Source organism: Caretta caretta, chromosome 8 (assembly GCF_965140235.1).
Source record: "Caretta caretta isolate rCarCar2 chromosome 8, rCarCar1.hap1, whole genome shotgun sequence".
In the NCBI taxonomy this organism is placed as follows: Eukaryota; Metazoa; Chordata; order Testudines; family Cheloniidae; genus Caretta; species Caretta caretta.
Genome location: NC_134213.1, coordinates 57617760 through 57906117, shown reverse-complemented (window position 1 = coordinate 57906117; position 288358 = coordinate 57617760). Strand labels below are relative to the sequence as shown.

At 41.3% G+C, this 288358-nt stretch overlaps 1 protein-coding gene and 1 long non-coding RNA gene across 3 annotated transcripts; both read right to left on the bottom strand.

The window, feature by feature from the left end:
• Positions 1-46946: 46946 nt before the first annotated feature.
• LOC142073101 (uncharacterized) lies at positions 46947-68619 on the bottom strand. Its single transcript, XR_012669787.1, has 4 exons — positions 67979-68619; positions 66137-66230; positions 56853-56994; positions 46947-47158 (listed from the first exon to the last, which is right to left on the bottom strand). It is a non-coding gene; the product is annotated as an uncharacterized LOC142073101 (long non-coding RNA).
• Positions 68620-129932: 61313 nt separating this feature from the next.
• PLA2G4A (phospholipase A2 group IVA) lies at positions 129933-264795 on the bottom strand. 2 transcript variants are annotated; one of them, XM_048861619.2, is made up of 18 exons: positions 264705-264795; positions 236070-236228; positions 229998-230079; positions 206790-206938; positions 186314-186427; positions 183158-183195; positions 179836-179977; positions 172218-172354; positions 166401-166623; positions 164735-164849; positions 161037-161174; positions 160590-160682; positions 156812-156883; positions 154064-154306; positions 146353-146537; positions 138854-139049; positions 138441-138598; positions 129933-134753 (listed from the first exon to the last, which is right to left on the bottom strand). In XM_048861619.2, exons 2-18 carry the CDS (start codon positions 236100-236102, stop codon positions 134622-134624), a joined length of 2250 nt encoding a protein of 749 aa, XP_048717576.1. In that variant the 5' UTR covers positions 236103-236228; positions 264705-264795; the 3' UTR covers positions 129933-134621. The 2 variants fall into 2 exon arrangements, with proteins under 2 accessions (XP_048717576.1, XP_074987640.1); XM_075131539.1 differs by lacking the exons at positions 206790-206938; positions 264705-264795 and having other exon boundaries at positions 236070-236222.
• Between the last annotated feature and the right edge of the window lie 23563 nt (positions 264796-288358).

The following is a 288358-nucleotide window of genomic DNA, read 5'->3' as shown; positions in this document are numbered from 1 at the left end:
ACTGTTGTGGTCCAGATCCTGCTTCCAGTGAAGTTAATGGGAGTTTTGCTATTTAGTAAAATGAAGTCTTGATCAGACCATATGTCTGAGCTGGTTTAACTTACTTCCCTCAAAAGAAAATATTGTTGTCTTTGACATATGAAGACATACTATTAGCCTTTCTCTGTTCTGACAATTTCCAAAGCTCTCCACTTTTTACTCATCTGACATATTTTCCCACCTTTTAATAGTCAGTGATTTGGCACCAACTTAACAAGAATTGTAAATACCTATGGAGATTCCCCTCGTTTGTTGCCTATTAAAAAAAAAAAGTCTCTCTAGGCCTACTTCAGATGAAAAGGAATCAAACTTCATTGAACTGTACAATAAGCATTCTCCAGGAGAATAGACACTATTACATCAGTGGGGAATTAAAATGTTCCAATTTGTTCCATATTCCATTCACATGTAGATATTTAAGCAGCTGCCAGATAGCAGGTGGTTTGTAAATCATTATCCTTTCAAATTATGCTGCTGATGGCATGTGTGAAATGACTGAAAAATTACATGTTTAGCACTTTCCCATTCTGCACCATTAAAATAAAATAAATTGCTGCAATACATTATCTCAAGCTTGTAAGTCATCATACTCCAGCAAACATGCATTTTTCCCATTTTCACCCTCCCTTTTACAAGAGGTTCCTCCTCCCCAAACACAGGATAATAAAGCCTATGGGATCTGACTATTTTGACCATTGCTCTGTATACTGATAATGGAAAGTGTTAGGCAACCTTAACTACAGACAATGCCACCAGCTCCAGCTATAAAATGAACACAAACTATTTATTTGGCACAATCAACCAATTCTTTGAACAGTGTTTACAAAAAAGAAATACTTTCTTCAGAGATGAAAGTGATACATGACTTTAGCAAAGACGGAGATGACCAGGCTAGAGGGCTTTTAGCAAAAACAACTTATTAAACAAAAGTTCTATAATTAGTTCTATAATTAGAACTATTAGTCTGTTTTATACCAGAAGTGGTGGATCTCAATGAGCCTCAAATGTCATTGAAAGTATCCATGAACCTTGTAGCATTTGGAGTTTTATGAATTTCTCAGGCTATGCCTTTGATTTATAGAGTTCACATTGCATAGCTGCAGTTAGGCCAGTGGTGGGTAGCCTGCAGCCTGTCAGAGTAATCCACTGGTGGGCCGCCAGGAAGTTTGTTTACATTTGCATGGCCTCCCGCAGCTCCCAGTGGCTGCGTTCCCAGCCAATAGGAACTGTGGGAAGCAGTGTGGGCTTCAGCCAGAGGAAACAAGCAATCAACCATCACTTGGGATAAGAGGGATAATGCTGTAGTTTGTTACTGGTCTTCTGAAAGGGGGAAGAACGGACTCCTTGGGGTTTACTGGCTCAGAAGTTTGGTGCTCATCTCAAATACACAGAAGTGGGGAGGACCCAAGATGATTGACATAGAATTACCCTGCCAGGAAGTGACCTAAAATGAGTGAGAATTGGGGTCTTTAAGTTCAGGGCTTTCAACCTTCTTAGGTATTAGAAATAAATGGTAGTTGTAGAAAGTTCCTACTCTAAGATTTCTGGCCAGCAAGTGTTTGGCTAGTTCATTTTTATATAAGGAAAGCTTACTGAATTGAGCGCATTATGGCAGATTTTATTTTTGCTATACAAAATTTACATCACTTACATTAATAATGAGTGCTTTGTTTTTGCAGTGTTCTTATCTCCAAATCCGGTTTCTGAGGATATTCCTGGTCTTTTCTAATGCTGCAGCCACAAGATCTCACTGTTCACAAAACCCAGTAGAGTAATACATCTGCCAGTTAAATTACCTAGTATTTACTCAGATTACTCCTAAGTATTGGCAATGTGACAGAGTTCCTCCTCTACCTTGGTGGGTCTTGCACTTATTGGCAGATTTGCTCACCTTGGAGCTTCACGGCAGCCCTTAGTTTGGCTGTTTTCGAGAACCCACAGTCCAGGTCAACTCCTCCTGTGTCTGACCAGGAGTTGGGAGGTTTGGGGGGAACCTGGGCCTCTACTCCGGGTTTCAGCCCAGGGCCCTGTGGAATGCAGCTGTCTAGAGTGCCTCCTGGAACAGCTGTGAGATAGCTACAATTCCCTGGGCTACTTCCCCATGGCCTCCTCCCAACACCTTCTTTATCCTCACCATAGGACCTTCCTCCTGGTGTCTGATAATGCGTGTACTCCTCAGTCCTCCAACAGTCCACCTTCTCACTCTCAGCTCCTAGTGCCTCTTGCTCTCAGCTCCTTACACATGCACCACAAATTGAAGTGAGCTCCTTTTAAAACCCAGGTGCCCTGATTAGCCTGCCTTAATTGATTCTAGCAGCTTCTTGATTGGCTGCAGGTGTTCTAATCAGCCTGTGTGTCTTAACTGTCTCCAGAAGGTTCCTGATTGCTCTGGAACCTTCCCTGTTACCTTACCCAGGGAAAAGGGACCTACTTAACCTGGGGCTAATATATCTGCCTTCTATTACTCTCCTGTAGCCATCTGGCCTGACCCTGTCACAGCAAGTAGCAAATACCTTTTTTTTAGTTCACTGTCCTTCCAGGAGAACAAATATGAAGAATAACAATGAAAAGATTTAATGGGGAGCTGACCATAAACAAGCCTTTAATCAGTGAAAAAGAGTTTCTTTCAATGAAGTCGCAGATGGAGGTACTATACAATACTAAGCAGTTTCTGTCAGAGTATCTAACTCAAGGATCTTGGGTCAGACAATTTCATTTAGCCAAGAGGATTGTTACACCTGAGATGGTAAAAACCATCCTTACACTTTCTAAGGGACTCATAAAAATCTCACAATGAGCTCAAATGTCCTGGCAGCCTCATTTATCTCAACTATCATTTTACTACACCCCATCCTTTATCCCCCATTCCATATTACTGAGCAGCAACAAAAGAGCTTTATTTCATTTGCTTTAATCAAAAAGTTCTTCTCAAATACTGCCTGATAATATTTAGTCTACATTAAGCACTCCATTAGGGACCTCAAATGATTCCACTTAACATAGCACAGTTGAAAGGCAAATAATAGCATAAATTCAGAATTGATATAATAAAATCAAAGAGCTTTTTTCTCCTAAATATTTTAAAACTTTTTTTTAATCTTCATTAAGAGAGCCTGATCCAAAGACCTGTGAAATAAATGGGAGACTTTTGATGGGTTTTGGGTTAGACCCGCATAATTACTAGTCTCCGTTTAGCTGGATCAATGTATGTATGGAATTGTTTGACTGGGAGGCACAATACAGACGCACATGGAAACCTTAAAAAAAAAAAAAAAAAAAAAAGCCAAAGTCTTATGTTTTTGTGTCTTTGGGGGAGGGAAAGTATTTTGACTCACCCAAATTACTAATCAGAAAAGAATGTACCACCAAATTTTGGGGTGTTCAGATCTGGATCCCAAATTGTACAATTTATCCTAAGATGGATGCAGTTTTCAAGACAAAATCCTGGATTCAAAGAAATAATAATGATTAGTGATTGATTAACCCCAGACCTGGGGCAGGTCACATCTGGAGCTGATTTTTGTGACTTAGTCCCTTCTAAATCTGAAGTTTATATTTTTAAACTGAATACGATTCTGATCTTCATCACATTTATTTTGAAGAATGAAGGTGCACAAATGGATTTACAGATAAATGCTTCAGCAATTAAAACTCTGTAAGGTAGTGATAATGATGGATTCTATAAATTACTTCAACTGTAAATGAGATGAAAACTGAAATCCAAATCAATAGACAGTGACACTCTCCCCAAACAGAATGTCTTTGCAAAACCAAGGGTTTAGATGAAATATTCGATCAGAAATGACACCTTTTGAAAAGTAGTGGAGTGGAGAGGGGAAGAATTTAATTTAGAAACCTCAGTCTGTAAGTAGACAGCCAGCTTGTCTCAAAATACTCACATTCAATGAATGAAATAAATGTGTATACAAGAGCATGTGAGTCTAATTATGAACCATAGGTAATAAATGTCATGTTATGTTTCAATGGTTTTATGGATAAGGACTCATTTGTGTGCTATTTCTAATATGAATTTTATGACTAACACCAATAAATGTAGGAAAGTATCTCCTGATTTTTAATAAAATATAGAAGCAGTTGATTTTGGCTAATATAAAATGTTACATCTAGGGACTACAAGGTTACGACTAAGATTAAAAAGTAAGTTTAAAAACAATCTAGCTTTTGCTCTAACTCTTGCATAAACGCATGTTGCATTCTTTAATCTACTTACAAGCATTGTAATTCTTTCCCATAAAGTTAATGGCAGTGAGCTTTGTATAACAATAGCAAGGCCCAATTAAATACCAGGACACGTCCTTCAAATCCCTACTTAAGACTCATGTCTGCCATGATGCCAACAAAAATCCTATCACACCTAATCATGGTTAGGCATGTGGCAATCTGTAATTGTGCACTTTCCCCTTCTCTTCTTTTTCTAGTCCCTTATTTTTACTAACTTCCCAATTTTGTCCATTCCCACTAACTCTGAGTTAACACCTTGGCTGATGTAAATTACCGTAGTGCTATTGATCCCCAATTGCATAATATTTTTTTAAAGGCACAAAACATATAACAAGTCTGTGCCAGTCACCAATGCAGTAAACTTATTCGTATTCTGTAATCTATCTTAGGTACTTATATGGCCCCTATTACCATAGTATTGAATCACTGCACCAACTTTAATGTACTTATTCTCACTATATACCCCTGTGAGATAGGGAAATGCTATTATGCTATTTTACAGATGAGAGACTGAGACCTAGGAAGATTAAATGACTTGCCTACGTCACACAGGAAGTCAGTGGCAGAGCAGGGGAACAAACACAGGTCTCCCAAGCTCTAAGCTAGTGCATTAAGTGATGAACAGTCTTTTCTCTCAACCCTTTGTCTGTTCTTGTGTCTTTCACACTACGTTTTTTAGGACAGGAATTGTCTTGCCTGTATTTGTACAATGCCCAGCCTGATAGGGACTAATCCCGAAGTCATGGAGCTATGCTGATTTATACCAGTTGAGGATCTAGCACTAAGTATCTAACACAATTGTAAAGTCTTAACAGATTCCCAGAAGTATAATTCAGCAGGGGACGAGGGAGCAGGAATCACCATGTATTTCATTGTTGGATTTAAGTATTGTATTTTGATTATGTACAAAAAACCTGAGCTGGGTTTTTTGGGTGAGGAGAGGGAACCAGACCTTGGAGAGTTATAAAATCATCCCTATAAACTATATCAAGGGCAGGTGTCAAGTCAGCTTTATAAACAGTACAATCTCCTTGAAATAAAGGGTGCTCTCTTTTTATTGCTTGACGGTTTCATCTGCTAATGTCAGACTGGGGCGCTTGTGTTTCTGGAGCCATTGCACAAATTCTCTTTGTTAACTGCACACAAGGAAGAACTTGACAAAGCGAGGAGCTGTCAAGCAGTAACAGCTGCAGAAGCTCCCTAGTGCTTACTGGAGAATGTAGCGAGCCAGAGAAATCCATCAAAACTGCCTGTAGTGCTCTACAAGATCCCCATGCCTAAGAGATCAGGCGATTTACAGCAGAAAGTCTTGCACATTATCACTGTCACACTTCAGTCATAAGCATCATAAACCCAGAGGTGATAGATGAGACTGCCACTTTGCTGATAAAGGGAACTGTCCTTGCTTTATTATTTGCTCAAGGTTAAAATCACTGGTTTTACCTGATAAAACATTTTGTTTGCAAGCTTGTCTTTGGTTCATTCAGAGGTCATTTATATATTTGACATTAAAGATGCCAGAAAGTGAAATGTTTAAGCTTCATTTGGCCAGTTTCCTAATTGGGCAGATGATGCTCTCTGTAATTAAGAATAGAAAAAATCATTTGAAAGGTGATCTGTTAGAAGATGTATATCCCCAGAATATTAGTGGAAATCAGAATTAAATTAGATTTTGACTATTACAAAGTAATGATGGGTAATATTGGGATCTTTGAATATATCTGGCAAGTCAATAATACGTATGTAATAGAGTACTGTGCTGAACTTAACTTGCATATACATTGTGACGGGGCAAGGCCAGATGGCTATAGAAAAGTAGTGGAAGATAGATATATTAGCTCCAGGCTAAACAAATCCCTGGTACCAGGATAAGTGAAATGGCAGCTGCTCCAGGTCAATTAAAACACCTGGGGCCAATTAAGAACTTTCCAGAAGGCAGGAAGAAGGCTAGGTTGATTGGGACTCCTGAAGTCAATCAGGGGCTGGCTGAAACTAGTTAAAAGCCTCCCAGTTAGTCAGGTGGGTGTGCATGTCAGGAGCTGTGGAAGGAAGTTGTGCTGTTGGAGAGGCTGAGTAGTACACACCATATCAGGCACAAAGAAGGAGGCCCTGAGGTAAGGGTGAAGTGGAGCTTGAGGAAGTGAGGGCTGCTGTGGGGGAAGTAGCCCAGGGAATTGTACATGTCATATTTCTAAAAGGTCAGCTACCAGTGCTGATACTATTAGGGTCCCTGGGCTGGAGCCCGGAGTAGAGGGTGGGCCTGGGCTTCCCCCCCCACCTTTGCCCCTTGATTGATCACTGAGATTGGGAGACAACAGAGACTGTGCAAGGAAGGATAACTTCTCCTCACCTCCCTTGCTGGCTTAGGATGAAAGTGGCTCAGTAGACTGTGACCCTTGTCCCTAGAGAAAGAAGGGTTAAGTGCAGGGTCACAGTGAGCCTCTGAGGCTAGTGAAATCCGCCAGGAAACATGGGACCCACGGAGGCAAGGACAGAGCTTTGTCACAACATAAAGCTGAATTTTGAAAGCAGCCTCATTTTAACTTCCTCTTGCATCCACAAAATTGCAAGCACAGTTTTGTGCCTACCATTATTTATTGACACAATTATAATCATGCCTATATACAAGACAGTAATCTCCATTTAGGTATTTAGAGATAGGAATAATTGTCCATGCAGAATTAAGCCACCTATTTGCAGACAATCTTAGGCCATGTCTACATTTACAAGCTTCCAGCGGCACAGCTGTACCAATCCAGCTGTGCCGGTGTCAGAGCGCTTGTGTAGCTGCATTACGCCAACAGGAGAGAGCTCTCCTGTCAACATCATAAAACCAGCTCAACAAGCGGCAGTAGCTATGTCAGCGGGAAAGCGTCTCCCACCGACATAGCGCTGTGCACACTAGTGCTTATGACAGCAAGATTTATGTCGCTCAAGGGGGTGTGGTTTTTTCCCCACACCCTGAACACAAAAGTTTTGCCAACATAAATGCTAGGGTAGACATGGCCTTGGATTTCCCTAGTGTGAACATTTGCTCCTATAATACTGGCAAAGGAGTTCATGTGTAAGGTGATAGTACATAAAACGTCTTCCCTGCAGACTGGTTCTTCAGGGATTGCACCATCAGGTTTAGACTATTACTCAGTCTCAGAGGAGAAGAGCTGTAAAGTTATTAGGCAAATATCCCATTTCTGAGCCACAAGCAGGCATGTAGGCCTATCCTTCACTGTTAATTCTCATGATCTTCCTGTCCCATGGCTAAATGGAGGACTTCAGTCTCCAGAGATGTCAAAGAGACTGGCACCTTTCACATGCACTAAAGTCATTTAACAAAAAACAACTAATTAAGATAAAGTCATGCCCACAGACACAGAAAGGTGCAAATTCCATGAACTCCAGGAAGATAGCCCAATGGCAAAGCAGCTGGTACTTGGAATTTCCGCAGATTAAGGCCAGCTAATTTCAGACAGAGGGACTACAGGAGACTGCCATAATTATGGGATTATTTCTGCACCCCAGTTATTGACTTGCACCCTGTGGAAAGTCATGTAGTTAGGATTTTTCCTCAGGGTTTTCAAAAATGTGAGGGTTTTTTCCAGGGGAAGGGATTTCTTTTTTCCAGCCATCACTAGTATAAACAAAATGTTTTCAGCCCACTTACAAAGCTGTGGTTTTGTTACAATGTTACCCACATAAAGACTGGAGTACAGGGGAAGAGAGAAGTTTTGTAAGTCAGATGTGGGTGGCTGCTGGTAGAGTGGTTTATGTCAGGCCAAATCTGATACCCTGTCTAAGGCAGACATGGGTGACCCTGTCCATTACAGCCTTCCTCATAAAGGCTGTCTTGCCAGCTCTACACATGCTCACAATAAGACTCATCTATAGAGGGAGCTCAGAAAATGCCCTGAATCATTGCATCTCCTGGTTGCAGTAGCCAAAGTTCACCTTGAAAGTCCCAGTGAAGGGAAGATTACTGACCCAGCCAATCCCTAATCCTTGTGGATTTTGCACCACCAGACCCTCTCCCAGGGTGTACAGACACTACAGACTCCACATGAGTGTTAAAAATGAATGGTGGGTATAGTAGGGTTGCTGGTTCAGTCAGCAGGCCTACTGGTCAGGGCCTGCTGCCCCAGTCTCTCTTTTCATGCAGTATGTCCAGGACCCATGGATGGAGTTCAACTTGGTCAGATTCCTGGTTCGTAAGCCCCTGGTCCTGCCCACAGGGCTAGGCATAAGGAAATCTGAGGAGGATAGGGGGACTCAGGGTCCTCAAAATGTGACAATGTGGGCTGGCCTACACTGGCCCACTTCCTGTTCACCTTCCCCAGGGCCACTTCCTACCCCACCCAATGTCTCAGTTTGGGGCATGGCTGCTGTTTGATTATAGTCCTGTGCTCCAAACCCCCAGGGTCTGAGTGCTGGTGCATGCTGTTGCTTCTCCTCCTGTCTGTGGGCAGCATTTCTCCTGGAAATGGATTCTCTCTCTCCACCCTGCCTGGGCTACTGGAGATCTTTTTATACTACTCCTTTCCCCAGGAACATGCTCACCTGAGGGGTGGCACTTTCCTGGCCTACAACTAATCCAGCCTTTCCCCTACCTAGGCCTTAGTGAGTTGTTTGTAAACCTCATCAGTGGGATTTTCAAAAGTTTTGACCTAAATCTTCTGCTATTGACTTTAGTGGGAGCAAAGTTAGGCCTAGCCTGAACACTTTTGAAATTCCTATCCCATATACATAACAGACACTTGCCCAAGCTTATCCATTCCTGGGCTTTGCCTTTATTTGGATCATAAACCACGAAACCCTCAGGTGGGAATTATACTTCTAAACAGGTCAATACAGACCTTACCTAAATATTTTGCCAGGAAAGTTATTCTCAGGATTCCAGTCTAAAGGACTTCCTGTCCCTCCCTCTCTACATCTTACCACAAAGAGACACTAAGCCTTTTGATCCTGTGAATTGGAACTAATGAGACCCACCCAAACTGGGCTGCCCGTGAGAGTTAGGGAAACAGCTCTGTATCTCTGCATGGGATTCTACTCCCTAACCCACCCCCACAGGTCTGCGTTCACATAGTTCTTTTAATCTTCTAATAAACAACCTTCACCCCTTTACAACATTTCCTTATCGGTATTAAAAATATCGAAATCAGACCACATGTCCAAAGAATTAAGCACTTTTAATAGCTGTTATTTCAGAGCCAAATTATGCCCTTGCTTATCTATTCTATAGAATTTGGGGTATAAGAAGCTAGGCAATTATAGTCAATGAAAGTTCCATGTGTGTAAACGAGGGCAGAACTTGCCCCTTACTTAACAAAGCATAAGTCTCCTTGATCCAAGGACATATTGTATTGCAATTTCTGAAGTTTAAACACAAGTTTGTTCTTTAAAAATAGTGGTATATGAAATCAAATTCTGATTGCAGTCTAGTCTGTAAATCAGCAATTCAGTTTAATTCTTGTGGATAATTATGTCCCCCCACACTGAGATACATGGAAACATCCTTGAATAATAGATAGCAGGTCATTTCTTTAAAAAGAATGTGAAAACAATTAAGAGTCTAAAATAGACATGCAGAACCACTAAATGTATCATGCTGTAGTTTGATTTCCATCCCTAAATTACTACCTCTTATCTCCTTTCACTCAAGCTATTTTAAAATCCTTTTGGGGCTCAAGTAGACACTAATAATGTGAGATTTACCTGGAAGAATATAATGATTAACAAGCACAAAAACCCACAGAGAATGAACAAGCCCATATGTACTTGACCTTACCTCCTAGCACCTCTGTACTGACGAATTGAGGGCAGTTGCTTGTCGGAGCAATTTACACACTCTTCAGCTTCATACTTTTGTCAACAGGTATTTGGTTAACAATGTTTGTAATAAAGACTTCAAAATTCTATTTCAAGTGCTTAAGAAAAATGTTAGAGCTGACAGCACTGGAGACTGACATTCCCTACATAGCCATAGAATAGATAGAGAACAGGCAACTGCATGGCAGCTTCTGCATGCTGTCCCACCAATGCATTTCAATCATACTCCAGCAGGAGCAGCTACTGTGGGCCATGGCTCATTCACTCTTTGGCCTTCTGTTGAGACTGATAAAAAGGGGACATGAGCTGGCTTTCAGTTTATATAGCACCTTTCACCTAAGGCTGTCCAAGTGCTTTACCAGCATTAAGGAAATCTCAGACCAGGCCTGTATGGTACTGTAGTTCAGTGTTAAACCCATTTTCAAAAGGGTAAACTGAAAGATCCAGGGCCACATCTTTGGTCAGTGAGACTAATCAAGGAATAAGATGCAACTCAGCATTAATGAAGGGTGATAGAATCCAACCCTACATGATTTGCCCAAGACCACATCATGGGTTAGTGGAAGAGCCACAAATGGAACTGCAAAGTCCTGACTCTCTAGATGCCCCTTCTCTTTTAGATCTCTATCAGACTTCCAAGGAAGTGTGTAGGAGACTTTTTCACTGTCCTTAATGGGAGCTGGATCAGGCCCTTGGAAGCTTTTCTGAGCCATTATATGTAGCTCATACAGAACTAAATTCCTTGAATTTTCAAGCTCTGAAACATAAAAACCAGATTTGTAAATCTCATAAATTTCAGTTGCAAGTGGGTCTTTCTCCTTCCACAAATGGCATTTCAGTGACAATAAGTGAAGGGAGACAACTGCGTGATTTAGAAATATAATAAGAAATGCCTGTTAAATTTAGAGGTCAAATTACGTTGCTGACATCATGAAGCAAAACCAGCTATTTAGGAGAGAATAATATATGTTTTAAAAACTACTTTCAAGAGCAAAGGTACCCTAGTGACCCACAACCAAAGTTATAAATTGGATTTAAAGGTATTCTATTTTTAAAAAAGTTTCCAATGTGATTTTTAACATCTTACAGATTGTTTCAGACATCAAGAGCTATAGCACTGATGCATTAGGTTTTCAGTTAATTTATCCACCTAGATGTAGATTTCAGCAAGATAAAAATGGTCCCTCCTGTCTTTTCAAGCCTCATCTATGACTGAGCTTTATAAGAAGCCATTAGTTTTGCATCAAGGTTGAAAGGTAGACATATACGCCTGAACTGTAACTGAAAGCAAACTCTCTGGTGTAATATTAAATATGGCAAGCATGTTAACAGCCAATAAAAAAAGGATCTTTTCACATTTTGGTTCTATAAAATGTTTATGATAGTTACTGGCTCTGCTCTGCAACAGACGAAGCCAAGCTATTGTTATACTCTCAGTCAGAGCTACTGACATTGAACAATCCTTTCTGTATTGGTGTTCCGGTTACCCAAAAATAAGTAGTCTAGGGAAAATACATGTTTAATTAAATTAAAACATTTGGGGAAAATTAAGTCAATGGGATTCATGTATATGCTTAAAGTGAAACACAGGCTTGAATGCTTTGCTGAAAAGGAATAGACTTTAGCATATACTTAAAGATAAGCACATGCTTAAATGCTTTTGTTGGATCAGGGCCCCAGTGAGTAAGGGCTGTGGAATCAGACTCCACAATTTTGAAAAACACAAACTATTTGATAAAATCTTCTGCCATGCAATGACTCTATTGGTTATACTGTAGTGAGTCTTGGGGTATTCTTTAGTAAATAGTTGGACCTGTCCTAATACTACAAAACGTACATCTTATAGTACTTATACACATAGGTCTAAATTGTGCTGTCAGCTACATTAGCGCCATTTCATTGATTTGAGTGAAGTTGCACCAGTGTAAATGAGATCAGAAGTTTGCCCTATTTATACATTATAGTGGTGCAACAGTGCCACTATAATTAAGGGCATGGCTACACTTGCGAGCTAACGCACATTAAAGCAGCCCCGGGCGCCCTAACTCACGACGCATCCACACTGGCAAAGCACGTAGAGCGCCTGGACTCCGTGGCTGGAGCGCTCCTGGTAATCCACCTCGGCGAGTTGAATAACGTTTGATGCGCCCCCGCTGGAGCACCACCGCGCCAGCGTGGACACCCTGGTCTGTTAATGCGCTCTGATCGTCCTCCCGAAGTGTCCCACAGTTCCTGTTCTAGCCACTCTGGTCATCGCTTTGAACTCTGCTGCCCTGCCCTCAGGTGAACAACCGTCAGACCCGCCTTTTAAATTCTCTGGGAATTTTGAAAAGCCCCTTCCTGTTTGCTCAGCCAGGTGTGGAGTGCTCTCAGCAAATCTTTCCAGGTGACCATGCCTCCGCGTGCCAGGCGATCCCCAGTATGGAGCAATGGCGAGGTGCTGGACCTCATCAGTGTTTGTGGGGAGGAAGCTGTCCAGTCCCAGCTGCGCTCCAGCCATAGGAATTACTATACCTTCGGGCAGATATCAAGGGACGTGATGGAAAGGGGCCATGACCGGGACACACAGCAGTGCAGGGTTAAAGTGAAGAAGCTGTGGAATGCCTACTGCAAAGCCCGCGAAGCAAACCGCCACTCAGGTGGTGCCGCCATGACCTGCCATTTCTACAAAGAGCTGGACGTGATACTTGGGGGCGACCCCACCTCCACTCTGAGGACCAGCATGGACACTTCAGAGCCCAGTTCAACAATGCTGGAGGAGGAGAAGGAAAGCAGGAGCGAGGGTGCTGAGGACGAGGAAGACACCCCGGAATCCCTAGATGCATGCACCCAGGAGCTGTTCTCAAGCCAGGAGGAAGGTAACCAGTCACAGCGGCTGGTGCTTGGGGAAGGACAAACACAGAGAAGGTTCCTGGTAAGTGGCTTTTATTTTGGGAAGGAAGTTATTTGGTGCAGGCTCTTGGGGCGAGGAGGGTTAGGGCTGCATGCATGCCTAGATGCGGAATAGGGTGATGATGTGCTCTCTCACATAACGGTAATTGGCCTCAGTCATCCCTTCAAAGGTCTCATCCAGAAGTTGGACAATGTGCTGGCGCAGGTTTCTTGGGAGAGCCACTGTGGTCCTTGTCCCAGTCAGGCCAACATGTCCGTGCCACTGCGCCATGAGGGGCGGAGGGACCATTGTTGCACACAGGTAAGCTGCATATGGGCCAGAGTGGAAGCCGCATTGTAGTAGACTACCCTCCCTTGCTTCCCAGGTCACCCTCAGCAGCGAGATATCTTCCAGGATGAACTCCTGTGGAAAATGTGGGAACAGTGTTCAGTATAGGGACCCCCTGCAGCTGTTGGCTCTCCCCAAGGTACAAAAAGTCAGAGGACAGTACAGCCATGAAACAATCAATCCCCCTTTACCCTGTGCTTACTCACCATTTTGAGGCTCCCATGGGTTGTGTGTGCTTACTTTGGGAAGGGAAAATTATGCTATTGTGTAGACTGTGCTTGCCCTTAAGTATGGGGAAAATCCTTGCTCTGTCTGGTATGTTGCATTTTGCCTTTACAGATGCAACCTTGAGATCTCAACCATCCGTGTTATCACCGGCCGAAAGACTCCAAAGAATTAGGAAGAGGCCACATAGAAGCAAATAAGAAGTCATGCAGCAGTCCCTAAATGAGAATCTAAAAGTGCAGGAGTGGAGGGACAATGAAAGGAGGATCTGCCAGCAGAGTGAGGAGCGCCGGCATAAAAGCGCGGAGCTCTGGCCGCAAAGCACGGATCGGCTGATAAGCATCATAGAGTGCCAAGCAAACTCGATCCAGGTGCTCGTAGCCATGCAGGCGGAGCACTATTACATCCCCTTCCCCCCGCCCCCGCCCACAGCCCTTGTCTCAAAACTCTTTCCCTTGTGCCTCCATGTCACCTCTAACCCACTTTCCCCAACATCCGGGTTCTTATCGCCACCAGCTGCATCCAACACCTGTAGCTTCACCACCCAGCCCTGCAAACTACGACCCTTACCCACTGCACTCAACCCCCATCATCATGCAGTATAGCCATCCTGAAGTGCAGCACTCATTGCACAGCACTCCCAACAGGAAGGCTGAGTATGATAATAGGACATATGCAAATCTGTGATTGTACCCCATCCCCTTTCCCTTTCTGTTTCCCAAGCAGTTGTGTTTCTTTTCAATAAATGGATTTTTGGCTTTGAAAACATTCTTTATTATTGCATAAAGTAAAAGATACCTTAGCCCAGGAAAGCAACAGCCACTGCAAGTCATTGTAGCAAACACAGATTCCTACGAACATTTGAAACACTGCACTTCACTCCCGTGCAGGGCACTAGACATTACTGGTGGCTTTCAGCCTCAGATTGCTCCCTCAAGGCATCCCTAATCCTTGCAGCCCTGCGCTGGGCCCCTCTAATAGCCCTGCTCTCTGGCTGTTCAGATGCAGCCTCCAGGTGTTGAACCTCCAAGTTCCATGACTGAGTGAATCTTTCACCCTTCCTTTCACAAATGTTATGGAGAGTACAGCATGCAGATATAACCACAGGGATGTTGTCATTGGCCAGGTCCAGCTTCCCATACAGAGAGCACCAGTGGCCCTTTAAATGGCCAAAAGCACACTCCACAGTCATTCTGCACCAGCTCAGCCCGTTGTTGAACCACTTCTTGCTGCTGTCAAGGCTCCCTGTCCAGAGTTTCATGAGCCACAGCATTAAAGGGTAAGCTGGGTCTCCAAGGATCACAATGGGCATTTCGACTTCCCCTATGGTGCTCTTTTGGTCAGGGAAAAAAGTCCTGGCTTGCAGCTTCCTGAACAAGCCAGTGTTCTGAAAGATGCGTGCGTCATGCACCTTTCCGGGCCAGCCTGTGTTAATGTCAATGGATCACCCATGGTGATCCACAAGCGCCTGGAGAACCATAGAGAAATAGCCCTTCCAATTAACATACTCGGAGGCAAGGTGGGCTGGTGCCAAAACTGGAATATGAGTGCCATCTATTGCCCCTCCGCAGTTACGGAAACCTATTTGTGCAAAGCCAGCCACAATGTCATTCACTTTACCCAGAGTCACAGTTCTTCTGAGCAGGGTGAGATTAATGGCCCTGCGAACTTGCATGAACACGATTCCAATGGTCGACTTTCCCACTCCAAACTGATTAGCGACCGATCGGTAGCTGTCTGGAGTTGCCAGCTTCCAGATTGCAATAGCCACCCGCTTCTCCACCATCAGGACAGCTCTCAATCTCATGTCCTTGTGCCACAGGGCTGGGGCGAGTTCATCACACAGTCCCATGAAAGTGGCTTTTCTCATCCGAAATTTCTGCAGCACTGCTTGTCATCCCAGACTTGCATGACAATGTGATCCCACCACTCAGTGCTTGTTTCCAGAGCCCAAAAGCGGCGTTCCATGGTGATGAGCATGTCTGAGAATGCCACAAGCAATCTTGTGTCACATGCGTTACTCGAGTCAATATCATCATCAGAGTCCTCGCTGTCAGTTTGGATTTTAAGGAGTAACTTGACTGCCAAATGTGACACGCTGGCGAGATTCGTCAGCATATTCCTCAGCAGTTCGAGCTCCATTCCTGCAGACTAAAAGGGAAGTCAGAGCGTAAAGTACAAAAAACTTTTAAAGATGGCACCAAATGTGGACGGAAGCATAGGGATTGCTGGGTTGTGAAACGATGCATCACGGGGTGTTGGGACAGGACCCAGAATGCCCTGCACGCTCTGCCCCCTTCCCACAGGCCAGAGTGCCAGAATGGGAAGAGGTGCTCTGTGGGATAGCTGCCCATCATGCACCACTCCCAATGCTGCTGCAAGTGCCACAAATGTGGCCACGCCAGTGCGCTTGCAGCTGTCAGTGTGGACAGACGGCAGCGCTTTCCCTACTGAGCTCTCCGAAGGCGGGTTTAACTCAAAGCGCGCTACATCTGCAAGTGTAGCCATGCCCCAAGGTTGCATCGTGACTTCTTTTTAAAATACCAATTTTAGAGGACTTAGAAATGTTGATATGTTTTGTTGGAGACCTTTCAAATTTGGTGCATCTTAGGAGGCTGAGGTGTAGCATTAGTGATCCAAATTTTGAATCACTTGTTCTAGGGTTTGGGGGAAATATACACCCTAAAAAAAAGACATTTTTCAAAAGGTTTCTAGATGGTGGGTTGTTGTTTTTTTTCCACTGAGTTAGAGATCAAACTACGGATGTGATGCAGGTCAAAATTGCCTCAATTTGTGGAGTTTTCAACAAGATTGTGAACAGCATCCACTAAATCTTTGGGAGAGCCAAACTGAGAATAGTATTTAAGAAAATGTACATTTTTACAGTGTGCATGTGCCAATACAGAAAAACAGCTAGAGGATTTCCTTTCCCACCATTTTATATGCTTTAAAGCCCAAACTATTGTAAGTGCTCTAAAACCCAAACAGTTATTTGGATTGCTTTGAAGTTTTACATGCCTCAAGGGGGTGCAAGGTAGCATTAGTGATCCAAATTTGGGGACATTTGACCAAGGGGTTCTTAAGTTACCGGCCTCCCCAAAATGCTTCCTTCTGATGCCTTATACTGTTAATTTAAGGGGATACTAATGACTGGATAAATCACAGAGCTCATTGAGATTGATGTCTCTGAACTCACCCTTCAATTAACTAACTAAGGATAAATTAGTCACAAGCCCCCCTACCTAAGACAACAGGAGTTTTGGACTGAGTAGATGGAGGTTGCTGCAATTTGAGAGTCATGGGGGGGCAATTTTCTTGTGGACGGAATCTTATCAAAGTCTTTGGTGGGGGGGGGGGGGGAACGTGGAATTAGACATGTGAACGCTTGCTGTGAAATAAGCCAGATTAGAGGCCAATGGAGTGGGATAATAAGAGCTGAGGGGTTTGGGGCTACAGACCATTTGAGCCAGGGGTTCCAGAGATATAAACCCTAAAAAATAGCCTTTTTTTCCAAGAAGGTTCTGGAGGCACTTTTTTTTAAAAAATGTTTCATTTTTCCACAGAACTAGAGATCCAACTACTGCTATGATGTGGGTCAAAATGGTCTTGGTCATTTTTTACCCCAGGAAGTTTATGATTCCCACTAAATCTTTGGGGGATCCAAAGTGTGAATGGTATTTAAGAACATGTTCACTTCTTCGCTTGCATAGATGTACATTCTGGAATGATCATAGTGTGCGTATACCAATATAGAAAAAAAAATCTCAGAAGGTATCTATGCAGCCGCTTTATGCTTGTGTGCATAGTTTGCGGGAATGTGCCAACACCAACGCCTATGGTGAACATGCCAACACTGATGTTTCCAATCTGAATCCTTGTATACATGTATAATAAATATTTAATAACTCGTCTTGATTCCTACAAGTTGTGTCTGCTATAATAGAACATGTTTTTATTTTATGGGGAGGTTTACTGTGAACACAGCAGAATAGTCAGCAGCCGATCTAGCCAAAATTTGTGTTATATCAGGTAGACAAGGAGACACAGGACTTTGTATGTGGGAGGGCGATGGGGGTCAGGAATGGGAAGAGGGGATGCTTCTGCAGAGAGGTTGGGTAATGAGAACGGGTGACAAACAAGCCTTGGACTGGTGGTTTGAGAAAATCTGTATTTTACTACCTCCAGGGAGTGGAGGCAAGTGGTCACTTCCTGAGCTCAGGGCAAATTACTGTGGTATTTCCAAAAACCCTTAGTGCAGAGGTTTGGAACGGACAGAACAGGTACCTTGACCGCTGAGGAATAAGAAATATGTGCACTGCCAGAGTTGCCAAAGAGTAGATTCTGGGCAATTCTGGAAAACAAGGTACACCTTGACATGAGCCTTGCTAGCTGCAGAATGATTCAGCTCAGTATGCAAATTGTAGGAAAGGATATGTACAACTGCCTACATGACTACTAACTCCTACCAACAATATATCTTTTCCTATTAAAAAAAAACACTAGGAAATACAAGAGCAAAAAACTATGTTAATATAGCGTTACGGTTGCTTGGTGGTATGTCGTCCTATTGAAGAGCACTGATTTGACTCAAACTTCTGAAAACGAGTTATGGTTGCCCATTCATTTGAACTAGAGCTCTCATGAGGTGCTATGGTGGCATTTCAGAGTCAAGATATCTCAGGTTTTGCAATAAAAACAAACAAAAAACAATAATTGCAACACAGTGACAGAATTTTCAACCAGCCCTGATTATAAAGTGTATATTTTATATCTTGTGTTCAATGCTGCATATTTATTGTCAATGTAATTCTGCCCATTGGCATTTCATTCTTCAAGGGTGACATTTTTGAGGTGATTTTGTACCACCATGGTAGAAAAGCCATTTCCTCTCATAACCAGTTGTGTGTTGTTCAACTCTTCTGAAGATTCATATTGGCACATATGACTCTGGCTGGGCTCTCTCTCTCTCTGCACAATTTTCCATCCAGATAAAATACATTACCTGACAAGTGTTATGTTTGCACGTGTACCATACTATTCTTTATTTTCACACGTTTGTATCTATGTGTCATTCTTTGACTTACAAATATAGAATGGACTTCCCAGTAATTTCTTATACTAGCAATAGTAACTGTGATGCAGTCAATCTCACCTTATTTAGATTTATCCATCTCTATAAAGCTTTTGGTTTAGAATTTGAAGAGAAGCTTGTAGTCATTATAAGAAAGGGATGTCATATGAATGAGGTCACCATACATTAAAACTCTGCAAGTGACCCCTACACTGAGGAACAATACTGGAAACAAGTATGAACAACTGCTGAAATCAGAAATTGGATTTACACCATGAAGCCAAATCCAGAGAGATATTTTTATAATATGTGGCTGATCAAGGTTTTTAATTGCAGACTTTGCAAATGACGGGACCTTCTCTGAAGAGAGAGTTTTATCCACACTACAATGTGACCCAAATATTCTATTAACATTATTACTATGAAAAGATGGGCTTGAGCAGAAAAGTTTAGTTCCTAGATAACTGTAGCTCTATCCAGTTCAGAGACATTTGGATCTGGGGTTGTGATTCAAGCTCACCTCTAGTAATATGCTTTCAGGGTTCTCTCCCCACTCTGAACTCTAGGGTATAGATGTGGGGACCTGCATGCTTATTTCTACCAGCTTAGGTTAAACTTCCCCAAGGCACAAACTCTTTGCCCTTGGAGGGTATGCTGCCACCACCAAGTGATTTAACAAAGAATCAGGGAAAGGACCCCTTGGAGTTCCTATTCCCCCAAAATATCCCCCCAAGCCCTTACACCCCCTTTCCTGGGGAGGCTTGAGAATAATATCCTAACCAATTGGTTACAAAGTGATCACAGACCCAAACCCCTGGGTCTTAGGACAATAGAGAAGTCAGGCTCTTAAAAGAAACAGAACTTTATTAGAAAGAAAAAAGGTAAAAGAAGCACCTCTGTAAAATTAGAAGGGAAGCTAATCTCACAGGGCAATCAGATTTAAAACACAGAGTGGCATAAATATAAAGGGAAAGGTAAACACCTTTAAAATCCCTCCTGGGGATTTCCCTCTGGGCAAAAAGTTACAAAAAGAAAACTAGGAATACACCTTCCACTCAGCACAGAGAAAATCACAAGCCAAAACAAAAGTAAACTAACGCATTTCCTTGCTAGTACTTACTAATTCTAATGGAGTTGGATTGCTTGCTTTCTTGATCTCTCTCCGGAAAGCACACAGGACAGACAGACAAAGCTTTTCTCCCCCCCCCCAGATTTGAAAGTATCTTGTCCCCTTATTGGTCCTTTTGGTCAGGTGCCAGCCAGGTTACCTGAGCTTCTTAACCCTTTACAGGTAAAAGGATTTTGTGCCTCTGGCCAGGAGGGATTTTATATTACTGTATACAGGAAGGTTGTTATCCTTCCCTTTATATTTATGACATATGCATTATAAACTTACAAGTGATGTCTTGTATCAAAACTACTGATTAATGCACTGTAATGGTTTCCTGAAAAGTTTCTTTATATTCAGGGATGATTATTTTTAAAAAGCATATAATTTAATGAAGCCTTTACACTGTATTTCATGAAAGCTTAATTGAAAAATTAATTCAAATTGGCTTGGACAGAAGCAAGAACATGTGGACTGAACACTGTCTAAAAGAATGAAAACAAAGAGTTATGATGAATATCAATGTATTGTGTTGTCAGATTTAGCACCTGGTGGGGTATCATCAAAGTTAATAGTATTTTTTTAACATCTTCCTTTATGATCTGGAAGGAGGAGTAACAGCACATTAATGAAACTGGCAAATGATGCTAGATTTGGATGCATTGTTAACACCATGAAAACAGAGATTAGAATCATGGGCAGAAAATAGAAAAATAAGATCTAATTTGGACACATGCAAGCTAATACAGATGGTGAAAGCAAATTCTGAACATGCATACTCAATACAAGGGAGAAACCTGAGAAAAAGTAATATGGAAAGAGACCAGCTAGTGATAATGGACAGCCGGTTAGACATTAGCCTACAATGTGATTTAGCTGCAAAAGGCTAGCAGCAGTTTGGGTTACATATACAAGGATAACATGTGAATAGGGAACCAATACATCTCTGTGCAGATATGTCAGTGCCTGGAATACTACATTCCGTTCTAAGCACCATGTTACCAAGAGAGGCTGAATAATTGGAAAGAATAAAGAGAAGAGCAACAAAAATGGTGGAAGGTTTGAAGGACTTACTTATGGAGGGAAAACTAAGTCCCATTGAAATCAATAGCCAATCAGACTACTCACACATTCAGATTTAAGCATCTGCTTAAGTGCTTTGCTAAATTAGGGCCTAAAAAAGATAAAGAGGTATAGCTTGGCTAAGCCAAGAAGAGACATCACCTCAGTCTACATATATTTGAAGGGCATACGCCCACTGGTTCAATTCATCATTGCACTGCACTTTGCGTAGTCATTTACACATCAGCGCAAAGTGAGTGTAAAGCACTTCCAAATCTCCTTGTTTTGACTGATGTAAATAACTACACCAGGTGCAAGACAAGGATGCATGGAGCCCCAAGAAGGACGATGAATTATGTGGTGCACAGAGGTAAAATTTGATATAAATGATAGGATGAAATTAATTAAAGAATAATTTAGGTTGAATATCTAGATAATCTTCTACACAGTGAAATGCATTAGGCTGTGACAATTTTCCAAAGCCCAAACACTTGGGAAACTTTAAACTAGACTAGAAAAAGTACTAGAAAAAACATAATCAGGAACTTTTCTACTTTTATAGGGAGACAAGCTGGATGACCTAATTGGGCTTTCTTCCCTCTCTAATTTATGATTCCATGTTAAACAATTTGAAACAAGAGAAATTAGAACATCTTACATTATTTTTCCATAGATAACTAACAATTCAATAAAAATGTAATTGCATATTGTAAAGTGTTATAAATCATTTTTTCCTAACTGGTTTTCAGGAAAAGTATAGTTTTTCCTCTGAATTTCTGAGACTGACACATTATTAACATCACACATTGGGTCCAGACAGTAAGGGAAACGGCAATGATAAAACCAAAATAGAAAGTGTCCAAAAATGAAAAAGTAAAACAATATCAGCCTTCCAAACATTCATCAAAGCACATTAGCAATAAATCCTAATCAACGACATGTCACTTTCCATTGAGTGAAAATACAGCTGCTATGCTATTTGCACTCCCTGATAAGACAAAATAATAACCAGAGGAAGGAGGAAAATGGTTAGCATTGGACTTTCAGCTATAATCTGCACAAAGAAAGGGAAACTCGGTGCGGTAGGAGAACATAAAAAAAAGGGAAATATAAGAAACTATTTGTTGCCAAGACGCAAATTATTAAAGAGAGGGTGAAATTGTAAAGGTGTCTTCAGTGGAATGCTGCCCTCACTGAATTCAGCGGGAGTCCTGTCACCAGCTTCAGTGGGGCCAGGATTCTACCCACAATCTTCTTGTAATGGGATGATTTATAAGAAGCAAGATACACAGCTGTAAATAAAGTAATGAATGCAGTAATTCATAGTTTGACTAACTTCAAAGGATCTGTACCTACTTACACCAACTTAGGATCTGTCCCTTTAAATTCTATTTTACTGTTACAGGTGATATGGGGAAATTCTTTGAATAATGTCCAAAGAGACATTAATCATTTTCTTCCTTGACCTTGGGAAGAAAATTCTATTTGTGGATTATTAATCAAAAGTAAAATTTCTTAATCACAACAGTATGTCCTGCCAAGTATTCATAGGTCTTAGAATTAATAATTACAATATGAAGTAAATTACCAATGATATTATATTAACTCACTTGCAAACTGTCCACAAGGTTATAAAAATTATCTTAAAATGAGAATCCAAAATAAATTAATCTGATTATCTGCACAATGCTGTTGGCACAGAGCCTAAACTGGAGAGTAAGGATTCATGAGCAGCCCCTTACTCCCCTGCATGAAGATCCACATCAGCAGGACCTGTGTAAGGGCTGGGTGGTGAAAGCTTTCCCACTGACTTAAATGGAGCCAAGATTTCACCTCTGCTACATATTGGCTAGAACCTGCTAAAGCACTAGGGTGTGCATGTATGGTGTCAGATTCCCAAATGGCATAAATCAGCATTGAAACTACACCAAATGAGGAACTGGACCATTCATTTTAAGATTTACTCTAGTTTTTTTTAATGCCATCTGCAACATTTTTGGGAGTCACTACAGAGTTATTACAAATAAATGTATCTGAATGTATTGGAGTTAGAACCTACAGAAATTATTATTACTCTGTGAAATAAAATTCTTTTTAGATGCTGAGCAAATATCCAGTAAAATCTGTTCTGCCCTTACCTATCTCTGTGACCAAAAATAGTTTTCTTAGGGATAGTAGTTTATGGGTTATATCCACACAAGCAAGCCAAACATTACAGGGTACCAAACTTTCTACAGGTACAGTAACATGCTTTTTTGTTTGCAGGTAAACTCATACTATATACAGAGGACGATACTCACTTTTGTTCTTTGAAATTCTCTAAACTAATTAATGATGTAAAATATACAGTATAAATTGATAGTTTAATACATTAGAATGGAACCAGAACAATTTTTGCTTCAGCACCAGGACTTAAAATGATTCATAGATTCTTAGGCCAGAAAGGACACCTGTTTTCATCTAGTCTAACCTCTTACATAGAACTTCCCCCCAAAAATTCCTGTTTGAATTTTAAAAACACATCCAATCTTGATTTTAAAACTGCCAGTGACAGAGAATCCTTTACAAATGAAATGAAATGCATAATCTCTTCTAGAGCATATAATAATCTCAAAATCCAAATGAAGAAAAAACCTGAAAGAGAAATGCTCTTTTGCAGCAATAATTACAGTATTTTTGTCTTTGCTGAGCTTCATTACACACTGTTTGCATTTCTTCATCTATCCTCTCTACCATAAAGCCACAATCTTTAATTAGGGAAAAAAGGTTAAAAGAAAAGTTATTGCCATATTCACACAATTAATTAAAATGAAAATATTCCTTCTTGGATTGAATGGCTCTCTATATTTATGAAGGTGAATAATGATTTTGAGATCTAAAGTAATCTGTCCTCAATTACAATTCCTTGTCACCTGATTACCCCTACAAAGCAGATAAATCCAGATTGCTTCAGTCCAATTTAAAGCATGCAAGTGTGCATAGCACCATAATGATAAAAAAACAATTGTCAAACCGGTTATGGTGGGGGAATTGACTGGAAGTGATATCTGCTTCTTCTGCTGATGCTTCTGCTTGTCTTTAGTGTCTTTATCCCAAGCCTTGTAACTATCAGAAAGAGCTAATAATCTAGAGATGTCTAGAAACAGGGTTGGAAAAACAGAAGCATCTTTGCCATCAGGACAGAAGGAAAAGACCATCATTTCCTGCCAACCCCCTCGAAGCCAGACTACACATACTTACCACCATTAGAATCCTGCAGACTGTGGGACTGATCCAAAGTCCATCAAAGTCAATACAAAGACTCCAACACGCCTTGGATCTCATCTTATGACCACATCCCCTTAAACATCTTTGTCCTCTAAAACAAACTGCCACATCCCCTTCATCAAATGACAAAACAGATTGAAATAAACTTAAATTCAGAGGATTGATTAAACCAAAAACAAAGAGCAAGTGACAGACTAGAAGTTATAGATTGCCAGAAAACCCCCTCAAAAAGGACAGAATATAAATGGATGCCAAAACAATAGCAGGAGAAACAGTCTGTTATCTGAATTGCCAAAAGATAAAGACAGTTCAGATGTTGTATATTTTATTGAACGTTTTATCCCCAAACTACACTAAATCAACTCTAAAATGTCCTTTGCAGCAGAAACATTCTATGGTGCCATGCTAAACTAAGTCTGTTTATTTTTTTTAATTCTCTGCTTCCCTTGGGTAACACAGATCCCCAGAGAGGTAATCTCAAAGTACAGCTTTACTAAAAGTTAAGGGATTTGAAGGCAATGTGCTGCTTCTTGTCTGTGCTTTGTTTGCAAATTAGTTTGAGATTGAAGTTGCTATAGAATTTAGTATTGTTATACAAATACATAACCTGGCTGAACAGTTAGCAGCAATGATAATGGTAAGTCATTACTTCCCGGAGTCAGATGGAAGTGGGGGACAAGGTCATGTTATGGGAAGAAACATGAAGTGGTCCTATTTGTTCTGCTTAATTTTTCTCTAGTTGGCTGGGTTCTCCTGCTAAAGAATCTAAACTGTAGCTCTTATCCTCTGATGTCTCAGACATAACAGCATCCTGGAGTGTCTATTTTTGCACAGCCTGAGAAATGTTTTCACCCTGAGCTTCTGCCATTTCTCTATGCATGTTCAGTTTAAAAAACAAGCTTGAGCAGCACCTCCAATGAAAATATTCCAGTCTACAGTTTCCTACCAAGAGGGGAAGAGAAAGGTCAGGTGCAAGTATGAAACGTGTCTGCCTCCCCAACAAGGTCAGCTTGCACTGCCCTCTCCAGTACTGCCCTCTTTATATACCACTTGGGTTCCTCTTTTATCATTGCAAAGTGCTGCAGAACACATACCTCCAAGACTTCCCTGGAGCCCTGCCACAAAGGGCTCTAGTAATGTCGAACCATTTACATCCAGCTGCAGTGTATCAGGCACTTAATAAAGTTAGCCCATGGATACACAAAATCTCAACATTAAGTTACCTGTTCAGTTTGCTAGCCTATGATCTGAAGAGTGGCAGTCATCAAATGCTCTTGTAACTGTTAACTCAAAAATTACGGTAATATCCTTTAGTGCCCAGATGAATTTAATGGGCATTAGATCAGGGTACAAATATCTTTAACTTCCAAACTTGGGTAACATCCCTGCTTTCCAAAAGAGCCCCTAGCTATATTAGGATGGGATTAATGAGCCTTATACTGCTCCCATTGACATCCATACAACCCAACAAGTTCAGTGGGCTTTCACATGTATGATTACAGGAGAATGTGGCCCTATGTAGAACCTGATGCAACTCCCATTAAAGTAAATGGGTATCATTTCATTGACTTCCATGGAAATTGAATCAGGCCCAGATGGAAGACTGATCAAAGAAAATAAACAGAAAAAAAATGGATTCTATAGGTAGACTGAAAGGCATTTAACAGACCAACAGGGTAGAGTTCTCACTGTTCCCTATGAGAGATGTCATTGTTTAAATAGATTTAAGTACTAGTGAATTCCAGCTGATACAGGGAAAAACAGGACCTGACAGCACATCTTCCATATCAGCAAAGGAGAAACAAACACCTTTTTTAAAAATGTTAATTTATTCCTATGCTTACCCCAGCAAACATACAGAGATAGTACTCAAACAAATGTAATTCCACATAAACAAACAAACATCTATTAAACATCACACAGACTAAGACAATATACAAAACAGGATGCACAACATGTAAAAAGACATCTGCTATTCTCATAGCTAATGTGAATCACATATCAGTCAGGGAGACTACCCTAGACAATTCTAGTAGGCTACATACATATACATTTTACATTTTAGGGTCAAAATATAACCGATAGTAGTAGCAATAAACCAAAATAGCATAGTAAGTATTCCCCACATAGTACTCACTGCATATGTAAAGTCACTACTAAGAACTCAGCGCCTCTCCCCTCCCCCAGGTGTAATCACATCAGCGTCTGAGACCAGAGTTTGCTGGGAAATGTGTTTTGTTCCCATGAAAATTTTTGATTTAAACAATTTGGGCTTCCATTTAAAAAAAAAACACCTTATTTGGTTTTGCTTTTGGCAACTGAAGCCTGAAAACTGAAATATTTGGTGTTTTGGCTGGAATTGTTCAGTTTTCAGCTTTGTGAGTGCGGGGTGGGTTGCTTTTATTTGTTTTGGTTTTTTGACAAAAAGAAACTGGGGGGGGGGAAAGAGGAGTCTTACCCTCCAAACCTTCCTCCCACACTATACAATACCTGGGCTTTGTGCTCCTGCCCAGTTTTGGGGCCAAAGTAGTAACCTTATATACACACAATTGATTTACACTTATCTTTTTCTAGTTACCTCCAGTGATTTATTTCAGGGAAAGACAAGACTCTCCACAGCATAAGAATTAACGTTTTAGTCTCCAAAGTTCTTAAGAAAATCATCATATTATGCTTGTAAGATAAAATAAGCCATGCTGTGTCACCAAGTCTGGTCAACTGAAATTCCATTATGAAATATTATTTCATACAAAGCCTGCACAGCAGCCTTCATCACAGAACTAGAGGGAGAATTCATTGTGAAAGGGACTAGGATCAAAGTTAACCTCAAATATTTTAAATAACCCTCCAGACATGTTCTCGCTCAGTTTAACTCAAATGTTAGACTTGGTTGGGAGAAAATCTGAATGCAATAAATGGAAAGATAAGGAGATCTCAACTCATGAAGATTTGCTTTGATGAGAATCTTTTTAAGATTCAGAACTTCAAAAGAAATTATGATTTTTCTTTGTTTTAAAATGTATTATTTAAGTGTATTAATGAACTGTTAAATAGTTTTTAATTTAATAAAATATAATTTCAAATTCACCTTTAACACAACAAGAAAGGACAAAAAAATCAAAGCTGGACAAAGGCATGAACAAATTTACAGAAGATTACCTATCAAAACCATGCTCCTAGAGTTTTCAAACCCTGAACAACAACACTGTAGGCAGGGGGAGATTTTTGATACCCAGAGCCCAGTATCATGCCTTTATCAGTGTCCGCATCTGGAATACCAAGTGTTATGCTTATTGCTAAAAGCAGCTAAATGGGGGCCTTTTTGAAACCTTAGCACAACTAACAGACCAGGAGCTCTGAATGACCATGACGAGTAAACCCTATGCCCTCCTGTCTTGAGCTTTTTGCTGAAGCATGCAGTTGTGCAAGATAGGAAGTCTGGCAATAAGAACATAAGGACGTCCATACTGGGTCAGACTAATGGTCCATCTAGCCCAGTATCCTGTCTGTCGACAGTGGCCAATACCAGATACCCCTGAAGGAATGAACAGAACAGGTAATCATCAAGTGATCCACCCCTGTTCCCCATTCCCAGCTTCTGGCAACTAGGGACACTTCAGAGCATTGTTTTGCATCTGTGCCCATTCTAGCTGATAACCATTGATGGACCTATCCTCCATGAACTTATCTAGTTCTTTTTTGAATCCTGTTATAGTCAACTATAGTTAACTATTGCTATGTGAAATACAGCTCGATAGCTGGTGGAAAATTCCCTGCCTAACAGGCTGGAAAACTCCACATTTAACTTCTGCTCAGCATTTTTGTTTGTTTGTTCGTGTTTGATGAACAAGCTATGTAATACTAACAAATTGGGTGTAAAAAGAGGAAGACACGGTGGACACTTGGAACTCGGACATTTCTTGGACACCTCTCAAATTCCCCTGCAAACAGAAGGGTGGCCACTGGATGTCTACAGACCTCAAGACCTTGGGTAAATATTAACATGGGGTTAATTTGGGTTGCTCTGCTAACCTGTTGTGGACGTGTGTAAGTGCTAGAGACTAAATAAAGTAGAAGCTGTACGTGAAAGCACTTTTATTTGCCTGCTTGCATCAACTATCTATCAGCCAGATGTGCTGTGTCCCTATTGATTTATTTCCTACCACCACCTTGCAAAGAGTAAAGTTACCAAGAGTTTTGGGTAAACAACCCCAGGCAAAACACTACTGAAGAAAAGGAACATTAAATATAATTGTGCTGCTCGGAGGTATCTGACTTCTTATGTGGGGGTTGAGTGACCTCATACAAGGTTCCTAATACTTACAGTTAGTTTCAGGGCTTGTGTACATGGCGCATTACAGGGGTCTAAATTCCAGTGCTCGCTAGTGTGTTGTGCACTAACTGGCCCGTGTGGACCCTGCTGGTATGTACTAAAAGTTCCCTAGTGTGCATTAATGTAGTCCCATTTCAAACAATAGGGCATCACTCTAGGCAGGGCTATACCTAGGAGACACAGGATATAGCAACAACTGAGTGCAAAAAGCTATGTCAAAAATAAAGGATGGTTTTCGGCTAGATTATATGAATTACTCAGTCTCTTCTCTATTTCACATGCAGAATGCAGCATACATTCACCAGCCCTCATGAGTCACTGTATTAACTACCTATTTTGAGAGCAAGATGTGCATTTGTGACACCAGCAGGCCTGATATTTCCCATAGTATTATGGCTCTCAAATTGCACATCTCTTCAGAAATTACAGATACTGCAAAGCCTGTATCAATTTCCATTCTTGTATTTCCATTATTTATATTTGCTTTAACCCAATTTAGAATATCTGAAACCTTCTGATGCTGCATTAAAAACAGTTCTGCAAAGTGGTATCTGTTACCTGAAACTGGGCCAGCCAGTAAGCTTAGGGAGGACTAATGACCCACCAGAGTTTGGCAGAAAGCAGCACGTTTATTATACTGATAGCGAAGCTCAAAAAAAAGATGGGGGGAGGTCACACTCACACTCTCACACTCCCAGGACAGGCCCGGCACTGGAGATATCAGGATCCTTCAAGGTAAGTGTCCCACAGTGCAGCGATGGACAGTGCGATGAAGTGCATGTCTTCCCGAGGCAAGATGGAATGCAATGCGGCGAACCACTGGCCAGGCAGTCTGGGCGAAGGGCCTTCACAGGAGGTACAGTCTTGTGAGTGCACTCCTGAGCATGTGGCCCCTTCCCCTTTTAAGGACCTGCTCCTCATGGCCTGCGACTAGAGATGACTTGGCCACTTCTGGTTGGTCACATTCCACCTCGCACAGTGTCCATGCATTGGTCATGTGATCACTGCCTAATCAGAGTCCCAGACACCTTGTCTACCTGGGAGCTCTTCTGATCGTCTAGCTGCTTTAGCAGCCCATTCATCCCACAAGCATTCCAGGAGAGAGGGGGAGGGGAAAAGCCACTTCACAGAGGGAGAGGAGACAAAAAAGGGCGGGGGGAGGTGTAACAGACCTTTTGAACATACAGGTTATACAAAGCATACAGATCACTGCTGCTCCTACAACAGTATCAGTCACAAGCCACCTCACTATGAATGGGCACAGATTCCGTAACAGGCCTCGCCTACATAGTTTCCATCCTGCACTTAGGCAAAAATGACTATTTTTTCCTCTGCTGTGGTGCACAACATAGGTAAGCTGTATGCTCTTAACATGGCTCCTACATATCAGCTTATGGAAAAAACACAAAAATAATGTCTTCATACTGAGTTAAAAAAAGAATTAGATAAGGTAGCGGAGGGTAGGTTCACTAATGCTTATTAGGCAAGATGGTCAGGGATGTAGCCCCATGCTTTAAGTGTCCCTAAACCTCTGACTACCAGAAGCTGGGACTAGACAACAGGGAATAGATCACTCAATAAATTGCCCTGCTCTGTTCATCTGAAGGATCTGGCCCCATCCACTGTTGGAAGACAGCATACTGGGCTAGATAGGCCATTGGTCTGACTCAGTATGGCCATTCTTATGCTCTCAAACAAAAATAACCCAAACATTGCTTTGGTTGATGTGATGCCAAGTAACAAATATGTGGAGCCCTTGTCCTTGATGTCCTCCAGGTGAAGCAACTCCTGACATCTTCCTTTTCTATGGATTGAGATTTCCTTCTTTCATGTGGCCCCTGGGCAATGTGCATATGCTTCTTTGGTGGTTTCTGCTCTAACTTGACAGCCACTGCTCCTTCTGAGTATGTTATTCTTTGTTAAAAAAGGAAAAAAAAAAGTCAGCAGCCCATTCCCTTACTTCTGAATTTCTGATTACAAACAAACAAACAAAAATAAAGATCCCCAAAGGCTTCTTGTTAGATGCTTACCAGCATTACAGGTTCTGGAGAGTTATATAAGGCCAGCCAGGAAATGAGATGTGATTTCACTCTCAGCTTGGAAATTTGCTTGGAGGGCATATTTTAATCACATCAGTCAAGTTCTCAGACCATGTCATCTAGTTCTTGATGAGCTGACTTATCTAGAGTATTCTCTCAAATGGGCAGTGGAATGTCCACCGGAAGTGATTCAAAAAGGTCACACTCCTACTTCCTGTGATGTGTTAGGCTAATAGTAGCCTCCAAATGATGCTTTGCATTCTAGACCTTTAGCAGCTGGAAGATGTCCTTCTTCAGTTTCTGCTAATCTGAGCCAATTGCTTATCTCTTCCTCCATTCTCTGGAAATGATCTGGCAACCAGTGACTTTGGGAGAGAGGATTATCTTTGGCAAGCCAGCTGCTGAACTTTAGAGAACAGAAAATCATTCCAGTTATATTCTGTTTGCTAACCAACCTCACAGAGCTGCGAGAAACAAGGTGGTTTCCCTTTATAGGGATTTATACAAACATTTTCTTCGCTTCTGATTCACATGGACGTTTCCCTCTTTAGTTTCCCTTTGAGCTGGTGTTCCAAGCTATCTGAAAATCTGAAAGCAAAACTCAGCCAAAACCACCAAGTCAAAACTAGCGATGTTTCAAGCTACAAGTTTCCAAGCTAGAAGTCCCCAAAGTTTGAGAATGCTCAGTGCTGATATTTCAGTTTAGTCCAACAGAGAGGGAGAATCCAGTCCCTAAATTGAAATCTGGGTGTAAAGTGACCCAAAGTTTGGGTTTGTTTCTATGAAGTTTTTTGGTTCAGGTCGCTCTCTCTAGTTAAAACCAAACAGCATCAATTTTCAACATGGAGGCCACAAACAGGTGCCAAGAGGTCCACTCTGCCCTTCCCATATTGATAGGTTGGAGAATGGTCCATACTAGATCCCAGCTAGGTGGAAGATGGATTCTGGGGGAGTGCCTGGTATGTAAAAAGGGGACATAATACACAAGATTGAGAACCACAGGCATAGCAACTGAACATTTTGCAAGGATGTGATGCATAATTATAAATTGGGCATGTTCTCTCAAACTGTGCTCATTTGTTTGAATCAGGACTCAGGTTCACCTGATATGTTCAAGATCTCCATCATGGGTGAATCTTTAAAAATTTAAGATTGAATTCAAACCCCAAACTAGGAAAATTACATGCAGCTTTAGATTTTCTGGGAAAATATTTTCAACTGCTCTAATTATAGTTCTACTGGAACCCTTTAACACACTGCAGGAGACACACTTCATCACCTCGGTTACCATTACTACTAGAAACATGCCCAAACCATGATGTTCTCCTCAGTGGTTCAGGTAGTAGAGTCAGGCAGTGGGAACGTGCTTGAATTTGGTGTTCCAGTTTGTAGTGTCTTGTAGAAGTAAATCCAAGAACACAAAATAGTTCCCCAGTCTGACACCTTATGCATTAGACTAGACTTCAGTAGCTTTTGCATTCTCAGATAACAATACTTCAGTAGCTTTAAAGGACATATCATTATATGGTTCTGCTGGTTATAATGACAGGCATTAGTTATGAAGTTTGGATGAAGATCTGAGCTTCACCAAAGCTTGCAGGTGTTCTGATGCAGGGGTCCAGATTGGACCCAGCTCTATTTTATTACAAGGCATAAATGAATAAATGTGTCTGTCTGTCAGTGTTGCTCATATAACCTTCAAAGGTATAACAGCCAAAAATATATTTCTTTTGGATGACATAAAATTATATCCCGGTAAAATGTTCTGACATGAAAACAAAAAGTCCTGTTCATTACAGCTGAATGTTCTCTAGCTAAATATTTACTGTCTCTGTTTTAAATACAGTTCCTTTTCCTCTACATTAGGATGAAATTCATTTCTGTGTGGAGGGACAGAACAAAATCTATGCACAATTTAAGTACTATTTTGGGGACTTAACTGATGTATAGCCCTTATGCTAGCCCTTCACACAGAGGTGATTTTCACCCTTAACAGAAAAATCTGAGATCTGAAATCTTCCAAAGGCATGATGTTTGGAATGAAGGATTCTACATCAATGAAGGATCCGAACTCTACCTGCTCATGCATATACACCACAATGGGGTCTTGTGATCCTAAGAGCCTCCCAATGCAAGAGGGCAAGGGTCTCATTGGATCTGGTAGTGAGTTTCAACCGTCCTGACCAGCTGAATGTGCCAAGTCATAACCTGTAGCTAGAAGGTGTCATGTAATATATCAATAGAAAGCTAATAACATATTGATCATTAATATTATTGTGTCGTGTATGTACAGAGGAGAAATTCAAAATTATATACATCCTGGAAATTAGGTTATCAAAGTGTGTCTGTCAGGCAGGGCTAAAGTCACCCCACCCTAGACAAAGGAATGTGGTTCTGCCACTTGAAGGTTATTTCCAAGGTTCATTAAGAGACAATTGGAATGCAATTTAATAGAAGGTAAACAAAACCATCACGCTAATAAGGGAAAGAGATAACCATTCAGCATCATAGCAGGGGGAGGAGATTGCAGAAAACAGATCAGTTTGTATTTTAGCAAATACCAGCAAAGGAAGAAACCAACAAGGAACTTCCTTCACCAGGAGACTCCATGTTGCCTTCCTCGTGGCTTGAATGAGCTTTAATTTGGAGAGTGTTGGGGGGTAACATGCAGAAGAATCCATTTCAAAGGTTCACTGAACTATAAGAGAGAGGGGCAAAGAACCCCTAGTTATCTTTCACTTAAGACAACAAAAGAACCAAGCACTTTGGACTCTGTGGGAGATCCTGACCAGAGGGGTTGGTCAACCATCCTGGTGGAAGCTAGACTGGTAAGAAAACTACCTTAAACAAAGACTGCCACTTGTTTTGTTGTCTTAGCCTCTGGAAAGTGTTTTTCACTTGTATTTGCTTGTAGCCATTTCTAACTGTATCCTTTATACTTGAACTCACTTAAAATCCCATCTCCTTTTGCTAGTAAACTTGTTTTACTTTAAATATAAACCAACCCAGTGCTGTCTTTGATTTAAAATGAATGTTAACGCCAGTTAATGTGGCAAGCATCTTTAAAAGAACAAATGAACCTTAATATCTCTCTGAATGGTCCAGGAGAGGGTTGGACATGGCAGAGCACATGGTTTTAAGAAAAAAGCAAGACTGAGGGTGTTGGGGCTATCTTGCCAAGTGAAACCAAGACTGATGGAGGCTAGAGTGTGGCTGTGGTGTAACAAGCAGGCTGCTGGAGTCAGAGTGCTGAACAATGGCTGCTTAACGCACAGACACTCAATGCATGCTTGTATGTTGGCTGAAAGCACCCAGTCAAGAGAGCTACCGCAGCAGGGCATTTTGAGACCCTGAATTACAGGGCAGGCCAAGACACAACCCCTCACTGGTCTGGGGTGCACCCCAGAATATGAGAGGTCTCTCCACTTTTGTTATGCAGAAACTTCAGTAGAGAGAACTTTATGAAGATGACCGTACTGGAGCTGGCTACTGGAATTCACTCTCTGATCATATAAAAAAAAGTGTCATTGCTCTTTGTGTGATCTTCACAGCTCCCAGCCGTTTGTTAGGCCAGATTTTAGGGATTAATTTACTCCCAAATCCTGGTGAGTCTAAACTTTTGTATTCTTGTCAGGAAGCCTGTTGTGAAATTCTGGCCCTAGTCAGTTATAAAATTCTCATGAATGTCGATTGGGGGAAATCAGGATTTCACCCATAGTTTTATGTAAACTGAAAGCTATATTCAAAAAGCAAGCAGGATGATATTATGCATGAGCTATGCTGTGCTGCAGTTTTATCTTCTCATCTGAATAGGAGTTATTATTTTAGCATACTAACTATAATGTATGCATAGTTTTATCATTAAAAAAACCTGTGGCTTTATAATAACCATACCTCGCCTAGTAGGATAAATGAGCTAACCTTAATATTGCCCGAGGGCTAATATGCAGGAATATATGTGCAGATATATCATTAGCACAGGGTAGAAAGACAAAACACTTCAGGAAACTCTGCTACAATGTATTGGAATAAGATGTAAGGCAGGGGGCTAGGAGGAAGTAGGAAAAGTTAAGATTTTGTGCTAGCAAGTAAGTGTTGGTTCTGTGTCTGCATTAAATAGTAAGCACTTTTCTGTTTAAATAACAATAGCTGAAGTCAACAGTCCTGTTGTAAATCCCACTCAGAATGCAGCTTTATTCTTGTGACAGGTGGAGCCATTTCTGAACTTCCCAAACTCCAGGCATGTCCAGATCTAAGGTTTAGATTAACCCACTGCAGAATTAAGGAGCAGGCACAATAGGTCAGAGTTCATAGTTAATTATGCCACTGTCCAAGGAATATCTTACTACCATGCACCAATGATCAGCAACACTTATTTTGTCCCAAAGAGAAGACCTTGTACTTGGAGGAATTCAGGTATGCCTCCGAAAGGAAATCAAAGGAAAATACTAGCAATACATATGCCTTATTGTAGTACTGAAGGAGAAAATTGTGCTGGGCTTGTTGTTTGCTAGTTCACTATTTCAAGTTTATGCTTCTGCAGTACATCATCTACTGAAAAAGGAAAACAAGAGCAGCTATAATTCCTTTTCTTCTCAATCGCTCTGTAGTTTTGGGGAGAGAATGTTGGTAGGTGGCTGCAAAATTTGCTTTCATAAGAGATGGTTCTCCTCCCTTCAGAAGCTCAAGACCTTGCAAACCTCTAACTAAATTTTGGGTTTTCAATGACCTTCATGTGAGTGTCCCAGGTCCCCCTGAATCCAATGAGGAGCCCTATTGACTTCAAATCAATGAGGACCTGTGTGGGGCTCATTGCAGGACCAGGACCTTAGCCTGATCTTGCAAATTCTTTATTTCCTCTCATTTAAAGCCATGATTAATTGAAGATGATTAAATTTGAAAAACAAAACAAACTATGATTTTCAAATTAGAGACACCTGCGGTCTGCAGTAAGGATAGAACCACCCCTTAAAATCTAGCTTGGCTCACCTGGGTGCCCTACAAAGGTATTAAACTTATTTTTCCTTTCCCTCTCCCCCTTGATCTGTACTCCCATTTCAGAGTCCATACTAAACAGAACTCTCATCTAGTAATGTTGAAGTTATGTCAAACTTTTGAAACCATGATTTTCATATGGACTCATAATGAGTTTGTCCAATTCTACTCCTCAACATCCAGCATGTAGCAAATGAGAGAGGAATAAATTAAAACTGAGCTTCAAGATGTAGAAGAAAGAAAAGACAGACAGACAGACAGAACCAATACTTCCATAAGAGTAATACTTCAGAGAGTAGCTGCCATTTTTCTGCTGTCCTTTCCCTAGGATACTTTTTTTGTTCCTTAATATGCTATACCATGATTAGTGAAACTACAGCACTTTGTGTCCTTCAGCGGTCTGTGTCTGCTTTGTACTTGTTGGATGCATTCTCCTTCATGTCACCTTTTTTTTGTCATTTACAAGATAATGATAAGAGCACCAACACCAGGATTCCAGGCACCTTTCCAGGCACGATGGATCTCTGTGGTGTTTCTTTCATACATTCCTGAGGAAATGACAGCTGAGCCTGACCTCCTCTCTGCTTTTGAATTTTATTTGCTCTTCATGATCTGATATATTGCCAAAAAACAAAAACAAAACCCATTCTCCTACCTTTACTCCTATAATTAAAACAGAAAGACAATTATCAGTTTTTTAAATAGAAAAATAAAGTATATTTTATGGGAATTTGACATTTTTTTCAGGATTTCATTATCTACAGAGGAGTTCCACACAATGTTGCAGCAGGATCTCACTGCTGAGCACTGGTGTTGTTAAACAAAAGACCTCATAACATCCCAAATGTCACAAAAATGTTGCAATCTACTCTTTAGTTCTCAAATATTGTCAATCCATAGACACTAACTCTCACTGTACTTGAAAAAAAGTAACAGATGAACAAATGTTTTTGCTTTTAAGCCCTGTCCACTCTATTGTTTCTTTCCACGTGTGCTGCTTTTACCCTTCTGTCTGTCTGTCCTCTTTCGATTTTCTAATTCTGTTTCTGGAACACTGCCATCTTTCATCACAGCACCACTTATGGCCCCAGTTCAGAAAACCATTTGAGTACCTGCTTAACTTTAAATCAATAGTACCTCAAATTATGCTTTACTTTAAGCACATGCTCAAGTGCATTCACAAAGATGGATGAATTTAGGAATGTGCTAATTACATTCCTGAATTGGAGCCACTATTTCTTCATTTTATTCTCTTGTTGATCATTTCTGGTACCTACACATCTGCACATGCTTAAGTCTCATTGACTTAAAAAGATATGTTTAAAATTAAGCACATGCTTAAATGCTTGTTGATCTAGGGCCCAGACTCCTATCTTCTTTCCATAGACTTATTTCTGCCTTTTCCTGCTTTTAACTTAAATCAGCAGCATAATTATTGTCCTGTATTCCTACAAAGTTAAGGAAAAGGAATATTTTTTTCCAAAGAAGTCAGCCTTATCAATGAGATCAGCTTTTATAATGCTCAGTGGTATGAACCAGTCTCAGAGATACATTCTAATAATATTGGTTTGCTCTACACTCCACTGCTAATAATAGCATTTTATGAATTACTGAGAATACACTAGAACTGGCAGCAGATCATAACTGTAGCATCAGACTTTGAACTACCCTTGTTCATATTTTTCCCCATATGATACCATCTTTTCTCTGCATTCTGTTGGTGGTTTTGATGTTGAATGCCTTTCTGAGGTGAGACTGTACAGCTTTACAGATTTAAATATTAAAAGGACAGCCATTCTCTTTGACGTGCAGAGATGTATATTGATTTCCTTTTTGAAAAGAAATTATTCTCCAGAATTAAAATTCTACAGTGAAACACATTAAACTTGTTAACTAGAACTGTGAAGATAAATAGGGATCTAATGTTTAACATTCTTCTATGTCGACTGGATACAATTTTGCACAGTAAGAGTTATTAACCTAGATGCAACTGTTATGTTTTTAACTAATGAAATAATATCTTGAAGGACTAAATCCTGCTCACTTTACTCACTTGAGCAAGTTCAATGCATTGAAGCCCTGGGATAGGAAAAATGCTTTTAACTAAGCAGCAATTAAGCACCTGCTTAAATGGCATTGAAGTCAATATCCTAAAGCAGAACTCACTGATCTGATGGATTGCTTGTATAACCTTAATTCAGATCCTTTTGAGTATGTGTTATGATACAGTCTTTAATTACATAATCACATACTATTTTTTCCCCAAAGGACCCTACTTTGTTCAGACCCCCATCCACAAAGCACTTAATAATCCACTTAATGTTAAGCATGTGAATAGCCTCAGTGAAGTCTATGGGAATACTCATTTGCTTTGCTGGATCAGACGATGGATGGTGCTCAGTGAATAGATCAGATTTGAACCAGTGACTTAGAGATCATAGAATAGTATCATAGAATATCAGGGTTGGAAGGGACCTCAGGAGGTCATCTAGTCCAATCCCCTGCTCGAAGCAGGACCAATCCCCAACTAAATCATCCCAGCCAGGGCTTTGTCAAGCCCGACCTTAAAAACCTCTTAGGAAGAAGATTCCAGCACCTCCCTAGGTAATGCATTCCAGTGATTCACCACCCTCCTACTGAAAAAGTTTTTCCTAATATCCAACCTAAACCTCCGGCACTGCAACTTGACAGAACAAGGAGTAATGGTTCTCATCTGCTACCACTGAGAACAGTCTAGATCCATCCTCTTTGGAACCCCCTTTTAGGTAGTTAAAAACAGCTATCAAATCCCCCCTCAGTCTTTTCTCTAAATAATCCCAGTTTCCTCAGCCTCCCCTCATAAGTCATGTGCTACAGCCCCCTCATCATTTTTGTTGCCCTCTGCTGGACTCTTTCCAATTTTTCCACATCCTTCTTGTAGTGTGGGGCCCAAAACTGGACACAGTACTCCTGATGAGGCCTCACCAATGCCGAATAGAGGGGAAATGATCCTGTCCCTCGATCTGCTGGCAATGCTCCTACTTATACAGCCCAAAATGCCGTTAGCCTTCTTGGCAACAAGGGCACACTGTAGACTTATATCCAGCTTCTCATCCACTGTAACCCCTACGTCCTTTTCTGCAAAACTGCTGCCTAGCCACTAGGTCCCTAGTCTGTAGCAGTGCATGGGATTCTTCCATCCTGAATGCAGGATTCTGCACTTGTCCTTGTTGAACCTCATCAGATTTCTTTTGGCCCAATCCTCTAATTTGTCTAGGTCCCTCTGTATCTTATCCCTACCCTCCAGCGTATCTACCACTCCTCCCAGATTAGTGTCATCTGCAAACTTTCTGAGGGTGCAATCCACACCATCCTCCAGATCATTAATGGAAATATTGAACAAGACCGGCCCCAGGACTGACCCTTTGGGCACTCCACCTGATACTGGCTGCCAGCTAGACATGGAGCCATTGATCACAACCATTGAACCTGACGATCTAGCCAGCTTTCTGTCCACCTTATAGTCCATTCATCCAGCCCATATTTCTTTAACTGGCTGGCAAGAATACTGTGGGACACCATATCAAAAGCTTTGCTAAAGTCAAGGAACAACACTGTTTTCCCCTCATCCACAGAGCCAGTTATCTCATCATAGAAGGTAATTAGATTAGTCAGGCATGACTTGCCCTTGGTGAATGCATGCTGACGGTTCCTGATCACTTTCCTCTCCTCTAAGGGCTTCAGAATTGATTCCTTGAGGACCTGCTCCATGATTTTTCCAGGGACTGAGGTGAGGCTGACTGGCCTGTAGTTCCCTGGATCCTCCTCCTTCCCTTTTTAAAAGATGGGCACTACATTAGCCTTTTTCCAGTCATCTGGGACCTCCCCCAATCGCTATGAGTTTTCAAAGATAATGGCCAATGGCTCTGCAATCACATCCGCTAACTCCGTTAGCACCCTCAGATACAGTATATCCGGTCCCATGGACTTGTGTTCGTCCAGCTTTTCTAAATAGTCCTGAACCACTTCTTTCTCCAGAGGGCTGGTCACCACCTCCCCATGCTGTGCTGCCCAGTTCAGTAGTCTGGGAGCTGGCCTTGTTTGTGAAGACAGAGGCAATAAAAGCATTGAGTACATTAGCTTTTTCCACATCCTCTGTCACTAGGTTGCCTCCCTCATTCAGTAAGGGGCCCACACTTTCCTTGACTTTCTTCTTGTTGCTAACATATCTGAAGAAACCCTTCTTGTTACTCTTAACATCCCTTGCTAGCTGCACCTTCAAGTGTGAATTGGCCTTCCTGATTTCACCCCTGCATGCCTGAGCAATATTTTTATATTCCTCCCTGGTCATTTGTCCAATCTTCCACTTCTTGTAAGCTTCTCTTTTGTATTTAAGATCAGCAAGGATTTCGCTGTTAAGCCAAGCTGGTCGCCTGCCATATTTACTATTCTTTCTACACATCGGGATGGTTTGTTCCTACAACCTCAGTAAGGAGTCTTTAAAATATAGCCAGCTCTCCTGGACTCCTTTACCCTTCATGTTAGTCTCCCAGGGGATCCTGCCCATCAGTTCCCTGAGGGAGTCAAAAGTCTGCTTTTCTGAAGTCCAGGAAAGTCCAGTGCTGCTCTCCTTTCTTCCCTGTGTCAGGATCCTGACCTTGACTATCTCATGGTCACTGCCTCCTAGGTCCCCATTCACTTTTGTTTCCCCTACTAATTCTTCCCTGTTTGTGAGCAGCAGGTCTAGAAGAGCTCTGCCCCTCGTTGGTTCCTCCAGCACTTGCACCAGGAAATTGTCCTACACTTTTCAAAAACTTCCTGGATTGTCTGTGCACTACTGTATTGCTCTCCCAGCAGATATCAGGGTGATTGAATTCCCCCCATGAGAACCAGGGCCCGCAATCTAGTAACTTCTGTTAGTTGCCTGAAGAAAACCTTGTCCACCTCATCCCCCTGGTCCACCGGTCTATAGCAGATTCCCACCACGACATCACCCTTGTTGCTCACACTTCTAAACTTAATCCAGAGACTCTCAGGTTTTTCTTCAGTTTCATACTGGAGCTCTGAGCAGTCATACTGCTCTCTTACATACAATGCAACTTCCCCGCCTTTTCTGCCTTGCCTGTCCTTCCTGAACAGTTTATATCCACCCATGACAGTGCTCTAGTCATGTGAGTTATCCCACCAAGTCTCTGTTATTCCAATCACATCATAATTCCTTGACTGTGCCAGGACTTCCAGTTCTCCCTGCTTGTTTCCCAGGCTTCTTGAATTTGTCTATAGGCACTTAAGATAACTCGCTGATCATCCTGCTTTCTCAGTATAAGGCAGGAGTCCTCCTCTCTTGCGCTCTCCTACTTGTGCTTTCTCCTGGTACCCCACTTCTGCCAGGGCTTTGGTCTCCTTCCCCTGGTGAACCTAGTTTAAAGCCCTCCTCACTAGGTTAGCCAGCCTGCTTGCAAAGATGCTCTTCCCTCTCTTCATTAGGTGGAGCCAGTCTCTTCCTAGCAATCTTTCTTCTTGGAACACCATCCCATGGTCAAAGAATCCAAAGCCTTCTCTCCGCCCTGGTCTACACTAGGACTTTAGGTCAAATTTAGCAGCATTAAATCGATGTAAACCTGCACCCATCCACACGATGAAGCCCTTTATTTCGACTTAAAGGGCTCTTAAAATCAATTTCCGTACTCCACCCCGACAAGTGGATTAGCGCTTAAATCGGCCTTGCCAGGTCAAATTTGGGGTACTGTGGACACAATTCGACGGTATTGGCCTCCGGGAGCTATCCCAGAGTGCTCCACTGTGACCGCTCTGGACAGCACTCTCAACTCAGATGCACTGGCCAGGTAGACAGGAAAAGGCCCGTGAACTTTTGAATTTCAATTTCCTGTTTGGGCAGCATGGCAATCTGCAGGTGACCACACAGAGATCATCAGCAGAGGTGACCATGATGGAGTCCCAGAATCGCAAAAGAGCTCCAGCATGGACTGAACGGGAGGTACGGGATCTGATCGCTGTATGGGGAGAGGAATCCGTGCTATCAGAACTCCGTTCCAGTTTTTGAAATGCCAAAACCTTTGTCAAAATCTCCCAGGGCATGAAGGACATAGGCCATAACAGGGACCCGAAGCAGTGCCGTGCGAAACTTAAGGAGCTGAGGCAAGCCTACCAGAAAACCAGAGGGGCGAACGGCCGCTCTGGGTCAGAGCCCCAAACATGCCACTTCTATGATGAGCTGCATGCCATTTTAGGGGGTTCAGCCACCACTACCCCAGCCGTGTTGTTTGACTCCTTCAATGGAGATGGAGGCAACACAGAAGCAGGTTTTGGGGACGAAGAAGATGATGATGACGTTGTAGATAGCTCACAGCAAGCAAGCAGAGAAACCGGTTTTCCCGACAGCCAGGAACTGTTTCTCACCCTGGACCTAGAGCCAGTACCCCTCGAACCCACCCAAGGCTGCCTCCTGGACCCGGCAGGCGGAGAAGGGACCTCCGGTGAGTGTACCTTTTAAAATACTATACATGGTTTAAAAGCAAGCATGTGAAAGGATTAATTTGTCCTGGCATTCACAGCTCTCCTGGATGTGCTCCCAAAGCCTTTGCAAAAGGTTTCTGGGGAGGGCAGCCTTATTGCATCCTTCATGGTAGGACACTTAACCACTCCAGGCCAGTAACACGTACTCAGGAATCATTGTACAACAAAGCATTGCAGTGTATGTTTGCTGGTGTTCAAACAACATCCGTTCTTTATCTCTCTGTGTTATCCTCAGGAGAGTGAGATATCATTCATGGTCTCCTGGTTGAAATAGGGTGCTTTTCTTCAGGGGACATTCAGAGGAGCCCGTTTCTGCTGAGCTGTTTGCCTGCGGCTTAACAGAAATGTTCCCCACTGTTAGCCACGGGGAGGGGGGAGGGTTGAAGGGGTAGCCACGCAGTGCGGGGAGGCAAAATGCGACCTTGTAATGAAAGCACATGTGCTATGTATGTAATGTTAACAGCAAGGTTTACCCTTAAAGACTGTAGCCACTGTTTTATAAAATGTGTCTTTTTAAATACCGCTGTCCCTTTTTTTTTCTCCACCAGCTGCATGTGTTTCAATGATCACAGGATCTTCTCCTTCCCAGAGGCGAGTGAAGATTAAAAAGAAAAAAAATGCACTCGTGATGAAATGTTCTCTGAGCTCATGCAGTCCTCCCACACTACAGAGCACCGACGAATGCGTAGAGGCAAATAATGTCAGAGTGCAGGAAAGCACAAAATGACCGGGAGGAGAGGTGGCGGGCTGAAGAGAGTAAATGGCGGGCTGAAGAGAGGGCTGAAGCTCAAATGTGGTGGCAGCGTGATGAGAGGAGGCAGGATTCAATGCTGAGGCTGCTGGAGGACCAAACCAGTATGCTCCAGTGTATGGTTGAGCTGCAGCAAAGGCAGCTGGAGCACAGACTGCCACTGCTGCCCTTCTGTAACCAACCGCCCTCCTCCCCAAGTTCCATAGCCTCCACACCCAGACGCCCAAGAACATGGTGGGGGGGCCACTGGCCAACCAGCCACTCCGCCACAGAGGATTGCCCAATAAAAAGAAGGCTGGCATTCAATAAATTTTAAAGTTGTAAACTTTTAAAGTGCTGTGTGGCATTTTCCTTCCCTCCTCCACCACCCCTCCTGGGCTACCTTGGTAGTCGTCCCCCTATTTGTGTGATGAATGAATAAAGAATGCATGAATGTGAAGCAACAATGACTTTATTGCCTCTGCAAGCGGTGATCGAAGGGAGGAGGGGAGGGTGGTTAGCTTACAGGGAAGCAGAGTGAACCAAGGGGCGGGGGGGTTTCATCAAGGAGAAACAAACAGAACTTTCACACCGTAGCCTGGCCAGTCATGAAACTGGTTTTCAAAGCTTCTCTGATGCGCACCGCACCCTCCTGTGCTCTTCTAACCGCCCTGGTGTCTGGCTGCGCGTAACCAGCAGCCAGGCGATTTGCCTCAACCTCCCACCCCGCCATAAACGTCTCCCCCTTACTCTCACAGATATTGTGGAGCACACAGCAAGCAGGAATAACAGTGGGAATATTGATTTCGCTGAGGTCTAAGCGAGTCAGTAAACTGCGCCAGCGCGCCTTTAAACGTCCAAATGCACATTCTACCACCATTCTGCACTTGCTCAGCCTGTAGTTGAACAGCTCCTGACTACTGTCCAGGCTGCCTGTGTACGGCTTCATGAGCCATGGCATTAAGAGGTAGGCTGGGTCCCCAAGGATACATATAGGTATTTCAACGTCCCCAACAGTTATTTTCTGGTCTGGGAATAAAGTCCCTTCCTGCAGCTTTTGAAACAGACCAGAGTTCCTGAAGATGCGAGCGTCATGTACCTTTCCCGGCCATCACACGTTGGTGAAATGTCCCTTGTGATCCACCAGAGCTTGCAGCACTATTGAAAAAAGTACCCCTTGAGGTTTATGTACTCGCCGGCTTGGTGCTCCGGTGCCAAGATAGGGATATGGGTTCCATCTATGGCCACACCACAGTTAGGGAATCCCATTGCAGCAAAGCCATCCACTATGACCTGCACATTTCCCAGGATCACTACCCTTGATATCAGCAGATCTTTGATTGCGTGGGCGACTTGCATCACAGCAGCCCCAACAGTAGATTTTCCCACTCCAAATTGATTCCCAACTGACCGGTAGCTGTCTGGCATTGCAAGCTTCCACAAGGCTATCGCCACTCGCTTCTCAACTGTGAGGGCTGCTCTCATCTTGGTATTCATGTGCTTCAGGGCAGGGGAAAGCAAGTCACAAAGTTCCATGAAAGTGCCCTTATGCATGCAAAAGTTTCGCAGCCACTGGGAATTGTCCCAGACCTGCAACACTATGTGGTCCCACCAGTCTGTGCTTGTTTCCCGAGCCCAGAATCGGTGTTCCACAGCGTGAACCTGCCCCATTAGCACCACGATGCATGCATTGGCAGGGCCCATGCTTTCAGAGAAATCTGTGTCCATGTCCTGATCACTCACATGACCGCGCTGACATCACCTCCTCACCCGGTATCGCTCTGCCAGGTTCTGGTGCTGCATATACTGCTGGATAATGCGTGTGGTGTTTAATGTGCTCCTAATTGCCAAAGTGAGCTGAGCAGCCTCCATGCTTGCCTTGGTATGGCATCCGCACAGAAAAAAGACGTGGAACGATTGTCTGCCGTTGCTCTGACGGAGGGAGGGGCGACTGACGACACGGCTTACAGGGTTGGCTTCAGGGAGCTAAAATCAACAAAGGGGGTGGCTTTACATCAAGGAGTATTTCAGGCAGGTCTTCATGGAGGGTTCCAATAAGAAATGGTGCACCTAAGTTATTGTTCTTATTGGAACAAGGAGGTTAGCCTGGCCTCTGATTGATACATGGCTAGATTTACCTCGCTGCACAGTGGTGCTGTTGTCATCATGAATAGGTCGGAATATGAACAAGAGGCTGCTCGGCAGCTCTCCAACACGAGTTTCTACAAGCCATTACCCTATGATCCCACTGAGAGTTACCAAAAGCAACTACAGCATTTGCTCAAGAAACTTCCTGAAAAAGCACAAGATCAAATCCGCACAGACACACCCCTGGAACCCCGACCTGGGATATTCTATCTACTACCCAAGATCCATAAACCTGGAAATCCTGGGCGCCCCATCATCTCAGGCATTGGCACCCTGACAGCAGGATTGTCTGGCTATGTAGACTCCCTCCTCAGGCCCTACGCTACCAGCACTCCCAGCTACCTTCGAGACACCACTGACTTCCTGAGGAAACTTCAATCCATCGGTGATCTTCCTGATAACACCATCCTGGCCACTATGGATGTAGAAGCCCTCTACACCAACATTCCACACAAAGATGGACTACAAGCCGTCAAGAACACTATCCCCGATAATGTCACGGCTAACCTGGTGGCTGAACTTTGTGACTTTGTCCTTACCCATAACTATTTCACATTTGGGGACAATGTATACCTTCAGATCAGCGGCACTGCTATGGGTACCCGCATGGCCCCACAGTATGCCAACATTTTTATGGCTGATTTAGAACAACGCTTCCTCAGCTCTCGTCCCCTAAAGCCCCTACTCTACTTGTGCTATATTGATGACATCTTCATCATCTGGACCCATGGAAAAGAAGCCCTTGAGGAATTCCACCATGATTTCAACAACTTCCATCCCACCATCAACCTCAACCTGGTCCAGTCCACACAAGAGATCCACTTCCTGGACACTACAGTGCTAATAAACAATGGTCACATAAACACCACCCTATACTGGAAACCTACTGACCGCCATTCCTACCTACATGCCTCCAGCTTTCACCCTGACCACACCACACGATCCATCGTCTGCAGCCAAGCTCTGCGATACAACCGCATTTGCTCCAACCCCTCAGACAGAGACAAACACCTACAAGATCTATGTCAAGCTTTCTTACAACTACAATACCCACCTGCGGAAGTGAAGAAACAGATTGATAGAGCCAGAAGAGTTCCCAGAAGTTACCTACTACAGGACAGGCCTAACAAAGAAAATAACAGAACGCCACTAGCCGTCACCTTCAGCCCCCAACTAAAACCCCTCCAACGCATTATTAAGGATCTACAACCTATCCTAAAGGATGACCCAACACTCTCACAAATCTTGGGAGACAGGCCAGTCCTTGCCTACAGACAGCCCCGCAACCTGAAGCAAATACTCACCAACAACCACATACCACACAACAGAACCACTAACCCAGGAACTTATCCTTGCAACAAAGCCCGTTGCCAACTGTGCCCACATATCTATTCAGGGGACACCATCACAGGGCCTAATAACATCAGCCACACTATCAGAGGCTCGTTCACCTGCACATCCACCAATGTGATATATGCCATCATGTGCCAGCAATGCCCCTCTGCCATTTACATTGGTCAAACTGGACAGTCTCTACGTAAAATGGACACAAATCAGATGTCAAGAATTATAACATTCATAAACCAGTCGGAGAACACTTCAATCTCTCTGGTCACGCAATCACAGACATGAAGGTCGCTATCTTAAAACAAAAAAACTTCAAATCCAGACTCCAGCGAGAAATTGCTGAATTGGAATTCATTTGCAAATTGGATACTATTAATTTAGGCTTAAATAGAGACTGGGAGTGGCTAAGTCATTATGCAAGGTAGCCTATTTCCCCTTGTTTTTTCCTACCCCCCCTCCCCCAGACGTTCTGGTTAAACTTGGATTTAAACTTGGAGAGTGGTCAGTTTGGATGAGCTATTGCCAGCAGGAGAGTGAGTTTGTGTGTGTGTGTGTGTGTCCCCGGGAAAAAAAAAAGGGGGGGGTGAGAAAGCCTGGATTTGTGCTAGACACAGCCCACCTTGATTACCATGCACATTGTGTAGAGAGTTGTCACTTTGGATGGGCTATTACCAGCAGGAGAGTGAGTTTGTGTGTGGGGGGGGTGGAGGGTGAGAACCTGGATTTGTGCTGGCAATGGCCCAACTTGATGATCGCTTTAGATAAGCTATTACCAGCAGGAGAGTGGGGTGGGAGGAGGTATTGTTTCATGTTCTCTGTGTGTATATAAAGTCTGCTGCAGTTTCCACGGTATACATCCGATGAAGTGAGCTGTAGCTCACGAAAGCTCATGCTCAAATAAATTGGTTAGTCTCTAAGGTGCCACAAGTACTCCTTTTCTTCTTCCAATATGGAGACCAGCTTTCACTTTGTACAGAGAAAGTCGCTTCTGTCCTGTGGAAGAAAGACATAGTACATCCTGTGAAGGTCACAAATCCTTTCAGCGAGCATGTTCCTATTACCATCTAGTTTCCTTATTCTGTAAGCGTTCTTCATTTACCATCAATTCCTGTTGTTCTGAGCAACAAAAGCAATGTGTAAAAACACAGTATTTATACAATATTGGAAGCACTTAGGCAATAGCACACTACACCTTCCAAAATAGCTTCTCACGTAAAGGACTTGCCCTACTAGAGTCACTGTACCAATATTTGGGAATATTTTATTAACAGCATTCTTTGCCAACATAAACACCTTAATGGAAGAGGCAAAACAAGAAGTAATGTAAGTTTCTACTAAAAATCACATCCTCCGTAAGTGGTGGAATTGATTTTCAACTCAGCGTTGTACACTATTGAGCATTTCAATTTCCATCGTAAATGACATGCCATTTTTTTAAATAAGACAGTAGTGCTACGTCTACTGGGAGTATTATTTACTTGTCCCCAGTGGTGATTAAAAATTCAATAGCTTCCCATTATTATTTTCTAGTGCCCATTAAACACTCTTACCTTCCCTGAAGAAGAGGGGCTGGAATCTGTTCTGGCCTCCTGAGAGACACAGCATAGGAGGTTCAGCCCACGGGGAGGGGAGGTAAAGATGTCTTTATGCGACCTAGATTCTGGGCTCCTGCCGGGGCTGAAATAAGCCCATGTTGTTACTCTATTTTACTACTTCCTTTTGCAAACTGCTTTACAGCCTTGAATTCCCAAAGTGCTGAGTGCAATAAGCATGCTTCTTCTTACCCAACCTCCAGGGTTCTATTTATATATGGGATTGCATGGAGGATAGCTTAGGGACACTTGTGTCAGCCGCACGCAAAAGGAATTCTTCCCTGGCCTCTTGAGCCCCTTTTGTACCAGAGCAGTATATGAGGACTGGATCCTGGACCAGAATCCAGTCCAATCCCTAAAAGGCATAGAAAGGCGATAGTTGCATGGCCTTCTAGAAATGGTTAGAGAAGCCCCGTGTACATATATTTTTAACTGTTTCATTCTTTGTGTATTAATGCCCAGAAACTGCCTGTTTTTCTACATCACAAGTTTATTATTCATTAATAGCTCCCTACTTAAATGTAATTAATCAAAACTGATGTTGCTTGATTGGAGCCATAACATTGGCTATGCTTTTTGGAAGGCATACAGTTTGGAATACACTATTGAAATAATGGCAGTACAGGTAAAAGCTAATTAAGAATGTGGAAAAATTCCAGTATTAGTTAGTAAAGTAAGAAACTTACTGAATTTGTTAACGTTTGGAAAGTTAATACAAAACAATGCTGCAGATGGGGCTCAAAAAAGAAATCCTACAGTTAAATCTTAACTTTTTTTTTTTACTATATAAAGGTAGGGCATATTGTATTTACTTAAGGAACAACAATGAACTGTGCCCAGTTGAGCAATATTGGCACATAAATAGAATACATGGGCCTGATTCACAATGTCATTACTTCTGGGTTACATCTGTGTAACACCATTGAAATCAGTTCCAGGGAGAAAGTACATATGTTGTGTATTAAAAACACACACACACACACACACACACACACACACATACACGACTTAACTAGTATGGAGGGACATGTAATGGCAAGTCTGTTACCCCAGAATTTGACAATACAACAGTCAACCATTTTGTATGTTCAGCCACTGCCAGCAGAAAACCAAACTTCACAGAGCCAGGAAAATCTTAGGCCTTTGTGAGGCAAGGTCAGACCGCTGCATGCTTGCAGTTTGTTAATCAGAATGGGAGGATGAAATCGAAAGTTAACAAGTATGGAAGAGAGTAAAGCAACTTTGGTTTTAAGTGCCCTGACACATTCTCGTTATGACTAGAATTGTTCTGATAAGAGATGAGTAGTTATGTTGAAATTAGGAGCATTGGTGACCCAGGAGGAGACACTATAGGTTAAGTGCTTTGTTTGAAGTTAGCGATAAAAGATTAGGCAAAGGAATATGCTTTGGAGCAGTCCATTCTGTGGCAAGGATTTGACAGCTAAGTTCTCCAGCATCTAACCAGAATGCAGAGCCCCCTGGAAGGCTGGCCACAGATCTCTCAGAACCATTTATTAATTCTAGGTAAATATACTTGTTTTGAAATGCTGTAAACCCTACTGCAGCAGCATGAATGTGTATGTGCGCACACATGAGCACATTTGAGATCTAATAAAAAAGTAGCTTTAGATGAAAGCACTTCTGATTTGTATCAATTATTTATTCAGACAGATCGAGCTACGTCCCCACTGATTTGTTCCTGACACTGCCTGGAGAGAAACAGTTAAGTTACCACTGCTTTGGGTTCTGAAAACCCTGGGTAACAAGTCTTCCACACCAGGATTGATTTCCATCTCTTCGGATTCATTTTTGCTGCTATTAACGGAGTGATTCTGCACTACATTTCTCCAGGACTATGTTGGTATAACTCGACTGCTTTGAGCCCCAGTCCTGCAGATACTTAGACACATGCTTAACTTTACTCAGGTGAGTAGTTCCATTGAAGTCAATGGTACTACAGGTGCATAAGTGCTCACAAGATTGGGGCATAAACCCTCCATGTGGGAGTCCAAGTAGGATGGATGCCATTGTATAAGCCCTCTGCTGTGAAGTGAATTATGTCCAGAGTGAATCAGTCTCAGATGTTCCTCACTGAAAAAAAAAAAGATCTGATGAAAAATGTATGAAATAGAATTAGAAATCAAGTGTTTTTTCCCTGGATTTCATAGTTTGGATTTAGTTTTTCAACCCTAAACTCATCTCAGATTTGCTAAAAGGTTGATAATTCATTTGGGTAAAGCTGGACTGAGCTTTGTGTTGGCCTCCTGCTTGAGGATGCCAAGAAGTGATTTACAATCTTTACCTAAGTTCATGGTGAACACAATGATTTCAGCTCAGTTCCAATTTGATTTGTCAGGCTCATATCCCAATAATTTCATAGAGTTTAAGCTCACAAAGGACCATTAGATCATTAGTCCAACCTCCTATATATCATGGGCCAATACATTTAACTCAGATGCCCCTATATTGAGCCTAATGACTTTAGAATCCTAAGGACTGAAATGCTTTGGTCTAACTAAACTGCTGTGTGCCACAGGCAGAGAACAGGAGAGACCAAGGTGCCACCAGTTCCCAAGGTTCCTGCAATACTAGGGAATTGATGAGAGGAGATATGTCCAAATGATCCCAGCAGGCAATCCACACCTCATGCTGCAGAACAAGGTGAAACCCCTCCCAGGTTCCTGCCAATCTGACCTGGGGCAACCAAGTATCTAAGCAAAATATTCTGTGTACCACCTCACAGCACTGGTCCAGTGTCCCATCTCCAGCTGTGGTCAATCTCTTATGCTTCAGAATAAGGCAAAAACACACCCACATAACCCAAAACAAAATATCAATTAAGACACTGGAAGTGAAAATCCAATGTGAACTAAACCTCCCTCCCTCAAAATATGGGTCCCACAAAACCTTGAGAACACACGCCACTGACATTTACACAGGTCTGCTGTTAAACCACCTTCTTGCAGTTCTCTTTTTGGTTATAATTTTATGAAAAAAAGAGCAGGGGCAATCCAACCAGAAGACAATATACTACAAAGGTCAAATTTTCATTCTTCTGCCATAATTTAGATAGACTATTAAGCAATGAAACTTTGTGTTAATTCATGCTCATGACAAAGGTTGTAACAAGAACAAGAATAGAAGAAATTAATTCTTCATATGGGAAACAGTAAAACTTTAATTCATTCTGATCGCAGTTTCACATTTTTAATATTAAGGTTCCCTTGGGAAAGAAGAAACTAAAAGGACCTTGTGAGAGGATTTTTAAGAAAAAGAAAAAAGATGTATATCAAAGACAAATTGACTCATAAATGCTGGTAGAATACACTGTAAACTCTTGGGCAGAGCTGTTGAAAAGAAGAAGAAAGCCTTGTCTAACTAATGAGACAAAGCAGGTGAGGTAATATCTTTCATTTGACCAAAGTTACTACATTTCCCAGATCTAAAGAAGAGGTCTGTGTAAGCGCAAAAACTTGTCTCTTCACCAACAGAATTTGGTCCACACTAAGATCTACATGTATCCACTTTGGATTACATATGGATGCAGTGAACAACACTAGCCGGTCCCTAACTTGGGCAGAACACCATCTGAGAAAAGCAATTGCCAGAATTCTCTCTATGCTTCCAGGCAACAGCAAAGTCACTCTATTATGTCAAGTCCCGAAAGCTCATGGATCCTACCAAATTCCAAAGTGCACTCTATAATGATGACAGATTACCAACAAAACAAGATGCTGCAGAGCTGGTGAGTTGCTATCACCACACACTTGCCATCAACTCAACACAATGGTTATGGAATTGGCCCTTTTCTGTACATATCCCACACACATCTGCATGGCTCTTGGATGACTTGAGTCAGATGAAAGAGAAGAGGGTGCAAAATGTAGAGTCAATGGCAGAAAGCTAGGGCTGAGACAGATTTAAATGCAAAGAATTCTGACAAGTTATGCTGAGGCTGTGTTTCAGGCTAAGAGAACATTTTTCTCCTCCTCCGTGGCAAAAATTCTTTGCCAAGAGCTATTATAGTTGGTGAATCACCTCTTCAATCCAGCCTGCACTTTGTAAAATATAGCACCACTCAGTGCAAAGAGCTATTGTTTCACTTACAGACCAGGATATCATCTAATCAAAATACACTCTAAGTATCATCAGCAAATTCAAAGAGGAAACAGCTCACTGTGAGAGTGTTACAGGGAGCTCAAGCCCATGCGGCAAACTGTTATTTTCATAGACTCATGGAAATCTAGGGCTGGAAGGGACATCAAGAAGTCATCTTATTCAGCCCCCTATGCTGTTCGTCACAGCTGGCCTTCAGTCATGGAATTCATTCCTGGCAGAATGAAGAAAGATCACAAATCTTTACCACACTTCCAGATCCAAATGCAAAACACTGCTTTAGTTGTGCTTTCCATAAAACAACTTATCATCTATTTACAGGTAGAGTACAAAAACTAAACCACCAATGATGTAAATTACTCCCACTACTAACTTCGCTAATCTAAGTTTGTTTTTAAGCTCTGGAAGGAGGTCTGATACCACCAGGATTGGTAAAATATAAGTATCAAAAGAGAATCAAGGAACCAGAATTGCTGGGGGTTTTGTTTCTTTTTTCTGGGGGTGTTGAATTTGCAGTGGTGTGATGTTGTACACATTTGTCCTCAATTACTAGCCCACTGGGTTAAATATATAGTAATGCTTTTATCTCTCCTTATGGAATGTCTCAGCTCTTGAACCACACACCATTAGTTGCTCTGACCGTTAATACCACTTATGCAGTGGTTTAGATAATCAAAGTGTTATGCATTAAATAATTATTCCTCATTGTTCCTTCCTTCTATGATATTTCCATATGAGTGTCTCGGTGCTTTCAGACTTTAACATAAGGCAACTCACAATTCCTGGGTGAGGCAAGTGAATATTATTCCTACATATCGCTGGAAAACTGGGGCGCAGATCAGCTTTCCTAACACCATGTACCAAGTGAATGGTGGAGCAGGAATCAGAACTTAGGTATAACTGACCTCCACATTGACTCTCCATCCTTTTCTTTGGGGGCAGATCTCTGCAAGTAGTATTACCACTTGTCTCTTTCAATAAACAGGTCATTTCACTTGCAAGTTTTATAGACAGACTTATGTTTTGTTGGTTGATTTTTATGGGGAAACTTTGTACCCTACTGTAATTCCAGATATCTATATTAAGCATACAGGAATGGTTAAGTGGCATTTATTAACAGTGGTACGATATCAGCGCCATATAAACAGCACATAAAGGCCATCTGAGGTAGTACAGGAATGCTAGATTAATAGCAGTAATATTAAAGATTCTAATTAAATCACATTTTCACTAGACTATATGAAGGATATCATACAAACGAAACTACAAAAACTGCAATCAAAAGTTTCTGCAAGTTTATGAGAGAGACAGACAAAAATCTAATACAGGTCAGGACACACTGCTATGAAACCTGATCCTAATCCTCAAAGTTTTGCCTCTTACTTTATTCTGAGCAGTTCAGACCCAAGATTACCTATGAGTCAATTTGATCTTTGGAGGTGCTGTAAATACAAACTAATATTTATTAATATTATCTCATAGTCACACACTATTTTCTAGGTCTGTCAAGCAATTAAAAATAATTGTGATGAATAGAACTGTTAAATAGAATACCATTTATTTAAATATTTTTGGGTGTTTGTCTACATTTTCAAATATATTGATTTCAATTACACCGCAGAATACAAAGTATACAGTGATCACTTCATATTTTTTATAATATTTGCACTGTAAAAAAAAATAGTATAATTCACCTAATACAAGTACTGTAGTGCGATCTCTTTTTATGAAAGTTGAACTTATAACTGGAGAATTATGTACAAAAAATAACTGCATTCAAAAATAAAACCATGTAAAACTTTAGAGCCTACAAGTCCACTCAGTCCTACTTCAGCCAATCACTCAGACAAAGAAGTTTGGTTACAATTTGAAGGAGATAATGCTGCCCACATCTTGTTTACAATGTCACCTGAAAGTGAGAACAGACATTCACATGGCACTGTTGTAGCTAGCATCGCAAGATATTTACATGCCAGAGGCGCTAAAGGTTCATATGTCCCTTCATCCTTCAACCACCATTCCAGAATACATGGGTCCATGCTGATGACTGGCTCTGCTCGATAACTATCCAAAGCAGAGCGGACTGATGCATATTCATTTTCATCATTTAAGTCAGAAGCCACCAGCAGAAGGTTGATTTTCTTTTTTGGTGGTTCGGGTTCTGTAGTTTCCGAATTGGAGCGTTGCTCTTTTAAGACTTCTGAAAGCATTCTCCACACCTCGTCCCTCTCAGATTTTGGAAGGCACTTCAAATTCTTAAACATTGGGTTGAGTGCTGTATCTATCCTTAGAAATCTCACATGGGTACTGTCAAGGTTCCTTCCTCACTCTGAACTCTAGGGTACAGATGTGGGGACCTGCATGAAAACCTCCTAAGCTTACTTTCACCAGCTTAGGTTAAAACTTCCCCAAGGTACAAATTAATTTTACCCTTTGCCCTTGGAATTTCCACTGCCACCACCAAACTTTAACTGGGTTTACTGGGAAACATAGTTTGGACACATCCTTCCCCCCCAAAATCCTCCCAACCCTTGCACCCCACTTCCCGGGGAAGGTTTGGTAAAAATCCTCACCAATTTGCATAGGTGACCACAGACCCAAACCCTTGGATCTTAGGGCAATGAAAAAGCATTCAGTTTTCTTACAAGAAGACTTTTAATAGAAGTAAAGGAATCACCTCTGTAAAATAAGGATGGTAGATACCTTACAGGGCAATTAGATTCAAAACATAGAGAATCCCTCTAGACAAAACCTTAAGTTACAAAAAAGACACACAGACAGGGATAGTCATTCTATTCAGCAGAGTTCTTTTCTCAGCCATTTAAAGAAATCATAATCTAATACATACCTAGCTAGATTGCTTACTAAAAGTTCTAAAACTCCATTCTTGTTCTGTCCCTAGCAAAAGCAGCATACAGACAGACACAGACCCTTTGTTTCTCTCCCTCCTCCCAGCTTTTGAAAGTATCTTGTCTCCTCATTGGTCATTTTGGTCAGGTGCCAGTGAGGTTACCTTTAGCTTCTTAACCCTTTACAGGTAAGAGGATTTTTCCTCTGGCCAGGAGGGACTTTAAAGGGGTTTACCCTTCCCTTTATATTTATGACAGGTACCTTCTTTGCATTTTGTCAAATCTACTGTGAAAGTGTGCTTAAAACGAATATGTGCTGGGTCATCATCTGAGACTGCTATAACATGAAATATATGGCAGAATGCGCGTAAAACAGAACAGAAGACATACAATTTTCCCCCAAGTAGTTCAGTCACAAATTTAATTTACGCTTTTTTTTAAAAAATGAGCATCAGCAGCATGGAAGCATGTCCTCTGGAATGGTGGCCGAAGCATGAAGGGGCATATGAATGTTTAGCTTATCTGACACATAAATACCTTGCAATGCCTGCTACAGAAGTGTCATGCAAATGCCTGTTCTCACTTTCAGGTGATGTTGTAAATAAGAAAGAGTCAGCATTATCTCCTGTAAATGTAAACAAATTTGTTTGTCTTAGCAATTGATTGAACAAGAAATAGGACTGAGTATACTTGTAAAACTTTAGAGCCTACATTGTTTTGTTTTTGAGTGCAGTTATGTTACCAAAAAAAAAATCTACATTTGCAAGTTGCAATCTCTTTAATGTGAAAGTGTATGACAGTACTTGTATGCAGTAAATTGAAAAATACTATTTCTTTTATCATTTTTACAGTGCAAATATTTGTAATAAAAAATATAAAGTGAGCACTGTACACTTTGTATTGTGTTGTAAAAGAAATCAATATATTTGAAAATGTAGAAAAACCATCCAAAAATATTTAATAAATTTCAATTGGTATTCTATTGTTTACCAGTGTGATTAATCGCAGTTAATTTTTTTGAGTTAATCTCATGAGTTAACTGCGATTAATCGCCAGCCCGACTATTTTCCCCTCTGTTAAATACTGAGCAACAGCATTTGGCAGTGACTTCCTGGGAATCTTGGTCTTTTCGGAAAGCAGAAGTTTTATATCGAATGTAAAACAGAACATTGGAACCGACCACCATTATTTTTTAAGAACCATACCCTGCAATTGCAATATTACGTTGCCATAGTTATTTATTTGCAATGTCTTTGTTACCACAGCAAGAGGAACACACTGCACCAGCTTAAGTGATGGTACAGCCAACACAGGCCCTCTCTGCACCCATGAGCGTGGAGATGTATTGTCTCTTGAGGTATCTTCATGCCACATTACCCCCAGCAAGTGTCTGTGCCTAATGGGCATAATTTGACTCATTTTATTATAGTTAGAGCTGGTTGAACATTTTGTTCAAAATTTCTCTCATAAAAAGGGACTTTTCCGGAAAATTAAAATTTTCCTGAAAAGCTTTCAGTTTCTCCCAAAAGATTCAAAATTTTCATCAAAACTGGAAGTGTTCCTGCCTACCTTTGGTGAATCATGATTTCCCTATAGCTAGTACAGTAACACTCATGTTGTAACAGTAATAAGTTAGAGGGTTCCCATTCCTACCACCAAACCTTTCAAGAAATATCAGTACTGGACAGATTTTCTTTACTTGTGAATCCTTTCATACAGCACTATTTCTCACTTGCACAATCAGGTTACAACAAAGCTCCAGTTTGTACAAAATATGCTAGCCAAGATCATCACACAAGATTTCTCCAGCTGAAGTTTCTTTGCACTTGATTCCTTGTATTGGCTTTCTTTATTCAGCATGGTCACTGTTTCCCATTACCTTCAGTAGGGCTGAAGCCACCCCTCAGTTCAACATTAATCTACAGCCTCTACAGGTAGAAGTGAGGCTGATCCTAGCAAAAAAATAAATAAAACAACATCTTCTGAAGACTTGAAAGCACTTTACAAACATTAATGTGTAACTTCACAGCATCTTTGTGAGGTAGATGCTGCTGAATGTATTTTGCCTGTTTTAAAGAGGGCTGGGGAAGGGAGAAGTGGAATAAAGCAAAGGGAAGTTCAGCATCTTACCAAAGTTCACGACAGGAACTATGAATACAACCCATTCCTCACTGGTGCCAGTCTGTAGTTTTAGGCATAAGACCATTCTTCTGGACTTCTTTTTATTAATTGCTTCTTCAGGTCCAAGGTATTTACCCATGCATGACTTGAGCTGTGTATAAAAAGGATTTCTGTCAAGCTCTCCTAGTATCTTTCACACACACACAAAATTCATTTTTTCAAGTTTAGAAAAGGGGTGGAAAGTTGGATATTAGGCTGCACACAACATATAAGCTAAAGTGGCCTTAGTGGAACTTTGACACACAGAATATTATTGTCTTTGCAAGGATTAGAATTCATATAGCTGACTTGCATACAAGTTTCCCCAATCTACCAAGTATAAATAGGATTTTCTTTGACCTGAGACATGCTACCTTTCATCTATTCTTTCTTCTTTAGACACATAATTTAAAGTATTTCACAAGCACAGAAAGCTGTTACAACATGGAAGGTAAGAGCAGTTTGCTGAACATGACAAATTAAACTCTTTCCTGGTTTACACAACCATAGTAGATTTGCCTCACCATAAGACTAAAACCTAATCAACTCAATACTCTACAACTGTGTTAAATAGTCTCTCCTGGTGGTGGCTGTCAAAGGTAGAGACATGAAATGTGAAAGGGAAGTTGCACTAAGTCAGAAGAGCTACAGTTCCAGCTGGGGCCAATAGCTCAGTGACTAAACTCCAACCAATAGGGACAAATGAGCCCAGTCAACATAGCCCTCAAGCTGCTCCCCAGAGGTAGGGCTTAAACTAACAAATAAGGACAAACACTTTACTCCTGCCTTGATTCAGAGCGCTTGTCAAACAAACAAACTCTTCCATAGTCAGGGGTTAAACCGGTTTTGTGTAAACAAGATTTGAATTTGATGAGGGGGCTCTGCCACCAACAGTACCATCACTCTCCAGGAGATCCTAGCTTCCAACACTGCCAATTTTATCTTCCCACAGCCCATTCATCTTATGTGTTCAGAACATTCACTTAGTTCAATGAACCCAGCTCATACCTGCTACACCTTAACAATCCCCCACTTCAGGGAGACAGCTGTGGTTTTTCACAGAGACAGAAAGAGCCTGTTTTCTTCCAGTCCCTTGGTAGGATCTATGTGTGCTGTCGCATGGTTCCACAGCCACAGCAATTGAAGACATTTAGATAAAGCTGCCTGTAAGTGATGGTTTATTTTTATGCCCATTTGTTTGATTCTTAAGATTCTTTCCCTGATGAGTGAGTGGAAAAGAATGTACACTCAGAGTGTCTCCTTTAATGTTTATTAAACATTTTGCAGGATGGAAGTGGAGGGAGATCAGCTTTAAACTCCACAAAGGCAAAATTGTGGTTGAAGTTCCTCTATGCAGTGCAGAGATATTCAAGAGCTAAGGTTCCAATTACGAGCTGGCAGTGGTGTGAATTTCAGTCTCGTAACTTTTTCCTCTGAAATGCTACCTTTTACTGGCATTATTGATTTTTGCCCTGAGCACAGATAAAAGATGGACAGTGTCAATAAAATAGAATAAACTTTTTTTTATAAAAGAAATAAAACTGCATGTTTACTTTTTATTTATCATCACTATTATTTTGGATAGAACTGAGGAAAGGGAACTGACAAGAAATGCTATTTTTCTTAAGGTTCACTAGTATCTGACTGAAACTGTAGCCATTATGTACCACTATGAACAAAAGATAAAATCTTATGAAAATTGGAGCATGGTACTTGAGGACCACTTTATTTTTATTACTGCATCTCCCTCATTGGACAGAAGGGAAATAGCTGTTTGGCTGTAGCCATTGTCTCACAATAATCACAGTATAGAAGATGCTCGTCTACTGAATACTCTGCTAAGTATCTTTTTTATTGACTAAGATCATACTCAATTCTAGCTATTATCAAATCTTGAGGGGCTGTTGACTGTTAGTGCCAATAGTGCATGGAAGCTGGAAAAACTGAGATCATCATCAACTGAGATTACCACCTCCTATTCAGACTAACTCTTATTTTCAAGACTATCTGAAGGCTTTCAGGAGCATCAGAGGTGTAGGATGTTATGGGGAGCAAGGGAAAATGCTGTTAGTGCCTTGTCTATATTAGGGCTTTAGCCAGGGTGTAGCTACACCAGTGTAACTGCATGGAAGCAAACTCCTAGTGCACCAGTGCCTCTTACTTTCATTTGAGATTGCAACTCATACTTTACACCTGCAGTGTATCAATAGCAGGGGTTTGCACTAGTGCAGCTACATTGATGTGGCTACACCAGCAGCTAAGGGGTAGCTCCACAAAGGGATATAAGCACCTAACTGCTACTTTAGGTGGCAAGGTCTAACATTTAGATGCCACTGAGATCCTCAAAACCCCACATAGCTGCTACCTAATCCTATAGGCACCTATATTCCCACTGGCAAAGTCCCCTAGGTGCCTAAGTTTCTGCTGGTGGGCATGTGCAAAGTCAACTGAGCAGATCAGGGGCATCAAGGCTTCACACCCTAGCTCAAACCCAGTAGCATTTACAAACTAGACCTTGCCTGCAGAAATCCATTCCAGTAGGTATGCTGAGGCCCCCCACAAAGGCAGCCAGGGGCAAGTTGAGAGAAAATTTGAGGGTGGGCATGTGTGTCCCTAATATACCCAATGATTAGTGTATTCTCTGGGGAGGTGGAAGACCTAGGGCTGAAACCCCACTTTGCCCAATTTGGAGCAGAGACTTGCACCCAGGTCTCCACTTCCCAGGAGACTTCCCTAGACACCAGGTTACTGAGTATTTTGGAGTGGGTCTTGCTCAATCCCACCTGTTGAAGTTCTTCCACTTTGTATAAATTAAATATGCAGTGGGCAGGGAGAGGGAGAATGACTCTGCAGCCCCATGGTTAGGGCACTCAACCTGGAGACTTGGGTTCCAGTCCCTGCTTCAATGAATATTTAGTTAGGTTGCCTATAAATTAGGCACTGCAATATTGAGTGTTGCAATGTCTAAGTCCCAATGTCTAAATCCCTAAAAAGCCTAGTATATATAAGGCTTAAGACTGCTATAGAAAAACTGATTGTAAGAAGGGTGAGCCCTCTCAACTCCCATTGAAGATTCCTTTGAAAATATGACCCATGCCAAGTAAGTGCCTTATAGCATGTGTATGTGTATTTTATTTATGGTCCTATACTTCTTAGTATTTTTTTTTAATCTCACAGCTACTTAAATCTGGAAACAAGTTAGTACATGTAAAGCAATCATTATTGAGCTCATCAACCTGTCCATATGTTATACGTAATCTATATCAAATGTAGTAGAGTGGTGGTCATTAAAGTCTTTATAGGATCCTTTAAGTAGTTATTTATACCCTGGTGTTCCCCAGACTGTTAGTGTGGAAGCATATTTTTGTGCTTAAAGCACTGGACTGAGATTCAGTTCCCTGGTCTCCCATAGGCTTCCTGTATGATCTTAGGCAAGTCACCTCATCTCTTCATGCTGGAGTTTCCACTCTGTAAAATGGGGATGATGATACGCACTTTCCATAATAAATCAGTTTTATGTTCCAACATTACTTTGTATTTTTCAAAGTTGCAAGCAGCCTGTCTTCTCTCTGTGAATCCCTTCCTGTTTCAGTGTTTTTGTTAATCTAAATTTTATCATAAAGAGGCGAGAATGACATTTCTAGCCTACTAGCTATGTAGTTAGAAATGTGCTGCCAGATAAACGATCCCATAAATATATGCTGTGATGTTCCAGAGAATTGCCAATTACCCATGAGGAATTCAGTGCTAATGTGTCACTTGGTGACATACTGGAAGTCATGGTACTTGCCTATGAGAAAGGGCACGGCTGCCCACCCATGCACCTTCCAAAAACCAAAACAAAGGGTCATACTCCACAGGGAGGCTAAGCTCATTATCAAAAAACTCCAAACACTTGATGAGGAAGCGCTAGATCAAAATAAACAAAACAAAATGTATGAGGTTCTTATTTAGATTTCCAAAGTAATCTGGGGAATTTAAACATATCTTCCATTAATTTCAATGGAAGATGTGTCTGTACCAGGGTCAGGAGCATCCTGATCACCCTCTCATAGTAAGGGACGGCTCTGCAGCATCATCCTTTTACCCCTTTTACGAGCCCAATAACCAGAGATTTTCATGAGCCCAATAACAGCTCTCCTTGGGGTTTGCTTTATTAACATGAAGTTCAAAATAAACACAAAAAAGTCTTCCACCTGAGCCTTAAGCTGGGCACAACCTATATAGGTATTCTCTGAGAAGACGCAAGACCTGACCTGCCTTCTTCCCAAAAGGAAAACAGAGTTTCCAGCCTGTGCTTTCTACCCAGCCCTTTCTCAGGTCCACTGCAGGAGACTCTCTCTTCCTCCAGCTTCATGCTGCAAGCCCCACTTGGCTGTCCACAGGTCTGTTTTTTCTGCTCCTGCAGAGACCTGATTTAGTCACATAACCATCGGTCATGTGTCTTAAGTCATTTTCTCCACTGGGGAAGGCAGATCAGCTGTGTCACAAGAGGGCTGAGACCTAACTTGCTTTAAAAGGGGGCAGCAATCCTACGACAGTGTCTAAATCCCCAAAGACATTTTGAAAGCCTCCACTCAGAATCCTATATCAGACCATAAGACCCCCAATAAAATGTCATCCATTTGCTGGAAGTAACAGCAGCTCACAACAGACCTGGAAACGTCAACAGGTCATAAATTGCTACGAAGAGGAGGGCAATTTACATTTTTGGTCATAAAACAATGTGTAAATTTAATCATAGAGAAAATAATCTGGGCATTGTGCTTGAAGGCCAAATCACCTGTAGTCTTGAAGCCTTGAAGTCCTACCTACCTTGCAACTAGTGAGTATTTTTTTTTCCCCCAACTGCAACTTCATATTATTCAACAGAACTCTCCCTGCAGGGCAGGCAACCACTATAGGCAGGAGTAGATTTCAAGATTCCAGGAATGTAACCATTCTGTTGAAGCAGACAACGAGAGGTGTCAGAGAGCTCTCAACTTAATAGTCAAATATTTACAGAGCCAGACATCTTAGGGGCATATTTTGATTATGAATCACTCTCCCTATAGTATCACATGACCCATAAATATATTGCCACCAGTGTAAATATAATTATATATCAGCATTCTCTACTCAACAGAAGCTGCAAAAGTCAAAGCACCAGATCCTCAGCATATGTAAATCAGAGTAGCTCCAATGGCTTCAAGGGAGCTATGCCAATTTACACCATCTGAGGATCTGGCTTAGAAAAAATCTAAGGCGGGCAGTTTACAGGGAAGAAGGCGATGGTGAAATCATGTAATTTTATAAAAAGCAATTAAATAGTGACGTGCTGGTGCAGAAATATCCAATTATTCATGGGTATATTAACCTCTTTGCTCACAGATGCCAAATTATGCAATGGAAGCAGCACATTCAGTGTGATGAAATGTTCTCTTAGCTCATATCAAAATGTTAAATTATCAGCTGCTTCCAGGGGGTGACAATGTTCTAATTCACTGTGAAGGTTCAAGATCGTGTGTTCTACACTGTAATGCTCTGAAAAGATTAGCAAAAGGGTGCTGTGAGAAGAATTTGTTGATAGAAAGACCTCCAGCTGAAAAAAGTAGACACAGATCAAACTCCTTGCAAATAATTTAGGTAACACAAAACATGAGATTGTTCAGGCTCCTGAGCTAATTCACATGGAGCCTGTTCAAAGACCCCGCACGTCCCATGTCTTATTTCAGCTCTCCCATTTCCATTCTTTCTGTGAAATATTGTCATGGTCCTTGGCCTTGAACGTTCCTACTCCATTTTCTGACTAAGATTTGTGGGCATCTACAATTAAGTTCCTACAACCATATTTAGGCACCCCTAAAAGAGAAAAGCTTGGTTTTTCAAAGGTGATGACCATTAAGAGCTATACATATACTATGAATGTCGACGTATTTCCCCTGCGATACATTTGTAACAAAATGGTTTGTATGTAAAGTAGCAAACTTTTGGGGCGTAAACTGTTTTGTTTTTTAACAGAAGGAAGGCCCTTGAATAACATCTGCTTTTTCCATAGTTTTTCTGCCTATGAGCTAAAAGCTGAATTTCCACTATTGCTGATGACATGAACTTGAACAGTGGGAGACCAGTAAATCTCTAACAGCAGTGGTGCTTTATGTACCTTAAATACTGTAAGATTAAAAATGTGGTTTTATCACAGCATGATACCAATATTAATAACAAGTCCTGTGCAAGGATTCAAGATTTTCAAAGCTTCAGGTATTCTGTAATTGAAAGTTGCTCAGTCATGCATGTACTAACCTAACAATGGAAAAGCACAAATAATCTTAGTCAGTATTTCACTCAAATCAGAAAATTTGAGTAGGGCAGTAAGAATTTTAATCCTGCATTATCAGCTTTGATGTACCAAATCTGTTTCTGCATTTGAAAGTGAAGCTGCTGTGACAAAGCTCTGTCCTTGCCTCCGTGGGTCCTGCGTTTCCTGGCAGATTTTGCTAGCCTCAGAGGCTCACTGTGACCCTCCACATAACCCTTCTTTCTCTAGGGACAAGGGTCACAGTCTACTGAGCCACTTTCATCATAAGCCAGCAAGGGAGGTGAGGAGAAGTTATCCTTCCTTGCACAGTCTCTGTTGTCTCCCAGTCTCAGTGATTAATCAGGGGGCAAAGGTGGGGGGAGGGGGAAGCCCAGGCCCACCCTCTACTCCGGGCTCCAGCCCAGGGACCCTAATAGTATCAGCTATGGTAGCTGACCTTTTAGAAACATGACATGTACAATTCCCTGGGCTACTTCCCCCACAGCAGCCCTCACTTCCTCAAACTCCACTTCACCCTTACCTCAGAGCCTCCTTCCTTGTGCCTGATATGGTGTGTACTACTCAGCCTCTCCAACAGCACAACTTCCTTCCACAGCTCCTGACATGCACACCCACCTGACTGGCTGGGAGGCTTTTAACTAGTTTCAGCCAGCCCCTGATTGGCTTCAGGAGTCCCAATCAACCTAGCCTTCTCCCTGCCTTCTGGAAAGTTCTTAATTGGCCCCAGGTGTCTTAACTGACCTGGAGCAGCTGCCATTTCACTTATCCTGGTACCAGGGATTTGTTTAGCCTGGAGCTAATATATCTGTCTCCCTCTACTTTTCTATAGCCATCTGGCCTTGCCCCGTCACACTACCTACAAACAGCAGCCTGACAGCCTCTGATTACAAAGTCAGGCATGCAGAAACATTAATTTGTGGTATTCAGTAAAAGTATAGCAAATGTTACAATTTTAGATCTCTAGACCAACAACAATAATTTTGCCTACAGCTAAATGATCAAGTGTCACAGCACTAAGCGATTGTTGTTCAAGTTAATTTTTGTTGTTGCCCCCTTTTCAATATGTTTTTGATAAAAGATTTTTTTTTCAGAAACCTGAGTTTGTGCTTCATTTTCTGACTATTTTGACCTTACCGGTATGCCTAATAGATATGTAATACAGATCTATACATTGCATCATGGGATTTGAGTATATGTAGCATTATTGAACTTTAATCCAGATTATGAACCAAAATCTTAAACCCCATATTTAGCAGAAGCTATATGCAGGCTTCCAGGATGAGTCATTCTGCTCTTCACTTGCCATTAGGCAAGAAATACAGAATATGAGGCCATTAGACAGATGTATGTAAGTGGAGACCTCATGCTAGTACTCCTCTCCTATTCATGGAAGTCAGCTCCAGATTCACAAGATTTAGAAATTCACTTCCCACACTAAAGAAGCTATTTTTGAACTTGGTGCTGGACTAGCCAAAGCTTATCCTCTTAAATATGAAGAAAGTCTTCAGGAGGAACTGTGGGGATATTTTAGAATAGCGACCTACGCAACATTCTAACATGGTGTGTCTTTACTTGTACATTATTTTTCACAAACATCTGTTTAATATCATTGTGCCCATTCACCTGGAGTGTTATGCCCCTCTGAACTGAACATAGAGGTCACTGTGTAGGTTCTACATATGTCCAGTTTGACAACCAGACCTATCAAAGGTCTCTGGATTCTAATTTTTCCTTACAGGTTTCTGCCATTGAAATTGAAGGTAATAATTATGTCCATTTCACTTAGGAAATTGAAGGCTGATGGAAAGAGTGATGGAGAAGCCAAACAACCAGTAGCAGTGGTAATCTCAATGAGACAGAAGATACTACATGGCAGTCTCCCATGATGGCACTCCTTGTTTAGTGCTTTGTTCTATCAACAAATTAAGCACAGGGGGGGATATGGAAAAATACTTCAAGAACAGCAACAACATGACACCCACTTTGAAGTCTTGGCTGGCTTGGCCACTTTTTTTCCCTTTGCCTGAAGTTTGTATTATGTAGTATAATATAGCCTACCCATCAGCAACCATACATTCTGTTATGCCATTTTTTCCAAAACGTCACTGGGTTCCTTCTGAAAGAATAAACTCATGCTCTTGTCTGTGTTCCCTGCTTGAGCAATGCTGTTCTTGTGACTTATAATTTCTCATAACAGCTGTTGGGGAACGTTCTTCAATTGGATATGCAGAATCTTCTATATCTTGTTGAGACTGACACTTCTATTGCTTATTTTGCGGTTCTACCTTTCTTTTATACAGCCTCTGGTACTATCCCAATTGTCAGTGATACCCAAATTATTTCTGCCCTTGCCTTTATGGATTGCACAAAAATTTAAACCTGCCAGAGACAAAAAATTGCAGTTTGTTTTATGTAGGTAGACAGCTTATATGAATACGTTCACTGAGGACCAGAAATATAAAGCAATATGAGGAAACACTTTTCTGTCATTGCTAATAGTTAGTTTTCTCCAGTATATAACATCAAAAGACATAATGGTGGCACATGTCCATGCCATAAAATGTGAATGTGGAGTCCATATAGTGGACTTACAGTTAAATTTTTAGAGCTAGTTAAATTTCCAAAATTCAATTTAATTACTTTTTTGAATAATAACTTTCTTCCCTCCCACACACAAAATGCACAAAAACATTTGTAAATTTTGTGTGCGCGCATATGAGGAGAGTGGGGTAGAGAGAGATTTTAAACTAGCTCTATAATTTCAATTACTTCTGGATGAGAATCCATTGATACAAGCCTTATCGATACCAGTTCTGAAAGACAATACAAACATGACTTCCTATGCAGGGTGTGATGCATTCTATAAGGCTATGTGAGCAGTTCTTTGTGTGTATACCATTTTCTCAGTGCATGCTCATTTAAAAAAAAAAAGTCTTGCACTAACTTTGTAACCTACCTTTCGTGAATAGTGTCACAAGGTGCCCTGCCCAAGCACCATCCAGCAGCAGGCGATGTCATGCCAGGAGCACAGTCTTCCCCTTGAAATTCACCTGCGCAATGGAATACTGTCTCTCTTAGGGGCAAATTCAAATTCTTTTATTTATATGAAGTGCCATAATCCACAGATCTATCATAGTAAGAACAGTTCCTCTCAGAACCCCAAAATAAAACAAGGTTATAATGCAGCAGCTGTTCATTCCCAATCAAAAGGTTCCCAGTTCACAAATGCGAGAATCATTAATAGAACCCTGCAAATCCATGGGTATCCGCTTTATATCCGCTGATATCTGCATCCATGGGTGCAAATATCCATGGACCATTTCTGTGAATAGCAGCGCAGATGCTGTTACAAATGTTGTATCCGCGCAGAGCTCTGATGGTAAGAGCCGGGGGGCCAGCTGTGAGGCACCATGGCACGGACCCTCCACCTGCCCTGGTCGATGGACCTGGGGGGCGGGGCAGGGGCAGGAGCAGGAGCCGTGTGTGGCTTGGGCCCCCCCACCTGGGGCAGGTGGAGGGTCCACCGCAGCTCCCCACAGCTGCCCGCCCAGCTCTTACCATGACTGGGCTGCAGCTCTGAGGCACCCCCCTCCATGGATGGAGCCTGATCTGGGTAAGAGCGGTGTTGGCAGCTGTGGGGAGCCTGGGTCCCTCCACCTGGCACAGGTGGGGGACCTGGGGAGCAGGGACACTGGATGGAGGTTGCTCAGGCCCCCCACCCACAGCAGGTGGAGGGTCCACCGCAGCTCCCCACAGCTGCCCGCCTGGCTCTTACCGTGGCCAGGCTACGGCTCTGAGGCATCCCCCCCACACACACACACACTGGAGTCCAGTAAGAGCCAGGGGAGAGCCACACAGGCAGCTGTGGGGAGCCTAGGTCCCACCAACTGCCCTGGGTGGGGGGCTGGAGGCAGAGACATTTGGCAGGAGCTGCTCGGGGCCCCCACTTAGGGCAGGTCGCGGGACCCAGGCGGGCTCCCCACAGCTGTCAGCATGGTTCTCCCTGACCTGGCTCTGGCCGGGGAGTGGGGCAGCTTGGAGCCACAGTCCAGCCATGGTAAGAGCCGGGTGGGCAGCTGTGGGGAGCCACGGCGGACCCTCCACCTGCCCTGGGTGGGGGGCCCCAAGCAGCCCTCGGGCAGGTCCATAGGTCACCCCCTTTCCCTCCAGCCAGGCCAGCATGGAGCCCAGCTGGGGAGCCATGGGGAGCCACTGCAGACCCTCCACCTGCCAGCGGTGCGCATAGGGTGGGGGGTGAGAGCAGCCCCTGGCAGTGTCCCTGCCCCCAAGCTCCCTACCTGGAGGGTCTGCAACTCTGGGCGGGTTCCCCACAGCTGCCCGCAGCTCTTCTCGACCGGGTTCTGGCAGGGGAGTTGGGTACCTCAGAGTCTCACGCCAGCCCCTGATGTAGAGCCCTGTGAATCCACACATAGCCACAGATAATTTTTGCAGATTGGATGCAGATACACATTTTTTGTATCCACGCAGGGCTCTAGACATTAACCACAGTAACCACGCTGTCCTAGATCCTTTAGTCCATGTTTCAGACCCTGTTCTCCAGTCCTTCTGTCTGAGAGGTCCAAGATCCATTTCTCTGCCACAAGTCTTCTCCCATAGTTGCAAGCCAGGTATTCCATGAGAGAGCTCCCTGCAGGATTCCACTCAGACAGGCCTCCCTGTCTGCCAGTCCTATTCCTCCAGAACCAGCCCCTTGTTCTTCAGTTTCTCCCACAGCCTGCCAATTGAGTCTTATGCCAGAAAGCTCCCTGCAGGGTTACACTCCGCCGGGCCTCCTTACCTGTGAGTCCTATCCCTGCTCTTCGAGAACTCCCTCCAGAGTCAACCCCTTGCTTCTGGGTCCAGCTCAGATAGACCACACTTGTTCTTTCCTTCTTCCTAGGTTCCACTGCTCAAGACTGCAAGTTGACAGGGTTCCCCATGTCTCGCCAGTTCTTCAGTTTCTCACCAGCAGCTCGCAGTTTCTGGTCTCCTTTTGGTTCCCTGCAGTTCTTCTCCTCGGTCAATTCTCTGCATTTCCTTCCATCTCTCCTTTGTTCTCATCTCACTTACTTTATTTCCTGACTGACTTACCAGGTCTCACTCCCTATTCAAGAGCCCAGGCGCTCTGTTTTAAGCCCAACTGGGGGTCAGGTGGCCAGTCACAGGTGGATTGGCCTCTTTCTTCTTAAAGAGATAGTGTCACCCTGTGACATAGAGAGAGAAGAAAACATGCCTTTGTGCTCTGTAGTGGTCTGTGGTGGAGTGGAATGCAGTAATGAGAGCTTCAGCATATATAAAAAACAGCTCTCTTTCGTGTCATGAATCATGATGAAGCCTTGTTGGTGTAAAGCAACACACACTAGCAGAACCTCTTCAATTTCTGATCAAAGAGGCCCTAAGGAAATCAGTTAGCAATTTCTCAGGTGTGTACAAATAATCTAAAAGTGATCTGCATATGCAGCAGGAATCTTTTTTAAATTTTCTAAGTGTATTTAATCAACAACATTTATTAAAATATTTAGGTGAACTATAGGAACATTAGTATGCTGCAGTAATTTGAATGAAATACGCACTGACAGTATTTTATTCCATATTTTTCATAGTCTGTTTTTACTTGACAGCTGCTAGAAGTACCATCAAAAGAAAATATTACATACTATATCTAGTAGTGCAAGATTTGTTTATGGCTTAGCATCTCCCAGAATTGCATTATGTACTTCTACATGTTTTTAAAAAATCATCTGTTCAATTTCTAAACTGTTTTGGAATTTATATTCATTTTCGATTATATGCAATTATCTTGGTCTATGAAGTCCGAGGGAAATTCTTTATCCTTGAAGGCAGGAAAATATCTGCTCCTGGAGTATATTTAGATCGTGCAACATACAAGTTTTAAACCCCTAAGACAACTCACCCAAAGCAATGGAACTGATTTATAATTGACATGTATAGTCTTTAATGAGCCGTTTTATTTGCAAATGGAAGCATCCCTGTTATCAATTGTCAGGGTTGGATTATTTTAAAAATCAGACCATTAGAGCCCAATCCTGCAGAAGTGCCTTTTGTAGAGCACTAAATGCCTTCAATTCTCATTGATGTCAATGAAAGTATTTTAACCTCAGCACTTAGCAGGATCAGACACATATTCAATTCTTTTTCCTTTTCAAATGGTTCGTATCTTTTCTATTTCCTAATTCTATCCCCTTGCATGATGACAAGGAAAAGTAAATCCTCCCCACATAAATTATTTCCTTCATTAGTGTTGTTGAAATAATTACAGGTGATGAAGACATTTCTATGCATTCAACAGCAAGCTGATATGGAACTGCAAAGACCTTTTTGCTGACCTTTCTCCACAAATATTACATTTATAGATCAGCATGTTTGCACAGTAGACAAAACACAAATAACAATTGTGTGGCTATGTCTGGAATAAATACAGTGAAAAGCAATGCATAAAAAGATTGCTTGTGAACCAGAATGAAAAGCATGCTGTCAGCTTGGTTTAAAACAAAGATTTGCATGACATTATTGGCACATGATATACATTTGAATTTAGACTACTAAATACAGTGACCCCTGCTCTCACACTATGCCAGAAATCTGAAAGAGGTTTGAACTGTTATCAGAAAGTGGCTTAATCTAGATCATTTTACCAACAGGCAACATGTACTCTGCATCTTAAAAAGTTAAAAGGAAGCAAACTATTTGGTTTTCCTTTCAAAAAATTCAACCATTAATTGCATCCTTGTGAGTGGAATAAACAGAGTGAAACCTTTGCTGAAAGACAGTACAACACAGCATTGTGCTGCCAATCTTTAAAGAAGTGGGTCCCAGTTTTTTGTTCCCTTTAGCTTGTGACAGTCCCCATGTGTATATGTGCCCACAGAGAGGAAAAATGATGGCCTCATGAATTTATTAATTGGTTTTCCTTTTCATATAAAAAGAGCTTTGTAATATCCCTGACCAAGAAAGCCAGCAACACCATTTGATAAGCAGTCATATCAATTACTCATCCATTCACTTAGGTGTTTTTAGTCTTACCTTTTGAATTCCTTAGACACATTACCAAAATTAAAGGTCAGCCTCACAAAAACAGATCTTTGCCTGGACATCAAATGGCATCTAGTGCAAATCACCTTCTAACTACTAAAACCTAAGTAAGCAGCCACTAAATTGCACACCTGCCACGCTCATGGAGGGGGATTTGCCCCCAGAAAGGCAGGTGGATGACAGAATTAGAGGGAGAAAATACAACAATTGGTTCACAAAGTTCTTTTCCCCATTTTTAACCCCCATCACCTCTAGCTAACAGTATAGAACAGTTTCCAACCTATGTAATTAGAGATGTGGATGAGAGACACAAAGCTTTGTGTTGTGGTGATGGTGGAGGGTCCTGAGATGGTTATTTTCCCTTTATTTCTCTAAAGGATTTCTCTTTATTTATTTATTTTTAAATACTTGAGATTTGATGCATCCCAGAACATTCCAAGGCAAAATATTTGATGTGGAGCTCCAGGGGCGTAGTCTTTTGCAGGAATGATTAAACAATATCCAGAAAGGAGCTAAACTCCATCAGAGGCAGAGAAATCACTCCAACATTCTCTTCAGTCTTGACAGCAGAATTTTAGGAAGAAAACTTTTAGCTCTGGAAGTCGTGTGTTCAGATCCATATATATCTAGAGGAGGCTTCCAGTCCCTACTAACCAACTGTGATCCATGGACACTTATTACTGTGTTTAGGAATCCCAACTCTTAGCTTTAAGCTTTAAGATTGGGTGGGCAGGATTTTTTAGGAAGGAGGACATGATCAAATTTGCATATATTTCCAAAGCTGTCACTGTCCATTGTTTCATTAAGAGGAATACCTTATTTTCAAAGTTCTTTGTCAGGGTAGAAATGGAGCAGTGCATTTGGTGTAAGTGGTGGATACGATTGAGGGAATGGCCCTTGCTCTTCCTCATTTTGTGGATCTTTGCCAGAAAATAAAGATTTCTTAGCCTTTCCCAGAGCTACAGCACACAATTTAAGAAAGCCTTTGGTTGCAGTTCATCCCAGTGAGTTTTTCTGACAATTATATTTGTATTTTCTTTCTATTTCATCGACACAGCTCATCTGTGAGTTAGTGTACCACCATAATATCTCATCAGATGTTCCATTCCTTGACCCATGGGTTGGATAATGTTTCTGTTGAGGATGCTCTGGAATTTGGCTGGGTCCATAAACTCCATCATAGAGGTGTCATCTCAGCATGCCCCTTTATGGCCAGAAGTAATATTGCAGAGTTCTGCCTAGGTTCCCCATTGTCGCTTCTGGCTCACTCTGGCTACAGGAGAGACCTGGCCCTCCATATAACAGAGTTCAACCCCTTTTGGATCCTCAACATCTTTCACTTAAATTCCACCAGAAAATAGCAAAACAACTAAATCTTCAGCCCAGTTGGACTCAGCTGTTAGCCTTCTTCTTTGTAGACTAGCCTCAGCTGCAATAAAAAGTTCCAACACTGACCCAGTTCCTGGGCTTCCACCTCAACATTCAGGGGTGCCACACTGTCTCCCTGTCTCTGTCTCCAGCTTGGCTTTCATCCATCACTGAACAATCTGTCTGCTATACTTCCATCACCAGCCCCCCGCAGCTGGGCTTTCTTTCCTCCAAAGACACACCATGTACAGGTGTAGCAGGGCAGGGCTAATTGGACAGGGCTGATTGGCCCAAGGCCTCTGGCCCATAAAGAGGCTGGCCACCCTGTTACAAGCTTGTGAGGGAGTACATTAATGGATGAGCTTTTTTCCTGCTGGTGAACCTGATGTCTGGTTTGGAGGTGACAGTGATTTCATCCGACAGTGAACTTCTTACATTTCCAGGCCAAGATCCTCAACTTGTGTGAGCCGGTGTCTTTCCATTGAATCTGGCCCTGTATGTCCAGTTCTACACAGACTAGCCATGGTAACATTTTCAAAAGCACCTAAGTGACTTAGGAGCCCTGGTCTCTTTTCAAAAATAACATGCAATTGGGAACCTAAATCTTACTGAAAATCAATGAGACTTAGTTGCCTAAGTACCTGTCGCTTTTGAAAATAGGACACAGGCACTTTTGAAAATTTTACTCCTCATCTAGGGTATGGGCAGCCATTTGTGTGGGTCCAGGGATCATCTATATGAGACCAGTGGAGGGGAAAGTTATGTCTACATGGATGGTGAAGTCTCCACCAATGATTTTTGGGGACTCTACCACTGTCAATCATCATCTTCAGGAGCTCTTCTGGAAAACCTTCATTGTCTGGGTGGGGGCAGGGGGCTGTAGATTGGTAGGGTTTCTCAGTTGGTTTTGTCTACTGACTCACAGATGAAGTGGCTACCCTCATATGTTTTCCCTTTGAAGCTCCTTCTGTGTTTGAGGTTGGACTGATGTAGAATAGCTGCCGTTTCCCCTCATCCCACCACCACCACCTTCCTCATTGTTTGTATGTGTGTTCAGGGAATGTGGTATGTGCAGTTTGAGGTAAGCCAATGCTGGCCCTGCAACATCAATAATACATGCCAAGTTCGGGGTCTCATTTGCTATGAGGCAATGAATGACTGCTTGTTGACCTGGCACAAAATTCAATGAGTTTGAAGTCTGGCTTAGAAGCTGCATCATGCTCTTCTGAGGGCTGACTGCAGGAAGAGTGTAGAAGCATGGGGGAAGATACCTGGTGATTTTCTTTCCTGGCATAGGTTGGAAGCACTCCCATGAACTTCAGTGGAACAGGATCAGTCCCTTGCATTTTGCAATTCCTGACTTTATAGTATTAGTGGGAAATCTTCACTTTCCATTACCTGTTGTTTTGCACACATAATATTGAATATTTAGCCAAATTTTCAGAACTATCATCAGCATAATATGTCCATCAGCATTTAATCCTTTGGAAACTGTGGATGTGCATGTAATCTGTTCTAGAGTCATCTTCTGTGGGGAGAGCAGCAAGAAGAGTTAATGTAATTGCTAAATTTGAAAGCTAGGCTACTCGAAGAAAATGTGTTTCATTTATCATATTTAATTCTGAGAGATACCACTGAGCTGCTAATATCTAATAATCCACTTATAGAAGCTGTGCTTATCTGTTAAAATTAAATTGTTTACATTTACAATGCTGTGTGGTAAATATAAATACTCATTATTTAAAAATGTATGATTATCTGCACTACATTTACCTCCTTGTGAAGATATTTTTTTTCTCTTTTTATACATGGCTAAAGGGCTTCTGCAGATACATCAGCACCATCTTTTGGTTAAACTGTATCCTGACCTACATCTTTTTATTTCATGACAGCCCTTTTCAGCTAAGATTCTTTTATGGGGACAGCAACAAAACAGCCATGCAACAGTTTGTATTGTAGCCCATGGTCAGAACAATTAGAGCAACCAAAAACTTTGACAATAAAGGGTCATTCAGTAAGTTACCGTCTGCTCCTGAGAGGGGTAGAATCAACAGATCCATGCTGTGGGATGGTGCAGAAACAGCAAAAGCCAGCTCTGCTCTGAGGCATGCTTCCTCAAGACCCCCACAAGCCTCTCTCTGTCAGATCCTTGAGGTATGTCTACACTGCAGCCGGGAGCCAGCTACCCAGCCTGGGCAGACAGACTCAGGCTCAAGCTAGCATGCTAAAAATAGCAGTGTGATCATTGCAGCTCAGGCAACAGCTCAAGTTCTTTAGCTCACTCAACCCCTGGGGTCTGAGCTCAGGGGAATAGACCGAGTCTCCGCCAGAACCGCAACATCCACATTGCTATTTTTAGCACACTAGCTCAAGCCCTGTGAGCGCAGTTCTTCCTACCCATGCTGGGAGAGTCACTCCCTGCTGCATTGTAGACATATAGGGACTGGCTTCTGAGGGTGAGGAGGAGCAAAATGGTTGGACGAGCAGACTGGGAGGGTGTGACTACTCTATGTGGTATCAGCATCCTCTCCTAATAAATCATGCAGATTTTCATTGTAAGAAAATGCTTCTGCCCTCCCCTGAAAAGGTTTCTTGAGGGCAACAGCAGTCAATGAGCCTAGGTTAGTTTACCTCCTGGATGAACCGTGTTGATGTAAGCAAGGAGTCAATGTAAAGGCCCAGTCAGTTGGCCCTGTCTCCAAGGATTTGGGGAAATCCATAAGTTTTGGCACTTACTGTTGGGATCTTGTAAAGATATGTGTTCAGAAATATTGTTGGATATGATCCTTTATCTACTGTCACACTATAACAGATGAGAAATCCAGTTATTCATAAGAGATTCCCCATAGTAGAAGAGAAGAAAGTGTGTTTTCCTTCCACCCCCACCCCTCCCCTGAATGGCTGATCCATAGAGCATAGCTTCCTTTGTCTCTGCTCCTAACTGATGGACTTAGTTTTTCAGCTCAAGTGGTAGAGACCAGTGTTTTGAAGCTATGGCTTCTGGGTTCAAACCCCACTCACAATTCATCCAGGAGGTGGTGTATACACATCGGGCTAGATTCTCATTTACACTAAGGCCTCTCTATACTGCTCTAGCCTTTAAACGTAATTTACTTTAAGTCTCTTATCCTACCAGAGTGGTGTAAAAGGGACTTCATGAAAATAAGATTCAGACCTATTGTTTCTTAATTGACTATAGATGCTCACAAACAATTTTTCTATGACAAATATAATATGTTAACTTAGCCTAGACATTTTTGTATTCATGTATTTGTTTTCATTTGATTCTTTATAACATATTTTCTGTTTCAGTCTTTTATACTGACTACTTCTATAATCAAGGCCATGTACAAGCTACTAGAAGTATTTTTCTGATAATATATTTCTCCAGCAGTCTAGATTTTTTAAAAGTGTTTTCTCCTCTGAAATCATGTTAAAAAAAGGAAAGAATAAATTGCTTCTTTGGTACACAGTCAACTCCACTCCATTGGCATAATTCTTGGGCCAACTGACAGCACATCATCAAAAGGACTTGCCTTTGTTAGATCTTACCAAAGATTTCTCAGCAGGAGAAGTCCAACCAGAGGAAAAGTAACATTTGTGGATGAGGCCAAAGACTGCTTCCCATGGCGTGACCTACACAGGGACAGGGAGGATCTATGCCAAAGGGATGGCAGAACTTTAAAAGATTTTAAGATTAAAAGACTCTTGAACTTTTCACAAAAAGGCCTGAGAAGTAGAACATTAATGAGCACCATAAAAACATTTTTTTTCTCTTGCTCTCTCTAAAAAGAATACATTAATGGGTTTGAAATAAATTGAATGTGGTGGTCATCTATTAGTAATCCTAATTAAATTTATTAGTTTCAAAATTCAGGTTGGATGAGGTAATAGGGCACAAAACACGCAGATGATTGGGGAACCCAGAAATGACCTTGTTGCCGAGGAATGTACTGGTCCAATTTTGGTGTCATTCAAGTCATTTGAGGTCAAGTTCTACTGCTAATGAAGTCTGTGAGAGTTTTGTCATTGATTTAAATAAGGCCACGTGCAGGCCCTAGAAATATAGTTTAGCCTCATTTGGATCAACAGAATTTGGTCTCTTTGTCCCTACCCTTCCTAGCCAAAGGAATCATTACAAATTGCAGTAAGAAATCACAAAGCAGTGTCCAGCCAAACACACCATCTTTTCTACCAAAGGGACGTGTCATATTAGCAGAGGACAGGGTAACAGCCTGCAAAAATATCTGCAAGTGAACAGAATTTGTCTCACTCTGTTGTTACGTCTGTATCAACTGTGGTGCTATTAATCCTATCAGTATCCTCTTTAACTTTCATGCAAAAGGTAGCTTTGCTAGGGTAAAACAATATGCAGCATTATGTCTGTTTAGAGTAATACTTTAGATTTCAGTTACTGAAATATATAATCAGTTTGGGACTCTGTTTTGCATAAAAGAGTCATCATAATTCATTGCCATCCTACTCAACAAAGGTAGTGTATCAGGATTTGCCTGTGGCACAGAATGTTATAGCTCTGTTAATCTACAGTAGGGAAATAATTTATTAAGTGACAGCAGCAATACCAAAGTAAAACTTAATATAAAAGAGAAGCAATAACATTTGTAGAGAAATATGTGCTCTACATATAGTAATACAAACATATTAGGTATATTTACTTCATTGTGACAAGTACTGGAGTAATAGACAATACATTTAGGGCCAGATTCTGCCAGCTAAACTCTTTTGGGGGGGAGAGGTAGCGCCGTACTCTGAGCCAGGGTGTGATACTCTTAGTCATGCTGCAGAGCACCTTGCCCCACAAGTACTTCCACTGACTCCACTAGATCTGTGGGAAGGCAGGGGATAAGGTACTATTCATTGTGAGTAAAGGAGCCGCAGTCTGTCCTTCTGTGAGAAATATTATTGATTTCAATGGGACTACAGGTAGAGCAAAGTTACATTCAGTGCAGCTAAGGCTGGCAACACTTGACTCCTAGGAAATTTAAGGTGTCTTCAATCTCTTTGTTAGGTTTGAGCTCTCCCTCTGGAGGCATATAGTAATACTATAATAATCAAAATAAATAATAATGGGCCAAATTGTGGCCCAAGTGTGCAGCCGTGCAGAGCAGCCAGGTCGATTTATATTGTGGGAGATGTAGCCTCTGCAGTGCTGCCATACCCCTATTCCCACAGGTGGGCAGGGATGGGTGTGAAGGGGCAGGGATTGCTCAGTCTTAGCTCTGCCCCCAAACATGTCAGCCAGCAGTATATTTGCTGTGGTGAGGATTCTGTTCAAAGGTTCGGCATGCTGTTGGTTCCCCCACACTGAGCATTCTGAGAGGACTCCTCAATATAATACAATGCAGAAGCAACTCTTCGATAGGGTGCAAATCAGAGAGGGCTCTTTGCTTACACTGCAGAGAACAACAGCAGAGAACAACCAGGACTACCCAGCCACTAAATAAAGCTGAAGTCATTATAACAGGGTGGAGCATCAAGACAGCACAAGGTAGCACTTCCCCAGGGACTGGAGACAAGCCTGCCTGAGTGCATCTCAGGGCTCGGGAGCTATGCTCCCACTGACATCAGACTGTGAGAGACGTTTAGCAGATGGGGAAAGTGTAAACAAAGGACATTCACCTATTGGATGTTCACACTAACAGATGGTGTCACAGTTTCCAGGCTAACTGCATCTTTGACCTCTCCCAGTCTCTCCAGGTGCATCCCCTCAAGCCATGACCTGTCTCTTAAGTGGAATCACAGGATTCTCCCACTCTCAGACTAGGCTCTAGGTTGCAGTCTCCTGTGTACCAACTGTGATTTACCTGACTTAAGTCCAGACCCTGCAATTCTGTTCTGTCCATCGCAATGATGTTGGTAGGGTTGCCAGGCATCAGTTTTCAACCAGAACACCTGATCAAAAAGGGACCCTGGTGGCTCTGGTCAGCGGCTCAGCAGGGGTCCAGGGCTAAGGCAGACTCCCTACATACTCTGGCTGTGCACTGCTCCTGGAAGCGGCCACCAGGTCCCTGCGGCCCCTAGGCACTGGGGCAAACAGGGACTGGGAGGCTCCACGTTCTGCCCCCACCCTGAATGCCAGCTCCACAGGTCCCATTGGCCGGGAGCCACAACCAACGGGAGCTGTGGGTACAAAGGCACAGCGCAGAGCTGCCTGGCAGCCTGTGTGCCTAGAGGCTGCAGGGACTTGGTGGCCGCTTCCTTGGAGCCGCAGGAAGTGCCATTGGGACCCCGCACCCACTCCTGCACACCCAAACTCCTCATCCCGGCCCCACCCCAGAGCCCACACCCTCTGCCCCAGCCCAGAACCCCCTCCTTCAGTCCAAACTCGTCATCCCTGGCCCCACCCCAGAGCCCATACACCCTCCTGTACTCCAACCCCCTGTCCCAGCCCGGTGAAAGTGAGTGAGGGTGGGGAAGAGCAAGCACTGGACGGAGGGGGGATGGAGTGAGCATGGGCAGGGCCTCAGAGAAGGGGTGGGGCGGGGCAGGAGTGTTCAGTTTAGTGTGATTAGAAAGTGGGCAACCCTAGATATCGGTAATCAGAGAAAGCCTCTCTTGAAACAATAACCTAATCTGTATGCATATCTAGCTTTTCTCTAGACTTACCATTCCCTGGTGCTGGGGAGGCCCAATGTCTTAGACTCCCTCTCTAGAGTCTTTCCATCTATGTCAGCCTGTCTTCCTAGATAGCTTCTGACTAGTAACCCTCTCCTTCTTCCTCTAGGAAGCACTTGTAAACTCTTTAATGTTCTTTCGATCTCCAGCCCCGAGTTTTGGCAAAACAATGCTTGTAACTTTTTAGATACTGAAGATGGGATTCTTAAAGCTAACAGCTTGCCCTGCAGCTAAGTGTCTGTCATGTGTGTCCAGGGGTCTCCTTATATAGATGTATTGTGTCACCTTTCTGCTTGCTCTTCCCATATTCCACTGTTAAGTTAAATCAGTACAGTCACAAAGGAAATTCTAGTAGTCCACTGTACTATAACTTCCCTCACTGAACATGTCACATACAGTGTTCACAAAATTCTTACATCTCAGTATTCATAATATTATTACATAGCACACATAGAAAGCCAAATTAATGGACTGCTGCCAAAGGTATTATGGGGAAGTGTTTTGTTTATCTGTCATAGAAATATGTTGTGACCATATTCTATTTCCCCTAAAAAAAAAGTTCTTGTTTCATACATATTCAGTGCTTGCATATGGGGAAGTATTGCCTATTAAAGGCACCCAGGGAAGGTATATAGTGAGTCCAGAAATTCTGGGTGGGGGCCTGAACTTGTAGTATTTGTTACTTTTAAGAGGGACCCCCCCCCAGCTTTTTGAATTCATCCCTTGTTGCTACCAACACTTGACAAAAAAGTTACAAAAATAATAAGGACCAATTTCACCAAACTTCATATAAGAAGGAATAACAGAGGAGAACTAGGAAGAAAAGAAAAAGAGACAGGGAAAGGATTATTACGATGTTACCAAGACTGGTCAGGCTAAAATCCATACAATCTGTTTGAAAATTACTGAATTTTTAAAAAGAACAGGAGTACTTGTGGCACCTTAGAGACTAACAAATTTATTTAAGCATAAGCTTTCATGAGCTACAGCTCATTTCATCGGATGCAGCTGTAGCTCACAAAAGCTTATGCTCAAATAAATTGGTTAGTCTCTAATGTGCCACAAGTACTCCTGTTCTTTTTGCGAATACAGACTAACATGGCTGCTACTCTGAAACCTGAATTTTTAAAATTTGTACACGACATTTTTGTGAATATTTTTCATTCATGTTTGCTTAGCTCTAAAAATTCCTTTGTGAGATAGAAAGGTGTAAGGTGCTTAAAAGTTGAGAGGGTTGGCCCAAGATAGATGTGGAGGGGATCAGAGATGTATAAAGTAAGGCCTTTTCTATACAAGAAAGCATAAATTAAAGGAGAAATTTTTCAACGGACATAATTAAAGTGGTGCCAAATAGTCACTTATTTCAGTTTAGACCATGCTTATTACTGTTTAGCTTAAGTTGATTAGGAACAGACTTAAGCTAAACTGAAATAAGCCATTCATAAACCCAAACAAGTGTGTCCCCATAAGGGTTCGCATTGGTTTAATTCAATCAGTTTACAAAATGTGATTTAAATTAAACCAGCACTACTTCTACGTGTAGACAAGGCCTTAGTAAGCATTTTAATGTAAATTAGATAAAGCTTCTAAATCTATGTTTGTGTCTTGTTAAAAATTAAAATGTTCTGATTATTTGGAATTTGGGCCATGAATCTACTGATATTCTCCATTGGCTGTGGAAACATGAATTTGAACAGAATCCAACCAATCTGGTTAAAAGTAGTATTGTTACTCAACTGCCTAATAGCAAATTTGATGTGCCAACCACAAATGATTCTTAATAGGCATTTGGCACAGCACTTGTCTGCTGTGCCATTATCATTGTGAATGGCTTATTTATTCAAAAGTCACTTTCAGCAAACAGTTTGCTTCCATTAGATTTGAAATGGTAGTAGCTATATTATTACGAGACTGTTTGGTTAGATACCATTGTATCTGATTAATACTGTATCAGATTACCTTATTAAAGCAGCATTACATTAGCTGCTGCCAAACATTTGAATGCTCTGTCACAACCAGCTCGGAGTATCCTTTGGGAAGCTAGTCCATTTGAGAGGTTAAATATCATTATTGTGGGTGTGACGTCATATAGAGACTTCAAATTGCATCATCTTAATGTGATGGGACTTGGCATAGGAAAATAATAGGAACAAGGCATTAAACGTATTTGAAAGGAGTCCATGTCTCGAAGCAGGCCCAGAGTGAGGATGTGTGCACAGAGTGTAGAACTGCGTAGGGAAATATCCTCCTTCTTATCAACACACCCCACTAAGGAGATCTAGGAGGGAAGAAGGAACTGATAGGAATATCCTGATTCCCCCGGCTGATTCTGGATAGAGGGATGCCAGTGGCAGGATTTCCCCGTTCCTGAAGTGGGGAGGGAAACCTGGCAGTAGCAGGATCAGTCTCTTCATGTCTTTTCCCCCCAATGAAAGAGAGAGGGAACCGGGGGAGGTAGATCTTCCTTTGGAAGATGGAGGCAGATAGGAGAAAATTGATTGTCCATGCAAGGAGCGGCCTATGGGATACTAGTGCTACTCTCCCTACTGGTGGGGAGGCTCAGATACCTTTGAATTCCCCAACCAGATTCCCCCTCCTTCTCCAAATACAAATTCTCCCATCTGATAAATCCTTCTGTCACCAACCTCTAAGGGGGAGGTACGTGATGGAGCTCTGGGAGACCTGAGCTGTCCCTTTGCTTTTTAAATCACAGTGAACATGGACAAAGGATCCAACCATTCAGTAATTTGTATAACATGACTTTGAGCAACAAGTATTCCACCAGTCAGTCTTTAAAAAAAAAATGCACTGGTGTCTTGAAAGATATAAAGTGTATCAGCATTTTCATTAGAGAGGAAGGTCATTGCAAAGTCCTTTGTGTGATTGAAGGTGATGCAGTGACATCTTTCGGAACTCAGCAAAAGGGCTGGAAAAGCAAATTTGCAAATGAAAAATAAAATCGTGGTTGTCAGTCCATTTAAAGGTTTTTTTTAATCAGAGATTATAATTACTTTCTGGGTGGAACCCTTCCCAGCTTGAAGGGCCCATTTAATAGCTAGAGAAGATCAAAACTGGAAGAGAAGTTGTCACCAAACCAATCAAGAGGAGGGATGGGGGAGTGGAGTGCTGTGTACCTAAACCAGAGGGAGAAAGGGAGGCTTCCGCTCCACTTTCAGCTTAGAGGGTTGCAGGGTCAGACTTAAGGGCAATGTCAACTCAAAATGTGAATGGTCCCTGTTTGAAAAGCAAATGCACTTCTTGATACCTCTGTAATTGAATGTGCTCTAGCATCCCTGCTGGACACTATCAGTTGTACCTTACAGTTGTATATAGCGCAACAGCCTGCCATTAAGGGTCATTGAGGTAGGAGGAACTCTCTTTCAAAAGGATGGTTACAAGCAAGTTAACCCTCCAGAGTCATTAGGGCTATTGTAGTGCCAATGGACCAAGCTATCCTTTGCTGCCCATGGAGCTACAGCAGGCACCACTAGGGCTGCTCTCCTGTGTGTTTCAGCAGCTGGAGGGAAACAGAAGCAGACAGTTTTGGGTTGTGGGTCAATACGGGTCCTTGGGAGAAATAGGGGCAACAAAGACAGCAGAGAGATACTGGGCCCAAGGTTTCTGCCAAACAGGGTTGCCAGCATGCCTTTTGTTGCCAGCATGCCTTTTGTTGCCACCCCTTGTCCAGGAAGCAGGATTCCTGTGCATTTGTAAATAAACAAGACATAAGGAAATACACTGACTCTGTTACTGATTTCTGAGCCAATGGATAAAATGACCTAAGGCCCCAAAATCTCTTACTGCTCAGAAGAGAGGGAACAAGAGATACGGCAAATGCGGGCCACAGATTACTGAACTGGGACTACTCCCAAGCACATACAAATCAAAGATACATTTCTCTGCCCCAGAGAGTTTACCTACAATCTTGGAGTCTTGTCCTTGGGTGTTTAAATCCCTGTCAGAAGCAGGAAACACCAGCCATCTCCTCAGAACCTCTTTTTAGAAGATTCCCAGCCAAATTTTCAGACCTAAATTAAGATCCAGATAAAGTTTTAAGTCATTCTGCTGTGTTTGGCTGAAGTTCTTGAGGTTCACCCATCCCTGATTGTAAGGAACTTTCTGGCTTTCTAACTATGTGACATTATGAATTATCCCTTCTTATCTAGTTATGGAGATCATGTAAAAGAAAAAATTAAACAAGTAAGTATGGATTAGCTCACCATGGAGCACATTAAAAAATAATCAAAGAAGCTTCCATAAAATGTACAGACTAGCTGCAGTGAAAAATGTAATGTTGGTCATGAATGCTATTTTACATTCCCTTAAAATTATTATTGGTGGGGGAAGGGGTGTTGTTGTGTACGTGTGTTTAATACACTAACAATGGAGTAAAACAATGTAAACCCAGATGAGAAAAATCTCTCTAAGTCACATCACAAATGTGAAATCTGCTATATGAGTACAGTCCTGCTTTCAATAGATTAGAATTTACAGTACTTTTGATCTCTTTTTTTCTTTTGTAGTCAAAGAAAGACATATTGCACAAAACATTGGATGGCTTCCTTTGATCAGATACATATCTTTACATTTTATGTTAATCGGGGAAAAAATAAAGTGTAACAGAGGTAAAGTCACAGAATATTTACATTTTCAAAATGTCTGGCTCATTAGGATCCCTGTCCTTAGAACCACTTTTGTAGTGTGTGTTTGGGGTGAAATGAATCTTTCAGCCCCGGTTAATTAAACTCTGAAGTTACAGCTCTAGACAAGTGAAAGGAGTAATCAATAGCTCAGTGCAAAATAGGGTCTGGGTTGGGCAGGGTCAGGGATTCCTTCTCTGAAACAAGCCTCTGACTAATAACAACATTGAGTTAGTTAGCAGAAATAGTTTCTGTGCTTTAATATAGCCTCTTTGCTTCACACTTGCAATTCATAGGCACCATAAAGCTGCCCTAACTGGCAGCTAAGGATACCCCAATACGGGGGAATCCCCAGGTGGCACAGAGCCAGCAAAGCTGTTTACTACTCCTACCTTGTAGCACCTGAGCTAGGGTTGTGGCCAGTGAAGGAGTGTGGCTGGATTGACTTTGTGTTCTCTCAATCCTGGCTGGTGTTATTGCCCTTTGGGAGTTTTGTAGCTGACCCAAGTTAGAGCAGACTTAAGGACTGCTCTAATTGGGTTGAGAGCCAAACTGGCCCTGTTTCAGAGTAACAGCCGTGTTAGTCTGTATTCACAAAAAGAAAAGGAGTACTTGTGGCACCTTAGAGACTAACCAATTTATTTGAGCATAAGCTTTCGTGAGCTACAGCTCACTTCATCGGATGCATACTGTGGAAAGTGTAGAAGATCTTTTTATATACACACAAAGCATGAAAAAATACCTCCTCCCACCCCACTCTCCTGCTGGTAATAGCTTATCTAAAGTGATCACTCTCCTTACAATGTGTATGATAATCAAGTTGGTCCATTTCCAGCACAAAACTGGCCCTGGAAATTCCAGGAATCAAGGAAATGCAATGCTGTGCAGACACTGTGGGGTCCATGCCATGTACAGCTCAACCTAGAGTCTTTATTATGAATTTTAGAGGGTTTTAATAAGATTGCATTCCTGCTATCCTATTTTACCCTGATTTTCCCCCTCAACATGAGAAAATGAAAGTTAATCAACTAAGAAATTGGAAACACACTATAAAGGAAAACTTATGATACAAAGGAAGTTGAGGGTTGTTAAGATGGTCATGCTTAGAGTAAGATAAAAGCAAGGCTGGCAGGTAGGAAGAAGGTATATATCGCTACTCACTTTTTCCTTACAGCTCTTGACTTAACACTCAGCAAAATAAATATAACCACATAATGAAAGGCTGCTTTTCCTTTAGACTGTATTTGTTTGCCAAAGAATCGAGCTACTCCCTATACACACATCACTAAAGCCATCCATTTCTTTGTTACCTAGGCAACCTAGAATTAACAACAGGGGAGATGAACAGGTTTCATCTTAAAACATCAAGAAATCAAAAATAACGTGCTAGCTGATTAAAGGCTCTTTATCCCAGCTTATCTAAACTGCTTCTCAGCCTACTTACAGTCAGAGATATCTAAGGCAGCTGCTTTTCTCTCCCTTGCTTCATTCACATCAGAAACTGACAGAACTATCGATTTGGGGAGGCACCTTCCTAGTGTCTTCTGCAGAGCACTCTCCTGTCTCTTCAGGAGGATTCTAACTCTCACAGCCTGGGATATTTAGGAATAATCAAAGGGATCTTAGCATTGGTTTAAATGCTCGCATATCTTATGACCTCATGTGAGGAGTAGCTGTTCACAAGTCAGTACTTGATTTTCCAATGAAATGCACCTTGATGATGCATAATGAGGTATGATTTAGTAACCTACATTTGGGACTGGTGTGTACACAGAAATTGCATTGATCTAACTAAATCAGTTTTGAGAAATTGGCTTGAGTGGCTAAGATCGATTTAGCTTATTTCATGACGGACTAAAAGTGTTCATGCCAAGGAGTTTCAGGCCTGGTCTACACTATAAAGTTATGGTAGCTAGCGATGTGGATAGGAGGATCAAAAACCAACAAAAAGGTTACTCCCTAACCAACACAGTTATGCAAGCAAAACTCTTAGTGAAGATGTAGCTATGCCAACAGAAGTCCTCTTCCGTTGGCATTGCTAGTGTCATTCAGGGAGGTGATATTACTTGGCTGGCAGAGGAACTCCTTCTGTCAGATACACTGCATCGCTGTTAGGTGGCTCTGCTAACATAGCTATGCTAACACCATAGAACAGACATTGTCTCACTAATTTAGATGTAGTTATATAGTATAAAAGGTGCTTTTATGTCAGTAGAGTTTATTTCCTTTCCAGCACAGGAATAAGCTATACTGATCTGAGCACCTTTACACTTGTATTGCTGTGCTCTCAATAAGGGTCTGTCCTCACTGGCAGAGTTACATTGCCGGCAGTTACAGCGCAGCTCAGAGAGCGCTGAAGGGAAACCGCAGTTGTGTGTTCACACTGTCAGCTGCCTGTGCAATAGCATGTTCACACAGCGGTATTTGGAGCAGTGCACTCCGGGCAGCTACCCCACAGAGCATCTCTTTCTCTTCTGCCTCTAAGAGTTGTGGGAGGGGGTCATGGGGCATCCTAGGTCCTGTCCCAATGCCCCATGATGCATTGCTTCACATCCCAGCAATCCCTGTGCTTCCATCCGTATTTGGCACCATCTTTCAACGGTTTGTGTACTGCGCGCCCTGCTTCTTTGGGCTGCAGGAATGCCACAAGCAATCTCGTGTCGTAGCTACTTCACATGGTGAGATCAATGTCAAACAACTCTTGCCTTTGTAGTTGAAGGAATAACTCCACTGCCACTCGTGATGTGTTGGTCAGAGTGAGCAGTATACTGGTCAACATATATAATCATTCCTGTCCCCACGTTTTCCACATGCTGTGATCATTATGGAAGATATCTCGCTGCTGAGGATGAGCAGGGAATCTTCTCAAAGACTGCGGCTTCTGCCCTGGCTCTTATGCAGCTCTCCCCAGTGATGGCAAAGTGGTGCCGGAAAATTGCCTTTAATGGGACAAGAAACAAAGTAGCTCTGCCAAAGAACCTGCAGCAGCAGATTGCCCAGTATCTCCTTGAGAGTTTCATGGAGATCTCTGAGGGAGATTCCCATGAAGTGAGGGAGTCAATCAACACCCTGTTCCACCGCTCAGACTAGGCATGTGGTGGTACGCGCATCATACAGACACAAGCCTTCTTTCTGCAACTCTCCTGCCCCCAACAACTCAAAATCAAATCCACTTAACAGGGGCCTCCTTTCCTGTTTGTGCTTCGCCAAGCTCTGACAGCTGTGACTGGCTAGCCTCCTCCGAGATAGAGAAGAGCTCCTGACTGCATGCATCTCTGATCTCCGAGTCGTCCTCTGCCTCTCGGTCCCCCTCCCCGTCCACATCCTCATCCAAGATTTCCTCCTCCTGGCTTGGTAGACTCTCGACTGGCACACTAGCCACCGAAGTATCCACAGGGGCCTTCGCAGTGGAGGTGGGGTTGCCACTGAGTATCATGTCCAGCTCTTTGTAGAGCTGGCAGCTCATGGGTGCAGCCCTGGAGTGGTGGCTTTCCTCCTGCGCCTTGTGATAGGTGTTCTGCAGCTTCTTTACTTTGACTCTGCACTGCAGTGTGTCCCAGTCATGGCCCGTTTCTGTTATGCATCGGGAAATCTGTCCATAGGTGTCATAATTCCTATGGCTGGAGCGCAGCTGCGACTGGACAGCCCCTCTCCCCAAATGTCAATGAGTTCCAGCAGCTCAGCATTGCTTCAAATGGAGGATGACCTGGTGCGTGGAGCATTCATGGCCACCTGGAAAACTGCGCTGAGACCACTGCACTTGTCACCGAGGAAACAGGAAGGCGACTTTCAAAATTTCCAAGGAATTTAAGGGGTGGGGCTCACTGTTGGTCACCTGAGGGCAGGGCAGTAGAGTTCAAACCAGTGACCAGAGAGGCGAGAACAGGCATGTGGGACACCTCCCGGAGGCCAATCACAGTATCTACACTGGCACTGCAGTGCTGTACCCCCGACACAGAAAGCTGTTTGCCTCTCGTCGGGTTTTTACAGCGCTACAGCTGAGCAATTTCTGCGCACTAAGTGGCTTGGCAGTGAGTGCACCTCGGGAGTTACAGTGCAGAAAGCTGCTTTACTCCACAGAAACTTGCCAGTGTAGACAAGGCCTAAGAGAGTTGCACCACACTAACTATATTGGTAGAGTTAAAGTACAACTTGTGTGTTTAGACACCACATTAGAAACCAATTAATTTAAATTAGTGCTACATCTGAATTTAGACAGGGCCTTTGTTGAAGTGAATTTAAGGCATTTGAATGAAGCTTGATTGACAGTATTGGAAACTATTATTCTTAATTTGTCCATGGAACTGCATCAATGCTGACAACAGTGCCAGTTTACCCAAACCGATGCTTGCCCATGTGGCTCAGCAATGGCCTGCAGGGATCATTTGTACTGGCAAGAATCTATTCCATTCAATTCTTGACCTCTCTACCAAAGCGGACATGAAGATCGATAATTTGTGACAATCATGGTGGCATTTTTGAGATGTGAAAAGCTGCTCCACAAGAACTCCTCGCTCTTTTTGCTGATACAGACTAACACGGCTACCACTCTGAAACCTGTCAATTAGGATTGGGACTGAAACTATCAGTTCATCTCACAATGGCACATCAAACATTTAACAAAGCATCTTTTTCTGTACAACAAATGGTTCTGATCAATGTATTTTTTCCAAACTATATGTTTTCTTTACAAACACCAGCTTTCAAGATTAGCTATCCTCTACTTTCACTGAGTGGCCAAAATAATTTGTTTATACTAGGTAGAATACAGTGGAGCAAAGGTTCTCAAACTTCATTACACCGTGACCCCCTTCTGATAAAAATTACAACATGACCTGAGGAGGGGGGACTGAAGCCTGAGCCCGTCCAAGCCCCACCAGCCCAGGTGAGGTGGCCAAAGGACTTAAGCCCTGGGCGGGAAGCCTGTAGCCTGAGCCCCACAACCCAGGGCTGAAACCAAAGCCCTACTGCCCAGGGATGAAGCCTTTGGGTTGCAGTGAAGTTCGAGCTTCGGCCACAGGGAGGTAAGGTTGGGGCTTCGGCCCCAAGTGATGCATCCCAGGCTTTGGCTTTGGCCCAGGACTCTAGGCCCCAGCAAGTCTAACACCAGCCCTGGATGATGAAAAAAATTAACAAGCTTGTCTAATTCTTTTACTAAAGCATCATCACTAAGGCACATTGTAATGGAAAATAAATTGTTTTTTATTACTTTCCAGTTAACTACATTTAAACACCACAAAATAAATATGCAAACAATGCCATTTGTAAGAGCTTTCGATTTTGCCAGGCATTCCTATCAGGAGAGGAAAATGTAGGCTCCAATCCTGCAAACACTTAAGCGTGTGCTTAACTTTAGCCCCATTGCCTTCAATGGGACATAATCTTACATACACACTTCAGTGCTTTGCTGGATCAAGGCAGAGTGCTCGGTATTTTGTAAATTTGAGCCCACACAATACAGAAGAGTATATCATGAACAGATCACCAGAGAATACTGATATCATATTACATCCCAGTATTGAGAGTGAAATCCTTGCCTCATTAAGTCAATGGAAAAACTTCCACAGACTTCACTGGGGCCAATATTTCACCCTGAATCTGTAATCCCCATCTAAAACTGGGATAATAGTACTTACATCGCATGTCTTCCAAGGGGCATTGTACAGCTTAATTTTTCACATTCATACAGAACCAGGATATCCTCGATAGAAGGCACTATAGAAATGCAACATGTTATTCCATAGCATAATTAGGAAGAATTAACCAATAGTGCAATGAAATTTCTGGATATAGACTGACATTCAGACATGCTCAGATTTTTAATACAAAATTCAGATATAAATGAATATTAATCCGCCCAAGTGTAACTTTTTATTTAAGAGACTCTACTTTCCCCCTCATATAAACTACCCATATCTACCACTCATCTTGCAGACCTACCACGAGCACCATCATAAATAAATTCCATGGGCCACCAAAACTGATTCTAGCTTGCATTGGGAAACTATATAAATTCTATTGTAGTTTAGTGCAAAACATCAATCTGGCCAGCAGCTTCACATTTTGCTACAAACTCAAGCAACTTTAATGACGTGTTTAAATAAAGTTGGTTGTCCACAAGTCAATATACTAATGACTTCCTGACTGCTACAGGTGACTCCTTTTTAGGTAATCAATGCACAGATAATTGCAGCACTAGGCCACAATAGAAGCTTTTTAAAGAAAAATTAAGTTAGGAATCTATCCCAACAGGGTACAAGGAATATGAATATTAAAAAAAACATTTTTGGGGAAGATGGGCAAGGATTTTTTTAAAAATCTACTGTGTAACAAACAAATGAACCTTCAATGAAACAAAAATGAAACAATGTTTTTAATTATTAAACAATCGATGAAAAACTAAACAGACATCTAACTACACAGAACCCTTTCATTAAAGCAGCAGTGAAACAAAACAGCAACGTGCAACAGTGCAGCACAGGACACAGTGCAAGGGGAGGAGGGCTGAAAGTCACAGACGAGTCTACAACTTGGATCTGCCTCTTCTGGTTCATGAGGGATTCCGGTGTGGAGTGCTGTGACTTGAAGATACCGGGGGTGACAGAGAGCTCAAAAGAACTAGAATCCCAGATACCACTTTCCCCAGTGTCCTGGGCTGGGGTCTGAGAGGGGAATGGCCTCTGGAAGCAATGCTGCTGGGGAATGGTGGGGTGTCTCAGTCGCCTATGTTGGCCAGGGGCTATAATAACATGGCTGGGTGCGGGTTTGCAGTCCTGCTTTACCTGCTTTACTGATGCCTTAAAAGTTATGTGTTGCAACTTGTGCATTTTGGCTTTGTATTGCCTCCAGCACCTGCCTCTGCATCTTTCCATCTTTTCCAAACTGTCTTTGGCCATGGTAATGCTACTGCCACACTTTGCCACTGCAACAGTCTCCCTGGAAAGCTCCTTGCTAGATTCCCTCTCCATCTTTAGATACTGCCTCTACTTCTGCATTTTTCAGAGGGTTTTTTGAGGGGGAGGGGAGGGACTCAGACTAAATAGGCACAACCATTTCATCACAAGTTTTCTGTTTCCTCCCTTTCAGCCATTGATAAAGGCCCTATCCTCGAGGGTCTTGCCAGTAGCTGTGGGGGTATTAAAATTTGGTTATTGTTCATAATCTCTTTTCTTTCTTTGAAACACATTTCTGACTTTCCCTCCCTGAGATTCTTCCCAGTCTGGGGGGATCCTCAGAGATGGTAAGTGGTATGTGCATTGGACTGGTTGGTTTTGCAGTTGTGCATTGTAGTTAGAGGTTGGAAGGGAGACAAGATGTGTAAGGAACTATGTTCTTGGTCTGCGGGTGGGAATTACATTCCCAGTCTGGCTTTGCAGTTTTGCTGTGCCTTGGAGGTAAACTTATATGGTGTAGGAGAGGTTAATGGGGGACATCTGTGGGTGAGCTGGATAGAAACCCCCTCTACATTCCCTTTAGGCTCTCCTGACTGGGGATGACATTACACAGAGGTGGATGACTAGCAGGCAAAGAATGGCTCTATTCAAACAGGCAAAGAGCAGATGAGTGAGATACACTGTGAAGTTATTCACCAAGACAGTCTCCTCCCAGAAATGTTGCAGGAGTGGAAGGGAGTCACAAGCTATTCTGGGGGAGAGGACAGAAGGGTGAAGGCCATGCAGCTATTCCTCAGTCTCAGAACAAAAATTTTGCAATTTCTCAGCCTAGATTTTGTTTTCTCTCACCTGCAGACTTGTCGGGAAAAGGGTAGAGGAAAATAGATGGGGTCTGCACTGACTGGCAGAAACATTCACTGGCTCTAATCTGCAAGAATGGCTGTTACAGGGCACTTACTCTTTGTAGCTTTACTGATATGCAGTGACCATGTCTACCTCATGTAAAGTGAGAATGCTAGCCAAACTTATTTTCCTGCAACCACTGTCTTAATAAACTTCTGCATTTCGTACAAAAGAATATTTCCCTTATTCAAATATCCTACAGAAGTGGTGTAGAGTAGAGGCTGCAGCTATGCCATGCACCCAGCTGCCATTTCGAATGGAGCTGGGGAAGGGAGCAGGGATAGTGTTTGCCAGGCAGGACAGCTGAGGGAAGAGGAAAGGACAAATAGGTGCATGGGCACAGCGTAGGCCTGAAAATGGTCACTAATCAGGGCTTTAGTAGGAGACAAAGGCTGACTGCCCAGCCAGAGTAACCGCCATTTGGGAAAGATATATTTGGAGAGTGGGGTGTTCAAACAGACTGTGGGGGCCAATAGAGCGAGAGAGAAAGTGACCAAAGACTCAGAAAGGATTCTAGCGCACGTCTGCCTGCAACGTCTGTAGCCATGGGTACCCAGCTAGGACGGGGTGTAGCAATAATAATAAATTAAAACGAATATTAATTAAAAAATTATAAAGGTTCTCTTCCGTAGAATCAAACTCCTCAGTCCTGGTAGGTGTTGCTGACTGGGAAGCAGGGTAGGAATCAGACTTGTCTTCTATCTTGTGAGAATCAGGGATCCTGGCTTTCCATGGAGGTCTTTTCACTGGCTCCTTGGGCTCATCCTTTGAGGAGTTTTGCTGGTCATTCCTTGGGGTGGGTAGCGGAGAAGGAGTGAGCAGCAGGCTTCATAAGTTTCCTGGGTTTGGTGGTCATGTAGATATGTAAACTCCTGTCCAGAGCTCATAAAAAAAATGGACAGGTAACAGGTCCCCTTCTGAATTTTTTCCTGTTAACCCTAGTTTTAATGTAGGTGGTCCTGAGCTGTTTGATCTTTATCCAGCACTGCTCAGTGTCCCAGTCATGGCCCCTCATGGACATTTGCTGACCAGCATCCACAAAAAAGTCTTTATTCTGATGGCTGGCCACAAGAGCTTTCACCATTGACACTTCTCCCCAGGTGGTGATGAGACCCAGGTCCCAGCCCAGCACCAAGCAGCTGCTTGAGGCATGTTGTAGGGATTCTGGGGTATTAAGGTAGTGCGATAACTGGAATCCAGGAGCAAATGGACAAAATTTGGCTGTGAGCCAGTTTATAGGCAGGGAGGGGACATCTTGGGCAACTTGATCCCAGCACAGGGGAGGCCACACATGTAAAGCAACAAATCAGTTGTGCATGACTGCTAAGCAGCGTGGGATAGTTACTGGAAGAGTGTCCAAGTGTTTTGCAGCAGCACTGTGTGCAGCAGACCACACTAACCTGATTCACAGCCAATGTGGTTCACTTTGAAAGAGGACTCTAGAATTCATGATAAATGCAAAGTCAGTATTCAACAGTGAATTGTGTCACATGGACACAGGAGTTTTCAAACCAGATTAATTTGAATTAGTCCAGTTTAAACTCCCTATGTAGATAGGCCCTAAGAGGTTTGGAAGTCCCTCAGCCAACATTCTTTATTAGGATGATCTTAAAAAATTGAGGTAATTAAGTCTGTTATCAGTCAGGTGGAAAGCCACTAGAGACTGGGGGATGGCTAAGGAAATGTTGACTAATCCATATTGGGTTTACACTCAGATTTGATTTATATACATAGCATTAGATACAAAGCTCTGCTGATAAAAGTACTGAAATCTCTGCCATTCATCTATCAGAGTCAAATCCTGTACAAAGCACAAAACTAATAGGATGCTAGATGGTACCTGAATGAGAAAATAGAGTTTACAAATGGCTGGCACCTACTGTGTTATTGATTTGGTCTCTCTCTTTTTTAGCCTTTGGTCACAATCTGAAATTTTACCTCATCTTATTCGACAGTGAAGTTTCCTATGAAGCAAACTTCTATCATAAATCTTTTCAAAGAGTCCCTCTCCCATTTCCAACACAAAGAAACAAAAAAGGAAAATTACATCTGTAAGAGAGTCAGACAGACGTGCACTCCTCCAAAATATCAAAACCCTTTCTAATAGTCAAGTAGAAGAACATTAACTTTGCAGAACCCATTATTTTCCCCAATAAAATAACCACTGGGATGATTTGGCACAGTGATTTGCAACATAAGCCTCAGTGAAAGCAAAAGAACAGTGATCTGAGTAAGCCCCGCTGGACTGCATTTTCAAATCATTGTCTCCAAAATGCCTGAGCTTTTATTTATATGGGCAATTTGGTCTGTAGGGGTTAAGTGAGCAACCACTGACATGCTATTTTCAACACACATGAATGTGCACATGTGCTGTGCAATCAGACACTCAAATCATGCTTGACTGATTTATGAATAATATGGTGGGCATTTTATAAATGTGCATCTCTGAGTGGTCTATTTCTTGTTATTATCTGATGAAAGTTAGTGATGGTTGAATTTAAGAGACCCCAAGGTCTGATTCAGATTATGCACCTGAAAATTCAGAAGTGTCGCTGTTTCTTGTCTGAACCTCCTCCAAAAATCTTAGAAGAGCAGCCTCTGATGTGGGTTTTCAACACTTCTGCTCAAAGCTCCAGCTGGAGTCAGGAAAGGTTGAACATGAAAACAAAGAAAGAAAAATGGCTAACAGCACTTTTCCACAGCTCAAAGGATTTGGCTCATTTCCCTGATGACTTTTGGATGGATTTTGTGGTAAGGTACTGGAGTGGAAGAGCTGGATGGGTTCAATTCCCAGCTCTGCCATAGATCCCTGTGTGACCTTGAGCAAATCACTTCATCTCTCCATAGCTCAGTTCCCACTCTGTAAAATGGGGGCTAGTAATCCTTCCTTTCTCCTATCTGTCTTGTCTATTCAGGACAGGCACCGTCTCTCAATGTGTTTGTACAGCACCTAGCACAATGGGGCTCTGATCTTGGTTGGGATCTCTGGGCACAACTGCAATAGAAGTAATAATGACAGATGGTTCACACAAAGTGTAAGGATTATGCATGTTTGCTCTTGGGAGGTGTCAAGTTGATAGCTCTTAAAATAAAAGGGGTTTTGTGCCATCTCCATGGAGCCAGTGCAGCATGGGCTGAAATAGTGCAGTCTTTCCCGCTCTGCTCTTCCCTTTCAGTGTGCCTCAGCCATGACCTCTGAGGTGAGGATTGAGTTAGCTGATGTCAAAGCAGTCCTTGGCTGCTCTGCTGAGACTGCCCACTGAGATGCAGAGGCCCGCTGGAGGTTCACCACTCTGTGTCAACAGCCCTCGTCAGGCCTGAAGTACTTATGACACCTAACATATTGTTGTCATGATATATCCGCAAAAGGTGGTATGTAATATCTCATTGGAAAACTAACACTGATCATCAATATTTTTGTGTGATGTATGGATGCGGTGAAGTTATGGAGATGTGCTAGAATTATATTCTCACAATGTGTTTTGCAAGCAATGCATAAGCCCAGTCTACACTAGACAACGGAATGTGCATATTTTTGTCTGAGCAGCTTGATCGTCAGGCAGAGACAAGAAGGCACATTTGCATAAACGGTAAACAAAGCCATCAACCTGGCCAGTGCGGGAGATAGCCTCTTAACTAGAGAGACAGGAGGGCTGAATCTCAAATCATAAGTAATTGAATCAGCTGATTATATACAGTAATATAAAATTGTATCAAGTAAGGTCTTTTAGGAAAGCTAACATCACACAGGTGACTGATATCACTGTGAAATGTACGTATTAACACTATAAGGGGAATTATTGATCCTCACTGATATTATGCTTTAAAGTCTCTGTCCAAACATAGGGAGAAACAGGTTTTCCCCAGATAGCTGCCTTCCATCCTCTCTACCTATCTCCAATGAAATTAAGCAATGTGTGACCAAAAACAATGCAAGCCCGCATAGGCGCCAATTTCCTCTCTGCCCCATAGGTGCTTGACCCTCCCCCAACCCCTGGCCCTGGCCCCACCCTCACCCTGCCACATTTCCACCCCTTTCCTCTAAGTCTCCACCCCTGCCCCACCTCTTAACTACCTCCTCCCCGGAGCGTGCTACATCCCCACTCTTCCCCCTCCCTCCTGGAAAGTCTTAAGCACTGCCCAACAGCTGTTAGGCAGCAGGCAGGAAGCGCTGAGAATGGGAGGACAGGGGATGTGGTGTACTCGGGGGGAGGAGGCGGTGAGGAGGGGTGGGGGCAGTGGGAGCTTGGCAGCCAGTGGGGGCAGAGCACCCGCTAATTTTCCCCTGTGGGTGCTCCAGTCCCGCAGCACCCACGGAATCAGTGCCTATGCAAGCGCCATTTACATACAAATCAGCACAGGGGTGGAAAGTCCACAGAAAGGGAAAAACAGCATGAGGTCATCCTGAGTGTGGGGACAGAATAGTGTGAAGTTAAGAAGATATTAGGAGAGAGAAGAGGCCATCTTGACATCAGTCACTGAACAGATACCAGAGGCCAGAACTCTTGCAAGCTGAGAAAGATGGATCATTCAGGCAAAGGGGCTGAAACCTCTGGGAACTGAATACAAGTGAAAAACCTGACTAGATGGAGATCTTTCATCTAGGATGACAGGGGAAACCAGACCCTTGTTCTTCTGTGGAAGGTCCTAACAGAGAAAGAAGGTGAGCCATGGCTGGAAAGAAATAGACTGGTAAATCTACCTTGAACCAAGACTGTAGCTTGTTAAGTCTTAACCACTAGAAAGCATATTTTACTTTAATTTGCTTGTAACCATTTTGTCTTTATTTATTGCACTTGAACTCACTTAAAACCTCTTTTTGATTAAGTAAACATATTGTACTTTTAATCAAAACCAATCCAGAGCTGTGTTTGCACTGAAGTGATCGTTATCTCCAGTTAAATAAACCGGGTTTTTGTCTCTTTAAAGGAGCAACAGAACTTATTACTTCTGAGTGTTCCAGGAGAAGGCTGGACACTTCAGGGCTCACAGTTTTGGTGACATTTGGGACTGGGATATGTTTGGGTCACCCTGCAAGTAGTAACCAAGGCTGGTGGAGACCCAGGATGGGGCTGTTGTGTTGTAGGCGGGCCACTGGAGTCACAGTGCTGAACCAGGCCTGCACATCACACAGACACTCAGGGAACTTCATTCTTGTCTGCTGGCTGTTGGAGTCTGGGCTGCGAGCTGCAGCATCAGGGCATTAAAGAATTACTGGGCAGGCAATGACACAACCTTGCATTGGTCTACACTGCACCCCAGAACATGACACCAAACAGTGCAAATCATGCAATGGCTTTCTTAAAAGGCACTGTTCTTTATCTGAACTGGTTCCACCATCTCTATGGAAAAGTGGAACTGGTTTGAATTTACAAGGTCTGATTTTGTAATAGATAGAAAGAAAAATAATGGAGAACAAGCATTGAAAACCACAAGGACTTGTTTCAGCAATTTGCAATTTTCCTCTGAAAAAGTATGTCCTTAACCATGTAAATGTAATTATTGCTACTAGGGTCCTATTTTTGTGGTGTTTATTTAAAGCTGCTGGATAGTTTTGAAACGATCATTCATTAAAGAATAGCACTATAGCAGCATTGCTTAGTGGGACCTTTTTAAAAAGAACATTCAGAACCATGTGTGTTTGATTCTTCTATTCTATTATTATTTGTATTACAGTCATGCCTAGAGGCTTAAAGCAAGTTTGAAGCCCCATTTTCCTGGGTGCACAGTAAAAGACAATCTTTCTCAGAGTGCTTAAAATCTAAATCGACATGACAGATAAAGGGGAAACAGAGGCACACTTCATCAGAGGAAACCTGCTCAAGATCACAGGAAAGTCAGTGGCAAAGTCTAGACTAGAACCCACATCTACTGAGCTACAGTGCCGCTCTGTGTGTTCCTACTATAACCCCTGTGCAACGCGAATCACATGTATCTTTCCCTGTGTCACTTTCTCAAGTGTAGAGAATCTTCAGCACTTCCCCTCCATGCTTCTCTCCCTGTCTGGTGCTGCCTACCCCTTCCATTTAATTGTGCTTGTTCATTTGTATTGGACATTTTACTCCGTATTAGACATTTATCTTTTTTTTTCTGAGCCTGAAAATAAATAATATAGCAATAGTTTGGACTGAGCTACTTGACTTTAACCCCTTGGTTTCTGCTTCAGGAATCACTGAAATCCCCTGGAAGCAATTTTTAAGAGGGCCTTTTAGTAGAGGGCAGGATAGTATGTAACCAAATGTAGATGTCAATTACAGAGTGTGATATTTATTTAAAGGAGACACTTTCACCTGGAAAATCTAGTCACTTTTTAAAAGAGTGAGCTTCAAGTATCATCCTGTGTTACAGTTTCATTGCCAAATTTTGTGACTTCAATCTCACTTTCCTATTTTAAAAAATGTTTCTCCCCTTGTGGGAAAGATCCATGCAGGGGGAAACTGACTGATTATACAAGAGATACAATGACACTGATTTTACATAAAGTGCTGCCAAACACCCAAAGTAAACAAACTGGAAAAAAAAGATTTTTCTTTGCTCTTTCAACTGTATTTCTTTCATGTGTCACTTGTAACAAAAGTAGCAGCAAAATTTCAGAGAGAAGTATGATTTAAGTTGACTGTGTCCCTCTAAAATTTTGCCTTTATAGATTATCTTTCATTTCAACAAATGCATTTCAACAAAGTTGATGAGATTTAATTATGCTGCATCAGCCTTCTGAGGAAGGTAAATCAGGTATCGGTCTTACACCAGGGTAAAGTGAAGCATGGAAAAAAAGTTAAATGACTTCCTCAAAATCATATGGAGAGTTAATTGCAGAGATAATTCTGACTCCCAGTTTTCACAGTGAAGAAAGGTAAATAGAGGACTCCCCCAGGGATTTGTACTGGGACCTGGGTGATCTGGAAAAAGGGGTAAACGGTGAGGTGTCAGAATTTTCAGTCGATACAGTTAAGTACAAAGGAGACTGAAAGGAGTTCTAAAAAAACTGGGTGACTATGCAAAAAAATGGCAGATGAAATTCAATGGTGATAAATGCAAAATAATGCACATTAGAAAATATAATCCCAACTTCACATACAAAATCATGGGGTCCAAATTAGCTTGTTATCACTCAAGAAAGATCTTGGATTCATAGTGGCTAGTTCTCTGAAAACATCCACTCAATGTACAGCAACAGTCAAAAAAGCTGACAGTGTTGGGAAGCATTAGGAAAGGCATTAAATGTCGTAATGTCACATCTAAATCCATGGTACACCCATACCTTGAATACTGCATGCAGTTCTGGTCACCCCATCTCAAAAAGAGGTATATTAGAATTGGAAGAGGTTCAGAGAAGGGCAACAAAAATGACTAAGGGTATGGAAAGGCTTCCATATGAGGAGAGATTAAAAACCTGGGACTATTCAGCTTGGAAAAGAGACAACTAAGGGGGAAGGGATAGGAGAGAGGTCTATAAATCATGACTGGTGTGGAGAAAGGGAATAGGGAAGTGTTATTTACTCCATCTCATAACACAAGAAATAGAGGTCACCTGATGAAATTAATAGGCAGCAGGTTTAAAACAAACATAAGGAAGTATTTCTTCACACAATGCACAGTCAGCCTGTGGAACTTATTGCCAGGGGATGTTGTGAAAGCCAAAAACTATAACTGAATTCAAAAAAGAATTAGACGAGTTCATGGAGGATAGGTCCATCAATGGCTATTAGACAAGATGGTCAGGGATGCAATCCCATGCTCTGGGTATCCCTAGCCTCTGACTGCCAGAAGCTGGGAGTGGATGACAGGGGATGAATCACTTGATGATTGCCCTGTTCTGTTCATTCCTGCTGAAGCATCCAGCACCAGCCACTCTCCAAAGACAAGATACTGGGTTAGATGGACCATTGGTCTGACCCAGTATGGCTGCTCATATGTAGAAGTTGTCGAATAAGCAATATTGCCTCACCCAGCTTGTCTCTCTCATATCTTGAGCTACAACACATGGCAAAAATTAAAATGTTTCACTTTTGGGGCTTTAATCACCTAACTCCCTTTAAAACCAGAGTGCATCAAGCACCTAGCCCTCTTGATGTGTCTGCATAGGGATACTGTAGAATCCAGTGTTCCATTTAAAAAGAGTCTCTAGCCCTTACATTGGCAAACAGTCTTCCACACTTGAACCAAGCATAGCCATGCAGTATTGTCTTCCTGAGTTTTCAGACAACCTGAAACAATGTTTCTGGGAGGTGTCAATTCCCCTCTTACCCTACTAATTTCACTGAGGTGTTAACACATAAAGGGTTATGACTAAACTTTAGAGTTATCAGTAACTGCTTCGTTGTTGACCATTTAACCAGATGGAGCAGGGAACAGGGTGCCAGGTGAATCCCAGGGAGTGGGAATCAAAAGTTACTGAAGGGAATGAAATGCAGAGAAGGGGGAAGGACAGAAACAGATGGGGAAAAGAGAGAAAAAGAGCAGAAATAGCAGGGCTCCTAAAGATATTTTTCCCCACTAAGTGTTGCTGAAGGTGACCTAATAAGGATAAGTAAAATGTTAGCATTAACTTCATAAAACAACACATGACTTCAATGGGGACAGGACTTCACTATGAGTATTCATTATGATCATTATTCATAGATCATAAAGTTAAACACATGTATAAGTCTTGGAAGGACAGGGCCTTTTAACAGACCAATGTCCATAAATTCAAAGAAAAGCTAGAATGGGACATCCTTACTCCCAAGGTATTTCAGCTCTTGAGATTTTGCAGACTTTGGCTATATTTAATTTTCCTGGGAAAAGCCATATGAGATTTCTATGAATATACAGAGAGAAATTAATTTGAGAGAAATTAACACTTTCTGCTACATCACAGTTTCATAAATTCTAGATATGACAATAAGAATGGACAAGTAAATAAGGGGGTTTTGTCGGTGATGTGTGGAGGCTGGAAGGGCTTAATACAGGAAAGAACCATCTTCACATAAAGTTAGGGAGTTGATCCATATCACCAGCTCATGTTTAATGTATTTTTATAGAACAATACTGACATCTAGTGGATATTTTGGAAATTTCCCTTTTCAGTCTGGAATATTGCAGGTCCAGACTCATTTTTAAAGATGGGGTTCTAGATTAAATTGGAATCTATGCCTCTGCTCATCACTGATATGTTGAAAAATCTACACCTATTTATGATGCATGTAATCAAATCTTATTTTCTCTCTACCAAAACGAATTGGGATGCTTGTCACTTCCTGCTAGCAAAGGAGATGAATCAGTTTGTAACTACTCAGGTAGTAGAGTGGGAAGGAATGGGGGGTTAAATTCCAAATAGATATACCAAAGATATGACAAATTTCTCTTGTGTACATGGTACACAGTTTCAATGAAGAGTGCCTCACCTGCCGTTTCTGAGCCTTGGGCAGCATATTCCTCAACCTACCATTGCCCAAAGTCAGGAAGCAAGCATTACAAAGATCCTGAATGAGGAACATATACAAAAGATTACTCAAGCAGAAAACTTCAGAGGTGAGATTCATTACTTAAGCATAACTAACATTTTCTGTCCTTCAGGTCTACACTTTTATGGCAAATTCTGATGTAAGAAATTTACAATAAAAATGGGGTTATGATGTATACACTACTAGGAGTGCCTAGAAGCCCCAGCAAACCCTGAGACCCAATTGTGTTAGGTACCTGCCAGCACTCTCCTCTGTCTGGGTATGGCATAGCTGGCTCTCCTCCCCAGTGCCCCCTGCTGATGGTAAATCCAACACCGCAGTGATCCAACTCTTCTCATGACTCAGCCCTCCAGCCAGGTCACACTGAAGTCCACCCCTTCCAATAGTCCAACAAACAGAACTCCAAGTAATAATTCCCAAAACTTATCAGGTCTCTGTCCCCTGATCCTGCTCTCAGCGGTCCTTACAACCTTGTCCTGTGGCTCTGAATGGTCCTTGACCCCATAGACTGAGAGGTGTGGGGGAAAGAGGTTACTTCACACTACCATATGCAGTAGCATCTCCCACTACACCAGCTTCCAGAACAGGTACCCTATATCTAACACCAAAGATTGCTCCATCCAGCTCCTTGCTGATACTTCCCTAGATTTATTCCTGCTATAGCCTTTCTTCAGGCCTTCTCCCCAGCTCCTTTCCAAGCTCTTGTAATGAGCAGTGCCTCCCCCAGCACTTCAAACTGGAGATCCTGACCCTGCCTGTGTTCCCAATCCACTACAACCTTCAGTGGTTTGAGCATTGGCCTGTTAAACCCAGGGTTGTGAGTTCAATCCTTGAGGGGGCCATTTAGGGATCTGGGGCAAAAATTGGGGATTGGTCCTGCTTTGAGCAGGGGTTGGACTAGATGACCTCCTGAGGTCCCTTCCAACCCTTATATTCTATGATTCACATTAGGGTTCCTGCAAGCAGCCTTCCTGCAGTATTCCACTCCCTCCCTCCCCGCCTCTGAGTACCCCTGCTGACCTCCTTCAGGACCACTCTGCTGCTCTTGGGTTGAGCCTTTCCCTAGTTGATCTGGTTACCTCAGGTCTCCCCCAGCAGCCTTCTACCCAGCAGGGTTCCCCAGCTCTGGCCAGTACATCACAACCTTCTCTCCTAGCTTCTGCCTATCTTTATGCCCTCTACTAAAAAGAGAGCAGCTGCTGAGTGTTCCCTGCAGCCCCTTTATGCTTCAAATTTCATCTCTTTCAAGCCATTAGCCAGCTCCTCCTCAATTGGTTTTCATCTTTAATTAGGGATGGCCCACCCTCCAGGTACAGCCAAGTGGGATAACTGGCCACTCAGGCCCACATTAACCATTTCACTGCCTGTTTGGGGCAGACACATCACAATACCAACCCCATGTCCCCACACTGAAAAGTTTGCAGTCTAAGTAAGGGATGGGCAAATTACAGCCTGGGGGGCGCATCCAGCCTTTCAGATGTTTAAATCTGGCCCTCGAGCTCCTGCCGGGGAGTAGGGTCTGGGGCTTACCCAGCTCAGCGCTCCAGCCAGGGAGCTGGGTCGGGGGGTTGCCCTGTTCTGCACATGCCATGGCTCTGTGCAGCTCCCAGAAGCAGTAGCATGTCCCCCCTCTGGCGCCTACATGTAGGGGCAGCCAGGGGGCTCTGCACACCACCCTTGCCCCAAGCGCTGTCCTCGTATCTCCCATTGGCTGGGAACTGAGACCAATGGGCGCTGCAGGGATGGCACCTGTAGATAGGGCAGTGCACAGAGCCTCCTGGCTGAGCCTCCACATAGGAGCCAGAGGGGGCACATGCTGCTGCTTCCAGGAGCTGCTTGAGGTAAGTGCTGCCCGGAGCCTGCACCCCGACCCTCTCCCATGCCCCAACCCCCTGCCCTGATCCCCTTCCCACCCTCTGAACCCCTGAGTCCCAGCCCAGAGCACCCTCCTGCACCCGCAACTCATCAACCCCAGAGCCCACAACCCCAGCCAGAACCCTCACCCACCCCCCACACCCTACGCCCCTGCTCCAGCCTGTAGCCCCCTCCCACACCCTGAACTCCTCATTTCTGGCCCCACCCCAGAGCCCACACCCCCAGCCAGAGCCTTCACCCCCTCCCAAACTCCAACCCCCAATTTCTTGAGTATTCATGGCCTGCCATGCAATTTCCATACCCAGATGTGGCCCTCGGGCCAAGTTTGCCCACCCCGGTCTAAGTAGACAAGAGGGAGGAGAAAAGGAGTAGAGGCACAGATAGGATTTGCCCAAGGTCACAGAAGTAGTCCACAGCAGAGCTGGGAATTGACCCTAGATCATTTGTGGCCCAGGCAAGTGCCTTAACCATAATGCCATCTTTCCTCCCAAGCACTAAACTTGCCTGGAACATAGGTAACTTTGGATCTAATGTAAATATCATCCCTGGAAACAAGGGACTTTCGAGAGGTATTTTGGGCAGTGCCCTTTTCTTAAGTAGCTGCTTTTCTAAGTGCACAGGCTGCAAAATTGAAATGTAATCTCCCCAGAATCCCCTAAAGAGAAATCAGCTTCGTCGGTTGCATCTCTACACATATTATGACCATTATTCTTAAGTCCGAACTTCAGACCCTCCTGAGGAAAACATAGGTTTTATTTCTCCCATCTCTCAGGAGTCAGTAGCAGTCAACGGAAGAGAAAATACACAATGGCACTGTTTATTTTAATAATATTGAACAGAGTGTGGCTTCTATGTTCACAACACGTAAAGAGAAAATAACTAATATATTAAAGGTCATTGTTTCATATTCTCTGTGTGTATATAAAGTCTGCTGCAGTTTCCACGGTATACATCTGATGAAGTGAGCTGTAGCTCACGAAAGCTCATGCTCAAATAAATTGGTTAGTCTCTAAGGTGCCACAAGTACTCCTTTTCTTTTTGCGAATACAGACTAACACGGCTGTTCCTCTGAAACCAGAGATAAGACTGAAAATGAGCCCTGGATACAAACAGCCATGTGCATGGGGAAAGTTGGATTTTGGAGCTAGTTAGAAACCTCAAGGCTTTAGGCCATCTCCGGTGACATGAAAATGATGCAATTCAAAACCAGAAGGAAAGTTTAACCATGGTCTAATTTATGAGGTAACACAACAGAATATCCCTGAGTTCCCAAAATAATCTGAATACCTGAATTACTCACCACACAGCGCTCCCAGTTGTCCCATGTTAGAGACTGGGAGAAAACACAATGAATCCAGGGACCCATGATTCCAGTGATTCTGCTTTTCTCTTTTCGGTTCCTTGCTCATCCTTGTGTCCCATGTCAATTTTAGAATGGACTTCTATTCCAGTCAGGTACTTACAGACCACCTGGCTCTGTGGTGTCTGAAAAGTTCACTGACAGGGAAAAGATGGACGAAGTAGTTACAGAATTGCCTGAGGTTAAAAACAAACACAAAATCGCAGAAATGGTTGAGGAGATGAAAAGGTGGGGGGAGAGGGGGGAGTGACTCCCTTGGAAATAGGTGTCATCCCAATCTTCAGCCAATGCCTAGGTCAAGTACAGATTAACCTACATCTGCCTACTGTGATGTTCTTACATCTTCCTGTGAAGCATGTGGCCACTGTCAGAGACAGGATACTGAACTACATGGACCTCAAGTCTGATCCAGTATGGCAATTTCAGTGTTCCTACATACTGGATAGCCTAATTCTGCCAGCCTGAGGCTGCTGAGATATATCTTCTCCCTCTTTTCTCTTCACAATGTTACTAGAGAACAAAACATATCAAACTCAGAACAAGGGAGAAATGGCTTCAGAGATTTCTGGCACAGAAAAGATATTTGCCTATAGGCAAATTTTCCTATTGTCCATTTATTTTTACTAAAATGGGATGTTTCCATAAAGTATTTCTTTGATGTAATCCTGTTTATTTACAAAGAATAGACAACCTGTCCTGTTTCCCTGAACAGACTAAGAATCAAAAAATAGAAGGCAGTTTCCTTGCTCACAATTGCAAGCTAGTTTGAGCTTGTACTCTGCCCCAAAAGCTCTCTCTCTTGGCTTTCTCTCAGAGCCACATTACCAAATATTTTATTTGGTGTCTCAGAGCTTTCTGATTGCTTTTTCCTTTTTCTTTGCTGGCTTTCCCACTGCTTCTGACTCATACACAGAGCTACATAAAACAATACCCAGCTCATGCTTTTGCATTCAATCCCTAAGGGAAAATCCCTCAGACTGCATGAACTCAGCTCCAGCTTCAGCCTTGCCATGTTAGTCTGTGATTGGGTGGTGGTTTCACTTGTTTCAGCTATCACGAAACAAAGCTGCATTTAACTGCTCCCTCATTTAGCCTTAATTGAAGGTGGTTATCATCCCCACCAGCTTCAACAAGGTTTGTCACTGTCCATAGATCAAAGATACATTCCCTGGTAGCCACCCATCCTCTGGCATAACACACTTTCAAACTGAAATTTCTTTTTTCAGGTTAATTCACAACTTTTCCATCTTTACACCTATGACTGTGATGCAAGGAACTCTTTACCAATATTTCAGATCGTTCATTCCACTGCTGAGGTGTCTTTAAGGTGTCTCCTGGTATAAGCAACCCAGAGTACACACATTTTATTTCCAAGTAAGAAATATAGCAATAAGTATCTTTTTTTTCCTTCTATTGAAACATTTAATTCAATGCTCTTTTTCCATTGTCATTGAAAATGTAATAACTTTAAGTATGAATAAGTGATAACTAATTAAAAGAAAAATCCAAACCTTTTTCTAAAGATAAGAACAACCTCATTAAATTTGCTGCAAAGATTTTACCATTGGGAACAAACTAGAAATAGCTTTCAGAAATAGGAATCAGCAAGTTGGGCCCAGGAGACAATCTACTGTCATTTTGATATAATGTCCTTGTTTATCACAGATATCTGGGAATAAACAGAATGAATGTGCATGGCCTCTGGAACACATGAGGACTGAGTTACCTGAAGAAACAGGTCAATAACAGTACTAAAGTTAAAAAAGTCAAAAACTATATTGAATTGGAAGGACTGTGAAGACTAAAGCATCACTCCTTTAGTTCCTCCATATTAAGTCTTAGCATGCTACAAGGTACTGACCCAGCTTCTTTCAGACAAATGTATTGGTAGAAAAAAATCTCTCTCCTTTTCCATCCATTGGGAAAGCAACAAGATTTTATATTATCTTGAGGGGAACCTCCCTTGCTCGGTAGGCACTTGGGCTTAAATAGTGGCACAGCTTTGAAAGCATAGCACAAAACATTCCGTTGTTGGTTTATCCATCTTGATGTTCAAGGCTCTTCAAATAAAATGCATCTGTCCTGGGAGATGAGAATGTGATATATTGTTCTCCTTCAGCTTTCAGAAAACTCATGATATACACAAGGGACATTTACACGAAGGCCTCTTTCATGATGTAAAGAGGCCTTTGTGTAAACCAGATCTTGGCCTGAGGAATCTAAATCAAAACACAATGTTCAGTTCAGGTTTGCTAGCCTATAAAACCAGAGATTAGCTACAATCCCACACTGAAGAAGGAAAAAAAAAAAAAAAGATCTGAGCAAGAAAATATCTGCCTTTTGAAGGGTTGTTGGTTGATGAAAGAAGCTCCTATACTTATAAAAAATCCAATATAAGGCTTACTTTTTGGCGTGACCAAGGATTACCTGATTCAGCACTATCATCATCTCTTGGGTAACCAGTTTCTTTATTATTTGTACTACAGTAGCACCTAGTGGCCCAAAATAAACAACCATTTTTCTTTGAAAAAAAGGTGTTGCATTGAAATAATTCCCACCTACTCTATTCCCTTCCTCACAGGAGGATAAATCTATCAATATTCAGGTGTTACAGTGATAGAGGCCAAATGAATACTTGGATAGACAGATAGAATATGCCCCCAACCTTAGGACCTTTTTCAGCCAGGAGGGGAAAAGAGGATGATGCCCAAAATGTGTTCCATAGCTTGTGGTACTATGCCTCCAGGAGCTCTCCTTGGAGTGGGTGACTGTGAACATCCCCCAGCATGGGTCTGTGTCTGAATGGTTCAATTCAACCATAGCCTGTTTTCCCCATCAATATTCTGTCCTAATTTATATAAGACTTAATTTTTTCCATGTTCAGTGCTTTGCTTAAAATAGAACGAAAAATAAATGAGACTATGAAAAATGATTGATGGTTCCCTTCACATTTCTAATCTTTGCTAAGGAAAACTCAGCTGAAATTGATGTCCACAAGGATTTATTTTTATTAATCCAGAAGGATTTTGCTTTTTTTACATTAGAAAGAATGCGGTCCCTTGAGTTATGACTGAGCAATGTAGAATATTGAATTTGAGTCTGCTTTTTACAGTTAACAGTCATCTGTCATCATTATATGTTTAAAACATAACTCCACTTTGGTTTTTCCTTCTTTCCATTTACTATCATACATTTTTGTTATTATTCCCCAAAGTTTTGCTTGTGCCATGACTCGTATTATTATTCAAGTTAAATTAGATGGTGAGGAGAAAAATAAATAATTTTCAAAAGGGTGTATAAAGTTCTGATGGTTCTTCCCCCCCGCTGGGCTCAATATTTATGTTGAGGACTATAGCTATTTGGAACAGAATTTTGATTACTTGTTCTTAATGGAAAACACCTCTGGAAGCAATGTTGTCCATTAGGAATATACCAAGATGAAAGCACATATTTATCCAATCTGCTCTGGTGTACACAAACAATGGCCTTCCCCTCATACATAACACGGCTTATTCATTACCACACTTGAACTTACAAAGGGGTCAGCTGATCAGTTCAGTATGCAAAATGCTACAATTTACTACCCATCAAAAACTTCTTCAGTCAGTATAATGAATGCGGCTTAAGCCCTTTGACTTCAATGGGACTACGCACATGGTTAAAGTTAATGTATCTAAATGTTTGTTAGATCAGGGCTGATGCGGTGTCTGTTCTGTGGATAAATACAGGATTTCAGATCTGCAGGACTGTCAGTCCATATCTTTCACAAAAACTAAGACTGTGTAAATATAAAGGTTTTCCAAACATTTAAGCTAGATTTTACCTGCTGCGATTTAAGCCCATTATTTCTTGCTCTGTCCTCATTGTCTCATAAGAATAATGGACCTCTATCCTCCCTAAAGCATCCCTCTATCAATTTGTAGACATTTATGCCTCCCTTCAGTCCTCTCAATCAATACCCTCACCTAGCTGCCATGTTCAGCTTTGCCTATAACTTTCTTTAATGATTCTTTAATTCTTGACAAAAACAGAAAACATGAGGAATCAGGCACTCATTTCCCCCAAAATATCTCCAGAAAGCTCATGTTGCCATTGTTATGTCTATTTTTTTCCTGCTTCTAGCGATTAACTTTGTCTCCTCCAGCTAGAACCAAACTGGAGAACATAAAAATGTCAATGTCTCATCTGTTATGAGATGCAGATGTTGGTGCCTCTGGTTGCTGGAATTTACAGACTGCTTTTTGGTTTTATCATCTTTCACTTTAGCGGCAAAATCAGTTAATCCTGCATGGCAAGTGCTTTTTAGTTTATTTAAAAGGTCTCATCAATCCATCTTCTAAAAAGCAAAAATACTTAACCCTTTCTTTTTCCGCTTCTCCATTCAGTGATTTCATGCAGAGTCAAAAACAGTTATTAAATGAACTAGTGCCACTGATCCCTTAAAATGGAAACCTGGGTTTCCTGTAGCTCTTCCTTACAGGGATGAAATGGAATGAAAGACTCAGCAGTTTTTTAATTGTGCTTACTGTTAGCGTTTGAAAGGTGTTCACTTAGTAAGGAATGTGGCATAAATGCCTTAGATACTGTAGATGATTTGGTAAAATGAAAGGTAGACAGATGAGAAAAATGGCAAATGAAACATCTGCTTATTGCACAGCTGTGATGAAAATGCAAATGAATGTTATGATGTATAGTGAATGAAACAGATAATTTTATGGAACGCATTTTAATACTACTATACAAGTCAATGGCAGTCCTCACCTAGGATACTGTGTTCAGCTGTGATCATCCCATCTCCAAGCAGAAACAGAAAGGGTCAGGCAGTGAAGAGGATCAGAGATAGGGAAAGAATTCCCCATGAGGAGCGATGAGGATGATTAATGGAGGTACAAGTTAAATGAAGAAGAGTGGATGAGATGTATATAAAATTATGAATGCTATAAAGCCAGGGTTCGCTAACTTTTTCATAGTGTGGAGTGCCTTTTAAATAGAAGTGATCTTATGGTCCACTTCCTGGTTGTGCAGACCTCCTTCCCTTCCACACACCACATATCATCCCAGTGATTTCTACTGCAATTGCTTACATGGAAAAGTCATATGAGGGAAATGTTTAGCGAGAGTTTTATCTGTTTGTTGACAAAATGTCATCATTGGAAACCAAGAGAGTCATCAGCATGTGACCAGCCAGCTCTCTGCACCCCACCAGTGGTCCATGGTCTACCTGCTGCACACCAAGTGACCTGGGAAGTTATATTTCTCACATTATAAAACAAGGGAACACAATGAAACTGGAATTCATTAAATTTAAACTGACAAAAGAAAATGTTTTTCTTTAGAACACAACATGGAATAATCCTGTAGAACTCACTGCCACAATATGTCATAGAGACTGAGAGTATAGCAGGATTATAAAAGGGATTCGACAATTATAGGTATAGCTACATCCAGTTGCATAAAAAATACAGGGGACATATAAATCCTCACACTTCAAAATGTGATCTAATAACTAAATAACAGGGTTGGAAGAAATTTTCTCTGTAGTCAGGTATTAGATAAATATCTATTATGGGGAGTATAGCATGTTCTTCTGAAACAGGTGATACTAGCTACTGTTGAAAACAGGTTTCTGGACTACATGGACCACTAATCTAATCTGGCAATTCCTATGTTCCAGTTACTAGCAAATATGAAGAATCTCTGGATTCAGTCATACCCAGTTACATGAATCCCTTTCGTTAATCAGAACACCTTCTTCTTGCTGCAGTATTGTATTGTTATGGAACACACACACAGCCTGCGCTAAAATGACATTTTTGTTGAACTACTGCAGCTCATGTTAACAACTTATATATTCTATGATTAGCATACCCTGGATTGCGAGCTTTTGGGGGCAGGGATAATCTTTTAGCTACATATTGTACAGTGTCTAACAAAATGGGGTTCTAATCCCTGATAAGAGTCTCTAGGCATTACCACAGTGCAATAAATAAATACATAAATACTGTACAGCATATATTTGAAAACAATGCACCCATAAAGCACTGGTCCTGTTCCCATTGAAGTCAGTGCGAGTTTTGCCACTGATTTAAATCAGAGCAGGTGCAGGCTTTTGTTGGGAGGGTAAGCTAAAAAACTGAGTCGCAAGTTCACCTTTCTTTATAAATTTTCAGACCGAATTACTATCACTTATAGAGTCTGGACATATATTTATGCCAGACAATAAACAGATAAGATGGGACAGTTGGGGCCCAAATTACCAAGTTCTGTGGTAGTGGGAAGCCCTCCTCCACTTCACGATGGTCATCTCTGATCCCTGGTCTGGTCCTTCAATTTCATATCTTAAGGTTCTGGACTAGTATTTCTCCAATTTGGGCCCTCATTCACTTGGTTTCTTATACATTTCCACATTACATATTCATTAGCTTTTCTTCAATCAGCATTAAGCTTTGAGTAGTATGTACTACACATGCATAAGTTTAATTTACACAACTTTTAGCTGTTTACTTTATACCTTCTCATTAATTTTGCCTGTTACATTTTAAGGATGCTTTTATTTTATTTTAGTTCAGGATATTCAACTGTTCTCCAACACCTTAAAGAGAACAATCTAGTAGGTAGATTTGCAGATTCTGCTGTACAATATTATTTATATTACTATTAATTTCTGCTTTATGCAAGATTACCAGACTGGATTTTCTCATTTTGTTTAATGTCATGTGCTCTGACCAAGCCAAAATATAAGATCATAGTGAGAATGAGTACAGTAAGTGGATAAACAGGGCAAGCTGGGTTTCATTTATTATTGCTGTCCAAAAGATGGCGCTAGGAAACCAGTGGATATTTTGGGAGGCTTGTAATTCAGTCCTTTACTTCAAGAACTGTGAAACAGACCAGAAGTGTGTTACTAGCAATGAAGTCTATACAGCAAATATCAGATGGATATCCAGTAGTGGGGTAAATCTTTGGTAGACTGGATAACATTGGAAGATTGCATGCTTTTGCTGTTTGCCAAAGCACCTTCTCACCCGCATAGCTGTGCCACCTTTCTGCTTCTCTCCACATTCAATCTTGGGCTACTGGGCCTGAGAACTGCTCTAAACTATACCTGACTACCTATGTTTTCAAAGGAGCTCTTGGTTAGCCAGTAATGTCGCACTGCAATCTGACCATGCTCCCTACATACAAGATGAAGCCAACAGTAATGACTTATACCAGCAACAACTCTCCTATGTGATGGATTCTCCTGAAGAAGGGGACTCCTTAGTTGCTGCTTAGCCAGCTTGGATGGAACAGGGGACCAACAAGTGGGACATGGCTTTATAGTTCCTAATCTTCCTCTTTATTTATTCGGAGTCTACCCAGAGTATCCGAGGCTTTAATAATTTATACCATTTGCCAGGAATTCATTTTATTGATTTATTCAGCACAGACTGTATGTTTCTCCTGGCTTCATTTGACCTCAGCTTCAATTTTATGTTCCCACCTAGATTAACGTTTGAACAGAATACAAAATAAATTCTGTAATAAAAATAATTGTAGACTTTCTGCCCCGCTCAGATTTTCTGATTGACTAGCCAGAGTCATGGTTTAAATTTCTTGGGTCACAAATTAAAGTGAATATGCAGTATCCATATTACAAATGTAAACCACCCTGAATGTAAAGAGTATGAAACCAATTATGTCATCAATTTATGCATCATGTAGTTTAAGGTACTTTTTAATTCTTCCATTTTGATTACTATATTTCTATAATGTGGTACTGCCTTTAGATTTGGTTGTGAGGGTAAAAGGAGAGTTGCATGGGTAATATCACAATGCAGGGGCAAAGGGCGAGTTAATAGTGGAGCAAAGGTTTGAGCAAGCAGTTTATATGTATTTTGGTCTGACTCCTAGGGAAGGAAAACCATGAGTACATGCAAAAAAAAGGTTGTGGGAATTAATTCCCTACAAATATATATTAGGGCTATATTGTGTTTACAGTGGCAGTGGGGGAAAAAAAAGCCCACATCATGTCAGGAATGGACCAGAAATACTGAAAACAGCATATAGAGATAGGACTCAGAAAATCTGGGTTCCATTCCTGACTTTGCCACTGACTGGCTAGGTAGTCTTGAGCAAATCATATCACTTCAGTTGGGGATAATATTTTCCTCTTGTAAGTATTTGGAGATCTACTGATGAGATTATTAATTATTATATAAATCAATGATGCGTCCTCACCAGGAACACTATGTATAGTTTTGGTCACCTCATCTCATGAATGATATAGGAGAAAGAGAAGGCAACAAAGTTGATTAGGATCTTGGAGAGATGAAGACAGATTGAAAAAAGACTGGGACTGTTCATATAGAAATGAGATGAACAGGATAAGCAAACTGACCAGGTCAGAGGAGATAGATTGGTCACTCCTACTGATTCCCTCATAATTCAAGCACAAGGAGATGTCCAATGTATTTCAGAGGCAACAGAAAACAGTAAAACTGATAAAGAATTCCTTTTTCTTTTTTTAAATGCAGTTTTATTAGCCTGTGGAATTCCTTGCCACAGATCTCTCTAAAGCCAAGAGCTTAGCATTAATTAATAAAAAGAATTGGATACTTATGTTTATAATGAAAGTTTCCATATGATTTTTTAAAAAGTTAGAAAGAGGATTTTAATGCAGATGCTTCATAACCAATCTCTGAGGGAAATAGGAAGAAATTTCCTCTGTACACAGGTTTTTCCAGAATTACCTATTTTGAGGCTTCTTGCACTTTTCTCTGCAGCATTTGGTACTGGCAACTGAGAGATAGGATAGTGGACTGGACAGACACTGGTCTGAATCAGCATAGCAACCCCAGTGATACTGCATTGCTTTCAATCATTGGTATGATTCCTATGAATATCTACAGGACTTACATACACTAAGAGCATTTCCTGAGATATACTGAGCACCCACAGCTCCAGTGGGCAACTTTATTTGGAGCTGTGTGTGCTTTCAGGATTAGGCCCCATTTGAGGGACATATAAGGTGTTAAGATAGCACTAAAGGAAGTGAGGTTGTGAATAGTATCCTATCCCTATACATGCTGTTCCCGTTTTGACTGCGGAATGAGTCACAGGTGAAGCATGGACCTTAAGGTTGAATTTGTGTCACACTATTTAAATGTACTTTTCCATTTGCAGAGACTCACTGTGATGATTCAAATAAGCAGTTTCTCACCCCATAAATGTGAGCTGTAAATATTTCAATCCTAAACTTTACTGTAAAAAGTGGCATCTCAGCATGTACACAACAGTGTCTCTGCTGGGTCTGACTCATCTACACTAAGGCCATTTACACCACACAAATAGTATAAAGGGACATTAAGGGATGTAAATTAACTTCTTTAAGGCCTTATCATGTTGCCAGAGTAGCTTAAAGGGGCCTCAGTTTAAGAAGAATCAGCCTTACTATCTTTTGTGTAATAATTGACTCTTAACTCTTTAAGAGCATCCTGTGATACAGGCAATAAAATAAAACCAGAGAGGTCAAATGTCTTTCCTGTTCTGTCCCCAGAAACAGTTTAATAGATGCCTACTCCCTGAGGGGTGTGGGCTTATTCTCGTTGTATAAAGATGACAGCAGCAATATTCTTCATTGAACTCTAACAGTGGGACAACAATGAACTTGAAGATTTCCTCCTGTGAGTTTCTTTCATGTGAATAAGTTATAAACAGCTACACTCTTTTCAACATTATTACAGTGGTACAAGTAGCTGGGCTAGAACTTTAGAGAGTAGATTGATGTTTTTGTCAGTGAGAGTCCGATTTAATTTGAAATTCTGCAAACAATAGATTCATCCTCCCTGTGAAGTTTCACAATTGAATTATTTATCTTAAAAAGAGAACTCTTCATGCATAGATTAATATAGCAAATGCTTATTATGTTACTCCGTTCCTGATTACATGCTTTTTGGAAAGGTCATCTAGAGTAACTTTAAGTGGTTACATTTTACTTGATCTTCTGACTCTTAAGCAGACTTTGTTCTGTGTGATCTTTTTTATAGCCATACATTACTTTATAGGAGTACTTCCCATCTCCACCATGGGACTTCTGAACATGTAAAAAATTAACCTTCAGTCCCACAAAGAGTGTTACATATTTATATAATTTATCAGGCACTTTATGCTGGGTAACAGATAAGATTTCTTCAAGAGACTTACAGATTGATATTATCTTTAAATTCAAATGTCACAACCTACCTACATAAAATTGCTTTTTCTATTTGTAGGCCAATTTTTATGAGGTATTGTATTTTTCCCCATAGGGCTTGTTAAGCAAAGTGAGCCTTGACAAAAAAAGTTGTCTGCTGTATTAATTTAGATGGAGTATATGGGCTAAAGGTGTTAAATGTGACAGTCACTTAAAACTACTTAATATAACTCGGTAAGGTCTGGGGCTTGGTATCCAGAGACCCCAGCCAGCTTATCTCCATGGTAAACACATAATTAAAAAATATTTTAATCTTTAATAAAGATACAGAAAAGGAGGAAAAACAGGCAAAGCAGTTGAAATGTAAGGTATTAAGTAAGGCTTTAATTTTAACAACTGCCTTTGTTAGCTTTCCCTTTTGCTGGAGATTATTTTCCTTTTAAAAACTCCCATTGTTCGACAGTCTCTAAGATGGCAGCACAGATAGCAATAATTGTCCTTTTGCAGAAAAGAAGTTACCCGAGATGGGTTGGAGTTCTTGTTGCTGCTGCAATGTTGTTAAAGTCCAATTATAGAAGGAAAAGCCCCCTTGTTTGACACTCTTGGATGGTATCAAAGATAGTAACTCATCTCAGGTGGCATCTGGGATTCAACTGGAGCAGATAGGGACCCAGATGACACCACCACCTGTTCTGGTAAGGACATCTTGGATCTTCACTGTCCTGATCCTGAGAGGTCACAGAAAATGAGATGGTGACACTTGCTCTAGTATCCTCTGTCTGTTCTTTCCATCTGTTCTTCTTTTGCTGTTTTCCCATAACATCTCTCGTCAGAACCCAAAAAGGGAGTGTTGGGTGGACTAGCCCACTCCCTCGTTATTTTGTCAGCTAATTAAATATGACAACAATTTTGGCTTTTTAACATCTGGCTTCACTTCTCCTGTTTTTAACAAGCATAATTTTAACACAGTCCTAGAATTATGCCAGCTTGGCCTTTTTTTGTTTAGACTAATTCAGTAATTGTTTCCTTTTCAAAAATTTTCCCATCAACTTTTGTTATTTTAAGTCAGTAGTTCTCAAACTTTAGCAACCCAAGGACCCCCATTTGGGGTTAAAATTTTTCATGGACCCCTGAGCTGGCTTCTAATTTTCCACAGGGGTGCTCAACCCCTGCTCAGCCCCTTGCCCTGCCCCCCCACTCCACCCCTTCCTCCAAGGCCCCACCCATACCTCATATCTTCCACTCCACCCCTGCCCCTCCTCTTTCTGCCCCCCTCCCCCAAGCATGCCCCATCTCCACTCCTCCCCCTCCGGGCCTCCTGCACACTGCCGAACAGTTTTTCCGCAGCATGCAGGAGGCAGTGAGAGGGAGGGGGAGGAGCTGATCTGTGAGGCCGGTGGCTCTGGACATGACTCGTGGACATCCTGGAGTACCCTTGCGGACCCCCAGGGATCCGCAGGCTCCAGTTTGAGAATCACTCTGATAAGTTATTGTCACATATTATGAACTTCTGCATCCTTTTTACACTGATTAGCAGTATTTCAGTACAGAGAAATATCACTCCTGCTGGGCTTCGTGCTGGCGTACCCAGCAGCCACATTATTCCTTGAAGATTCTAAGCCATGCAGAATCTGAACTCCACGATGTCTCAATACTAACAATCCCCCACAATCCTATTTTTTTTCTTGCTTTATTTACCTTTGATAACTTGCTTCCAAGAACCCCTTTGGTGCCTCCACCTCCCTCCATTTTCAGCCCACATTGCTGTGTGAAATGATGTGAATGACTAGGTACGACTTGTCTCCTGATGTCACTGAAATACAAAGAGTGCTAACGAACAATGAAAGGCAATTGGTCTTCTTTAAGTACTTTAATCCTAAAAATTAAAGGGTTAACTGTAGCACAACAGGTCCACACAAGACTCTCCACAGCACACGTGCTGAACTGAGGGCCTGATCCTAAGCCCACTGAAGTCAATGGAGGTCCTTAGCTCTGGAATCCTAAACCTGATGGTAATTAAGAAGGTTATTTGAGTTTTTATCCTTTAGAAGGATAATCTGCCAAAAAATTCCCTCCTCCCCCCCACCGAAATCAATGTCACTCTAATGACTTTCAAATTAAAAAAAGCAAAGATCTCATCTGTACAAATTAAGCCAAAAAAGCATAGTCAGAGCTGTTTTCATCCTTAAACATTCAGACAAAAAACCAACCAACACCACATTATCAGTGTATTATTTTGCTCTTTGCAATTGAAAATGAAAGTGGGCAACTGAAAAAAGAACGAAGTGAAGTGAGTGACTTAACAACAGAATGCAATTCAAGGGATTTGTATCTTCCATTAATTCCTGACTTGTAAGGCCAGATCCTCAACTGGTGTAAATTGTCATAGTTCCATTGAAGAAATTGGAGCCATATTGACTTACACCAGCCAATGGAACTACAACGGATGTAGAGCGGCTGGCCTTCAGTCTTCACAGACACACAATTAAAAAAAAAAAACACACAAAAACACCCCATAACCTCAGCAGCCAACAAAACCCCTCAGTTTAACGGATTTTAATCATATTTTAGAACTTCATGTTAACGGTGTATATAGGCTACAAGCAAAATTTACCCATTCGGAGAGGACTGGCACAAAGGTTTTTAGTACTATTCAAGGTCAAGTGTAACTTATTGATGCATAAGCTTTGCATTGGTCCTCTGAATGTGGATACATTTCACCCCAAATGACTATCAATCCATTGGTAACTTTAGAGGTTGGTGTGGGAGAATTTGTTTGTCCTGAAGCAAATACTAACCCATCAAAAGCACAAGATAAGACTGTCCCTCAACAAACTACACACGGACATGGAAGAAACCCACAATATGTGCATATTTGGTTCGGACAACACAATGGTCTAAATAAAGGTATATATCAGCATAAAATGTGAGTTATCTATGATAAGCACGGTCAAGGCCATCGGCCCATGCAAATACTGATTTCATTGTAATTGATTCCATGTGAAAGATGGTGCTGCCAGCTCTGTTTTTGTCACCACTATCAAATTTCTGAGTTTTAAAGTGCCTGCCCTTGAAAGCAATTTTTTCACCTGGCTATCCTTGCTCATAAAAAAGTTAAGGGATGACACATTTTCTATTTAGCTACCAATAGGCCACTACCAAGCAGGCAGCTTGAAATGTAAATATTTTTGCATTGCTTTGCAAAGAACTACGTATCATCTCCAAGACCCTCTTGAGCAGTAGCCTACCACTTCAAGCAACTCTACACGACCTCTGTGACATGTGGGAAAAGATAGAACACACAGAGGCATTGGTAGCCACTGCATTTGTAATGTTTTCCATAGGCAGACCGGTGGACTCCACAAGAAGTTCAATAACCTATCATGTGCTAAACTCTACCTCTGCTACCACATGCAAGCATGACTTACTGAAGAGAAAATATTAAGGCGGAGTTCCATGCATAGCGCATATTACGCACAATGCAGTGACACTGGTGCTTGTCCCTACTCCTCTAATACAATTCACTGAAACAAACACACAAAACTCAAAACGGATGCGAGAATTCGCCGATGATAATCTATGCATCTAGCATGTTTCAATCATTCGTCTCATTTTACCTACTAATAATTGTATTATTAAACATTTATAAGTTGGTAGCTCCTAATGATCACAAAGACGTGGGTCCCCATTATTCTAAGTGCTATACAATCACATACCAATTGGACAGTTCTTGCTCCTAAAAGCTTAGAGTCTAAAAGATTTATAAAACAAATATAGGCCTCCCTGATCAGCAGGATGTTGACCCACACATTTTATAGTGTCATTTGGACAAAACATTGAGAAAGATTTAATAGAGTCCTATATGTGAGGCCCTGTGCACTATGCTGATTGTCATACAGCTAAGACTACATCACTTCTACAAAATACACTGCAATGCATTTATTGTTAAGTTGTGCAGTAGTAACATCATTAAAACTATGTTCGTTAAACTAAATGAACACATCGTGTCTCGTACTTTGCTTTCCTACTGAGTCTCCTGACATGGGGTGGCTAGTGATCTTTTCCCCTATGGTATGGAGAGTATTGGCCACCCAAAGGCATTTTGCACCCTAGAGTGGTGGCCTATTAGATCCACCGCTTGGGAATGACAGGTTTCAGAGTAGCAGCCGTGTTCGTCTGTATTCACAAAAAGAAAAGGAGTACTTGTGGCACCTTAGAGACTAACATTTATTTGAGCATAAGCTTTTGTGAGCTACATGCTCAAATAAATTTGTTAGTCGCTAAGGTGCCACAAGTACTCCTTTTCTTCTTGGGAATGAATAGTAGGAACGGTCCCACATCCAAACCAGGGACTAAAGTAGTGGCTATGGAGGGACTTCTGAGATACCCAAACCCCAGTTGTGGGTTGAAGCCTAGATTCTGTTTCCTAATCCTCTGTGTAAATTTCCCTGGCCAAAGCCCATTTACTTGAATATTATGTGTGTGTGTGTGTGTGTTTAGGAATGAAAGTTTTATATTTAACAACAGCTTTCTTCAACACCCTTGCAAATTAGAAGGGCTATTGAGCAATAAAGCTGGTCAAAATGTTCTGATAGAACAGTTTTCCATCTGAAAAGGATGATTTGAGAACATTGAAACATTTTGCGGAATATATTAATTTCATTTGATGGCAAATTATAAAAAAGTTTTGGTCTTGTTTAACATTAACATTTTGATTAACAAAGGTTTAACGTTTTGGTTTTACTTTTGTGATACATTATGTAATATAATACAAAAGTTGACTTGCACATTGTTTTGATAAAGTTGAAGCATTTCATTTTGAATTTACCATTTTGCCTTTTATATTATATTTTAAATAAAGTGTTTGGTGAGGTCAGATAAAATATTTGGGAATATTTTATTTTCTAAGCAAATTGCAAGATTGTGACTTTTCCTTCCAATTTGACACAAAACCAGATTTTGAACTTTCAGAACTTATATTCTGTTTTTTAACCAGTTCCAATTAGCAAGTTTCAATTGTTTTTTTCCAAAAGAAAGAATTGTTTTATGTACAATATTCATAAATTTTACTACCGTGCTTTCAATATTCATTAGGATAAAAGTCAATTGTATTCCACCATTTCAATAACATGAAAATTACAGATGAGACAAACCACTGAGAATTCCAAGTCTTGAGGGTACTAGCCAGCCCTCCAATTCAAAAGACTAGCGTTTGGGGTTTTCTTCACTACCTACATTCCCCCACTTATTGTTAATGGGTTTTGGGTCACCAAAAATTAACATTAAATCTTTAAAAAAAATCTATTTTTGACAGCACAGTGGCAATTCACATTCAATCGTTGTACAGACAGTTAAAGTGATCGATAAGGGCCAAACTGAGGTCAGCTCCTGTGTGGTTATACAAAGGAAAGAGTATATGCCATCTTCACTCCCTTAAACAGTTGTCCCCTACAGTCTTATGTATTCCCCATGCACCTGTCGAACCACAGTCCTGAGAGTGACACACCTAAGCAATTACACAGCTGTTCTGACCATCATGCCAACTATCCCCGAGAACTAGACAGCTTCTGTTTGCCTGTTCCACCTTTGCTTATCACGCCAATATATTTTTCCAAGGTAAAACCTCCCAGCTGGAGACATCCTGCCCCCTTCACAAACTCACCTCCTCCTGCATCTGTTGCTGGACCCATCACACTTTGATCTCCTCTTTCTCATGAGGACTCTCCCTGCCAACTAATGCTAACTTTCCGTCTGTCTTTTAAAGAGACAGGAAATACATTGGCCCTATAATTCGCTTTTGCTAGTGTTTCCACATTTATGTGAAATATGAATTTACAGAGTATAAAATAATCTCTCCTAGGACACAAGTGTTGCCATAGTGAAAGCACTGGGCTAATCTTTCTATAGGACATGGGTTTACAGTGTTGACTGGATTTTATAATAAGAGTTCCTTTCACACTAACGTTCATTACTGTTTCCTACTGTGTATATGGGTCATGTTTTCTCTGTGGGACAGATTCTGTCCCCACTTACCCTGGGCTTGAATTTGGAGCAAATCCATTGGAGTCAATATGCAGGAAAATATTTTTAAACTCATAATATTATAACAGAAAATGATCAATCTGATATTCAGTTGGCACCCTACAATAAGTATTATTTTAAAAAATGCTAGAAAAATGAAAACTGATTAAATGTCAGTGCAGAATTGTTGGTATCCTAGGTATGTCATGCTAAAGACTGTTCAGAACTTCACCCGTTTGATAATAGAGTAAATAATGATGTGTCAGTACTGAATTGGTCTAAATGTCAGATTACAGAACATTATATAACTAGTTTAACAGAGAATGAAATTAGTATTAAGGGGATAAAGGAAAACTAAGATAAAATTTGTTCTGAAGTCTTACCCCATACAACCCCACTGAAGACACTGAGATTGTGTGGGCTGTATACTGGTGCGGATTTGGCCTTTTGATATTATTAGCAGACGCAAATTATTGTTGCTTATAGGAAATTAGAGGTGTTAGCTTTTATGCTGTATAATATGTCTGACACTGCAGAGCTAGAGATGTAGGACCAGCTTCTGACCTCAGTTAAAGTTCATAAATCTGGTGTAACAGACCAGACTCAGTGGAGTTACTCTGGATTTAACCTGGCATAAAACAGATCAAAATGTCTGTCTCAGCTGTCCCAGACTTTCTATAGAGCATGAAAGCTAAACATTATGATTTTCTGTAAGCATCTTTAGTTAAGATTTGCTCTTTTCACTGATTAGTATTTCTCTACTTAATAGCAATTGGTGCCAAATTGGCTCATTTACACTGTGAAATTCAAATGGCTTCAGTGAGCCATTTAGCTTACAGGCCCAGATCCTCAGACTGTGCAGTTAGCTGAAGTCAATAAAGTTATGCTGATTGACACCAGCTGAGGATGTGACTCACAGTCTAGCTTTATCTCGCAAGTACCAATTATTTTCTTTGTTTAACATTCTGCAATCTGGCAGTTTAACCAAGATAGTAATTAAATAACCCTCACAAAACCATGAACCGTACCAACAATGCTAACGTAACGCATCATAGCGACCAGCTCAAGAGACTCCTATTGCATGCAGCAGTATGGGGAGAATGCAAGAATCCATCCCAGTTTCAGCCATGTTTCTAGGGTGTGCTCCAGATGGTGGGGATGGAATGAGAAGAGTGGCTCACAAAAGATAGTACATTATTATTATTAGTTTTCAGCAGCACCTACTAGCCTCAGTCATGGACCAAAAATTCCCTGGTGCTAGGTGCTGTACAACACAGAACAAAAAGCCTGCTCAGTCTCACTCTATTGGGCTGCCCTATGCTTGCATAAAGCACAGTCCCTTCATGAGTTTCTCATGGAATGAGAGGAGATTCCTCACCTGCCCTGACTCACATCATTAGCTAAATGCCACAATCAGTTTTCCAGATCAAGGTTTGCAAAAACAGGAACCTATAGTTAGACTAAATAAATGGACTGATTTTCAAAGAGTGTGGGCAGCTCAGAAGTACGCTGGGATGATTTTTGAAAATCTTGGTCCTGATGTTCTATTATACATTTTCTGAGACCCTAACAAAACAGTGCTGAAGTGCTCATGTTTGTGTCTAATACCTTCTTTAGGCAAAGAACTGGGTTTCTGAATTGGAACTTTCCTCTCACCTGTTTATGTTTAGCATAAGCGCTCACGTGGAAACAGGTTTTAGATTGTGCAGTGTTACGCTGACATCTAGCACACTGTGTTTTTCCAACTGAATGAGCTGGAGCATGGTTCATTTGCCTCTAAATAATGAGTTCAATAAATTGGGCAAAAATGTGAAACAAGATACACTCATTCAGCTGGTAAATGGTGTTCAACAAACAGGCAGGAAGCAGGGGATTGAAAGATAATCCCAAACAATCAAGTATTCAAACTTTTCTTCTTTATTATCTGTTCTTGCAGACAGTTTAGTGCCTAAGGTCCAAATTATGGCTGCATTCCTCCTCTCAGCTTCCTTGTAAGAGACATCCATGATGGGGTACAGGATTGCTAATACTGTGGTATGCTTAAAGACGCAGAGGCGACATGTTTGGAAGGGGTCAGATTTAGGAGAAATGCAGACAATCGCCCTCCTACCCCCCTCCCCTGGTTTTAGCTTCATTTGGAGAATTTAAAGTAGGCAACACTACATATTGGAGAAGGGAAGAGGAGGGATAGGGTTGAGGGGATGCACTCCCCTCAGCCCTGTAGGACATCTGCATGGGTCTTCACTGAATAAGGTTGGAATTAGACACATGGTTTACTGAAACAGTACTCTAATCTTCAGTTGACACCGCGAGGAGAAAAAGCTTCAGATGATGTCCCTCTACTAGTAACCATGCATTACCTAAAGGCTCTAATATTGCCTATAGAGCATCCCTTATAAAAATTGATCTCAACATCTGACCGTATGACTCAGACCAGCATAACATACTGCTCAGCAATCTTATTTGATGTTTTATTGCCCCAGTCTTAAAAGATATATCAAAAGCTTCATGTAATTAATGCAATAATAAAAAAAACCACATCTAGCCCCCTCACACTGCTACCAAGTGTTGTGTCTAGACATAAAGAGTTTCTTTGATATCATTCAGAATGTCTTACCAGATAATTGCAGCAAAAACATGAATCTTAATTTGGGGATAAACAGATATGCCTGATGTACCTTGAGGGTTTCTTGTGGGAAAAATTGTGCTGTGCCCTCCTCCTCCTCTTTATGTTAATCAGATTTGCTTGCAAGACCCATTGTTTCAATTAAATCTTCATTGTTCGATGCAAGCACTCTCATTACTTGTCAATCAGTGAAGTCTACTAGTTAGCCATATCCTCCATAGCACATAAAAATGCAACCTGGAGAGAAGAGTACATACAGAAAATCACCTTTCTTTAAAAGCATGAAAATTAGTATATATAATGCTTATGAAAGGTACCAAACTGAGAAACCTCTAAACCAATGGAATCCCTTTACCCATCCATAGCATGGCCAGTGGCTATGCAATGCTTCAACTGAAAGGGCAACTAGGTCAGCTTCCCATCCCCATTCATTGTTTGGGTCCATCTGTAGAGACTGTAATCAAGAGTGTCTAGAAGTGTGACTTGTGATTTGGCCACTAAGAAGCTTGGAAATGAACTGAACCCAGCAACTGGCTTCACATAGATCTAGAGGTTATCAATGTTTGGTCATGAACATGCAATGTAGATTAGAAAGACTCAATGTCTCACTGCCAAACCCCTGAACGATCCAGGCTTCCTGTAATGCAGTCACCTTTTTAGGCCTCTTATTTATATTTTTGTTAAGCAATGACAGTTTGCTTGAATAAGACACAAAGGAAGAAACAACCCATGCCCTGCAGAGCTTTGTACCCAGATCAACCACAAAATACCCTGGGATATGCAGAGGATGGGTCTACCCTAGAAAATGGTGATACTTCTAGCCTAGCCAGTAGCTAAAGACATGGAAAATCTCATCAGAACATAAGCCTCTGAAATGAACAGAACAGGTTATAATCAAGTGATCCATCCCCTTGCCCATTCCCAGCTTCTGGCAAACAGAGGTTAGGGGCACTTCAGAGCATGGCTAATAGTCTGTAGAGAAGCAATGACTCACCAGCACAGTGCCTCCGCTGGTCATCCAGTTTTTCCAGGCCATATGGAGCACCCTCTGCAGGCAGGTGTCTCACCTGCCCCTGGTCCCGTGTCCCTCCTGGACCCAGTGCCCTTTACCCTGGGGTTCTGCCCCAGCAGTAACCCCACACTCTGGGTCTCCCCCCCCAGGGAACCCCCAACCCTCTAAACCCACCTTGCCTCAGGGACTACTGCCAGTCATCATCTAGCCCCCACTCAATGGGGCAAACTGCAGTCTGTAATGGCCACTCACCATTGACAAGGGAATAGGACCAGCTGCCTCTTCCTATTCCCAAGCTGCCCCTCTGCAGCTCAAGTACCTTTCTGGGCCTTTACCAAGCCCTGCAGCCTGGGGCTTTAGCAGGCTAAAGCTCCCCAGCTCATCTTGCCTTCCACCAGCCCTGCTCTACTTTAGGTACCTTCCTCTCAGGCAGCTAGCCCTTCCCACTGCAGAGCTAGATTGAGATTCTTTCAGCTCCTGGCCCCCAGCCCTCTTACAAGGGCCAGCTGGGCCCTGATTGAGCTGATCACACCTGTGGTCAGCTACTCACTCAGCTTTTCCAGCCGCAGCCCTCTCAAGGGCTGCTGTTAACCCCTTCAGAGCCAGAGCTGGGTGACCACTCCGCTACATAGTCATTGATGGACCTATTATTCATGAACTTATCTAGTTCTTTTTTGAACCCTGTTATAGTCTTGGCCTTCACAACATCTCCTGGCAAAGAGTTCCACAGACTGACTGTGCAGTGCATGAAGAAATACTTCCTTTTCTTTGTTTTAAACCTGCTGCCTATTAATTTCATTTGGTGACCCTTAGTTCTTGTGTTTTGAGAAGGGATAAATAACGCTTCCTTATTTTACTTTCTCCCCACCAGTCATGATTTTATAGACCTCTATCATATCTTCTCTTAGTCATCTCTTTTCCAAGCTGAAAAGGTACAGTCTTATTAAGCTCTCCTCATATAGAAGCCGTTCCATACCCCTAGTCATTTTTGTTGCCCTTTTCTGTACCATTTCCAATATATCTTTCTTTTAGTTGGGGTGACCACGTCTGCACACAGTATTCAAGATGTGGGCGTACCATGCATTTATATAGAGGCAATGTGATATTTTCAGTCTTATTATCTATCCCTTTCTTGATGATTCCCAACATTCTGTTCACTTTTTTGACTGCCACTGCACATTGAGTGGATGATTTCAGAGAACTATCCACAAAGACTTGAAGATCTCTTCCTTGAGTGGTAACAGCTAATTTAGACCTGTATGTGTAGATATACCCATAATTGCTTAGTGGGGCTCTTATCCCAGTGATCAACATTCATCAGTAGGTAACAGCATACCATGCTTTGAAGGAAAAAAAGCCAGAGAGTAAATTTGTTGAAGAAGTTGCACTGGGTAGTCTCCACTTGCATTTACTAGCACATATAAAGGTGCATGTCATCACAAATGGGTAACGGGTTCACATTGTTTTCACAGTTTCTTAATTTGCTTGTCTACAATTTCTTAAATGAACATATGAATGTACATAACACTCAGAACAATGGCCAGACTCAGCCTTCCCAGCCATCAGTGGTGTGTCTGTTTACATTGTCTGTTATGAGTCTGAGTTTAGCACTAACATTTTAAGCAGAAGTTGTGTATTCTTATTCTGAGACTGACACATCCATATAGATTCATATAGCAGATTTCTGAGCTACCATTTTCAATGAGCTACCACCTCAAAACTGGAGATACTATCTCTGATAAGCCACATTCTCCTCCCAGCACAGACGAACAGACTCCCAACTTCACATCTGCCAATAAGGAGATGCTATCTTAGCAAATCAGATCCCATCCATTTCTGCTGACTGCTAGCAGGGATGTGTCATCGTCATAACAGCATTTGGCAGACCTAGCAAATAAAATTTCCTTTCGCTAATCCTCTGAATTAAAAGAAATTTGAAACAAAATCAAATATTTGTTTTAAATCTACAGCTGCAAAAAATCAGTCTCTCTGTTTTATATCTATTTAAGTAAAATATTTGCCTCAATTTCTCTTAGTGCTATTTCATTATTCCCTTTCCCTGCTCCCTATAATCCATCCTACAGAACATCTTGGCAAAACATGCATTTATCTTATCTAGATGATGAACTTCAATCTTACATCTTGTTCCTACTGAATGCAGTAAAAAAAACCTCCCATTAATTAGCATATACATCCATATTGAGACACTTCTAGCCTTCCTTACAGAGGTGTAGAGCACTCACAGCTCCCATTTACTTTCCAGATCAAGTCAATAGAAGCTGTGGGGTGCAGGAAGAGGGACTCAGTACTTGTGACAATCTGGCCCTCAGTGTCACAATTTGGCTGCTCAAAAGATAGAAGCACTTAAATTAGAGTGTGTGTCTGTACCTGCACTGAAGTAATTGGGATTAATTTGGAGTTGCTGGGTGCTTAGCACATCTGAAAAAGAGATGACTTTGCTTGTGCACCCAAATCTGGATTGAGGTGCGTAATTTTAGTCGTCCAGGTTTGAAAATGTTGACCTAATGACTTGGCTGGCAGGCTAGTGAATTAAGCAAAAACCTAAATAAAAAAAGACATTAATTCTTGTCCTTGACCTGCCACAGATGTCCTCTGTAGCCCTTCGTGAGTCCCATAATATCTGTGGCTTGGTTTCCCTTGCTATGCAATAGAAACAATAATACCTACCCACACAGATGTTGTATGGCCTTATTCACTATTGTCTACAAAGCACTTGAGATCCTCAGATGGAAAGTGTTATTCAAGTATTGTTACAATTATTGTTACAATTAAGTGCAAAATTACAAAGCTGTGTCAGTGTTAAAGGCACTTCAGCATTAAAGTCATCCCAGTTACCACAAGCCAGCTTTGAATAAAAACAGTCCAATATTTTAAAGTTAAACCTGCAACACTGTCATTCAGTTTTCTAAACTGATTCAAAGCTAGTGTTGTTAGAACACTGGGTCAACCCACCCTCCCGGCCCGCTTGGGATCTGATTACTTTCTAGAGAATGTCATACAGAGGATTCCCTCAAATTAGAGATCACCTAAAATTCAACATCTTCTCAAACTCTGGATCATCTCAGGCCATTCAACTTTAAGCATTCCAAACCTTCACACTACTGGTTTTCCACAAACTTGGCTTGTTTGGGAGAGTTCATTACGTTTTAAAAATCAAGCCAAACTCTGATCTGTATATACTAAATTATAACTGACTCTAAGGCCACATAAGAAATTCCAATTTCTATTATACAAAATGTTGTATTAATGGACACGAGTTATACTTTTAAAATACAGTCTTTATAAACACAAGGGAGCAGGATTAAGGTCAAAGTTTTCACAGATCAATTTATAAACCTTATCATTGCATCAACATGACTTTTTTTGCATGGAACTTAGCTTACTGTTTAACTCTTATGCTTTATAGTCTTTTTAGCTGAACCACTATGATCTTTATTTTTTTTTCCTCACGTGAGAAGGGCCCATTTACATGTATAACTTAATTTGATGACTCAGAAGATTAGTACACAAATCTAACCCTTATGTAAGTAAAGAAAGTAAGTGTGATAGGTGAATTTACAGCTTCAGGAAATGTCTACATGCTTTCAACTTGAGTGAGCAGCAGGGAAAGCATGTGTCATGTAAATTTGTTTAGTTGTATAACCTGTGTTACTAATATCAAATCCATTTGCCATTACAGACTGCTTGAACAACGTCCTGAAAAAGAATCCTTCCAGTGGCCTGAAAGCAGACAGATCCCTTGCCAACCTAGAGTGTGTTAAAGAAAAGACCTTAGTGGTTTCCAATTCCCTCCATATTCTTTCTCAAATTTCATCCCACAGACAAATACTTTGGGTCAAAACAGAGATTTGATGCTGACGGAATTTTCTTTCTCTGCTGCAAACATTCAAATCTTGACATCGGCATTCATGTGGATCCATTTCTCGTGCTTTCCAGGTTAGTCAGAGTTCATCCCACAAATTTGCTCTTGGCAAAAAAAACCTCAAAAACAATAATGTAAATAGACATTTAATACATCTGACCTCCAAGTTGGAAACTCTACCATATGGTCAGTATCAACATGTCGAGACAAGGAATCTGAATGATGTCTCCAAACTCAGTAGGTCTTTCCCAGCAACAGTACAGCTTTGGGGCATAAAGCTTGCTTGAAGTAGTGTTATACTGGGAGATTCTCTCCATCCATGGGGATCCTAAAGTAACGCTGAGCTGTCGCAATGGCTCCTTATTCCACCTCTGTTCACTGTGGAAGGTTTTGAGGAAAGGCCGACACGGCTGTGCCAACCCACAGATGTCATTAATGATACTTATACAACTCATTTAAGAGGCTGGGGCCTTGATTTGTCCCAGTGAACCTCCCTGATGGCAATGACGGGTGAGGTGGACAGAAAACAGCTTGACTGTTCGACCCTGGAATGCAATTGTGGGATGGGACAGCTTTTTACTTGGAAACTGAGGAAATTTAATCTGGAAATCAGTGAGATACATGAATATGGATCTCTATGGTGCCACTTTCATAATGCCATTTAGTAGGGTAGAGCTACAGTTCAACATTTAAAGTTTCTGTTCTAGGCCCAATCCTGAAAACAGGAGTTTTGTCCTTGACTTCAAAAGGAGCAGGACTGGGCCATGAGTTGTTATGAACAGTCCAAATAAGATCAGACAATTGCCAGTAATCTCAGAAAATTAAAGCACAATGTTTCTTCCCTTCCCCCAAAGCCAGTCATACACCAAGTGGAGCTTGTTGCAGAAAACAGAGGGAGAAAATGCATATATTTTTTTCAAAATGTTTTCCTGTGTTGTTTTTTTTTTTTTTCCAAACTGAAGGATAGCAACCAACTCTGTAGTTGGCTGGGAAAAAAGGGCATATATGGGAGAAGGGTTGGACTCTTGAAAATGTAGTCAAACTTTTTGTTTAATTTTAAAATTTTGTCCAAATTTTTAAATTTATTTCAACCAGCTCCAAATGCAATTATTATTTTGTTAAACTAGCAAACTACTTTGTAAGAAAAAGTATCACAACCAGTAAAACAGCAGAAGCTTTGAAAAAAAGTGTGTGAATATTGCTGTGTGAATAACAAATGTTTTGGTTTTCTGGAAAATATGACAAAGCGAAGAAAAAATTGTTTCGGGTTGATCTGAATTTTTTCCCCATCAAGTTTTGGAGTATCAAAAAGTAGAACATTCTGGGTGAAATGATTCATTTAGTTCCAACTGAAATTAAAGGAAATTTGGAAGCAACAAATATCATTTTGAATTGAAAAATTGGTGTTTCATTTCAAAACAAAACATATCAGGTTTTTGGATTATTTTTCCCCACTCAAAACAACTGAATGACATCTACACAAATTCACAAAATGTTTCAAGCTGATCCAAATCTGCAAGTTTCTGTCAAAAAATTTCACCCAGCTCTAATTATGAAACACAGGACCAAATACTTCGTGTAAGCAGAAAACAATTTCATCGGTTTCATGTCATTTGTGAGGAGGGGAAGATGTTTACTTTTTCTGGGCTAGTATTCACATTTTATATAATTTCTAAGACACTGCATGACAATTGGCTAAGCCTCCTACGCTACAGCTGAGCTGAATTAGGTTTGAATGCGTCACTTTCTGACTGCACGCAGATAGATTTCCTCTTTTATATTTAGGAATGTTGGATTATGAAAGATTTTTCATTTGATTGCGGCTGCCAACTGGAATAAACAAAACCAGACTCATCAATAAATTAGTCAGGGAGACCAAGTCATCTCAGATGTTTCTCATGCCAAATAAACAAATTCAATTCAAGTACTTGCAGATGAACAGCAGGCTTTGTCCTAAAAGGGAGGGCATTAGCAGATATTCTGGTTCTGAATGGTAAATCCTTTTATTTTAAATCCACAGTAACACCAGGTTGCCATCTATGCGGACTCAAGAAAATTTGCTGGTATAAGCATATTGGAAAGGTCTGTCCTGCACTCAGTCACGTTAAAATATTATTGAGAGTTTTTATTTGTCTAATATTTTACCACCCTACTGGTGGCGGCCAGTGTCAGACTGCGAGCCTTGATTGTCATATGGTAATAAAATGGTCCCTCATGAAAAGATTTACAACACTCAAATGTTCCCCTCCCATCAGAAAAGTGAGTTGTCATAGATCTAGACCCCCTGTGCTGCCAGCTCACCAGACTTCTGTGAGGGGATCCAGACACTGAATCCCCCATGCACTTTCAGCTTCCCTAGGTCTCAGCAGGGTGCAGCACTGTTTCCTCCCTTGGCCTCTCTGCCACATTTCCTGGGCCCTGACTCTCAGTCTGTTACCCCTTCATGGAAAGGGAGTCCTTCAGCCCACCTGTCTTCATCCCCCAGAACCAGGGCTGATCTTTCCTAGAATCCCAATAGCGGTGTGCGCCTCAGAGAGACAGCACAGAATCTCTCCCAGAGTGATGTTTTAACACCACTCTGACAAGGATAAACATGGGCCAGATCTGTTCCCAAAAGCGGTTGAAATTTTCCAAAATTCAATTCTTCAACTAAAGGTTGAATTTCAGCTAAAATGACATTTTAGTTAAAATTTTCACAGAAGTTACATTTTGTTATGGACCAGCTGTACTGGTATGCCTTGCTCATATAAGTCCCATTGGTTTCCACTCTCATTAGTTTGGCACATCTGAGCCCGTATCACAATGAAATGTAAAGTACAGTGCAGTGTCTGAGAATTAGTGTATGCCTCCTGAAACAACGAATGCCACAAACCAAGTTTTATTTATATTTTGCCATCTGATAACATAATAATGTGATAATATAAATCTTACATTTTGTGGGCATCACAGAGAATACATATTATGAAATAAAAATATTATCACGTTAACCAAAAGAAAAAATAATATAGACTATCAGGGTTGGAAGGGACCTCAGGAGGTCACCTACTCCAACCCCCTGCTCAGCTATCCGGGAATTTTTGCCCCAGATCCCTAAATAGCCCCCTCAAGGATTGAACTCACAACCCTGGGTTTGGCAGGCCAATGGTCAAACCACTGAGCTATCCCTCCCCCCAATTATTTAGAAAAGAAAAATATTACAATATAAAGGTGGTACCAGCTTCTTCCTGTTTTCAATCATTTGCTGCAAATGTTTAAATTATGCATCAGTAAGATAAATTACCTTTATTTTCTCTCTTGATTTTAAACAGGTACTAATTCAAACACAAATAAAACCTATTCCTCAATAAGGGAAGTGTTTATTAATTACTGATGATTACATATAAATTTAAGGAGGGATGTTGCAGTGACTATTAAGAAAATTTCATTATAATTGCTTACTTCCTCACGATATGAAGATCTTAGACAATTTAAAATGGTGCTATAATTCACAATAAAAGGAACCGCCATTGGATTAACAGTAATCTCTTTGATAAATAAGCAGTTGCTGTAAAAATTGTATAATGTGAAAATTATCAAATAAAAAATCAGATTAGCTTTCAATAGGGCTTGCAAGAAGCAGTGTTGCTAATTGTGATTTGTATTATTTATGCAGTGCCAAGTTTGGTGGGAACCTAATGGACAAGTAAGAAGATAAAGGGGGGAATTCCTGGCTCCACTGAACTCAATATTTTTGTCAGTGACTTTAGATTTCACTGAAGGTCCTTGCATTGAAGAGTTTACAATCTGAAGCCCTGATCCTGCGCAGACTTGTGCATGTGCTTAACGCTGCTCATAGTGTGTAAGTCAGGCCCTCTCAGGAAAAAGGTTTGATAAAGTTATTGAGCTTCAGTCTGGAATGCTTACCTCTGCTTCTCCCACAAGTGTCTGTGTTTTCTACTGCACTGCCCACCACACATAGCAAGCCCTCCTTGAACAAAGCTGTAAATCCACTACCCTCTTCCATTTCAAATGCCACTTCTGCTGTGACACCTATGTGAAGTAAGCCAGCTAATGATTGCTGGGCTGAGTGGCAATCAAGAGAGAGCTGATATTATTTATTTGTAGAAGTAAACCAGATGCCCTTTCATCTTATTCATAACCATCTAGCTGTGCACACAGGTAATCTATGTCACCATGAGATCTCATCATCCTTATCTTCATGCTCCTTCCCTCCTCCCTATAGTGATTGTTACACCCCCTCATTGTATTGTTTTAAGCCAGACTGTAGCTTTTTAGGGCAATGATCACATCTTTATGTGGATTTGCACAGTGCCCAGCACAATGGGACCCTAAACCCAATGGAGATCTTTGAGTGCTATCCAAATAAAACTAATAAATAATAATAAATTCACACAGAAAACCTTCCTCCCTCACTAACAACAAGGGCCTTGTTCACAATTCTCCTCACAGCAGAAGCCTTGAGATACCTTCATCCTCACAAAAGCTTTTAAGCCTATTAATAACTTGTCTATCCTTCTGACAACCCGACTTCAGTAGCTAAGGTTCAATGGGAGCTGTGTGCACACAGCTGAGGGTATAATTTTGTCCTCATACTTTTTAGAGACTGGCCAAGGGTTGTTGAGGGTAACAGACAAGTTAATTAAGTGCAAAGGATGGGTCAAAAATGTGGGATGGATTCTGTGCTGCCTCACAGCTCATGCCCATGGCTTGGGTGCTATAGCGGGGAGTATAAATCTGATCAGAATTTGTCCATGGATGTGAACTCAGATCACTATCTTGGAATTTTGTTGCTGCACTGGTGTTGAAATGTCAGTCCTCAAGTGCTGACCACATGGAGAATTTCTGTGACAAACATCTCATTGCCCTATATCTGTATTTCATTTTAGAAAGCACGTAAAATCTGCACACCAAATGCAGGCAATTTTTAAAAACAAAGAAATACTAGCAGAAAGTGACCATATAAGCATTTCTATAAGCATTTCTTATTCCCACAACTACAGGATTTGGGGCTTTTCCAACTTAACCACTAATGTAGTCCCCCATGGCTGCAGCTTAAGTGGTATATGTAAGAAAATGTCAGCTCCTGAGGAGAAATTTAGAAATGCCTGCGTGGGAGCATACACAGACACACTCATTACTGACAAAGTTACGTTTCAAACACTACATTAGTTAAGGAGTGATGCATTTTTCACTGTCATCCAGAAATTTTAATCCTTTTCCTCATCTTTGCTGTGAAAATCCATGTTCTCTGAAGTGCTAAAGTTGTTTTCTCCTGCTGAATAGATATGTGAATCACTGAAAAATTATCATCAGGCACTAACACTTACTGACATGAATCACTGAGGACATGGAAGGCTGTCTTAATTAATAGTTCTGGAAAACTGCCATTACTTTTTGTGAAAATATTCAAAATGTTTTGGGAACAGATATTCAGCTAGAGCGAATCGTCATTGCTCCATTAAAGTCAGTGGTAAGTTACATTAACTGAAAATGGGACCAATAATCTTTAGTAAAGATAATTAAAAATATTTTTCTGCCACTAGTTATAAGAATCTCTCTCTCTCTCTCTTCTTTTTTTTTAAGAGACATCACTATGTTCTTTGTGCAAGAAAAACAAAGTTCGAAATGCAGCTCCCTTAGGGATTTCGTAGACTGGATTTCTGGCCTGGTCAGTCTGGCCAAAGGAGAGCAGTGATCAGGAAAGGGTTATCTATAAAAGAAATCTATAGGAAGAATCAACATTACTAGCCCTGATAAGTGGCAACTGCTGAGAAATTTTATACATTAGCACGTTCATATTGAGTAAAGAGCCAATCCTGTTCACACTGAAGTCAATGGCAATTTTACCAGTGATATAAAGTGGAGTGGGATCTGGGCCTTAGCTTCCAGTTTAAGTATATAGATCCATGAAATCCATGCCCTTAATGTTTTATTGTGTTGAAGAAATTCAATGCCTTTGTGTAGTAAAATAATTCATCCTGAATTGTACAGGTGTGTAAAATGTATTGGACAAGAGTCTGCATTCCAAGTTTTTCATATTTTGTCACATATTTGAAAACGGCATCGTGATGCTGTGTATAAGAAAGGTGACCATTTATATCACTGTTCTTACCACTGTAACACAATTTCCTTAAATCTTATACAAAGTGTATCATGTAAGGTGCCAATGGAAAAGTTATGATTTGCTAAGTATGATTATTCTGTTTGCATGCGTGTATCATCTTTGTATCTGAAGTTATACATATTGGCTATGTGCTGTTATCTTAAACCTGTGTTATATTCTTGTGTGACATCCTGCAGATAGGACTTACATTAGGGCCAGACAGCTATGTATTGATGGCCCATCAAGGAAACTCACAAAGGGCCATTTAAGAAACTCATCCCATCCAGATAGCTCTTCCTGAGGATGCTTCAGCCAGCGAGGAGCCAGTGGCCACCCCATGTGATTCAGCAAAACACGTAGAGGCATGTGATATGCTCATGTGACCCTGGACTCCAACTTGGGCCAGTAACTTTCCACAAACAGGGACAATGGGCTTTATTTGGGACAGTAAAATTCCAAGCACATGGCAGAGGATATAAAGGACCCGGAGATATTTCCATTTTGCCTCTTTCCTGCCCTAATTTTCTGGATTGTGGATTTACATCTAAAAGGAGCATCTTGAACTTTGAACTGAGGACCTTCCAATCTTTTGGAAGTTACCAGAGAGACTCTACAAGCCGGCAATCTATTCCATCATTGCTACAAACCTGAAATTAGGACTTTGCAATTGTTTGTATGTATGTGATCTATTAACCATTTATAACTCTCTTCTTTTATTATTAAATCTTTAGTTTGTTTACTAAAGATGGGCTGACAGCGTGGTATTTGGGTGAGATTCATATTGACCTGGGGGTATGTGTCTGATCCTTTGGGATTAGAAAGAACCTCACATATGGTGAAATGGGTTTTCAGTAACCCCCCACTATATTAGACTTGGTTGGTAGACAAGGGCTGGAATGTTTAAAAGGGGACTGTGTTTGGCTTCTGGTTAACCAATGTGGTATCACAAAAGCTATTTTGTTACTGGTTTGGTTAACTGAATTATCGAATAAACCACCAGTTTGGGAAGATTGTCTGCCTGCTCCTTGCAGTCTGCCCTGCATGTGGCATTCTCAGTGTGGCCCTTCCAGGAACCCAGACACAGGCACCATTTTAACAAAACTTTAAAATGGAAAATATTGAGACAAAATATTCATGAAATTGGGAGAAGTTTTACAAAAACAGGAGCATTTTAAACCAAATTACTTTGCATCCAAAGCATGCACAATTCTGTATTTTTTGAAATAAAGAATGGCCATTTATGCCGGAATTTTGTAAATGTTTGTAGATGCAAAACAAAAATGTAAAAAAGTACAAATCACAGTGAAACATGAAATGTCACAGAAAAATGCTTTCCTCAGTTCCACCTGGCCCTTTCACTTGAGCAATGGTGTGTTGTAACGCGTGTCCAGATCCAGTTACATAGATTTAGAAAATTTCTTGAAGGAGTGGCACCTGCAGTACATATCCTATGTATGGTTAGTGCTCGGAGGGTTCTTGTTGAAGTATTTTCTTGCCTCAACATTGCTGAGGGACACAGAGCAGCGGGATGGATTCTGTCTTCTGTATTCAATGCTTTCCACCATTGCTTGCTTGATCACCTGTAAAACAGAGTCAGAGTTCAGGGCAAAGAATTGATACTGATGGTGGTTTTTTAACTGATAGCAAAAAGCCATATCAGCTTGTACAACGGTTGCTCTTAATACCAGAAGCAAGCCAGTATTGCATAGAAGAAACGGCTTTAAAAACAAATAAACAGATCGTATGTTCAAATTTTTGAAAAAAAGAACATTGTTCCACGAAGAACATTTGCCAGGGTATGCAAGAGTCTGGGGAGGCAAAAAGGTCAGGGTTTTTTGTGTTTTTTGCCTCTATAAATCACTGCAAACTCAACAATTCACGCTGCCAAAAAGGGAAGAGCACAATAGCAGCAGCAGCTAAAGAAAGACAGAAAGCTAAATTCATCTACTTTGGCTTGATTTCATACTCCTTGGATCATCTAAAGAGAATGTTTGCTCTGCTAACTGAATTAGTTGAAGAACCTCATAAATTAGTCAGGTAAACATTTCTCATCAGCTGTTTCAATTCTGCTATGTAGACAATCTTGTTATGAAATAATATTCCGTGCCTTCTATAGAAAATTATACAGAACAGAAGAGGAGAGACTGTCTTTAAAAAAAGTCTATGTTAAAAATCCTAATTCTTTGATGTTGAAAGTAGAATGCAATATAGCCAGTAGGTGGCATATTTTGATCATGTACTTACTACAAAGATCTGAAACTTGCAGCAGAAAAAAATTACAGCTGTTGAATGAAATCACTAGAACAAAAATATACTTGGGCCCTGATTCTGATCTTGTTTAAAGTAATGCAAATCAGATGTAATGACTGGAGTTACACTGCAGTATATGAAATCAGAATTTGGTCCATATCGGATTTTGGGGTATAAATCAAACACTACAAGAATATTGAGATTTAATGGTAACATTAAATCATTAATATGGCTTCTAACTGTTTTAAATTTTACTTTTATTTCTTTAGCTCAAACTTAAAAGCATTCATTGGTTACAGTTTCAGCAGAACAAATCAATCTCTAGCAGACTGATTCTGAGCTCATTTACCAAAGCATTATTTAAGAATTATATATCTTATATAGCAATTTTCATCCCTAGAACTCAGACCACTTTACAGAGATGGCAAATGTCACTATCCCCATTTTCAGATGAGGAAACAGAGTGGTGAAATCACTTGTTCAAAGTCACACGGCAAAGTAAGTAGCAGAGCTCAGAATACATTACATAGACTAAGGCCAGAAGGGACCATCATGATCATCTAGTCTGACCTCCTGCACATTGCAGGCCACAGAACCTCGCCCACACACTCCTTTAATACACCCATAACCTCTGGCTGAGTTACTGAAGTCCCCAAATCATGATTTAAAGACTTCAAATTACAGAGAAATCACCATTTACTTTGTTTAAACCAGCAAGTGACTTGTGCCCCATGCTGCAGAGGACAGCGAAAAACCCTCAGGGCCTCTGCCAATCTGACCTGGGGGAAATTCCTTCCGGACCCCAAATATGGCGATCAGTTGGACCCTGGGCATTTCAGCAAGACCCAACAGTCAGACACCTATAGAATTCTCTGTAGTAGCTCAGAGCCCTCCCCATTTAGTGTCCCATTACTGGCTGATGAAGATATTTGGTGCTAGCAGTCACAAATTGGCTACATGCCATTGCAGGTAGTCTCATCATACCATCCCCTCCATAAATTTATCAAGCTCAATCTTGAAGCCAATTAGGTTTTTTGCCCTCACTGCTCCCCTTGGAAGGCTGTTCCAGAACTTCACTCCTATTCCCCTAGGCCACTGAACCACCTGGCTTCACCCGGTTACCTGGGAGGAGCTCAGATACTGCAATAATGGAACAGTAAAAACAAAAAACAGATTAGATTAGAATATTAACCCAAATTGGAATGAACCCTGAACAAGCACAAGAACTCAAACATGAAAAGCATTATAGATTTTGTTACAGTCTATCCAATTCTTCTGTTATGGCAGGAAACTATCAGTACATTAAAATAATCTACAGACACATATAAAATGAAATGCATAACTACAAAACAGGGAATAACTGGCTAGGTAGTAATGCTCCTTAAAAGGATCTGGGGATTATAAACTCTGGAATAGGATTCCAAGAGAGGCTGTGGAATCCCTGTCATTGGGGGTTTTTAAGAACAGGTAGGACAAACACCTGTCATGGATGGTCTAGGCCTCAGCGCAGGGGGCTGGACCTGATACCTTCTCAAGATCCCTTCCAACCCTATATTTCTATGGTTCTATAGCTCCTGAAACATTCTTTAGCTGTTTCTTTTGAATGGAAAATATCTCTGTTATTTCAGCAGCATGATTACCTCAGAGCTTACAAGAAGAGATCATCATGCATGATTGTATTTACTGCAACTCCGGAATTCCAGCCTTTAAGACCAGATGCCAAAAGAAAGGGCAAAATTCTCCTCTCTGAATCTCACTGCCCATCTCATCCATCTTTTCCCCTGCTTTAAACAGGCCCCTATCAGTGTAGTATCTGAGCAGTTAAAATAGAAACAACTACTTTTTTTCTCCCTCCCTTCCCAGTCTGCAGGGGAAATAACTCCACCACTTCATAGTTTTGTGTTTATGTGTGCATTGCATGGAAGCACAAGTTCATAAACAACTTATCCAGGGAAAGCTTAATTGAACATTTTTCATTTAGGCCTTACCCAACTCCCATTATGATCAATGTCAGTCTTTCCATGGACTTTAATGGGCTGTAAGCCTGCCCTTAAAATTTGAAAGTCCGGAGGTCATTTCCCAAGTCTTGGTCCAGCTGCTTCAGAGTTCAAGTGAAATGAAGCATCCTGGTTGTGGAGGGTCAAGGTGATCTCTCAGTGAACTAGGACCAAATCCCATGCAGGTGCTTTGAATATCAAGACAGTCTGTATTCACTGGGGAGCCAGTACAGAAGGGAGCACTGATTGATGTGTTACAGTGAGTCCAGAGTTGCTAGGCAGATGGGATGCTAGTTGTTTACTCACTGGAGCTTTTTCAGTGTGTGGCTTACCACAAATATAATGTATTGCAATAAACAAGTAACAAATAAATGGATCACCAAGGATAGGTTTGTGTCTGGTACTAATGGATACAATCAGCCGCACATGGAAATTGGCATTTTTTGTCATCGTGGCCATTCAGTCTCTTTCCAGAACCCAGATGCCATTAATAATAGGAGCCATAATGGAGAAGGCAAGCTGTCCCCTCCCTCTCCCTACCAAAATCACTTGGTCTTGTCAGTTGCCTTTATCAAGGTGCTGATTTGGTCAGTCACCGAGAAAACTGGGACATGATGCTATTTACCTTCCCTGTTATAGGTAGTGTTATACATTCAAATTGGTATGTAGAACTTCCATTGAGATCAATGGGATTCTGCACACAAATCAAGGGCAGTATAGGATCCTTAAAAGTTAACTGGCTTTGTTTTTTGAAAGTGAACTTTTTCATCCTTCTAGTTGGGCTGTGCTTCTTTTGTGAATTGTGTAAAAAAGATTAATGCAAAACAGCATAGATAACTGCATATACAAATACATTTGTGTGCAAGTTTGCACTTTTCTGCACACAGGCAGAAAAAAATCGAAGATTTTAAGCAGTAAATTTAGGGGTTTATTCTTGTCTCTAGTTAATCCTATCACTATGTGGACTCCCTAAAGCACCTCTGAACTGGTGTAAATCAGACATTTTTACACTGTACTTACATCTAAGTTATTCAGAGTGTTGAATTCCATTAGATCATGAAGCCTTTTGAAAGCTTCATTGGAATATTGGAAGTTGAAGGTAGAGAATGGCGTATTAGGATCATCAAAAATATCAAAGTCAGCAAAGTCCTTTTCTCCCTGAGTTTCCCTTGGAACACCTATAGAGACAAAAAAAACCCAGGGACAATATTTTATCATTTTGAAAAAATAAAACGGAAAGTTTTAAGAGATGAAGTATAAATTATATAACAATAACTTGCTTTTATATGGGGCTTTGGAAATTGATGGCCATTATGGAAAGATTTCTAGGTCTTTCTGATAAAGAGTATTCACAATGTAACAACTGATATATTAATTTCTTGTTTCCAGGAACACCAAGATTTAGTGTCTTTTAGTGTCTATTGCAAACACACCTGGAGCTTTGTATTTCCGGAAGTTGATGTTTGCCAGAACAAAGTGGATGATGGTTGGACAGTCTTTCTCTGTAGCCGTATTCTTGGGTTTGAAAACATAGCACTCCTTCAGGCCCTCTCGATCAAACACATGTGGATCTATTTTTGGAAAAGGAAGGTTGTTCATTTTGGCCCATTTTTCAGCAAGCAAAATTTCCTAAAAAAGGAAGTAAAGTTTCAAATGTTTACAAACAACCATCACAATTGGGGACTTTTTATTGAGGGTCACAGAGATAAACAAAGATAACCAATGATAGGAACAATCTTACAAACCATTGCTTTCTGACTGCAGCAGGAGTATCGGCATGAGTGAAGTGTTGCCAAATTGGGCTTGATATCTAAACACAAACAGTTTTTGGTTTGAAGTGTAGGCTCTCCTTTAAAGACTGCTCAATCCCAAATCATTAAAGTGAAGTTCCACTCTTAAAAGCAGGTCTCCAAATTTATTTTCTTATGCAACTCTGCTCCCCAGAGACTCATATCTGATGACTTTATTGATAAAAATACATTTTAAAAATGATTTTTACCCCCGTTACTCTTGGAGGGCCAACTGAGAAGGAGCAAAAATGAATTCCACCTTCAGTATCATCAGAATCGCTTAAAAAGCCAGTTACACCTGTGTGAACCCAGTGAAAATAATGGGGTTGTACAGTTGCCATTGAAGACATTATTTGAAGACAATGGAGTTGCACAGCTGTAATTCAGGGCCTAATTTGGCCCGCACAACCTTTATGACAAGTGATGATTCACGAAAAGGGGAGAGCTCATCTTGGCTCTCAGATTTTAGGATGAGCTTGCTTTGCTGACAGCTAAACAAAACCCCACCCATAATGTTATTTTTAAACTGACCACCACTGCTATGGAAACCAAAGAGATTTATCAACACTGATCCACAGAACACTACGTTTACATAAGTACTTCTCCAAGCAGAACTGCATTTTAAATCATGCTACAGCCAGGATGGAAACCTGAAAAATAGTATGTTGTTTTCTCATGACAGAGAAGTAAACAAAATCATTGGCAAACAATGATTCAAAAGCACATAATGTGGGCATATTGTGGGAGGTTAGGGAAGACCAGTCTATATTTAACCATGTGTAATCAGAATGAAATAGGATTTTCCTTTAGGAAACCATTTTGGACACGCAAGAGACTAAAAGGCAGTGGGTATGAAATAAAAATGGGTGAATGCAGTCATTGTCTTCAGCTGGCAGATTTCACTCTGTTTTGGAGAGATAAGACATACTTCAAATCTATTGCAAACAAAGGGCAAATTCTGCAGTGATGTATGCGCTGTGAATACAGACTTCTTCAAATAAATTGTACTCATTCTTTTTCAGGGAGAGTACTAAGCAGCATGGTATATAGAAACAGCAGCTTCATTGACACAGAATCATAATGTTCTCACTGAGCTCACTTGAGCTATTCAGCCACATTCTGATCTCATGTTCACCAGTGTGAATCTAGGGTAACTCCACTGAAGCCTGAAGTGGAAGTACCCCATATTTGCCACAGTGGGAACTGAGATCAGAATTTTGCTCAGGTCCTTCTTGGCAGAGTGAAAGTGGCTAGCAGAAAACTACTGTCTCCAGATTATAGCTGGGTGCTAGGTGGAGGTATGTCAGTATTTCTATCATACACGTCAGTGTTCAGAATTAATAGCTCAGTCTTTTAAGAGATCACTTTGAGACAAAACTTCATGCATTTCATTTTTGTTCTTTGCCAAGCTCCTACCCTTCTGTCAAATGGCTTTTAGAGTTGTTGGGAGTTTTGATGGAATTTATATAAGGTCTAAAAGTGCATGAAACCTTGTTGCTATTTTTAATAAATATCTTAATGTTGCTATATTGCTACCTTCCAATCTGCATGCAAAATACCTACCAACAGACAGAAAGCTCAATGCACAAAAAGCAATACAGGACTAGGCATTTAAAACCTTGCCCAGGCAACACTATTGGGAAAACATAAAAATGAGAGAAAAGAAAAGATGTCTCAGTGGAGATGACCTTACAAAGTCAATGATACTAGCTGATCAGGACAATGGACCCCATGCTCCCTTAATGACAAAAAATGGGCCAAATTCGGAAGTGAATTTTGCCTAATTAACCATTAGACTTCAGGATTCAGTCAATTAAGTGGAGGTGAGGTGTTTATGCAGGGAAGATCTAAGCAGCATGCCAAGTACAGGGACAGTCTGAGTTTGTTTAACCTACTATTGTTACAAATAGTACCTTATTACTGCAGTGGAAAGAGATTAGAGAGAAGTTCTCTCTTTTTTCAGTTTGTTTACTCTCTGCAATACTCTATAACTCATATTACTGTACCCGACATAGTCAATGGTCAGTGGTGTTTGGGTGGCTCTTATATGTGGCAGCAGAGGAGAGAGAAATCTTTCTTTTTGAATTGACAATGTGGTTGTAAAACCACAACAATCTTCAGTGGGTCTCTAAAACAGGTGTATTCCCTGACACTACTTTAAGCTCACTTTTAACAACTGACTAGGATTTCAAATAGATGGTGTCCATTTAAGTATCCCATGAAAATGTCCTTGCTGTTATTGTTTTTCTGTTGGCTTTAATACTCCTGGGAGACATTAACCTTCCTCTGGTCATTTAGAGCTGTCTGCATGTTTTGTTTCAGAGTAACAGCCGTGTTAGTCTGTATTCGCAAAAAGAAAAGGAGTACTTGTGGCACCTTAGAGACTAACCAATTTATTTGAGCATGAGCTTTCGCTCACTTCATCGGATGAAGTGAGCTGTAGCTCACGAAAGCTCATGCTCAAATAAATTGGTTAGTCTCTAAGGTGCCACAAGTACTCCTTTTCTTTTTGCATGTTTTGTCTGTCTGTTTTGATTGTAAAGGCAGTGGATCAGGCATTCCACTCTTGCCACTTAAGAAACAATAGATGTCATTTAACCTTTATTTTGCAGTGATTACTTTACTCTAGGTTGGATGGGACTATTCTTAGAAAATCCCAGATAAAACACTGGGCTTACTTTGGCAATGGCACAACTGAAAAGTTTGCTTCCAACATATTGTATAATCAACTGTATTGCAGTGACTGAACAATGATAAATCTCTACAAGATGATACAGAGACATTTCCTACGTCATATGATGGAGTTGCTCTATGAAGCTAGAGCATAGGAATTCTGGTTCATATTCCAGCTATTACATTCTTTCCAGCTACTAATGTGTATGTGTTTAATCTTAAGAATTCTTATGTCAGCAACCACCTTCTCAAGTAGTTACAACATGCAGTAATTATAAACTTGGACCTTTCTCATGCTATTTCTAATACGATTGAGATGCTGTGGTACAGTAAGATTGGTGTACATTTCTACCTCCCTTTTCCCAAACAAAACTGTAGACGTCACCTAACTCCTACGTGAATACAAAGGACCTGACTCTCATGTATACTACAGCCACTCTACATCACTCTGGCGGAGTAAAGGGGCCTGAAAATGCATGTAGCAGTGTAAAGGAAGATCAGGGCTCAACAGTTCTCAAACTGCCCTAATTCTCACTCTGCAACCCCATATATCAGGCTGGGTCACTTTCCTGATAGTACTTTCTAACAGAATATCTGATTCACTTTTGAATGACACCATGCAATCCATTTTGCAGACTTCCTCTTACCTAATCATCATTATTGTAACAGATATGGCAATTTCCTCCAAACTCTTTGGAAGATCTTACTGTGTTAAATCTATGTATCATTGTGGGTCAGGGATTGTATGTCATTCCATAGGGGAGAGTAATGACAGCCCCCTCCCTTGAACCAAGAACTTGGGGGTTGGGGTGGGGGGGAATTAGGCAAATTTACTTAGGTTGTAAGACCTCCAGAGAGATTCCACAGACAAAGGATTTTTGGATAAATAGTGTGAGTTTAATCTGAATCACAACAGGACCTTCTTTCTGGCCCAGCAAATAGAGAGGACCTTCTGTTCAAGAGAGGGCCCCAATCGGCTGGGAAAGGTTGGAAGCACTGACCAAAGCACTTGCAGAAATAGAAGGTGATCTCTAGTTAGCTTATTAGCATACAGGTAGGCTCTTTTATTGTTTATAATAAGTTTTCTCTGTAATGCCTTTACTGCAAGAATAAATGTACTTGCTTAGAAAAAGCTGTGTGATAAGTTAAAATGGTGGGCTTTTACACTGCTTATAGCCTCTGAGAAGAAGGTAAAGCAGCCTGCTGCGGCAGTCTGACTTGCAAGGGAATTCACAGTGCAGGCAGGAAACTGTGCAGCCTAGAAATACCCCAGTCAAGAGGGAGAAAGAAGCAGCTTTCCACCAAGATGGCCAGGGAAGCAATCCTATGCTCTGAGTGTCCCTAGCCTTGGTTTGCCATAAGCTGGGAGTGGACGACTGGGGACAGATCATTCAATGATTGCCTGTTCCTGTTCTGTTCATTCCCTCTGAAGCATTTGACACTGGCCACTGTCGGAAGACAGGATACTGGGCTAGATGGACGATTGGTCTGACCCAGTGTGGCCATTCTTATGCCCAAGAGTGGTGACAGCTGGGAAGCCAGAAGCTGCTAGAGCGGGTGTTCCTGCTAGACCACAGAGGGGGATATAGGTGCAGTTGCTCTGAACTGTGGCAATGATCATCATCTATTTTTGAAGAACAGCCACATTAATCCTGCAGGCACAGTGCCAAATTTTAGTTAAACCCATTTAAGTTAAACCCATTCAATGCTACTGAATTCCCATCAGTGCACTAGATTTTACATTACAAAGGACAGGAACCCATGTTGCTGCAATGCCAAGCATATGCTTGGTGCTCAATATATAACAACGTTATATTAATGATTAATTAATAACCTAATAAATGGAAATGACTTTCTCTTAGAGCTGGAGAAATTGTTAGCTTTTGGATTATAAAGAAATCTGCTTTCTGGCAGGGAGTTTCTGAAGAAGTCATAATGTCTGATCCACTTCTCAGCCTTTCCATTGAATTCACCGAGAGTCAGACCAGGTCTTCCATGTCTAAACTAATGACAGGGAAATTCATTTGGTTTGAAAATCTCTTGTCTGGAAAGATGTCAGAATGGCAAAGGGAAAGATTGTTCTAAATCTCTACCACGCGATGCTGGATACTTTAAAAAACAACAACCAGAACTGCTCTGATGAAAAATCTCCAAGCCACGACAATTAGACTCCTGAAATTTCTAACCATTTCTTCATTTAAAGCCTTTATGGCCAGTTACTGATCTGTAATCATACTTTTACATTTAGGGTAATTTTTTAAAAAACCCTTAAGTGACTTTGGAGCCAAAATCTCAGTTTCAGAAGTGACTCAGGCACTGTCAGAGTCTAAAGCTCACTGAAAGTTAATAATCCATAGCAGGATTTAGGTGTAGCAATCCAGTGGACTCCTCAGCCCCAAGTTATGCACCTATACTCCCTGTACAGTGCATGGGGAGAACTAGGTGCCTCAGAGAGAGATTCACAGAAGTCAGCATGCTGAAAGGGGGAGCCATATAAGGTAGCCCATGGGAAATGCTGAGGAGAGGGGAGTGGCCTAAGCACCACCCATTAGAGGTAGTTAAGCACCGAACTCCAGGCTGGATGAGGATGCCTATATCCACTCAGACTTCACAGCTGTGAACTTTCTCCTAGAGCTGGGCACCTAAGCCCTTTCTCACAAAAAACAAGAGAGGGACAAACCAACGACCTGGGCACTCACCCTGGGATGTGGGAGATCTGAGTTCAAGTCCCTGCTCCAAATCAAGCAGAGTGGGGATTTGAAGTCTCCCACATCCCAGGTGAGAGCCCCGACCACTGGGCAACTGACCTGGTACCTAGGTATGTACATGCACACGCACACTACCCTCCAGCCTCCTCAACCAGCCACCCCTCCTGCCAACTTCCTGATCAGTCAGCCTTGGCTTTCTTTTGTGCAAAGTCGGATCCAGTAGGTGTGCTCTGAGCACGCCAGCTGGACTTAATCCCTGCTGTAGACAGCACTAGATCAACAGAAGAGTTCATCTGTCAACCTAGCTACTGCGGTTTGGGAAAGTGGATAGGAAAACCTCTCCTGTCAGCCCTGGTAATGTCTACACGGAAGCACTACAGCTGTGCTACTACAGCATTTCAAGTGTAGGCAAGCCCCTAGGCGGCTAGGGAATTTAGGCATTAGCTGAATGGAGATTTTGAGGATCTCAATGTCACATAAATATCAGAACCAGCCACCTAAGTCCCTTGGTGCATCCAGCCCTAAGCGTGTCACTCACATCTGAAAATAAGACAGGTACTTCTGAAAACATTACCCCTATTAACTATTTATTTACAACAACAACCTAGTGGTATTTAAACTAAGGTTAAGTTACGTTTACGCTGCGCCACAGTGCGGACTATAGGGGTATGAACTGCGCAACATGCACCAAAGTACTGCGATCTAACTGCCCCGGGTGGACGTTGCTGTCATGAACTAAAAGGTATCTAGTTCACGTTAGCACACTCCTGTTTGAAAGAGGACTGCGTTAATGTGAACTCGGAACCTTTTTGTTTGCACCAGCTGCATCCACACAGGGCAGTGAGATTGCAACACTTTGGTGTGCTCTGCAGTTCACATCCCCATAGCCCACACTGTGGTTCGGTGTACACAAACTCTAAGTGTGCTGATACACCTTCCATAGACGATCTAATGAGTAGCTTATGGTAGATAAGGAGAAGATTTTTCACTTCTTACACTAAGAATTTATCTTTTTGTATTTTGTTTAACATGAGATAATCATGACATCAAAAGAAGACTGAAGTAGCAGTTCAGATTTCTGGATGTTTGCTTATTGTAATTCTCCTGTATTATGGAACTTACATATGGTATTTTCTTCTTTATTTGTGTTGTACTGTTTTATTTTTTATTAGTAGTATATTTTATAGTATAAATGTAAGCTACTTATTTGCTTAATATTGATTACAAACTTTTTTTTTTTTACAAGAGGAGACAACAGATCATGGCATGCAGTTTAAAAAAAAAGATTTAAGGGTCAAATTCTGCATGTCATTGTGCAGTCAGGGTTTCCATAAAAGTCAGGTGAGGAATTATTTCAAGTGACATTTTGTTGAGGGTCAAATCCCACTGCCTTCCTTGTGGTAGTAGACTCTTCTATCTCAGTGGAATTAATCTCCTGAGTAAAGTGAGCAGGATTGGGGGCTGAGTAGAAAACTGGTGATGTGAAAGTCAATTACTGCAGAGCTGGAGCCATGATGGCACCAAAGTAAGACTTTTGAAAAAGAGCCCTGTGAATGGGAGGGCCTAGAAGACACAAAAGAGTGGAGTTTGCCACCAGCATGGTGGGAGGATAAAAAGCATGGTCCAGCTTTTCAAAGGTATTTAGGCGCGTAACTTCCATTGAAATCAGTTGGTGTTAAATGCCTAAATATCTTTGAGAATCTGGGCCTAACCTCCTCAAAAATGATAACACAAACTGAAGGAATGGCCTGTTCTACTTACTTTGAAAGGAGGACTGGAGTCACTTGGCCTTGCAGAGAAATCAAAGGAGATGATGAGATCAACGCCTCGCTGAGGTCTTAAGATAAGGGGGTATGGCAGGTTAAAGGTGAGCCCACTATCCACTACATGAATCTTTTTGCTCTTCACATCTAGTGGCTCATATATCCTCTCAAATTCATCAGGATCTAAGCAAAACAAAACAAAAAACAGATCCAAAAATCCCCAACAGTTAGTAACTGAATAGGTAAAGTACCCTTCTAATGGATTGTAGAATCACTCAGATCTATGGATGATAATTGCATTAAGTAACTTAACTAAATGTAAGTCTAACGTGATCTACTGTAAAGTAAGAAGTCTTAACAAAAAATGTATGTGTGTATTAAAAATAATCACAATAAGATGACTTCCAAAGTGACAGGAATTAGCCCCCCAGAAATGCAAAGAAAATAGTTATCCAAATCTGATATCTGACTGCAAAATCATAAATGTTCACTGTATGACCTTCAGTGCCAATCTGCATATCCAAACACTATGTTGACATCCTTTCAAGGCTCCATTGTCTGAAATTAGACTTTAGGCATGAATTAACACGTTACCATGTTGCTTGTCACATTGGCCAGAACCATAATATTGTTTTCCAGAAAAAGTTGTTAGGTTAGAGTCTGCAGACCCAAAAGCATGCAGTGTAACCTCCCTGATCCCAAAGCTCAATCTGTGTGTACGAGGGGTGGGGGGCGGAGGGAAAGGGAGATTTCTGTGTGTCCATTTGCACCATCCCAGTCTTTGGATACTGCTAAACACTCCCTGTAGAGCTTGAATATTTCCCCCTAAGTCTTAAAGATATTTCTGAAGAATGATTTTTTTCTTCATAGCGCACCTGATTGTACCACGTAACAGGACCTTTAATCATAAACCGTGGTTTGCTCCCAAACTTAAGTTTAAGATGCTTGTGTCATAAATATAAAGGGAAGGGTAAACACCTTTAAAATCCCTCCTGGCCAGAGGAAAAACCCTTTCACCTGTAAAGGGTTAAGAAGCTAGGATAACCTCGCTGGCACCTGACCAAAATGACCAATGAGGAGACAAGATACTTTCAAAGCCGGGAGCGGGGGCGGGAAACAAAGGTTCTCTCTGTCTGCGTGATGCTTTTGCCAGGAACAGAAAAGGAATGGAGTCTTAGAACTTAGTAAGTAACCTAGCTAGATATGCGTTAGATTCTGTTTTCTTTAAATGGCTGAGAAAATAAGCTGTGCTGAATGGAATGTAGATTCCTGTTTTTATCTTTTTGTAACTTAAGGTTTTGCCTAGAGGGATTCTCTATGTTTTGAATCTGATTACCCTGTAAGGTATTTACCATCCTGATTTTACAGAGGTAATTCTTTTACTTTTTTTCTTCAATTAAAATTCTTCTTTTAAGAACCGGATTGCTTTTTCCTTGTTCTTAAGATCCAAGGGTTTGGGTCTGTGTTCACCTATGCAAATTGGTGAGGATTTTTATCAAGCCTTCCCCAGGAAAGGGGGTGTAGGGTTTCGGGAGGATTTTTTGAGGGGAAAGACATTTCCAAGCGGGCTCTTTCCCTGTTATATATTTGTTAGACGCCTGGTGGTGGCAGCAATAAAGTCCAAGGGCAAAAGGTAAAACAGTTTGTATCTTGGGAAAGTTTTAACCTAAGCTGGTAAAAAAAAGCTTAGGGGGTTTTCATGCAGGTCCCCACATCTGTACCCTAGAGTTCAGAGTGGGGAAGGAACCCTGACAGCTTGAAATTTTGATTTAAACAGCGATGTCTGAAGAGGCCACTGTAGTCCAAGGAATGATGAACACTATAGCACCTGAGCACTCAGATTATTTGTTTCTTTTGTCTCTCCCTCTAATATCTACTAGTGTAGGGTAGTGTCCAGATGCGGATGACCTGTACTATACAGGAAGGCAGACTAGATGATCTAGTAGTCCCTTCTGGCCTTAAACTTTATGCCTCCAAAGTTAAACAATCATGCATGTCTGACACAGATGTCAGAGTAAATAGTCACCCTTGCAAAGGTGTTTTCATGTAAGGAAAAATGAATGGAAATTGATTCTTACTCTAGTTCATAAAAACCAGGTTACCCCTTGCACTTCAGGTTCCATGAAGAAAACTTTGCCCATTCAACCTCAAATCAAGTACTTTGATTCTTTTCCCTTTACCCAAGAACAGATTCATCAAATGATGCACCAATTTCCTATTTTGTATCTGAATTTCTCAAGGGAAAACACATGTAACTGAGACGCAGAACTTCTATTGAGACCTAACCAAACATCAGAATAATAGTTCTCTATGCCTTATTAAAAAGCTACTCTTAACTTAAGTCACAGGCAAATACTTACGTTATATGTTAATAACACCTTACATTACTGGAAGTGTAAAAACACACACATTTACTTTGTATGTATTTACATTTCTTTCAACCTGGAAAATAAAAGTCAGCTGTATCTGTTTTTCTTTTGTTTGTACTGTAGCCAATTTACCTTTCCAGTTTTTACTGATACAATGATTGTGTTTCATTTGCATTTGTTTGTTTATAAACCATTTGCTTTCACTAGAATTTTTTTTAAAAAATTTAAATCACTTCATCAATTTATAAAACCTTTCTTTCTTTAAATTTATGAAATTTAAATATGGGGCCAAAATAAAGTTCTTGTTGAGAGGTGCAACACTGGCTCTTGCCACAAACTGGTTTTAGTTAGTATAGTCTTCTTTTTCAATTTACCACTGCTCCACAATGCTAAGCAGAACACCACATTTGATTTCACAACGGTAGTAGGGTCTCCCATCTCCAGGATGAGAATAAATCAGTGTTGAGACCACTTGTACTAACACTCGTACTGTATTGTTATTAATGATGCTATTCTTCATATCTCCATCTATATCAGCAAAAGGAACAGCTGATAATGTTAAAATTGCTTCCTAAACTGCATCAACAATACAGGGAAAGAATCATAAAATATCAGGGTTGAAAGGGACCGCAGGAGGTCATCTAGTCCAACCCCCTGCTCAAAGCAGGACCAATCCCCAATTTTTGCCCCAGATCCCTATATGGCCCCCTCAAGGATTGAACTCACAACCCTTGGTTTAACAACCCAATGCTAAAACCACTGAGCTATCCTTCCCCCTCCTATATGATCTCTGGTGCCAGGCAGGAGGAGCTGCCCTTTGTACCCCAGTACTGCACTCCCCTTAAGGGCTGGGTTAGGAACTGTTGGTTCATCTTGGATTTGTAGGTTAAAGCAAGGATGCCCAGGGTAACTGCTCTGTGCATTTCTGGCAGCCCTTGTAAGGTATCCCATGTTTTTTATTAGACTCTGAATGTTTATGGGAACCCCCCCAAAGGTTAGCACCTTAAGGGTCTAATGCTTGGAACACCTACAGCACTTGCCCCCAAATGTGTGGCATACCCAGCCCGCTACCAAATAGATTCGGAGAGGTTAAGTTCAGAAGGGACCATCAGATCATCCAGTCTGCCCTCCTATATACCATAGGCCCTCAAATTTCCCCAAGCTACCCCTGTACTGAGCCCAAACTAGGGTATTTATGTAGCACAGCACACACAGTGACTCCATGAATTGGAGTCAATTACAGTATGTTACATGGAATTTTTGCCTCTCTCTACAGCATCAGCATTGGCCACTGTTGCAGACAGGGTGCCAGGTGAGAGAGATCATTGGATTACTCAGTTATGGCTGGTCCCGGTTTTCTTTTTTGTAAAAGATACTAGTTTATATTCCTAGGAATTCTGCAAACTATTCTCTGTGAGAGGTAAGATAAAAATGGTAGGACTTATTACATGTGAATTCATCAAAGAAAGATGCACCTCTGCTAAGAGACTTTCTTATCACATGAAATCTTTTTTAACAGTAAAACATAAAGAACAGTCATAAATTAATAGAATCTGTGTGGGACCAGCACAGATTGACTATCCGATATACAAGAATTTGATTTAGAAGAAAGAATGTTTCAAGTATAGCTTATAAAACATGTTCTCATTTTTTATTTCCAGATGCTCCTTGTCATGGCAATCAACTTAAAGGAAAGTGAGGGAGTTGAAAAGGGCATTCACAACTGACGTGCATTTACCATAAAATAGTTTCCATAAATATTGAAATAAGGAAGCAAAGCTTATGAGATAATTTTTCCCCATTGTTTTTCATTTGGCATTTTCTCAAGAGTGTTTTAAAGGGTGTTGGAACATCAAAGGTACAGAAATAGATCAACAGTGGGTCTATATAGAAATTATTCAGGAGTTTTCAAGTAGATTGGAGGTTATTTCTTAAAAACAAAAATAACGTGGGGAAAAGTTAGATGGGAATTCTACTTAAAATAGAAGTGGACAGCTCGGGCAGAACTAAAGGACTGGATTCAATAAAACTCCATCCAGCTGAGGAAGCATATGTTTAAAAAATATATACAGATTAGAGGCAGAAGCCAATCTGGAGTTTTAATTGAATCAAAACTCAAAGATTGTAAACAGCTGAAATTCTTAAAGGAAAAACAAAAAGTCTCAGTGTGAGGACTTCCTGCTCCAAGGGATTAGAGCCAAGCATTGGTCTGTTTGAAGTCAGTGGCAATAGTCCCGGGGATTGCCTGCAATAAGACCAGGATCTAGATCTGCGAGAGCTGGTTGTCTTGAACAGGTAGCAATTCCATGACCAGGTGTGAGTGGGGCTGCATCCCCATCAAGCAGTTAGTTTTTGTGGTAAAGGGATCAGGAAACCCGAGTTTACCTAGTGGTAAAGGGATCAGGGAACCCAAGCCCACCCACATCATTGGGTTCCAACCCCAAGACCTCCATAAAGAAGACTTCTGCTACTTATGGTCCAGCGAACACCCTCTCCTGGGTCTCTGCCTACTGCTCTATCCTTCTTTAAGATACGTTGTGGCTTGCGGTTGTCTCTTGCAACCTGACCCATGGTCTGCAGGCTGTGGGGGGGTCTCAGCTCCGTGCAGCAGTCCTCCTCCTGGAGATGCTCTCCTGGCATAACCCCTCCATATTAAATCTACCAAATTTAACTGGGAAGAGAACTCTACAGTTTGGATCACTTTCCATAGGGAGATCTGTCCCTCTCCACCCACCACCCTGCTGTGCTGAGGAGACTCCCTTTTAAACCCCTTCTCCAACCGGAGCATGCCCAGCATGCCTGCTGGGGCAGGGCTCCCCAGGCCCAGAGTTGTTCTTGCTCCCCTGTCTCTCCAGGTCATCAAGCTGAGTGGACTTTTGGACTGCCTGAGAAAAGTGACCCAAAGAGTGGAGCTCTCTTCCCAGTTAAATTTGGTGGTTCGATTGAGCATGATACCACACAGAGCACCTGTCCCCAGATCTGCTCACTCTCCTCTCTTGCCAGTCACTCCCCACTAAAACATACCTAGAAACAACTGCACAACATAGCATTTGCAATTCTGCAAATGGGAAGCTAAAGTATGTTGCTTGGCTGTTCTCCCAACCCCACCACTCTTCTGGGCTTATCAGGCCGATTTGGCTGGTATTTAACAACATAACCCCTGCATGCCATATAAGGGCAGGGAGGGAGGCAGAGAATCATATGATTCTCTCTTGAAAATTTCTAACACACCTTGTGATCTAGTGTGATTATCGTGTCTTATGATGTATAGGGCTTTTATTCATGTTTATTATGTATAATACACTGGCCTGGCCTCATGCATGTGGTCATGTCTCCTTCTAGTGGATGGTCCTATCTACTGTATTTCCTTCTGCCAGCTGCTACTTTTAGCTGAAGCATTAGATAACTGTACTTTCAATGGTGCAGGTCCTGAATTCAGTCCTCACTGATGATTGTCAAGTATGCCTAAGTGCAGCCCTGGTTCTTTACCTATACTATGACTTTATAAGTCTGTGGTCAATGTGAAAAGCACTATACATATGTCAGCTCTGTTTTTTTAAGATGTCTTTATTTCTGGTGTGTTTAATTTTCCTATTAATAAACAAAAAGAAAAAATATTTTTAATTCTGGTCAAATTATATTGTTTTTAAAACCATGGATAATAGCAACATGGATAATTGTTTGATGGTTAAATACATCCAGTGCCTTGATATAAAAGAACATGAAAATCATGTAATATTTTGAATTTATTTCAAAGGTTCCTTTGCAGCCACTTCTTTAGACTCCCAGGCTCTTGTACAAATATAGATAAACCATCAGTAGTACTGAAAGTACACCACTGAATAATTCATCTTAGCACAGCCCCTCTGTTCCTAACCACTGAGGGCCCAGTTCTATTGATAGTTACTGTTGAGCAAAGTGCAGGGATTACTCATAATGATAAGCACTATGCTTGGTAGCTTGCAGGACTGGATTCTAATCTTGTAATTTGAGCAAATACTTAGAAATGCAAAAAAAAATGTCAACAGCAAAAAACTATTAGAACATGGCCAGGGAAACTCCAGATGATCTGTAGTCAAAAATTTCTCTCAAGTGGAGGCAGCTCTCTGTCTATCTAAGGTTCAATTTTAATCCAAATTAAAACCCTGGAGGTTGAGGGTTTGATTTTACATACTATGTGCCTTAAATATACTACAGTTCATTAAAAGTTATTTTTATCACAGATCTGCTAAGCACTTTCCTGCCTGTTTTAGGCACTATAAATACCACTATAAATATTAAGATTACCCAATTGTAAACACCTCTGAGCTGAAAAATAATGTTTAGAAAGTGGAGCACACAAGGAATGTATGAGCCGTTCAAAAGGATAGTTACATTAACAAATACACATTAGAGAGTCACTTTGTTTCTTGAGCTTTTAAATGACATCTGGTATTTACAATTCCATAATGACAAGTTCAAACTTCCCCCTCCTGCACACACATGGACTAAATATGAAGAAATTTGGATGTGCCCAATGGATCAAGCATGCTGAGGTAGGGATTTTAATGAGGAGAAAGGTGTGTCTTAGTGGACTAGCAGAGTAAGGGTGTTCCACACTGGGGATAGTGTGGAGGAAACACCCAGATAGCTGGGAGAGAAGCAGAAAAACAGAGCAGCAAGACTGGAGGCAGAGGCTGATGCTTTGAGATCTACAGATGAAAAATGCTATATAAGAACTAACTGTTATTGTTGCTGATCTACTATGAAAAATTCAAGGAGTAGGGAGTAGGGAAGGGACAGGATTTGTAGAGGGAGTTGAAGGGGGAGCATTAAGGGAAGAAAATGATGTTGTTTGGCAAGACTCATTTCTGCCCCATGCTAATAAGAGAAGATGAAAAGAGCATGATGGGACATTCCACATAGTCTTTTGTGGGTATTTCAAGAAAGCCAGGAAGTGGCCATGTACAAAAAGCACCTTAGTCAACTCTACCAAGGAAAGAGCAACTCCTCCCCACCCTACAAGTAAGTATGTTGTTCAACCAATTCTGACAGGAGGCCTTAGGAGTGGGCGTCATACAGAACCAACAACACATTGCACTTCTATGGAGTCCTTCCTGATTCTGCCAGGAGGCCTCGACTTGCCTCATATAGGAATAACACATTGCGCTTACAGCGCCAGTCATCTTAAGGACCTCAACATGCTTGTAAATACTCAAGACTGCCCCTATGCAAATGTGTTCTAGCTTTCAGAAGTGTTCAGTTGTAAGCATTCCAGTCTAATGACATGTTCCCACAATTGTAGCTCAGTTTATTCTTTCACTGACAGAAATGCAGTGCACAGATATTTTGTGAACTAACCTGCAACTGCCGTGTCCATTTCATCCTCCTCCACAGATTCCTGAGTACCCAGGCCTGCTAAAGGGGAGAGTGGGTACCATGTGTTGAGGTTCAAGCCCAGCATGAAGTTGTGTACTTTCCCAGCACGCCCTTCTCTGGTGTTGAAAAGGGAACTATCTCCCACCAAGGCCATCAGCATGCGCTGGACCCAGCTTTCTTGACTGCTACTTTGAAGTTCTTTTTCAGCCTCAGGATTTTCAGTGCCTGTGTGTAAAAAAATGAACAGCACTGAAACAGTTAACATGAAAAGTCTCAAAATGAGGCTTCAGTTTCAACACCCTACTGAAGCAAAAGGGCGCGTTCACATCTCTCCCAAGACCAAACCATGCCCTGCTCTCGTGCGCAGCTCAAGTAAATGGAGTTTGTGCAGAGCATTTAAGAGGAGCTGGAGGAATTCTCACTCCTCAACGCAGAGTGTCCATCTAACATCTTTGCTGCTTCTATAATAGCATGTGGAGATGCCTGGATTCCTGCCACTGTGGGATGGGTGTGGATCCATGTAATAGCACATTCACTGGCCTCTCCATGACACACTCCTGAGTTGCAGGAAAATTCCTGCTGTATGGCCTTGGCCCTGCTAGGTGGAACCACGGTGGCAGTACTGCATTTAGGGCCCCCTGTGCTGGCGAAGGGGTCAGCAGCATTTCACCAGGTGAGAACTCAGGCTGTATCTGTTCACACTCAGAGCTGTGTCTTCACAGCGATAAGGGGTATATAGAGATACATAAGGATGTAGATATTGAGCTAAATCTTAAATTCTACAAATCTGCATAACAGAGAAACTTGAACATTTAATAATTAAGTCACAAAAGTTTGTCTATGGATCTTGCTTTATTAAAAAATAATTATTGAAAATCTAAATTTTGGGTCAAGATTGTTCTGATAACATCACCCAAGTAAACTAGCAATGCAATCAAAAGCATAGCACCTGATTTCCAAAAGTGATGAGGACCCATAGCTTCCATTCAAACCTGCAAAGGATCTTACCGCCTGTGGGGCATGACCTTGAGCTCTCCGAACTCCCACCAACTTCTGTAGCTGTTTTGAGTGTTCAAGGGATTTAGAATCAGGCCTGATGTTCCAAGTGTAGCACTCTCATTTTTCTCTTTAAGGCATGCTTCACAATGAGCTGGTTTTCATTTAAATAGGGGCAGAGTAAGTGTCAAAAGAGTAGGAAGTCTGATCTGCAGGTCCTACTGCAGACTTATCCTGTGGAAGTGTGAGAATCATGGCAAGCCCCAGCGCTTAGTGTCACAAATCAAGCTGTGTAAAGCCCACACAGACATACAAGGCCGTAAATAATGATTATTTTCTTTATGTGACACTGAAACAGGATATCTTCAAATAAACACCAAAATTGGTATCTCTCCCTCCCCATTATTTCAAGTCAAAGGAGAAATGAGGAGCTTCTTACTTGACTAAACCTCATTTTCAAAGGTATTGTTTTCTTCCTGCCACTGCTGGCACCATCCTTAAAACCTAAAATAGTGCAAGGAGCTGCATCCCCTTCATTGCTTTAGTTGTTAGTGGTGATATTGATTCTTGTAGAAGAAATAGAGACACCCAAAACTATGATGTGGTACGTGCATGAAAGAATAAGGGATTTTAACATAAGAACGGCCATACTGGGTCAGACCAAAGGTCCATCTGGCCCAATATCCTGTCTTCCAACAATGGCCAATGCCAGGTGCTTCAGAGGGAATGAACAGAACAGTAACCATCAAGTGATCCATCCCCTGTCGCCCATTCCCAGTTGAAAATATTTTCATATATAAAAATCAAGATAAACTATTTGGGCAAGATGGAGATAATGGTTAAAATGTCAAAAGTACTTAAGTGGCTAGGATCCTAAATCCCATTTACAAAAGTGACTTAGAAGCCTGAGCCCCACTGACTTTCAATTAGAATTATGCTCCTAAGTGTCTAAGTCACTTTTTCCAAAATACAAAGTTCAAGTTCCAAATTTTACCCAATATGGTGGCCTTAGGTCCAGAATGGCAATACTGAGGACACTCACACAGGTATCTGGAGGCACCGGAAATGCTAATCAAAGACAGTGGACTTAGACTGAGCCACACTCAGCTGAACTTTTGATTAAGGGCCCTTTGAAATCAACAGGCATCTATCTCTAGCTTACTAGGCTGATGACCAAGCCAGGGACACTGGTGAACTTGCTAGCTCATCAACTTCAGCTTTCTGGGAAATATGGCTTGATGAGGTTACTGTCTCAACAACTCTCATGTGCTAGGCTTATGCCAAGATGTGGGCTTCTGTGACGATTATTAGAGCAACACTGCTGGCTTTCTGAGCTGATGTTAAGGCACAAGTCTCTGAGAGGTCATTTGTTTACCAGCTTGAACAGTCTGAGCTGATAGGAAGAGAAAGGCCTCAGTCAGGTCTCTTGCTCAGGTCTCTTGCCCTGACTAAGCTAAAGCCAAGGCATATACTTTTTTAAGGTTGCTGGCTCAAGCAGTAGAATTTTACCATTGGCATCAATGGGACCCAACAAAGGACAACATACATGGGTAAGTCAAACGGGATTCAGCCCATTTTGGGGGTATGTACATGATTGATCGCAACAAAGGTCCCTACATTTTCTTTTGCCATCACAAGCACCTTGCTTTAGCTAGAAAAATCAACAGTATATATAGAGAAAGTGGAGCAGGTATAGTAAGTAAAACATGCCCTGGACCATGGAGTTTTCCTTACCTTTTGGTCCCTGTGATTCATCTTCACTGTCTGAACTATCATTGCTCACAAGATGCTTTAGCCTAATATTTTCTGTTGAAAAAAAAATATATATACAATATATTAAATTGTTAGATCTAAGCTTACTAGGAGATCAAAAAAGTATCAAGGTGTATCATTGTATAGTACTTGTGATAGATAGGAAATGAAAACTAAGCAAGACAGCTGTAGGGAGTCAAATTATATTTGGACATAACTGTGAAGAATCTATTGTGTGTGATCCTGGTTTGGAATTGTTGCAAAGTTCAGGATAGGTTTGCCTTTTTTTCACAGGAATTTGGCATTATCCAATGGAATTCTCCTTTCAAGGCAGAAAATCCTCTTAAGAACAGGTGGAATTTTAAGGTGCAGTCCAGACTTAAGCATGGGCAATGCACACTAACATCCATTGTGAATTACAACTGCTTATACCAGGGTTGATTTCTTCAAGATTGTAAGCAAAATAACAAAACTAAGGACTGTTTTGCAAGCCCACAAAATAAAACTACTTTAACAGAAATAAGCCTGACAACAAAGCCATATATTCTCCTCTGAATGTATGCCTTTAATTTGTGGTAATGGGAATGCCGTGTGCATATCAATTACCCCTCCACATTCTGGGAAGTAAAAGAAAACAAGAAAATTACATAACTTTAATACAAATCTATTTTGGAGGGAAAAACAAACAAAAAATCAGCAGTTAGGCCAAAGCAATTAACGTCAGTGGAGAAGCAGGCATTTTATATTTCACTCCATTAATCGACAGAATGAACACAAGGTATGTATTTGGCAAAAATCTATTTTCAATCAGGATAAGATCACTGTATCCAAAATAATCAAAGTCAGCCTGAAACTGTAAATTACTTGGGATTTTTCCAAAACCATAAAAGAATATTAAAAAAAAGGTAAAGGATTTTTGAGAGCTGTGCAATTAAAGTAGCAATGCATTCCACTGTCAGATCAAATAGCTCATAAAGGAGATTAATTTATGTGAAAACTATTTTCTAGTCAGCAAACTCTGTTTTCTTTAATTATTTCTGCTACTACTTTCAAGTAACCAACTATGTTTAAAATAAGGAAAGCCTTTCTTGAAACAAATGGATTTTCAATTTTCATTGTCTTTAGTTATTGAACTTCAGCTGAATTATAAGTTAATTATTATTAACTTATAATTCAGAATTATATGTTTTATAAACAGCCTAGTGTTGGAAAACCATCTTCAGCTGATACTGTGGGCAATGTGTGTTGGAACAAACAAGCTCACCAAGCTCCCAATATTCTGACTTCTTCTGTTTGGTTGTAAAGATTTAAATTGGGATTTTCAAAGTAGACACCCAACTGCTATTAAATTCTATGAGAATTTGGTGCCTAACTCCTTTAGGGTCCTTTAAAAATTCCAGCCTTAAAAATTCTTCCTCCCCAAGAAAATTTATAATGTAAATAGTCTATACTAGAAATCTGAAAACAAGAAGACTGAAAACAAGAAGACTGTCTTCTCATAATTGTTTTGAATAGAATGGAATAGATATCATACACCAATTGCCTCTTCCTAAAGAAAATCACCCATGTTATTTATGACATAAACCAAATTTTTGTCATGGCAGGACAATGACAGAGTTCATTTTGGGCCGAAAATTCTTTGTTTGGGATTGTACTTTATACCATGTATATTATCCAATCAAGGATCAGAACAACTAAAACATTAGGCAAGTAGCAACATTGTATTTCCAATACTTTTGCTAGCTCAAAACAGAAAGCTTGATTGAGAGAGATTCAGGCTAACAAAAGGCATGTGGAAATTAAATTTAAATGTGCTATAAATATAACACTGTATCTATATTGATTGTTTATGAGGATAGTCCTTTTAGGATTAGATATTACACTGTAGAAATCTATACAGACACACAAGCGTTTCTGTCATTACGGATTTTCTCCTTAGATATTTTCACTCTTGAAAACTAAATAGCTACTCAGACACTATCTAAACTATTGTTAATGCTAATAGTATGCAACAAAGACAAACGTACAAATTCTTGGATGATGACAAATAATATCTGACAAGACAAAAATTAACAACCAACCAAAAAAAGAAACTATTAAAAGCCACAAATATAGATTTTGAATGTCAGAGATGTATTTTTTAAAGACAAAGATATGAGAAATAGCTTATTTAATTCTCATGTTCAGTGTGATTTATAGATTTTGGGTAAAATCCTGATTCCACTGAACTCAGCTGAAGTTTTGTCATTAGCTTTAATGGGCCAGGAATCCACCACAGTTTTGCCACTATAATATAGTTCAGGTTTCATCCCCCTTTCCATGGTAAACTCTCACTTTGAGGTATTTTGTATTTGTCTGTAAAAATTCTCACAAACATGAAACATCTCAAACCAAGAGCAAGGGTTTTATTAATGAAAATAATTTGAAAAATATATTTGGAAGTGTAAAAAATAAATATTATTTTTTAAGGATTTTTTTCCTACCAGAGAAAAGAGCTCTTTAAAAATTCAAAGTGATGCCCTGTTCTAGTAAAGCAATTAAGTACAGGCATAACTTTAAACACATAAGTAAACGTAGTGATTTTTATAGGGCTACTCATGCTTAAAGTTAAGCATGTGCTGAAGTGTTCTGATGACTAATGCCTAAGTTCCTATGTTTCAGTACCTCAAAAATTAACTCAAATAGACAGATTATTATATTAACCAAATCATTTTTTCTTTATCCAGTGAGTTTTGTTGCTCATGAACTATACCAGACAGAAAGCCCTGTAGGATGAATTCTTCTATTTGCCACAAGACAGGACAGCATGACAAAGCTAGCTTCCCCATATTGCCCCAGCAATAGTCTCAACCACTAGACAGAAGGTATAGTGGAGTTTTTATGCCCAGCCAGCCCTCTTCCACTCAACTCAGACTATCGACATAGGTGCTGACTATTCTGGTTTATTTAGAGGTTTAAATGCATTTCATGTGCACCTATCCACAGTCTCTGGACAAAGTACAGGAGTAAAAATCATTCCAATATCAAAAGCTTTAAAAAAAACCCCAAACTAGCATTTTTGAAAGATGTACCTTACCACAACCATCAAGCTCCAACATTCCCCTCCCTACAATGATGTGGACACTTGTCCAGTAGAAAGTGAATGGAGACCACTAAACTAATTTAACAGAAATTAAACTATCATCAGATGGTAAGAATTTAGGGCACCCTGGAATGGAATGGAACTGGCAACCAAAAGGTGAAAAGCTCCATTATCCCTTTATCAATTACATGAGCAGTCCCATCTTCAAAGACATTTATTATAATGGCAGGTAGCCATGAGGGCAGGTTTTCAGCCTATTGGCTCCTGAAGCTGACCACATCAATCAGAAAAAGCACTTTGGTGTACGTATATTTAAACCATCATGTTTTTTAAAAAATCTGTTTAAATAATATTTATGTGCAAGACCTCTCCTCTTCCAATAGCCCTGACACAGGTCAGGTATGGTGCCTATTCAGACTACAAATAAATAAAAGTGGGGAAAGTATTGAAAAAGTAAGCCAATACTAATTCTCTTCCCTTGCCCTCCAAGTCCTTTACTGGTGTCTATCACTGTAAATTGGTGAAAGGAAATTTCCCTGGCTTTTGACATACAAGAAAAGGTTAACACAGTGTCGTACACCCACAAACAGATCTAGAGTGATAGTGATGTTTGAGTTATTAATTCACTAAAATATTAATACCAGATGCTGGCTAATAGATTTGTTTTTGTTACATTACCTAATTCTTCCTCCATGGTGGGACCTTTATTATGAGAATTGGAAACTCCAAGTACTCTGTTAAATAATATAGAAAATGCACTGCCCCAAACGCCTGAAATGGGAAGAAAATGACTAAATCAATGGAAACTTGCAGAACAAAACATATGTGAAATTATTTAAATAGCTAATTCTACTTTGAGAATGCATTGGAATAACACAAACAATGAGATTTTTGGACAGATTAGATCCTAAATTCAGATGTACACTATATAATGAAATTCCCATCACTGAATATGGAACCATTCTTATGGGCTCCCACCAGGCTATTAAAATATTACTTTTTGTACAGAGGTTATTCTTGTGTCAGACTGTTTCTGATTACAGAAAGACAAACTTAAAAGCACTGGAGAGAAGAGAATTGAAATGTCAGTTTCGTTTTATTTATTTATTTTAATCATTCACTTACCCATGAAGAAGTGCAGGGGGTTTTCTTCATGTTTTTTTACCACTGTTCCCATAAAAAATTTACTTCCAAACAAATCAGGAGGCATGAATGTGCCATACTTCGCCATACCGATCTCATACGGACTGAATTCCACCCAATCTGCATGCATAACATAAAGAAATTAGCTCACATTTTCCCTCTAGACATAAATGCAGCATGAACAAAAACAATTCAGCTGTAATATACACAAATGGCTGGCACCTTTCTCCAAGAGGAAAGAAAAGCATACAAGGAAATATACTGGATGGTAAGTTTTTCCCTGTTCATTTGCTATAAAATGCTGGAGATATAATTAAATTGAGAGAGTTTCTCCAGGACACGTGATCTGTGTATGCTACAGGTCAAGAACCCCTGGAAATGTCTTCCAAGTTATGCAGAAGTCAAAACGCCCTTCGACATCTATGGGAATTTTGATCCTGAAGTTAAGTTGGAAACCTCACTCATTCCTACCATAACAAAATGTGTTTAAAAAATTAGGCAGGCGGTGGCAGGGGGGAGAGAGATAGTGATTGTGGATTTGAAACAGGCTATACAACATCTGGGTTCCATCTCATGCATCAATGTGAATCACCAACCTAATTTCACTTAGGAGCTTAAGTTCCATTTCCAAAAGTGACCTACACACTTCAACATCTAAATCCCATTGACTTACAGTAGGAGATAGGCTCTGAATATCTCTCTTCTGTAAATAGAATTTACACGTTTTTGAAAATTTTACCCTGAATCCAGTGAAATGCACTCACATTGCAGGATTCAGCTCTAAATCATGAATTAATAAAAGAAAACGATGGTAGACAAAAATACAACCTAAAATATCTGGTCTTCATTCACATTGTCTTATAATTGAATGCACTCTTTTCAACAACAATAACCTATTTAAGTGCCCTTATAAATCAATCATCAATACTGAAGGGAGTGACATACCATCTGTCGTATGCCTTCTTAAAGGTGACTTTAAAATATATTATAAACATACCAAAGACTCAAAGACGAGAAAAGACACCAGCATTCGATTTCTAATGTCAACAAAACTTCTGAATACATGAAAATACCACCTATAAGAGAATCTTTTTAATTTGAAGGAATGTTTTCTTGTATAGAGTTTAATGAAATTAATGTGACGGTGAAGTACCAGTATAAGAAGCAGCCTAATGTTAGAACACACAGTGTTTGGCTAACAACGTGTTGTCTGCAGGTGTTATTTTTTTAAATCCTTTGTGACAATTGATTCTTGCTTATGAAAGAAACTGCTTAGAAGATTCCAGCAAAATGCAAGGTGTTAAGCTTTTTCTCAGATGCTGGTGAAATTCAGCGATCTGGGTAAAAAGAAAATAAAAAGGAAACCATATCTGTCTGAAGAGGAAATATTTGACCAGGACTACTATGTCATTCAAACTTCACAGCCTGGCAAGGTTGATTGTGGGGGGTATAAATTATCTGATCAAAATATACCATACACACCCAAGCAAAAACACTTGAAGTGTTTCATACATACAGGTACAGGCATGGGAGGAAACTTAGAGACCCAATGATATTAATCTGAACATTAATGCACTTTAGCAGTTTGATCTTAATAGTGTAACTAAATTTAGGAACAGAGTGGCCAGAAAACCAACAAATTAAATGAATCTGTCATAGCCAAGCCTTGGTATTTGCATAGAGGAAGATAATTTTTCTATTCAGACCCAGAGCATAGGGAAATCAAGCGATCTTTTTTCCTGTAAATTAACTGATCTCACTTTTAGTCACTCATCTTGTTGGAGATGGGTCGTGTCTCAGTGGTAAGACAGGACTCAAACTGTCCGGAGACACAAGCTTTGACCTGAAGGGAAGAAGCTATCATAGTGTAAATAATTATATATCTATGTTCAGTACTCTTCGTAGTTATATCAATACCCTGGTAAGGCAATGAACCTAGAGAAATCTTAATATGTGATTACTGTCAAAACCCCTTGTATTTTGTTTTTCTTCTTGCACTGTATAAATCTTGTTTGATGATACTATGTCTGGAAATTGAATAGTCATTTGCACCCTGTAAGGAGTTGCGGTGGTTTGGTTTTGAGCACTTGTGGCAGTGCCCTTTTTAAAGGCACTTACATCAAAATAAGTTATCCTCATCTGAGGCCTGCTCCAAACATTACTGAAGTCAATGGAGGAACCACCAATTGGCTTCAATGTTGCTTGCATCTGTCCCCTGATGTAAATCAGTGAAACTCCATTGTGGAATTATATGGATTTACACAGCTGAGTAGATGGCAATTTTGGCCTATTCTGATATGAGGAGGCAGACAGTGAGGAGTCCCATTGGCTTCAATGGCACTTCAGTAAGGGATGCAAAATTTAGCTTCTTATACGTGGCAATGCTGAGAAAATAAGTGTGCCATGAGAGTGTTTCCAACTGAACCGTGCAACTTATGCATGCATGCACCTGACTCTCTCTGAAATGTTGGTAACAATCATGGGTTTGCTATACTCAATTTCAGGTGCAGCAGCTCAAAAATCTAAACTTGGATTGACCTGGCTTCAGTTAACTTTTCTTTCTGTTGCAATTTGTCTTTTATATGTGAAGAAATTTGGGAAATCCACAGTGCAGCCAGTACATGTTTTGTGAACTCAGATTTCTCACCATAGGTAAATCTGACTAACTAGAGCTATATACGCTGGTGCTGTGAATCTGTCAGCTCTGACAAGGGTCACTGTCTGACCTTGCTTTAGTAAAAATAGCTGGATAGGTTTTTATAAAAGTTATCTCAATAAAAACTTTCCTGAAATAAACCATATTAATTATGTTTAGTTAGTAATTATTACTGTTCTGGGCATGACCGGCGCCACTAGGGTCAGAAATACTATGAATAGAATGAACACTAAGAGCCGTCAGCATAAAAGCAGATGGCAGCTGCATGAAATCTTGCACCATCACCTTTCTGAGGAATGTTATCCTATACAATTAATGCACCTCAACAAGAAGGAACAAGACAGGATTTATCTTACATCCAAAACCTAATAAGTAAGAAAGTGGAAGTATTTTTGTTCAAAACCTACTGTACCTCAAGTCAAGACAAGTTATGCAATTATATAGGGAGGGAATGAAAATTATACTGAATGGAAAACTTCAAGAGCATGGTACACTAAATATACTGATAAGGATGACAGTCTTAAAAGAACACTGTTAAGTTAAAATAAATATTTAGAAGGAAAGGTGGTCTTGTGTTTCAGACATTAGAGTTGGACTCGTGAGCAGAGTTGATGGGATGCCTCCTTCACCTCTCTCCAGTGGAAAATTTAAACTTTTCCTCAAAAAAACCACACTACTGAGAGCGTCTTCGGTTTTCAGCTGAAAATGTTTCAGTTTTCCATTGAGAAGTAGAATATTTTTGAGGAAAGCAGACACTTTCCACAAACATTTTCATTTGGTCAAAAATCTAAAAAAATCTGGTTCAATTTCCATATATTTATGAACTTTAATAAACTTTTATCATTGCTTTAAATTAACCCAACCTCTTTTGTAATTCTCACAGTGGGACCAATAATTCAAGATTTATCCAAACCATGGGATATTATTCGTCCAAAAAAGCATTAAGAAGAAGTAGGACTTTTTTTAAAGTGGGGGGGGGGGGAATCTCACAAATGACAACTAAATAAAGAGACTGAAAACATACCTGCAAACATAAGTTCTGACACATCAGGTTTGACATGGAGACAAGTAAAAAGTGGCAGAGCACACTGTGCCTCATTGACTTTCTCTTTCATCTTGCTCAAAGTGGTATTCATCCTCTGCAAAAAAAAAAGAGGAGAGAGGTTACATAAAAACTATTGGTACAAAAGCACTCTGGAAATGGATGACCTGCTGCTATTTGGGGAGACTTCTAGTTTTGCTGAAATCATCAAAAGAGAAAAAGGAACCCTTGAAAAATCAGAATGCATCACCATAAAAGGAGCTAATCTCTATGAATGTCACTATCTGTACAACACATGTTAATGTACAGGAATCAAGGTAGTAAATGCCTAAAGCAGCTCCCATTCTCCCTGAACTATTTACCATATCCGAGAGCAGGGGGAGATTTTGGGGACCTCATTGGGATGTTTTGAAAATTTGGCAGAGATATGCAGGATGAAGTCAGTGTCTCCCATACACTCTGTTTCCTGTGACTGCTGGGGTAGCAATATTGGTGGACACTGAAGATTCTTATCTTCTGTTGTTATATATGGGCTTGTCTACATGCTATTCCAGAATAGCTATTTCTGATTAATTCCTTGTGTGGATACTCTTATTCCAGAATGAGATTGATTTATTCTGAATTATATCAAATCTGGATTAAGAACATTCAAAATATACTACTCTTAGTCCATAATAAGAGCATCAACACATGAAGTTAATTGGGAATAGTTAATCTGCTTTAAATACATACCTGGACTTATTCCAGATTAATTTTCATGTATAGACAAGCCCTAAGAATAAGCATCAAGAAAAATATATCAGGAGGCTAGGAAGGTCATCAAAACCTTAATGCTGTCTCTTAAACTGAAGCACCATTTACTAAAATGTGATAGATATAAGAAATGTGATCTACTGCACAGGACAGAATCCTGGGAGCCAAGAATCCTGGGTTATATTTCCAGCTCTTTCAATGACTTGTTGCTTCAATTTGCATATTCAGCTAAATTCTCTGGGCTATTGTTTGTTCCTCTATGTAACAAGAATAATCATTCTAACCAGCCTCACCCCAAGAGCTGTTTTGCCCTCCTCTCTGTCAATATTTTACTGCTATTAACCTTGGAATAAGTCAATATCTGTATAGTTTATTTGTACATATGCACACTATAGAGTATCAGACCAATCTATAATATTCTATTACTATATTTCATTATGTACGTACTCTTTGCTTACTGTACATGATTAAAGGCAAATCCTGCTCACATGATTCACTGGACTTCAACAAGCCTATTACATGAGTTGGTCAAGCAGGATTTGCATTTAATACTGCGTAACAGTACTATCCTATGGCATCTCTTTCACTTTCAGAAAGTTGGTGATAGGAGACTCATAAAATAAATAAATAAATAGACAAACTGGATCTGGACTATTACCTCATAACAGACTTGATAGACAAATGCTGCCTCTTTTCTTATTTACTAAATGTGCATGGACAGATTGCAATTTTCTTGAATGATTTAGTTATTTAAAATTATTTGACAAATATTCGTGCTATTAAACGTGTTTGATAAAATGTTAGTGAGGACACAAAAAGGTCAATTCAAATGAATATCTGCAGATGTTATTTTCCAGTATTCTCACAGCTTGAATAACTATAAAAACACACTTACATTTTGGATAAGTGTTTCCCCTATCAACATTCCGAAGATATCAGTGAATGTTACAGGCTGCCCAGAACGTTTCTTATTCCATAATGCTTCAATGTAGCGTTTGACTTTCTGAGGAGTGAGCAGCAGAAGTGGGTTATGACTGACAGAGTTCATCAATTCTTCATTAATCTCCTTTGGTCCTTTCCTTGGGAAATCTGGGTGAGAATACAAAGATGACATGTACCTGTAATGAAAATACAGTGATCAATAGCTCTGTCAATAAATACACAAGACACTCGCGTCCTGATTTTGCAGTTTGCAGTATAAAGGCCCAAATGAGCTAAATTTACAACAGACGGACCACCTAAGTTTTATATTTCACTCAATTTAACAGATTTCCTATGTGATTATTCATTTTCCGCAAAACCCTGGAGTTTTTATGCAAGAAAAGCTCCCATGGATGGGGAGTTCTGGATTTGACCTTCATGTCTTATTTACTCCCTTTAAAACATGAATATACCATGAGTAAAATTTTCAAGTGTGCCCACTTTTGAAAATGAGACCTAGGTGCTTTTGAAAAATGTTAGGACTGTCAAGCGATTAAAAAAGCAATCACAATTAATTGCGCTGTTAAATAATAATAAAATACCATTTATTTAAATATTTTTGGGTGTTTTCTACATTTTCAAATATATTGATTTCAATTACAACACAGAATACAAAATGTACAGTGCTCACTTTATATTTACTTTTTATTACAAATATTTGAACTATAAAAAACAAAAGAAATCGTGTTTTTCAATTCACCAGTACAAGTACTGTAGTGCAATCTCTGTATCATGACAGTTGCTCTTACAAATGTAGAATTAGGTTAAAAAAACTGCATTCAAAAATATAACAATATAAAACTTTAGAGCCTACAAGTCCAATCAGTCCTACTTCTTGGTCAGCCAATCTCTCAGACAAACAAGTTTCTTTACATTTGCAGAAGATAGTGCTGCCTGCTTCTTGCATTCAATGTCATCTGAAAGTGAGAACAGGTATTTGCATGGCACTGTTGTAGCTAGCGTTGTGAGATATTTACATGCCAGATGAGCTAAAGATTCATATGTCCCTTGATGCTTCAACCACCATTTCAGAGGACATGTGTCCATGCTGATGGGTTCTGCTCGATAACGATGCAAAGCAGTGTGGACCGACCCATGTTCATTTTCATCATCTGAGTCAAATGCCACCAGCAAAAGGGTGATTTTCTTTTTTGGTGGTTCTGGTTCTGCAGTTTCCAATAAGGGTGTTGCTCTTTTAAGACTTCTGACAGCATGCTCCACACCCCATCCCTCTCAGATTTTGGAAGCCACTTCAGATTCTTAAATCTTGGGTTCAGTGCTGTAGCTATCTTTAGACATTTCACGTTGGTATCTTCTTGTCAAATTTGCAGTGAAAGTATTCTTAAAACGAACAACATGCGCTGAGTCATCATCCGAGACTGATATAACATGAAATATATAGCAGAATGTGGGTAAAACAGAGCAGGAGACATACAATTCTGCCCCAAGGAGTTCAGTCAAAAATTTAATTAATGCATATTTTTTCAATGAGAGTCATCACCATGGAAGCATGTCTTCTGGAACGAAGGCCGAAGCATGAAGAGGCATATGAATCTTTAGCACATCTGGCATATAAATATCTTGCGACGCCAGCTACAACAGTTCCATGCGAACGCCTGTTCTCACTTTCAGTTGACATTGTAATTATGAAGTGGGCAGCATTATCTTCCATAAATGTAAACAAACTTGTTTCTCGTAGCGCTTGGCTGAACAAGAAGTAGGACTGAGTACACTTGTAAGCTCTAAAGTTTTACATTGTTTTGCAGTTATGTAATAAAAAAAAACTACATTTGTAAGTTGCACTTTCATGATAAAGAGTGTACTTTTATGAGGGGAATTGAAAAATACTATTTCTTTTGTTTATCATTTTTACAGAGCAAATACTTATAATCAAAAATAATAATATAAAGTGAGCACTATACACTTCATTTTCTGTGTTGTAATAGAAATCAGTACATTTGAAAATGTAGAAAAACATCCAAAAATATTTAATAAATGTCATTTGGTATTCTATTGTTTAACAGAGCAATTACTCGTAATTAATTTTTTAATCATGATTAATTTTTTGAGTTAATCACATGAGTTAACTGTGATTAATTGACAGCCCTAAAAGTTTTATATAATTTCTTTTTGTATCATTGATATATTCAGGCATGTCCCTAGTTTAGAGGATATGTATATTACATTAAAAAAATTAAGCTGAAGTTAAGAATGAAGAGCTAGAAATAACTCAAGTGGAAAAAATACAGGAGAATGTTTTATTTTAAAAAGCCACACACACAAATATAACCCATAAGCTAAATTTTAGAAAGATAGGAAGGTATAAAATGAGGTTAAACATATATAACACTCACGCACATACACAGAATATAGTATGAAAAGTTTTACTCATGGTATATTCTTGCTTTTAAAGGGTTTGTGCATGCATACATACAAACACACAGAGAGTTATGCTTATTTAGCTCTTTTCAGGCTCCAAATACATTATTTTACATTATTTGATGAGTCAGTTCTCCAAATGTAAACGTGACTATACGTGAAAGCTCCAAATAATTATTTAAATTGTTCAATTAAATATAATCATGTTAATAAAACTATATGTGCCAACTGCATTATGGTCTTGACAATTATCTTTCAGCAGCAGATCTTTATCCAGACACAAGGCTCAAAAACTGAAGTTCTAAACCACTCCTTATTTGGGCAAAACCTCTCTTGAAATAAATGGGGTTTTGATTGACGAAGGGCTGCAGAATAGGGCTCCCAAATGCACTGCATTTCAATTAGATAAAACTTGCTTATTTATATATATGCTTGAGGATTACAAAATTAGAGAAGAAATTATTGCAACAAGCTATATTTGCAATAATATAACAGTACAAACAGTATTCTGTACTGTATGCTAACAGTACAAAAAATATTCTGGCAATTCAGTCTTACTCAGAGAATGACCAAACAAATTTCTCAGTGCCATATTATCAACTCTGACTTCATCTCATCTAATGTACTGACTGGTATGTATATGAACCACTTACACTCATACCTAACCTTAAAAAAAAGACCAAAGCAATCCCACTGCCACCAGTGAGTATTCACATACTTAAGGAAAGGCATGTCCATAAGGCTCCAATCCAGCAAAGCATTACTGAGGTAATAAAACTTACCGTAATTCCAGGAAATTCTTTAAAACACTAAAATGGAGAGCTGGAAAATAATTCAAAGCACATATGCTGATACTTAAAACCAAATTGACTTGACCAGCATTTACACAACTTAGCAGCCATCTCATAAATTAGGACTGAAATGGAGAAATTTAAGAAGTTGATTGCAAATATATTTTTAAAAAATGGACAAGCAGCCAGATACTCCACAATCATTTACAAAGTAACTGAAAGATTAAAGAGTTTATAGCAGCATCCAGCAGTTTGTAACTCCTCTTCTTAAGAGGTAAAGAACATATACATCTAAGCTAATATAACAGCTTTTAAATACTCACAGCAAACAACGGTTTGATGATTGGAGGTTATGTAAAAGTACACAGCGTCCTCATGCAGTAACATGTACTCTATATATCTTTCTACAGTCCTCTCTTTTAATCTTTCACTTTTTATTAATGCCATTTGAAAATTAATAGAAGTGTGGGTTATCAGTTAGCAAGAGCCAGATATTTTCACAGTTAAGGGATAGTGAAGGGTTAATATTTTGTGCAGTGGTTTAGTGTGTTTTAGAGTTTACCAAGTGGGCAGGAAGCCTCTGGATTCTGTCACTGCATAGCTGGGGGATTTTAGATCAGTCATTTATTCTCACTGTGCTTTAGTATAATGAAACCTATGCCACATGTCCGATACAAGATATAACTAATGTTTGCAAAGTGCTTTGAGAGTTTATGGTAGTGCAAAGTATTAACGTGTATCAAATCACAGGTGAAATAAGTACACCAGCAAACTACAGTGTGTGTGAAAAAAGGAAAGTGTGATACAGAAGATCAGTCTATGGTCAGGCAAGATGACTGACACAATTAATGAGGCAGACACTCTCTTCCAAGGTCAAGCACACATCCTGGGGAACAGGCAGAAACCTTCCCTTTCCCGCAAGGGAAGGAACAGGGAATACTCCACCCTTCAGATGGAAGGCATAACCCTGTTCCTGGGGGATAAATGGTATGGAAAAGAAAAAAACAAGGAGGTACTGGCTAAGTGTCAAAAATAGTATTTCTTTATATTACACAGGACAATTCTGAACCGGTGTTATTACCCAGACTGTGCGGACTTATTTGTTTAAACCCCAGCTATTTTTAAACTTATTTTTCTGACCTGATTGGTTTAAAGAATTTTACTATTTGGATTCAAATTCTATTATCTTTACAGGTTTCAGAGGAACAGCCGTGTTAGTCTGTATTCGCAAAAAGAAAAGGAGTACTTGTGGCACCTTAGAGACTAACCAATTTATTTGAGCATGAGCTTTCGTGAGCTACAGCTCAAGAGCTGTAGCTCACGAAAGCTCATGCTCAAATAAATTGGTTAGTCTCTAAGGTGCCACAAGTACTCATTATCTTTACAGTACATCAACATACAGGGTTGAACTCTAACCAACGCAGTGTTTGTTTAAAATGTAGCTCAGTGAGATCCAGACCTCAGGCACAACCGGCTCACGTTCTGACTAGTAAGTATCTAATTCAATGAACTTGCAGACTCAGCTGAGGCAGGAAGGACATCTGTCATTCCCCTCAACACAGTTTACCAGGGCTGGCCTAAAGGGGAGATATAGGCTTGGCACCAGTCCGATGTTGGCTTCTTTTCTGGTCTCAAACTGAGCAAAAGCTGGTAACAGCAGAGGCACCCTTCAGCTATATAGGAAAAAAGCAAAGCACCACCAGCACACACAGTTTCTGCCACATCTTGGGTTTAGCATGAGCAAATCAGTCATGTGGGCACAACATGCCCACTTTTCTGCAAGCCATATTCCATTCTCCCCTGCTCTTACCAATGGTAAAGAACTTCATATGAGACCATCCATTGTTAAACTCTCCAGAGAAAACAGGAATATATCTCAAAAGCCAATAATTGGAGACAGGGCTTCTTTCTGGCACTGTGTGTTCCCATCTTCTTATGTCCACATGAGAGATGTCTACTTAGAACTTGGCACATACACTGGTTGCTATAAATGCATTAGTATATCTTCACCCTGTTATGAAATTCTAATGGCCTTGACCCAGTTCATTTCTGCAGCAAATCCAACACGCTCACACCTAAGTCTCTTCACAAAAAGTCTGATTTTTGTTTTCTTAAGCAAGGAAAAATCATCAACCTTTTTTGTGTGAATTTGTTCTTAAGTGGCTAGAGTCCCTGGTCAAGGGCTCCTATGGCAGAAAGTCCACAAGGCTACGGTGATGCCAAACTGTATCACCCAGCATGAAAAGTGAGGACACTGGTTGTATAGTGACATGGCTATTGGAGATGGGAACTGTGTTAATTCAGATCCTCACTGATCAAGCTCCTATGCAACCCTCTTGGGAGTTGACGTTGCCTACATCCTGGCAGGTACTCCAAAATACTAGCAACCAAAGATCAACTCTATTGCCACTCTACTGCACTGGATGGAGAATGCCTTTCCTCTGGTGATTGTACCCTACATCATAAAATACATTCTCCCAGTTATCAGTGGAAAGTTTCCACTGCACCAAAACAAAGCGGGGGGGGGGGGGCTGTCACGAGGGAGGGTGCAGAAAGCTTACCATGTAGATCCTGATAGACCAGCAATATATGTTGTACAGTCTAAAATTCCTGATTCGTAGAGCGCTTTCATAACTCCAGAAAACCCCACCATGGCCCGAAATCCACCACCTGAACCCAATACCGCTATCACTGGTACCTGGAAAAATGAAAAAGACAGCACACAATACAGTTGGCTTCTAGGATGTATTTTAAAGAGCTAAATACATTTTGTGTCCACCAATCAGTAGCCAAAGACATCAGACTTGTGCAATTAATAGTCACCATTCAACAGTCCCCACAGCAGAGACTCAAACATGAATCCTTATCTCTAGGCTGCAGATCTAACAGGAGAACCAAAAAGATTCTTCTTAGCATTAGAACTGTTCTTTTTAAAATGTATATTATAGAAGAGTGGCAAATAGTCCAGTAAAAATCTGTGAAACGAGACCTTAAAAACAAAGGCTATGAAAGATGCCATGGCACTATTCATGAGTAATGAATCTCCTGCCCAAACTTACCCTCCCTACCCATGATATGCGGTGCAGTGTGTGTAATTTGATTGCTTCGATCCTCCCAAAGATAGCTGTATTTCAGTGGTGCTGCATTATTTTTTATTGTATTACTCTAGCACCAAGGAACTCTAATCATGGACCAAGACCCCATTGTGCTAGCCGATGTATAAACATAGAACAAAACAAAGGCCCTGCTTTTGAATCCCCAAGGGAAAAAGGCACTACAGAAATGTAATATCTTGTAACTGTAAAGGAATCCTCCTTGATTCACAGATCACCAACACAATACACCAGATTCTGATCTCAGTTCCCACTGTGCCAAATCTGGGATACTTCCACTGGCTTCAGTGGAGTTACCCTAGATTCACACTGGTGAACATGAGATCAAAATGTGGCTGAATAGCTCAAGTGAGCTCAGCGAGAACATTATGATTCTGTGTCAATGAAGCTGCTGTTTCTATATACCATGCTGCTTAGTACTCTCCCTGAAAAAGAACGAGTACAATTTATTTGAAGAAGTCTGTATTTGTAGCCAGCTTTCTAAACAGTTAATTATAAATTTCTCTACACTATCCTGCTCCCCTCAACACCACTCCACCAACAGCCCAGGATATAAAGAAAAGAAAAGACGTTACGCCTAATGATCTAAAACTAATAAATCCACAGAAATTTTTTTTAAAAGGAAACACATCTAAGTAACGTTTCAGTGAAGGAACCAAATACAGTGAAATTTCAGCTCTACAGCCTTTATCAGAGAGACGTGGCTCTCTCTTTGGAGAGTGTATTAGTCATTTCACTTACTGACAGCTATTGGACTGGATGCTCATCCACACGTAGGTTTTGGGCACCCATGATTATTCTTTAGGCGGTCTTTAAGTTGGCCCTTATTGCACATCCTTATTTATAATTTAATGATCTAACACACCTTTAAAGGGGTCATACTGTTGACAAACTTAGTTTGTGCTGAAAAAATTTAGAGTCCTTTATTATCAAGTTTTACTTCAGTTCAAGTGTGAATAGATATGAGATATTTCAGTCAAATAGGAAGGGGAGATGGATGGAAATCCTAACACAGCCATAACTAAAGCTCCACTACCATGAAAAGAAAATGCCATGCAGAATGACTTTAAAGAGTCCGATTCCACACCTTATACACACCCCAAACTCCCACTAACTCTAGGAAGACTTTGGACCCAAAGGATCTAGAGGTTCTGATGTATCTATTATCCTAGTCTTGTGCCATACCCCTACCACAGAAAAACGAGTTAGACAAAATAATTTCCAACAAAAAATTGAAAACAGACTTCTCTCACAAGGTTGAGTACCCAACATTTACAACAATTGTGTATCTGTTTCATGTCCATGTGTATCTGTTTCATTTCATTTATTTGTCCAATGCATTCTAAATAGTAGGCTGTGTACATTGTTTATAAGCAGCTGTGGAATTCAATGAAGACCACCAATTATAACAATTCTTAATTGCTTAGCTAACTCCCTAACTATTCTCTTTCACAACAATAAAGGGAAGATTTTCAAAGGCACAAATGGCAGATAGGCACCCATCTCCCATTGACTTTCATTGTGCTTTGTGCCTTCACGTGCTCCTCCTCAATCTTTTATGGACTCAAAGTAGTTAGGGATTAGGGAGGAGGGGAAACTATTAAATTAGCAGAGTCCATTCCCTCCATTAGCACCGGATACTGTCCTCATCTTGAGAATTTAACTGATGCTATTGTTGACTATAGGACAAATGCCAAGTTATACATTTCCAAGGTGGAGCTGTATACGGATATACAAAATACAGAAAATGCTATTGGATGGCCAAAGCGAATGCACATCAGAAACAAGGGAGGGGAAAGAAATCCTCAAACCAGTGAAGAAAAAAGGAAAGGGTGATGGAATTTCACTAACAGGGTGAAAAGAAAAGGAGTACTTGTGGCACCTTAGAGACTAACCAATTTATTTGAGCATGAGCTTTCGTGAGCCACAGCTCACTTCATCAGATGTGTACCGTGGAAACTGCAGTACACATCTGATGAAGTGAGCTGTGGCTCACGAAAGCTCATGCTCAAATAAATTGGTTAGTCTCTAAGGTGCCACAAGTACTCCTTTTCTTTTTGCGAATACAGACTAACACGGCTGTTCCTCTGAAAACTAACAGGGTGAAATCCTTGCTTCATTGAAGTCAATGGCAAACCTCCCATTGATTTAAGTGAGGCCACAATTTCATCTCTCTCTTTTTCTTAGTCTGCAAATCCCAGGAAAGTCAGTTTGGCCCATAGAGTGGTAAATTAATCCCACTATCTAATCTCTGGTCTAATCCCTCTAATAGTTATCTCAGTCCCAGTCCATTTCATTAGCTGTGGGAATAAAATAGCAGGTAACCAAAATCACTCATCAATTTATACATCTCACTGATGACACTTCTTATACCAATGACAGGAAAGTGCTGTACATTATCTGCAGTATGATTTCAACATGCTAGCCAACATGCCAATCATAGTTTACTTAAGCAATATTAAATCAACAAGGGCAAGATTGTGCAATTATTACTCACAGGGACTAGTGCCCTTCTCTTCATTTAAATGGCACCATTTGCACAGTAAAGTACTGCAAGTAAGGGTGGAAGGATCTTGCTCTACTGCATTTTATAACAGCATGTGATTCTTTTGATGAAAGCAAAAAATTGTTTTAATTTCATAGAATATCAAGTTTGGAAGGGACCTCAGGAGGTCATCTAGTCCAACCCCCTGCTCAAAGCAGGACCAATCCCCAATTTTCGCCCCAGATCCCTAAATAGCCCCCTCAAGGATTGAACTCACAACCTTGGGTTTAACAGGCCAATGCTCAAAACGCTGAGCTATCCCTTCCCCCCAGTTTGGATTTTATTAATTTCAGTGTTTGCTTCCTGTACCTGCACTGAGACATTTTCATATTTACAGTGGTTGGAAAGATTTTAAGGATGCAGAGGAAACAAATGTTATAGTTTACTTATTTATAGTTTACATGGGAATTTTAACACAGGCTGCAAATTTTAAGTCAACATTGAAATAAATCAGTAATGAACCCCACTTTTGCTTCTTAGATCTAAAACACGTAGCCAGTGGAAATGGCTGCACCCAACAATTGCAAAACTTTGGATGTCATATTTGACCTTCCGCTCTATACAAAAGATTGGATTTTAATTCAGTAAAAGAAGATTAACTGATTAGTGTTTGTACAGCACTTTTCAGATGTAAAGTACCATATAAGTTCTAGGTATTAATAATTCCAACCACAGGTATTTATTGGCATTATCTTTCTTTGTCATTCTGTACAAGGGATAGTTTTCTGTCAAAGAACAACAAAACTAAAGTGAAGAATTAGGACATGCCTGTTTTACTAAACCAACACCCCACTGATAGAGAGGTTGCTTTGAACAGTAGCGCTATATTAGTAATATTACTCAGCACTTACAATGTGCTTTAAACTTTGAAAGCTCTTTACAAACATTAGCTAATTAATCTATAAAGGCAAATCTCAACAGGCTAAGCAGAGGGGAGTTCCAGGTGCAAGCCCAGAAGAGGAAAAGTATTTAAGGATACTTGCAAGCCATCACTGGTCAGCAAGTCTATTAACCACTGTAATGGCGGGAGAAGGAGGGAAAGGCTCAATCCCCTTCAGGACACAGCAAACTCCAAAAGGCTGCTCTTTGAAGTGTTCAACAAAGAAAAGAATGATCATCATTTACATTCCCTCTGTATTTAAATCCACAGCCATCATGGGAATCACAGAATTCATGATATAGAGCTTGTGGGAAGTGACCTATAGCTGCATGCAGAAAACTCCCACTAATTTTAATAGTTTATGCCCCCAATGTATCAAACAGAGCATAGAGCTCAGGGTAATGCCCGATTGTGGTACCTCTTCCCTTGTGGGGAACTGGTTTTGAAGGGATTCTTCTTATCTAAAACTACCCTCCCTCCTATTTTGGCTAGTTACTTGATGTAATTAAAGACCATGTCAGTGGCAGAGAAAAATAATCATTGCCACAGGAGAGAGGACTCCTGCTGCTGCATCAATGCCTATTGCCTGTACGATCACCTCCTCATTTCCAGCAACACAAATCTAGAGCAGAGCTATAGCGTGGGTCTGTGTAGAAAGGAAGTGGCTAAGAAAGACAGCACGTCCTAACCACACCCCTATTAACCACTTTGCCCACTTTGAAAAATAACTGGGTGGCCTGGGGCCGTGCAAAGTAGCAAGTGTTGCTATGAGAGGAGCAGCTCGGCTCCATGCACTTGATTTCAGTTCACTCAACTGGTGTAACATGTGTGTCGAGGGCAGGCTTGCATATTAGTACTATAGACATAGCAGAGGACAAGTTTATTGCCAGTCTTTCCCTACCCCCAGCTCCTCAAAACCAGAAAAGGGAGAGAGGGAGAGAGGAAGACAAGAGGCTTTCTCGCTCCTCAAGGGAAGGTGAAATGCAATTCTAAATATGTAACTTCCCTGCTTGCAAGGCTTTGCTACAACTGCTTTTGTGCAATGCAATTTTCATAAAGGCTTAAATGGAAATGTGCAAGGAACATACACTGTGAAAAGCAGACATGCCCAAGTTACAAGCTTTCACCTAGATCAATGGGACCTGAGGGAAGAGAAACAGAGAAGGAGATGCAGGACTTGGGGGTGGAAGGAAAAAAGCCTCTGCAATATGGTGGAGAGCAAAGGGACAGCAGCAATTGGGAAACAAGCTTGTCAGCAATCAGAGAATACAGAACAGCCAATCAAAATTGTCCCTATTCCCCTATCTGTCGGATGCTAGTTACAATGTTTTCTGGGAACTGTACACAAAGCTGACCAAACACTAGAATTTGTGTGCTACTGGAAATGGTGAGATTTCACATTTTTGCTTCATCCAGATTTGAGATGAAAAGTCAAAATCTTGGAATTTTCTATAAAACTAAATATTCCAAAATATTTTGTTTTGAATGTTTCTTTTTGATAAGGTTGAAACATTTGGTTCCAACTTTATCATTTTGTCTTTTATATTATATTCTAATATAACAGTCAAAACAATATGATAAAGTTGAAACAAAATGTTCTGACCTTATTGAAATGAAACATTTGGATAATTCCCCATCAAAAATGTTGATGAAATGAATACAGTCCCATGAAATGATTCAAGTTTGTTCAATGAGCATTTTCCAACAGAATTCTCTTTTTCACCAGCTCTAATTGCACTTGTATAGTACCTTTCACTCAACGATCCAAAGCCTTTTACAATCAATCAATTAAGCCTAGGCACAGGTGACATGTCCACTTAAAAATAGATTAAGAGAGTAAGTGACTCATGCAGGAGGTCATATCAGAAAGGAGAACTGCATCCAAGAGTCCCAACTCCCAGTTTTATGCTCCAATCCCTAGACCACACTGCCTCCATCAAACTACAGTAAGGCTATGTCCATTTGCAAACATCCAAAGGGCTGTGGTATAGTTTTGTTCTGGAATAGTCCAATCCAGCTCCTATTTAAGTCAATGGGAGTCTTTCTTTGATTTCAACAAAAGTCAGTTTGGGTAATCAGTTAACTTGATACAAACCTGAGTTTTATAAAACTTGCAGATTTAAAACAATCCCTGAAAAAGTCTATCACATTCTGCTAATGCTAAAAGAAAAAGACAGCTCCCTAACCTAAACCCATATAAACATGTGCTGTAAGGACAGTCTTCATTTCAGTGTTATCAGCCAGCCAATGTGCAGAGACCAAATAATTGTCACTATGTTTAACTGGTGGTAACAAAAAATGATCCTTAGACACTAATGGCCAGATTCACAAAGGAATTTAGGTCCCTAAAAATGCAGATAGGTGCCTGGTGTGATTTACACATATGGCTAAACAGGTTAGGTGCCTAATTCCCACTGAAAGCCATTGGAGTTAGGCCTTAGCCCATTGAGACAGTTTTGTAAAGCTCACTATGTGCAATCTGTATCTTTAGACACCTAAATATTTTACGAATCTGACCCTAATGACTTGGTTTTCAGAAGTGCTGAGCACCCATAACAATGGGTCTTGCAGGTGCTTATCTCCTCTGAAAAAATCAGAGTGCAAGGACCCAGTCCTGCTAGTGTACTCAGCAGAGTGCAAGCACCTTGTAGGAGATGCCCAGCACTTTGCAGTATAAAGCTCTAAGTGTCAGAACCAGGATGTGGGCAGTCTAATGGTTAGAGCAGGGGATAGGAGTCAAGCCAAGGGTCAGAGCTGGGGTCAGAAGCCACCAACTCAGGGGTTCTCAAACTGGGGGTTGGGACACTTCATGAGGTCGTGAGGTTACTACATGGGGGGTTGTGAGCTGTCAGCCTCCACCCCAAGCCCCACTTTGCATCCAGCATTTATAATGGTGTTAAATATATTAAAAAGTGTTTTTAATTTATAAGGGGGGGGGGTCACACTCAGAGGCTTGCTATTTGAAAGGGGTCACCAGTACAAAAGTTTGAGAATCACTGCACTAACCAGAGCCAAGTCTCAGAGCCAGCATCAGGAGTCAGGCAAGGGAGTAGAGCTGGGGCAGACTGGAGGAGGAGCAATGCTGAACTGGCTAACCCAGGCTCAGCTGAGAGGGAACTCAACCTCATGGTTCCTGACACTAAAGATACAATAATAGCAACAGAGAAGGAGCTGATGGATCTCTGATCTAACATAAGTAGACTTTCTTTTAGGTATTTTGTTAAGGATTCAGAAAGAAAAGAACTGAAAACTATGTTACAGGCTGTTTAATGAAAGTGTCAAGAAAGATTAAAAGCCAAGGTTTTGATCCTGAAATGTGCTCCATCCAGGTAGATCCCTGTGCCATGACTAGAGCGCTACTGACTTCAATGGAGCTCCATGAGCATGAAACTCATTGCAGGATAAGCCTAAAGATTTAACTTACAACTTCGAGAGATGGCAAAATCAGCCTCATCCCATATCATGAACGTGCTGCGACTAAAAGATGTTTATTTGTACTTATACTAAACTTTGAATTGTACCCTTCATCCTATTCTTTATTTTCATGTCTTTCAGAAAGACAGGAATAGGGTTCCAAAGGTAATACTGTACTGATCTGGCTGCTCAGGTTGTAATTATTCACAGAAGCATTTCAAACCCACATCACGGGAAGTGGCCAAGTTCTTGCTGTTTTCTGCTCCTAGGAGGGTTTTCATTTTCTGCATGATATTTTCCCTCCGCTGCTGTCGAAATGTCTTCTCCTGATCGCACAGAGCCATGCTGAATCGGAGGTCAGTTGAAGAGCTGTTTTGCAAAACAGACAGACTGTGAACCCCAAAACTGATAAACAAAATTTCACTTATGAGCCCATAGACTTTAATGGGAACAGGAGCTATTGGTTTACGTTATAAAAGCAATAAAATACAAAGTGCTAGATACCTTGCATAATCGTACATTCCATTAAGCCATTCTAAGGGGAAAGAATGGTCACAGTGTCTCTTTAGCAAATATGAACCCTCCCAGTATTTAACTCATTTTATCTGGCAGGACTACAGTTCATACACTAGTGAACACATGAAAGAGAAGACATAAAATATTCAGCTGCTAGTAATGTATTCTGTGGTCTTTTTTTAAAAAAAAGTGAAGTTAGCACTGATAAAAAAGTGCTAGATTCACAGCCCAGGAACTGAATTCTCTGCTTATCCACAGATCAAAGACAGTCTGAACAACTGCAACGAATGCTTCTTTGCATAACCTCACTAGCGCACATTAATGTTGACTTAGAGGTGCTGTGTCAAGTGGTGAGATGATAATTCAATCTCCATGGACACTCAGTCCTTGGCCTCTCCCCTGAGATTGTCACTGAGTGACAAATGTGGTAGCAAACTCAGCAGGACTTGCACCAGTGTCGTTTAGGCCAGAAGTGGATCCCCAATGTATCCAGCAGGGCCTAATTTTTGTATTGGGATTTTTTTGGGATTCCACAAACTGGGCTCCTACTTTCCACTGCACATAGTGTAGGCAGGGTAAGAAGTTTCATCTGCCATTTGACTCGGGATGGTTAAGACTCACTGATCTTGTACACCACTCGGAGGGTGTGATCCCCAGTACTCCCTCTGTACTTTTTATTGCATGTCTATTTTATCAATACACATTATTAGAAAGGTTCCAATCCACCAGGGACTTTATCATGACCTTAACTTTGACTCTGTGAGTAGTGCCATTGAATTCGATGAGACCACTCATTGAAAGTTAAGCACATACTTCAGTGTTTTGGTGCATCAGGGCTATAGGCTGTATGTTGGAAAAGGGGGTTTGGTGGGGGGGGAGGGGGACCTGGCAAAAATCTTTGCTCACATATACCTCACTGAAAGTGAGCCATTATGAAAGATGAGCTAAACAACTCTTTGGGGTATTTTGACAACTCAGTTACTAGACAGCACCCTCCAGGGTTCCTTTTCGACAAACATACAGACCTGTGAACATGTAACATCTTAGGTAAAGTGGAAATATACATCAAAAGACAGTGAATCAAACTATTATGCAGTCAGATGAACAGAATGAGTAAAGAAGAAAAAAGACTGCCTAGAAGCAAGGCACCACCAAAATGCACATAATGGTACAATTCAGAGAGCAGTGACTGCTGTACTGTACAGCACAACTGAAAGGAATTCCAGATTTCTGAGTTTCATCAGCTAAATTAAACAGCATATTTCATATGTGTTCGATGAAAATTACAGACATGAAAAATACAGCAACCAGACTGGCTAATCACAATGCCCTGGCCTTGGATTTAGGAATACAGTGGACTGAATGTTGCTGTCTTTTACATCTCTGCAGTCTCTCTACAACCAGTGGGGTTTCCAGAGTGTAGCTGGGAGCATAATTTGGCCCCTTGTGCCATGTTGTTACGATATCCTAATATATTCTATAATTGCCACACAACATGGCTATGAGGCTTGTATTGAGTTAACATCATAAGCATGAATTAATCACACCCTGTTGTGTCTAAATGTATAAGCCATAGGAGTTTTAGGGGTGGCCGAGTGGACCACACACAGATGTCCATCTGTTGGCATAAAGAATAAGATGAAACAAACCCTAGGGGCTGTTTCCCGCCATAAGGAGTTATATTTAATATAGTGATGGTGCATGAAATCACTACTATAGTTACAGAAGAAAATTAGTCAATTTTTAAGTTCTCTGTTTTCAGTTGCTCATAAATTTTAGATTGAAAATTTTGGTGCCTGACCTATTCCTCAAGATATGCTGTTTCTCTGAAGAGAGGCGAAACCACACATGATAAAAATGAGTCATATCACTTCATTCACTGGTGGATGGTGTTCAGGTACTACAGTGACGAGGATGGCATAAGAATTTAAATAGATTAGGATTAAATAGAATTCCCTCCTCTCCCAAATATATTTATTTCACTAAATCACTTCAGACATTCTTGAGAAATGAGAAGTGAATTTGGGGCAGGAATCATCTTTCTGTTCTGTGTTGGTACAGTACCTACACAATAGGGCCCTGGACCATGATTAGGGCTCCTAGGTGCTACAGTCATACAAATAATTTTTCCTCACTTTCAAAAAATATTATGACCACATTTTTCTTCATAGGGATCATTCAAAAAATAGTTGATCTATAAAACCCAGTCTGTAAATAGCCTTCATTGAAGAATTATTTCTTACTTTGTTATGTGTGGAGATGAGGAATGGATTTAAAATAAAGATTTTGAGATGAAAATGTGAAGGTGCGCATGAGAGCATTTCATTATTTGCTTACCCTGAAAAGACTTATGCATGTGCTTAACTTTGCACATGAGGCTAAATCCTGGCACCAGTGAAGTCAATGACAGCCTTGCCATTCACTTCAGTGGGGCCATAGTTTTATTGATAGTGCACAGTTCCATTAAAGTCAGTTGCAATTACTTCAACAGGAATATCCTCCGTGTGCAAAGTTAAGTATAAGCATAAGTCTTTGCAGGATTAAAATCTTAAAGATTGATCTGATGAGCATGCATCTGCAGCTAGCTAGCTAAAAGTTGAGATTAGATTGGAAAATTGCTGTGGAAGAGTGGGAGATGACTGCAATAAGGATGACCCCTGAGGCTGGCTGCCTACTGAGCTTCTAAAGTTCTGCATAGGAGAGGACCATTGGAAAGGAGCGCACGTAGTGGAGGCCCTGGAACAAGGATCTTATCAACTACAGCCTTGCTCCTGAAAACACTTAAACAAGTGCATAATTTTACTCACATGAATGGTCCCATTTAAGTCAACAGCAGACTTACTTTGTGGGCGTAACCTTCACTTTTGAATTGTCCTGAGTTTTCAGTGTTTGATATTTCAACCTTAATACTAGTTAATTTTGCATTTCATTTTATATACTTTGGAAAAAAAATTACAATGAATAGAAAACACATAAATAGGCTGCTCACACAGTCACTCTCTACATATTTGTTTGGTTAAGTGAGATACTTACCAGACTTCAAGAAACAATTCCAAAGTCATTTCTGTGACCTAAACAAGAAACATTTCAAGCTGATTATATCATTTATAGATGAAAGAAAACACATGCACTTTGAATATACACGCATCCTCCTCCTTATAAGATATACATTCACTTTAAAAAGAGGAAACAATTGACCAGATATGTAAATGGATTTCCTTAGGAAGAATGACTATTTGGAAGAGTGAACAGAGTGCTTTCGAAGGGGGTCACACAGTACAGAGACTACAGTTCTCAGTTAACACAGAGAGTATGTGGTGTTAAATCTTGACTTGAATTAGTCAAGTCCCATTAGCATTGTCTTCCCTCATACATTGCTTTGTGAGTGAGTGTCACCCTTGACCAGGATGTAATTTTAGTTCAAGCTCCACATTTCTAAAAACCTTGGCCTCTGCTGCCAATAGCAGTTACTATCTGTTATTTGCTCCACATGCCGCACCAGTAGGTACTACATCTCTGATCTGGATTTGAACCAATGACCCATAGGTAAATGATTGTACTGTATGGTCTGAGACACCAAGTCTGCCATCACAAGCAAATATGTTTACAGTGTAATTTAAAAGATAAAACGTCCAAGCCTGCAGCCCTTGCACATGCAATTAAAATTATCATTATTATTATACAAACTTTTAATTAACTTCTTTAGGCATGCATAAAGGCTAAAAGATAAGAGAAGACTTTATCACAGCTGACAGAGTCAAAGAGAAAGAAAAAGATGTTTTCTGCCTATTTTGAATAAACAGTCCAACAGAAACTCACTATGTATTCAAAGCTAGAAGGACCGATACAAATATTCTTTAATCAAACAATATTTGTGGTGGCATTTGAAATCAAAAAGTTGAAAAAATGTCAACGCCTGATCCTTAAGGGATAGATCATATCTGTTAGGCATGTCTCAGTGTAAGAAGCAGCTCGAACCAGGCAAGCACTAGGATCAATTCTACCTCCCTGAACTCTATGATGCATAAGGGAAATATGTCTGCTATTACACTCTTTTATGAGTAACAAACTCTCCCACATAGCACCTGCCCCTAGAAGGTGGAGTACCAGTAAGGCCTTTAGAAGGCCAAAATGAAAACATGCAGTGATGCACTGGCTTTAAGAATGTACACTCTGAATATTAAATAGACTCCAGAAGTGAAATGCCAGATTCAACAGCACTCCATTCTCTATGACAAAATACAAATATTAGGCACAGATGGTATATATTAGCTGTGCATGTTGAGTTCAACCTGATTTGGAATTCCTCACCATTCTCTCATAAGTAGAGCTGGGTAAAAAATTTCTCATGAATATTTTATTCAATAAAAAATGCAGTCCTGGTTGACCCAAAACAATCTGTGAAGTTGACACAAAATTGCCAGAGGAGGAGGAAGTCCTGCTGCCACCACCACTGTCCTCCCTGCTAGAATGTGGAAGACTGCTGTGGAACAGACCTGAAACTGATCTTTTCGATTGATTCAAATTTTTGAAACATTTAAGATTTGGTTTGACCCGAACTGATTTTTTTTTTCTGTTTTTCAGAACTACCACTGGACTTGAAAAATTAGTTATTTGAACAGCTCTACTCGTAAGGCTCATCATAGTTTGATTTCTTTAAACAAGCCTTTTCCCTACTCATTGTCTAATGTAAAGGAAAGTTAGTGAACTAAATGACTCCATCCACAGAAAAAAGGTATTTGCAATTTGACAACTTAGCATTAACACACAATATATAAAGCATATTGTTCGCAATTAATTACAGATACATCAACCCCTTTTCCTCTACCTCTCCTTTTTACTAACTAAATGATGATTCAAGTCTTATTTCTGTAACATGGAAGACCAAGACACCAATACAGAAGAGTCAACCAAAAAGTGAAAAAGATCAGGAATTAACCAGAGCATTCATAAGACACAAGTAAGTGTGTCAGGTAAGCAACAACTTCCGAAAGAGATGGGGTTAGAATTACATCAACTCTCAGGCTGCAGTAAATTACACTTTATATACATTTCTTAATTGATTTACCAAAAAGGCCTTAATCAATTATTTGCTTAACCAAACAGGCTTTAGTAGTGATACCACATGCCCTAAAGCTTTGTAGGAAGAGCCACTGATCAAAATTTATGATTATATACATTATGGAGTGAAACTGAAACACATACATTGTATAGAATGTAAATCCTTTAACATCTAAAGAAAAACTTCAGCTACAAACTCTCTTTCAGCTATCTCTTTTTTTAAGGATTTATAGTATAGACTGAGATTGCTGCTAAATTAACTCAATTAGTTTTGTATAAAGGCTCAGACAGAATAATTCAGTTGTGACTTGCCTTAATTTTACAGAAGTCAAATAAACACATCATTATATGTTAACCAAGGCTGTGTTACTGCGAGTCATTTACTAGCAGTGCTATGTAGAATAGTTAAATAATCTCTGTTAGTGCTCCTGGAGCCACACACAGCAGTAGTAGAAGGTAACTTGCATTACAGCATTTGAATTGCTCCTCAGGCCAATAAAGTCCTATTGAATTGAATTGAGCAGAGGCTTGCTCCACTGAGATGTATCTTGAAGTTACTGCATCACACAGAGTCCTCTTGGAAGGGATACTAATGTATTATGTTTTAAAAATAACTATTGAATGTTGATGTTTTTCCCACTCTTCTCCCATACAGAAATATATAATGTGTATACTATTGAGATGAGGATGCTGGGAATGAGGGTGATCTTGGGACTTCCATATATCTCAGAGCAGGAGCTCCCTGCCAGTATCAAAGGAAGGACAAACCATCTCCTCATCTTCCAACAGTGCAATTGGGAGGCAACTCTGAGTTGAAATCAGCATCAGTGAGGAGAAAGTGAGGTCCTTTTGGAAAAGCTGTCAGGGCATGATAGTACATACATGGATAGCATGTAATCTACTACAGAAGCAATAGCTTCTATGTGATCTAGGAAAAAGCAAAACTCCCAGGCTGCTACCCAACCAGAATACTGTGTAGCTAAAGATAAGAAACCTGAAAACAGACTTACACTGTGTGCTCTGACTTGCCAAATACCAGATTTCAAGTCAGCTGCTACTGCATTAACATTCATAGTCATGGTTGAGACTTTAGCAAAACAGGCCAAACTATTGAGATTTGCAACTTACTTCATTAAAAGTAAATGGAACTTCTTTCTTCTCCCCCAGTTTCAGAGAGGATATAAGAAATGTTGATGTGCCAAGAGTCTCATCCATGACATAGTTGGCATCCATTAATGTGATCTACAAAAGATATAAAAAGAGAGCTTTAAAAACAAAAATATAGACTATAGATAGGAACATGTCTAAGCCATTCGCTCTGTACTCAATGACCAGACACAAGCAACAATATTCCTTTGGCACTTAATAGGTTTGTTTATGACTTAGTAGAAGCTTTTGAGGGTTTGCACTGCACAGATATGAACACTTACGTAGCATCATTCACACTATCACAGTGCTTTACAAACTTATCAGATCTACCACCATCCTTGACAGGGGATGTTTAGAAGGCCAAAAGTATAACTGGGTTCCCCTTGCCATGTGGGATAACATTTTATAGGTGGTGAAACTGATAATGTACACAATTTAAAAGCTATATGCCAAAGATCATACAGCAAGTCAGTGGCAGCAGTGGGAGCAGAACTCAAAGTACCTTAACTCAAATTATAAGAAGATAAGAACAGCCATAGTGGGTCAGACCAATGGTCCATCTAGCCCAGCATCCTGTCTTCTCACAAAGACCAATGTCAGACACTTCAGAAGGAATTACTAAAACATGGTAATTATCGATTGATCCATCCCCCGTCATCCAGTCCCAGCATCTAGCCATCAGAGGACACCCAGTTCATGGGGTTGCATCCCTGACTATTAAACATTAATAGACCTATCTTCCATGAACTTCATAATTCTTTTTTTGAACCCAGTTATACTTTTGGCCTTTAAAACATCCCCTGGCAACGAGATCCACAGGTTGACTATGAGTTGTATGAAGAAGTACTTTCTTTTGTTTGTATTAAACCTGCTGACTGTCAATTTCATTGGGTGACCTCTAGCTCTTGTGTTATGTGAAGGGGTAAATAACACTTCCTTAATCACATTCTCCACACCATTCATGATTTTATAGACCTCTGTCATATCCCCCCTCAGTTGTCTCTTTTCCATGCTGAACAGTCCCGGTCTTTTTAATCTCTCCACATATGGAAGCTGTTCCATACCCCTAATAATTCTTGTTGCCCTTCTCTGTACCTTTTCCAATTCTAATATATCTTTCTTGAGATGGAATGACCAGAACTGCATGCAATATTCAAGGTATGGGAGTACCATGGCTTTCTATAGTGGCATTATAATATTTTCTGTCTTATTATCTATCCCTTTCCTAATGGCGCTGAACATTCTGTTAGCCTTGTTGACTGCCACTGCATAGTGAGTGGATGTTTCCAGAGAACTATCCACAGTGACCCCAAGATCTCTTTCTTGAGTGGTAACAGCTCATTTAGACCCCATCATTTTGGAGGTATAATTGGGATTATGTTTTCCAATATGCATTACTTTGCATTTATCAGCATTGAATATCATCTCCTATTTTGTTGCCCAGTCATCTGGTTTTGTGAGATGCGTTTGCAATGCTTTGCAGTCTGCTTTGGACTTAACTATCTTGAGTAATTTTGTATCATCCGCAAAACTGTGTCATCTCAGTGTTTATGCCTTTTTACAGATCATTTATGAATGTTGAACAACACAGGTCCCAGTACAGATCTGTGGGGGACCCCATTATTTACTTCTCTCCACTGAAAACTGACCATTTATTCCTGCCCTTTGTTTCCTGTCTCAACCAGTTACTGAACATGAGAGGACTTTCCCTAATTCCTCCTAACCCATGACTGCTTTTTTTGTTTAAGATCCATGGCCAATCAGAGGAGAGGCCAGGAGGGCCATTTGGCCTGGGCCTCAAGCTCAAAAGGGGTCTCAAATTTAGACACTTGTTAATTTTTTGGCATTTGATAAGTTTCACAACTTGTTTTTATGCACATCCATATCGCACCAAAATGTGACACACTCTCTCAGCTTAGAGCTGCAAATTTAAGCAAATAAGAGATGTGATTTGGTAAAAGACATTTTTTTTTTTGCTAACTGATATAGATGTTGTCATATTAAAGAGTTAAAAATGTTCATAAATATTAATAAAAATATATCAGTTCTGATGCCACAAGATTAGACCGTGATGAACATGTCCTCTCAGATCAGCTGATTATATAAACAAACCACTACTAGTGGCTGGTGCTGGATCAAGTGCATGTTGAAAGGTAGAGAATTGTTACATTTTAGTGTCTTTATCATTTTACTTCTAGTTGATTAAGGAATTATTTAGGTGTGAGAATTCCTCATTATTATCTTTCATTTTGTGTTCTTAATTAGTATTCCTTCATTTTAAGTCTTTCCAGCATTTGTGTACCATTCAGCATTTGTGTACATGTTTACAGTAGAAGATTTCAAGTGTAGATAAGCTACTTATTTACAACAGAATATTTCAAGTGTGGATAGGCTACATATTGACCAGTTAGATCACTACGAAGAGGAGATTTGAAAGTGGTGCAAACAAGAGACAGCAAAAACAACTGAGTGAAGCAGCAGCAACTAAGAGCTCAAAGCCAATAACTTCATTTCTCAAACCACTGGAAAACACACCTTACCCAACAAACAATGCTGCAGATAATGAAAACTCCGCAACTGCAACAGGTGATATTTCAATGCCAATATCTGAACATGAGGACAGTAGTCAAGAAGGAGATGTGCCAACAGGAACAGATGCAGGAGAAGATCCTGTGTACGATCAAGAAACTCAACAGCAACAGGAAGATGTAGATCTTACGCAGCAAGAGCAATTCATGAGTACTACAGGTTTGACTGTGACTGACATTGGAATTACTGACAAGAGCAATGCTGCCCAAATGCATTCTTTTCTTCAAATTAGTTGTTTTCAGATTCCAAGTAACATTCCACAAGATGCTGATAATCATGCTTTCCCTACTCGTCTATTGACAAAAACATTTCCAAATGGTGAGACCTGCACAAGAGACTGATTATGCTGGAGTATGGAAAAACAATCTCTGTACTGTGCACCCTGCTTCCTTTTGAACATAAGTGCTTCAAATGCATCAGTTCTCTCTGGTCAATCAGGATGGAGCATCAACAGAGGCTGGAGGAAGTTGAAAGACCGAATACCGTCACATGAGAGTTCAACATCACACAAAGAAAACTATGGGCATGGCTACACTTGCAGATGTAGAGCACTTTGAGTTAAACCTGCCTTCGGAGAGTGCAGTAGGGAAAGCGCTGCAGTCTGTCCACACTGACAGGAACAAGCGCACTGGCGTGGCCACATTTCTGGCACTTGTAGCAGCATTGGGAGCAGTGCATTATGGGCAGCTATCCCACAGAGCACCTCTTCCCATTCTAGTGCTATGGCTTATGGGAAGAGGGCGGGGGTTGCAGGGCATTCTGGGTCCTGTCCCAATGCCCCGTGATGCATCAGTTCACATCCCAGCAATCCCTGTGCTTCTGTCCACATTTGGAGCCATCTTTCAACGTTTTTTGTACTGCATACTCTGTCTTCCCTTTCGGTCTGTGGGAATGGAGCCCGAACTGCTGAGGAGTATGCTGACGAGTCTCGCCAGCACATCACATTTGGCAGTCGAGTTATTCCTTATGATCCAAAGTGACAGTGAGGGCTCCGATGATGATATCAACTCAAGTAATGCATATGACACGAGTTTGCTTGTGGCATTCATGGACATGCTCACCGTCATGGAACACCGCTTTTGGGCTCATGAAACAAGCACTGAGTGGTGGGATCACATCGTCATGCAAGTCTGGGATGACGAGCAGTGGTTGTAGAACTTTCGAATGAGAAAAGCCCCTTTCATGGGACTGTGTGAGGAGCTCGCCCCCACCCTGTGGTGCAAGGACACGAGATTGAGAGCTGCCCTGATGGTGGAGAGGTGGGTGGCTATTGCAATCTGGAAGCTGGCAACTGCAGACAGCTACCAATCGGTCGCTAACCAGTTTGGAGTGGGGAAGTCGACCATTGGAATCGTGTTGATGCAAGTTTGCAGGGCCATTAATCGCATCCTGCTCAGAAGAACCATGACTCTGTGTAACGTGCATGATATTGTGGACGCTTTGCACAAATGGGTTTCCCTACCGGTGGAGGGGTGATAGATGGGCACACATATTGCAGTTCTGGCACCAGCCCACCTAACCTCCGAGTATGTTAATTGGAAGGGGTATTTCTCGATGGTTCTCCAGGTGCTTGTGGATCACCGTGGGCGTTTCATTGACATTAACGCAGGCTGGCCCAGAAAGGTGCATGACGCATGCATCTTTCGGAACACTGACCTGTTCAGGAAACTGCAAGCCAGGACTTTTTTCCCAGATCAAAAGAGCACTGTAGGGGAAGTTGAAATGCCCATTGTGATCCTTGGAGACCCCACTTACCCTTTAATGCCATGGCTCATGAAACCCTGCACAGGGAGCCTCGACAGCAGCAAGGAGCGGTTCAACAACGGGCTGAGCTGGTGCTGAATGACTATGGAGTGTGCTTTTGGCTGTTTAAAAGGCCGCTGATGCTCTCTGTATGGGAAGGCTGGACCTGGTCGATGACAGCATCCCCGTGGTTATATCTACATGCTGTACCCTCTATAACATTTGTGAAGGGAAGGGGGAAAGATTCACTCAGTCATGGAACTCAGAGGTTCAACACCTGGAGGCTGAATCTGAACAGCCAGAGAGCAGGGCTATTAGAGGGGCCCAGCGCAAGGCTGCAGGAATTAGGGATGCCTTGAGGGAGCAATCTGAGGCTGAAAGCCACCAGTAATGTCTGGTGCCCTGCATGGGAGTGAAGTGCAGTGGTTCCAATGTTTATAGGAAATTGTGTTTGCTATGACAGGTTTCAGAGTAACAGCCGTGTTAGTCTGTATTCGCAAAAAGAAAAGGAGTACTTGTGGCACCTTAGAGACTAACCAATTTATTTGAGCATAAGTGTTCGTGAGTCCGATGAAGTGAGCTGTAGCTCATGAAAGCTTATGCTCAAATAAACTGGTTAGTCTCTAAGGTGCCACAAGAACTCCTTTTCTTTTTGTGTTTGCTATGCTGACTTGCAGTGCCTGTTGCTTTCCTGGGCTAAGGTATCTTTTACTTTATGCAATAATAATGAATGTTCTCAAAGCCAAAAAATCCATTTATTGAAAAGAAAATTCATTTACTGAAAAGAAACACAACTGCTTGGGAAACAGAAAGGGCAAGTGGGTGGGGTGGGGAATGGTACAATCACAGATTTGCGTATGCCCTGTTATCATACTCAGCCTTCTTGTCTGGAGTGCTGTGCAATGAGTGCTGCACTTCAGGATGTCTATACTGCATGGTGATGAGGGTTGACTGCAGAGGGTAAGGATCATAGTTTTCAGGGCTGGGTGGTGAAGCTACGGGTGTTGGAGGCAACTGGTGGCGATAAGAACCTGGAAGTTGGGGAAAGTGGGTTGGAGGGACATGGGGGCACAAGGGAAAGAGTTTTGGGACAAGGGCTGTGGGTTGGGGGATGGGGGCGGTAGTGCTCCGCCTGCATGGCTACAAGTGCTTGGATTGAGTCCGCTTGGCGCTCCATGATGCTTATCTACCGATCTGTGTTTTGCTGCTGGAGCACTGCGCTTTTCTGCTGGCGCTCCTCGTTCTGCTGGCGGATCCTCCTTTCACTGTCTCGCCACTCCTGCACTTTTCGATTTTCATTACTTGAATGCTGCATTACTTCATGCAACATGTCTTCCTTGCCTCTACATGGCCTCTTTCTGATTCTTTGGAGTCTTTCAGCCGGTGATAACACGGACGGCTGAGATCTCAAGGTTGCATCTGTAAAGGCAAAATGCAACATTTAACAGAGGCAGCATTGTTCACACCAGACAGAGCAATGATTCCCCCGTACTTAAGGGCAAGCACAGTCTACACAATAGCATAATTTGCCCATCCCAAAGCGAGCGCACATAACCCATGGGAGACCCAAAATGGTGAGTAAGCACAGGGTCAAGCGTGACTGATCGTTTCACGGCTGTACAGTCCTCTGGGTTTCTGTGCCTTGGGGAGAGCCAACAGCAGCGGGGGTCCCTATACTGAACACTGTCCCCACATTTTCCACAGGAGTTCGTCCTGGAAGATATCTCGCTGCTGAGGGTGACCTGGGAAGCAAGGTAGGGTCTTCTACTGCAATGAGGATTCTGCCCTGGCCCATATGCAGCTTGCCTGTGTGCAGCAATGGTCCCCCCGCCCCTCACAGCACAGTGGCACGGACAAGTTGGCCTTACTGGGAGAAGGAACACAGTGGCTCTTCTGCGAAACCTACACAAGTGCATTGCCCAAGTTCTGGATGAGACCTTTGAAGAGATCACTGAGGCCAATTACTGCGATGTGAGAGAGCGTATCAATGCCCTATTCCGCATCTAGGTTTGCATGCAGCCCTAACCGTCCTCACCCCAAGAGCCCGTACTGAATAACTTCCTTCCCAAAATAGAAGCCGCTTACCGGGAACCTCCTCTGGTGTTTGTCCTTCCCCAAGCACCGGCTGCCGCAACAAGCTACCTTCCTCCTGGCTTGAGAACAGCTCCTGGCTGCATGCATCTAGGGATTCCAGAGTGTCTTCCTCCACCTCAGCACCCTCGCTCCCGCTTTGCTGCTCCTCCTCCTCCTGCCTTGTTGAACTGGGATCTGAAGTGTCCATGGTGGTACTCGGAGTGGAGGTGGGGTCGCCCCCAAGTATCACATCCAGCTCTTTCTAGAAATGGCAGGTTGCAGGGGCAGCACCAGAGCACCTGTTTGCCTCACAAGCTTTGTAGTAAGCATTCTTCAACTCCTTCATTTTAACCCTGCACTGCAGTGCATCCCGGTCATGGCCCCTTTTCATCATGTCCCTTGATATCTGCCTGAAGGTATCATAATTCGTATGGCTGGAGCGCAGCTGGGACTGGACAGCTTCCTCCCCGCAAACACTGATGAGGTCCACACTGCCATTGCTCCACACTGGGGATCGCCTGGAGTGTGGAGGCATGGCCATCTGGAAAGATTCGCTGAGAGCACTCCACGCCTGGCTGAGCAAACAGGAAGGGGATTTTCAAAATTCCCAGAGAACTTAAAGGGTGGGCCAGACGGTTGGTCACCTGACGGCAGGGCAGTAGAGTTCAAAGTGATGACCAGAGTGGCTAGAACAGGCACTGTGGGACACTTCTGGAGGCCGATCAGAGCGCATTAATAGACCAGGGTGTCCACATTGGCTCTGCAGCACTCCAACCGGGGCTCAGCAAGTGTTATGCTTCTTGTGGAGGTGGACTGCCAGGAGCGCTCCAGCCGCGGAGTCCAGGTGCTCTACGTGCCTTACTAGTGTGGATGTGTCATGAGTTAGGGCACACAGGGCTGCTTTAATGCGCTCTAACTTGCAAGTGTAGCCAAGCCCATAGATGCATGGAAATCAGCCAGTAGGGAAGCATCAACTGAAAGTTCAGTTGAGAATTTAGTCTTGACTGAACTCTCTACAGAAACTAATAACTGGAAAAAACTTCTTGAGTGCATCCTGAATGTCATCCTTTTTCTTTCTAAGCAGGATTGGCTTTCTTTGGTTACAGTCAAGATTTTGGTGATCGTGCAAATGCAAACTTTCTAGGCACAGCTGAGCTCCTCAGTAAATATGACCCACTTCTATCAGAGCATGTTAAAAGTGTTCGAGAATTGCAAGAGAGTCAAAAGTGCATGCAAGTCCATCATCTCTCCACACGCATACAAAACGAGTTTATTGAGCTATGTGGGTCATTCGTACAAACAACAATTCTTGATGAGATTCAAAATGCCAGGTATTTTTCAATCACTGTTGTTGCCACTCCTTATTGTTCTCACAAGGAACAGACTACTATGGTTATTCGATATATTAAGATTGTAGACAGCTCAAAATTTTCAATTGAAGAAAGGTTTATCTTGTTTGATAATTTCACAAGAAAAACTGGAAAAGAAATTGCTGCTCAAGTACTAGCAATTCTAGAAGGTTTTAAGTTAGATTTTCAAGCCTGCATTGATCAAGCCTATGACAATGGATCTAATATGGCTGGGAAATACAAAGGTGCACAAGCAGTTCTGCTTGAGTATAATTCAAACTGTATTTTCTCCAGCTGTGGAAACACACACTAAACCTTGTAGGTGTTGACTGTGCTGAATCATGCAAGGAGGCAATTACTTACTTTGGAACTATTCAGCAAATGTACAATCTCTTCAGTAGCAGTCCACAAAGGTGGGAAATTCTAAAGCAGTATATTCGTGTTTCACTGCATGGGATGTCCAAAACTATATGGTCTGCACAGATTGATCGTATTCAATCCGTATTCAATCAGTTGCGCAGCATTTGAATTCAGTGAGAAAGGTTTTAAATGAGCTTGAATCTCTCAATCTCACTGCACAGGCTCGAACTGAACTTCAGTCTATTCAGAAGCACATGTCCAAATTCGAATGCATTCTGATGTCATCTTTGTAGATGAAGCTACTTACAATGATTTACCAAACTAATCTGGTAATTGAAGCACACAACGCTACACTTGATGTTAAGAGGGATAACATTGAAAGTCTTATCAATTACATCCAACAGATTTGTGAACAATGGGATGCGATCCTGACTGAGTCCAAATTAGTAACACAGAATATTGGCATTTCATCTGAGTTCTCCACCAATCGCAATTTACCTACTGAATCCAATGCTGAGCAGCATTATAGGCTCAATGTCTTCCTTGTCATCACTGACTCTATTCAATCAGGTCTTACACGTCGATTTGAGTCTCTGCAACTAATTTGTACCTTTTTGGGGTTTCTTTGGCAGTTCAACAGACTGAGTAATGAAGATCTACTTTCTGCAGCTGAACAATTTCAGCAACAGTACAAGAAAGAAATCTCAAAAGATCTCAGTGATGAGGTCATCTTCCTCAAACAAATATAGTCCATGAACTTTGAATTGGATTGCAAGCCAAAGGAATTGCTTCAAGAAATACTCTAACTTGGACTCTCTTGGGTGTTTCCTAATATCACAACTGCATTGCGTATTTTTGTCAGTTTGCCTGCATCAGTGGCTTCAGGTGAATGTACCTTCAATGTGTTGAAGCAGGTAAAGAACAATCACCATTCAACTATGGGACAAGAGTGTTTGAATGGGCTCACCATGCTTAATATCAACTGTGACATTGCACGAAAGCTAGATTTTTTCCTCTTTAATTAATGCATTTGCACAGAAAAAGGCTAGAAAAGCATTTGTTAAATAAAAAAATATTGAAATTATGTCTTACTCTTTTTTTGGTGCATTAATTTGTTTTCATGTGTTGTCATTTTTAATTTTTACTATGGTTAGGGGCCTCAAAAGCTGGAAGTGGCCCAGGCTTCTCTGGACCTCTGAGAGGGCCTGTTAAGAGCCTTTGGTGAGGGACCTTGTCAAAGGCTTTCTGAAAGTTCAAGAACATTATATCCACTGGATCACCCTTGTCCACGTTTGTTGACTCCCTCAAAGAATTCTAATAGATTGGCGAGGCATGACTTCCCTTTACAAAAGTCATGTTGATTCCTCCCCAACAAATCATGTTCCTGTGTCTCTGATAATTCTGCTCTTTACTATTGTTCCAATCAATCTTCCTGGCACTGAAGTTAGGCTTACCAGCCTCTAATTGCCAGGATCACCTCCGGAGCCTTTTTAAAAATTGGCATTACATTAGCTATCCTCCAGTCATCTGGTACAGAGGCCGATTTAAACGATAGGTTATATACCACATATAGCAGTTCTGCAATTACACATCTGAGTTCCTTCAAAACTCTTGGGTGCATACCATCTGGTCCTCGTTTCTTATTACAGTTAAATTTATCAATTTATTCCAAAACCTCCTCTATCGGCACCTCAGTTTGGAACACTGCCTCAGCTTTGCACCTAAAAAGAATGACTTGTGTGTGGGAATCTTCCTCAATCCCTCTGCAGTGGAGACTGATGCAAAAAATTAATTTAGCTTCCCTGCAGCAGCCTTGTCTTCCTTGAGTGCTCCTTTAGCACCTCAATTGTCCAGTGGCCCGACTGATTGTTTGGCAGGCTTCCTGATTCTGATGTAATTTTAAAAAGTTGCTGTTAGTTTTTGTGTTTCCTTTGTTAGTTGCTCTTCAATTTTTTTTTGGCCTGTCTAATTATATTTTTGCATTTGACTTGCCAGAATTAAATCCTATTGAAGAAAATACAAACGAGGACAGACTTCCAATTTTTAAACGATGCCTTTTTGTCTCTAAATGCCTCTTTTGCTTTGTTGATGGCTTTTTTTTTTCAGTCCTCTTACTATTTGGGGGGAGGGGGGTATACATTTAATTTGACCCTCTATTATGGTGTTTTGAAAAAGTTTACATGGTCCTTGCTGGCATTTCAATCTTGCAACTGTTCCTTTTAATTTCTGTTTAACTAGCTTCCTCATTTTTGTATAGTTCCCCTTTTTTAAGTTAAACACTACTGTGGGGGCTTCTTTGGTATTTCCCCTCACACAAGGATGTTGAATTTAATTACATTATGGTTGCTATTACCAAGCAGTTCAGCTATTTTTACTTCTTGGACCAGATCCTGTGCGCCATTTGGGACAAAAATGAAGAATTGCCTCTCTCCTTGTAGGTTCCAGGATTAGCAGCTCCAAGAAGCAGTCATTAATAGTGTCTAGAAATTTTATCTCAGCATCGCATCCTGAGGTGACATGTACCCAGTCAATATGGGGATCATTGAAATCCCCCATTATTATTGGGTTTTCTGTTTTTGTAGCTTCTCTAATCTACCGGAGCATTTCATAATCACTATTACCATCCTGGTCAGGTGGTTTGTAGTATGTTCCTACTGCTATACTCCTATTATTCAAGCATGGAATTTCTATCCACAGAGATTCTATGGTACAGTTTGATTCATTTAACATTTTTAATATATTTGACTCTGTGCTTTCTTTCACATATAGTGCCACTCTGCCACCAGCACGACCAATTCTGTCATTCCTACATATTTTGTACCCTGATATGACTGAGTCCCATTGCTTATCCCCGTTCCACCAAGTTTATGTGATGCCTATTATATTAATATCCTCATTTAATACCAGGCACTCAAGTTCACTCATCTTACTATTTACTATGTAACTTTCAGTTCCCTACTCTTTTTAATTACTAGATCACAGTACAGCAATAAGTACTTGGCGTAATGCACAGAAATTCCAAACTTGGAAACATCTACTCTATGTCCAATCAAATCTAAAAACCCATTGGCATGTTCTCCATCTCAGCAGGGAACACACCTTTTGGAATGTGAGCTGCACAAGTAAACAACTGGGACTCTGGAACACAATTTCCCATTCCTATTGCCATACCAGTGTTTGGAAGAAGCATAACAAGTCATATTTCTGGAGAGAAAGAAGCAAAGGAGGATGCATCAGATAGAGCCTTCTTATGGTGATATCATCATGTTCTTCATCAAGGACATGCTTACATACACACACACAGACAGAGGCAGACGTACCAAAGAACATAGCTGCAATTATTACAATAATAATGTTCTCATATCCTTCAGTAAATCTTTCAAGGGTGAAAGAAACCTGTAGATATCAGGAATGGGTTTTTTATCATTGACTTGAATGGGAGCAGAGTTAGGCATGTTTGAACTAGAGCACATCTTTTAGAAAAACATCCAATATCATAAGAATGGCCCTACTGGGTAAGAGCAATGATCCATCTAGCCCAGTTTCCCGTCTTTCAACAGTGGCCAGTGTCAGACACTTCAGAGGGAATGAAGAAAATAGGCCAATTATTGAGTAAACTATCCCCTGCCGTCCAGTCTCAGCTTCTGACAGTCACATGTTTAGGAACACACAAAGCATGTGGTTGCATCCTGACCATCTTGGCTAATAGCCACTGATGAACCTATCCCTCATGAACTTATCTAATTCTTTTTTTAACCCAATTGTACTTTTGACCTTCACAGCATCTCCTGGCAACAAATTCACAAGTTCACTGTCCATTGTGTTTTGAAGTACTTCCTTATGTTTGGTTTCAGAGGAACAGCCGTGTTAGTCTGTATTCGCAAAAAGAAAAGGAGTACTTGTGGCACCTTAGAGACTAACCAATTTATTTGAGCATAAGCTTTCGTGAGCTACAGCTCACTTTGTCAGATACATCTGATGAAGTGAGCTGTAGCTCACGAAAGCTTATGCTCAAATAAATTGGTTAGTCTCTAAGGTGCCACAAGTACTCCTTTTCTTTTTCCTTATGTTTGTAATTCTTGATTAAAAAATTTCCAATAGTGGAGAATCCACTATTACCCTTGGTAAATTGCTCCAGTGGTTATATTATCCTCACAGTTTTAAGAAGTAGGCCTTATTTCTACTCTAAATTTGTCTAGCTTTAACTTCCAGCCACTGCATCTTGTTATACCTTTGTTGCTAAACTGAAAAGTCCTCTGTCATCGAATATTTGTTCCCCATGTACGTACTTCTAGACTGTGATCAAGTCACACCTAACCTTCTCTTTGATAAGGTAAATAGAATGAACTCCTTGAGCCTTTCACGATAAGGTAGGTTTTCCAATCCTTTAGTCATTTGCATTCTCTGTGGCTCTTCTCTAAACCCACTCCATTCTTTTCAACATACTTCTTGAAGTGTGAACACCAGAATTGGACATAATAGTCCAGGAGAGGTCACACCAGTGGAAAATGCAGGAGTAATCTCTTCTACCTTTCTACTCCTACTCAAGATTCAGCTGTTTATACGGGCAAGGATCACATTAGCCCTTTTGGCCACAGCGCTGCACTGGGAGCTCATGTTCAGCTGACTTTCCACCATGATCCCCAAGTCCTGGCTTCCCAGGATATAGTCCCCCATCCTGCATGGCCTGCATTCTTTCTTCCTAGATATTTACAATGACTTTACATTTGGCAGTATTGAAACACATACTGTTTGCTTGCACCCAGTTTACCAAGCGATCTGCATTGTTTTGTATCAGTGACCTGTCCTCTTCATTATTTACCACTTCCCCAATCTTTGTGTCATCTGCAAACTTGATCAGCAACAATTTTATGTTTACTTGCAGAACACTGACAAAAATGTTAAATAGCATCAGCTGAAGAACTGACTCTTGCAGGACCCCTTTGGAAGCACATCCACTCAATGGTTCCCCAGTTACAATCACACCGTGAGACCTATCAGCCAGTCTAGTTTCTTAATCAAAATATTATGTAGTACCAAGTCAAATGCCTTCCAGAAGCCTAAGTATATATAGTACGTTAACACTATTACCTTTATCAAGCAAACGTATATCAAAAAGATATCAAGTTAGCTTAACAAGATTCATTTTTCATTAACCAATGTTGATTGATAATAATTATATTAACTTCCTTCAATTCATCAAATCCCATATCAGCCATTTCATTATTTTGCCTGGGATCAACATCAGGTTGATTTACAATTACCTGAGTCATCCCATTTACCCTTATTAAATATTGACATAACATTAGCTTTCTTCCAGTCCTCTGTAACTTCTCCACTGCTCAAAGACTTATTGAAAATCCACATGAACTGTCCAAGTAGCTCTTTGGCTGTTTATTTAAAATTCTTGGATGGGGGAAGAATTTGCTGAAAATGAATTTGCTGAAAATGTCTAACTTTAATAGTCACGGTTTAACATTGTCCAGAGTTACTGTTGTAATGTAAAGTATTTCATTATCTTCACAACATATGAATACACCATTTAGCCTTTTCCCAAATACAGAACAGATATTTATTGAACATTTCTGTGTTTTCTTTGTTATTATTGACAATTCTACCATTTCCATCCAGTAATGGATGAATACCATTGTTAGGATTCCTTCTGTTCCTAATTACTTGAAAAAAATTGTTTTTAACTCTGCTGGCCATAGATTTTGCTTTTGTGTCCTTTTGCTTCCCTTGTCAAGTTTCTACAGTTCCTAGCTTATAACTTATATTCACTGTGATCAATTGCCGCCCCCTTCTCTCCTTTATTTTTTAAAGAAGCTGCTTTCACTTCCCCCTCTAAGACAAGTTGCAGCTTTGGGGGCATCTAATATAGTGTTCTTAAACAGTTCACAATTATGCACATTCTTCTGTTTAAATTCTTTCTCACAGATGATTTGCTCACTTTTTTCCATTTTTGTGAAATTGGCAGTTTTAAAGTAACAAATATATAAGTGATTTGGTCTTTATTTCTGTTTGCACATAACAAGCCTTGATCACTTGCACCTAAGCAATAACTAATTTTTAGTTCTGTGATCAATTCCTCCATTTCTCAAGATGAGACATGATATAGAACTTCCCATGCTGGATGCAACACCCTTGAAGGATGTACTATATGTTAGGATGGCAGTCATTATTTTAATAATGGTAGTTGTATTTTTAATATCTATTTTAGGGTTTTGTATTGCCTCCAATCACCATGGGACCTGAATGCCATTCTACAAAATCCACAAGAAAAGCAAAGTCCCTAGGAGACTTTAATAGCATAGAATCATAGAATCATAGAATATAAGGGTTGGAAGGGACCCCAGAAGGTCATCTAGTCCAACCCCCTGCTCGAAGCAGGACCAATTCCCAGTTAAATCATCCCAGCCAGGGCTTTGTCAAGCCTGACCTTAAAAACCTCTAAGGAAGGAGATTCTACCACCTCCCTAGGTAACGCATTCCAGTGTTTCACCACCCTCTTAGTGAAAAAGTTTTTCCTAATATCCAATCTAAACCTCCCCCACTGCAGCTTGAGACCATTACTCCTCGTTCTGTCATCTGATACCATTGAGAACAGTCTAGAGCCATCCTCTTTGGAACCCCCTTTCAGGTAGTTGAAAGCAGCTATCAAATCCCCCCTCATTCTTCTCTTCTGCAGGCTAAACAATCCCAGCTCCCTCAGCCTCTCCTCATAACTCATGTGTTCCAGACCCCTAATCATTTTTGTTGCCCTTCGCTGGACTCTCTCCAATTTATCCACATCCTTCTTGAAGTGTGGGGCCCAAAACTGGACACAGTACTCCAGATGAGGCCTCACCAATGTCGAATAGGTCTCTGGTACTTCTCTCTTTATGGAGTTAAAACTCCTCTTGGGGTAGAGTGTTTATTTTGTTTTTGAGTGTGAAGTGCCTTTTTTGTGGTGGAAAGGCATTTTTCAGTGTGTCTTCCTACACAGAGTCAAATTCTGTCATTTAATTTTATGCAGAATACAGAGACTTTACACTGAATTGCATGTGTGTGTAATAATACCATGCTACAGACAATTTTGTGATGGGGCAAAGCCAGATGAATATAGGAAAGTAGTAAGAAACAGGTATGTTAGCCCCAGGCTAAACAAATCCCTGTTACCATGGTAACCAAATGGCAGTTGCTCTAGGTTAATCAAGAGACCTGGGGCTCATTAAGATCCTTCTAGAAAGCAGTGGAGATAGCTAAGTTGATTGGGACACCTGAAGCCAATCAAGGGCTGGCTGGAACTAGTTAAAACCCTCCCAGTTAGTCAGTTAGGTGTGCATGCCAGGGGCTGTAGGAGGAAGCTGCGCCACTGGAGAAATTCGGCAGTATGAACCCTATCAGGCACAAGGAAGGAGGCGTTGAGGTAAGGGTGAAGTAGATGTTGAGGAAGTAGGGGCTGCTGTGAGGAAATGGCCCAGGGAATTGCACTCATCCTGTTTCAGAAAGTCAGCTACCAACAGCTGCTACTACTAGGGTCCCTAGGCTGGAGCCTGGAGTAGAGGGTGGGCCCAGGCTCCCCGCTCTCCCTGATTAATCACAGGGACTGTGAGACAACGGAGACTGTGAGAGGGTGAGTTGCTTCTTCCCACCTCCCTTGCTGGTTTATGATGAAAATGGCTCAGTAGGCTATGACCCTTACCTCTAAAGAGAGAAGGGCTAAGTGGAGGGTCACAGTGAGCCTCTTAGGCTAGCGTAATCTGCCTGGAAGCGTGGCACCCACTGAGACAAGGTTGGAGCTTTGCCACAATTTCTTGTAGTCTAGTAAACTTATATTATTACAGTAAACCTTTACTATGGCCACTATATATTTTGCTAACTAATATGCAACTTACCATTATTATGTAGTGTTGCTGACTCTGTGGTGCTAATTTTCAGGGCCTTATATATCATATGGCTCAGGAACCAGCTAAAATCTTTAATTAGTTTAAGTAATCACACTGAATTCCTGTTTATAACATATATCTTGGTAGGTCTGCTACAGGAAAAGGATACTTACATAACCTTGGAAGTAGATTGCTGCTGCATTATATTGGAAATTGACTCATACCATATTGCACTAGATGCCAGCTCATAAAATATTATGCTTTTTAATGACTACATAAAACCATGATGGGGGGCGGGGGGAAAGAGTGAGAAACACCTCATAAAATCAAAGATGATTTACAAGTTATGTTTTAGGAACTGTCTGAATTCATAGCAGGAAATCACTTAGTCAGACCATACAATAGCGAAAAGTGAGTAATTCAGACCATACCACACTAAGAAATGACTGAGACCACACAATAGTCTGAATTAAATACTACCTTCCCAATTTCTTCTTGACCTCCTAATACATACAAACGTAGAACAGAAAGATGTGTTTTTGCTTTGAGGAAGGCAGGCTGGATAAGCCATTAGCCATTACAGTTAGTTGAGTTAATAATCTATCTTTTTAAATCTTATTGAGCAAATTCCATATTCAGCACATTCATGCAACCACGGTGAAGTTTGTGAGTCTGTTAGCAAAATTTGAGCCGGGTTGTCTAAGAGGATTCTGTCTATTATGTCAATATTACCAGATAGACTAGCTGTACCTTGATTCCTGTGCCCCATCCCCAGTTTCTCACTGATCACTCAGTTGATTTTTAAAGATTGCAGGAGCTATTGTAGACCTTATGCAGAAAATCAGGCTCATGGCTCCTGTTCATCTTCTAAAGCCCAAAGAGGTTGTGAGAATCTTAGATGAGCCACAAATAAGGAAAGCTGATAAAGGGATTCAAATAAAAGTATGGAGTCAGGTAAGTAGTGGGGACTGACAGAGGGTAGAGACTATGCAGATCCCTGAACTCTGCCAGGATTCCTGGTGACAGATTCTCCTGAAGAAAGCACTGCTCTATCACTTCCCAATTCTCAGTGCCTTAAAATTTGTAGCTCTGCAGGGTATCCTGTTCCCTGCTTTCAATGCATCTTAAACATTTTTAAACTGAGATGGGGCGGGAGGGGAGCCAAAGGAGATTCAAAACAAAAATCATGTTAAGATGGAGTTAAAGAATGAGTCAGTAATTTATGGGATAAATATAAAACAAAACAAATTAGGTTAAACTTAAAAGAAACCAAATATGTGAAATGCACATTGAAGGCGTTCAAAGAATCTCAACTCTGCCCTTGTTGTTACACTAGCTTCCCATCTTCCTTTCTATGCTCCTTCAGCAGCTACTTGGTAAGACACACGATATTATAGATTCTCCCTTCTTCTGTGATAGCCTTGGCCTTTGTACACATAATGCAAGAGTAAAATGAGAATATGTATCCTAACTCCTATTCTGTTTGAATTAGCCAGCAACATGAGCCAATATGGACATTCTGCACATTATAAAAACAATACGTAAGATAACTGCTTGGAGACACGTGAAATTCTTCCCCGGCAGACAACTGTCATAATCTACCTTACAAAGATGGAAAATGTGGATAGTTTCTTAATCACCAATGAGGTCTCTCACTGTCTTCCCAGTTATAGTGATAGTTTTAACTAAAATGACAGTGTTGCTCCAATACAAGGGGTGAAGTTGATTGTCAAGCTTGATGACATGGGCATAGGACACACAGGCAAGGATGTTTTGGGCTTCTTTATTATTATTTACTTCCCCTTGGCAACAAGAGGTTTGAGGAGGGATCATGAAGTAGCATCAGGTGGGTTTGCAGAGCGGTAGCCATGTTAGTCTGTATCAGCAAAAACAACGAGGAGTCATGTGGCACTTTAGAGACTAACAAATTTATTTGGCCATAAGCTTTCGTGGGTTAAAACCTACTTCATCAGATACATGGAGTGGAAAATACAGTAGGCAGGTATAAATACACAGCACATGAAAAGATGGGAGTTGCCTTACCAAGTGGTGGGTCAGTGCTAACGAGCCAATTCAATTAAGGTGGAAGTGGGCTATTCTCAACAGCTGACAAGAAGGGGTGACTACCAAGGGAGGAAAAATCACTTTTGTAGTGCTGATGAGGCCAATGTAATCAAGGTTGGCCCATTTCAAACAGCTGACAAGAAGGTGTGAGTATCAGCAAAGGGGGAAATTAGTTTTTGTAGTGACCCATCCACTCCCAGGCTTTAGTCAGGCCTAATTTGATGGTGTCCAATTTGTAAATTAATTCCAGTTCTGCAGTTTCTCACTGGAGTCTGTTTCTGAAGTTTTTTTGTTGAAGAGTTGCCACTTTTAAGTCTGTTATTGAGTGTCCAAGGAGATTGAAGTATTATCCTGTTGGGTTTTGAATGTTATAATTCTTGATGTCTGATTTGTGTCCATTTGTTTTTTTGTGTAGAGACTGTCCGGTTTGGCCAATGTACATGGCAGATAGGCATTTCTGGCACATGATGGCATATATCACATTGATAGGGTGGGTGTATCACAGTCTATTTCAAGTAATTGCAGGAGAGGGAAGCACTGGTGGACCTAACTTCTGCTTTTTTTCTTCCTTGCTGTTTCTACAAATACTTTCATGTGAAGAAAAGTGACTCATTCCATTCTTTGTGCTGGTATCTATCTGGTGCCTACAACAGGGGACTAAGAGTTAGAACTTTGAGTTCTATTCTCAGATTTCCTACTTCCAGATAATACTCCCAGGCAAATCACTTAGGGTACCTCTTTGCTACACACATAACTAAGGTGATGGGCACCAAGGTGTGAGCAGCAGGCCTAGCCCAGGTGTGAGCAGCCACAATACAAAGCCACACATGAGTTACTGTGTTCTCTCACTGATGCTGCCTTCACCCATGTATGTTGCTAAGACTTCAGGGGGAAGAGACCCCGGTTCTTTGTGCTGCAGTAAGCAGATGGGCCTCTCTATGATCCTGTCCTAGTGAATTGTGGGAGAACTTGTCTGTCCTTCAGAGCACATGGGGAGAAACTGTAGGAAGACATTGAAGACTATCAGTACTTGAGTGGTTGAGCCCAATGGCTCTGAATCTTTCCAGACTACTGAACCCCTTTCAGGAGTCTGATTTGTAATTCATCTCTCTTAAAAACTACTTGCTTACAAAATCAGACTAAAAATACAAAAAAGTGTCACAGCACACTATTACTGAAAATTGCTAACTTTCTCATTTTTACCATATAATTATAAAATAAATCAATGGGAATACAAATATAGCACTTACATTTCAGCATATAATATATAGAGCAATATAAACAAGTCCTTGTCCATATGAAATTTTAGTTTATATTGACTTTGCTTGTGCTTTTTAGTGTAGCCTGTTGTAAAAGTAGGCATATATCTAGACGAGTTGATGTACCCCCTGGAAGGCCTCTGAGTACCCCCAGGGGTATATGTACCCCTGGTTGAGAACCATTAGTTTAGCCTGTGTCCTCTCTGCAAAGTGGACAGGTTACCAAACAAGAGCCAGTGTAAACTCTGCAATGAAAATATACTCAAACTCTGGACACACTAAAATGGTTAGACTAACACAATCTTTTGTACATACAGTGTTATAATGCTTAATTAATTAGGGATTGATAGTGACTTGGACTAGATGCCTGTGCAAAGGAGTGACAGATCCCTTATGCTCCTTAGAGGAGGTTACTCAGGCCTTGTCTACACTACGTGGTTAAGTCAACCTAAGTTACGCTACTCCAGCTAGGTAAATAAGGTAGCTGGAGTCAATGTAGGGTAGGTCAACTTACTGCGGTGTTTACACCATGCTGTGTTGAAGGGAGACATTCTCCCATCAACTTACCTTCGTCTTCTCATTCCGATGGAGTACCAGAGTGGACCTGAGAGTGCTCTGTGGTCGATTTAGCAGGTCTCCACTAAACCCAATAAATCGACCCCCGCTGCATTGATCACAGCAGTGTCAATCCATAGTAAGTGTAGACATGGCCTCAGACCTTGGGACCAGGCATATAGAAGTAAGTGGAGCTAATCTCCCATTTACTCCCTCCTCTAGTTGGCAGAGAGGAGAGAGGAATAAGCAGAGACTTGGTTCCACCCCCACCTACTTTCTGAGCCAATGAAGGGAGAAAATATTAGTTTGCTGCTGCTGCTGTAAAGAACAGTAAATTACTAGTCTCAGTAGCAAACAGGTAAGAAATTGTGACTCAGAAGTGTATCAGTGTCAATGCCATCCAAGGCTGCTCCTGGGATGGTTCAACTTATGCACCAACCCCTTGCTCAGGCCTGCGTATAAAGGCAAAACCTTAATGTTTAGAAAACTGAAATGCTCAGATAACAGATGTTGTGTATGTGCAAAGTGTTGTTGTTTTAACCCTCCTGACACTGCTCAACATCCATTTCTAGCTGTACCTCAGTACATGATTTACCTCCAGAACATTTTCCTGGTTCGGGTCCAAAATAAACTCAAAGGTCTCATTCCACACAGGGTTCACATTATTATTGAAGTGTTTTGTTCTCTTTCTGCAGTCAGGGGCTGAGGGGATGAACAGCTCCACATAAGGATCTGGAGTGTCAACTGTAGAGTACCAAACAGAGGGTAATATTAGTTAGAACTTGTGTTTGGATAGCATTAACCAAAACAAATTTAGGAAAGGACAAGTGCATTGTAAGTCATCTCATTATATACAGTAGTAAATGAAAGGTACATGGCCTGATCTTGCTTCCCTAAAGATCAAAGTAGTGATGCCACTGATGTTAATGAGAGTGGGAGTAGGCCTTGACTGAGAGAATGACATTGTGAGTAAAGATACATATTTATTGAAAAAATGCTACAATGTTGTTGTGGTTATTTAAAGAAGCATCCCTGACCACATACACACTCACACACACAATAGCAACACTACGTGGTATCACAGTAGCAGAAAGGATACCCAATGAAATGGTCTTCAATTAAAACTTTTAAAAAAAGATATTTCGGATTCAGGAAAGACTCCCAAGGCTACCAAAGGTTTTGCAGAACTAAGGAATACAGTAATGAGCCATTTATGTACTTCCTGATCCTGTAATGATATCCATGTGGGCACATCCCTGGGTGGAGCCATTGAAATCACTGGGGATCTGTCCTGGCACAGAGGTCCACCCTTATGAATATCACTGTAGGACTGGGACCTTATTTACATATTCCATTTAAATTGTGACTGCGTAGACAAATAGCTGAAATTCTAACTATTCCATTTGTATCCAGTGCAGAGTATGAGCGATGGGGAAAATGTAGCTAGAAGAGTCTTAATTAAGTTGCTTTAACTATTACCATTTTATTACTAAAAGCAAATGCTATGCTGTAAACAGCCTTGCTAAATCCCTACATCCTTTGAAGGCAAATAGTTTTTATTTTTTTGGACAGGAGAAGTAAATAACTAGTTTTTAACCATCATCACCTGATAGGAAGCGTGAATAGGTAAATTTTGTAACTGGGATAAAATTGCCATGACATTGCATTTTTAAAAGATAAAAGAGCATTTTGATGATAGATATTATTTTCTTGTATCTGCTTTAAAGGAGAAGATGTCAGATATACTAGATAAGTGAAGACAGCAGAGCTGATACATACAGTAGGTAATGACTACAGTAAGTATAAATATTATTGGTAGAAAAGTTGTACCAGTGGTTGATCAGCTTTTTATTTAGTTCAACCTATTCAGTCCATTTTTCTTCAGTTATCTAATACAGCCAGTAATTTGTTCCATTTATCTTAACTTCATTCTTGACAACCAAATTTTTACTGTACATATTTGGTTTTGCAGCAATAGTTCTCTGATCCTGCAAAGGGATCTGCTAGTGTAGATCCTTATGTTCACCAATCCCTTTGATTTCAGTGGGACTCTGTGGGAATTTAGATCTGGGCTGGGACATCCCACCACAGGATCAGGGTAACATTGCTGAATTACATATGCATGCTGGTACAAGGAATTCTCTCCATATCTTCTTGGCTTATCAGAAGTTAGAGTCATTTGGTCTGATGTCAGAAAACTGATACCCATCTTTAGAGGATCATGTCATCAGAGGTTGTTTTCTGCTTTTGCCCAACAGTCTAGTTCATGCAGTTAAATATGTGCAGTCATCACAAACAATGACCATTTTCTTAAGGATCTCTCTTGGTCCAAAAAATTACACCACATTTGAGCTACATATATTTTCATCAGAATACACTCTTTCATCAAAGCCAAAATGTGTCAGGTAGACCTGTTGATTTCATCAATGCTTTTGCCAGGAAGGTTTCAGAGGTCCAGGGATCTCTGGTCACTTCTGACCAGAGAAAGAGACCTGAATTGAAAACTTGATCTTTCAAGCAGAAAATGGACATTTCAACACAATTCTGTTCTGCAAAAACATTTGAACAGTTCTGATTTTGTTCCAATGTTGAATGAAAACAAATTTCAAAACCTCAGAAGTTGTCATGGAAAGAAATTTTTGTCCTCCAGCCACCTCTAATGCAGACCCAAGACAAATTTCAAGTCAGCCTATCAGTGTACTATTCAAAGACAAATAATTCCGGGTGGAGGAGGTGACAGAACATCTATAGAGTCTGAAATATTTTCAAAATATCCTTTGCCCATTGTAGATGTGGAATAATATGCATGTACAATAGTGTGAGTTAAATATTAATCATGCTTTTTTCTGATTAGTGGGACTTGAGGGACTGTACCAGAAATCCAATCCCTTCAATGCATTTTATTTACTAACTGTAAAATTCACATAGAAAAAGCACTTTTAGCTTCCTGCCTATTTTATGGTGAACAGATCTTACTGTGTCAAATTTTTCATGGCAAACTATGATCCACCAGAAGAACTTTTTACTGCTTAAAAAATAAGAGGAGGGTTTTGCAATATAGTGACTGTGAGAGAGAGAGAGAGAGAGAGAGCATGCAAACTTGTAGGATTTGGCAGCCTACATTCCACTCTGCACAATATTTATAGAACTATTTAAAAACCAAGGAAAGCCTGGGCAGTCCTTTAGGGTATGCCTATACTGCAATGAATGTCCAGGGTTAGCAGAACTCAAGTTAGCAGACCCTGCATTTCATAACCTAGGGCTTGAGCATTTACACTCATTAGTAACCCCAAGCTATGAATTTTTGAAGCCTGGGTCCCAACCTGGGTCTCCAGCATCTATACTGCATTATGTGGGCCCAAGTCTAACCCCCATATCCCAGACTTCCTAATGCCCTCCCAAAATGTGGCCACTATAGCCCTTTGTTCATGGTGCAGTGTGGGAAAACTTGACTGTCCAGAGTACAAAACATCAGGATGTGGGATTACTTTTGGCAGACTCCAGGAGCGTGAGTCCAGTGGGGATGCATCCACACTGCAAAGCAATAGGGCTTGAACCCTGAGTTTGAACTCAGGCTCCAGCCTACCCACCCCCTTTTGTCTACAAACAAATCATGCTAACCCATGGCTTGGATCCAGAATCCCAGGCCCCTCGGTGGAGGAGGATCCAAGCCTGGGTCAAGTCAGTCAAATTCCTATCTACTCCAACTTTTGAAAAAACTGATTAACATGACTGTGTATTTTAGCTCCTTGGATGAAAAGTAAATCTGCTTTAATGCTATGCAGACCTCCTTCCTGACCTCTGGAAACTGAAATGCTGGATTCTGAATATCCTGATAATACTGTCACTAACTAATGCAGACCTCCTGATGCCAAAGGACTGAACTTCTACACATCAGCTTGGTTTTGAACCAAGCTACTTTTGCCATGCCAAGTCAGTCTGTTGAAGCTGAAACTAATGCATTTTGCAGCTAAACTTAAAAGCAGTTACTGTATGAATGACTGGGAGGAAAAATATTTAACTAGCTCAAAATCTCAACAAACAAAACATTCATCCCACTGTGTAACAAAAATGCCCCAGGCCAAGAGTTTCTCAACTGCCCTTTCACGTTTGAAAGTTTACTTTGCAGTCTTTTCAATTGAGAAAATGAAAATCTATTCCTTTAAGAATTTCGTCTGCAAATGGAAAGCAAAAATACAGGGAGCTTTTACGTGTTGATTAAGAGGAAGTTATTCACACTGTGCAGTAATAATGGTTGTTCAAGATGAGTGTCCCTATGGGTACTCCACTGTAGATGCATGTGCATTCCTGTGCTTCTGATAAGAGATCTTTGGTAGCAGTGTCTGTTCAACCCACACATGCACTCTCCCCTTCTCATGCTCTGCCTTGCGGCTAATTAGTGCTGTGCAAGCAAACCACCCTCAGATCCTTCTCTACCACAGAGTCCCTATCAAGAACTTTGAAACAGAGGGAAGGGCGGGTTATGGAGCACCCATAGGGACACCCATCTCAAGGAACCATCATTACTGCACAAGGTGAGTAACTTCCTCTTCTTCTTTGAGTAGTGTTCCTATGGGTGCTCCATTATAGGTGACTCTCAAGCAGTGTCCCTAATGGGAGGTTGGGGCTTTGGAATCAAGTCTGTTATGGATGATGATACTGCAGAGCTGAAACTAGCATTGGAAGCAGAGTCTCCAGTGATGGCATAGTGTTCTGTGAGGGTATGTACAGACACCCAAGGTGGCTGCTCTGCAGATTTCCAAGACAGGGACATTCTTGAGGAAGGCGACAAAGGAGGAAACTGACCTCATGGAGTGTGTGCGAATTCCAGGTAGAGGTACTATGTTGCGAACATGAAAACAGTTCAAGACCCATTTGGAGAGTCTCTGGGCTGATATTGCTGTGCTGTTAGACCTTTCTGCAATGGAACGGAAGAGCTTACGAGATTTCCTAGAAGTCTTTGTCCTGTCCAAGTAGAAGGCCAGGGCTCTCCTAACATCTAGCATGTGCAGTATGGCCTCTCTGTTACCATGGGGAGGCTTAGGATAAAAAGTTGGGAGGATCTGGTTGGTTCATGTGAAAAGATGAGGTCACTTTAGGAATAAACTTTGGGTGTAGCCAGATAGTAACCTTGTTGTGAAAGAATACTGTGAAGTGGGGTGTGCCATAAGTACTGCTATTTCCCCTGTTCTCCTCACTGAGGTGATGGCCACCAGAAATGTTATCTTCATTGACAGGTGTGTAAGTAAACAAGTAGCCATTGATTCAAAGGGTGATCTAGTCCATCTCTTTAAAACTAGTTTTAGGTCCCATGTTGGAGTAGGGCATCTGGGTTGGGGAAAGAGGTTTGTTATGCCCTTAAGGAATCTCTTTGTAGTTGGGTGTGAGAAAACTGAGTATCCCTCTACCTGTTGATGGAGACAGTATGTAATCTAACACCACCAGGAGAATAGCAGATGTAGGGATAATGTGCCTGGAATTGCACCAAACCTCAAACCCTTGTCCACTTTTATAGTTAAGTACGGTGGGTAACCAATTTCCTACTGTGTAGTAACACTTCCTGTACCTCCTGGAAGCAGGAGCTCTCTGTGCATTGGAACTACGAAGAAGCCAAGCCTTGAGCTGGAGTATCTGCAGCTTGAAATGGAGAGTGTGTCCTTCTTTCTGTGAGAGGAGGTAAGCAGTGGGTTGAAGAGGGACTGGTTGACAAGTCATCTGTCTCGCTCAGGTAGGAGCAATCAGTATGACATTTGCTTTTTCTCTTTATTTTCAACAGGACCTTCAAGAAGAGAGGGAACGGGGCAATGGTGTAAAGAAGGCCCTTTTCCCATGGAAGAAGGAGATCGTCCCCTAATGAGTGCTGTCCGAGGTCGGCCCTGGAGCAATAATGTGGGGATTTCCTGTTCAGGTAAGTAGCAAACAAGTTTATTGTCGGTGTCCCCCACTGACAAAATATGCTGCGAAGTACTGCTGGGTTCACTTCCCACTCATGGTCATGTGAAAACTGCCTGCTGTTATGTTCTGCACTAATGATAGGTAGGCTGCTAATATTAGAACATTGTGGCAAATGCCCCAGTTCCAGAGCTTTAGCGCTTTTGCACAGAAGTAGGATGATCTGGTTCCTCCCTGATGATTTATGTAGCACGCAATGTTGTCGTGTGTGTATCTCTGAGCAGTGAACACAAGCATTCCTGACCACCCCGAGTTCAACAACGTTGATGTGGAGAGTTACCTCTGAGGACTACCATTTGCCCCGAGTCTGAGGTGTGCAGCACAACCCATGAGGGAGAAGTAATGTCAAGGGAAGACTGAGTGAACAGGACCCCCATGCAAACATTTACCGAGTTTGACCCTGAAAGGCATCAAGAAAGGGTTGTCTAACCGGTCTTTGTTTGGCCTATAAACCAAGCTGAACCATGTCTGCAGACACCTCATCTGTAGTTTGCCATGAAATATTACAAACATACAAGCCACCGTGTGCCGCAGAAGCTGGAGGAACGTCTGGCCGATGTTTGAGGTCTGGCATGAACTGTCTCTAAGTGTGGACAGGCTGTGAAATCTGTGTTGTGGAAGGGGTGCCCTCACTTGCAGTGAGTCGAGATCGACCCCTATGAACTCCAAACATTGTACTGGAGTTAAGGTCGACTTTTGGATGTTAATTTGCAGGTCCAGGTTCATGAATAACCTCCACCTCTAGTCCAACCTCCTACTCCTCCAGGATCTCCTCAGGAGGTTCTGAGGTTCTAGAGATGGTGTCTGAGGGGGAATGCTTCGCAATCTCTCAGTGTGTATAATGCTCCCCATGTATCCCAGTAGGGCCACTGGCGTGATGGAAAAGGCATGGGTGGCTGACCCCATGGTTGGTCATACCACAGGGGTTGATGTCCAGACTGAGGGTATGACTGGGAAAGCCCAGTCTGGTAGCGGGAGGAAGCATAGTGAGTGATGGGAGATGACCTCCTGGTCATTATCTGACTCTCCACTGGAAAACGGTGGAGCCGATACAGAGGTGCATGGATCAGTGCTGGTGTTCACTATGGAGTTCAAGATGTGCCCAGGACTGAGGCCCTGGTACCAATTAAATGAGACTCTGATACCTCAGATACTGTGAGGTCCTTAGACAACCTAAATTCCTATTGTGTCACGGTATTTGGTACCATGAGCAGTTGCTGTTATTGAGTTGGCGGTACTGAGGGAGCTCGCAACCTTGGCTGCACTGAGCGCTCGGATGATGGTTGCCTCGCAATCATTGGTACCAACAGCATCCATACGATGCAGTCTTCCTGGAGGTTGCACAATCTCCACACCTGTCCCTGACCAGTGGTGCCATTGCTTTGGTGCCTGTGCCCAGGGGGTCCTTAGGCATACCAGCGGTATCATGTTTAGATGCCTTCAGTGCTGTGGTACCAAAGAGATCAAATGTGCCCTGAACCACCTCTGGTTTGTTCAGGGCTTACTATGAAGGCTCAAAGATCTCTTTTTGGAGATCTTGCATGGGGCATCTGAGGATTTCTTCCTTGGTTCACTGGAAGGCTATGGAGAAGATTTGTGTTACCTGTGAGACTCTGAGCACAGGTCAAATACAGGCTGGAGAGCTCCCTCCAAAAGGAGCAGTTTTAGCTTCAGTTCCTATTTTTGGGGGGGATCTGGTTTTTAGCTGCTGACAGAAGGCACACATCTGTGAAATGTGGCCCTGTCAGAGGCAACAGACACAGTAGGAATGCCCATCCATTACCGGAATGGACTCCGTGCAGAAGAGACACATCTTAAACCCTGATGAAGTGAGCTGTAGCTCACGAAAGCTCATGCTCAAATAAATTGGTTAGTCTCTAAGGTGCCACAAGTACTCCTTTTCTTTTTGCGAATACAGACTAACACGGCTGTTCCTCTGAAACCTATCTTAAACCCAGGCGACCTGGGAATACTCCTCCTGGGGGCATTTCCTAGTATGGGGGGGAGGGGGAAGGGTAAAGCCAAAAACATTTTTTTTTTAACAGGGAACAAAAAAACTAAAGGAAACTCTGAGACTAAGAAAACAATAAAACTAGCTAAGAATGAATTTCTAGAGAGTAAAGTATCCGTGAATGGACTGCTAATGGCTCCCTCTCTAGCCTGGGGCAATAGGGAAGGAATTGAGGGTAGTCTGCCCCTACAGTGCTAATTAGCCTTGAGGCAGAGCAGGAAGAGGGGAGAACACAGGTGCAGGATGAACAGACACTGCTACCAAAGATCTCCAATCAGAAGCACAGGGATGCAAATATACCTACAGTGGAGCACCCCTAGGGACACTACTCGAAGAAGAAAATACTGATGTAAATTATATAATAGCAATCAAAAGCCTAGATCTGTTATTTCTTGGAGAAACAGAGACCAAAGACTTATTACAAGCTATTTCACATATATCACTGTAATATTTGATTTTGTTTTTATTTCAAAATGTTAAAGTTGCCACGTTTCATAGACAAAAAAAAAAACCTTTAATCCAGTGGAAAAGTACTAATGATCTGAAGATTTCTATTTAAAAGTACAGTTTAAAAGGGAAACATTATTAGGAAATCGTTCAAGGGTCAAATGCTGTTAATCTAAAATAGCTTCATCACCACTGCAGGAGCAGTAAGTGCATAACATATTAAAGATGCAATATTGTCTGGAATTGTTCTGAGTCTCTCTTACACAATATATTAACCAGCCTGTCTGAAAGAGCAAACAAATGTTTCTCAAGAGAAACAATGTAGGACAGTTCATTCATATTTTTCCTGTGGGGTTACTTTTCTGAAATAGGTTCTTTGTTGTGTAGGAAGGTTCCTCTTGTGAATAAGGCATCAGACTATTCTTAACTTTGCCACAGGCTTCCTACATTACTTTAGGCAAGTGATTTAATCTCTCTATAGTTCATTGATGCCATTCATAACATAAAGCTAAAAATACCTACTGAAGTTTAACTCATTAATGATTGTTAAACACGTTGAAGTGCAAAACATTAACGGATATCAGTCTAAAGAGTTAAAAATAATGTGATAAATCAAGACAAATATAAATAAATTAGCTATCCACTGAAGGACAAGAAGTTTTCCATTTTCTGGAAATAAAGTTTATTAAGAGGCTTTATTTATGATTTCCTCCAATAAATTTTGGATGTGGTTATTTTTTGAGAGGAGAAATCAAAACTGTATCGAGGATAGAAGGACAAATTTAGACACATTCCTGCTGTCTCCCCACATGAAAACACATTCAATACTTGCTCCTCTTGATAATGTTTATTTTCCCCAAGACACTAAGAGTAGGGGGGAAATCCACCAATACACCTATGGGTATTGTTTTGACTTTAAATATAATTGTATGAAGATATTGTCATCTGGAACCAAGTGATTTGACTGAGGCCAGGATTCACCAGTCTGTCCCCAGTCATGGGGCCCAATGGGAGTGGAAGTTGTTGCCATGGAAAAAACCCACAAGCTCTCCATCACCAAAGAAACCACAAGCCACCAGCATGGCTTCACAGGTGCGTGGCTCTGGTCAGCGAAGGGAACATGGCAAGGGCACACAAATTATGCCAATTCAACACGTTCCCACTGCAGTCTGTTGACAGGGCTCCTATGGAGCCCCTGGTGGATATTAAAGAACTTTTCCCAATAAAACTCTAAGGGAGATCATGTAAGGGCATTCACATTGAGGTTAATTGTCCTGAGCCATAGTGGATCAAGACAGTGCTAGTAGGATCCCCCTGTGTTGGCCACATTGGGTATGTCTACACTGCAATAAAACACCCGCGTATGGCCCGTGTCAGCTGACTCTGGCTGTTTGGGGCTTGGGCTCTGGGACTATAAAATTGCAGTGCAGATATTTGCAATCAGGCTGGAGCCTGGGCTATGGGCTCCCAGGATGGGAAGATCCCAGAGTCCAGGCATCAGCTCAAGCCTGAATGTTGACACTATCATTTAATAGCCCTGCAGCCCAAGCCCCTCGAGCACAGGTCAGCTGACATAGGCCAGCCACAGGTGTTTTATTGCAACACAGACATAGCCACTGAACCTGTCCCTCTGTTGGAAGCAGTTTCATCTGTGTTTATCTGTATTGATTGGCCCAGAACACACCACACTCTACAATACAATGGAAATCTGATTTGATCTGCAATTCGGCATAGATCATGATCACGTTATGTCTACACGGCCCCACCTGATCATGCCATTTCTATCCCACCTGACCCATCAGCCACCTCGCTGTACCTTCCCCTTGGACTGAATTTCCTGGCAGGCAGACTTCATGCATGAATTCTGCCCACTAATCAGGATGCCCTTTGATGTACCTGGCTCCTGGACATTACAGTTATGTGGGGTTGATTGAGTTAAGCTAGCTTGTTTCAGCTAACTTAATTGGGGTGGGGGGGCAACAGCTTTTTCCTAGTCAGGTGGGAACTTGGATGCCAGGGTGAAGGGAGTCCTCAGGGACACATAGGATATGAGGAATCTATAAGTGTCACAGAAAGATTACTAGCGGGTGTCATACCAGGGAGAAGGAAGTTTATCAACAGTCTTGCTGAGTATTGCTTAGCTGCTACGACAACTGCCTGAGTTTCTTAGCTGTTGTGGCAAATATGTTTTTTTATGTAATTAAATATGAAAACAACACTTTATATTCAAGACTTGTTTTGATGCAAGCCTATTATTTTCCATTTTCTTTTAATTAAAAAGACATGGAACCTGTATATTATTTCAGAATGTCAATTCCTTTGGTCAGGCCAATGCCTTTCAGCATGTTCTGTACACTGCCAAAAGCCCTGCCAGCACTCAGTGAACAGTGATAGTCTAAATGACTCTGTGGACATTCATGCACAGTGTTTTTAGCATTAATGACTGGTCAATATACACCTATTTTTTAAATCTTCCATTGGGCACTGAATGTCCTCAAGGCCAAATGCCACTCTAGTGGAGCAAGTCTAACAGTTGCACCACTAACCACCCTAAAGGCATGTTCCTGGCTCTGAACTCCACAACTGGTCTTGAACCATTTCAGCCTCATTCATGGATCCAGTCACTCACAGCTTCTGTTCTGTAGCATGCAAAGTATGGATAGCATGATTCCACATCTGAGCAGAATACTACATATCACAAGGATCAGCTGATTACCAAATCTGATGGTTGCATCACTCACCTACAAGAACAGACCCTGAGGCATGTTTTGGTTGTGCAATGCAGAGATGAGTTGATTTCCTATCTGTGAAATAATCTAAATTAATAGTTAACTCACCAGAGACTTTATTGATACTTTGTATTTTTGTACTACCTTTCATCTGAAAGCAGTTTAAAAACTAACATTCATTAATCACAAAAGACTCCTGTAAGGTAGGTATTACTATATTTCTAATTTACATGTAGAAAAAAATTGAACCAAGGAAAGCTTAAGTGATTTGCCCAAGGCATGACAACAGGTCTATGTCAGAACCATATTAAGGACTGAGGGAGTTCAACGCCATTCCAGATCAGACAGCAGTAAGAAGTGATTGTATTAGCTAGCTTTCAACAGTGCACTGAATGGACACATTTTTCTGGGGGCTGACGTCTCATGTACCAGAATCTCAGCTTTCATTAAAAAAATTAAGTCTCTAGTTCTTATGCAGACATAAGCTAAAAATGTGAACAGAGGGTGAACTGATGTTATGGTGTCTATCTGAATATGCAGATAACCTGAAACAAGAGCTCAAATATACAAACTTCCCCAGGTCATCTCAATAGATAGTTAACACTGAAGTTGAATGATGACACCTTCAGTGTTGAAGATTTCACTGCTGATGTATGCACAAAAAGGATGGAGAGAAACAGATTATGAAAATATCCTGCTCAACCCAGAATCCTGACCCAGAAATAAAGTGTCACTCTTGAATTCATTCTGTATTAACCCATCTATTAGCATGGTTAGTGCAGGCATTGTACCATCTTTACTCAGACTGGTGAAAGATTTCTCACACAAATAGTTCCACAAAGGTCAATGGGACTACTCATATGAGTAAACACTCAGTAGTCTGAATAAGTGTTGCACAGTCTGGCCGAAAGTAAACAGACTCCCTAGCTCTCAAGTTTCAGCTCTCAATACTCTCATACACACCACACTAGCTGAAGTCAATTAGAGTTGTCAGCCCTCTATCTTTTGCCAAAGTGTTGCTTTTTTACTAACACACTTTGTACAATTATTTCACCCTGTAGAGATGCTGCTGTGGGTTAACTGAATTTTTTCCCATCAGAATGAAACCAGCAGTCCGGGGGATAATGTAGCACACATTCTATTTATTTTCAGAAGCTGCTCTCTGACCTGAATTGGTCTCCCTTCTGCCAAATATGACATGCTGCAAACCACTGATAGAGAGATACACAAGAGGCTTCAACTGGGGTGAAAAAATCAAGTTTTCACCAACATTTATGTTAAATAATCACTCTTGCCTCCAATTTTTTTCTTTGTCTAAATGTAAAGTCAGAAAACAGCAATTTTGCCATCAAAAGACGTTTGTCAAGGGAAATGGCAATTTTTTTCTGGATCATTTTCATACCCTTTTGCCCTTTTCAATGCAACAAGATTAGCTTTCCAGCTACTCTTGCAACAAGTGATGGGCCAAGAAAGTGATAATCAGAACTGGATCCTGATCAGGGATTTTGGATTTCGGATTTGTATCCAAATCATGGATAGGTTTGGAGTTGACGGAACTGAAATCTCATGAGTTGTTCTCAATAATATTATTAATTAATTATATTATAGTGCTGCCTAGAGACAAACTATTGGACCATTTCCATGAGATTTCCATTACATCCAGACCCAAATACCTCTTCAAAATTCAAGTTCTTCTTCAGGTCCATACAGAAAGAGCATGTTCTCTTTCTAAACCACTTGCTGATTATTACTTTTTTTTAAAAAAACCCCACATTTCCTTAGAAAGGCAAAGTAGTTTGTGGTCCTTCTGGTAAAAGTCATCATCGTAAGATGAAAATCTGATTGCAAATAAAAGTTGCAAATAAATTCACTCATCTTAAGCAAGATTACAGATTATTAAAAGAGAAGTCATATAGTTAATTTACTTTGCTACCTCAATACATAATTTTGAATGCCAGGTGAATGTAAGAAACATAATTTCTACCTTCCACTTCTGCCATGTCAAAATCTGGAAAGGGAAAATCTTACTGGAAAAGAACCATATCCTGAAGGAACGGAGATAAACACTGCAGGCTCCGCTTTTGTAGGAAGGCCAGAAGAGGTTGCAAACCATATGACCTACAGAAAGCTTAGGAGCTGAAAATTTTAAAATCCTAACCAAGCACTGCAGATGCTGAGATATTTCGTGCATGAAAGCTGCCCCTCCACATGTCTTTCAGCCTCTCCAGCAATTTGACTCTGAGGGCACTCACAGTTTGGCTGTGTAGATTGGTTGCATCCTGACTTCCACTGATGGCAACACACCTCTTCATGCAGAATGGCATTGTGAACACAGGGGACACCCCAGCAACTGACACATGGAAAATTAGTAGAGGTAGCCAGATTTCTTCTTCCACACCTCTTGCACATTTTTCCTGCTTATTTTCTGAATTTTTTTCTCCTTGCCACACTACAGGTATAGCCTAAGAGCTTGGGTGTTGCTACAGGTCAATTATGTGATGCAATTGTGAAAAAGGCTAATATTCTGGAGTCTATTAACAGGTGTGTCATATGTAAGACACGGGAGGCAATTGGCCCATTCTACTTGGCACTCGTTAGGCCTCAGCTGTTGTAGTGTGTCCAGTTCTGAGTGCCACACTTTAGCAGAGAAGTGGACAAATTGGAAAGAGTCCAGAGAAGAGCACCACAAATTTTAAAAGGTTTAGAAAACCTGACCTATGAACACAGGTTAAAAAAATGGAGCATTCTTGAGAAAAGAAGACTGAGAGGAGACCTGATAGCAGTCTTCAAATATTTCAAGGGCTGTTATAAAGAGGACAGTAATCACTTGTTCTCCATGTCCACTGAAGGTAGGACAAGTAATAATGGACTTAATCTGTAGCAAGGAACATTTAGGTTAGATAGTAGGAAAAGCTTTCTAACTATAAGGATAGCTAAGAACTGGTATAGACTTCCAATGGAGGTTGTGGAATCCCAGTCATTAGAGATTTTTAAGAACAGTTTGGACAAACACCTGTCAGGGATGCTCTCGTTTCACTTGGTCCTGCCTCAGTGCAGGGGACTGGACTTTTGACTTCTCATGGTCCCTTCCAGCCCTACACTTCTAGGATTCTACAAATTCAGTGTATGCCACCAATCAGACAGTTCAGTACGTGGGGACCACTGCTAAATGTTTGTTCAGTAAAGACGCCTACAGAAAACACCAATTCAGAGCTGTAGGATGCACTAGTTAGTACACATATAACTGCTAAACAGTCCATCCTGGCTCTGTAAACCCCAAACTGAAAGCAAACGTGGCTCAGGAGATACTAAATCTTATAACAAGACCTAGGACGGAGGGACAATCTCTCTGTTGAGAACCATTCTGTGTGAACAGAAGGGAACAACTAGGTGCAGGACAGAGAGCACTCTTATTATGTGCATATAAGAGCCAATACCTTTCAAGAAATGAGCTGCTATAGTCTGCACTAGGTGAAGTAGTATTAAGCATAGCCCCAAGCCCAGCACATTTCATTAATCTAGTTTGGAGATCACAAAAGAGTTGGATCACTGTGGAAAAATATCCATTGAGAGAATAGGTCACTACCTCCAAGCCAACTGTAGATGGAAAAAGACACCAGGTGCCACAGTTCTCACCTGACAATCCAGGCGTAGTTCTGTTTATGACCCCAAGACTGACAATTGACCTGGCAAAGGTCAGACATATCACAGCTGCTGTCAAATACTATGAGCATCTTCCCCGTCTTATATGGACTGAGATCTAGCCAGAGCTTTCCGAACTATTCCCTACTTCAGTCAGTTCCTTGGAAAGCACAGAGACGACTGTAAAATGAGATCTAAGTGTTATGCACACATGGGTGACACTAGTGACCTAAACATGTCAGCCACCCATACATTTGGGGCAGCTGGGAGGACAAGATGAAGCTCTGCATGCAACAGTCCTTGGGAAGTAGAGTAAATACTCATTACTACCCTTTGGGACCTCTCCAAGAGGAAGGAACATACCATGATGGGTCATCCTGTAGGTGCTTCAACACAGCCTCAATGCAATGGCATCAATAGATGCCAAAAGATCAAACAAAACCAGCAGAGACATTTTGCCTTCCTCCATCATCACAAGGAGATTGTGGCATGGCATTAATATTGTCTCCTCACTACACCCATGCCTGAACCAGGCTAGCAAGGATGAAGGATGTTCATGAGGTCAGGATGTGCCTGGTGTTGCTCAAACAGCGTCTTCTCAACAACCTACCCCAACTGTTGAAGTTGACACCAAGTGTTAGTTTCTTGAGCTGAGGTGTATTTAAGTGTGGCTTCCATCATTCCTTAAAAAGAAGTGTTAACACTTCCTGTGTGAATAACAGGAATGAGACCGCCCCATAGATCTTTACCAGTCATGAGAGGCAAGGATCCAAATCTCAAATACGCAAGCAAAGCTCCATAAATACATCTGAGATCATAGAAAAAACGGAGCCAAAGTTCAAGCAGAGAAAATGGTGCATTTATAATCTTCTGCACTGATACTCCTGCATGATGCCAGGCAGACCAGCCCTTATCCTGATCCATCTGTTCATCAAAGTAGACAGAAAACTCCTTGTGGGGAAAAAATGAAGCTCTATAAAATAGTTAAACTAACTCCAACTGTCCACTATGCTTACAAAAATCTAACACAAAAACTGACAGGAAATACTCTACTTTAGTCTTATGACAAGCAACAAAAACAAAAAAAAGCTTTCTACTTGAAACATTGCTTCAACAATAAATCTGACTGCAGGCTTAATATTGCCATCAATAATAATAATGCTGAAGAAAATTCAGAAACATCTTCAAGGGCTCTTACACCCATTAACCTAGGTTTTCAGAACAGTTATCCCATGCTTTATTGCAAGAATGATCAGATGCCTCTCACACAGCTCTGCAGTGAGATCCCCTATTCAACCTTCTTCTTTTATACAGAGACACCATGCAAGGAAAGGTTTCAGAGTAACAGCCATGTTAGTCTGTATTCGCAAAAAGAAAAGGAGTACTTGTGGCACCTTAGAGACTAACCAATTTATTTGAGCATAAGCTTTCGTGAGCTACAGCTCACTTCATCGATCCGATCCGATGAAGTGAGCTGTAGCTCACGAAAGCTTATGCTCAAATAAATTGGTTAGTCTCTAAAGTGCCACAAGTACTCCTTTTCTTCATGCAAGGAAAATACATGTAATGTTCCACCATTATTTAAATGGCAGGCATCTAAATCCTGTTCATGTTATACAAGCTATTAACAGTGCAGCTCTTGTGCTTCTGGCATAATTGCCAATATAACCCTCAGCTAGTTAACGGGTAGGCATCCCTGGTTAACAAGTAGGGCACAATAGCTTCCAGATTGCTACATGTCATGAAACATTTAAACTAAGCTTCACATACAAGAGATGTAGAACAGGTGTGACACACCAGATTACTAATAAGAGACTGACGTGGATCAAGGTTACAAAAGCATGGATCATGGTAGGTGGCAGTACACACTGATTCTTGTGGATGCTGTAAAGTAGCAAAGTCTAGAAATAATTCTCAATCCTTTCCCCCTCCCCTCTCTGTGCCTCTCTCTCACTCATACACACACACTTCTGTCTTATTTCAAAGAGTTTCTCAAACAACAGTGTGGAAGAGCCACATCTGAACATTTGCTCAAAGCCTTCCTAATCATCCTTTTAAAAAACATGTCAGTGTGTATGAACTTTCCTATACCCCAGGGCACATTACTGTGGAGGAAGAATAGGAAAGTATACTGCACACTTAATTGTTTCTGTAGGCTGAACTCACAGCAGATACCAGAAGCTCTTTGCATCCCTCCATTTCCCCCACCCCCTGCGTGCAACCCCCTTTAATGCCCCCTGTGACATTCTGTAGCTTGGGGGAGTGTCCTGGAACCCCATATTCCTCATTTTTATATAATCCTGATCTTACATATAAAGCATGCCCTGTAAGGTATCAGGGAAAGGCTATGATATGCTGAAAATAATTTCTCTATCCAGATATGTATATCATTAATGCATATGAAGTTATGAGAATCGTGTTGTATGGTGGTCACTAAAACATACTGTAAGTTGGGGAATCAGCCAGATATTACCTCCCCAGGGGCAACAGCAAGGAAAGTAACCAACACCCGGGCGGGATATCAATCAACCCATCAACAACCATTGTCTAGCAAGGTAGCTACCATGCAATGACTCACCTGCATGAGGCCACACCAGGGGAATTGTTCAACCTTGCTGGGAGACTCAGCATTGCCCCAGACATGCCTGGACTTGTGTTTTCCAAGCACATGGACTGAAGGTATAAAACAGACAGTGGCCATATGCTTGACCCTTTCTCATGCCCCCACCTACGTTGCAAGCAACTAAGACACCGAGAAGAAGACAAGACTCCAGCAGAGGTGAAATCTGTATACTAAGCACTGCAATATCTAGTGGGGTGAGACAAACTGCTTAATCTAGTTGTTGCCCAGTCTAATAGTGTTGAGAGTTTAGATTACTTGCTTATATTTTATTTCTTTTGGTAACTAACTCTGACCTTTTGCCTATCGCTTAATATCACTTAAAACAGTGGTGGGCACCCTGCGGCCCGTCAGGGTAATCCACTGGCAGGCTGCGAGACAGTTTGTTTACATTGACCATCTGCAGGCACGGCCACCCACAGCTCCCAGTGGCCATGGTTCACCATTCCTGGCTAATGGGAGCTGCGGGAAGCGGTGCGGGCCACAGGGACATGCTGTCTGCCGCTTCCCGCAGCTCCCATTGGCCGGGAACAGCGAACCGCAGCCACTGGGAGCTGCAGGCAGCTCTGCCTGTGGACAGTCAATGTAAACAAACTGTCTCGCAGCTCGCCAGTGGATTACTCTGATGGGACGTGTGCGGCCCGCAGGCCACAGGTTGCCCATCACTGACTTAAAAATCTACCTTTTATAGTAAATAAATTTGTTTTACTGTTTATCTTTACCAGTGAGTTTGTATGACGTGTGTGGCAATCTGCTCAGGTTTGACAAATGCTGGTGTATGTCCACTTAATGAACCGATTAATCAATCTGCATTGCTCGTCTTGGGCAGTGCAAAACGGTATATTCCTGAGGTACCGTGGTGGGAGCTGGGGGGATTTGACTCTGGTGCCTTTCTCTGTGGGAGCATTCATGTTATCTAGCTGGGTGTGGGGCTGTGCTGTTGTGCTGAGTGATAACAGCGCCTGAAGGGGTTTGCTGCTGGTCGTTTGCAAAGCATTGTGAGAGACAGCCCAGGCTGGAGAGAGTTTAGGGGGCACAGTGGTCCCACAGTCCCAGGCTGCACCCAGGGGGGATCCTGTCACACCCCCTATTGCCCCTCTCCCATCCCACCACAGGGTCCCACATTCTCCCCCCATTCCAGGGACTGTGTGCACCCCCATTTCCCACATTCCCCTCCCATCCCCCCTTATCTCCTCTTCCCCTCATACCAAGATCCCCCACTCTCCCACCTGCCAGAGACTTTCATAGATTCATAGATATTAAGGTCAGAAGGGACCATTATGATCATTTAGTCTGACCTCCTGCACAATGCAAGCCACAGAATCTCACCCACCCACTCCTGCAATAAACCTCTCACCTATGTCTGAACTACTGAAGTCCTCAAATTGTGGTTTAAAGACTTCAAGGAGCAAAGAATCCTCCAGCAAGTCATGCCCCATGCTACAGAGGAAGGCGAAAAACCCCAAGGGCCTCTTCCAATCTGCCCTGGAGGAACATTCCTTCCCGACCCCAAATATGGTGATCAGCTGAACCCTGAGCATATGGGCAAGATTCACCAGCCAGATACCCAGGAAAGAATTCTCTGTAGTAACTCAGATCCCACCCCATCTAACATCCCATCACAGGCCATTGGGCCTATTTACCATGAATATTTAAAGATCAATTAATTGCCAAAATCATATTATCCCATCATACCATCTCCTCCATAAACTTATTGAGTTTAATCTTAAAGTCAGATAGGTCTTTTGCCCCCACTGCTTCCCTTGGAAGGCTATTCCAGAACTTCACTCCTCTGATGGTTAGAAACCGTCATCTAATTTCAAGTCTGAACTTCCCGATGGCCAGTTTATATCCCTTTTTTCTTGTGTCCACATTGATACTGAGCTTAAATAATTCCTCTCCCTCTCCGGTATTTATCCCTCTGATATATTTATAGAGAGCAATCATATCTCCCCTCAACCTTCTTTTAGTTAGGCTAAACAAGCCAACCTCCTTGAGCCTCCTTTCATAAGGTTTTCCATTCCTCGGATCATCCTAGTAGCCCTTCTCTGTACCTGTTCCAGTTGGAATTCAACCTTCTTAAACATGGGAGACCAGAACTGCACACAGTATTCCAGGTGAGGTCTCACCAGTGCCTTGTATAACGGTACTAACACCTCCTTATCTCTACTGGAAATACCTCGTCTAATGCATCCCAAGACCGCATTAGCTTTTTTCATGGCCATATCACATTGGCGGCTCATAGTCATTCTGTGATCAACCAATACTCCAAGGTCCTTCTCCTCCTCCGTTACTTCTAATTGATGCATCCCCAGCTTACAACTAAAATTCTTGTTATTAATCCCTAAATGCATAAACTTATACTTCTCACTATTAAATTTCATCCTATTACTATTACTCCAGTTTATAAGGTCATCCAGATCTTCCTGTATGATATCCCGGTCTCTCTCTAAATTGGCAATACCTCCCAGCTTTGTATCATCCGCAAACTTTATTAGCACACTCCCACTTTTTGTGCTGAGGTCAGTAATAAAAAGATTAAATAAGATTGGTCCCAAAACCGATCCCTGAGGAACTCCACTGGTAACCTTCCTCCAGCCTGACAGTTCACCTTTCAGTATGACCCGCTGTAGTCTCCCTGTTAACCAATTCCTTATCCACCTTTCAATTTTCATATTGATCCCCATCTTTTCCAATTTAACTAATAATTCCCCACGTGGCACAGTATCAAACGCCTTACTGAAATCGAGGTAAATTAGATCCACTGAGTTTCCTTTGTCTAAAAAATCTGTTACTTTCTCAAAGAAGGAGATCAGGTTGGTTTGGCACGATCTACCTTTGTAAAACTATGTTGTATTTTTTCCCATTTACCATTGACCTCAATGTTCTTAACTACTTTTTCCTTCAAATTTTTTTCCAAGACCTTGCATACTACAGATGTCAAACTAACAGGCCTGTAGTTACCCGGATCACTTTTTTTTCCTTTCTTAAAAATAGGAACTATGTTAGCAATTCTCCAATCATACGGTACAACCCCTGAGTTTACAGATTCATTCAAAATTCTTGCTAATGGGCTTGCAATTTCATGTGCCAATTCCTTTAATATTCTTGGATGGAGATTATCTGGGCACCCCGATGTAGTCCCATTAAACTGTTCAAGTTTCGCTTCTATCTCAGATATGGTAATATCTACCTCCATATCCTCATTCCCATTTGTCATGCTACCATTATCCCCAAGATCCTCATTAGCCTTATTAAAGACTGAGGCAAAGTACTTGTTTAGATATTGGGCCATGCCTAGATTATCCTTAACCTCTACTCCATCCTCCGTGTTTAGTGGTCCCATTTCTTCTTTCTTTGTTTTCTTCTTATTTATATGGCTATAGAACCTTTTACTATTGGTTTTAATTCCCTTTGCAAGGTCCAACTCTACTTGACTTTTAGCCTGTCTCACTTTATCTCTATGTGTTCTGACCTCAATAAGGTAGCTTTCCTTGTTGATCCCTCCAATCTTCCACTACCTGTATGCTTTTTGCTTTTTCTTAATCACCCCTCTGAGATGTTTCAGAGTAACAGCCGTGTTAGTCTGTATTCGCAAAAAGAAAAGGAGTACTTGTAGCACCTTAGAGACTAACCAATTTATTTGAGCATAAGCTTCCGATGAAGTGAGCTGTAGCTCATGAAAGCTTATGCTCAAATAAACTGGTTAGTCTCTAAGGTGCCACAAGTACTCCTTTCCCTCTGAGATGCTTGCTCATCCAGCTTGGTCTACAACTCCTGCCTATGAATTTTTTCCCCTTTCTTGGGATGCAGGCTTCCGATAGCTTCTGCAGCTTTGACTTAAAGTAATCCCAGGCCTCCTCTGCCTTTAGATCCATAAGTTCTTCAGTCCAATCCACTTCCCTAACTAATTTCCTTAATTTTTGAAAGTCACCCCTTTTGAAATCAAAAACCCTAGTCACAGATTTATTTTTGTTTTTCCTTCCGTTCAGTTTGAACTGAATTAGCTCATGATCACAAGAACCAAGATTGTCCCCTACAACCACTTCTTCTATGAGGTCCTCACTACTCACCAAAACCAAATCTAAAATGGCATCCCCCCTAGTCGGTTCAGCAACTACTTGATGAAGGAATCCATCAGCTATCGCATCTAGGAAAATCTGAGCCCTATTATTATTACTAGCACTCATCCTCCAGTCTATATCTGGGAAGTTAAAGTCTCCCATGATCACACAGTTTCCATTAGCATTTACTTCATTAAAAACATTAAAGAAGGCTCTATCCATATCCAAATTAGATCCCAGCGGTCTATAGCACACCCCAAGCACTATCACAGGGGAGGCTCTAGTAGTTTTCTTCCCCAATGTGATTTTTGCCCAGACGGACTCTGTCTTATCCATTCCATCGCTTCTTATTTCTTTACATTCTACCTCATCATTGATATACAATGCTACTCCACCACCTTTACCTTTATTTCTGTCTTTGTGTGCCCCCCATTCCACCCATACCAGGGAATCTATATGCCCTCCCATTCTCTCTTCCTTCCCATGCCAGGGGTCACTCATTCACCTCTCGAAGTCCAGGACTTTGTGAACCCTTCTATTCCTCCCTTTGTCTGGGTCCCCCATTCTCCCCTCCATACCAGGGACTCAGGGTGCACCCCCATCATTCCCCATCCCCACACTACCATTCTTGTTCTCTTATTTCTTTGCTCTTTTTTTTTCTATTTCAGGATGTCAGCAGTTTTAAACAGTATTGGCAGAATTGCCACAGGGGAGATGGAAGGTGGTCTTATACTGGAATCTCTTAATGGCTTCTATCATCCTGTCCTTTCATCTACAGACAATTCCAGAGGTGGCTGAAGATGCGTGGTCTGCTAACCAGATGTCAGGTGTCCCAGGTGTTTCCCCCTTTTTTCACCAACATCAATCTAATTCTGCTCACTGATGCTTAGCACATTCCCTGAAAATTGGGGATTGATCAGATGGAGCATTCAAAAGTTTTGCATTAGAGACAAACATCCAAACAGAGAAATACTGTTGAGTGGAATGCAAGGCCAGACAAGGTCAGCCAATTTAAGGGGCCCAATCAAGCTGAAATGTAGTCATTTTCAAAAAGTAAGATGTGTTCGGGGCCGAGCATCAGCTGCCCAAATCCTCATGTGGTGCTGCTAGGAGCTACCACAGAACAAATAAAAAACAAATAAAAAATATTAATAAGTTGTGGTAAACCTGAGTGGTTTATCAATCACTTTTTCCTATGTTTTGCAAATGTCCCTTGTTACAGTGTGAAAGACCCACACATACTGGAGAGACTGACTGCATAATATACAGGGAAAACAGTGAAACAAAATGCTGCCTTGTGGGGGAAGGGTTTGGAGAAAAAAGTAAAAGTAAATAAGAAGTGGTGGCAGATATTTATTCTCTAATTCCTTTCAGTTATTGTGATCTTAAGTGTCACTTGTAACAACATGCGTAAAACACTGTCAGGAGGACTCCAAATGCAAAGGAACTGCCAAGGTTCCACTGCACAAGGAGATAGGCTGCAGAGAAGCCCTGCACTAGCTCCAATGTAACATGAGGGGGGTTTACTGGAGTGTGCGGGGGAAGGGACAACTGCTTTAACAAAAAAACCCTGCAGAGGAGCAACCCAGGGGCCACAGTCATTCAGGTGGATTGAAGGCTGCAGTATCAGCCCAAGCAGTGACCTCTGTGATGAACTTCAGGGGACAGCAAGTAAGGGAGACATGACCTGATAATAGCACAGTCATATCCAAAGAAGCAAAAAAATGAGAAGCTGACACCCTTTTTTGGAATAAGCAGATACTTTCTTAAAACTGCTGATGTTTTTCATGGGTCATCCTTCCTAGCAGCTTCCTGTTCTGCAACTGTGTCTGTAGAAACACAGGCACAGAGTAAGCAGCAGTAACGCTGTTGCCATATATAATTCTTCATAGTGCAAGTTGCTTTATGGCTCTGTGCTGAATCAGCAGGGCTTTGGGTTTCTCTCCCTCTCTTTTTTTTTTTTTTTTTTTAGTCTTTCACCAAACCGCAACCTTTTGAAGACATGACAACCCCCGGTTTCCTTACACTGAGAACTCACTTCCAGCTCAGCCACTGACTTATTCTAGGTGCTGCTAGCAGCATACAACTCACTCATTCATCTTTTTTGGGGTCAAATGTGGGAGAAGAGGCAAAAGTGCCATGTGAACTAATATGAGTGAACAATGACAAAGTAAATATGTTTAAACAGCAATTCCTTGGCATTACCAAAACTAGAGAGAAAGTACCAATGTCATGTACTGCTAATACATGACAAGCTTAGAATGCTCCCACATTGTGAGAAGAAACAACTGAATAGGTGAGAAATGAAGATTGGTGAATCAATAACAGTAATACTCACGCATATCACCGAAAGCCCCTTTTGTAACATTTGTGGCTTTCAACACTGTCACAGTTAATTTGTGTGAATACTGGTGTTCCACCTGGAAATGAAATGGCATGTGGTTAAACAGGAAATAAAACTCCAAAAACAGAAATAAATTGTCAAAATAGCTTTCATTTGCCAAGGAGCAACAAAAAGGAAAATCCCCTATTCAAAATGTAAGAGAAATGCACCCTTTAATGTCTTGTAGCTTTACTGAAAGTTCAGACAATGCATTACACGTAGCCTGATGTTCCCTCAGCCACTCCTACACAACACGTTTTCCCTCACACGCTTTTTTTTATTTTATTTTAGTTTCAGTGTATAACACTCCTCCTCTCCAAGCTTTGTACCTGCTATGAGGCATTTAATTAGTCAGTGACAGCTTACCAAGAAGAGAAAAGCTATTTTGCAAGATATTTTATTTCAGTTTGTGCTTGTAACTCCCTTTCAACAATAAAAATGATACAATTATACCTAAATAATGTTGCTGAATATCTATGTATATTGTGCATATACTGTATGCGTATAGTTATGCATACAGAGTGTATATGTCCAGCATGTATCAAAATTCAGAGTGTAAAGAGACCCTAGTAGAGTAACAGTGAAGAGTGAACACAAAAGTTCACCAAATCAGTTATGCTCCCAGAAGTTAGAATCTCATGCAGTCTCAGGGACTTCCTGTTTTCTATCAGACCCTGAGCATTTCAAGAGAAACCTCTCTCATGGTATGTCAGCACTCCCAATGCCATAGTGTCCGAATGGAATCAGGAAGTCTAGAGACATGAAAATAGGAGGAAAAAAGCGACAGGCTTAACTGAATTTTGCTGAACCTCAAAATCTGGTTCAGGTCTGTTCTTATTTCATCCATCTAGCCCTCCAATTTGCCCATCCCTGTTATACTGTGGCGCTGAAAGCCTGTTCCATATTTTAGGAGCATCATCACTGTGTATGACAATGTAGAGACCATAGAATGCATGGCCCTGACCTAAATAATGTATAGCTGATACATATATGGGCAACAAAGCACAAGTCTGGGAGTTGAGAGACCTAAGTTCTGTTCCTGGCTCTGTCACAGACTCTGGTGTGACCTCATATAAATCACTTACATATGCCTGTGACTTAGCTTTCCATCTGTAAAACAGGAATAATGATACATAGCCACCTTTGTGAGGTGCATTGAGAGCTACTGATGAAACACTGTATACTGTGTTAATTATTTTACATGTATATGGAAGTAGTGTTTAAAGACCACAATAAAGCGGGGCCCCATTGTGCTAGGTACTATACAAACTTATGATAAATGACAGTCCCTGTAAGCGCTATCATTAATTCTCTGCATTGGTTTCTCAAGACAGTGACTCTCAGATGGCAAATCTGACTAGCGAACAACTCGGTAACTGTGAGTCAGGGAGAACAGACAAATACTCAGTAGCCTCAGTGGGCAACACATGCTCCTCCCAGCAGTCAGCAGTATGAAGCCAGACCACAATGACAAAACGAGAGCGCATTCAGAGTGACTCCAGGAATAGGTCTTCACGACAGAGTTAGTCCAGGGGATCAGCACCCAGGTTTCATCAGCCAAGTTAGCCTAGCCTGGGTGCGAGAAGCCACATCACAAAGCCATCCCCAAATTACTGTGTTCTCTCCAGTGCTGCACTCCTTCATGGGTCTCACTAGGACTTCTGAGGCATAACCCATAGTTCTCTGTGCTGCCACAAGCTGACCACCAGCACTTGAAAGATTTAACCAATGCCCTCACTGCAAAGTGAGGTTACCAGCCCAAGTGAAAGCAGAACCCAAGTTCTAACCCATACCTCAGACTGTGCCAGTGAGCCCAGATTGAAAATAACGCCAAACTCAGATAACAGGGTGTGGGAGGGGGAGCAAAGAGGGTTGGGGAAACACCCACATAAAAGCTTACGCTAACTCTGTAGTGAAGACATACCCTAGAAGTTTTAGCATGCCCAGTGCTTTTTGCCTCCCAGGTGCCAAGGCTTAAAAGAAAAAGGAAAACGTAACTTCCCATTGTCATTTTGACATTTACAGCTTATCGAGCAGTTTTACAAGATAGTTGGGGAAGGGCAGGGAAATCTTCTTTCATTGCTGCCTCTCAGTTTTTGTTTGCTTCTTGATGATACTTTATAACCCAGTTAATTAGTATATTCTACTTCCACAGTGACTCAGGTCTGCTGAACAACATCTGTTTTATAATGTGGTGTTTCTTTATGGATGCTCTTTTATAGATAGGGTTATAATTAAAAGCAGCAGCCCACAATACATAAACCCACCCACAGATCTCCACCGCTAGAGACATTTGTCTTTTTGGAGGCCATTACTCTAGAGAACCAAATACCCAGAAGCAGAGAGGAAGGATGGACATTGAAAGTCAATGGGACTGAGTCTCCAACGTGCTTAAGTCATTTCTGAAAATGGAACTTAACTATATAAGTCATTTAGGCCTTGCAATAGCAAGCAAAGGAACTTCTAAATACCTCTAAAAACCTGGGCCTTAGACACTGAGGATAAACTTATCAAAAGCCATTAAGTAATTTAGGAGCCTAATTCCCATGTTCAAAAGTGACATTTTGGAAGATGGGACTTAGGGGTTTTTGACAATTTTACCTCAATTCCTCTTTCTCCTGCAAAACTAACTGAACCTCTACAGTGGAAAAGCAGGGAGGAAATCACTCAATTATACAGGCCACCTGGATGGATTATATGAGTCACAGGAATTTCTGCCAGGAATATTCTCCTTCTGATGGCTCAGTCCACTCTGTTGTAAGGTCTGAGACCTTGTTCTTTGGCTAAGCAATAGCAGCCATATTTGAAGAGACAACAATCATAAACTAAAAGCAGGAAGTCATATCCTCACATTCTATCTAAATTACATTTAAACAATGTAATATCAGGTTGTTAAGAAGGAGACCCCGTCCTAATGGCACCCACTATCACCAGATAAAGATACAGATCTTAAGGTGGCTAAAGAAAACTTAGTTTGATAGCATTCTACCCATCAAGAAATCATTGATCAATAGTTGTGGTTATGAAATCCTCATTTGATTACATTGCACTTTACTACCATTATCCTGGGAATCAGAACAGCGCATTCAAGTTTCACTCAAATTGTTCTGTAAAGTGAACTGGTTTTGAGTAAGAATCTTCTGTGCCTGATGAGAAATTCAAAAAGTTTCATATTGTTTTTAAAGGTGCCTGATACCATTCACTCATGGGGATGCTGAGACACATAATTTAATCTGAAGACAAGATGTAACCATGCACAAAACATACATCAAAGCATTCTATTGTATAACAACATTTTTACTTCCTTGGTACCAAATAGGAAATTTAAGCAGATAATTGGGCTAGGGAGGAAAGGGATTGTTTTGTTTAAACAACTTTAATAAAGTATATTTCCTTCTTTCAAAGGGACACTGTAAAAAAATCCACACTCAAGGCTGTATATATTTTACCTATTATTCTTTCAATCAACACCTAAACATCAATATAACTGGAGAAAGTTACAGGGAGAAAAATGACAGGTTTCAGAGTAGCAGCCGTGCTAGTCTGTATCCGCAAAAAGAAAAAGAGGATTTGTGGCACCTTAGAAACTAACACATTTATTTGAGCGTAAGCTTTCGTGAGCTACAGCTCACTTCATCGGATGCATTCAGTGGAAAATACAGTGGGGAGATTTATCTGCACACAGAGAACATGAAACAATGAGTGTTACCATACACACTGTAAGGAGAGTGATCAGATAAGGTGAGCTATTACTAGCAGGAGAGTGGGGGGAATCAAGGTGGGCTATTTCCAGCAGTTGACTGGGAGTGGATGGGTCATTACACAAAGTAAAACTATTTCCCCATGTTTATCTCCCCCCCCCCCCACCCACCCCCACAGTTCCTCAGACGTTCTTGTCAACTGCTGGAAATGGCCCACCTTGATTATCACTACAAAAGGTTCCCCCCCCCCCCATCCGATGAAGTGAGCTGTAGCTCACAAAAGCTTATGCTCAAATAAATTTGTTAGTCTCTAAGGTACCACAAGTCCTCCTTTTCTTTTTTTAGGGAGGAAAATGATTTCTCTAATTTCTGTGCTTCTAACAGTGCAATGAGTGTCACTGTCTTCCTGTAAACTCAATAACTCAACTCAGTCAATTTCCCCTTCTATTTATGTGGGGCTTTCATGAAAAAGAAAAGGGACAACATTTAAAAACTAGGAAAAGATTACTCCCAAAGTTCTGGATTTTGATTAAACTTTTCTGTGAAATTTCATATTTCAATCAAAAATTCATGAAAATGATGTCTCATTTTAATTCCTATTAACTCTTTTATTGACAATGAACTATGCTTCAACAGGAGAGGAGGAGTTTAACTACATTTTGTTTTAAAAACTGCACTTTCCCATTATATTTCTGTCCCATGACAGCAGTCCTACCAAACTTCTCTGAGCAGCTAAATAAAATATAATCTAATGCCCTGATTCAATGAAGTTCTAAAGCATGTGCTTAATTTTAAGCACATGAGTAATCCCACTGACCTCAAGGAGTTACTCAGATACTTTAAATTGGGCACGTTTTGTTTTGTTGCGAATATCTCAAACAGCTGCATCACAGATATTTTAGCTGGTGTAACATTCCATCCAGGAGAGGGAAGCGATACACATACATACTAGCCATCCGATTACAAACAGCGATCTTCAGAGTTGGCAGGCCATTTTAACTCTATTAAATAATGCGGCCTGCCAACCTGAGACTGGCATCATAACAGCCTTCACAAAGCTTCAGCGCGAATAAAACATGTGCTTGACATCCGTTGGCTGCAGACTCATTTAAAGGATGTGACTATAGGGGGAGAAACCACATAGTTGATAAGAGATCATTTCAAGGAAACATGTACTGTATTTTAGAAACTCAGAAGTTCAACATTATGACAAGTATATTAGTAACTACCTCTGAACACACACTGCTTTTCCTGCTGTAATAGGTTTCCCAAACAGAGTTACAAACAATATGTGATTTTACGAACACATCCTGCTAGTTACTGATTCCAGTTGAGATGGGATTTGTGATTCCATTGTTCAATGTGCAAAGTTTTAGTTATTTATAGACTAAGTTTGTTGGTGAAATTGGAGGATTCAGTAATGGCCTTCCCTTGACTTCAGCAGTCTTTGGTTCAGGTTAAATTATTTTCAATTTATCATGCCCGTCAAGATTGCGAGAAAAATCACTTTTAAGAGAAAGTTAAACACATTTGGTGTTGCATCTGTAGAAAATTGGTGAACTCTTCTGCTCTCAATTCTATCTGACAATCAATTCATGAGAATATTAATAGGAGGAAATATAACTATCAAATTATCAAAGCACCATATGACTAAACTGTTTGTGAGTCTTGACTCCAAAAATCATTGAAATTATGATAATTTACAATTAGTGTCTAAGGGTAATATTTGAAAAGTGCCTGTGTGACGTAGGAGCATAAGTTCTATTTTCAAAGGTGAGTTAGGTGCAGAGGCTCCAGCTAGCCACCTGAGCTCAGGTAGCTAGCCCGAGCCTTCACTGGTGTCACGTCCATGATGCTCTATTTAGCATGCTAGTTTAAGCCAAGCTAGTGCTAGTCTGTCTACCCAGGCTGTGAGGCTCACCTCCAGCTGCAGTGTAGACATACCCTTGGGAACTTTTGAAAATTTTACAAAAACATCAATAATATCTATCAAATTTATTTTAAATAAAATTCTCCTAAATCTATTCTTAATTCACCCAAACTTATATTGAGATGATGATACTAACACTATACGCAAAAAGAAAAGCAGTACTTGTGGCACCTTAGAGACTAACCAATTTATTTGAGCATGAGCTGTAGCTCACGAAAGCTCATGCTCAAATAAATTGGTTAGTCTCTAAGGTGCCACAAGTACTCCTTTTCTTTTTGCGAATACAGACTAACACGGCTGTTCCTCTGAAACCTAACACTATACGGTTATTGATAGTAACTGGTTGCAACAGATGATGCACAATACAACATGCATAGGAAAGTCAAATGTACTTACTGTAATGTGTTGAAATGGATCTATACAGGACATTTTAGGTTCAGATCTTATATGCAGGTATCACAATCAAAGATCTTGTTCTTTACGGATCCAATTTCACAATGGACAGACTTCAACGTGGTTCCAAAGTGGACTGTAATACCACAGCTCCTTTCATCACTGCATAATGAACAATGACCCGTGGTTAAAAATAACGTTTTCCTTCTAAAATATACTTTCTAATATAGCAGAGTAACCACCTAGGTTGAAAAGGGTTCCCAAACTTCAGACTTTTAATGAAGACCTGAAGTTTGAGATAAGCTGAGGATATAAACATTTCAACCCAGTATAACCTTGATTAGCCATGTTTCTCATGTGATTCCACCCACCCTAATGCAAGTGAATGCTTTGCTCAGCTGCAATTATCCAGCATGTCATGTATCAAAGTGTTTCTCATGTTCTTGCAGCCTTACAAATTAATGAAACAGTACAGTACAATTAGACGCATCAGTTATGTACGTTCATATACATATACTAGCTATAAATATTATTTAAGATACAGTTCAATCATTTAGCTAACAGTTTTCTTAATGTTCTCATGCAAATTCTCGGTAGTTACTGTGTGTACATTTGGTTCCTTGTTAGAAGCCAGTTTTTGCCTTAGGCAGGTGCACAGGAGTGTGTGGGAAAAGAACATATGCAGGCCTTTCCTCTGCACAAGGGGAAATGCCAGGGCTGTGTCCTGCATGCACACTAAAAGGTACAAGTTGCCCCAAAAAGGGCAGAGCAAAGTTGGCCATTCAAAGAGATGGTGAAGCATGCATACTCCCCCGGTGGTTCTGAGTGCTCTGTGAAGCATCGTGCCTCCTGGGGAGGCAGGGGCAGAAAAGGCAGGCCGTGGGGCGGAGCTGAAGAGCTAGTTTAGGAGGTAGCCAGCAGGACAATTGGATGCTTGCAGTACAAAGAATTCTGCAACTCTTTGGAGGTAATAAGTGGTTCCCATCAGGCCATTTTAATGTCTCTACCACCACCTTTGCTTTTGGCAAACTTCAGCTCAAATCACACATTCCCAAGGTCTTATATAACCACATCTAATAACCAAAAATTAATGGATTACTGCAGCTATTCAGCAGCTACCTTGGCTGGCACAATATTGCTCCTTTCTAGATTTCCATTTTAACTATGAACTAGCAGCACCTGTTTTCATTGCAATTAGTGCAGAGCTCAACTCGAGTCAATAGGACGCCAACTGAGGCCATACAACCCTCCCTCTTCCCCGCACCCCCCCCCCCAAAATATTCTTTATACACGAGCACTGAGCCAAACAAAAAGAAGCCACTTGTAATATTAATTTAGGAATTGCCATAGTTAGAGACTGCCAAAAGCCCTGAAGAATAAGAGTTTATATCCCTTCCAAAACTCTTGGTACATACTTTAATACTTACTGTAAGAATTTTGGACATTTTTGTTGTTTATACAAAAGTTAAATCCCCTCTTTATACTTGTTAAACTCAATAACTTGTTGCAACAAGTTCTGCAATGCATTGTGTGAAAAATTAAGGCCATCTGAATCAGAAAGACAGGGGTTAATGTAATTTCATTCATATTTTTAATGCTGAAGCAGCTCAATCCCTAGGAGAGAGGAAAGAATGATCCCTCTCTATAACTAAGAGGAAATAGCTATTCATACTTGGTTTAATTCTAAGACCCCCAATGCACAAATACATCTTTTTATATCCTTATTTTAATATGGACTAAATTAACCGTAGTAGAAAGATCATTCAAATCATTTTTTCATTCAGGTCAGTCAAATTTGTCACTGTCACACAAATGGGCAGAATTTAACTGAAGTAGCACCCACCTATGTCAGCAACACATGTGGCCCAGTGTTTCTGTCTACAAGTCTGTTTATTTTTCCCTTGGGTCCTACCAAAAAGGAGCAGTAAAACACTCCACTATCTTTTTAAATTAAGCCTCACTAAATTAGTTATTAAGGAAATTTTGAGAATTTCAAAGCTCCTCAGGAAGAGCATAAAATAAAGGATATTCAATAACTGTAAGCAAAAGGAAGTTTAGGAGCTATAAAACAGGGAACTTGCGGCCTCCTGAGACAACAGCTAACAACCCAAGAGTTAACATGGGTCAGCAAAAAAGACTGTACTAAAGTGAGGAAACTGGAACCAGGAAGCTGCTGTAAGTTTGAGACTTAAGAGAAGATTTTCACAGGCACAGGCACCCATCTCCCACTGACTTTCAATGAAAGCCAGGCACCTGTCTTTTATGCCTTTGAAAATCTCTCCATAACAATTCAGTCAAAAGCTTGGTCTACATTTGAAAGTTATACTGGAGTTACTAAGTTGATTCAGGGTGTAATTTTTTACCAGTACAGTCATACCAGTACCAACCTTAGTATGGGCAAAGTTGTAATGGTATAAAGGTATCTTATACTGGTATAGCTCGTCCCATTTGCCTACAGGAAAAGCTATATTAAAGATGGAGCTGGTAGCACCATCTATTATTGAGGTTGGCTTACAATTCCCATTCTAAGACCCTGTTTTCAATTATTTATAATTTGGCCAGACTTTAACTGTTCAGGGTGAAATTTTTTGAGCTGAGTGTCTGTCCCAGGCTGACTTGTTTTAAAAAATATCTGCCAAAACTGTTCAGTCATTTCCGAGAACGAGGCTAGGAAACAATATGTAGTTTCGCCCGTGGTCAAAACTTGTGGCAACCTTTCCCTTGAAAAGCTCTAGTGCCCTCAAGCTTTGGAGCAAAGGAATTTGAAGGTTGGAAGGAAGTCACCTTTATCCCAGGGATGTTCATTTTGCTGTCCCCATGAAAATCCACTCAAATTTGGCTGATATAAGCCTTTGAAAAACTGCTGTTTTCACATGCTCAATACATCCACTCTTCCTCTCTGATGGACCAAAACTTTGTTGTGCTGGAGAGGCTTGTGTGGGCTAAAGACCTACATCATCTGGAACTTTCATACACATGGTAGGGTCCCCTTTGGTGAGCAGGTCTGAGGCAAAGTTCCTGATTAACCACAGTCCAAACTTCACAAGACCCAATGGTGGATCAGGTGCATATGGAAGACCTTTTAGTACTCTGCAGCTGTGAAGGAGGATGAGGGCTGCAGCAGGAGGGAGACCCCTGGTTGTCTTGAATCTCCTTGCCACTGGGTCAGGGTTTTCCTCCTGTCTGTGCACTGGTTTCCCCACATTAAAAGATTTCACGTGCAGACTTCTGCCAAAGGGCTCACACCCGCACAAAGCCCTGCGGTGATGGACAACTGGCGGTGAAGACAGGAGCAGTGATCTCTGGGAGTTTTTAATCACAAATCTACAAGCAGGCAGCAGCCGCGTGACAGTCATCTTCTGATTGAATGAGACAGAAGTACATTTCAGGAGCAGCGACTGTGACTGAGCAGGCCTTTTCAGGATCCCCTCTGCTCACCCTGAATGGGGAGGGGGATAGAAAAGGTGCTGTAAATACAGGCTGTCTCACACTCTGGCGATTGGATGACCGCATCCAGTGGGATCACTCAACTCCGCGGCAGAAACATGAGATTTAAGACAATGAATTTTGCCACCTGGAATGTCCGCACCTTTATGGACTCTCAGCACAGTGCCCAGAAAGAAGAAAGGGCAAGACTCAACATTGATATTGCAGCTCTTAGTGAGACACGCCGGCTGATGAGGGCCACTTAAAAGAGAAGGCTACACCTTCTTTTGGAAAGGAAAGCCACCTGAAGAGAAATGCATTCACGGGAGCTTCCCATGTGGATCAACGAGCATCTCATGACTGTGACTCAAGCTCACCAACAACCAATATGCCACAGCCATCAGTGCCTGGACCCCACCACTTAATGATGAGGAAGACAAGGAACAGTTTCATAACACTCTTGATGAAGTCCTCACAGCCACACTTAAGGTAGACAAACTTATCCTCCTGGGAGATTTCAATGCCAGAGTCAGATGGGACTCTCAACTCTGGAGCAGCAAAATAGGCAAAGAAGGGGTGGATAATGTAAACCTCAATGGTATTCTTCTCCTCAGCAAATGTGTGGAGCATGACCTGCTCATCACAAATACCATCTTTAAGCAGAGTAACAAATTTAAGACCACCTGGAAACATCCTCTGTCCAAACACTGGTACCTAGAATCGTAGAATATCAGGGTCGGAAAGGACCTCAGGAGGTCATCTAGTCCAACCCCCTGCTCAAGGCAGGACCAATCCCCAATTTTTGCCCCAGATCCCTAAATGGGCCCCTCAAGGATTGAACTCACAGTCCTGGGTTTAAGCAGGCCAATGCTCAAATCACTAAGCTATCCCTCCCCCCATACCTCCTTGACTATGTTACAGACAGAGCTCGAGATTACACCGATGTCCATATAACGCAAGCCATGAGAGGTATAGATCACTGTTGGACAGACCATCGATTAGTAAGATCAGTCATGTATCTGCAGTTTGTGCCACCACATCGCAAACACCCAAAGACTAAGAGAAATCAGTATAACATCAAAGCACTTCAGGACCAAGCCAGCTGCGAGATGTTCCAGCAATACCTGTCTGAGAAACTCTCTGACTTGCTTGTTAATATCACTGATATTCAAGAGCACTGGGATCAACTTAAAAATACCATTCGCAGTGCATGTGCTGAAAATATAGGATATTCCACCTGACTTTAAGAATAACAACATTGTTACAATATTCAAGAAAGGGGGCAAATCTTTGTGCAGGAACTACAGAGGTATTGCCATCCTCTCATTGCAGGGAAGATCCTTGCCCAGATCCTACTAAACCGCTTTCTCCCCCTTGCAGAGGAACTCCTCCTTGAATCACAGTGTCGCTTCAGGCCATCCCAAGGCACAACTGACATGATCTTTGTGGCATGACAGATTCAGGAGAAGTGCAGAGAGCAACACCAGGAACTGTTCATGGCATTCATCAATCTAATCAAGGCCTTTGACTATCAATCATAATGCCCTATGGGAGATGCTGTGTAGGTTTGGCTGTTCACAGAAATTCATTTCCATCACGAGATTAATCCATGAGGGGATGACTGCCATCATTCTGCGCAACAGCTCAGAGACCGAACCATTCATCATTCGCACTAGTGTCAAGCAGGGCTGTGTTACTGCTCGAACACTCTTCTCCATTTACCGTGCTGTGATCCTGATTCTCATCTGTGACCACCTCCCTGATGGAATCGTGATTGAGTATCATATGGACGGTGAACTCCTCAATCAAATGTCTCCAAACAAAATCTAAGATCACAAGAATTGGAATTCAGATGACTGCATCATTCTTGCACCCTCAGAGGCCAACCTGCAAAGTATCCTACATCTTTTTGCAGATGCCTATCGCAGCCTTGGTCTGTCTCTTAACATCGGGAAAACCAAGGTACTCTACCAGCCCTCACCTGCACAAACTACAGTTTGTATTCCACAAATAATCAGTGGAGAACCCCTGGAAAATGTGGACCATTTTCCATAACATGGCAGCCACCTCTCCCAAACAGGCAGCATTGACACAGAAATTGAATACAGGATCTGCTATGCCAGCACATCCTTTGGAAGACTACTCAAACAAGTCTTCAACGGTAGGGATCTGCAAATAAGTATCAAGATCTTGGTTTACAAGGCAGTTGTCATCCCCACCCTTCCCTATGGGTGTGAGACCTGGGTAACCTATAGAGACATCTCAAGCGGCTGGAATGGTTCCAGCAGCGCTGCCTCAGGAGGATTCTCAGGATCTGCTGGGAAGACTGACGCACCAACATCAGCTTCTCGCTGCAGCCAACATCAGCAGTGTAGAAATGCAGGTCATGAAACACCAACTCTGCTGGGCTGGCCACTGTGTACGTATGCCTGACATTCACCTCCCAACGCAAATACTCTTCTCTCAGTTAAGTCAGGGGAGAAGAGCTCACGGAGGGCAGTGGAAGCGCTTCAAAGACATACTGAAAGTACACCTTAAAAAGGGAGGCATCAACCCAACACACTGGGAGGACTCAGCACAGAACAGAACACAGTGGTGCCACACCATACACCAGGCCACAGCTCACTTTGAGGAGAACAGATGTGCTCATGAGACAGAGAAGCAACACAGGAGGAAAAAAAGGGCACAACAGTCCAGCCAACAACTATGTCTCCAAGATTACACCTGTCACTTCGGTTGGAAAATCTGTAGGGCACAAATTGGGCTCCTCAGCCACTTAAAAACCCACCAACGAACCCCCTTGGCAGACATCATCCTCACATCGAGGGATAGCTGAAGACATTCACTCTCACTAAGACCTCACTAAGATGCTTTATACAGACTACACAGAGAGAGAGAGACCGTTAAAAATAAATTAAGGTTGCAAAGTTGAGCATTCAAAAGTTAAGAAATGCCAGAATTAAGGTTTCCTGTGCAGCCTTAATTTAGCATTGCTGTGATTATGCATTATGATTCAGACTTTAATTACATGATCACATACTATTTTTCCCCACAAGATTCCTGCCTCAGTGCACAGCACTGACTCAAAATTTCAGACAACCTCTGTTTTTGAGACTGCTGCCAAAAGAAACAGTAGATGGAATACAACCATGATCTAAAGTTGTTACTACAGCACAGTCTACTTTAGAGAAAAGTAATTTTAAGCTCAACCTAAACTGAATCTGTGAATTCCTGTATTTGAATGATCATTCAATTTCAATTATATTCATCTGTGTGACACAGTACATGAAGGGATATGTGCTTAGATTTGAAATTAAATTAATTAAGTTTAGCAAACTGATTAATCTTAGAATCATAGGACTGGAAGGGACCTTGAGAGGTCATCTAATCCAGTCTTCCGCTCTCCTGGCAGGATCAAGTATTATCTAAGACCATCCCTGACAGGTGTTTGTCTAACCTGCTCTTAAAAATCTCCAATGATGGAAATTCCACAACTTCCCTAGGCAATTTATTCTAGTGCTTAATCACCCTGACAGTTAGGAAGTTTTTCCTAATGGCCAACCTAAACCTCCCTTGCTGCAATTTAAGCCCGTTGCTTCTTGTCCTACCCTCAGAGGTTAAGAACAATTTTTCTTCCTCCTCCTTGAAACAACCTTTTATGTACTTGAAAACTGTTATCATGTTCCCTCTCAGTCTTCTCTTTTCCAGACTAAACAAACCCAAATTTTTCAATTTTCTCTCACAGGTAATGTTTTCTAGACCTTTAATCGTTTTTGTTGCTCTTCTCTGGACTTTCTCCAATTTGTCCACATCTTTCCTGAAATGTGGCACCCAGAACTGGACGCAATACTTCAGCTGTGGCCTAATCAGCACAGAGTAGAGTGGAAGAATTACTTCTCATGTCTTGCTTAAAACACTCCTGCTAACACATCCCAGAATGATGTTCTCTTTTTTTGCAATAGTGCTACATTGCTCACTCATATTTAGCTTGTGGTCCACTATGACCCCCCAGTCCCATTCCGCAGTACTCCTTCCTAGGCAGTCATTTCCCATTTTGTATGTGTGCAACAGGTGGCTCCTTCCTAAGTGGAGTACTTTGCATTAGTCCTTACTGAATTTCATCTAGTGTTCAATTCTTTGCTATTTTATTGGTATTAATAAACTAGATCCTATTTTATTAGTCACATTGAATATTGTCTTGAAGGATCATAGGTTAGTTTGATAATTTTGATAACAGAAAAACAGTCTTCTGATCAATTATTTATTTAACACTATAGTCATTTGCATATCAAATATACTGTTGCCAAGCCATGCACCTCTTAACATTAGGTTCCCAATTCAAATTCAGCTGAGGTCAGCGGAAGGTAAAAATTTGTCATCTGATGACTGTTTGGGGATTTATGTGAAATGCGTTTTGTGGACTCAGTCCAGTTCACAGGGTCCACATAACAAATGACACTATAATTGCATCTAGTTGCCAATGCCTACCCTATATAAAAAGTGAGGACTTCAAGCTCAATCACTAAGTCCAGCTTCTTTCATGACGTCCAAGGCCATCATGCTACCCTTATTCATGTTGAGCTGTAGCTTACTCTGCAGTTAGCCCCACTGACAAAAATGATCTCAGAAAACAAATAAGGTACAATTCGGTGTGAGTGTAGCTGGCAGAATCCAGTCTTAAGTTTATAAGAAAACTGCAAAAGAAAAAGAGGACTGATTATCCCAGGTCTGTGCCAACTTGTTTTTGTTTAAAGACATCAAGGTCTGGGAAGAGAAAACACTTGAAAATTGAAGGAAAATGAATAAATGTGACACAGGCATCTATGAAAAACACGTCCAAGATAATAACAGGAAAGATACAGAGTAGGTTTGATCTTGACTCAGGCTTCTGGTGTGAATGTCATCAAAAGGGTTGTATCTACTTTTATCAGATCAGATTGCAGGATTTTATTTTCCTCACAGCATATTAATGTGATTGTATAATGAATAATTTGTTTCAGAGTGAATTTTCTAAGAGTTCAGGGGAAAACATGGAAGTGTTATATCTTAATTTAGTTCTTTGGAGCAGGGACTGTGTGTATGGACTGCACCTAGCACAATGGGACTCTGATCTCAAATGGCAACTCTAAGCCTTATTAGTATATATTGTTTTCTCCTTTGTTCTTTCCATCACAAAGAGTGATACCTTGCTGACAAAGGAGGAGTAGTGGGAAGGATGAGCTGGGAATGGTAGAGGAGAAGCCCGGTGTGCCCCATTTCTTGGAAGATGACTTAGGTGGACTATGTGAGAGAAAATGATGCAGCGAGAGTAGCTGCGGAGGAAGTTCTGAGGTCGGGGAGGCAGGCCTCAGAGTGCCACAGGCTGGCAATAGTGAGAGATAAAATCATGGATGCCAGTGATATTTTTGGGAGATGAAGCAGGCAAAGGGAAGAGGAGAAAAAAGGGCAGATCTGAGGTTTGAAAGGGAGGTTTTAATTGGGGCAGAGCTAGTGATGAGGACAGGGGCTGGGGCTAAGAATGAAAGGATGGCCGGGGTTGGGGCAGATGTCAATGGTATATAAAAGCCAATGTGTGTAGGGGGAGGTAATCAGACCAGTGATCTGTAGACAGCTCTCTGGTACCTTTTATGAAAACCTACTTTACAGTACCCTCCCATGAAACGGTAGACAATACTTGATGAGTCAGAGGAATTCAATAATCACATAAAATACCTAATCAGTTGCACAGTGCTGAATATGGAGGGAAAATATTTCTTCCCAGCCTCTGCAAGGAATTAATTTATACCCTGAAGCATGAGGTTAAAGTTACCCATAGGTTTGTCTGCATAACTACAAGGGTTTTTTTATTCCTCACATAAGTTGCCAGTACATTTTTCAGACAAGTATTGTGTTTGTCCTGGTGACTGGGCCTCATAAGTACAGGCTTGAAATAAGTTACTTGGCACAGCTCTTCATGTTTTAGCTTATAATTCCAGTGCTTATGCAAAGAGTTTTAGTAAAAGGAAATGTTCCTCATACAGGGGCATGACATTACAAAGGTCCTGTGAAGGCCTGTGACAAAAGCACATCATTATACATAATTATGCTGCATGCCAAATTTTGGGGAAGTTAGACAAATGAATTGCAATAATCGTTGATATATTATTATTGCACTAAGTATTTACATATAATGTAAAGAATACATTCAGAGACCCATGATGCCAACAGAACGAGTAGGTGTTTCCATGGAAGGAAGATTTCATAGAGTTCTTACATACAAGTAACATTTTTTTCAGTATTGTATTTTTTACATTTATTCAACTTCTAAATCAACAGAAATAACAAAACTAGCTCCAAGGCAAAATATTCAAATGAAAGATTCCAAGAGTATTTAAAAGTGGAGAAGATCATTGTCTAACTACAATGGAATCTGGACCAGTGGAATGATATTTAGCTACCAGAGATTCTAAAAACCCAAACAAAAGTAGTCTCCTCAGTGTACTGTGGGACTCCCTGAAGGCTTACATGAGATACACAATCATTTATTTTTGTCATCAATAAAAGCCCCCCCAAAAAATCAAAAAGAAGAACTTGAAAAACCTAAAACTGAGTCAATGGAAAAAAGGAAGCATTTGGGGATCGCCCCAGCAATGACAATCATAGCACAACAATCGTTATCCACATTTTTACTAGATAATTTTATTTCTAGCAAAGAGTGAGACAGGCTTGCAGGATAAGTATCTTTGCAGTACAAGTGGGATAGATGTAAGAAAAATGGTGAACCAGTTGTGTTAGCTGGAAGCCCAATCAGTAATTCCAGCAATAAAAACAGCCTCTTTTAAAAAAAAAAAACTAATTAATTTGATGAGGACACAGCAGCAAAATGAGGATAGGCACTAGCATGGAATTAGGGGGCAAGCTACAACTTATTAAACATTAACACGGGGAGGAGGGCTACTCGCCCATCACCTGTACTTCCCTACATCGGGCATTTAATTAGTTCCACTGCAGGGTTACAGGGTTACCATATAACCCATAACTGGCACCAAGGTTACAGGGCTCCTTTCATATACCCCATAATGCGGGTTAGGTGTTCCTCAGTTTATTACTCAGAACTCAGCTCTCTCTGAGCCCTAGAACTGTCCTGCTCCCCCATGAGGAAGACAGAGGGTGCACAGATTGGGCTCAGCTCACTAGGGCCACATGGTCTGACCTCAGCCTGTAAAAGCCACAAGATCTCACTCTTTCACATGAGCCCAAGGCCCATCACCAAAATCCAAGGCCTATTACCTCTGGGAACTGTTCATTCTATTGTCTCAACTGCACTGAACACCGGCCACAAGTTGCAATGAATAAACACCCTCACCCCAGTACCTCAGTTACGTACTAAGCATGTTCCTACTCAACCCACTGTGGCTTGATGGTGCTGCAAGGATAGCAAAAAACTCCATGGTCCTCTGCCAGTTGGCCTGGGGGAGAAAAATTACTTCCTGACCCTCTAAACAGGTAATCGGGTAGATCAGCTGCATCTGTCAGACCACAGTCCCATTCCTAGTTTGGGTGGGTAGGGTGGGCTGCTGAAACGGAGCTGATAGAGCTTCCAGAAGGCCCCAGCACAGGGGCTAAATCCTGGGAGCTGGGGAATGCTGGCCAGTCAGCATCCTTCTCCCGCAGTGGGCCAGTGGGTGCCAAAGACTCCCAGCGGGAAGAGCTACCTACTGTCCCTTGGGAACTGTCTCCCTCCATTGCTACTGTGACTGTCCCCCTTTCACTTCTGGGCCCCTCAAGTTCCCCTCCCCACATTGATGTGGGTGGGTGGCATTTGTGGGGTTTTCATTTTGGGGAACTCAACTTGGACAGAGAACCCACAATCCCATTTTAAGTCCCAGGATGCTGCAGACACACAGCCCCTCTCAAAACTGAGCCCTAAGTGTCTCAGACTAGGCACTCCAAAATGAAGGCACTTAAAGCCAATGGGTCATTTTGAAAATTTTGACTGCAGTGACAAATACCAAAACAATACATGAAATATATGCAAGATTATGAAACAATATATAGCCCTAGGTGCCCCAACTGAACAAGTGGGATACATTTGTTTGGGGAGTGGGGTTGCATATCCCTTTAAAAAAATGTTAATGGAAAACACACAACAAGAGTTTGCTCCTGTTGTCTTTGGCCAGATATTCTACTTCAGGTACTGTGTGCTGGCGGCTGCCCTCTTCCCAGCAAGGGGATGCATTTCAGAGAGACTGCATATAACCACGAAAGCTACTTACTATGAAATGCTCTGCTATGGTTATTACAGGGCAGGAGACTGAAATCTCCAGGCAACTCATTTAAAAAGCCTTAGAAATAATTTGTAGCACTTTATAGGATGGTCTTCTGGCTAGAGTGATGAACTTGGACTCAGGACATCTAGCTTTAGTTCCTGGGTCTGTCACAGATTTCCTGTGTGACCACAGGCAAGTCACTCAAGCTCTCTGTACCTCAGTTCCCCATCTGTAAAATGGAGGAATACTTACTGTCTCCCACCCTCTCTCTTGTCTATTTAGGTTATAAGCTCTTTGGGGCAGTGACTGTCTCTCACTATATGTCTGAATAGTATCTAGTGCAATGGGCTTCATTCTCAAGTGCAGTCTTTCAGCACTACTGTAAACAATAAATAATAAGTGCTATTTAAATGTTAAGGATTAATATTCGTGGGTTCCGTACAATTAAAACTTGATGAGTCATGCTCAAGACTTACCACCCATTTAAACCAAACATGCAAATATTTCAGTTAAACACCTTTGATTCAATGAATTAGGCTCTAGAACAAGTTACGGAAACTCTAGAGCTTTCCAGATTTGTGGGCACATCTAAGGATGCATCAGAGCATCCTATAGCTCGCGTTCTGCCACGTTTTCACCACAGCCAGGTTGGACTAAGAACTGTGGTCACAGGGTTTGTCATCTTTCACTCAGAACTTTAGCTGAACGTGACTCTGTATTAGCATGACTATTGTTGTGGTTTGGGTTTATTTGATCTTTTAGACACAAATTGGTGATAAAGGGTGTATCTATGCTACTTCCTTTGGCCTTCAGTTTAATAACATGAAATCATGACAAATTCTTTTGAGATGTGTGTGTATGTGAAAGTAAATCCTCAAAGTAATTCATTACAACTTTCTAGTAAAGTAGGTGTTAATTAAAGTATTGCTGAAATGTTTAGCATCCTATTTAAACAAAACTAATAAAGTATCATTGCAATATTTTATAAAATACATCTAATTCATGGCAAGAGGTTAAATAATGCACATTTGATTATTTTCCCTATAATATTTATTAAAAAATAGATTTTTGGGGCCAGGATGGAAAATGGTGCATTTAATGCTTAGGAAAGATTTCTCATTCATAGACCAAGACACACAAGCATTCTATTTATACACAGAAATTTCTCTACCTTGCACCATCAGTGTGCTGATAGATATGCAAACTCTAGACACAAAAAGATAGTTCCTTTTCCATATTCATTTAATCTTTGGCTTCTCTGTTGAGTTGGTTCTGCGGGGGGCAGAGGAAGTTGTGTGACACTGGCAGACCAGGAGCCAGCTTATGTCAAGGCACCTAGCCCTCACTGAACACTAACAAATGAATAGTTGGAAACCAGTCTGACTCATCTGTGTTAGCATTATTAAAATAGACTTGAAGATACAATTGACCTGGGGTAGGTGACTGGTCCTTTTGGACTGGGAATAACCTGAATATAGTTATGATTTTTGCTGTAAGGAAGCATCTATCACAAAGGCAAGACTGCGGGGTGCAAGATAGACCAGAGTGTCCAAGGCAACTGTCTGTGTCTCCATGCTAAGGGTGTTATAGTGCTTGAGGAGTTCACATTTGATACTTGGTTGGTGAAATATAATTATAGAACACACAGTCATTTGGGGTTTGTGTCCTGGTTTGTAATAGTTTGCCTTGAGACTGGCACCCATATTCATGAGCCATTCCAGACAGCTTGACAATGGACACCTATCTAGTGAGGTCTAAGGTCCTGATCCTGCACTCTGCCCCAGATGGGCACAAACGTCCACTTGCATGGAACTCAACCTCATTTCACACAGGCCAAATGACCAGCTGAGCAGCAGAGGAGAACTTTCAATCCAAAATGTGAACCTTCACAAAACAGATTTTTGGGCTATTTAACTGTTCTGGAAGCCCAGGATCACATCAGTATAGTACAGAATATATTAATCAGTTTTGATATTCTGTATCTGTTCAATTTAAATAAGAAGTAAAGGAGACTCTGCTGTGCTTGACAGACAGAAAGCCAAATCTGAAAGCTCCCATCTCCCCCCAAATCTTCTCTCCTTGTCAGCAGGGCGAAGCAGCACTGTCCTCCTGTGTGCTACTGGGGCAGGTGTGGAGGTGTTCAACATAATAACATGTGACTGCTTTCCAGCTGCTACAAGGGTGTATTTCTGCTCCTCTATGCCTCCCACAACCTCTGCTTCTGAGTCCTCTACCCAGTGAATAGTTCCAGTGACTGAATCTGTTGTTGCTCAAAGCTTCTCCAGCCGGTGGCATTTAAATTAATTTTCTCTGTTTTGTGGCTGCCCTTAGAATTCTGAACAACAGCAGTGAAAACTCTGAGCTGCAACAAAGGCACTAGTGTGGTCTCTCTTCAGATTTAGGAAAACAGCACTGCATCAGTTCATACTTTCATTCATGTTTGAAAGATTATCTTCACAGCCAGAAATTAGCAACAGTCAGAACCTCAGGGGTGTAAATCAGCATAGCTCCACTGACTGACACTGATTTACAGCTGCTGAGAATCTGGCCCTCTTCCCCTTCTTCCCTGCCCCCCTTTAAAATCTGGATTTGACAGCACTTGATTGTATTCACCAGGAATGATTTCTACTTATCCTGAGTGAGAGGATTTTTCAAGCCCTATTTCGACCAGATACAATGAATATCAAGAGACCTTGTACATGAGAAGAGACCCAAACTACATCACAGGTAACAACAAAAGACATCAATATCTTAAGGCAGCCCTAACTGACCTTTAGGAATGCAACAGAACCAGTCTGACTCGATCACCAGCCACAGTTGATGACTCATAGCATCAACTAATAATCATGTAGGGTCAGTAAAAAAAACCCAAATCTCTCACACTCTCCTAGGGACAGCATTTCACAATTAGGGAGTTTATGGGATTTCTGTGCTGTCTTCTGACTCATCCAGCGCTGGTCACTGTCAGAGACTGGTCAGCAGATTAGACAACCACTGGGCCATTCTTTTCCATAATTTCCTATGTTCCCAATCTAACTGTTCCTTAGGACATCAATGGCTTAGCTAGTAGTCAATTGAAACTAGCTTTTTGCGTAGTTTTTCAACTCAGCCTTGAAAAAGAAATGGGAAATGAAATTACGTTAATTAGAACTGAATGGCAGTCAATATTTTGCTTCTCTGTGGCCTTCTCTCATCCCACATTCATATAGCATCATCATTTGTTGTAAGTGGACCTATGTGAAAGTTCCAATTTTCAGTAGAGGAGGGATCAAGATGCAAAATTCAGGCATGGTTTACACCTGTTTCTAATTTCCACTTTCCATTCACTTATTAAAATTCTTTTTACTGCCAACAAAATCCCTTGTCTTTTCCACTCCCCTCCCCACATCACATCACTTCTTTTTTTTTTAATCTGTGTTTTTTCATATGGCTCAAAATTATACGAAGAGCTGGGTGAAACCTCAGCTGTCTGTTGGGTGACCAGATGTCCTGATTTTATAGGGACAGTCCCAATTTTGGGGCCTTTTTCTTATATAAGCTCCTATTACCCTCCACCTCCTGTCCCAATTTTTCACATTTGATGTCTGGTCACCCTAGCTGTCTGCTGAGAAAAACACAAACCAACCAAGAACAAAAACAGCCATATGTCCAACTGTCATAATATTTAATGAATTTGACATTGGGGGAGCTAATACTCCCAACTCTCCAACATTACAGTGAATATTTTTCGCAATGTCATGGAGCTCAGGAGGGAGATTTATCTATGGAGCAGGGGACTGAAGGTGTGTCGCTTTGGTTTTATACATGGTTCTATCACTGATTTACTACATGACCCTAAGCAAGCTATTTAACCTTTCTGGGCCTAAACTTACCGTTGTCAAATGAAAATAATGTCACTTAGTTTATAGGGATTTGGGGAAGCTTAATTAAAGTTTGTAATGCACTTTGTCATCCTTGGACCAAAAAAGACCTATGTGCAAAGTATTAGTATGATTTGTGAGAATGGCAAATTGTTAAATTCACTAGCTCATTTCAGTGGAATTACTTGCATGAGTTACTCCTACTCCAAGTGAATAAAGGTTGAAGAATTGGATCATTAATATGTAGTGACATTAAATGCACAAGAAGGTAGTCGAGAACCTTTGAAATACACTGCCACACAACTGGAAGCAGGACCGGCTCTAGGCACCAGCAAAGCAAGCCCGTGCTTGGGGTGGAACAATTCCAGGGGCGGCGTTCCGGCCAGTTTTTTTGGGTTTTTTTTGACTGGAAGTAGAACTGGACAGCTGGGTTCTTTCCCATCTTTGCTGCTACAAGTTATTCCCTCTGAGTATCTGTATAAAATTTTTCACTCATGCCATCATTGACTCATGGTTACAGTGCTTCAGCTTTGAGCATAAAAGATAACTGTCCTGTTAAAATAACAGTCCTAGTCCATCTTTTGTCTACAATCACTCTAGAGGAGTGTCAGCAAATTGGTGTCAAAACAATATCAAAAGACAAATACTAGCAGAAAAAAAGACCTTTCACCTAATCAGGACTAATAGCTGTAAACACAAAAATTATTCTCAATATACTAGGGGGGAGGAGGGAGAAAATGGGAGAAGAGGAAGAGAAGAGAGGATATTTGAATTATCCCACAATATAAGAATGATATATATTGAATGTAATAAAATCCTAAAACAACCCCACAATCTGGATTCATGTTTTATACCCGCTGTCTATATGAAGTATGTATGTATGAAGTGGAGTTGTAACTCTGTTGTTCCCAGGATATTAGAGGGACAAGGTGGGAGAGAGAGAAAAATTCTATGTGGCTCAAAAGCTTGTCTCTCACACCCATAGAAATTGGTCCAATAAAAGATATTATCTCACCCTCCTAGTCTCTGTATGTAAAGTATGAGCATTACTCCACATATTCATTTACGCAGATGCCGACAATTTAAAGAACTCTAACGCTGCAAGTGCCTCAAAAGCCATAAATGTTTCATAACTAAGGTTGTGTCTACACTAGCACTTTTGTCAGTATAATTTGTGTCACTAGGGGTGTGAAAAAACACCCCTCAGAGCAACATAAATTATACTGACAGAAGCACCAGTGTGGCCAGCACTATGTCGGCAGGAGATTGGGTGGTTGAGGGTGGTTTAATTATGCCAGTGGGAGAGCTCTCTCCCATTGGTGCAGAGCAGCAACAAAGGAGGTCTTACAGCGGCGTAGCTACATCGGTATAGTCGTGCCGCTGTAAGGTCTCTAGTGTACACATGGCCTAACTCTTGTGCAGACACTCCCCGACTTACACAATCGTTCCATTCCAGAAAGCCTTGCGTAACTCGAATTTTGCGTAAGTCAGAAATGTATACCCAAACATTACGCCAAAAAAAACAAAAAAAAACAACAAAAAAAACCCACCACCACCTATTTCTAGCTTACGGAACTTTTTCCGTAAGTGTAAATTTGCATAAATTGGGTCGTGCGTAACCCAGGGAGCGTCTGTCTACAACCCCATTTCAGATATGCTGCCAGGAAACACGCAGGGTTAAACACCAGGGCAGAATGAGATAGTTAAATTGAAAAGGTTTTAGATAAGAAGCTATCCTTTCTAACAAAATATTCTCAGTTCTACTAGGACCACGTAGAAGTAAATTGCTAAGCAACAGCAACTGGTTTTGCATAGGGATCCAAACAGTTGCAAATCAGGTTCAAAGTCCTGGTTCCATTGATACCCTATGTAAATCAGTGCTGTAAACCATACAATGTTTTTATGTTTCTATGCAACAACTGCCCATGGGCACTGTTCCCTCTAAGCTGTGCGCGTGTGCGCACGCACACAGATCCTAAACCCCGCGCTCATGGCGAAACACCACATGCACAAAAATTTGCACAGAAGCACAACAATTTGCACAGAAGAAATTTTTTGCGCACACGGACTGTCAAAAATTAGAGGGAACATTGCCCATGAGCCTGATCCCAAGTTCATTGAAATCAATGAAAAGACTCTCTGACTTCAGTGGGCTTTGGATCAAGCCACATGTACACAGGGGTGTGGGGATTTTTATTTTTGCAAATTATAATCTAATAATTAACTAAATTTATTGCATGGTAAACAGTTCTAATAGTTAATCTCCACTTGTAAAGTGAGACATCTATATACAGTATGTTCACAGATCAGGCCTAGAGAAATGCTATGCAAAAGCCAAGTCTTCAGTGTGCTAAACTGGCAACTGTAACAACCCAGGCAGATGGCAAATTGGGATTACCGATTGGTTAGGAATTGCACCTACAACTAGTCTGTGTTAAAACATCCCTTTATGTTTGTTACCCTGCCCTCCCCATCTACCCTGCCTCACCCACCTTGTCTCATCTATCTCTTGTCTTTCAGACTATAAGCTGTTTGAGGCATGGACTGTCATTTACTATATGACAGTACAGTACAGTGCCCTGGTCTTGGATGAGGCCTCTAGGCACTATCACAATGTGTGTTAAATAATAACAGTCTCATCTGGTAGAAGAAATGCATGTTTCACTGATTTTTGCTGAGACGACGACCCTCAGGGAGAGTGTGAGAAAAAATGGCAGAGGTGGATCAGGTTAGGCAGCTAGGTCTAATATTAGGTAGCTATGGAAAGAGATGAATTTGACAGTGGTTGCAGTCTCCTATTGTCCTCTTCTCTCTCTCTTTCCAAAGTTAATATATTTAGATTTACATTAGGTTAATGTTAGGTGATGGAGAACAGAAAAAAAGTTAAATGGAGGCTGGACTTTGCAAATATATTATGTAGCAAGGTTTATGCTAACAAGGAGCTTATGTATGCCATGGCTGGGGTGTTACTATGCGACATGTATTCTTTTCTTTTGCTAAACTTTGTGCTTTTAAAATTATAGGCAATCATATTAATAAATAGACTATTCACAAAATAACACTGCAAAAGTGTATCATGCAGGTAGAAAGATGTATTTTACTTGGTTGTACTCTCCTTGTCATTTGCCATTATCAGCACTAGCCTCTGCTGGAGAAGAGAATTCACTTCAACGGACACATTTTCAGTCACCCCTCTGGTCAGTAGCCTATGTTAAATTAACTCTGCGCTCTCCGTCCACTTCCTGGTGAAAATGCCATAAGGGTCCAAAGTCACCACCATAAGTGCCAATATTTTGGCAGTCTCAGCAGAAAGACAAGATCCTGTATAGATTAGGGATAGGGTATGGAGCCTGACCAACCATCTCATACACAGCAATAGTCCCTTCAAGTAAAAGTAGTTGATGAGGCACTATGGAAGAAACCATTGTACCTTTGCTACATCCATTCTTTTGATAAATAGAGGACTTCAAACTCAATGGTTTTCAACCTATGTCACATGTCCCAAACTTTTTTGTTAATTGTACTAATTATGTTGACTTTCACATTCCACAGAACAGTTATCTGCGGTATTCTACCTGCAAGCAACTGATTACATTGATGTACCTTGTTTTACCCCTTACTAGATAACAGAGATCCTTTGTCTAATAGTTAGCAAGTATTAAGTGAGTCCCTGGGTTCCATTCCCAAACCAATCAATGACCTCAAGTTAACTCACCTCTCTATGCCTTGGTTTACCTGCTTTATTGGTGGCTATGGTAATACTTGACTACTAGTAGGTGTTATGAGGCTTGTTTATAAAGTGCTTTGAGATCCTTAGTTGAAAGGTTCTATAAGTAAGTACCAAAATGGAAATGGCTTTATTGAACTGCTACTTGTAAGTAAAGTAAATGTGACAAGAGGGATCCTTTATACATAATTTAGTTCAGTGGGCCTGTCTTTTGTGTGTGTTCTCTGATTCCACTTAATTTGTTTGATTATTATCCCTGTTTATCCTTCTGTTTGACCCTGTGGGGAATTCATAGTGTATCTGTAACATCACTGTCTGTTGTCATGGGGATTAATGTGGTGTCACATTCTTCATCATTATATTGCTACCAGATCAATATTTTTGGTAATCAGAAACAGCTGTAAGAAAAATTATAAGAAATGCAACAAATATCAGGTAACATTACATCCTTTCCTGCAAAACAATTGTTTCAGATTTTCGGGGACCCTTGAGCCTTTATGTTTATTAAAAATGATTCTTCCAAACAAAACAAGCCCATCCTTTGAGGCATCTCTATTTTACAAGAATTCTATTTTAAGTACAAAAATGTGGAAATAAGTCCAACACTGACATTTGACTAGAAATAAACCAATGGGTCTCGTTAGAAATTACACAACACATTTCATGTGTTGCCTCCAAAAAATTAGCAAATCCTTCCAATTTGGGAATTTAGGAAATTATTGTGTTTCCACTAGAAAATGGGGGAAAATATGTTTCTGAACTAGTTAGCACTCTCCATCACTTAAAACACTGAATCAGATTGTGCGCTGACGTACAACTCCATCATCTCCATTACAGTTAACATGTATTTCAGTGTAGACTTTATCTCATGTATTTATGCCCCATTACATGTATTTGAAGTAGTAAATGGAATCTGTGGAACAAAACAGAGGCTACATAATTTCATACAGAATAGACAATTTAGTTACCAGCTGTAATACCTACAAGCAACAAAGGGAGTAGAACTTAGTGGGCCAGAGCCTGATTCCTGCTAAGTTTGTTTTCACCTCGCCACACTGCTTTCACAGCATGAGGGGTATGCTGGAAAAGGAGAAATGGCCAGGGTGTTGCTGCATTAGTGAACCCTGGCTGTCGGAACAGCACCCCTGAATGCAGTTACTGCCTCGTGTAACTTAGAGTAGCCCTAAAATGGCTCAAAGTTCTGCTGGAGGCTGACTCAGCTCCCAAGCTATCCCAAGATCAGGGATCTACATAACTTGAGCCATTTTTGAGATATTAAAAATTTTGGTTTAGACTCTAGAGGGAAAATGTGTATTTGTATAATGCAAGTGACTTTTACTCATTTTTATTCAAAAAGCACCACCACACCCAAAAAATCAGGTTGGGGCTAAGATCAAGCAAGCAACATTCCAGCCCAAACAAAATTACTTTGAGAAAGTTATTAACAATTTCAACAGAATGGAAATTGGAACTCAACAATATGAATGGTGGGAGAAAGTGAATAGGGATGTGTTATTCACCCCTTTACATGACACCCAATGAAATTAATAGGCAGCAGATTTAAAGCAAACATAAGGAAATACTTCTTCACACAATGCACAGTCAACCTGTAGAACTGGATCAGGGTTGCCAATTTTGGTTGGACATATTTCTGGAAGTTTCATCACAGAACATAATCTTTACTTAAAGATTAATCTTTTATTCCAGAAGACTCCAGGACAATCCTGGAAGGCTGGCAACCTTAAACACATTGCCAGTTAATGTAGTGAAGTATAACTGGGTTAAAAAAAGAATTAGATCAGTTTATGGAGGATAGGTCCATCGATGGCTATTAGCCAAGATGATCTGGGATGCAACCCCATGCACTGGGTATCCCTAAACCTCAAAGTTCCAAAAGCATCTGGCACTGGCCAATGTCAGAGACAGGATACTGGGCTACATGAACATTTAGTCTGATGCAGTATGACCATTCTTAAGAATCATTTCAATGCCTTGCAACATATAAACCGCAGTTCTGAAGCCTGATCATTCCATTAGTTGTGCATGTAAGTCACACTGATGCCTTAGTTGTAGTCACACATCTTACGAAGCCAGACAATCCCCTCCCGTGGGGAAAAGAAACATAGGAGACTACAACTTGTTCATAGAACCAACAGTTGTCAACCATATGCATTTATTGATACATCATCCCCCCAGTGGCAGACAGATCTGTAGGATCTCAAAACCACAGTGGATGATACAAGTTTTGCCCTCAGCCACCTGGAACCGCAAAATTCAGAGAGGAGTCCATGGAGCCAGAGACCTAGACCTCACATCACTACTCTCCCTTTGACGCATGGTTGCTTTAGGAGATACGTGGCAAGAGTTACTCATGCCTTCCATCGTAGCCCTTGGAACAGAAATGCTTGTACAAACTGTACTTCAGAAATCACTGTGCACTTTGCCCAGAGTCAAAAATAAAGTTTTCAATATGAATATTAGAGACAGCAAATTAAGCAGCTCTGTAGCATGAGAACAAGTTTGATCAGCTCCTTCATTGTATAAAATGAATATTTCCCTACTCCCCATCAATTTGGTATTTATTCACTTCCACAAAAATTATCCTATTCCATACAGTATTGGAAGCAGGGAGTGTAGAATGTAAGAACGGCCATACTGGGTCAGACCAAAGGTCCATCTAGCCCAGTATCCTGTCTTCCGACAGTGGCCAATGCCAGGTGCCCCAGAGGGAATGAACAGAACAGGTAACCATCAAGTGATCATTCTCAGCTTCTGGCAAACAGAGGCTAGGGACAACATCCCTGCCCATCCTGGCAATAGCCATTGATGGACCTATCCTTCATAAATTTATCCAGTTCTTTTTTGAACCCTGTTATAGTCTTGGCCTTCACAAAATCCTCTGGTGAAGTGTTCCACAGGCTGACTGTGCCTTGTATGAAGAAATACTTCCTTTTGTTTGTTTTAAACCTACTGCCTATTAATTTCATTTGGTGACCCCTAGTTCTTGTGTTGTGAGAAGGAGTAAATTAGCACTTTCTTATTTACTTTCTCCACACCAATCATGATTTTAGAGACCTCAATCATATTCTCCCCTCCCCAGTCATCTCTTTTCCAAGCTGAAAAGTCCAAGTCTTATTAATCTCTCCTCATATGGAAGCCATTCCATGTGCCTAATCATTTTTGTTGCCCTTTTCTGAACCTTTTCCAATTCCAATATATCTTTTTTGAGATGGGGCAACCACATATGCACACAGTATTCAAGATGTGGGCATACCATGGATTTATATAGAGAGATAAGAAGACAGAAAATATCATATTTTGCATCTCTTTCTTAATGATTCCCAATATTCTGTTTGCTTTTTTGACTGCCGCTACACATTGAGTCAAAAAAGCGAATGGAATGTTCTCTGAGGTATACAGCAAATGAAAGCCCTCAGGGAAGTCTGAATATCAGAGCTTTGAAGAAATTAGAGTTTTGTTGAAACCACTCCTTTCCTGCACCAAGTTGTTGTAACTCCCAGAGCAATGGTGGGCTCATTCCTCACTAAATTGCTAATTACTAAGCCAAGTTTTGGAATTTGTTTTTCAGACTGGTAAGAAAAGAATAAGGCTATATCACTGAGAGATGGGAAATACACACTTACTTATACACACTTATATCCCCTCCTATAAAGGCAAGGTCTTACTCAAAGCCTGTTGAAATCAATGGGAGTCCTTCCATTGACTTCAATGGGCTTTCAAACTAGAACCCTAGTCACCCTGAAAGGGGATGTCACAGAGTAAAACTGGAGTACAATTCAGCAAGACCCATAAGGCCACGTCTAACTTTAAATACATGAGTAGCCCCATTGGTTTCAATGGCACTGCTCACGTGCTTGAAGTTAGGCATGTGCTTATGTGCCACACTGAACTGTGGCACTGGAAATAAATAATTTCATGGGGAATAAATAATTCAGGGGACCCAAAACCTGCAATTATTTTAGTGCTTAAATCATATGTTGATTGGTAAGCACCTATATCTTTGCAATTCAATTATCTGTAAGGGGACTGTTGCCCCCTTACTAACATTCAGTGGGGGTGTTTTAGTTGCTAGCTCCCAGTACTAAAAAGGGGGAAGGGTCGATGGGGAATCAGGACCCTGAGACTGACAGCCCCCAGGAACAACGGGGAGAGGCCAATGCTCCAGGTCAGCCTGAATGACTGGGCGAGCAGGCTAATGAGGGAGTCAGGAGGCCAGGGAGGTTCCGTCCTCTGTGTGAGCTGGATTTGCCTGGATCAGACAGAGTGGGGCTGAGCTAAGGGGAAAGCAGGGGCCCAAGCTGAGCTGGAGAGCAGAGCTGTGCCAGATCCAGAGGGACCAGAAAAGCAGCCCAGAGAGAGCAGAACCTGTTCTGGGAGCAGAGCTGCAGCAACCAGAGCCAGAGGGGCCAAAGAAGCAGCCCAGAGAGCTGGAGGCAGAGCAGCAGCAGTGCAGAGACAGAGTGGTGGAGCTCAGGTTGGACCAGTCTGGAGCTGGGAGCAGCTGGGGAGACCAAGGGGGACCCTGGGCAGCAGGCCCAGCACAGGGAGACGCCTCAGCCAAGAGGCTCGGCAGGCCAGGCTTGGATTGTAACCCCGACAGGGCGGGGGCGACACTGGGAAGAAGGGTCCTACCACTTAGAGCCCGAAAGCGTGTGGCCACCACCAGTGTCCTACCCACAGCATCCCTACAGCACAGCCAGGGTCTGAGAAGAAGGCCTGGGACTTACAGGGAACAGACTGTGAACTGCCCTGACATTCCAGAGACATGGTTTGTGATGTTCCCTGCCACAGAGTAGGTTGATGTGTTTCCTTTAACCTTTCCCATTTTTCCTTATTCTTTTTAAACTTAATTGTTGATTAAATAACTTGCATTTGCTTTGTATGTAATGGTCAGTGGGTCAGAGAAGTGCCCAGTGCAGAGAGTACCCCAGACTGGGGACACCCTAGCCCCTGTCCTAGGTGACCACAGCAGGGTTGGGGGTCAAGCCCCCCAGGAATCCTGGGCCCAGCCTTGTTGGGGTTACGAGGACTCTGCCAGACAGGAGAGTGGAAGGGGAGTCCTCAAGGGCAGGGAGGCCACTGGGTAAAGGAAGTGGGAGCGAGGACTCAGATCCTTTCACTAGCCCACTTCACCGGGGTAGTGCAGAAGCCAGGAAAGTTCCCCACAATAGCGGGACTATTCGCCCGCTTATAATCTTTTGGAGGAACCATTGGCATATGGACCTTCCTGTCTGTCTGAGGTGGAAGTTTGTCTTGGCTCCCTTGATACTGTTCCCGCACGCACCTCCTTCTGTTTGTCCCTCTCCTCTTCCAGTGTGTATCTGAAAGGTTGCCCTACAGCCTGAACCTAGCGAAGTCAATTCAGATTTACTCAGGCCAGGGCATTTAGACTTTTCCCAAAATTATATACGGCTGGAAACTCACCACCACATTGTAACAGAACTTTCACACACTCCAGCACTGCTGGGGAGGTAGTACCGGGGACATACTCTCCAAGGTTCCACAAAGCCTGCTCATTAGCCTCTGGGCACCATACAGGGGTGTTCCCCAGAAAGTTCAGGGCTGGAAGACTGGCCCTATGCCACCTCATACCCAGCCCCCAATATACACACCTGCCACAGGCAGAAAGTAGTGTGTCTTTTTTGAGAGTTCATCTACACGGGGCAATTAACCAGCACAGCTGCAGCAGAATAGCTCCCCATGTGGCCAAAATATTCTGAAGAAAAACAGACTTTATCCTGGAATACGTACGTCACTTTTGAAGAAGAGTAATTATTCCAGAATAAAACTGCTTGTATTTCAGAACAGAATGCCTGCAGGGGGAGTTATTCCAGAACAGCCAATGATACAATAAAGCGCCAAGCATGCTCAAGAAGAGAAAAACCAGCACTGACTTTCAGGCTGAGTCTGCAGTATTGGCTGTTAGAAAAGACATTTTCCACTTGCAAACTCTGCATATTTGATCAGGAATCATTGACACAAAAGCATGGCTGCAATAGCTTTCAACAAGTATGTATGAACTTCATAAGACAACAGCACAATTTTAAAGTGTTCCTGACTTTAATTAAAACCTTCCACTACCACCTCACAAAACCAAACAAAGGACCTAAACCTCACTCAGGGCTTGTTCAAAAAAGGATGGGGTCCCTGTGAAGCTATTCAATTGGGGCCCGTTTGTAAGGGCCAACAGTCAGCGTATGCCCTTCTCCCTACCTCAAATAGCTTTACCATGCCAGATGAAAGAGCTTGTAGTAGGGAGATTTTTAGAGGCAAAAATGACAGTTGCACACCTAACTATATAGGTGAGGTTTTTCAGGAGTGGGTGGGTGAGATTCTGTGGCCTGCGTTGTGCAGGAGGTCAGACTAGATGATCATAATGGTCCCTTCTGACCTTAGTATCTATGAATCTATGAAACTATCATTTTTGTCTGAAAATCTCCTCTCTAGATACCACATGGGGAAAGGAAAGATTAAGCCTAAAATTGGGGGAAAGAAAATAGGCACACAAGCCCCTAGTGGGCCCAGCTTATTCTCCATAGAGTCCTTCATCAGTACAAAGGGGTTGACTCCTCACACCAATCAAAACTGGGTCATTGACACTGATGAACAGCCCTCTCTGGCCTTGGTGAGGCAGACCCCGCTGCCCCCAAAAATATCGTAGGGGGCCCCTGCCATTGCAAAGATGGAAGCCTTGTCTGAACTAGCCTGGTCCTCAGTGAGGACGAAGCCCATAGCAAGTTTCAGATCCCAGTCTTTTGTTGTTGTTTTTTAATGCACTAGCCCAGTCTATGGCTAGAATTATTATTTATTAGTAAACAGAAAAAGTGTGCACTCTCAGAGCTCAAACAGCTGATGGGATTTCACTCAAAAATTTTCAGACACAAAAGACAACTTCTGACATTTATAATCATGCACCCCTAACAAGTGAAATATTGAGGAATATACAACCATCCGAAAATAGGGAAGCAAAATGGATACAGTTTTGTCACCTCTGCTCTAAAGTACAACAACAGATGACCATTATAAATCAACAGCAATGTAACACTAGTAGATTTTTATATCTGTGTGTATGTGTACACACACACATATATACATGCGTGCACATGTGCACGCAGAGAAAACAGGTCCACCACAGGAAGTTTGAAAACTATTGCTTAACCATTTAGCACATTACTTCTCTATATATTTCACAATGGGTTGCTTCATTAATCATTTAACTATTAGTAAGCTGGAGGGAGCAATTTACAGCAAACCTAGACGAGAACACAGAAATGGTGAAGTCGTCATTCTTTGAGAGAGCAGATCCAGCTGACTTTGACCTACAAGGCTAACCTTGACAGACAAGTCTGTTTCCCCAGGGCTTGAAATGTTATGGTGGACAGGAGAGTCTATTAACATTCTTAAAGCTCTCTGTTTTGATTTGCTGTGAGGATTGTTGTGCATTTATGCCATTGTCATTTAAATGCATCTTATAAGCGCTCTCTGTCTCAAGAGAGATCACCACTCTTGAGCATAAGGATTTGTCTACACAGATAAATTAATCCAGATTCAGATAGGGTGTGAATTTAAAGTAGATTAAATATTCCTGATCAATGCCCTGTGTGGACACTCTTATTCTGGAATAAAAGTTATTTATTCCAAATTAAGATTTTTCAGAATAAAGCACTCTTATTCCAGAATAAGAGCATCCAAACAGGGAATTGATCAAGAATAGCTATTTTGGAATAACTCTGCCAATAGATACAACCAAAGAGAACAGTAAATATCCTTCCAGAATTATTCACCTTTTCCTTCCCACTGTTAAAACTCAATTTTACTTAGTAGTAATGTCTCTCTTTTTCTGCTTAAAATAAAATATTAAAGTATTTTATCCACAGCAGTGTAAGAGATCAAACAGTCCATTACAATGGCCTAGAACAGTGGTTCTCAAACTTTTGCATTGGTGGCCCCTTTCACACAACAAGTCTCTGAGTGCAACTCCCCTTATAAATTAAAAACACATTTTTAATATTAAACACTATTTTAATGATGGAGGAGAAATAGGGTTTGGGGGTGGAGGCTGATGGCTCGTGACCCCCCACAAACACCCATAATAACCTTTGACGCCCTGAGGGGTCACAAACCCCAGTTTGAGAACCCCTGGCCTAGAATATACATTTTTTGTAGGTCACCAGTAGTTTTATCAAGAGGTAGAAGCAGCAATAAACCAAGTTTGGTACACAATATGTCAGGGTCACAGATAAACAGTGTAGAATGGAAAGCACAGCAAAAAAGGGGTGAGGGAAGTAGGTGTGGAGGGGGTGTTCCTAAATGTCTGCAACTAGGAACAATTCTAAATGCTCCCAAATCACTCTATATATTTTGATTTTTTTATGCCATCTTTCCCAGGACCACAAAGCAATCACTTAGCCCCAAGCACAAAGTTTAAACATTGTCGTGATTTGTCTTCCAGCACTTGTTAGTGTTAGACATGTCAACTTAGAGACTGATACCTCACAAGCTGTACATATAGGATGAGACTTTATTAACATAAATAAATCTATCTTTACAAATAATTGTTAGTGCTTCCTCCATCAATACATATTTAAACTTTCACCCTGGCTAAAAAGCATGGGAGTAACTTTCACAGTTTAGGTTTCCTTCTCTGGTGGTGTAGTTGCTCCCTAGCAATGATTTTCAGAAAATAAAAAGAAAAGAAAAAGAAAAGGAGGACTTGTGGCACCTTAGAGACTAACCAATTTATTTGAGCATAAGCTTTCGTGAGCTATAGCTCACTTCATCGGATGCATTCTGGGATGCATCCGATGAAGTGAGCTGTAGCTCACGAAAGCTTATGCTCAGATAAATTGGTTAGTCTCTAAGGTGCCACAAGTCCTCCTTTTCTTTTTGCGAATACAGACTAACACGGCTGTTACTCTGAAAGAAAATAAAGCCATCCTGCTACAAACTACAGCAAAGAAAATTTCTCTGATAAGGTGATTAGTCCCAGCCTGAAGGGTTAGGAATCGTGGGATCAGCAACCACTGGGTTACATGATCACATGGAAACATATTAAAGTCTCCCCGTGTTTTAAAAGTTTTCCTTCATGTTCACGATCTGACACACCCCTTTCTGGGTTCAGTTTTGTTTTAATATGGCTAAACAAGTATTTTTAGTATTAAAAATCGCTTGTACTGCTTCCTCGTTTCAAGTTGTAACAAGTACACTTTAAAACTATATAAAAATGATCCATCACATCTGTTAACTCCCTCCTCTGGCTAAGCTACTTTTTTCCCTTGGTAACTGGACAAAATAAGTAGCAGTTTAAAACAAAATTTAAAAACAAACCAGACCAAGAATGAGTTGTATTTCTTACAGTTTCAGTGTTACATCAGATCCCTCTGGGCTTGTACATCCCTCTTGCTTTCTAGGCAGGATCCTTTTTTTCATTGCTTGGATAGAGAAGTTTTCAGCCGTAATAAATGGGTGGAGCTGAAGTGTCAGCTGATCTATTACAGCTGTCTCTCTCTTAAGGTGGTACTGAGGTATAAGTAAGCAAACAGCACCTTGGAGTAATACTGATGAACATCGTTTGATACTTAGCACGGAGAAAAATTGCAAGGGGTGAAAGCACAGAGAGTTAGAGATATATCTCAGCACCAAGGACAAACTTTAGTGATCAACGGTATGACATTAGAGTTATCACATTTAACAATTACCACGTGTTAACTTATTAATATACATATGCAAACAGCTAAAAAAAAAACTTTGGTGATTGATGGGCATGATCTGAAGAGAAGGCTTTCAGAAGAAAGAGCAAGGAGCTGAAGTTTGTAAGACAGTCTTAAGGAAATGCTGTCAAATACAAAACAAGTGCCTCAAATTCTGGCAATATTGCCTCATTTCTTATGGAAAGGGTATTTGCAAGTAATAATTTGCAGATACTTATTCACAACATTGTTCATCTTTCTAAATCATCTACATTAAACAATTTTTCTATAGAACTCAAGGAAAACAATATTTTCTGTACAAATGCTATTTTTAAAACCTTAGAGAATTTACTGGAAAACAATTTCTCTGCAGGCTTGTTGAAGGTTTGTTTGTTTTTTGTTTGGGTGGTTGTTTTTTTAAATCTGACCTATAGATTTCTATATCAGGGATACAATTGTCTGTCAAATATTAATATGACTTTTCCACAAGAGGATGTAATGTTAGGGTGAGAATTTAGTAACTGCTAAGATACCAGGACAGCTACCCTAGGACTACAATAGATTGGAATTGTACAACACTGGGAGCTTATTTACACAGAAACTTGCATTAAAATAACTAATTTGTTTTAAATCAGACCTTTTATTACTTTATGGCAAGTCTATGTGGGGGGACATTTCAAAATAAGTGTCCTATTTTTATTATTATGTGTATTACCGTAGCACCTATCAGCCCTAGTCATGGACCAGGACCCCATTGTGCTAGGCACTGTACTAACAGAACAAAAATGGCCCTTGCCCCCCAAAGAGTGAAATTTTTAGGAATTCACAGTGTAATTTTCAAGAACAGGTAAACAACATAAGCACCTATGGGCTATGTCCCTTTCAGCACAAATTTCTCCAAATACACACAGCAACCTTAAGTGTTTCACCATTTGCCAGTGTTCATGCAGGGTCCTAAATTTTCTGACCCACAGCCTAGCCACAGGCTTTGGCCTTGGACCAAGCACTTAGGAGATTTCTCAGACTTTGAGGACTGCCTCCCAACTCTCATGGCTACCGACAACACAATTGGAAAAGATAGCTCTTGAAACCCATCACATTAAATGAAGTGACATTTATGTGAGTCTTTTAACCATGTAGCCAAATTAAAGAAAGACAAATAGAAATGGTGTGGAGGAGATTTAATCAGATGACAGGAAAGTCTCTGGGTTTTTTGAGATACTACACTAGAGCATTTATTACTTTCAAAAAGTAGTATTTGCTTATTAAAGCTTGGGTTTTGAAGCAAACACAAAGCTCCTATGCCTATTTGCATATGAAAATTATTACTGTTTTACTCAGTCAGTTTCCCATTGTCAGCTGTCCCCTGGCATGTATGCATTACAATGGGTTCTTATTAAGTAAACCACAGCACCCATCACCCAATCTCATATAACTCCATTGGCTCCCTACTTGGTTTATAATTCAGGGCATAGGTATATCTTTAAAGAGGTGTTCAAAATATTTTTGTTTATTTTTGCAATATCATGACCATCAAAACCTTTTATTGGCCGGAGCACTCCCGGGTAGTATAGTAGTGCCTCTACAGGCTGAAACCTGAGTGCATCATTTCTAGCCCTCAGAGTTTTCAGATGGGCTAAACACGCACAACTGGGGCCAGATTCTCAAGAGCTCGGCTCCTTTTTACGCACCAAAACAAAGAGCTAGACTTTCAAGAGTGCTCAGCCTGTTGGATGTTGAGCTTTTTCAAAAATCTGGCCAAGAGTTTGATAATGGGAGCTGCAGGATGCAGAGTATTTTTTAAAGTCTGGCCCTTATTTAGATGCCTAAATAAGAGCTGAACTCCTTTGAAAACCTGGTCCCAAAAGGGGTGAGGAGAACACAGAGGGTCTTAGTATTGGTGAATAAAAAAATATGATCCCACTAAGCACAGCAACCTGAAGGGTACATTTTCATAAAGCAAAAATAAAAAAATGCACCCACATTCTCCATCTGAGGTGCACAGAGATGTACAAAATTAGCAACACCATTATTAAACAACATGCAGCAAATTAGCCACCAGTCCCCTATATACAGGAATGTTGGGTTTCAGTACCACTTCCCTGTCACAACCAAGTTTTCCCCAGTCTCGAATATCCCCCGATGTCTGTGATGTGATAAAAGTGCAGGGGAACTCAGGCAGCTACCTTTGAATTAGCATTATGTCCAACCTGGAGGGTGAAAGCCTGCAGAATTAAATGATTGTTGGTGCTCCTTGAAGAACGGAAAGGTACAATAGCTTCTCTTTAAAGAACACTTCTTAGGCCTCTCTATTAATTGCCCCATGTCCTATCTTCCCATTTTTGAGGAATATTATGAAGAAAATTGCAGCAGGACAGCTCCAGCACTAGGAAGATGGTTCGGGTCCCTTTGCTTCCATGTGGTTTTCGGCTGCAGATGGTGGTTTTGGCTGGTGAGCTCCTTCAATAACACAGGGGAGAAGGTGTTTTTAGCACATCCATAGACCTCAGATGGTGTCTGATGGGGTTACTCTTTAGTGTCTCTACTTTTTTTCCCCTGAGCTGTGCCTAAAGGCTTGTCTTCAAGGACAGTGCTGCGGCTGCTGCAGTACTTTAGTGAAGACGCTGCTATGCCGACCAGAGAGCTTTTCCTGTCAAGGTAGTTATCCATCTCCCAGAAAGGCAGTTGCTATGGCATCGGGAGAAGCTCTCCCATCAGCATAGCACTGTCTACACGGGGGGTTAGGTCAGTATAAATACGTCACTCAGGGGTGTGGATTTTTTATACCTCTGAGTGATGTTATACTGATACAGGCCTGTAGTGTAGACCTGTCCTAAGACTGATATGGCAGAACTAAGAGCCAGGCAGAGACAGCAACAGAGAACTCAGCAGTCTCATGCTTAAACACAAAACACCCTGTTTGTTTGGAGATTCAGATTTACTCAGAATACAAACTTTTAGTACCATTTCTGGCTATATTTCTTCCATGCAGCTTTACAGTCAGTAAACCCCAAAACAAAGTTACAAATCAATAAACAAGGTAGCTCTTACGATTCACTAATGCTGCCTGTCCTGGTTTTCAGTCACAACACCTGGATCTTGGTTTGCCACAGGAATAACCCAGCCCTTCTCTAGGGTGCTGCATCTAAGAAGTGGGGAAAATATCAGTTGTCACCTCTCTTTTGCTGCTTTGTGATACACACGGAACATCTGAGAGGGTTTTATTTCTGTTATGATAGTTTTTCTTTTTAATTTATTAGAAATGTCAGTCTTTTCTGCCTTACTTCTCCTAAAAGACTGAAAAGCCAATAGATTTAGGTCAGGATAAACAGCAAGTTAAAGTGACCAGACTATCAAAATGACAAAGGACACCCATTACACCCCCACACCCCAGTACAGAGCTCATTCCCCACACTTGCCCACAGTCCTTGCCTCCTGCTCATGCTGCTAACAGCTGATCCCCACTACTGCCACCTCGTGATGCCAGTGCTGATGGCTGGGTGCTACTTCCTATAGGTTAACTGGTGATGCCAGTATAACCCAATGGATGGTATATGCTGTGTGTCCTGTTTTGTGCCCAATCCATATAGAGGATATGGGGCAGTTACAGCTCCCAGTTAGTTCAAGCCATAGAGACTCGTGCTTTTAGCCACGGAGGTGAGGTGACAGTATTGACAAAGATGGAGATCGTCCCAGCTGGCACAAACTTTGGTGGTGATACTGGCTGTACTATTGTAGTTGCTCTCTCTGAGAGCTGAGAAGAATGGCCTCCCAGAGCCTGCAGCAGCAGTCCTGCTGTGGGGAGGACTATAGGGAGCTGCTAAGTATAACACAGGTCACTTAAGTGTCTCACTTTAAGGCTCCAAATATCCGGAGTGAACCACTGGAAAAGTCAGGACATCTAACTGCTTATCCAAGGAAAGGAAACCTGATTGTGTGAGGAAGGGATAGATTTCAGATTGTTTAGAGGCCTTTGGGTTTGGTTTCTCTTCTTTAACACAAATGCCTAACAAAGAGATGGAAGAAAAGAGCACTCTGCTAAAGATTGGCTGGGGGTGTGTGTGTGTTTCATTCAGTTAAGGGTTGACCGAGCTCCTAATCTAAATCTCTGGGTCTCCATGAGGAAACAAGACTTGACAGACCTGATATTCCCAAGGTAAAAATACAACTCCTCTTCCAGGAGAAAAGCATCAGAACAAGAAAATCCAAACCTTTTCAGTCCTTTTTATAGATCATAAAGAATAAAAAACAGACATAAACCCAACACTGCACATGTCTTTAGAATCACCTGTACTGAGGCCTACACACTATCTGGATATACTGCATATGTAAGCGGGAGAACAGTCCTGCTATTGTGGGGAACTTTCCTGGCTTCTGCACTACCCTGGTGAAGTGGGCTAGTGAAAGGATCTGAGTCCTCGCTCCCACTTCCTTTACCCAATGGCCTCCTTGCCCTTGAGGGCTCCCCTCCCACTTTCCTGTCTGGCAGAGTCCTCGTAACCCCAACAAGGCTGGGCCCAGGATTCCTGGGGGGATCAACCCCCAACCCTGCTGTAGTCACCTAGGACAGGGGCTAGGGTGTCCCCACTCTGGGGTACTCTCTCTGCACTGGGCACTTCTCTGACTCACTGACCATTACATACAAGTTAAAGCAAATGCAAGTTATTTAATCAACAATTAATTTTTAAAAGAATAAGGAAAAATGGGAAAGGTTAAAGGAAACACATCAACCTACTCTGTGGCAGGGAACATCACAAACCATGTCTCTGGAATGTCAGGGCAGTTCACAGTCTGTTCCTTGTAAGTCCCAGGCCTTCTTCTCAGGCCCTGGCTGTGCTGTAGGGATGCTGTGGGTAGGACACTGGTGGTGGCCACACGCTCTCAGGCTCTAAGTGGTAGGACCCTTCTTCCCAGTGTCGCCCCCGCCCTGTCGGGGTTACGATCCAAGCCTGGCCAGCAGAGCCTCTTGGCTGAGACGTCTCCCTGTGCTGGGCCTGCTGCCCAGAGTCCCCCTTGGTCTCCCCAGCTGCTCGCCGCACCCAGGTCTGGGCTGCTCCAGCCCCAGCTCCACCACTCGGTCTCAGCACTGCTGCTGCTGCTGCTGCTGCTCTGCCTCCAGCTCCCTGGGCTGCTTCTTTGGCCCCTGTGGCTCTGGTTGCTGCAGCTCTCCCCCCAGGGCAAGTCTGCTCTCTCTGGGAGCAGTGGGGCTCCAGTATTCAAAAACTGCCCTTTTCCTAGCAGTATGTCTTGGAAAGACCCATCTTTTTCTATTCTTCCTCCCATCTGTTTGATGGCTTTTTCATGATTGTGGCCATCTCAGCCATGGCACTTGATGAACGGATAGACATAGACACACTGAATGGCATGAGATTATGGATGCAGCCCTTGGAGCCAGAAGAATCACACACAGAAGAGCCTGAGGTACAGCAGGTCTGGTGAAAGGAAGAATGGAGCTAGTCTTACACAACCACATGTTCCTATTCCTGTTACGCTTGACTCCCTCCTTCAATCCCTTCTGTTGTGCGCTACACCCACATATGGTATTGTCTTTAGCTAGATTGTAAGAGCTTTCGGGAATGAACTGTCTTTTACTTCATTCATCCTAGCACAATACGGCCCTGATCTTGAGTGGTGCCTCAGATTACTAGTGTACTACAAAATAACAAGATCAAGGCCATAGGCCAAGGACATGACCACATGTGGGTGCTATCATAGCACTTCTCTGTGCACTGCTTCCTTTGAGCACCATGGACTCTGACAAGCAGCCACCATCTGTTCAACCAATGAGGAGGTGGTCATGGTAGGCAGGCAGGGATGTGATACGTCCTCTCTCTGCAGCAATGGGCCTGGATTTCTTCCTGTTTCCACCTCAGAGACTCTCACTATAATTTCCAACCATAGGTACAAACACATAATTTCCCCCTAGTTTATACACTTGGCAGCAAACAACAATACTGCTGCAGCTACTAAAATTAAAGGAAACCCATGAACAATAGTAATTTCATGAGATATCCCATCTCCATTGTTTCCCTCTCTTATCCCCCAGTGCCATATTTGCAATGCAGCTAGAAACAGAACAAGAATAGAAGCATTGGGCCATTCCAATCTACCACTTTGTACATATAAATCAAAATGTAAGAAAAACACTGATTAATGAAAGGGCAGTTTAGCTGCTGAGATTCTCAGCTGCCAGCCTGCCTGCTTTGGAATTCCCAACAAACAATACCATCCCCTTTAGTCTCTTTCTATTTATTTAAAGTGAGAAATGATTCAGTGACCCATAAACAACTGCCAGCGGTGCCTATTCTCTGGGACAATTGTGTTCATACTAAATTTAGTACAGCTAATACGTTCCCGGCTCTAAGTGATGTCATAGTTATGTATAACTCATATAACTCAGACCAGGAATGGAGTTAGAACCAAGCAAGAAGTTAAGAAATGTTGCTGCTCTTTTAATTGAAATTCAATGGCTGCAATATGTGGTCAGCCTGGTATTTCATGGTTTTGATGCTAGAAACTGCCTGTCCTCTGTGAACATAATGCACTATGATAATAGGCAGATGGATAGACTATGGACCATATTTCCAATTGCCTCCCCAAGGCTTCCATCTGTGCATTTATGCTTACACATTCTGAGTGCCCTACACTTGAATGAAAGACACTATAGATCTACAAAGGATATAAACCTCCCTCAGCATAGTTTCTTATGTTTATTTACAAGATTGGTAGCCACTATTAACTGATGTACTTTTCAGTGTCTCCCATGATACAAAACAGTCCTGACAGTTTCTTTAGTACTTTGCATGGATTGGGCCTGGAGTGAAAGAAAGAAGTCAAAGATATAGTGAAAACACACTGGCACATGAGAGATCTGAATAAGGGAAGTTACTCACTTATATATGTGCTTGCAAAATCAGGCCCTCGGTCTCTCACCTAGAAGTGCTTTTGCAAACCTTCCTTTCTCCTCAGTCTATGAAATGAGCTGACTCTCCACACCTTTACAATACTCTCGCAAATATCTTGTGATTTCAAAATAATGCAAAAAAGATGCTGGCACTTTCACTACACTGGGTGGCTAAACTCATTTATGGTTAACATCCCAGACCCTGTCATATCTTGAAAGGAACATAAGTTAACCCTATATTTCTTGAAAGGAACATAAGTTAGCCCCTATATTTCTTTTTTGCTCTACTCTGGCAGTAGAAACCAACCTTAAAGTTGGCCCAAGTGGCCAGCTGGGGATTTTCCTATTGTGGAAAGTCAGGGTAGCTGGTTCTACATCACACCAGGGACAGGGGACTTTTGCAAGCGGCTCCACATTAGAGCAGCCCTGAGGCTGCTCTAACTTACAACTGTGGCTGAACTAGCCCATAGCAGCCCCGTGGATTACTTGAGCAAGAAGGTACAGTCTGTTTGAACACCCCATCCCCACTCAAGCACAATGCAGTTGAACCCCAAGGATTGGGGCCATAGTGTGACTAAAATCTGAGGATTTCTCCATAATCTTAACCTATGTTTAAAATGACCAAAACAAAATACTTTCCTGTGCAAAATCCCTTGTATATGCTACCAGTATATTGTATTTACAGTCTTTATTTTCATGGTTTGACTAATTTGGTAAATTGGTAAGTGGCCAACGAAACAAAGTTAAATATAATGCTTTGGTTACCAGAAGAGGGGGAAGGTTGCTGAGCTGGATTATCTTCCCTAATGGTCAATTTTTGTAGAATTAAGCTAATTTCACTCCAAGAATTTCCATTCCACTGATATGCAGTTCCAGTACAGACTTGTATTTCTGTTCATTACTTGATGTTTCATTATGATTGACTGAGGAAAATTCAGTGATTTTATAATGAGAATATTAAATACAATAAACCCAAATTTAATTTACACTAAGGCCACTTTACACAACTCAGTCAGTGTAAAAGGGCCTTAATGTGAGAGTAAATTATATTTACACCCATATTCAAGCCCTTTTACACTGCTAGAATGGTGCAAAAGTGTCCCACAAAGAACAGTTATAGATAGAACAAATACTATGTGTATCTTTGGTCAATATTTGAATGCTAGTTTTAAAGGGTGCCAGCAAGTGTCCTGGAGTGTATTCTTCTTAATGTTAATATGCAATTCTCCCTATTTTTGTGCATATTGTAAACATAATGCATTTCATACAAGAACAACACACACTTTGTTGAGTAACAGAAAGGGAAACTAACCAGCAAAACTAAAATCAAATCATATATATTTGATATTTAAAAAAAATATATAATATCAAGGGCATGCTTTTGCCTTATAAGCACTGGCCGGGGCTGTGTGGAATTGCAGAGCCCACCTGCTAAACAACTGAAAATCCAAACCCTTGAAACTCAAGGCAAGACACCACTCATATCTTAAGAGGACAAGGCACCTGCAAGTACATGAGGAATAGGGACTGTAATCTGTTATAACAGCAATAGCAAGTGTCTGAATGTAGGGAATAGGAAGATTTCTTTCCCCATCTCCCATCCTCTTGTACTAACAGATAATGTAGGATCTGATCTGACAAATCCTTATTCCCGGTCAATGGAACTACTCATGCAAGTAAGTGTTTGAAAGACTGACTCCATATTTGAGTATTTTATATCCTGAAAGATCTGTGAAAAAACTTTGCAAGGTCCCAGAAAAAACACAGTGGGATCCATTTTGTTGAAGTGAGCCCTTCACATTAAAGTACATGGAGTTGCTCTGACACCATCAGTGTGTGACTCTACAATCCCAGTGATTTTTTACAGTTCAACTCAATAGAAATGCATGATTACAGCAGCTGTCTGCACTGAACTCACAATAATAGTTTGTGAACTAAAGTGAGTCTGTGGTATTTTGTGGGGTGAGCGGGCATTAATTTGGGAGATAAAAAGTGTCAAAAAAAGTTGATTGTATTGTATGGACAACCTTGTTTGCCCTTTGGAAAATTATTGCATAATAAAACTTCTCTTGACACCTTATTGTTTGCATCACAGGTCATTAGTTTTCTGAATACTCCATTCATGTCTTTCAAAGCTTGTATCACAGTTAAAGAGTAACAAAGTGCATATTCCCTCCCCTTCTCCCTGGAAGGGGTGCATTTCAATTACCATGTCTTTTTAATGGATGGAAAGCATTTTCACAATATTGCTTAACTCAGAATTTAACTCTTTTTTCACTAGTACAAAGTATACCATATACAGACATGCAAAGTCTCACTTTGGCTCAGTTTTAATTTTAAGTCTGTTTTTAAAGCATCTCCACTTTAAGAAAAAAAAATTAAAAGTATGTTTCACTGAAGCATTTAGAACACTCAGAGTTCTAAAACAAATTTGATTGTTACATCTGTCTATATCAGCATGATTTGTTCAAAGAAGCAATGAAAATGCATACAACTTTTCAGCTGTATTCTTTTCAGTGAGTACTTCAGCTTCCTATGTTATTTTAACACAGATTTCTGATTTCTGGGAATCTGGATTGTTGTTTCTCTTTCTGCTTCTACTCCCACTGAAGTCCATGGGAGTTTTGCCATTCACTTCAATGGCAGTAGGTTTGGGACATATATCAGAAACAATATCAGAAGTCTGAAAGTACCAAAAATCTGTGTTTTTCACCATTCCAGTCTGCCTATTACAGCTGACAGTATCCTTTGGAATGGGGCCTGCTGATACTACTCTACTGGGTATCCTGAAAAGGAATCATTCTATTATACAATCCTTGATAGACTTCCCACTATCTGAGGAAGCTTGGAATGGTGGCAGGAATAAGATGGAGTAGCAGTGGAACAATTCTGCAGTTTAGTGTTCTCCAATCATCAGAAAATGCAATGATAAACCCCACTATAATAATCTCTCCGGTTCTCTTTGTCTGTCTTGCTAAATGTTTGCTACCTCTCCAGAAATGGTGGCTGGCATTCATAAATTTGACCCTGGTTGAACTTGCACCTAAGAAAAACCCCTCCAAGAGAAATATGAAGAAGCCAGACTAGGTACCGGGAAGTGTATGTTTCACCATGGTCTTGTAGTTCAAGAAAGCCTCTGGAAATCCTAAAGAAACCTTGAACTGGGCTAAAAGCAGAAGGAAGTCTTACTTTTTTGAGTCTAACATATACTCACTATTATGACAGAAGCAGCTTGGAAGACTACACAAAAGTGCTCCATGGGTCACAGATAGGGTGACCAGACAGCAAATGGGAAAAATCAGGACAGAGGTGGGGGGTAATAGGAACCTCTATAAGAAAAAGACCCAAAAATCAGGACTGTCCCTATAAAATTGGGATATCTGGTTACCTTAGCCACAGAGAAACACTCTTCTAAAACAAATTAAACCTGAATGCCATTCTTTGCTTTAAACTTATTTCCTGCAGGCCCATGAAGAGATGTGAAGGTTTAGAGACATGCAGGGGATAGAGAAGAAATTTAAATAACTGATTTTTTTTAAATCATCTCAATTTCCTTCTAGACTGCTCCTAATGCTGCAGCTACCCTCAGTTCCTGCCCATAAGAATTTTTCCTAATTGGAATTTCCAAAATATTTCCAAAATAAGTGGACCTGCCATATACAAACCTTATTTGAATTCACATACCAACCTATTCCCCCTTCCCCACCTCCCCCAGTCACAGTTTGACATCTTAGGTGAACCACACATCGTATGGTTTCTCAAACTTCACCCTTCAAAACCTGGGAAGAAACAAGATCAAGCCAATCTGTGGACATGTTCTCAATTGAACCAGAACGGTTCACTCTTCACATTTAATTGGAGAGTGAGATAATCGCCCTGCTCCTGTTTTTGGTACTGTATGGTATGTAACATTTAGAAGTTAGACATACCACCCAATAACCTTCTCTACCTTTGATAAAACTTTGCCAACAATCTGTTTCATAAAGGAAATAAAATCAAGAGAATGATGAGACAGCTCCACTTTGGGGATTTTTTAAATCTAAGCATTCCTTCAGTCAGAAGCATAAGGATTAACTCCATTCTATCTTAAACAGCTGAGGACACTCAAGAAATGAATTCAAATATGCAGACTTCTTCGTACTTGCAAACTAAACCATTGAACTGCTACTACTAGTCATGAAATGGAGTCTAGTGGTTACTTGTGTGTCTAGAGTTTCAGGATTACTTACATTATTCATTTCTGAAAGAGGATATTTTGATGATTTCTGACGTCTGGGATGATAGTCAAAAAGGAACTTTGGCATGGTGACACTCAGGGTTGCCATGCTTAAGTTTTAGGGATCTAGAAAAAGTCATGGGATTCACAAAGCTTGGGATACACACTAAGGTTCTCTATACAATGAATGGAGAGAGATAGGTACCTCAGAATGGGAGTCACAACAGCCAGAATGCTAGGTGGCTCCTTCCCTAAGCTAGCCAATGTGAGATGCCAAGACAAGGGGTTTGTGCTCAACTCTCAGGCAGACAGGCACCTAAGTCCAGGCTTCAGGGAGATACCTCCTCTTGGGATTCTCAGCTACAAACCCTCTCTTGGAGTTAGGTACCACCACAGCAATAGCAGCTCCCTCAAATTTTAGCCAAGTAGTTAAGGTACTCACATAGGATATGGGAGAGCCCCAGGTCAAGTCATACTCTCCACCTGAAGGGAAGAAGGGATTTGAACAGGGATCCAGCACCTCTCAGGTGAGTGCCCTTACCATTCAGCTCTGGTGATATTCTGATACCAGGATTCCTCACTCTCTCCTGTTGAAAATATCCCACTGTGGATAAACAGTGAAAGAATTATGGGGCGAGAAGTATAAATACTAAGATGGGTGAACTTAAGTGCCTGGTGTTAAAAATACAGAGAAGGGCAATCAAAAAAGATAAGCGGTATGGAACAACTTTCATACAAGGAGAGATGAAAGAGAGATGACTGGGGTTGTGGGGTGTGAATATCATAAAATCATGAATGGTGTGGAGAAAGTGAATAGGGTAGTGTTATTTACTCCTTCACAAGAACCAGAGGTTCCCCAATGAAATTAATAGAAAGCAGGTTTAACACATACATAAGGAAGTACTTTCTCCACACAATGCACAGTCAGCCTATGGAACTCATTGCCAGGGGCTGGTGTGAAGGCCAAAAGTATAACTGGGTTCAAAAAAAGAATTAGGTAAACTCATGGAGGCTAGGTCCACCAATAGCTAATAGCCAAGATGCTCAAGGATGGCAACCCCATGCAACCCCCATGCTGCAACCCCATGTTGTCAATAAACTTCTGATTGCCAGAAGCTGGGACTAGATGACAGGGCATGGATCACTCAATAAATTGCCCTATTTCTGCTCATTCCCTCTGAAGCATCTGTTGGAAGACAGGATACTGAACTTGATGGTCTGACCCACTATCGCCATTCTTATGTGAGAGAAAGAGAGAGAGAGAACAAGAACACCTGATAATGACTCTGTAGCCTGTGGATTAGAGCACTCACCTAGTAGGTGATATACCCCAAGATCCATGGTCTCCTACCTCCAGGGATACCCTGTTCCAATGACTTTTTAAAATATTATTTGGAACAGCTTCGAAAGGAGAGTCTGAGGGAACCCACATCAGAATATCCCTTAGCCCAGGGGCTAGAACACTCCCTGAGAGGTGGCAGAGCCTCAGTTCAAATCTCTTTTCCCCCCTCAGATAGAGGGGGACTTGAACCAGGGGGGTATCCCACATCCCATATATGTACCCTAACCACTAAGCTAAAAGTTACAAGGTAGGTCCTTGTCCCCCTCCCTCTGCCATTTGGTGTAAGCATGCCTTTAGGAGCCTGATCCACTAGCAAGCTCTAAGCTCTGGGGCTCTGACATCCAGACACCAGGCACTGGGCTGCTCTATGCATGCAAAGAAGCAGAAACATAGACACCGTCACCTAGGGAACTTTTACTGCAAAAGTTTAGGCACCAAGAGAGTTTAGGCAACTACAGGGTTCAGCAGCAGCTGAGCACATGTTTTGTGAATCCCACTAGGCCTGATTCTGGGATTTAGGCATCTAAAGTGGCAGTTGGGACCTAAGTCCTTTCATGAATCTTGGTCTCACAGCAATCTTAAGAAAACAAAAATAAAGACCTACATGAACCTTACTGATATTATATTAACACTCCCACTGACAATTTGCCACTCAAATGAGCTGAAAGACAGTCATTTTGCAAGCAGAAGTAGAGAAATATCTAAAGCAAGTGATTAACACAGAAATCTACAGATTTTAAGATCCTGGAAACACATGTAGGTAACACAGGAAAGTAACTATTATCCCCAGTTTACAGATTCAGAAACTGAGGTTCAAGATCACCAAAGGATTTGACTGGGTATACAACAGTCTAGTGTGTGATTTTCCAGGGTGAACAACCTGGAATCACAAACAAGTTTTAGGTGGGTTGCAGCCACTTTCCCTCAGCCTCTTAGACATTCATTTTAAAAATTTCTAAGCTGTATACTTGCAGGAATAACCTCAAACCCATGAGTCGATAGAGTGATGTCTGTCAAAATCTTCAGGCACTCTAACACAATGGCTTTAGTCCTTTCATTTAATGAAGGCTGATTCTGTGGTGATGGAATTTTTCTAATATTCCATGGAAATAAATATTTTCCCCTTCGTGTTGCCATTTTGCTATCGATTTGATTAATGCCTAGTGTCTTTAGTTATTATTTGAATTAAAATAGCACCTAGAAGCCCTATTGTGACCAGCACTATACAAAACACGCAGTAAGAGAAATCTCCCCGCCCCAAATAATTACAATCCAAGTAGACATGACAAGCAAAGGGTGGGAGGAGAAACAGAGGCACAGACTGGCAAAGTGACTCACCTAAAGTCACATAGTAGCTTAGTGGCAAAGCTAGGAATAGAACCCAGGCCTCCTGTCTTCCAGGCTGACAGCCTAACCAATACTGGTAAAGATTACAATAGGCAAAAAAATTATGTTTGCCCCAAAATCCCAATCCTGCAGTTTCAAAGGAGTATGGAATGTGGTGGGTCACAAGATGATTTTCAGCCATTTAGCAGATCACAGACCAAAACAAGGATGAGAGCCATTGCTGAAGTGGATAAGGCCTGTGTCAGGGTTCCTTCCCCACTCTGAACTCTAGGGTACAGATGTGGGGACCCACATGAAAGACCCCCTAAGCTTATTTTTACCAGCTTAGGTTAAAAACTTCCTCAAGGTACAAACTTTGCCTTGTCCTTGAACAGTATGCTGCTACCACCAAGCGTTTTAAACAAAGAACAGGGAAAGAGACCACTTGGAGACATCTTCCCCCAGAATACCCCCCCCCAAGCCCTACACCCCCTTTCTTGGGGAGGCTTGATAATAATCCTCACCAATTGGTTACAAAATCATCAAAGACCCAAAGCCCTGGATTTTGGAACAATGGAAAAATCAGTCAGGTTCTTAAAAGAAGGATTTTATTAAAAAAAAAGAAAGGTAAAAATCATCTCTGTAAAATCAGGATGGAAAATACTTTACAGGGTATTTGGATTCAAAACACAGAGGATCCCCCTCTGGGCAAAACCTTAAAGTTACAGAAAACAGGAATAAACCTCCCTCTTAACACAGGGAAAATTCACATAAAACAAAAGATAAACTAATCCGCCTTGCCTAGCTTACCTATACTGGTTGCAATATTGGAGACCTGGATTAGGATGGGTTGGAGAAGATGGATTTCTGTCTGGCCTCTCTCAGTCCCAAAAGAGAACAACCACATAAACGAAGAGCACAAACAAAAGCCTTCCCTGCCCCAAGATTTGAAAATATTTTGTCCCCTTATAGGTCCTTTGGGTCAGGTGCCAGCCAGGTTAGCTGAGCTTCTTAACCCTTTACAGGTAACAGGATGTTGTCTCTGGCCAGGAGGGATTTTATAGCACTGTATACAGAAAGGTGGTTACCGTTCCCTTTATATTTATAACACGCCCCCCAAATCACAGATAGAGTGAAACACTGGCTGTGATTTCTTCCTGGAGCTTTAGGAGAAAACAGAGTTAATAAGACACATGCATTTCTAAATATACTACTAACTGTATAAAGACTAACAATATTTTTCACATTTTAAGGACGATTTGGACCAGTTGATTTTGGGAAACTTTTACAGGCGAGTGCGTTAGCCACTTTGTTAGAAGCTTTTGAAATGTGTTGTATGTTGAAATTAAAATTTTGGAGAGCTAAACTTTACTGAATAAGTTTTTTGTTATTTTTCTTGGCGGTATGAAGCCACTGTAGCGCAGCATGGTTGGTTTGCAGGTGGAAACGCCGTCCCCAAACATATGGGCGTAGCTTTGTCAGGGCGTAGACAATGGGGTAACATTCCTTTTTACTGATTGACCAATGGCTTTCCCTCTTAGACAGCTTTTTGCTGAGAAACATGACAGGATGGAACTTTAGATTCAGTTCTTCCTGCATTAAGACTGCTTTCACACCACACTTGGACGCATTTGTGGTTTGTTAAAGTCTGGGGCCCTTAGCACAGGGTCAGACATGAGTGTGGCTTTAAGCTGGTTAAAGGCCTTTTGACACTCTTTAGTTTACTGAACTGCATTTGGCTGGGTTTTTTTGGTTAGGTCTGTTAGTACGGCGGCAATTTGGCTGTATTGCGGTACAAATAGTCTGTAATATCTGGCCAAGCCTAAGAAGGATTGGACCTGTTTCTTTGACTTTGGGACAGGCCACTTTTGGATAGCATCCACTTTGGCCTGTAGGGGGTTGATAGTTTTTTGACCCACCTGGTGTTTAAGATAAGTTATTTTGTTTAGGCCTATTTGACACTTTTTAGCCGTAACAGTTAGTCCTGCCTCCCTTATTCGCTTGAAGACTTTTTGTAGATGTTCCAGGTGTTCTGCCCAGGAATCCGAAAATATGGCCACATTGTCAAGGTATGCGACTGCCTATTTTCCCAATCCTGCTAGGAGACCATCTACAAGTTTTTGGAAGGGGGAGGATACATTTTGCAGTCCGAAAGCGAGCACATTAAATTTATACAGCCTGACATGTGTGATGAAGGCTGACCTTTCCTTGGAGGATTTATTTAGCGGTACCTGTCAGTACCCCTTGGTTAAGTTCAAGGTAGAGATGAACAGGGCCCGTCCCAGTTTTTTCAATAGTTTATTTGTGTGTGGCATTGGATAGTTGTTTGGGCCAGTTACAGCATTTAGTTTACGGTAGTCCACGCAAAAACGTATTTTCCCATCTGGTTTGGGAACTAGAACCACTGGAGATGCCCATGCACTGCGGGAGGGGCGGAGTACACCCATCTGTAGCATATTCTGGATCTCCCGTTTTATAGCAGTTTTAGCTTGAGGAGACACCGGGTAAGGTTGAGCTTTAATTGGGTGAGCATTACCTGTGTTAGTGGAGTGGTATGCCTGTTCAGTCAGTCCTGGGGTGGCTGAGAACGTCGGCGCGTAGCTAGTGCACAGCTCCTGGATCTGCTGTTGCTGCATACGCCCAAGGGTCATAGAGAGGTTCACCTCTTCCACGCCACCATCACTTTTTCCTTTGTAGTAGACACCTTTAGGCCACTTAGTGTTATCTCCTCCCTGGGCTGTAAACTGACAAACCTTTAATTCTCTGGAATAAAAGGGCTTTAGAGAATTAATATGATACACCTTAGGCCTTTGGTTGGAGGTGGGGAATGCTATGAGATAATTAACAGCTCCCAGCTCTTGGACCATGAATGGCCCGTTTCACAACGCTTTCATTTTATAGGCCTGGAACGCCTTTAAGACCATGACCTGGTCCCCTACTTTGAAGGAATGCTCTCTGGCATGTTTATTATACCAGGCTATTTGCTCTTTTTGAGCATCTTTTAGGTATTCTTTAGCAAGGGCTAAAGAGGTTTGGAGGGTAGTTTGTAGGTTGGTTACAAAGTCCAGAATGTTAGTTTCTGGAGACGATGTAAACCCCTCCCATTGCTGCTTAACCAGCTGTAATGGCCCCTTAACCTCGCGGCCATATACAAGTTTAAATGGTGAAAACCCTAAAGTGGGATAGGGTTCAGTTTTGTAGGCAAGAGCAACTGCTGCAACACTAGGTCCCAATTATTGGAGTGCTTATTTACAAATTTACGTATTATGGCCCCCAAAGTTTTATTAAACTTCTCCACCATGCCATTTGTTTGATGGTGGTAAGGGGTGGCAACCAAGTGATTTACCTCATGAGGTTCCCAAAGGCTTTTTGTAGTTCCTGCCAGGAAATTAGTTTCTGCATCTGTGAGGATATCAGAGGGCCAACCTACCCTGGCAAAAATGTCTGCTAGTGCCTGGCACACACTTTTAGCCCTGGTGTTACTTAGAGCTACTGCTTCCGGCCATCGGGTGGCAAAATCCATGAAAGTCAGTATGTACTGCTTTCCTCTGGGTGTCTTTTTTGGAAGAGGACCCAGAATATTCACAGCTACTTGCTGAAATGGAACCTTAATGATGGGGAGTAGCTGGAGAGGGGCTTTGACCTGGTCTTGGGTTTTTCCCACTCTTTGGCATACCTCACAAGCTTGGACATGGGCAGAAACATCCTTGCCCATTTTTCCCAGTGGAATGACCTCCCCAAATGGTCTTTGGTCCTGTTCACCCCAGCATTGCCACTAGGATGATTGTTGGCTAAGCTTAAGAGCTTTTTCCGGTACTTAGTTGGAACTACCAACTGTCTTTGAGGATGCCGTTTTTTCTGCTGCCCCGAAAGAGTTTTTTTGTATAAAAGTCCACTTTTTACAACAAACTGGGATTGATTAGAAGAGTTGAGAGGTGGTGGGTTGCTTCATGCCTTCATCCAAGCTCTTTAGAGGCTTTTATTTGCTTTCTGTTGGCCTGGAACTGTTTCCTTGATGCTGGAGACATTAGTTCCTTACTGGATTGTGGACCTGGGCTTGGTTCCTCTGGAAGCAATGCAGGTGATGGGGCTGTTTTTGCTGATGGTGAACCACTTTTTGCTGGTGCACTATGGGGTATTTTAGGCTCTGGCTGAGCCTCTTGTGTAGGGTTATTTGCTGCTGCTGCCAGTGTAGGCTTGGTTCTGCCCTCTGGTGTTGGAGCTGTAGACGGGGTTGCAAGCGCTGGACTTAGTGCTGGCAATGGTTCTGGTGCTGGTTGCTTTGCCAGTTTTGGTTTGGGGACGGGCTTTGGCTGGGTCTCTGGGACTGGATCCACTACGGCCATTGCAGTTGTTCAATCCATCACCTCCATCTGGGTCTTTGGTAACACAGATGGGACCCTGGTGGAAGGCTTAGGAACAGGGATAGGTGTGGAAGCTTGCTTAGTTTGGCAGCGGTGACCATTCCCACCCTCTTGGCCAGCTTTACCTGGCTGGCCAAGTCTTTCCCCAGCAGTATGGGAATGGGATAATTATTATAGACTGCAAAAGTTCACATTTTTGACCAGCCCTTGTACTGGACAGGCAACTTGACTGTAGGCAAATCGAAAGAGTTGGACTTGAAGGGCTGAATTGTCACATGGGCCTCTGGGTTGATTAAGTTGGGGTTCACTAAGGATTGATGGATAGCTGACACCTGTGCTCCAGTGTCCCGCCATGCTGTAACCTTTTTTTTGCCCACACTCACAGTTTCTCTTTGCTTTAAGGGTATCTGGGAGGCATTTGGGCCTGAGGACCTTTGGTGTGACCCCAGTGCAATGAACTGTAATTTGTTGGGGTCTTTGGGGCAGTTGGCCTTCACATTCCCCAGCTTATTACATTTAAAACATCGCCCAGTTGACTGCTCTTTGGGGAGAGGTGGGTTGCTGGAGAATGGTGTGGTGGGACAATAAGGTGTTTGGGGTTTTTCTTGGGATGTAGGTGGGGCCTTGGGTTGCCCCCGGTGATAGGGTTTTGGTTTTGGTTGCCCCTTCTGATATTTGCTCCAACTGCTACTAGTTTTTTTTTTTTTGGGGGGGGGGGTGTTTTTGCCACCTTCACCCATTTGGCTTCAATCTTCCCCGCCTTGATTACAGTTTTGGGCTTCCCATTTAGGATGTACCTTTTTATTTTTTTAGGAAACACCCTCTAGGAACTGCTCCATTTGCATTAGGAAGGGCAACTCCTCTGGAGATTTAACACTTGCTCCTGATATCCAGGCATCCCAATGTTTCACAATGTGGTAGGCATGTCAGGTAAACAACACGTCTGGTTTTCCCCTTGGGGCTTTGAACTGCCGGCGGGAATGCTCGGGTGTTAGCCCCATTCTGACTTTTGCCTGGGTTTTAAAAAGTTTATAACTGTTTATGTGTTTCTTAGGCATTTTAGCCGCCACCTTTGCTAAGGGTCCACGGAGCTGGGGTCTCAGCTCTACCATGTACTGGTCTGTAGAGATGCTGTACCCAAGGCAGGCCCTTTTGAAGTTTTTTAAGAAGGCCTTGGTATCATCGCCTGCCTTGTAGGTGGGGAACTTTTTGGGATGGGAAGCAGTACCTCGAGAAGGATTGCTAGGGTTGGTTGGTTTCAGAGTAGCAGCCGTGTTAGTCTGTATTCACAAAAAGAAAAGGAGTACTAGTGGCACTTTAGAGACTTATTGGTCCTTTGGGTCAGGTGCCAGCCAGGTTAGCTGAGTTTCTTAACCCTTTACAGGTAACAGGATGTTGCCTCTGGCCAGGAGAGATTTTATAGTACTGTAAACAGAAAGGTGGTTACCCTTCCTTTATATTTATGACAGCCTGGATAAGGATTATAAAACCCCTTCTATTTGTCACTCCTCATCTTTTGTACTGTTTTATACTCAGGTGGTCTTAGGTCATAAAATTATATCTGGATTGAGAACCCCCCAGTGTCTGGGAGTATTTGAGATCCAGATCTGAATTTCTGGTTTGTATGCACCTCTATTCTTACTGGATTTATTTGAAATTGTGTTTAATGTACACACCATCTTCTCCAGTAAGTGCTAGATAACACAGGAGGAAGTGAAGGCACAGTTTAGCCCTAGAACTATGTTAATAAATATCATTTTTATTTATTTGGCACAGGATTTTTTTAAAAAAAAGATACCAGCCTTATAATTGAGTAAGTTCCAGTGCTGCGCATCCCTAATCTTATTGATGTTACTTGTTCGTTCCTGCATTCGGCTGATGTTAGTTTGATTTGCTAATTTCTCCCCTGGAGTTCCTCTCCTTCCCCACAAGTGGTGCTACTTATTCTCATGAGTGGGCCAGCTAGCGATAAGACTTTCAGGGAACAGTTTATCAATTCTTATGAAGTAAAAGGGAGAAGTTTCCTGTCTGGAAGGCAGGAAGACAAATGTTGCAAGCTTATATTCCAGTAAATACATCTGAAATCTGATAGTCACTTCCCATACATACTCTTCAGCCTCGCAACTGTCCCTAGTGGACCAGTTATAGTTCACCATCCACTGAGAAGAGACTTGACAATAAGCTTCCCAGTAAAGGGAGACTTTCTTCAGCCAGTATACCCAGAGGACGATATTTACTACTGGATAGGTACTAAACCAAAAAAATATTTATTACAAGTGATTAATGAGTACAACCAGTAGTTAAGCAGCTTGCTAAGTCTTGAAACAGCAAGGCTTCTGAACCTTCTTTACAGCTCTGCACGTTCCTATGTTAGTCCCCTGTAATCACACCTCTCACCTCCACAGTGCCTCCCTGTGTCCAGGTGCAGCGTTGCAGGGGTTCTTTCAGTTGATCTCCCCCTTTCGTTATTCTGATGCCACAACAGTCTATTGTTGTACGTGGCCTAGCCCTCTGACCTGGTCAATGCTCTGTCCAGTCCCCTTTCCTGGTTTAACAGAAAAGTCTCAGATAGGAAACCTCAAAGTCTAATGGCTTTTGAGACTAGTTCTCAACCTTTGTCTGAGGCCTGCAATACTTGTCCTTTTCTCCCCCTGATGCCTGTACCTTCCCTCTTAGTCTGGGGAAGGGTAGGGGAACCCAAGCCACCCTTCTCTCTTGGATTACCACCCAGGGACCCTGTTTTAGGTGGATAAGGACTGTTGTTTTTTTAAATCCCTTTGCCATTTCCCTGGGCTGTACCTACCTTCACACTGCTTGTCAACATCTTCAGCAAGTCTCTAGACTCTGCAGTCCCCAGCTGAATCTATGGTTCCTCATAGCTTCTCCTTAGCTAGCTATGAAGGTACTTTCTCAATGACTGCTCCCATCCTTTCACTTGCAATACAGCCCAGCTGCTGCAGAGTCCCTCACTCTCTCACCTTCTCAGCAGACAATATCTCCCTCCTCCTGACAGGCATTCCCTCTCAGCCCTTTCTCTGGAGCTAGGGTTTGTGAAAAGGCCTCTTGCCTTGAAATAGTCAGCTGCAAGGCTTTTGTCAGATTCCTTCAGCTAAACCCTTCTCCAACTAGCCTTCCATTCTGGAGGTTCAGCAGGTCAGTCATCTCCTGGCAAGTCTGCCTGCTCTGAGGGAGGAGGAGGCAGCCTTTTTGCTGGGCCCCAATTCCCTCCCAGTTGAAGGAATGAGAGGAAGCCTTGCCTTCTCTGTAAATTTTTGGGCCCTTAAAATGTATTTGAAGCACCATTCGTTTTCACAACTCTTAGTACTCGTGCTCTCTCTCCCTCTCCTCATCTTTTTCTCTCCCCTCCGAACCCTTAAAGGACCATGCTGGGGCGGAACACTAGATGATATTTTCCTCCAAGGCAGACTACTTTGTCTTACCCCCTTAAGAGATGCTAACCCCACATTTTAAATATATATATATTTACAGAGAGCAAAAACCCCCAGCTGAGCATGGGACAAACCATCTAAGGACAAACTATCACCACATCTGTAGAGGAACATTAATCATTCTAATAGGTTAAAGAGAGACAGAAGTCAACAGAACAGTGCACAAGAGTGAACTGGTAGATTAATTTAAACTTTCATAAAAGGCCCCAGTTAGAAGCTAGTAAGGAAACAAAGATTCCATGGGATGAGAGATGAAGTTTGATGTATTAGAAACCAGTTAAGAGGCAAAAAACAGTAGAAATAAATGGCTGATTTTGGCCACCAGAAAAGGATGATAGTGAAGTTTCATATTTGATCCTGTAACCAAAGCGTGCCCTTTCTTTGTCCCACCTCTAGCAGACAGAAGTTGTTTTATTAAAAAGGGGAAATGCCACTGATACAAATCTAGAATCCCAGAGGCAGACTAATATTTTTTGCGGACAATTCACCTCTGCATCACCACAACCCTTGATCAAATGTTTTTAAAACTACAAACAGCCTGTAAATCATGTGCAAGCTTAACCAATATGTAAACATTAACAAGTAGAACCCTGCATGCTAGATAACAATTTGGGCTCAACAGCATCGTCAGCAAGTTTTTTAAAAATCAGTATTCTCTTATTTGATGCCAAGAACACAGACTACTCCAGAGTTGTGCTTATCAAAAAGCAACTCTGTTTCCGTGTTGGCTGCCTCTTCTCTCCCTCACTGACAGGAGAAATGGTATTTGAATGGCTTGAGGGAAAAAAATGTGTTTCCCACAAAAGAAATAACTCTAGTATGTGCCCAGAACCAAGCTTTTTGTGAACTAACACAAAATAGTGAATTTGTAACCAATCTGGTCCCTGGTTCTGAATAGAACTTGTCAGCATTCACACTATTTCACCCCATAGGCCAAGGCAGCCTCTTATATCATGTGAAAGAACACATATACTTTAGGAGCATGCACTTTAGCTAACAAATTCAGCAGGAGTATTAAGATCCTGATTAGGAAAGCATCCCTACTCAGGATGGCACTTACACACATGCTTAACTTTAAGCTTAAATACCACTGAAGTCAAGCACATGTGCAAATATTGTCCCAACTGGGACCTAGGTGAGCTCTTTCTTTATTATTTAGAAGTCATTTGGGGTCTTACATCTGAATTGGTGGTAGGCAAACTGATGGAGTTAATACTCACTATTGTGATTTTAAAATAGTTAGTTTCTCCACTCTGTCTGTAGAAGTCATCCTAAGAAGATGGAAGGACTTTTCTGAAGTTTCTGCACTAGTTTGCTTATATGCTATCAAAACATTAGTTTTCTTATAATAGGCTTCTGAAAACCAGTTATTACCAGTTAATGATTAGTTTGGTATGTCTTTTGGTCCTAAGTTTTGCTTCAGGCTGCAAACTGTTCATTCAGGCCATTAATTGTTTCAGACAATCAATTTCCTAAGTATATTTCCTCAGAATTTATTATGATACCACCAGCAAGTAAAAGTTTGTGAAGCCAAGAAGTCTACAGTAAGCTTTACTGCTTGATCTTTTTCCATACATGGTGCACCTTTCCAAACTTCAGATTTTGCTTCTCATGGTCCATTAGCTACTCATCACCTTACACTTCAATAAGTCTAGGTGGAATATTATCACATCTGAGAACACCACTTGATAGCAGTGTTGCAAGGGGTAACAGACATTT

Excerpts from the sequence above, each read along its gene's own strand:
- PLA2G4A (XM_048861619.2), bottom strand. The coding sequence starts at position 236,102 with ATGTCCTGTATAGATCCATTTCAACACATTACA. Across the intron at positions 230,080-236,069 it reads ATCCATTTCAACACATTACA|GTGGAACACCAGTATTCACA; the intron begins GTAAGTACATTT and ends TTTCATTTCCAG. Across the intron at positions 156,884-160,589 it reads CACCATGGAGGAAGAATTAG|AAAATATTAGGCTAAAGCAT; the intron begins GTAATGTAACAA and ends TTTTTTCAACAG.